The sequence below is a fragment of the Saccoglossus kowalevskii genome, chromosome 8 (assembly GCF_978046115.1).
Source record: "Saccoglossus kowalevskii chromosome 8, keSacKowa6.1, whole genome shotgun sequence".
NCBI classification, from domain to species: Eukaryota; Metazoa; Hemichordata; class Enteropneusta; family Harrimaniidae; genus Saccoglossus; species Saccoglossus kowalevskii.
The window spans coordinates 85,586-301,951 of NC_140648.1; the positions used below are offsets into that span (position 1 = coordinate 85,586).

The 216,366-nt window shown below is 37.3% G+C and overlaps 6 protein-coding genes and 1 long non-coding RNA gene across 8 annotated transcripts; 3 read left to right on the forward strand and 4 right to left on the reverse strand.

The window, feature by feature from the left end:
• Positions 1–4,810: 4,810 nt before the first annotated feature.
• On the forward strand, positions 4,811–35,793 carry LOC100372296 (transient receptor potential cation channel subfamily A member 1-like). Its single transcript, XM_002741495.4, has 26 exons — positions 4,811–5,334; positions 10,303–10,459; positions 18,054–18,232; positions 18,937–19,044; positions 19,187–19,295; positions 19,860–19,957; positions 21,335–21,507; positions 21,645–21,693; positions 21,999–22,277; positions 22,993–23,075; positions 23,668–23,829; positions 27,792–27,903; positions 28,659–28,828; positions 28,933–29,077; positions 29,189–29,263; positions 29,383–29,453; positions 29,894–30,047; positions 30,703–30,810; positions 31,220–31,386; positions 31,872–31,932; positions 32,016–32,084; positions 32,691–32,864; positions 33,474–33,542; positions 33,719–33,832; positions 33,988–34,109; positions 34,621–35,793. The coding sequence occupies exons 1-26, from the start codon at positions 5,092–5,094 to the stop codon at positions 34,781–34,783; spliced, it is 3,414 nt and encodes a 1,137-aa protein (XP_002741541.2). The 5' UTR covers positions 4,811–5,091; the 3' UTR covers positions 34,784–35,793.
• Positions 35,794–59,526: 23,733 nt separating this feature from the next.
• LOC100377489 (uncharacterized) lies at positions 59,527–62,235 on the reverse strand. The gene has a single exon (XM_006821776.2). The coding sequence runs from the start codon at positions 62,233–62,235 to the stop codon at positions 59,527–59,529; it is 2,709 nt and encodes a 902-aa protein (XP_006821839.2).
• Positions 62,236–74,249: 12,014 nt separating this feature from the next.
• LOC146739203 (uncharacterized) lies at positions 74,250–76,807 on the forward strand. The gene is made up of 2 exons (XM_085501998.1): positions 74,250–74,471; positions 75,122–76,807. The coding sequence occupies exons 1-2, from the start codon at positions 74,311–74,313 to the stop codon at positions 75,807–75,809; spliced, it is 849 nt and encodes a 282-aa protein (XP_085358124.1). The 5' UTR covers positions 74,250–74,310; the 3' UTR covers positions 75,810–76,807.
• On the reverse strand, positions 76,703–79,195 carry LOC102802360 (uncharacterized). Its single transcript, XM_085501997.1, has 3 exons — positions 78,632–79,195; positions 78,383–78,515; positions 76,703–78,248 (listed from the first exon to the last, which is right to left on the reverse strand). The coding sequence occupies exons 1-3, from the start codon at positions 78,905–78,907 to the stop codon at positions 77,620–77,622; spliced, it is 1,038 nt and encodes a 345-aa protein (XP_085358123.1). The 5' UTR covers positions 78,908–79,195; the 3' UTR covers positions 76,703–77,619.
• Positions 79,196–79,393: 198 nt separating this feature from the next.
• Positions 79,394–157,417, forward strand: LOC100368744 (coiled-coil domain-containing protein 57-like). Its single transcript, XM_085501995.1, has 19 exons — positions 79,394–80,213; positions 84,648–84,858; positions 85,620–85,777; positions 86,732–86,806; positions 103,167–103,367; positions 103,534–103,692; positions 109,723–109,885; positions 110,007–110,144; positions 113,025–113,229; positions 113,918–114,106; positions 114,727–114,827; positions 125,993–126,193; positions 126,624–126,683; positions 135,267–135,371; positions 135,511–135,622; positions 143,547–143,755; positions 144,198–144,294; positions 144,509–144,700; positions 157,127–157,417. The coding sequence occupies exons 1-19, from the start codon at positions 79,819–79,821 to the stop codon at positions 157,309–157,311; spliced, it is 3,156 nt and encodes a 1,051-aa protein (XP_085358121.1). The 5' UTR covers positions 79,394–79,818; the 3' UTR covers positions 157,312–157,417.
• A 241-nt stretch (positions 157,418–157,658) lies between these two features.
• Positions 157,659–209,893, reverse strand: LOC100368590 (kinetochore protein Nuf2-A-like). 2 transcript variants are annotated; one of them, XM_006819993.3, is made up of 12 exons: positions 209,806–209,893; positions 193,994–194,134; positions 184,790–184,950; positions 184,552–184,613; positions 179,900–179,997; positions 178,487–178,597; positions 177,364–177,483; positions 176,448–176,710; positions 175,798–175,989; positions 175,320–175,407; positions 160,576–160,650; positions 157,659–159,988 (listed from the first exon to the last, which is right to left on the reverse strand). In XM_006819993.3, exons 2-12 carry the CDS (start codon positions 194,102–194,104, stop codon positions 159,917–159,919), a joined length of 1,353 nt encoding a protein of 450 aa, XP_006820056.1. In that variant the 5' UTR covers positions 194,105–194,134; positions 209,806–209,893; the 3' UTR covers positions 157,659–159,916. The 2 variants fall into 2 exon arrangements, with proteins under 2 accessions (XP_006820056.1, XP_085358122.1); XM_085501996.1 differs by lacking the exons at positions 157,659–159,988; positions 160,576–160,650 and adding an exon at positions 161,344–161,575.
• LOC144357552 (uncharacterized) lies at positions 203,815–204,683 on the reverse strand. The gene is made up of 2 exons (XR_014930127.1): positions 204,452–204,683; positions 203,815–204,124 (listed from the first exon to the last, which is right to left on the reverse strand). It is a non-coding gene; the product is annotated as an uncharacterized LOC144357552 (long non-coding RNA).
• Positions 209,894–216,366: the final 6,473 nt, after the last annotated feature.

Sequence of the window (216,366 nt, forward strand, 5' to 3'; positions counted from 1 at the left end):
CAGGGGTGGTCATGATTATTATATAGATATCTTTGAATATAGGAAAGTCGCATAGTACTTATGCGTGTTGGAAGATGTGTAACATTTTGTCCACCTCTTTCCAAGGGGAGGTACAGTGTTGCGGCAGATACCCAATGTCGCCCTTGCCAAAAGAAGTCGAGCAGCATTTTCTGTACCTTCAGAACTACGTCCGATGGCGGCACAAGGCTATTAAAGCGATACATTAACTGCGATGAAATCAGATTATTAATGATAAGAGCGCGCGTTCTGTAAGACATGCTGTAAACAAAATGATTCCAGAAGTTGATCTTATTATTTACTTTTGCAACAAGTTCAGCCCAGTTCTGATTCGTATAAGTTAGATTATTCCCAAGATAAACACCCAACAGTTTCAACCCCTCGCTGTTCCATTTTATATTGAGAGGGGAGTAGGTGATGTTGCGCCAGCTACCTACCCATAACCCTTCTGATTTTTGGAGATTGATTTTAGAGTTTGACGCAAGCTCGTAGACATGTAACCAGCGACACAGTAAGTTGAAATCCTGCTTGCGATTTATGAAAAATTCCACGTCGTCAGCGTAAGCGGTGAGTTTAGAACGTTGGTTTTTGCTGTGAGGTATAACCAACCCTTCAATGTTTTCATCATTCCTAATTTTATGAAGTAGTGGTTCAATGGCAATGACGTAGAGGGCAGTGGACATTGAACACCCTTGCCTAATGCCACGGGCCACTGTGATGGGTGTAGTAAGGGCGCAGTTAACGCGGACCAGGGACTGGACATTGGTATACATGAGGCGAATGTAAGAAAGGAAACGGTCACCAAAACCAAAGGCACGAAGCGTATTAAAGAGGTATCCGTGATGTATCCTATCAAATGCCTTTTCCTGGTCAATGGCAACAATAACCAGGGGCGAGTTAGTTAAGTTGGCATAGTCAATACTGTCACGAAGTAGATTTATATTGTCGTGAATATGCCTGTTTGGTATGCTGCAAGTTTGGTCTGGATGAATAATGCTGCCTAAAACACCGCGCAAACGCAATGCAAGCGATTTAGTGAACATTTTGTAATCGCTACATAACAGACTCACGGGTCGCCAGTGTTTTACGTTGGTAACGTCACCTTCTTTAGGGAGAAGAGTGACCACGGCCCTTGTGCAGGATAGGGGGAGCACATTTTCGTTTGTGGCAGCAGTAAATACATCGCACAGATCACTTCCAATGATATGCCAAACAGTTTGGTAAAATTCGTTTGGTATTCCGTCGATACCGGGAGTACGCCCATGGGGAAGTAGTTCGTCAAACGTGATTGGTTTGTCAAGGTCATCACGATCTGTTTCATTTAGTTGAGGTAGCCCTTCAATGAGGCTATTTTGAGCTTCAGTGTCAATGTTATCAGGTGTATACAGGTTATTGTAAAAGGTGTGTATGATTTTCCGTATTTCAGTTTGATTTTCAGTAAGAGTGTTATCCTGGTGCCTCAACTGAAAGATCGCCTTTTTGGTTCCCTTCTTTTTCTCTAACTGGAAAAAGAAGGAATTGCAAACATCACTTTCATTTAAAAACTGATGTCGCGCACGCGTAGCACTGCCTTTGTGTTCACGTTGAACAAGGTGTGCGAGAAGTTTTTTCTTTTCAGTGTAACTGTTTAAGAGCGGTGCATCGTGTGCAGTACAACGTTCGATGGTTTTAATTTCCATTTCCAATGCTTGTTTTTCGGTTTTGTATTTATTTTGTTTGAGTGTGCAATACTGTTGTGTGAGTAACTTTATTTTATTTTTGCCAATATCCCACCATGTCTGTATATTTACATAATTATTTCGAAGTGTTTGCCACTTCGCCCAAAAATCAGTTAAGATTGCCACATACACTTCATCGCGCAGAATTTCTGTATTCATACACCACACTGGACTTTTGTTTTTACTGTCACCAATGGCGATGTTGATGTGGACAAGGGAATGGTCAGAAAAAGCTAATGCACCATTGCTTATGTCAATATTCTTAATTTTCCCACGCATACATTTGCTGACATAAAACCTATCAAGGCGCACAAGCGTACCACCACGCCCCCAAGTAAAGTTTAATGTGTTCCCGTGGTATTGGCGCCATGCATCAAACAGTTTGTGATGATTCAGTCCCTCTATTACGGTCAATGTCGGGTTCAGTAGTACAATTAAAATCGCCTCCCATGATTACTGGGTCATTATTTAGAGAACTGATGAATTGTTCAATTTTAGTGAAGCATTCCACACGCTCAGCGCCATTAATTGGTGCATAGACATTAATAATGTGAACAAGATTTTCATTAATTTGAACATGAGCGTGCAACACGTACCCAGGCATGATCTCAGATTGTGATAAAATATTCACAGTTGCTCCTGGCGAAAACAAAATAGCCACACCCGCACGATTAACAGTGCCATGAGAAAAAATACCAAGGCCACGCCACTCAAGTTTCCAATTATTTTCATCGGAGACAAGAGAGTGTGTTTCTTGTAGCATATAAATATTACAAGGATGGTCACGCTTGAGATAATTGAAAACACTGTACCGTTTGAGGGCGTCCCGGCAACCATTGACATTGTAAGTTGCGCATGTAATTGTGTTTGCCATCATAACAAGGGAAATTAAAAATCAGCGATTTGATTTGCTGTTTAATTTTTTTTAATGAGTCTGTGCATGCGAGATTTATCAGATGTGTTCAACTGCGTGGTATTGCGGTAGTTTATCAGATGTCGAACCAATATTTTAAGATTGGGGCAAAATTCAAAACACTTGTCTATAAATCTACGTGAGTGAAGTGTAGACACTAAAAAGGTTTTGATATTAGCGTTTGATATTGTTGATTCGCTGTTATCAGTACATGTTGAAACATTTGAAATGATAGACCCCTCATTCTCACTACATTCGCTGGCAGTTTCCTCCATATCATCAGCGGTTTTATTTTGTGACATAGGTGTGCTGAAAAGGTCTTGTGATTGATCAGTTAAACCACTTAAATCAATGGGGAGTTCGGATAGCGGCGAATCGCGCGGGGATTCAACTGTGAACTAAAGTGAGGGAGATGATGGAAATGGGGCCGACTCCGTAAGCTCGGGCTGTGGCTTTGGAGTGCACACTGTTACATTGGCATATACGTGGGGAAAGGGTTTGTGGGGTGGAGGGGGTGGGGGAGGCGATGGTGGTGCAATGGAAGGGGAAGGAGGGGTTCGTACCCTCTCTTCATCAATCGGACAATTTTGTTCAACAATTTCGATTGCATTTTCATCGTTACGCTTTTTAGAACTTGGTTCAAATTTATTTTCGTCATTTAACTGGTCATTGTTTTGTTCTTCTCTATGAACTGGTGATCTAGAGCGCGTGCGCTTTTTGCTCATATATTTGGATGAATCTGTATTCATTTCAGTTTCAATTTCAATGTTATCTGTTGTACCATCGGTCTCATGATTGTTTATCTCAGTATCTGGTGCTTGGGTGTTAATTATATCAGTTATGTCATCGTCTTTGTCGTGCAATGTGTCAGGGGAATTTAAATTAGTTACTACATTCACCTGTTGAGAGTCTGTTTGAGTGCTATTTTGAGCACTATTGTTTTCATCATTCATCATTTGCATATTCGTTGTTTGAGAGTTTGGGCAAGTTTTACGTGTATGTCCCTTCATGTTACATGAAAAGCACGTCAATTCGTCAGACGAAACGTAAATATTATATGTCTGACCTTGAAAAGTAATAGGTAATAAACCGTTGATATTGAGATCTTTTAAATATACATAAACTTGGCGGCGAAAAGACTTTACATGTTTCAGTGCTGGTCTTTTGCACCCGAGTGGGATCGCTCGCACCGCACTCATGACACGCCCGTATTTAGCTAAGGCATCTGTAATAAAATTGTCAGGTATAAAAAGGGGAACATTTGATAGCACAATTTTTGTAGAGGGGCGGACAAGAGGTTCAACAGAAACATGGAGGTCTCCAATGTCAAGGCCAGCGGCAGAAACCATGTCGACCCATGTAACCTTATTTAAAAAGACAATAACCGATCGGTTCATACGGGATGCAGCCACAATATTACTGGCCCCGACTAAATCTGCAACCGACTCCACATAAGTTTCAACAGGAATGCCATCAATGTTTTCACATCGTACCGCATGGTTTCTAGTAAGGTGACCTGTTGGTGTTGACGGTGGCCTTGTGTGAGCGGCAGCCATCTTGGTTGCCGACCACCTTGCCATGGCAAAGGCAAAAACACTCCAAAACCCACAATAATAACGAAAACAACAACTATAAATTACTCACGTAAAAGGTAGACACACTATATATACAGCTGTGTAGAAACACGGGCGCGCAAAAACGCAAAACAGGCAGAAAATCGGGGAGCGCTGAAAAGCACCGCGTTCACCCGATTATATTATATTATATTATATTATAATGCTTAATATGAACCAGAAATAGTACACCTTTAGATACAACCAAGGTCTCTGTGACTTTTTTTTCTCGGAGCACACAGTTATAAGAGCCATTGCAATGCCGTTGGTATCCTATTCATGAAATAAAATAAGTCTGAATTCCCAATATATTGCGCATCAACCATTCAGCATGTCACATGAGTGATCGGCCTATTGATGTAACACACAGCTTCTGCATACTAGTATTTGATTGATTCGTGGTTAGCGTTTAATTGTGAGGCCGTCGTGGGTACAGTAATCGGTTATGAGTGCCCGGGGTCATCACGCAATTGACAGTATATAATGGAGTGTTCACAACATGTCAACATTTATGCGTCACATTTTGCATAAGAAAGGAACGGGTCCCGAAGTTAAGTTGTCTGAAAGTGCTCTGTGTATTCAACGACCGGTCACATAAACATATAAACAAATCTGAGACAACATAAACCTTTTATGTGGCTTTTCTGTTGCGAGGACACCGCTTCAATGTAATTTCAGCGACTATAATATACGCCTTTTGCGAAGATATCTTATGACAGCCGTGATTACCTGTTTATAACTGGCACCGCGCTGTAAATACATGGAATATAAAATCAATAACACCACACAAGCTGTCCAGTGACGTCTGCTTTTTCGTTAATCTTCAAATATGGAACTGCAAGACAAGAATTCCAATGACAAGAAGAATAGTACGAAGTTTGCCACGGCGAGTCATATTATCGCCGCGACAGCTCGCACACATCGAGTGGCTCCGACAAATTCGGATCAGAAAAAACGTCGTGCATCGAGATCACTTCGTATCTCAACGGTCGGTAGTAACTTTCCGGGATTTCCCATCGATGTTCAAATTGCCGAGGAAGATGGTGGAGACCAGAACATCAGTCTTTGGCAGGTAAGCTGTAAACAACACTTAATTATTTGACAAAAAGTCATGTTTTGGGACGTATTCCGCCGACTTATTTGTGTGTATTGTATTTCTCAATGGTACTATTCAATATTTCACTGAGGTATTAAGGTTATGAATCTAATGCACTCATATGTAGAAATGTAAAGGAAAGCAAGGAATGTTTACATTTGTTTACGTGAATGTGGAATTGTTATTGGCAAATCACGCAGACTTCATTGTGGGAACCTATTAACGTAATTAATGGCTCGTATCTAGCACGTATTTCAATAAAAATAGCGTTCGACGTAGAATAATAACCTCTATTGCTTAGTAACCACAAGACGTCACGGTGTTTCTTATTGGCATTGTAAGTGTAAATTATGACGACCAAAACTGCCATGAGACAATAACGTGATGGAATCGAATAATTGCGACCTCCAAAAAAGGTAATGGTCGGTGAAAAAAAAGTCCTATTGCTGAGTTCCAAAATAAAATGGTTCAATAGTTCAGCGTGATGAACGATTTCCACGTTCATGACCCCTCACCCAATGTATATAATTAGGTGAAGATTTTACTATACTGTAGATTCAAACAACATTGTCCACGCGATTAATGTAATGATTTAAACCAGACACGTGTATGTTCCGTTGACTATCAGTGTTGTATATTAGCTGTTTACACTGCGGGTGTTAGATTTAACTGACAACCCCCTCCCTATCTCGAACTTTCAACGGGGTTGTGTAAACACACCTTTTAGCCAAATTAGATAATCCTTCTAAGTCTCTACTATAAAGGCAAATTCCATAGCAGACTTTTCTTCCGTATATGACCTTGAAAATGAGAATGTACGTTTATTGTGGATAACGAGGTAAATTGACAATCAGGTTGTCAGGAAATAACATTTAAATGAGTTTTTATATGATGATATATCATATATTTTTATATGATATAGCATATCAACACAATTCTATATATCAAAGATCAGATAATAGGAAAATTTCTGGATGCTTCAACTGTGGTGAACCAGACCATGTTCAGAGTGTATGTCGACATGGAATGAAAATTACATGTAGGAGCTGTGGTCAACAAGGTCACAAAGCCAAGTTCTGCTGGGTAAGATATGATTAAAACAATGGCCAAGAAGAGTGTGCCGGTGAAAAGGAGACTCTTATAGAATATTTAAACCAGGACCAACTGGGCTTTAATGAGACTTTTAAGGATGATATAATTTTACCAAATGCCGCAAACTCAAATGTTCTCTTTGACAAAGTAGTGAAAACTCAAAGCCATACATGCATGTCCAGTAGTGTTTCATCTAACAATCCTAACTGCCATAAAGCTACCCATAAAACAAGACGAAAAGCCAACAAATCAAAATCACTTGCTTCAAAATTACGGCTAGGATATGTAAATTTCAGAGGGTTGAAGTCTAAAGAGCATGAGCTTAGCCCCTTGCTTAGGGAACTAAATTTGGACATTTTTGGAGGCACTGAAACCTTCCTAAAAAACAGTAAAACACCAGTTGTAAAAGGTTACAAATGGTTTGGTAAAAACCGTAAACTAAAATTAAAAAAGGGCGGTGGGGGAATCGGTTTTTTAGTTAAGAATAATTTCCAGGTAATAGACGATAATTTATTCCAATCACAGGATGATGATATAGAAAGATTATGGATCAAATTAAAAGTAGGTGAAGGGCAAACATTGAGTTTATGTGTGGTATATGTTCCCCCAGAAAATACAAACAAGGATGGGGTTGATGAACTGTATCATGAATTATTTAGTAATATTAGTAATTTAGAAGGATCAAATGATCAGTATCTATTGCTAGGGGATTTTAACGGTAGAATTGGGAATATTTCAGGTGATAAAACTGTAAATAATAATGGTAAAAAATTAATTTCATTAATAAATAATTTTGACCTTTCATTGCTTAACAACAGTGATATTAGCATTGGTAAATGGACGTGGTTTCGCCATACACAACAATCGGTCATAGATTATATGTTAACAAATAACAGCTTTAAGTATAATGTAACAGAGCTGTTTGTAGATGAGGATAGAATATTTGATATCGGTAGTGACCACAATATTATGTATGCCACTCTAAACATTCCAACTTTAAAACGAGACCACAAAATAAATAAAACACAAAAATGGGATATAAAAAAAACACTGATTGGAATGAATTTCAAAATGTTTTAACCACCAAGTTATCATCCTTTGATGATACCGTGCGTTTGGCAACTAATACAACAAATAAACAATCAGCATGTGATGAAGTTTGGAACCAGTGGTTAAATAATACAATTGAAACATGTCGTGAGGTTATAGGCAAAAAAATTACATCAAGTACCGGTAGTGCTAAACCATGGTTTGATCAAGAAATTAAAAGTGCAATAAATGAAAGGAAAAAATCAAATAAAAAACACAGAGAGTGGGTTAAAGAAAACAGCAGTTACCATGACAATGAAGGTAAAATATTATGGAATAAATATCTAGAAGATAAAAATAATGTCCAAAATCTTATAAAACAGAAAAAAATTGAAAACAAAGTTAAACAGTGTATTGAGGTTGGTAAATGTGGAGGTAAATCAACTCGAAAGTACTGGTCAATTCTAAAGGGTCCTAAACAAAGAACATATTCTTCAGTTGTTCTTGACCAGGAACATAAATTAATCATCGAAAAAGATAAAGTTAAAAATGTTTTGATAAATTATTGGGAACACTTGGGTGAAAGAAGTCATCAAACTTTGTATGAGAAAGATAGTTTTTTCCAAGAATCAAAGATGTTTGAGAAAAAAGTTCTAGATTCAATAGCCAAGTATGAAGAAGATTTATCACAAAATGTAAATAATATCTCCGTAAAGGATGAACAAATAAATAAAATAATATCAGATCTCAAGAATAATAAAGCTGCAGGGCCAGATGAAATCACCCATGAAATCATCAAAGGTGGTGGCAAAGTAGTGACAGACTCATTAAAATTGATGTTTAATATGTGTCTCCACCTTGAGGTTGTCCCTGTAGATTGGGGAAAAAACATAATAATACCATTACACAAGAAAGGCAATATAAAAAATCTGAATAACTATCGAGGCATTTCACTCAGCTCAGTTATTGGAAAAATTTATAGTAAAATAGTTGAAAAAGAATTAACCGATTTGGTGGAATCTAATAATATTTTAGGGGAAATTCAAGGGGGTTTCAGGAAAAACAGACGGACAATTGACCAAGTGATCATTCTAAAAGGGATAGCTTCAATTCGTAAACACCAGAAAAAGCATACATATTTTGCCTTCTTAGATTTTAAAAAGGCTTATGACAGCATTTGGAGAGAAGGTTTATGGTATGCTTTATGGCAGAATGGTGTAAAGGGCAAATTATGGCGTATAATAAAAAATACATATAACCATATTGAAAGTAAAGTATCATTTGGCGATATTGAAACAGATTATTTTACACAGAATGAGGGTTTAAAACAAGGATGTGTTTTAGCCCCAACGTTATTCTCAATTTATATGAATGAATTAAAAAAACTGTTAGATGATTCACTACTTGGTGTTAAATTGGATGAAATTTGTATAAATGGATTGTTTTTTGCTGATGATGTGGTGCTTATTGCACCAAATGAGGTCCAACTCAAATCCATGTTAAATGTCACAAACCATTTCTGCAAGCTATGGAAGATGACAATTAATGAGGAAAAGTCAAACGTGTTGATCATTAACAAGAAAGTTAACAAAAACAAAGATTGGCAGATTGGGAACTCAAAGATAAAAGAAGCGTCTGAGTATAAATATTTGGGTTATTGGATTACACGTAACTTGTCAGATCATACACAATGTACAAAAATGTCTGAAAAGTTTAACAAGTTATTCCCCATTATGAAATCAATTCTTCTTCCAGGCGAGATAATTCAACCATCACCTGTATCTCCTATTGTTCAACTTTTTACTTTATTCTTACTCGAATTTTTTTGTAAACTTGTTGTATATTGATGGTTAAGATAAAAAATAAAAACTTTATTTTTTCGTTGTTCATTACAGACGTTTATTCTATTCACACTATTTTTACATGGTTGTCTTCCAACTAGTCATGCTGAGCGATGTCTAATAGCAGCTGGCCAAATTACAATTGAGTGGTGGGTGGGTCACAGTCAAGTACAAATAAGCCATTCACTGCCAAAGAACAAATATAATCATTCTTTCCGATCAAGTACTTTAACCTCCCCCTCTTGATTCAAATGACATAACCAAAAGACTTAAGACATCACCTACTTCCTATAACACACAACACCATATTCACATAATTGTTCATACATGTATACATTGTCACAGCAAAATCAATTACATAAATTTACCAACGGCTCCAGCAAATTATCGGCCCATATTAACTATAGCCTCTTTTGTAATCCCTCTAATACTTATATTTTGTGTTTCAATTACATAATGTTAGTCCAAAAATGTCAGCTTCTATTATTTGAACACAATCCTATTATCAAGGTCACGTTTGTATTGCGCTGGTCCCGCTAACTCTGGATAATAGAACTGAGAAGGCGAGTTGTTCTTTTGTTCAAGTTTCAATACACTGTGAGACTTGACGCACTGTCCCCGTCTGAGTGTGTGTTCAAATGGCATGGATACCGTGGCTGCAACTACAATGTCAATATTGAAATGGAAATTCATAGTGCCAGACCCTTTATGTCAACTGCCATGGATGTAGTTGATTGATGTAAAGTACGTGTCGTGCACGTATTGTTTGTGTGAGTGACAGGCGCAGTAATGACTTGAGATCTAAATTTATTTTAAATTTACAAATAGTGAAACAGAATTTATTTTTAAAAAATCGGTAGTCTAAGAAATTATGTTTGAAAAAAAACACCCACACAACTGGATGATTAGGTTGGAATGAAAGTGAACTATTAATTGCATATATTAGATTTGTTCAACTATTTCAAAATATTTTATTATACAGGCTATACGAGTTGGTAAAATAAGTATAGTGAACAAATGTCTTGAAGATGAAAATACGTCTGTTAACTCCAAAGACGAACGGGGCATGTCAGCGCTGCACTATGCCGCTTATTACGACAGACACGATACAGCCAAGTTGTTATTACAGCGAGGGGCCGGTAAGCGGTTATATTCTTAAAACAAATCTTTAATGGAATATGATTTCCATGACAAAATGCACTGGAGTATAGTCCCAGACATGGAATATGGTTTCTGTGGGAAAATGTACTATATGTACCGTCAGCCCTTGCACAGTCGAGTCATATAGTTCTAAACATGGAATATGGTTTCTGTGGGAAAATGTACTATTTGTACCGTCATCACTTGCACAGTCCTGTCACATAGTTTTAAACATAGAATATGGTTTCTGTGACAAAATGTACTATTTGTACCGTCAGCACTTGCACAGTATTGTCATATAGTTCTAAACATGGAATGTGGTTTCTGTGGGAAAATGTACTATTTGTACCGTCAGCACTTGCACAGTATTGTCACATAGTTTTAAACATGGAATATGGTTTCTGTGACAAAATGTACTATTTGTACCGTCAGCACTTGCACAGTCCTGTCACATAGTTTTAAACATGGAATATGGTTTCTGTGACAAAATGTACTATTTGTACCGTCAGCACTTGCACAGTCCTGTCACATAGTTTTAAACATGGAATATGGTTTCTGTGACAAAATGTACTATTTGTACCATCAGCACTTGCACAGTCCTGTCACATAGTCCTAAACATGGAATATGGATTCTGTGAGAAAATGTACTATTTGTACCGTCAGCCCTTGCACAGTCCTGTCACATATTCCCAAACATGGAATATGGTTTCTGTGGGAAAATGTACTATTTGTACAGTCAGCACTTGCACAGTCCTGTCACATAGTCCTAAACATGGAATATGGATTCTGTGAGAAAATGTACTATTTGTACCGTCAGCCAGCTTGCACAGTTTAGTCATATAGTCCCAAACATTTAATATGGTTTCTGTGGGAAAATGTACTATTTGTACCGTCAGCACTTGCACAGTCCTGTCACATAGTCTCAAACATGGAATATGGTTTCTGTGGGGAAATGTACTAATTGTACCGTCAGCACTTGCACAGTCTAGTCATATAGTTCTAAACATGGAATGTGGTTTCTGTGACAAAATGTACTATATGTACCGTCAGCACTTGCACAGTTGAGTCATATAGTCCCAAACATTTAATATGGTTTCTGTGGGAAAATGTACTATTTGTACCGTCAGCACTTGCACAGTCCTGTCACATAGTCTCAAACATGGAATATGGTTTCTGTGGGGAAATGTACTAATTGTACCGTCAGCACTTGCACAGTTGAGTCATATAGTTCTAAACATGGAATATGGTTTCTGTGGGAAAATGCACTATTTGTACCGTCAGCACTTGCACAGTCCTGTCACATAGTTCTAAACATGGAATGTGGTTTCTGTGACAAAATGTACTATTTGTATTGTCAGCACTTGCACATTCCTGTCACATAGTTCTGAACATGGAATATGGTTTCTGTGATCAAATGTACTATTTGTACCGCAGCACGTACACAGCCATGTCACATAGTCCCAAACATGGAATATGGGTTCTGTGGGAAAATATACTATTTGTACCGTCAGCACTGGCACAGTCCTGTCACATAGTTCTAAACATGGAATGTGGTTTCTGTGACAAAATGTACTATTTGTACCGTCAGCACTTGCACAGTCCTGTCACATAGTTTTAAACATGGAATATGGTTTCTGTGACAAAATGTACTATTTGTACCGTCAGCACTTGCACAGTATTGTCATATAGTTCTAAACATGGAATATGGTTTCTGTGACAAAATGTACTATTTGTACCGTCAGCACTTGCACAGTATTGTCATATAGTTCTAAACATGGAATGTGGTTTCTGTGGGAAAATGTACTATTTGTACCGTCAGCACTTGCACAGTCCTGTCACATAGTTTTAAACATGGAATATGGTTTCTGTGACAAAATGTACTATTTGTACCGTCAGCACTTGCACAGTATTGTCATATAGTTCTAAACATGGAATATGGTTTCTGTGACAAAATGTACTATTTGTGCCGTCAACACTTGCACAGTATTGTCATATAGTTCTAAACATAGAATATGGTTTCTGTGGAAAAATGTACTATTTGTACCGTCAGCACTTGCATAGTATTGTCATATAGTTCTAAACATGGAATATGGTTTCTGTGACAAAATGTACTATTTGTACCGTCAGCACTTGCACAGTCCTGTCACATAGTTTTAAACATGGAATATGGTTTCTGTGACAAAATGTACTATTTGTATTGTCAGCACTTGCACATTCCTGTCACATAGTTCTGAACATGGAATATGGTTTCTGTGATCAAATGTACTATTTGTACCGCAGCACGTACACAGCCATGTCACATAGTCCCAAACATGGAATATGGGTTCTGTGGGAAAATATACTATTTGTACCGTCAGCACTGGCACAGTCCTGTCACATAGTTCTAAACATGGAATGTGGTTTCTGTGACAAAATGTACTATTTGTACCGTCAGCACTTGCACAGTCCTGTCACATAGTTTTAAACATGGAATATGGTTTCTGTGACAAAATGTACTATTTGTACCGTCAGCACTTGCACAGTATTGTCATATAGTTCTAAACATGGAATATGGTTTCTGTGACAAAATGTACTATTTGTACCGTCAGCACTTGCACAGTATTGTCATATAGTTCTAAACATGGAATGTGGTTTCTGTGGGAAAATGTACTATTTGTACCGTCAGCACTTGCACAGTCCTGTCACATAGTTTTAAACATGGAATATGGTTTCTGTGACAAAATGTACTATTTGTACCGTCAGCACTTGCACAGTATTGTCATATAGTTCTAAACATGGAATATGGTTTCTGTGACAAAATGTACTATTTGTGCCGTCAACACTTGCACAGTATTGTCATATAGTTCTAAACATAGAATATGGTTTCTGTGGAAAAATGTACTATTTGTACCGTCAGCACTTGCATAGTATTGTCATATAGTTCTAAACATGGAATATGGTTTCTGTGACAAAATGTACTATTTGTACCGTCAGCACTTGCACAGTCCTGTCACATAGTTTTAAACATGGAATATGGTTTCTGTGACAAAATGTACTATTTGTACCGTCAGCACTTGCACAGTATTGTCATATAGTTCTAGACATGGAATATGGTTTCTGTGACAAAATGTACTATTTGTACCGTCAGCACTTGCACAGTATTGTCATATAGTTCTAAACATGGAATGTGGTTTCTGTGGGAAAATGTACTATTTGTACCGTCAGCACTTGCACAGTATTGTCATATAGTTTTAAACATGGAATATGGTTTCTGTGGAAAAATGTACTATTTGTACCGTCAGCACTTGCATAGTATTGTCATATAGTTCTAAACATAGAATATGGTTTCTGTGGAAAAATGTACTATTTGTACCGTCAGCACTTGCATAGTATTGTCATATAGTTCTAAACATTGAATATGGTTTCTGTGACAAAATGCACTATTTGTACCGTCAGCACTTGCACAGTCCTGTCACATATTCCCAAACATAGAATATGGTTTCTGTGGGAAAATGTACTATTTGTACCGTCAGCACTTGCACAGTCCTGTCACATAGTCCTAAACATGGAATATGGATTCTGTGAGAAAATGTACTATTTGTACCGTCAGCCCTTGCACAGTCCTGTCACATATTCCCATGCAAACATAGAATATGGTTTCTGTGGGAAAATGTACTATTTGTACAGTCAGCACTTGCACAGTCCTGTCACATAGTCCTAAACATGGAATATGGATTCTGTGAGAAAATGTACTATTTGTACCGTCAGCCAGCTTGCACAGTTTAGTCATATAGTCCCAAACATTTAATATGGTTTCTGTGGGAAAATGTACTATTTGTACCGTCAGCACTTGCACAGTCCTGTCACATAGTCTCAAACATGGAATATGGTTTCTGTGGGGAAATGTACTAATTGTACCGTCAGCACTTGCACAGTCTAGTCATATAGTTCTAAACATGGAATGTGGTTTCTGTGACAAAATGTACTATATGTACCGTCAGCACTTGCACAGTTGAGTCATATAGTCCCAAACATTTAATATGGTTTCTGTGGGAAAATGTACTATTTGTACCGTCAGCACTTGCACAGTCCTGTCACATAGTCTCAAACATGGAATATGGTTTCTGTGGGGAAATGTACTAATTGTACCGTCAGCACTTGCACAGTTGAGTCATATAGTTCTAAACATGGAATATGGTTTCTGTGGGAAAATGTACTATATGTACCGTCAGCACTTGCACAGTTGAGTCGTATAGTTCTAAACATGGAATATGGTTTCTGTGGGAAAATGCACTATTTGTACCGTCAGCACTTGCACAGTCCTGTCACATAGTTCTAAACATGGAATGTGGTTTCTGTGACAAAATGTACTATTTGTATTGTCAGCACTTGCACATTCCTGTCACATAGTTCTGAACATGGAATATGGTTTCTGTGATCAAATGTACTATTTGTACCGCAGCACGTACACAGCCATGTCACATAGTCCCAAACATGGAATATGGGTTCTGTGGGAAAATATACTATTTGTACCGTCAGCACTTGCACAGTCCCTGTCACATAGTTCCAAACATTGAATATGGTTTCTGTGACAAAATGCACTATTTGTACCGTCAGCACTTGCACATTCCTGTCACATAGTTCTGAACATGGAATATGGTTTCTGTGATCAAATGTACTATTTGTACCGTCAGCACTTGCACATTCCTGTCACATATTTCTAAAAATGGAATATGAATTCTGTGATGAAATGTACTATTTGTACCATCAGCACTTGCACAGTCTAGTCATATAGTTCCAAACATTGAATATGGTTTCTGTGATAAATGTACTACAATGTATTTGTACCGTCAGCACTTGCACAGTTCTGTCACATAGTTCTGAACATGGAATATGGTTTCTGTGATACAATGTACTATTTGTACCGTCGTCACTTGCACAGTCCTGTCACATAGTCCCAAACATGGATTATGGTTTCTGTGGGAAAATTTACTATTTGTACCGTCAGCACTTGCACAGTCCTGTCACATAGTTCTAAACATGGAATATGGTTTCTGTGATACAATGTACTATTTGTACAGTCAGCACTTACACAGTCCTGTGACATTATAGTCTCAAACATGGAATATGGGTTCTGTGGGTGAATATACTATTTGTACCGTCAGCACTTGCACAGTCCTGTCACATAGTCCCAAACATTGAATATGGTTTCTGTGGGAAAATGTACAAATTCTACGTCAGCACTTGCACAGTCCTGTCACATAGTTCCAAAGATTGAATATGGTTTCTGTGACAAAATGCACTATTTGTACGGTCAGCAGTTGCACAGTCCTGTCACATAGTTCCAAACATTGAATATGGTTTCTGTGACAAAATGCACTATTTGTACCGTCAGCACTTGCACATTCCTGTCACATAGTCTCAAACATGGATTATGGTTTCTGTGGGAAAATTTACTATTTGTACCGTCAGCACTTGCACAGTCCTGTCACATAGTTCTAAACATGGAATATGGTTTCTGTGATACAATGTACTATTTGTACCGTTAGCACTTGCACAGTCCTGTCACATAGTCTCAAACATGTAATATGGTTTCTGTGATGAAATGCACTATTTGTACCGTCTGTCCTTGCACAGTCATGTCACATATTTCTAAAAATGGAATATGGATTCTGTGATGAAATGTACTATTTGTACCATCAGCACTTGCACAGTCTAGTCATATAGTTCTAAACATGGAATATGGTTTCTATGATAAAATGTGCTATTTGTACCGTCAGCACTTGCACAGTCTTGTCGCATAGTCCAAAACGTGGAACATGGTTTCTGTGATAAAATGTACTATTTGTATCGTCAGCACTTGCACAGCCATGTCACGTATTTCTAAACACGGAATGTCGTTTCTGTGATAAAATGTACTATTTTTACCGTCAGCACTTGCACAATCCTGTCACATACTTCCAAACATGGAATATGGTTTCTGTGAAAAACTTTGTACCGTCAGCACATGCTCATCCATGTCACATTGTTCCAAAGATGGAATGTCGTTTCTGTGATAAAATTCACTATTTTTACCGTCAGCACTTGCACATACATACATGTATATGTAGTATATCCATTGAAGATTGTATATTTATATTTATATTTATATTTATTTATTAACACACAACATCCCCCGGAGGGGATGAAAAGGGTTACAAATCAGATATTAGTAAAAGAAAAATAACCACATAAAGAGTAAGGGAACAAAAAGGCATAAAAAAAAAAAAAAAAAAAAAAGATAATAAGTTGAATACAAGGAATGTATTACTGGCTTAGTTTATGTAGGTGCTGCTGTCTTGTATTAAAACAGTTTTTTAAATATTGCGCTAAAGGAATAGACATTTTCTCGTCACTTAGTAATGATATGAATTTATTTTCATTACTAAATTTGTCAAAATTTGGTATACGTTTATTAGCTACAATGTAAAGTTTTGATCTTATTTCATTGTAATGAGGACAATTTGTGACAAAATGTTGTTCATCTTCAACATGGTCATTGTCGCACATATTGCAGACTCTGTCTTTAAAATCCAATCCTGTATGCCGGCCTGTTTCAATTTTCAGACAGTGGTTGCCAAGTCTAAATTTTGTTAAGGATTTGCGAAGTTCACTGTTTTTCATAATTGTTAAGTAGTTTTCTTGTTCTATTTTGGTTTTAAAAAGTTTGTAGGTTCTTTGTTTATTTTTAGAATTTGATTTTTTCCTATTGTCATTATTTATTTCATTTTTCCACTCAGTTGTAAACTCTTCTTTTAATTTCTCATCAATAGTTTTTAATTTTGATAATGAGATAATATTTGTTTCATTTAAAAGATAAGAATGGTTAATATTATTTAATATCAGATCAAGTTTTTTAAACCATTTACTTTTAATAATTTTATTGACATAGTATGCTTCTTGAAGTAGAGTATTTGTGGAATTTGCAATACGATTGGCATATTTTATCATTTGTTTCTTAATAAAAGAGTCAAGAGGTAATTTTCCCAATTCACTATATATTGCCATGATTGGTGTATTTTTTGAGATACCAAGAATGTACCGATAGTATGTAAGCTGAACATCCTCTACAATTGATTTTGTAGAGCTTTCTTCTCCCCAAATGTCACTCCCATACACAATAACTGGTCTGATAAGTTTATCAAATAGTGACAGTAGTATGGACATGTCCAGATTACCAGATCCAATTTTGGTCTTTAATGAGAATAAGGCTTTTATTCCTTTTCTTTTTAGGTTTTTCATTGCATCTTTAAATTTACCATTTGGACTCATAGTTAAGCCAAGATAATTGAAATCTTTAACTATATTGATTTCTTTTCCTTCATAAAAGAATATTTCCTTGTTAAGGAGTCTGTTACACTTATTGAATATCATTATTTTTGTTTTATCTGTGTTGACAGACAACTGCCATTTTGATGTGTAGGCTGATAGTTTATCCAAACAGTTTTGTAATCCCCCTTGTAATATTCTCGTTCGGGGAATCATACAGTGACATATTGACAAATACGACACAAAATATATGAACATTGCATGTAATCGCGAAATTGATAACGCCTGTGTGTTTTTATATCCAAGTTGTGGACCCCCTGACACCTGAAAATAAGATGACTCCATTGCACATCGCTGCGAAACAAAACTGTGTTAGTGCCGCGAAGGTTCTGTTGAATTTCAATGCAGATGCGCATGCTCGAGATATCAAGGGATCTGTGCCGTTACACATTGCTGCCAGACAAGGACGTGAAGAGTTTACTAAGGTAGGTCATAATTCCTTTCTGTGATAAGTAATGAATACATATTTTTCATATTTGGATGAGATATATCATGATGCAACGTACTTAGATGTCGGAAAAGTACACGGCCCAATTAGTGTATACTCTTCATTGTATAGTGTATTGGCACAAATGTGGAACAAATGAATATTACGCCTGCGTTTTGAATTACTTGTGCGTACCCTGAAGTCAGATACATACGCATTTCCTAGTTTATTAATTCTATCGAAAGACTTTTTTAGACTGAACAAATCCATGTTTAAGCTCATAAATATAAAAATAAAAATGCTCATAAAAATGCCATTTGATATGTAACACTTGCTTTATCTTTTTTTTTTTTTTCCTTTTAACAACTAACTTTCTTTTTGTAGTAGTAGTTATCACAACTAATCTTTATTGCTATTAACTGATAGAAACATTGTATTTCTAAGGATGCAATGAAGTTATTATTATTATTATTATTAAATATATTTTATAAACCAAACTGTTTCAAAGTTGTGACTGCGTTTTGCGTTAAAATATATTTAGGTGCATGAATATGTGGTATTTGTAAACTCCAATATTTCATGCGCCAACGAAATAAAGTTATAGTTTACAACTAAGTCACAATCCATGTTGTCTCATTAAAGGTACAACCTCGATGACATGGGTCACAGCGCAATAATAGTGTGTTTGTTTGTTGTGTACAGGTCTTGTTATCCTCCACTGGCGCTAACCCAAATGTATGTGACACCGACAACATGACACCACTCCATCAAGCTGCTTTGAAGGGAAATTTAGCAGTGTGCAATTTATTGGTAAGTATCATCTTCGTTCCATCTTATCATACAACAGTATTCGTCATGATTTTAAAGTTAGAAGTATGTCGCAGATATTCGTTGTTTGTTGACATTAATTGATGTTATCTGTGGTTCTGACCAACTTGTAATCAAATCGTAGGTTCAGTATGGCGCCGATATACGTGCAAAAGAAGTTAATGACATCACACCACTAATGATAGCAGCAGTCGGGGGACACACAGACATCATGAGTATGTTGTTGGAAACAGGTTAGTGTCGTATTACGTTGTGTATATTTTATTATTTTATTTTACATTGTGGTGTGGGAAAGTGATATGTTATTTTATGAAGGCAAATAAATTTAAACTTATTTTATAATATCTGTTAAAGATACATTATAGACGAAACATGTATTTTATAAAATTGTTGTTCGGTATAGTGTAGACCAAATCATGATTTTTCGTACACTGAAAATGTTATCTTTGCAGGACACAAATCAGTATTCATTAGATGAATAATCAAAATTACTAATACGCATTGCACTGATTGTTACTATACAAAAAAAAAACAAGCGCACATGCGTATTAGAGAATTGCATGTTTCTTCGAACGAATACTCAGAACAGAGTTCTCAGTTCAAGATAAATTCAATGTTTTCATGAATATACAGTACATGTACTAACACTTACTGGTGCAAGTCACTGTTAAAATCTGACCAACTATAATACTGATACATTGTAAATACTATGTAAAAACGTGTTTTGTACATGTGCGATGGAATCGTTTATCGACCAGTTTCTTGAAAATATTTATTCTTTAACTTTCTTATTTTAGCGAAGAAACAATACACTGTACCACACGACTACTTAGAAGACTGTGACAACGAAGGCAATACAGCTTTACATCTTGCCATAAGCAATGGTCATTTTGAGGTATGTTCTCTTATGCATCATCATCAACGAACCAAGGGGCGTTCGGCTATTTATACGTATACGTAAATCAGAAAAAAATCTCAGTGTTACTAATAGTAACTTACTAGAATGGTGGATGTGTGGCGTGAATCATTGGTAACGCAGTCATAAATTATGTTATCATTATAGAGCGCCTTTTAAAGCTGATATGAATGTGTTAAAGTAGAATTCCCACTTTGTATGATTTGCATACAATCGTCAATAAGGCTTTGGTTGTGTACAGATCGAACATGATCCTGAAATCGAATTCAGTAAGTTCCCATAAAAGTCATGCAAACATCAAAATGCACGCACACATGACATTTTACAGCAATGGGAATTATGATTTGGTGATCAGACATCACGACATTGTTTCCTTCAAGTACAGGCTACTTTCATAGCTTCATTTTTTCAGGATTTGATGCAGAACCAACTGATTTTATCATTTCTAAACCTAATAATCATTGGCAGGTGTTCTGTATGCTATTTTACAAAGAGGGGCTACATCTTTAAATTCACCTATATTTGTAATTATAAGCGAAAAACTGTAACTTTATACTGGCCATTATAAACATGTTTCTATAATACCCTCTATTTGGAATAACACCAATACATTGCGATGCATCACATTCAAGCATGTCAGTATCGACCAATATTACACACAGTTATTCATGTAGACATTTGCGGCTGATACTACGTAATACTCGGCAAAGTTGGTTGTAATCAGAGTGATACCACACCATTAAAACGTGTATAAAACCCATATGTAATTACAGCTATAACTATTCAACTGTTTGTCTATGAAAATTGTTTTCAAGGGATTTAACAACAATTTGGCGATCATTTCAGTGTGAGACATTGCACAATAAAGTTTTCGATGAATAGTTGCTATATAAAGTAATGCATGAAAAGGGTTTGCATAGTTGGTTTTCTAGCTACTATATTACATTGAAGGTAGAACCTAACGTGTTGTTATTTGTGGTTCGTTTTCTGAATGTTTACGTGTCCCATCCGGTGTTCCACAGCCTGTTTGGCCCTTGCTTTTCATCCTATATACCAATGACATCACTGATGAGTGGGAATCACTCTTTTTTTGCAGATGAGATTGGCAACATTGCCACATTCTTGATTAATTCTAGGTCAGGTGACTGGGAACTTACTCTAAATTCATTGAAGTGTATCAATCACTGTTATATGTTGAACGTTGTCAGAATAGTACGGTTTTCTGACACTAATTTAGTTCCTCAAATCGTATGATCAGGTTTATTAAAGTAGACTGCAGCATTATAAAAAGAAAACATTAATTCATTGCATTGCATTGAAAATTTTGAATCCATTTCTAATATGTTATTTTGTAAGGCATCAGTACTATGTTTAGACAATGGCGCTGACGTCGATTCAAGGAAAGGTAACGGGTTTAGTGGATTACACATCGCCTCAGTCAATGGCTATACGGATATAGCGTCTATGCTGATTACTAGGGGAGCAAATATAAACGACAAAGATGAAGAACAAATGACGCCTTTGCATAGGTAAGATTGTATTAAATAGATAACTAAAGAAAATACAAAAAACGTTGGTTTATATTCCCATTACAGTAATATTCTTCGATATTAGCATTGTGCCTATCATGTATTTGTATTTATTCATCAACAATTTCCGTTTTCAGGGCAGCTATTTACAATCGAGTAGAGGTAATGCGGCTTCTCTTATCAAAGGTGGGTTCGTTGGTTTTTGTTTGTTTGTTTTTTTGTTTGTTTGAATATTATTATTTTAATTTCATTTAATATCAACACATCGACTATGCGAAATGTGCAGTTGAATATGAGTGAAGATAGCAGTGATTAAAGCGATCCTTGAGTGAGAATGGGAAAGAGAATGTGATGCAATTAAATTTGAGCACTATCACAGAAAACATTCGAATCATGGGCCACTAACGCTTTTATAATTGTGATTGTAATCCCTTATTTATACGACATCCCTTCCTTTACTGTAATATTCCCATCATTCTTATCGCACTTAGGGTGCATTCATAGAGGCACAAGACATGGAACATTTTACACCTCTACTCGGGGCGGCATGGAAGGGCCAATCGGATGCAGCGTTGTATTTACTGAAATCCGGAGCTGATATCGAGGCAACTGACTATCAATCTAAAACTTGTCTTCATTGGTCCGTGGAGGGAACTCATAGAGAATTCGTAAAAATGATACTGGAAAATGGAGGAGAAAGTTTACTTGGACGACAGGATAAGAAAGATCAGACGTCCGTCCACTACGCTGCTGAAAATGGAGATGCTCAAGTAAGTATGCAAATACTGCTTTGTACAGACACCACGACTTTGTTCCTGTCAATTGCAGGCTACCCTCAGTACAAGTGTAAAACGTATCAACATTACATAAAACAAATCAATTGAATGAACAATTTACCATGACAAAATCATATATCAAAAATTGTTTGGGGTACTTGTCATGTTTATGAATCATATGTAATGTAATTTGATCTACATTCATTTGTTACATAATAATACAGTCTGACACAGCTCCCTCGCCGGCAGATTCAGTCTATTAATAATGCTGCAATTTGGATTCCTGTCGATTTCTTTTCGAAATGTTGTTGATCGATTTCTAGCGAACGAAATAAAAAGACATAGGTAGCATTTACGTTCCATTAAATATATGTTATCATACTATGTTATAGTGGTGTATAGTGTTATAGTGGTGTATAGTGTTATAGTGGTGTATAGTGTTATAGTGGTGTATAGTGTTATAGTGATGTATAGTGTTATAGTGGTGTATAGTGTTATAGTGGTGTATAGTGTTATAGTGGTGTATAGTGTTATAGTGATGTATAGTGTTATAGTGGTGTATAGTGTTATAGTGGTGTATAGTGTTATAGTGGTGTATAGTGTTATAGTGGTGTATAGTGTTATAGTGGTGTATGGTGTGTTTTCGTGATTATGGGCTGGCCTGCATGTCTGTATTTACGAATATAAATGTCACTTTTCTTCATCACAGCTTATAAATATTCTCATGTCCCATGGTGCAAAGCTAGATTCTAAAGATATCGAAGAGAAAATTCCCCTACACATCGCAGCCCAGTAAGTATGAGACTTGATAATTCTAAGAACGAAGGGGATTCATACGACATATGCTATGTACTTTTTCGGAAATAAATTCAATTGTACGGTATTAAATATTGCAATTATACTGGTCAGTTTTAGATGGGCCTATGTGAATTACATTTTGTATCTATGACAAAAATACAAATGCTAAATGATATAGTGTATTGCTCGCTTGTTTTTCCTAAAGAATAACTTATTTTATCAGTATTTTTCAAAAAATATTGGATTACAATTTACCATAAATTAAAAAATGTTTTTGTATGTATTTTTCACTTAAACAATGTTATTCGCAATGAACTACGTAAAAAATGCGTTCACTAATTAACAGTACGTACTAGTAATTATAAACACATGCGTAGCTCATTATTTCATCAAATCATCATGCAGTATTGAACATAACCACTAAAACCAATGCTGCCCAATGCTACCAATATACCACAGTCGTCGCGACGCGTCGTGTTCGATTTGGGTTCCATACGACGCGCATGTAATATGCATTGGTTTGACACACGAAATACTGTGACAATTTAAATACATTTACATTATTTCATTAAAATTATCTCCTTAGATATGGTCGTGTGAACTGTGTGGAGGTATTAGCCAATGCTAATCCGAAGCAAATTAACGAAGATGACGTCGACGGACGTACCCCTTTGTTATTGGCTAGTTTATATGGGCACTATAAGGTAGTCATATATTTGTTGAAGATCGGTGCTGATCTTTCAAGCAGGTAAGCTGTTACCATCTTAGTTTTTGCAATGTAGTATATAGCGGATCTCTAATGAGTGACAGTGTAATATCGGATTTATTAAACAGGTGTAGTAATTTTCACATGTTCCCAGCCCTTATACATATAATAATCTTAAATCCCTAAAAAAACACGATATAAATAAATGCACAAACGGCAGTCAACGCTACGTCGATTGAAGGTAATTATTTAGTTCTTATCTGATGAACGAGAAGAATCAATTACATATATCCGACGTCTTTTCGGTGAAATTTTTGAACTATCATTGTTGGCAGTGTTGTAATGTACGTGTACATTAAAGGGCGACAGTCGTCGTGCCGCGTCCTGTTCGATATGGGACTCATAGCGACGTATACAACGCGTGTAAAATACTTTGTTAATTTACATGAAATACGAACACGCGTTGCACGATGACCACCACGCTTTAAATACTCCGCCGGAAATGGGGCCCCCAAATATCGGTGTTGATTTTGAACTCAAGGTAGAGGCATGGTGACTTGTATTGGTTGATGTCAATCGGGACGCGATGTTATTTTGTGATTGAGGTTGCATAACAGAAGGTATGGATGGCTGTATTGATGCTTGGCACGGGTTTGATGCGCTTCATCGTCATCAGTGACTGGCACAAATCTACATGGTCGTGAAGACCTGGCCTCGGCGCCGTCGCTGCCAGTGATCTGTGCTGTCGCTTCTGTGAACGATTAAATGTAGTGTTATTAACCTTCACGTCAGAGGTACCAAGTTCGGGGAATTCTCCACCTTTCTATCGAACAAAGGCACACAGAGAATCGAATCGTGTCACATTTGGTCTCAGCCGCATTGTAACTCTCCCACGGCCGCCTCAAGACTCCCTCGTCGAGAGCTTGCCACAACTAACTGAGATCAGCTTTATTCACACTCCAACTGTTAACCAATTGCAGAGAAGTTAAAAGACTAAGGCGTGGCCTTCACACATATAGCCAATCACGCAAAGTATCAACATGTCATAATGTCAGATTAATTGCCCCCGATATCGGGACATAACTCTCATACTTATCGGTGCCTCGTTGACTTAACCACCGTCCCTCAACACTAACCCCAACTTCCATAGTCGACTATTATATCAGCCAGTTGTTCCAATCACTAATTCCCTAACATACGAATGAACCTGATCATGACAAGTTACGAGCAGGTGTGGAATATCCAGGGGTCACCAGTGAAAGTCGCTCATAACTGCACCGAATTATGCCTCTCAAATCAAAGACACCGTCATCTACTCATCACTCGTCATACGGGTTAAATACAATACTGATATAAAAAGGTATGAATCAAAAGAGTAAAAACAAGGATTAAGTACAATGGTTAAAAATCTAAATATCCTACTCTTCCAGGGAGAGGCTCAAACCGTCCCGTTTTATCAAAACAGTCCGCCGACATAAGCCCTTCGCTGCACTGTCTCCCGTTACTAAGGTTACAAACTCTATATCAAAAGATCAAAAAACTAAGGCGTGGAGGTGTAACCATGCGATCAGCCAATCGCTGCAGTCGACAGCATGATCACGTGATTACCAGGGATGCGTTTCTCGGTTAAAGCATTGCAAGAAGTCACTACTAATTAATGAGTAAACAATCTATTAATCAAACTCCTGTCACATATGGTTATAATCTTCAAACTGAACACACAAGTCGTCGAATCTAAAAAAAGACTAAGGGCGTCGGATTCTAATGCGAGAAAGAAGTCGCTATCACAACACGTTTCTCTTCCAACAATCAAAATAGAAAAGGTCTAAAATCACAAAACACTACTGAGTTACATATAATACTGTCAATCATGCACAAAGCCTGTGTCATCAAACAATATGTACGTGGGCGCACCACACTTATTTCAAAATGACATCAAAAAACGTTACGAAGGTGCTCTCAACTCAAATCAACTCACAAAGCATCAGAAGTATTCCGAAAACAACACTACAAATCGATTATTCTGAACATCGATACTCTTAAAACGTCAGTAACCCTGTAGATGACAACTCTTAAAAACTCTGAAAACTCATGTGGGGCATCATTCTTCCCATCATATTCCGTACTCATAACCTCATTAAAACTCCATAAAACTTCACAGAACTTCAAAACAATGTGTTGCAAATACTTTGTCCACTGAAACGCTTAAATCGGTATAAAGGACCTCGCACGTCACGAAATATCAGTTCAAAACAAAGATATGGGCGCTCACATAACATACAATTCAATATCACAAAAAAAAGTTTTAAAAAAACGGTAAAAAAGCATTACATTATTACTAAGCAAAAGAGCCGGGATTCTGAAAAAAGAGGTCAATGTCTTGAGTTGCACAGTGTCAGTTACAGTGTCCAGCGAGCGGTTCTCTACACAAATAGCTAAAGTTCTAATTCAAAGTCTCTATAGCGTCTTCTCCTTTCGTCGCGTTAGTCCAGATCGTTATTACTCATCTTGTTTTTAATGTCGCTTAATTCGCCTTGATTATTCAATCCTATTCGATACTCGTCTTTCCTAAGGGGTTCCGAAGTCTTCATCTCTTCAGCGTCGTGTATTGGTGTCATTCGGGTAAAGGCGTTAGTCGAGCACAGTGTCGTCTCTGCCGTTCGCATGAAAACACACTTTCGAGCATTCTTCGTCATTTCACAGTTCTGCACAGGATATCGAGGTGTGTTAAACACATGCCCGGGCTCTCCACTCACGTGTGAAAAATTAAATGAAGTGTTATTAACCTTCACGTCAGAGGTACCAAGTTCGGGGAATTCTCGGGGAAAAGCGGCCTCACCGAATTACATGAAAATATAAATCATGACACTTCCAAGGAAGCATTTACTGTGATGAAAAGAAATGTTACACTTGTTATTATAAATATAAAAATACATTCATGTTGTGGAATCATTTTATTTAGTATTCACAGTATTGTGATGTATTTTTACCCATTGCATTATGTGATCATACGATACGCCGAGTGATCATGATCTCAGTTTATCAGATCTGAGAAAGAAAAAACGTAAACGTACCTTCACTCGGTCTTTATTGCTCATCATTCATAAATTCTGTCACGTCTATATCAAAAGTATTGACTAAGTCGCCCATATATATCATGATTTCGAACGTTCGATCAGCTGATGGTTTGTTTACTTTGAGGTGAAAATTGTATGATTGACAGCAGACGAAACATTATCATGCCCGAACTATTTTCGGGTTGGGAGAATTGAGAATGCGATTAATATCTTTAACATTTTGTTTATTTAACAGTGATAAAATCAGAGATTATGTAGCATCTAAAATCTAATGAGTATAATATTTAATAATTTCTACATAATTTGTCATTAAAATTTGCATAATTTAGTACTAACTTTGCTGATCGATCAAAGGTGAAAAAGCTGTATTGGCCAATCACATCACAGATTTAAAGTGTGACGGCACTTTCATAGTGTGTAATACCAAACATATCACACGGGTGTTATTACATGGAAAGTGCATGATACATGTGATGAATAAAGTTATTTTGTTTCATCGTTATGTACATTTCTCATAACACTGTTTGTTTATTTCATGTTACCTATTTAAATAACATGATTAGTTCATGTTATATTGCTGCATATTGTATTGCATCTAATTATATTCTGCATTGTTCACCGCAGGCTGGTTTGCGGATATCAATTTAAAATTTAAACTCATATTTACCTAGTTAGTCAACTTATTTCATGGTGGTGCTATAGAGAACACATGATCAACAACGTCATGTTTGGGGTGAAAACTATGTTTTTTAGAGTTTGCGAGAATAATTTTATTTTTTTTCAGTGAAATTGTTTTCTTGTGTGCCTTTCAACTGTGACCAAACAGAATTTATATGACATTGCAAAACTTCAGTGTCGTCCGTAAGCAATTGTGTCCCGATGTTTCAATTCAAGTTATTTAATAGTTTAAAAATGCTTTTTTTTTAGAGATGACAGCAGAATGTCGGCTCTAACCTTAGCGTGCAGCCAAGGTCACATGGACACAGCCTTGATATTGATAAAGAACCATGCAGACATCGACGCAGTAGACAAAAATAAGGTGAGAATTAGTGTCTAAAGTATAAAAAAAGTATGTTTTAAAAAAATTTGGTTTGCTGTTTAATGAGAGTTTCAAATTGTTTGATACTTTTGTAGGCGTTAAACTAGGTATATGTCTTGTGAATTTTGCAAATAAAATTGATTTTTCACTGTTATGAAATGCATATGCTGTGATAAAGTTTATTTCATCTTTCAGTTTGTTACAATGCTCACAAAGTCTGTTTCGAATTAGTGTTCATGCTTTTGGTGACGAACAAGTTCAACCTGAGTTGTGAACTCATTCCTGTTGTGCAATACATTTAGATAGAATGGAAATAGAATCAAAACTTATATTTAATGTTAGTGTTATTGTCGTTACCAATATAGATGTTTACAATTTTACTGATTTCCAAGCTTTATCTGCAAGTCTCTCCGTGGTTTATGTAAGGGAACATTGGTATTGAATGTTACACAAAAATATGTGTACTCTTCGGTTTTGTCTAGAATCTTATTTTCAAATGATGATTATTCAGATTTATGCTCATTTTTGGTGAAATTTTAGATCCCATTTTAATAGATTAGTATATTATTCATGCAATGCGTTCAGTGGTGATCTAAAAGCTTATTTTAATGTAGATGTGATTATAATTATGGTTTAATGTGAATTATGAGAGTAAAACTTATTCTAGGTACTCATAAAATGTTATTAATTTTATAGTAAAATGCGCAAATAGAATATGATTACGTACAAGTAATAGTATGTTCCCTACCCACCAGAACTCGGCTCTCCATCATAGTGCCGGCAAAGGGTACGCGGACGTAACCATGCAGCTTCTATCGAAGGGCGCCGATGTTACGCTAGAAAACGAAAATGGACAGAATGCGCTTGAAGTTGCTATTGACAACATACAAGAAGACACTGCGAGAGTAATAGTCGAACATGAAAGGTGAATGTCAATACTATTGGACATTTGGCATGAAATATTATCACGATGTGTCAATAACCTGTAGACCATGCTACATTATTCACCTTATGACGTCATTTTTATAGTTGGCAGAAGACTCTGGTAGCACGAGGAAAGAATGGCTACACACCACTCAAGTCACTGATAGAGAAACTCCCGGATGTAGCGCTGAATGTATTGGATAAATGCGTGACGTATTCAAATCCAGACAAGACAGTTACAGACTTAAAAGTAAACTTTTAATTTATCAATGTATACGTACACATCATAGCTGAAAGTAATGTCGTTGTTTTTGTGTTTTTGTTTGTGTACTAAAACAGGGTCATGTTAATTTAAAAACAGGTTACTTATGACTATAAATATATCGACACTGATCCAGCAACTGTTGATACCAATTTTAGGTGGAATGCTTTGTCGGTAAGTTATTTTCCCCTTTTTTCTCATTCATTTTAGTCAGTTTTTGTCTATTTTATCTTGCTCTACTTGTGTTGAATACAATGCTCACTAGATTGAATAATTCAGTGTATTTATTTCAGACAATGATAGAGTGTGGACGCGAATCATTGGTGTCCCACGAACTTTCACAACAAATCTTGAAACTCAAGTGGTAAGACTAGTTTTCTGTAAATCTAGAGCAATTCGCATTTAAAACAATATCATCATCGTCTCGTACTTTCTTTAATAATCATGTATTGCCACTATGGCAGTTGAGTTAAAAACTTATATACGTATATATCTATTATCTATCGTTGGACAGTCTCATGAAACACAATTCAATTCAGTATAAATATTTTCAAAATACCCAGCCACACCCCCACCAGTTAAAAAGATAAGAGGAGATTCAAAATTGCTGTTTTGGAAAATGGTCAAATCTATTGTTACTAGTAGTTAGTTTTCGTCCGTTTAATTTACCCTCTCCAGGCTGTTTGTTGTCACTTAGAATCAACGTAACAATTATTATATAATTATAGTGTGCTTTTGTATTCCATGGGCTTTACAACCATTTACTGAATGGCGCCCTCAACTGTTATAAACTATTTATTACAGGAGAAGATTCGTTCGATATTTCTTTGCCCTTGACTTCATCACCTATACCATATTTCTTGTGTCGTTGACACTATATGCGGCCTACAATCCGCTCATCGCTACGCCGGACCTCAATGCAGATGGCTGCCCAAATACTAGTGATTTCTACAACGCCGTAAGTTTGTTATTATGTCATTTCTCGTGTTTTGAAAATAATACTTGAAAATCAATAGAGAGCGTTCTTCAATTCGTCTTACAACACATACATTCGATATTTGTGTCATCCGGGTTTCCCTTCAGCCTTTGTTGCTGCCCCTGGAAATTGGATATTACTAAAACCTGTTCATGTGGTTACACTCTGTTAATTATTACAGAAAAGTAAGTTTATTTCGTTTGGTGCAGATTCAAAGACGGCATGCCCGCCTTTTGTTACAAGTACACACAAGACCCCCAATGCCATATGGGTGACGTAACCAAACATTCTACATCCATTTATGTGGAGATTTGTGACATTTGCTGAGCAGCGTAAGAATACGAATATGCGTCGATATTTGCTGAAAAAAATAACGTTGCCAATTTCTGCAAATAAATGTCTCAAAATATGACCAAATTTAAAGCACCATTGTATAAACAATGTATTCTACACACATTTCATATGAGACCCATATCAAACACGGCGTAGCCCAAAAAGTTTTCTCATATCACCGCGACAAAGTCATTCACTTACCTTCTCCCTGGACAAGAAATATATTACGGTAGTCGTATTAGATTCCATATTTGCGTACAGTCTGCCAAATTCATTCAAGATATTTTTGTTTTTCTGTTCACAGGACGGCAGTCTCATGAAGCAGAATTATAACATGGTCGTTTTAGAAATTGTTATAGCCTTGTTTTGTGTTATACAAGTGTTCAAAGAGGTTTTTGAGTTTTTTAACCAGGTAACAATATTTGTATGTATTTTACACACACACCAAGTTAGAATATCAATACGATTTCAATATCGTGCGCGCCGGATGCAGATGTCGTGATCAAGACTGGATCGTAGTGTTCAACCAAAGACCCCTGAGAGTTCAAAAGATTATTTGATTTTTTGTTGACACTCATTTATTTATTCATTCGTTGTTGTTTCTTGTTTTTGATTTGTTTTGGGTTTTTTGAGGGTGCGTTCAACAGAGACGTTGAGGGCGGACTCAGTTCTCTGGAAAATTCTCGTTAAATAATTGTTCATTCGTTCGTTTCTTCCTTCGTGTGCCTATTCCTTCATTCCTTAATTAGTTAATTAATTAATTTATTAATTTGCGTACTTACTTACTTACTCACTTGTTGATATATTCATTGTATCACTAGAAATTGCAGTATTTTCTGGATTACGTCAACTACACAGAGTTGGGGTTGTACACATGTTCCTTCATATTTGTGCATCCTATATTTGAGAAACCCTGTGCCATGGCTTGGCGAGCAGGGGCATGTGCTATATTCCTGGCGTGGATTACGTTTATACTCTACGTACGAAGGTCAGTGTTACGCTCATAAACGATTATAAGGGAATTACATGATTAATGATGATGTCATCACACGTGTGATCGTGTACATTTAATAACATAATGTGTGTATCCTAATCTCACCTGTAATTTCTGTACGCGACAACCACATAGCGTACATGTGTCAGACTGAATATTCAGTGCAATTTGCGAACAACAGCCATTGTTTACACATTGTTTACGTGTCTACGTCATTTGACGCGTTTAGTCGACAGAAGGCGAAACCATGCAGTAAATGTCTATAAGCAAAAAGTCACTTTTGATTGTTATACGACCACAGATAAAAAAAACTACCTTTTTTAAGAAGCAGATCGTCGCTAGAGGGCGCGGTATACAGGGAAGGTGTATCATAAACGTTTACTCTCGTCGCATTATGTCAAGATAGGTGAGCCATGATGTCGACAACGTTCTTTCATACAAAATATACTTTATGTCAATCGTGCTGTTTAATTTTACAGATTCGATTTATTTGGTATTTACGTAGTCATGTTTTTCTCTGTCCTCAAGTCGTTGATGAAGGTGAGGGTTCTTTATAATTCACTTTAATTCCTCGGTAATTTTATAATATTATATACTAATATTATTGTATTGTTATTTTGCAGGCCATCATTGTGTTCATTCTATTCGCATTTGCATTTGGAACTGCGTTTTTTATTTTATTTTCGCGACTGGTGAGTAGTCAGTTCATTTATATATCAACGTACCACGGTGAACTAGGAACATTACCTTGCTTTTCACAGTGTGAGTTGGTCATGATGATACGATGTTGTCTGTATTAAAACAAACGGATAATGTCACGACAGCTACGACTAATACTAGTGTCACATGGTATCGTTTGATGTAATAGCGATACATCATGGCTTGGGCGTAATAATGCCACATGGAGGTGTGGGTTCATTGGTGCCACGTCACGGTGGATGTGTGGATGTCATAATGTCACGTGGTGGAGTATGATGTAATAGTTCACGCGGTTGAGTATGATGTAATAGTTCACGTGGTGGAGTATGATGTAATAGTTCACGCGGTGGAGTATGATGTAATAGTTCACGTGGTGGAGTATGATGTAATAGTTCACGCGGTGGTGTTGTATGTAATAGTGTTACATGACAGTATGTGATAGTGTCACAGTTTGCAACGGTCGCAATGGGACAAATACAAATTCTAATTCTATACAATGTATTAGTAGTACGGATATCCAATACGAATCAAATACAATATCATTTTACAATAATGTGTATGTATATTCGGACTTTTTTTGTTTTTTTTTGATATTTCAGGAAGTGTTTGGAGATATGCCGTCATCGGTGATGAAGGTGATAGTGATGACTCTAGGGGAGTTAGATTATACAGACATTTTCTATGCAGAAGACCTCGCCCCATTTGACGTTACAGCTCACGTTCTGTTCGTCATTTTTATATTTCTGATGCCGATCGTCCTTATGAATCTACTGGTAAGTACGTGACGACCGTGAACAAATGTAATAGTTGCTTACAAGTTACAGTTTGAATTAAGAATACGTACCAGTACTGTAAAGAGCATGTGCAATACAATATTCCAGTAGGATGCGCCCTCTAGTGATGTGACATGTATGAGTGGACGAAAGATATTGTTTTGATCTGTAGTCATACCTCAATAACAAATCGTTTTCAGGGATTTACTGTATTTTTAATGGTGAACAACTACAGAACTAAACATAATCATTCTTTTGAGCTTCATAGTTTTTACTTATTTTCGTCATTATGACGTCTTGCAATGGACTGAACTTATAGGAAAAGTGTATTTAGAATACATATAATTACAAAGTTTGTCCTTCAAGTCAATACAATACAATATAATGTATCGTTAACTAAACATTTTTCTTTCACAGCAAACATAGCAGATTTTTAAAAAACCTCATACGCATTTCTTTCACAGTGAACGTTATTGTATGTACCAAAACTATCAGTTCACATGTGTACCAAACATTGAATTGTTGAAAATCGCCTCATCCATAATTCATCGTCAGACTATTGTGATTACTGTATCAGCTATACTTATGTTTTGTGTTATTTAAATTTAGGTTGGTATTGCTGTTGGAGATATTGATAAAGTTCAAAAGAACGCTTACTTGGAGAAAATAGAAATGGATGTGAGTGAAAATGTCAATAAGTTCATGTCCGCTTTATGATAAACCACATCGGTATCATTCTGGTTGGTATGCACTGAACAATTATATTGGTATATCGCTTGACTTTTCTGATTTATTTTGAGTCTTTTGGCTTGAGATACACTGCTGGGATAATAAGTTGATTTATATTGATATAGGTTGATTTTATTGAGAGAATTGAGACAAATGTACCAAAAGTAATCCAGAAATGCCTGTACGTCCGCACGGAAACAGACGAACCGAATAAAAACCAGGACGCATGGTGGATGAAGGTACGTGGTTAAAGTATACGTGTTACGAAGTCTAAACGACTTTCTGTAGCGTGTCCTACAACTTTGAAAGTATATTAACGTGACTATCATGTGCATGCGTAATGTAGTTGTAACTATAGCGATCTATGCTCTGACATTGACTTCTGTACCTACAGATCAGTAAAATACTGGTGAGGCATCAAAAAAACGAAGAAGCCATTGAGACTGAGAAGAACAGAGACAGAACTAACGAGAAGTTGGACAGAATGCAACATCAGATCGATTCGCTGTGCTCACGGTAAAACAAGATAGGATATTTAATATCCAATTCCAATATAACACATTCATCCTCAAATCTCATTTTAAACTCATATTATCTCTATGGTAGCAATGTTTATGTATTGGTTACAGTCTCACAGTCTCACGCGAGTATCCAGACATCGGATTGATTCTCAAAATATTTACTTGTCAATTGAACTTTAATTGTATAAAATAATGAGCATATTACAAAAATAACAAATTTGTTTATAGCCCAACTGCTGTTTTCTGATTTTTGGGTATGAAGATCCCTCCAAATGGAGGTTCTAAACTTGAAAACAAAAATGCGGTTGGATAATCATATTTTAAATACCTCCTCTATTCCCAATTTCTAATCCATGACATGAAGAGTACGTGCATTTACAAAAATATGTTGCCTGGCAACCACTTATATCTGACGATTCAGGACGAGTCTCTGGTAGCAAGAACCAAACGATATTCTTGCAGGTAAACATTTGTTTAATGCATGTCATTTATGATTACCTTCTTAGCCAAAGATCAATGAACGTACTTCTGGAACAGCAGTCAGATCTTATGAAGTTGATTGGTAACAAAATGGACGTTAACGCTGAAGAAGACGAGTACATGACGACACAAAGGTGGCTGGATGGCATGTATTCTGAACTGGAAGAACCGGGCTTCATCACAAAGTAACAGCAATGTCATTCTGAATCATGTGTATGGTGAATTACACATTACTGTTATTATAGAATGTTTCTGGGCTGCAGGGCCTGGCATAAAACATAAAACATATATAGTGGTATAAAGCAGTTAGAAATAGTCCAAACGACTTGCCAGTTCCAATAGTATCACTACGTATATTGGCCTGAAATGTAGGCGTGAGTGGCGCCCTCATTATTGAGGGAAGACATTCCCAAGAAACTGTCGCATGATGGCGCTCTTCTTAAACGATAACCAGGCACTTACTTTGGATGTTCAACAAGATTTTGAGTGAACTATTTCCAATCGATAGTTGAGGAAACGCCTACTGTACCGCCAAACTATAATCAGGAGATGCCATGAATTGACATGAGTGACAATACTGTATATAAGTCAAGTTGATAGGCACGCGTATATACTCGTCTGTATATTTAGAAAACAGTTTGCTGTATTCAACGTAAAAACTGTGATAATAATCTATTTTGTAAATTAGTTCTGAATGTAAATTATATTGCATCAAGTCATAAGGTACAAGGGTAAGAAGACGTTCATTTCATGTTCATACTTCGAGAACACTGTTATGCTTGAGGAATATGTATTATTGGGTTTCAGTGTACGTCATTTTATATCATACTATGAATTTCAAAGACGTTTTTTTTCGAGGGGTTTGTTATTAGCGACCAATAATATAATTAACAATTTTATAACAAATATTTGTCAAAGGCCGATGGCCATAATACGTAATAAAGTTTATACTAATTATACTAATTTAGTATAGAATGAACTTTTGTAGTCACAACAAATCGAGAACGACGCGGCTGTGCAGGAGAAACTTTCAACTGGTTGGCAGCCAACTTTCAACAACGCCCTCATCGGTGATCACAGTTAGATACTTTGAAGATAATATATTTTTAACCATAAGACTGACCTTTTAAATATGGATTTTGTGCGAATGTTATATTTTCAATTTTTTTTTTCGATTAAAATCTTCACGGAAATAGCAATTAACTTTTCAATGATACTTGCATACGTGGTGAAGGTGATAAACATATTTTCTATAATTCTGTGAGAAGCGGAGAGAAAGTTTTTTTTCTAGTTGAGACCGTATCTCAACGCATCACGTTAATGTGGCCGCGATATACTGTGTACGAACTACCTTTCTAGTGCATCGTTGGGTCCGCTGCACACTTGTAGGGCCAGACCAGCATAAATATATATATACTTCTTCAACCAAAACTATTCTCTAGGAAATGAGATCCATGTCCCACTATTTCCGACCATTAACGTTTTGCTCAGGGTCTGCCTACTCAATTGGTACACAAATAGGAGTTGGTGTTGTATTGTTGTGTGTCTCAGGCTCTTTGTCAAATCTTTTCTAGCAATATCATGAGAATGACTGTGTGGATTTGAAAGCAATTGGCGTAGATGAATCAATGATTAATACATTTCTAATACTGTCTAATTGACATGTGTATCACGGGGGAAATTCTCTTCTCTCTGGGGTCTCCACACTTGCCAGGGGGGAAACTCGTCTCGTCTCTATATCTCGTCCCCTTGAGGTGCGGGATCGGGAAAGTCACTTATACTTTACCGTCAAATAAGGCACACACAACGAAATACGTTTCAGCTCTCGTCTTAGTCGGTCAATCGAGCACTCTATAAGACACGGCGCCCTGGGGAAAAATCCCCAAGACTATCGCAAGGCTGACCCAAGACTCGCCCAAGACTGCGTCAAGGCTCGCCCCAAGTCTCTCCAGGACTGGACTCTCAGGCTCTCCAGGACTGCGTCTGTTCTGCTCTACTCCCCAAGACCAACTCAAACTCTCTTTATTCATTTTCAAAACTCTAACCAATTACAAAGCAGTAAAAAGACTCTAGGGCGTAACCTTCAATCATACAGCCAATCACACTAAGTACTGAATACGTCATATCTTTTGATTAATCGTTCACTACATTAATAACTACGAATACCAACTGTCAGAATTAATAGTCTGAATAGCGGCGGTTATCTGGTAATTAGTTCCAAATCACTGAGCCAAGTTCCGTCCAAAACTTCAAATAGGTCTAAACGATGACAGACATAACACAGCAATTCGCTAATAATCAGCTAATTAAGTCGGTTAACAGATACGCGAAAACAAATTCATGACATGTGTATATTGCAACGGTACCCTCAAATGGACGGCAATTTGGTACGTGCATTCAATACAATCTCAAATTTAGTATGACATTAATCAGTGCGTAATTAACATAAGACTTTCTAAATGTCTATGCATATTATTAGCTGTACTGTAAAACACGTCTTTTAGCTAGCATGTTTTTTGGCTAATCTGTAATATCTCTAATTCAATGCGTAGCTAATTTAGTATATTTTCACAATGAGATAGTTTTGTTACGAATGAATTGAGCGTACTTCAAACATCGCTACACAAGAAAGCTGATTACACCAACTAATATTGTGAGACGGGGATATTTTTTTCTTTCGCTTCATTACTGTCTGTGACTCATCTCTGACGTGGACTGGAAATCGAGTCTATGTGAGACTGAGCCTTATCACAAGGTATCTATGATAGGTTAATTATCGTCAGGTACCAGGGATCGTAACGTTCGCAACCTTACACCGAACAAAGACACACAGATCTAGAATGCGTGTCAACTTCTAAGTCTCACAACACCCGTCAAAACTTTCCAAGACAGAATACCTAGGGGAAAAGTCCCCCAAAACTCTCAAGACTCACTGCCTCGTGGAGATCTCTCTCAGACTGACTAACATTCGCTAAATTCGCTTTATTCACTTCTCAAACCTTAGCCAATTACAAGGGAGTTTAAAAGCTTAAGGCGTAGCCTCCAAACATTCTACTCATATACAGGCAATCATATGAAGTACTCAACACGTCATAGCATTTGATCCACTACACATACCAACTGTCAGATTTAGCAGTCGGGATGGCGGTGTTTATATCGTAATTAGTTCCATTCACTGACTAGAGTTCCGTCCAGTACCTTGTACAAACTCCAAATGATGACAGATTATGGGAATGTGTGGAATGATATAAACCAGCTATTCACTAGAACTCAACTATCAAGTCGTATCAGTGACCCATAGACACATAGAAACAAATCATGACATATCCGTGGTTATCTGTATCAGCGATCTTTTGGTTTTATCAAGTAATATCAAAAGTAATAGTTTAATATTTATTGAATGCAACGGGAAATGTGACAGTTTAATGTTTATCTTTAATATTATGGTTTTAACAGTCAAAACAAAATATTGAATTGCAGTCTGAAATTGAAATATTCAAAAATTCTAAATAAAAAATGAAAAACTAATATTTAAGCGTGATGTCGAAACTCAAAAATAGTGCTACATCTAAAAACACAAGAGGGTAATTGGAATGGAGCTCGGGATAACATACAACAACGTTTTTTAGAAATATTGAGATATGTATAAAAAAAAAATAATATTTTTCCGCTGGCGTGTGTAGAACGGCATAATTATGAGTGAATTTGTTTTTAAAATTAAGCCTGGAAAAATACGAACAAGATTTTACTACAATAAATGGAGTAATAATTTGTATCACGATCACGCACATGTGTAATTCCTCAGCTCCTGGGAGCGAGGTTATTTGTAGATATGTTGGCGATCACCACTGTGTCTGCGGAAGTACTATGGGAGATTGCATGATGGGAGTGAAAAGTCTTTTGATCAGTAAAATAATTTTAGAAAAGTGAAAACTAAAGTGACTGTGAAATAAAGGTTGGTTTTAAATATTAAATATCATGAAATTTGGATGTAATAATGAAAGAAAATTGAACTGGTGTGAAAGGGCAGTAAATGTAGCCATGCAGAATTCAAGGTCAGAATCCGGGGTCAAAATGTCACAATACATCCATCAAGGCGGTTAAGTGTCAACAACTATGGATGAGGTAAAAGACTTCATTTGCAGTTTGCGTGAATGGAGAGGGAGAAAAAATCATGCAAATTCTGTGCTTCAGTAACAGTATTTGCTACTTTGTTTGTGCAATGGAAATTAATGCAAGAAATGCTGCCAAAAGACATGTCCTTCTAGTAAAAAAAAAACATCCTTGGGACGTTTATCTTGAGAAATTGAGAAGACGAAAATCCCTTGGGACAGTCCTTGTGAAACAATAGACCAGGGTATCAAGGTTATTTTGATTATTTGAAGATGGATACTGCTGCTTTATGAAAGAGCAAAGTTCAATGTCATTGGCACAGTAATGACAGTTTTTAGAGGGATGACTCGCTAGAAGTATTCGCCGTGACTCCGGACTTTTCATTCGGGTTTATACAACACTTACTTGTTACTATCAGGAAGGTTTAATGCCTTGTTTGTATTTGCACAATGTGAATGTACGTTTTGACGACTCGTATGCACTTCTGGGACTAGTAATAATTTTCTGGAAACTGTACAGCAAATCACATATTTCCTTATTAATTGTTCATAGTTTTTCTAAATCATAACATATTTTTCCGATTGTGTGCATGACAGCTTTGCCCACACACAATAAGACAGGATGATATGTACGGATATGTGCGAGTATGTTTCATGGATTAATATGCCACTCCTTCAATTCCAACTACATCTCTGGAAATATCACTTGCTGTTTATCATCCATATTTTGATATCCCACAATGTGTTGATTGCGTATCTAGAAATTCTAACTACTATTTCGCAAAATTTGACCAGCTATGCTTCTACCAGTAATTTAAGCCAACTCCCATATTGTCCTTCACAGTGAAGGGTAAATCTGCTATATTGTAAATTACACAGAGGTAACACTACAATACATTTACCTTCACATTCTCCTGTATCACATAACAATCTTTGAGCTGAGGCAGTTATGGTTCTACAACCATCACCAGTTCTCTTGTATATGATGTGACTCTAATGTACATGTAGTGTACGTGAGTTAATCTCCCGAGCAGAGTTCTATTTCGACGAATATAGTATATTTTATTTGACACAAAAAAATGCATGGAAAATACATAATCTATGGCAATTATACATTATTTTATAAACACACAAACAAATAACAAATAAACAAACACTGTAAAAATATAAAATAAATGTTAGAAAAAATGTTAAATATTAAAAGTTTAATTTTTGTTTTCTGTTAAAATATCATTGATGAATTTTCCCAGGCTGTTGGTAATGAAACCATCATTTGAACTTAACATTTGTTTGAACATGTTTTGTTCTGATAATGTTAGTAGACTATCATTATACAACGACAAAGTATTAATAAATTGTGTACAACTAGTTATTAACCTTTGGTTCTTACAAACCAATAATGCATGTATTTCATCACCAATAGCCTTGTCTTCACACAAATTACAAATTCTTTCCTCTGAAGGCATGCCTTTGTATCTTAACCTTTCAATTGGCAGTGTATGAGCAGAGATTCTAAATTTGGTTATACTTGTTCTATGACTAATATTTTTTACAAGTTCTAGATATGGCTCAAATTCATATTTTGATTTAAATGTCTTGTAAATGCGTAAAATGCGTAATTTATTATTTTCTGTTATTTGGAGGGCTGGCAACCACTGGTTATCAATATATGTTTTCTGTAATTTAATTTTTGTTTGTATACTATTGAACTCTGCATTATCATGTACATTTGTTATTTCCTGTAATTTGTTCACAAATGCTGTCCAGGTGTTGCCATTTAGTTTGCTTTCTGACTTGAATGCACATTGAACCAAAGGGCTGCATTCTGAATTTAATATTCTCCTTTGGTATTTTAGCATTTGTACACATATATCAGTGATGATTGGGTAGCTTCCAAGCTCTGCTCAAGAAGCAATGTTACTGGACCTTTTATGTACACCAAGTGTTTGCTTGCAAAATTTGATGTGCAGTTGTTCAAATTGTAATTTGTCATTGTATAATTTTTGTATGAATGAATCATTTGCAATAATGTTACAATTTTTTGATTTAAATAATTTAAAGTTAAAAGCTGCCCATACTTCTGATCCATACAATATGATTGGCAGAACTGTACTTCTGAATACTTGTATAGCATTCTTTGGTGAAATGGTATAATTGTGCAAGTTTAGTGTCTGTCTTAGTGCACCTATACTCGCTGTGCTTTCATCACTAAGTTATCTATTGCTAGTTTAAAGTTTCCACTGCTATGAAAGATAATTCCTAGGTATGTATAAGTGGAAACTATCTGTATTTGCCCATTACCTAAATAAAAATTAAAATTATGACCCATGATTCTACCCTTTTTATTAGTCCTTTGGACCAACGGTCCAACGGACTAATGCTATCACAATCTGTAAGCCGTAGGCCGTGTGCTGTAGACAAAGATATCTCAAAAACCCTTCAGTCTATTTTTCTGAAACTTGGCATCATGATAGCTTGTGTGAATATCTCCAGGGCATTTTTTTTTTATTTGGCTTGAATCATTTTAAAATTACTTTTTGGCCCCAAAACCCCCCAAAATCAGGCTTTTCTAGTGTAGGTAATCTCTTAAAGTAAAGGCAGAGTCTTACCTTTATTAAGCTGTCTCTTGGTGAGATGATACACACGTCGAGAATGGATATCTAAACGAAACTAGCGAAGGAACGGTAGCTGAGGCTTGCGTTATTTCTCTAGGTTCCGATCAGACTACCGAAGTTCCCGGATGTTGGAGAATGGGAACTTCGGTACCATTCGGGATCCTTCGGCGATACGTAAATCACATAGGCCATTTATACTACACTCTCCTCCGTCATCTTTTTCGGTGATGGTTCCATTATCCTATAATTTTCTTTTCCAGTATCACGCCCATGTGATTTAGGCCAGTATCGCCTAGGTGTCAAGTCAGTAACTCAGATGGTTATCAAATGCATTGTTACATGATATGGACTAACTAACAAAACGCAACTCAACATCCATCATGTTCCAATACATCCAAAATCCATCTGATCAGTTAGTCCGTCAGTCTATTTACCCCATATAGATGGGGAGTGTGCGTAGTGCAATCAGTCATTCACTCAGTCAGTCAGTCAGTCAGTCAGTCAGTCAGTCAGTGAATTGTAAGCCACCCATAATGATGGGTAGACTGAGTCTTGTCAATGACTCCCAAATAAATGAACAGCCCAGTCTAGTCAATCGGTTGTAAGTCACCCATAATAATGGGTAAACTAAGTCTAGTCAGTCAGTTAAAAATTACCCACCACAGTGGGTACACCTTCCACCCAAATTGATGGGTTCTCCTGTGGTACTTCTACTCAGCTGGAGGTTGTTCTTCAGGGAACAAGTTCTTAAAATGTTCCCTCTGACTTGGCGTCAGCCGTCTCAGAAGGACCATGATAACTCTCCAGTGGATCAGCACCGCAGGGCTGCTCGGTGGGCGAAATGTATATCTAGGTGGGATCAGCCAACCATTCTCTCTACAGATGTTGTTCATCTTCCGCTCATACGTGGGGGTCACATTCCAGTTGTCGGCAAATTCTCTATGGAAGTAATTCACCACCCAGATATATATCTTCTCCCATCTTGCTTCTCTTCCAAAAGCGAGAGATCCCAATGTGGTTATCACAAAAGTAACCTTCCTCTCAGGGGATTCAGATTTCTCCCACAATACCACTGGGATGTGTTCTCTAAAACAATGCCATTTTACGGCTCTTGTCCAAATCCTACATCCCGGGAGTGGACACGGGGAAGTCCTCTCCATGGTTCTCCCTGGCTGTGGTGGTGCAGGAGCACACTTTGGAATCAACTCACTTTTCTTCTCTTCAGGACGAGCTAGCGTCACTATTCGAGTTGGCCGTGACGTCGTTGTCGAACCAGAAGCCTCACCGGCTGGTAATGCTGGCAGTGATGATGGGTCTTTTTCATCTACTGTAACCTTAATATTACCACCCAGCAAATGTGCTCTTACCCTCCTTTCCCTGATGTTACCAGCTTCAGAAACCCCAGTTTCCTGGGATACTCTGCCCTTTCCTTTTTCTAATCTTGATTTTGCTACCTGTGGTTCTGGTCTCCTTCGTCCCTCCTTTTTAGATCTCCCAATTTGTTGGGACTCTGTACTCTTCACTGGCTCCACCCTAGATTTCTTCCAGCTGGGCTCAGAGGTAGAGGGACTCCCGATTGCCCGGGATATCCCTCTCTCTTTCGGTCGAACATCCTTCATTTTTTTATCCTGCTGTGTCACCTCGGCTGCATTTTCCCTTCTAATCTCCAGATCTTTGTCACTTTTCAAACGAACATCCCTACACAAACCAGCCGGGGTTTCCACATACCTAATAGCTTTCTTCTGCGGCACCGTGTTGTATCTCGGGTTTTGGTGAGGTATATTTTCTACAATCCACCTCCTGTCAAACAACTGCAAAGCTTCCTTGTGCATTTCACGCACCCATCCCCATCTGCCATATCTCACCGCCACCCGGTATTGATCTACTAGTGCCGCTTTCAGATTCTTTTCGCTGACTCCCTTGCATAGTGCCAGGTTTAGAATTACCTTGAATGGATCTAGTAATCTATCCCGACGACTTGCCCTATTTATCTCTTCTAATTTCTCATCCCTATTAGGGATTCTTGAATACTCACTAGCCTTGGTGCCCCCCTCAACCCTATTAGGGTCTCTTGGATCCTCGCCACCACAAGCTCCATCCTCAACCCCAAGGGGGTCTCTTGGATCCTCGCCACCACAAGCTCCTTCCTCAACCCCAAGGGGGTCTCTTGGCTTCTTACTGCTGCTTTTCCAACTCCTTTTCTCTTCGTCACTCATCCTGTAAGATAAAATATATAAATCCCTAATAGGGATCAGTTACTCTGAGTGACGATGTTTAACCTTAAATATTTTATTCCGGCCCTTTACAAGAGGGACATATATAATTATTACTGTTTAACTCCGCACGTGAAATACCCCCGACACAATCTCCATGAAACCACTCATAACATGAGTCACATTGGATCATGAGTTTACCATCGTCAGGTTTCCTACATAAACAGAATAATTTGTCTGACATTTTGCTTTGATCACCCAAACATCTATGTTGGTAACGCTTTATCCATACTGGTAATTCCTGTATTTCACAGCGCATTAATCTATCATGGTTAACAGTAATAATATCTTTTCTAATCTTGACCCTAAAAAGATAGGGTGTAATTTTTTTAATAATAATTCCTGGACCCTTCCAGGGTCTCAAAAGCTTACGGCTTTTCCCTTTAACCGAAGCTGTATCCAGAACATATACCTTATCACCTACACTGTAAGAATGTTCATGTGTTCTAAGGTCATAATCACTCTTCACTCTTAATTGATTTGTTTTCAGAGTCTCACGTGCCATCACATGTGTCATCTGAATCGCCTCAACCAAGTCTATTACACATTCATCGCATGTCTTCATTTCTTCTAGATCCTTGAAGCCATTTGATTTGAATTTGATGAAAAAGGTACGCCATTTAGAACTCCCATCATACATCAAAGACTTTGGGATACTGGACGGCTTAGGAATAGCCACTGATCCTCCCCTGTGTTTCTTCTCAGCTCTTTCATAAGGGGAAATAATTTGTACTGGCGATGCAGATCTATCCCCTGCCAAATGACTGTGATCATATTCTCTGTACACAGGTGCCTGGTCTGATCTATTTCCTCTCGCTTCACCCTTATAATGGTATGAAGGGGGGAAACTATCTTCCCTTTGTCTAGGGAAAATTGATGTAGGAGTGAGATATTTGTTTGGTACCTGATTTTGTCTCCTAATTACCCCTTCCATCCTTTCTTGGAATTTGGAGTTCTCATCATGTCTCCTCCTTTCTCTCTCCTCCTCCTCCCTACTGTTTGAGGGATAATGGTAGTCTCTATGATAATCTTCTTTACCAATATAGTCACGATTGAAATGACGTTCATCTCTTTTATCCCTCTCCAAGCTTCTATCCTCATCTCTGTCATCTTCTCTATCACAATAACTTCTTCTTTCCTCCTCTAATACACGATCATACCAATCATCAGGGGTTTTAGGACGATCTTCTACAATATTCCCAAAAGTAATCAATTCCCTCAGCTCACCTGACACTTGAAAATGCGGGATATCTTCCATCATTGCCATGGTCAATTTTCCATTCTCCTCTCTCAACTGCATTATTCTGTCTGCTGTTCTTTGTCCCACTCTGGGCAGACGTAACAATGTATCATAACTACAATCATTGATATTAATTTTCTTTGACATTTTGAAACAAGAAATAAATTTTAAAAATAACACAGTACAATTTTGAAATATAATACCCGAATAACAAGGGTAAACACTTAAGTACAATCAGAAAATATCAATGATGAACCCTTTAAATCTAGACTTAAGTATTCAAAATATTTCCTAAAAATACAGGAAAAATAAATACCATAAACCTCCGACTAAATTGTGAATGACACAATAAAAATTAAAAAAATAATAACATAACAATATACACAAAAATAATTAATATTGCAACCCTTAAACAGTACTAGGGTCTGAAGAAAATATCTCCTAAAAATGATGGAGAAAAAAGTATAACGGTGAAAAATGTTCTACTCAAGTTGTTAAAATTTTTCCCTCACAATCTAAAGAAGGAAACGCTTACAGTAAATTGACCCTCACTGTAATGTAAACACTCACAATCTAAACATCCTTGTATACACCGTGCCGCAGACCCTCCCCGTTGGATTTCCTTTCGTTACTGAACAAACGGAAATCCAACAAAGAAAGTCTACAACACAATGCACACAAAGATATTCAATAACAGCTATGAAAACTAGTTCACAGTGCATAGAATACAATGAAAATACAACACCCTCTTACGTTACGAACAGAAGAACTTTTAAAATTGATTCTATTCAACGGCGTCTGCTCTCGTGAGACTAGGAACAGGCGGTATAAACAAATATACGTCCGTTCCACACAGCACAGAATTTTATGAAATACAACTAAAATTTTCACCAATTTACGAAAAATATCCCACGAAAATGTGGGAAAACAAATAAATATACTAAATAATATTCAAATTACTGTGAATATTCTCAGAAATGCTCACAAAGTAAGAAGAAAATTCGGGAAAATTGTTTTCCAGAAAAATCGACGTCTCGTGACCCCAATATAAACAAACTGAGAGTGAAAAAATACTTCAAAACTCTCTAAAACGATAAATATTCAACAGAATTGTGCCGGATAAAAAATTAACAATACCGGACAAACTGAAGAAATGAAATATCCTACTAAATAACAGTAGAAATGTTAACAACAATAAAAAAACTTCAAAAACAACAAATCGAAGTCACGTGAAAATGGCGTCGATATATAAACAACGTACGTTTATGAAATTAACTCACATCGGTTAAAAAGTACGTAGAACCAAGAAATTGGTTTAAAAACAATAAATAACACTAACAATGTTTTGTTTTGTTTTTTAAAAAATCTAAGGGAATACTCCCTAAACTAAGCTCTCACGCTGGAATGTGCGAAAAACGCAATTCGTCTATCGCGTGACGATCGACTCTAACTATGAGACAACTTTCCACCAACCCTGTTTAAGAAAGGGTTAAAAACCAAAAACACAGGCACGAAAGTTGCTCGCAGCGCCAGTAAAGTAAAGGCAGAGTCTTACCTTTATTAAGCTGTCTCTTGGTGAGATGATACACACGTCGAGAATGGATATCTAAACGAAACTAGCGAAGGAACGGTAGCTGAGGCTTGCGTTATTTCTCTAGGTTCCGATCAGACTACCGAAGTTCCCGGATGTTGGAGAATGGGAACTTCGGTACCATTCGGGATCCTTCGGCGATACGTAAATCACATAGGCCATTTATACTACACTCTGTCCAATTACCATACATGGTGAGTGGCACAATTTGCATAGTAAACATTTTGTGTTATTTTTCCTGATACACACTTCTCTTATCAAATTGTAGTTTCATAATAAAGAATGTATATTATTTGATGTGTTCATGTATGTTGTGATAGTTTATCGCATAAATTATTCGTTTAATGATAGATTAAATAGTACTAATTTGAATTTATCACGCATGCGCAGTTACGCATAAAACGACCATTCGACGATATGGCAGTGTGATTCGATGTTTCAAATTTCGCACTGAAAATTACAGTATAACAATTGTTTTGATAGAATACAATGCCTGATGTGTATTTGTGATTACGTGGGCGCTGTCTTAATAAAGTAGTGTGTGTTATTGGACGAATTGAACACTTGCTGCGCTGTTTTATTGCACGAACTAGGCATTGACAGGCAACAACCAGTGGCTATATTCATAGCTGCGGTTCCATAGCTCTTTTGTACGACTGACAACTGATTTTTACATTTTTATTTATATTCGTAGTATGGTTTTGTATCTTGTCAGTCGCCTCTGGGGCCGACTAATACCGTCGAGCAATAAAAAAGTCGGGCGGCGACAAGAGAGCTATGAATCACATACGGCTATTCATCGAATCATGATGGAATAAATACACGAGGTACAGGAACGTGTGTTCAAGGTTAACCTCGATACAATGCTAGTAATAACTCCTAGCGTATCCCGGGTGTCTTGCATCATGGAGTGCATTTAGAAGATAAGTATGTTTTACGGCGTGTCACTGAGAAAATATTAAACCGGTGCTGATAGTGCGACATTGCACTGATTACCGTCGCATCGCTTGAGCGTGGATGGTCTGTGCGAATGCACATGAAATCGTGTGAAATCGCGGTCAATCATGTTAGTCGTGTCTGAGCGCAAACCTATTATTCAACATCATCGGAAGGTACTGACATGTTTTACGGAGTTTCACTGAGAGAATATTAAACCGGTACTAACAGTATGACATTTCACAGCCCTGTGTAAATGTTCCGGCCGCTAAAAACTGTAGGGTAGCGTACACATGGCTAGGCATATATTTCAACGAGTACCGTTCGCTTCACCTGAGCGTGGGTGGTCTGTGCCTGGAGTTTTTTTTTAGCTTCATGGTCTGTGCGAAGCACACGAAATCCTAATGCGGTCAATCATGTCAGTGGGTAAACACAACAATATTATTCAACATCATCGGTAGGTACTGACATTGTTTCCTTGGCCCCGTGAATCCTAAAAACCGATCGAAACGCGACTCGATGTTGTCAACTTGTCGTTTTCAAATTAAACATTTTGAAGAAAAAAACGAACTCGAGCGTCGACGATAGCATTATGTTGATATATATCCAAAAGTTGTAAAGACTAATGTACTTTATTAAATACAGCCAAATCAAAGTCAGCTTGGACATTCAGTTGTGAGACATCACAAAATAAACGGTGCCAGCGATAGATTTCGCGAACGAAAGAACAAAATAAACGCAATCAAAGGCGCCGACCACGCGCGTTGGAAATAAATAGTACGCGTTGCGACGAGAAATCTCACCTGCATCTTTCACTCACGCAAACGCACACACATGCTATTTCCGTATATTGAATACGTTGACAACGGAAAGGACAAGTTTAAATCATCTTTGCATTAACACAACTTGAAAGCAACAGTCTCACACTGAATATATGTTTATCAATTATCAAACTAAACATTCAATGAAGCGGACTACGACGTTTAAGAGGAAAAGACAAGGCTAAGACGAAAAATGAATTGAATATCCATCTTTTGAAAAATCAGCTAAACAGTTTACCACCACGATTATGGTGAATTGGCGAATTATCAACGAAGACGACCGGACGTCTCTGGTCATGAGCTGGCTGGTTTGAATTTATCCACTTTTACAGTGATGACTATTGCGTTCGAGTTGAGTTACTAGTAATTACAAGCCTGATTTACATTTTTTTGGTGGTGTTTTTCGTCAATATAAATGCGTTGGGAAGTAGCATAAGTATATTGCGTGAGTGAAAGAGGCTGGGGAGACTTTGTCACAACGCGTTCTATTTATTTGCAACGCGCGTGGTCGGCCCCTCTGATTGCGTTTATTTTGTATTTTTATTTTCGAAATGTATCACTGGCTGCGTTTTTTTATACTTCTCGCAACTGAACGTCCAAGCTGACCTTGTTTTGGCTGTAATGCCAGGGAGGGGGAAATTTCATTTCTTTTCGGAAAACAGCTCCATCCAGCCACCTTTCATCGCATGTGATGTCATGACAGACTACTCACTGAACTCTTGAAGTACACGAAACGTGATTGTCGACAAGTTAAAATAGTCTATTTTGTGTGTAGCCGTCTTACCACCTACTTTATCAAAAAAAAGTTAGTTGAATAAATGTTAGCAGCCTTGCCTTCTACTTTGTTAAAAAAGTTGAGTTGAATAAATGTTAGCTGCATTGCCTTCTACTTTGTTAAAAAAGTTTAGTTGAATAAATGTTTTAAGAGAAAAATAAAGCATTGCTATAAAAAGGTTAAGTCAACTGTTATTAAAAAAAAAACAGACTTTTGTTAAAATACCTGTAGCCATCCTGCCTTGTACTTTGTTAAAAAAGCTGAGTTGAATAAATGTATTGTAATTTGGACAAAAGAAAGGTTAATAAATATTTTAATGTTTAAATCAGTTGTCATTTTTCGCTCCAGTTGTGCTCTGCACAAAGGGGAGCTTATGTCAGCAATGTGCACAAAATGAGCGCTCGGTCTGTCTGTGTGGGAAACTTGTTCAAATGATATCTCAAGAAGCTATCATCATATTCAGATGAAACAAGTCTGATAATATGGAACATGCAAATTCTGATAAGATTTTGGTCAAACCATGCATAACTAATTTGTATCAATTACCAGACCAAAGTTCTACTTAATTCCAAAGGACTCCGGTGCCCCTGGGCCCCATGTTAAATATTATGATTTTAGTTTTATTGATATTTCCCTGTAATTTCCACTTTTCACAATAACTGTTTAATTTGTTAATACTATTTTGGAGTCCTGTCTCTGAATCTGATAATATTACAATATCGTCTGCAAAAAGCAGAGAGTTGAAACATGTATTTTCCAAACTAACAGGATTTGAATATATATTATCAGACAAGTCATTTATAAATATGTTAAACAGTAGTGGGCTTAAATTACACCCCTGTTTAACCCCACTAGCTGATACAAATGGTTTAAATGGTTTAGTGTATCCATTATTTGTTTTGATAACATAACTGGTATTACAGTACATTGACCTAATTAGTTGGAAGAATGTCCCAGTAATACCTGCTTTCACCAGTTTATAAAGCATCCCATCGCACCAAACACTATCAAAAGCTTTACGTAAGTCAACAAAACAGGCAAACAAATATGGAGTTTTACCTGCCTTATTGATATATTTATTTATTAGGGATTTTAGGATGAAAATGCTATCAGTTGTTCTATGATCCTTTCGAAAACCAAACTGTGTTTTTTGAAAATAATTTTGCTCATCAAGATAATTTTGCAGCCTATTATTTAGAATAATATTTAATAATTTTGATGCACAGTTTGAAAGAGCAATTCCTCTATAATTACTAACATCCGTAATTTCACCAGATTTATGTAATGGTATTAAGTAACTGGTGTTCCAGTGGGATGGGAAATGCCCATTTGATAGTATTTGATTGAACAATTTCTTTATGCATAATTGCAGTTTTGGGGTTGAACATTTAAACATTTCATTAATGATTGAGTCTGGGCCAGGTGATTTACCTGTTTTTGTTTTTTTAATAGCCCAATTAATCACTTGAATGCTAATTTCTTTATCGAGATCAGGGTTAATGGTTTGATTAACTTGGCATTCTTTAAGTACGGATTTTACCTCAGAATCATTCACAATTATTTGCAGTATCTATATTGTAAAGAGATGAAAAATAATTTGTCCATTCTGTAGGTGAAATTGAAGGGGTTTGTTGATGATTTGTAGGATTATTAAAATCCTGAATTTGTTTAATAATTTTCCAAAAACTTGTAGGATTGTGATTTTCCAAATTTTAGTAAATTTTGTAAGAGTTTTTCTTTGAACTTGTTCTTCTTTAGTTTAATAAGTTTTTTGTATTGCTTATTCAGTCTCATTCTCAGTTCTTAGGTTTCGGTCAAAAGGAAATTTATTAACTTTACTTGAGATATCTTTGAGTATTTTCCTTGCTTTTTCGAGGTCACTATCAAACCATTTTTGTTTATTTTTCTTTTTTCTTGTGTCATTTCTCTTCTTGGTTTTAATTTTAACAAATTTCAAAGCCTTATCAGCTGCACAATGAATGATGTCATTAAATGCAGAGACAGTACTTTCATTGGAATCAAAACTAGTTTCCAGAAAACTGGTTATTTTGTTCAGTGACTCAGTTGAATATAATTGCAAGAAGAAATTAGGTTTAGATGAATTATCCCAAATGTATTTTTTGTAGGAATTTAATTGAAGGTCAGGCTTATGTTTATCAATATAATTTGTAATAATAGCCATAGATAATGCACAATGGTCCGAGATATGATTTAGCTCATTAACTCTGAAATATTTCACCTGTTGTAGAAATGACTTTTGCAGAATACAGTAGTCTACTTGACTGACACCATTATATTAATAACATGTTACCTTCCCTGACAAATCTCCTATTACTCTACCATTTTCAATTACTATGTCTGTAGTTAGACAGAGATTACATAAGTATTTTCCATATTTGTTGTTAGTATTGTCCATTGAATGTCTGGTATTGTCCATAAGTTGGGTATAAGGTATTAATATATCAGGTGTAGTGTTCTCATTTTCAAGTGTATCGATCACTCTGACCTGCTGTCCTAGCATTCATATCCCCCAAGATGCAAACATTTCCATGATTAGAGTTACCTCTGTAATAATGTCAAACATATCTTCACCTTTAATGTCAGTGTTATTACAATATGATGATCCAATGGATGGGATATAAGTATTGCATATATATAGATCATTGTTTAGACCAAAGAAATCTTTGTTTAATTTAATCCATAATGATTCTTTGCATTTGCTTTTAATTTTGCTGAGACCTTTGCTTAAATTAGATTTGAAAATAATAATTATACCTCCAGAGGTTTTTCTAGCATTTCTATTTTTGGTTCTATCTATTCTATAATATAAGTAACCATCAGGAATTCTAAATCTATCACTACTTTCTAACCAGGTTTCTATTAAACAAACAATATCATGCTTTATAACAAAATTAATAAAAGTACTATCATCTAAACATGATTTCAGTCCATGTATATTCCATGAAGCTATTTTCAACTGATGTTTATATTTGTTCATTTAGCCGCTATATCCCCATGGTGCATAAGGAAATGGTGGGGAAGGTATGGGGTGAGAATACCGCCAAAATTAGCTTGGTGTCATTATTTGAACATTGTTTAGTTGTTTGGTCTTTATTTGGAAACTTGTTTGGTTATTAATTAGTCATTATTCGGTTATTTGGTCTTTATTTAAACATTATTTTGCGCTTATTCCATTATTGTGTTATTACTGCAGCATCGTATTGCTATTGTTTCATTATTTCAACTTTATTTCTTAATTATTTCATTATTGTGTAATTGTTACAATATTATTTTGTCATTGTTTCATAATGTTACAATTGTGTCGTTATTTAGACATTATCTTGACATTCAATTGTCATAAGATTCGGTTATTTTCACGTCCAAATGTCTTGACATTCGGTTCGCTTGACTTGCGATTATCTCAACATTCGGTTCGCTTGACTTGCGATTACCTCAACATTCGATTACCTGACCTACATTAGCTGACCCCGCTATACATGTAGTATTCAATCCATAGTCCCGGGCCGCCTCCGATAAAGCATTGCTCAAGATGGCAATGCGGCCTTTGTAAAAGTTAGCGGAAATTTCTAAATAATGGTCGTTTCGCCAACATCTAGGGAACTAACTGAGGTCGTCAGAGCCTGTTGGTTAGAGAATATTACTTCTCCAAATGCGATGTCTGAAGTGAGGAGGAATTATTACACAGTTGATCGTGACACGGCTGACACGGTCATTAACCGACCTTTCAGCGGACTTGGTAGTGCCATCACGGTTCTTTTTTTTAAGTAAAAGTTGAACCATGTCTCATTCTGATTCTCATTCCCCGGCCTCTCTTATCTCAGGTACTTATTGACAGACATATTCCTGTTATGGGCGTGATTTTTTTACGTTCACTCCGTTATTGTCAAGATGCCGATATACTTGTACGGCTGATTTGTAGCGCGCCATTCATTTCATGGCGCTACGAAATCGGATGTCTTCGTTGGTAACAACTTCATTGGCTTTCCTGCATAAGGGGGAAATTTTGCTGACACAAAGGGTTTCCGCTTGATTTTGGAGGGGCGAGGCCCCTAACATTTTCTTCGTGGGGCGACCGCTGCCACTGCCACTGTGGATGTATGCTATTGAAGAATAAATTAGCTGACATCAGACGTAACCCTGTACAGGATCGTTTGAACAATGTCTCAAATTCCCGAAAGCATATATTCAAATAAGTTGGGATAAATATGAATTGAATATCCATAAGATCTGTTGAAAAATCAGCTAAACAGTTCACCACCACTATTATGGTGAATTGGCGAGTTTTCAACAAAGACGACTGGACGTCTCCGGTCATGAGCTGGCTGGTTCGAATTTATCCACGTTTACAGTGATGAATATTGCGTCCGAGTTGAGTTACTAGTAATTACAAGCCTGATTTACATTTTTCTTGTTGTGTTTTTGTCAAGGTATTAAATATAAGTGCGTTGGGGAATGGCATAATTATATTGCCTGAATGAAAGAGGCTGGTGAGACTGTGTCACAATGTGTAATATTTATTTCCAACGCGCGTGGTCGACGCCTCTGATTGAGTTTATTTTGTATTTGTATTTTTGAAATGTATCACTGGCTGCGTTTTTTTTTTTTTGGGGGGGGGGTACTGATATTTCCCGCCCCCTACAAAAAATAGAAAAAATCCCTTGCCCTCAACAAAAAACCCTTGGACTAGCTTTTCCGATGAACAGCTCCATTGGCTGCACCTGATTGTAACACGGTCCTGCATGATTGTAATACATTAGTAATGCCGGCACCAGTTCCAACAAGCTGCCTCATCATCAGAAACGAATTGTTATTTTCCCTGTTCCCAGCTTAGACCACAGCGAGCCCAGGAACTATAATAAACTGTACGCGGTACCTATGGGCAAGGGGAAGAGGCGTTATCGGCTGGTATCTAGTGTATTAGAAATAGACAAGGGATAAAGGCTCCAGCCAGCTCACATTTTTAAACTGGAAAAAATAGGCGAAAAGAATGAAAAATAAAATCTATAAAAAAAATACCAGCTTGAAGAATATTAGTAGCTCTTTCAAATTTCGCTAGTTCACGACACGGTAACGAGTCTTGTGAACGGTTCTTAGCACATTCTGGTCATCATATAATGATCAAGTCCGATCATCTCTCGCGAATTTCGCTAGGAGCGCGTCGTGTCAACAACAAGTTTTGCGGCATTTGATATTTCGTCACGACAGGCTCTGACGACCTCAGTCAGTTCCCTCAGAAATTCCCGCTAACTTTTACAAAGGCTACATTGCCATCATGAGCAACGCTTTATCGGAGGCGGCCCGGGACTATGGATTGAATGTATAGCGGGGTCAGCTAATGTAGGTCAGGTAATCGAATGTTGAGGTAATCGCAAGTCAAGCGAGCCGAATGTTGAGGTAATAGCAAGTCAAGCGAACCGAATGTCAAGACATTTGGACGTGAAAATAACCGAATCTTATAACAATTGAATATCAAGATAATGTCTAAATAACGACACAATTGTAACATTATGAAACAATGACAAAATAATATTGTAACAATTACACAATAATGAAATAATTAAGAAATAAAGTTGGAATAATGAAACAATGGCAATACGATGCTGCAGTAATAACATACTAATGGAATAAGCACAAAATAATGTTTAAATGAAGACCAAATAACCGAATAATGACCAAATAATAACCAAACAAGTTTCCAAATAAAGATACAACTAAACAATGTTCAAATAATGACACCAAGCTAATTTTAGCGGTATTCTCACCCCATAGGAAGGAACTTGAAGATCAATCTCCCCAGGCAGAGTTCTATTACGAATATATCTCTGCCACCACGCGATCTTATGCTTGTCGTTGATTGGTCGATGCGTCACAGTGGTACTACTTTCAAAGACACGCACCAAAACATTGCAATGCAGGTGTTCGATTTTCGAACCCAACGTAAGTGTGCGCGTTGTTTGTAGATTCTGGCGGTTTTCACAGTGAGAAGCTCATATTTTTACTTTCCTTGGCACAAACGGAGTGGCAATACAACGTGTTCGCTGTCAATACTACGAAGTGCTTTCCTTTCTTCATATGTCTTCGCCTAGCGATCGACCACAGGGAGCCCAGGAACTATAATCAACTGTAATACGCAGTCTCTATGAGCGGGGGGGGGGGGGTATCGAGTGTAAGAAATAGACAAGGGATGAAGGCTCCAGCCAGCTCACATTTTTTAAACTCGAAAAAACAGACGAAAAAAATAAAAAATAAAATCTAAAAAAAATACCAGGTTGAAGAATATTAGTTGCTCCTTCGAATTTCGCCAAAGCCTTACCTACATTTTACCGATATCTGCAGAATAAATAAAGAAAACTACACAATTGACTCCATTTAGGAATTCCTAACGGTTAGTCCGAACGCACGACACCGTTGGAGGCGTGGCCTGTTCAGCATTTGTCAACAACCAATCACAAGACTGGTTACGAACCAGTTGAGCAAGGCTAACCGAGTCGTGACCTCGATGTGGTTCGTAACCAGTTTTGTGATTGGTTGTTGCCAAATGCTTACAGACCACGCCTCCAAACTTTGCCATGCGTTCGGGCAAACCGTTAGGAATTCCTAAATGGAGTCAATTTGTGTAGTTTTCTTGATTTATTCTGCAGATATCGGTAAAATGTAGGCAAGGCTTTGGCGAAATTTGAAGGAGCAACTAATATTCTTCAACCTGGTATTTTTTTTAGATTTTATTTTTCATTCTTTTCGTCTGTTTTTTTCGAGTTTAAAAAATGTGAGCTGGCTGGAGCCGTCATCCCTTGTCTATTTCTTACACTCGATACCAGCCGATACCCCCCCCCCCCGCTCATAGAGACTGCGTATTACAGTTGATTATAGTTCCTGGGCTCCCTGTGGTAACACCTTAGTAACCGTTATTCCGCGATGAAATTATTTTCTTTTGTAAATTATAACTATTTCACCGTTTTCAGTGTGTTTACGAAAAAAACATTATCAGCTATCGACGAAATAATTTAAAACTTGTTTTCAAGTAGGAATAAATCAACACATAAGCCATCTAATAACAAAAATACGCAAATGATACGCGTAGTAAAAGTCTTGTGGTGTTTCACCACAAAATGGCGGTGTGTGGTCATTGACGCTGCAGTTCGGCGTCTTCTACACCGATCTGACGCATATCGCGCTAGGTGTGCCGGGAGTTTGTTCGAACGTTTTGAAGTCAATCGTCGATTGCCATGTATTTTACGGATATATTAAATCGTTTCAGAGACCTGTTTACTAAATAATGATAAATGAAACTTAGAAATCTTGTAAGAACAAACTGGGCCCAAATTGCGCAAATTGCAATAATGAATAATGAATAATGCTTTATTAATACCGTAAAGAAAGATTTAACATTTCCTTTTAGGTTTTCAGATTAATAAAGTAAATAATAAAAGTATATGAAATGTAAAAATTGATTTAAAAAGAATTCAAAATTAGTGAACGACAAAAATATTACAGACAATTATTAATAATATAAGAAATATTAAAATACTGTGATATGTAAGTATCAGGGGGAAATTCTTTTCCACGGGGTTCTCCACACTTGCCAGGGGAGAAACTCGTCTCGTCTCTCTATCTCGTCCCCTTGAGGTACGGGATCGGGAAAGTCACTTTAACTTTACAGTCAAATAAGACACACACAACGAAATACGTTTCAGCTCTCGTCTTAGTCGGTCAATCGAGCACTCTACCAGACACAGCGCCCTGGGGAAAAGTCCCCAAGACTATCCAAGGCTGACCCAAGACTCGCCCAAGACTGGACTGCCTCAAGGCTCGCCCCTGGACTGGACTCTCGACTGCCCAGGACTGCACCCCCTCTCTACTCTGCGTCTATCGTGGAGTATTCGCCAAGACCAACTCAAACTCTCTTTATTCATTTTCAAAACTCTAACCAATTACAATGCAGTAAAAAGACTCTAGGGCGTAATCTTCAATCATAAAGCCAATCACACTAAGTACTGAATACGTTATATCTTTTGATTAATCGTTCACTACATTAATAACTATGGATATAAACTGTCAAAATGGCGACGATTATCTCGTAATTAGTTCCAAATCACTGAGCCAAGTTCCGTCCAAAACTTCAAATAGGCCTACACGATGACAGACATAACACAGCAATTCGCTCGTAATCAACTAATTAAGTCGGTTAGTAAGCAAATAACACCGAATAAACGGCAAGGTAAAGACTATGTCTAATTATAGTAAATACGTACTGCGTGCGTGACTCGAACCGGCGCTCGCGTACGGCACCTAATCGCCTAGCTTCACGCCACTACACGTCTTCCCCTCGGCCACCGGGCATCCCCAAAAAAGGATGCTTAATAACCGAGCTTATTACGTGCAGAGAACGTGAAACCCGTCCACGCGATACGCGCCACACAGCATGGCCAGAATGCACGTATTGCACGTGTGACCGCACACGTGAACAAGCAAACGTATGCCTTGTTTTCTTTGTTATCGGAGGATTTGACAAGCAATGCACCAGTAAAATCCACGCCGGTTACTGAAAACGGTGGAGTCATATTGACACGGTAATCTGGTAATGGCGCAGTTAACGGAGATTGATATGGTTTCCCGTCCACCTTTCGACAAGTTACACATTTATGAATGACGTAGTTCACTGCGCGTCGAATTTGCGGGATCCAGAATCGTTGTCTCAGGGACGTCACAATAGCCTGCGTACCGCTGTGCAATAGACGAATATGATCATGTCGAATGATCAGAGTAGTAAACGTATGTCCCTTAGGTAGAAGAATCGGAAACTTCGTAGCAAAGTCAATAGGAGCGTTATGTAATCTTCCACCACACCGCAGAATACCATCATTATCGATAAAAAGTTTCAGTTGGCGCACCAAACGACCGTACTTTGCATTATGTCCCCGAAGTGACATCATAGTGTCACTGTATGTCTCTTTCTGCACACATTTAATCCATGCGGTTTCGGCTCGTTCAAGTTCATTGGCTGTCAATGGCCCGCGTGTAGTATTATTGCGTATCAGTATAGACACGAATCGTTGAACATAAGCGGTAACTCTCAACAGTTTACTCAAAGACCCATATTTAGTCAGATCAATGATACGTTGATTCCCAGAGAAATGTCAGAAGAGGCTATAGATTCTGAAGGTGAATCTATAAACAAAGTGTCACGTATAGCATTATCCGATAAACGGCAGTGTTCATCGTCGGTATTCATGGCAACGGGCAGAGTTGATTGAATCTCAAATTGATGAATGTCCGACACGTGAAAAACGGTGGGTGTGTCTCTGTTTACGTTTACCGGCATCTGTGGGCCGCGAGGAAACCCGGAAGTATTGATGTTGACATCCGCGGACTCATCGATGGCGTTAGAACGTAGATCAAGGGAATCCCCGGTACATAGTTCGTTGACCTCATGTGTGATGTCATTGGAGCGTGGATTCGCGTCGCATTGAACGTCGCTGAAGAGAGGTGAATCGAAAAGCGTGCAGATTGGCCAATTTCCTTGCACAGGAAGCCACCGTGGACCATTCCACCAAAGATTGGAATTGTTCAATTCTTTTGCGGTAATTCCTCGAGTCAGGAGGTCGGCAGGATTGTCAACTGTTGGACAATATTTATACACGTGTTTGAAGCCAGTAATTTCTTTCACTCTGTTAGCGATGAATAAAGGCAATTTCTTATCACTGTGGATCCAATGTAATGTTATTTGGCTATCACACCACAATACGCGTTCAGTAATGTTCAGTTTCGAAGATAACGCATTGTAAACAAACTTACTCAATCGCGTGGCAACTAAGGCTGCCATCAACTCTAGACGAGGTAAAGTCAGTGTTTTGCAGTTGATCGGCGCGACTCGGGTTTTCGCCATAACAATAGCAGTTTTGTTGTTTTTCCTGAGGTAAACAACAGCACCATATGCTTTCATGGAAGCATCAGAGAAAACGTGCAGTTCACAATCGTTTGTGTCATCTGTGGTTTCATTGAAATATTGACGATTCATTGTAGTATTTGTGATCTGATTTAGATCGCCAGCAGTAGATTCCCAATTGTTAAACATAGTCTCATTTAAAGGTTCATCCCAATCGATTCCCTTTTTCCAGATGTCTTGAATGAACAACTTTGCCTTTACGTGTACTGGTGATAATAAACCAAGCGGGTCATACAATGACGCTGTATGACTGACGACGTCGCGTTTCGTAATTAAATGTCCCGGTGATTGAATGTTAATATCTCTGTAAGTAAGTGTATCTTTCTCGGTATTCCACTGTATACCAAGAATGCCGACGTCTGGCGCGGTCTTCAGTTTGTTGTCATTTCTGGCAAGTTTACGAATTTCATTACTGTTCGAAGACCATGAACGAAGGTTGAAACCACAAGAACTCATTAGTTGATTGGACTCGTTGTAGTATTGTATGGCGTCGGATTCAGACGTACAGCCGGTTATGACGTCATCCACATATATGTTCTGTTTCAAATCGGAGGAGGTTGGAATGTCCGAATTAGCTTCCATCTGCGTTTTGACTACGGCATTCAAAATGAAAGGCGAACACACAGCGCCGAATAAGTGACAAATTCGCTCTCGATATCTCGTGGATTAGAAAGCCACAAAAACTTTGTAAACTTTCGTTCATCGGGTTCAAGACGTATTTGGAGAAAAGCTTTCTCAATGTCACTTGTCAATGCGATAGGATTTGCGCGAAATCGTAGTAGTATCGAGGTGAGGTCGTTGAGTAACGGAGGTCCGGTCATTAGGCAATCATTTAGGCTAGGAGAATCAGCGTTCTTCTTACAACTACAATCGTATACAATACGAATTGGCGTGGTCTCGGAATCTTTTTTGACGGATCGATGTGGCAAGTAATGACCACATGCAATGTTATCGTTCTTAACGACCTCAATGAAGCCTTGTTTTTCTTGATCGGTAATTATTCTATCGTAAATATCAACAACATTTGGCGGTAGACGGCGAATCATGGATCGCGTTCGCGAATTCGAAACGTTGTAGTTTGTAGGTAGTGGAGCGTGGTCTGATTTCCATGCTAACTTAGCAACAAAATGATTGTCCTCTCGGCGCAGGTGAGTATCGCTATACGACTTGAATTCGGTTTCCTTTGTAGGCGTGTTATCAGAGCGTGTATCATCTTTGATGCCGATGGACTCAAGGTCCCAGTATGAAGTGATAGCAATGTCAGTTTTGCAAGTGTCAGTCATTACGTGTAGCACATTAGCAGCAGCGGTAGATTTCCCATTAAGTTTGGGACCAGATAACAAGCCTGAGTAACCAAAAGGAGATGACACGGCTGTAGGGCCTTTGCCACGAATAACTTCGTTTCCGACGAAATTCCAGTAGTAGTCGGCACCGATTAAAATGTCGATGTCGTAACAAGTGTCATTAGAAACCGGGTGAGCTAGGCGTAGCCCTTTCAGATATGGAAGTGTCAATAGTTCGGAATCGACGTGATTGGACATCGAAGTGGATATCTCTGGTATGAGCAATGCGTCAATTTTCGCTTTGTTGCCGGAAATGGTATGCAGATCGAATGTCCCCCTTTTCATTGAGCGTATGCGTGTATGTTTGTTCCCAAATGAAGCAAGATCAATGTTTTCGGAACGCGTAGTGTTCGCGTGTATTTTGTCGGCGAAACTTTCAGTAACAAATGTGCGATTAGCTCCCTCGTCAAATAGTACAGTAGCGGAGACAATAGTTCCATTATTGACAGAAACGGGTATTTTAGCAGTTTTGAGCAGAACCGGCCCTTTTGGCGCAAAGTTCAGGGTTGAAGTAAAATGTACACAAGTATTATTTCCATTTGTATTAGATCCGTTCGTAGGTCTGCTAGTAGGATTTCCATTATTGGCCGAATAAACCGGTGTATTATATCCAGTGGCCGAATCTGCAGGTAATCCAGAATTGTGACGAGTATCCCCACTGGGATTAGATTCATTTGTGGCACTGCTATTATTTCCTGGGTTACTGCGGTTATATCCATGAATGTGAAGCGATGAGTGATGCTTACGTTGACAGTGTCTGCAGGTGTGTTTCGATGCACAGTTTCCAACGAGATGCTTAGCTAAACAATTATAACACAGTTTGTCTCGGCGTACGATCTCCAAACGGCGCTTCGCGTCTGTAACAACCGTACATTCGGAAGGCGAATGCGATCCTTTGCAGTAGGCGCAAAGGCGTTTCGGACGAGCTGATTTCTGCCCTCGCGTCGTAGTGTGAAAGGTAGCAGTAATCGTGGGTTGATTTGTTAAAATGTTATTGTTACCAACCTGACTTATCTTAATTTCGGTGAGTATGGCTTTTCGGAGATCGGGTAGGTTCCAAGCGACATCTCCACGTGCCCTTGCTAGAAGACGTTGTATTTCAGTCGGCAGTTTTTCTAGAATCATGGGTACAAGAAGTTTTCCGTATGAGTTCTCGTCTTCACCCAGTGCATGTAGACCGCGAACATGGGATTCGAGCGAGTCGTAGAAGTGACGGAGACTTGTGGCATCTTCCGTCGGCGTTGGTAGTTCCCACAGTGACTTCATGTGGGCACTGATTATGACTTGTTTCTGTCCATACCTTTCTCTGAGTAATGTCAAAGCGCTAGCGTAGTTGGCATCAGTAAGATCAAGTCCTTCAATTGTGCGTGCGGCTTCACCTGTCAGAAGGCTTCGCAGATAGGTGAACTTCTGGATATTGTCAAGTGTTCCATCGTTATGTATGGCCGCATTGAATGTATCATTGAAACTAACCCATTTTAGTGTATCTCCCACAAATGTCTGTAATTCGAGTTTCGGTAGTTGAACGGCTCTTCGTTGAGCGGATGATTGCGCGGAGATTTGCTTTCCGGCGATAAACGAGGCATTGAAATTCTCCGTCGCAGCTTTTTTCAGTGTAGAGGGGTCGCGTGACTCGAGAAATTGTCCGATTAGTTCTTTTCTCTCGGAGATCTGAATTTCATAGTCGTCTGTCTCTTCTATGTCGCTGCTCAGATCGGGGTCTTGAGTTGCGTTGAAAATTTGTTCATCAGTAGCGATGAGTCTTGCATATCTATCTTGAACAAGTTTGTATGTTGCTCGAAGCGTGGCATAGGCTTTAGTTTTGTCAACCTCAGCGTCATATTGTCCGATTTCTGCTTCTGCCTTTTTGAAGATCTTCGTAAGTTGAGCACGGCAAACTGTGCGTTTCTTTTTGAGATCAGGCAATGGATCTGTCGCTTCAACTGGATTCTGGGCTGGATCTGGCATTATCCTGGTCTCGGCACCAAAAATGTGGGAAGTCGTATTTTTGGACGTAATATTCTTTATAATACCAGCAGTCCAGCAATCAGACAAGACAAGTACTTTCAAGAGTAGAACACAAGTTGTTTATTCGTGAACATAACATAGAAGAGCCCTGAAACAATTACAATGAATGCTTAAATACCCTCGTGGGGATTCTGAATTCGAGCGGGAAAACTAGATACAAATATACAATACTGTGATTGGTCAATACAAATATTGGCGGTACAAACGATGTATATAACAGTATAATAATATAACACGATACACAATATCAGTAAAAATAGTAAACAATAATTCTATCCATATCTATTTCCGACAACAATATTTCACTAAAATATGTGATTCAAAAGCAACCCAAATTGTAAAAATCAATATCAAGTTCCGCGTATAAACACTGTTGTAAAGAGGCGGCGGAGCGGAATTTTAGCCATGACCCGAGTAAGTAGGACTTACGTCAGGCTTCGTTATTGCTCATGCGCAGCATCGTAACCCGGGAGATTACAAACGAACGGCAAAATCTACACTCGCGGATATATACAATATGGCCGACAACTTCCAAGAATTTGTCACTTTTCAGCAGTTTTTTAAACAAATTACAGAAGAGACTGAAGATGGTTTTATTTTTGATATTTTATCTAATTTCATATCAATCGCTGCGTTAATTACGCTATTTTTGCGTAGGAAATATGTTCCTAGAATCCGAGATTTCGCTGAAGTAATCGTACCGGAGTACTCATTATGTGATTTTTGTTTTCACTTTCGAATCAGCCGAGGTGTGTTTAATTATATTTTAGAGCGGATTGGATATTTACTTATATCAGAACATGCCGGTGGCAGACAGCAGGTTTCCCCAGAAAAGCAGCTAATGATTTTTATTTGGTACTTAGTAAACCAAGAGTCAATGAGAGAAGTAAGCAATACCTTCGACATTTCGAAGTCAACAGTGCATGGTAATATATTGTGCGAAATATTGCCAACATTTTCAACACGGGACTTAGAAATGTAAGTTTAATGTATTTAGCGTTATTCTCTTCGACAAGAGAAAGTCTATGCTCGCAACTTTACACACAAAATAAAAACAAAAGCATTTAATTAAAAGTTGACACACAGACCCCATGTTATTCAGTATGATAAAAACAAAAGTACTAGCACGATATAACGTTGAGTATGGTTTTCCATGATCAAGGAAGTTAAATTTCACAAATAATTTTATAAATTAAAGTTGTCATGGCAATTTTTTTTTTGTTTAATAAAAGTATATTTATTTGTTTTATGTCACATTGGATGAATTAGTCTTATACCAAATCCAAATTCCAACACAAGATAGTCTGAAACATTGCGCATTTACTTAAAATGTGTTGAATATCTTGTTTCTATTTTAACTAACTAACTAACTAACTAACTAACTAACCAAGTATAGTTGCACTATCTTGAACCACTAATTGCTCTTAAATTCGGCCAGCATTTTTAAAAAGTATACCTCATAGCAGATAGCAGAAAAGTTACAAACATACAAAATATTAATATTTATTCTCACAAAATAATATAACAGTTGAACGTTGAATATTGTAATCAAAATTTTGTGAGTAAATATAATTTTCACATTTGTATAATTACATTAGGATTAACTGTGGCCATTCAAAGCGATATACTACTTCACATATACACTACCAGTATAAATATTAAGTACAAGATTTTAACATTATTTTAAACATTATTTAACTTTATATTTTGATTGTATGTTACATTAGTGATAGTAAAATATTTACAAATTTGATTTATGGAATATTTTGAAAATTTTATTGTATGAAGTTGCCGTCATGAAGCGTTATTGTGGTTTTAAAATATTATGCAGTATATTTGATAGTCTGACCAGCATGATCTTCTCGAGTACTGTAGAATACTTAATTTTGGCTGGAATTAATTATTAGTGAAAAGACATTTTTGGTGCTTTGTATGAAATTTATTTTCAATGATTCTTGATAAGTTGAATGTTCAATATATAAAAAAGGTATATTGGTTGGATTTAAGGTAGCGGGACTATTATTTGCATACTTGTTTTCATCTTCTAATTGTGACTAAATGACTACAAATAGACCCGGGAAAGTATATATTTTTAGAATCGCCAGACTTCAAGCTTTTCACAAGTGTATTTTGCATGCCCGGATCTGCATTCTACGACGCGTTACTCAATCAAAGGTGAAAAAATACTTTTTCTGTAAAAAAAATAATTACGCATTTATGCTGGCGGTAAGAAGTATTTTTTTCACTTTTCCTAGTTGTTCAATAGTCTGGTAAATTGAATGTGTCTGGTCAGTTTTATTCAAGCAACGCGTTTTAAAAAATAGTGTGCTGAATTTCAATTACTGTTTTAGTCGCATTGCCCCCAACTCAAACCACAACTCGTTGGTAAATAATTGATGAAATAGTTTGTCTGGACACATTCAAGTTCCTCTCACTGTCACCTTAAAGCTGTGAAAATTTGGTGTTAATCCGACGAAAATAAGTATACGTTATTTTTTGTTAAAGACCTTGTATTTTGAAAAACATAAACTCCTGGAAAACGTCCATGAAGTCACAGCAAAGATTTTCAAGCTTGTTTATCGGCACAATCAATTTGTTTTCCCATCAAGGTCTGTTTTAACATGTGTAGGGACATCCAAATGTGTAAGGCTATTGGAAACCAAAAAAATAAAGGAATGGGATAGCGATAATTGGATAAATTCGGCATATGAAAACACCAAAATCAATGATTTTTTTCAGTGGTTGTGTGACCTTGTGTCTGACACATTCAAATGCAAATGACTAATCTGTGAAACAAACAGGGGCGGAGACAAACCACTCAAATGTTTGGAAACACTCATTGTGTGTCAGATAGCTACTGATAACACATCCTAACATTGCTTTGTCTTGAGTTTATCTTTGAAACTTATAGGCACACAGATTAAACCTGTGTTGTTGATTTTGGAAAACACTACTGAGGCTGCCTTGCTTTCCTTCAGAAAATCTACATTTTAACCAACTTACATGACATTCTATGTTATGTTGACTTTATCATATGAAAGTTTATAGTGCATTTCATCAATTAATAAATAAATGTGAAAATCGTAATTTTCAACACAAATAATAGTCTCGCTACCTTAATTTTCACTTAATCACTCCTTCAGGGGAAACAAAATTGAAGCGAAAATAACATATTTTACAGTAATATATAAATGTTCAAATTTGAAAAAAAAATTTCTAGTATTTCAGCTCCCCATGTTATTGTTTGTTCTCCTTTGAATATGGTTCTAAGAATTCACAAAGATTCAGATTGCAGTAATTCCAAACACAATAGTCACAGTGATTTGTTTTTGCTGTAATGTACACAAACTCAGACCATTAAACATAAATGCTTTCAGAGTTCAACTTTAACATATAATTTCTAGAAAACATTTATACAATACATTTCTCAATCTTAATGACAGCACTCAATTTAGTATTTGTTTGCAAAACCTTTTTTTTCAGCCTCTGATGTAAAATATAGTGATATATTTTATTTTTTGTTTTGGCCTTTAGGTAATCAGCTGGCCAAACCAACAGAAACAAATGGAGATTTCACATGATTTTCAGTTGGCACATGGTCTGAGAGGAGTTGTTGGATTAATTGATGGAACTCACATTAGATTAGGTGCCTGCATAGGTGGTGACCAAGACTACATAAATAGAAAGGGATACCCATCAATACAACTACAGGTTAGAATCAACAACTTGCTGATTGCAGATCTAACATCAGTAGCCTTTTATGCACCTTAAAGTTTTGTCCAGAGAGGGCATATTTTGTTTTTCATAAACAATGAAATTTTGCGAATGCCATAATTGATGGACATATTTTATATTGAATAGATCTACATATTAAATTTTAAAAATTCTGCTTGCATTTAATTATGTACCTCGAACATCACAAAATCAATAAATATTCAACATATTCTCTACAAAAGTAAGTTATGCACATAGAGTGTCATTATCAATTTTTTTTTACATTTAAATAAACAATATAATGCTACTTTCTTCAATATTATATTCTGCATCCTACATCCTCTAATCCCATAAACAAACATTATAATATAATATTACATACCTGAATCTTCATTTACTACTACAGAATTCTCCATGAAAATTTTATTATTTATTTTCCAGCTAGTGGTAGACAACAACTTGTTAATTACCCATGCCTATACAGGATGGCCAGGAAGCGCTCATGATGCACGTGCATTACGCAATAGTTCAATTTATGGAGAAGCCAACAATATCATCAATGATGATCATTATTTGATTGGTGATTCTGCTTACCCACTTCGTCACTGGTTGGTTACCCCATTTCGAAACAATGGCCAATTGACCATTCAACAACATAGGTTCAATCGTATGGTTTCTGCCTGCACACAAAGTGTTGAACGATCAATCGGTCATTTGAAAGGGAGAATGAGAAGACTGCGTGAATTACCAGCTCATAGTGTTGAGGATGTATGCAATATTATCATGGCTGGGTGTATTATGCACAACCTGTGCATTCTTCATGAAGATGACATTGATAAGTACATTGATCCAGATCCTGAGTTGATTGCGCATCCAAAGAGATTTCCAAATATATATCGTAATGCAGCAGATGGTATTGCACTGAGAGATCAGCTTATGAATATGATGCCATGAAAATTTATTTTATATGGAAAACTATTTGCTAGTGTCTTTTGTGAATTATTTTTAGTGTACAAACCATATTCTGATTCTATCTATTTTGTAAATAAAAAATATTTATGAAGAAGTATTTAAATGAGCTGCTAAAAATGGTAGCTGTGTTCTAAATGCACCTGTTTGTTTGATATATATTTTAAAGCTTCAAATATAACACTAATTATGAGTATGACACTCTTGATCATCAGACCAATTCTTCTGCTTGTATGTTTATTTCTTCACATTTTTGTGTCTATGTACAATTCCTGATTCCCAAATTACCGTCAGACGCGATGTAATTCTATTTATGCATGCGTAACCTACCTAGCAATGGGCAAGGGTAGGACAAAAATATAAAAGTCAAAAAAACAATGGTAGACATGCAACCCGAAGTCATTTGAAACAGCTGAAAAACATGGATTTCAAGAAAAACAAAAAAATGGAATGAAATAGAGATGGTATGTGTGTGTTTCGCAATGTAAATATGACCTTGACATAGTTTTTCAACTCCCTAAATACCTGCAAAAAATTTGAAAATATTACACTATAGCCAAAGATAATTTGCATGTTCATCAATCTTGCTTGGGCAGAATAGTATGCAAATTTTCTGAGGCTGGTACAAGTTAGTTGAAGGATGATGGCAGTCTTATTTCAAAGGATTTTTTACGTTGCAAGTTCAAAACATTGGTGTAATGATATTTGTTGACCTCAGGTCACATATTATGCAGAAACGCACAAACAATAACATGCAAACGCTACCAATTCTGGAACCGGGAATTGTAATCAGCCACATTTTTAGTCCTATGAAGATTAGTAAGCACCATTTTTTTTAATATGCACAATAGGTTCATGCATATGTAAATTATTTTTCAACTTGTTTCTTTATTGAATTTGAGCCGTGTTCCATGCTTCCCCCATATAGTAAATATCGTTGATATAATTGCATTTATATTATTATCACTTGTATGCATGCTGACTGTGTTTCTGACCATAGGAAGACATTGGACAGGGGCAATTCTGACAGAACTACCAAGTATTTGATAGGATCTGATGTGTAAATTTTTACATTATCATGTCTCTTGTAATGCAGTATTTCACCTTTGAAAAAGAAATCTTAGACAGGTACCAGGCTACATAAAAGCATTCTATGTTATCTACTGCAATATTGACTCGCCCAGAGTGGACACGGCCACAGGCAAATTGACTGCCCCAATATTTCTGAGACTTGATGTAAAGACAATTATTTTAACTAGTGCATTTGACCAGTCATACATTAATAACTAGAGAAAGACCTATCATTTTGTCCAAGGCAATTTTAATATTGGCAATAACAGAAACACAACAGGAAATAACAGAAATGCCTCAAATATTACTAAAAAGCAATATACCCCGGTATAAATAAAACAGAGACATATCAAAATTTATTCTACGTCTTAACAATAATGAGAACATCAAAGCCATTTAATCAATATAATTTCATCTCGGGTTTACACAAAATGAAATATCAACCTAAACTATTTTATTAAAGATGGAGTACAAATATTTTAATACATGAACAAACAAAAAATACATCCACAAAACTAACTGATCAGTAACCATCATGTCTGATGTTTTTGCAAAATCTGCTCTGGCATGCTTGAAAAATTGTTAAAACTTTGTGATTTAGTTATGTTTAAAAATGTCTGCCAGTTGGTTAAATTTCATCAACATTTTGAAAGAACTGAGTGTATCATGCAACCCATGATGTCTTACTTTAGTTTTATAAATAATAAAAATCTGTAAAAATGTATTTGAAAATTTGTAAAAAAAAAAAATGAATAAATAGCCACCAGTTGGCTATTTTCAATCAAGTAGCTACAGAGGTGACAAAATGACATGCAACTTATGTCAGAAATGATCAAACATATCAAGAAAAAAAAATTGCCTAAACAGACGATATGCATGCATGCATACACACACACACACACACACACACACACACACACATGTACACACATGTACACACATGTACACTTCTCACTGTAGTTTTAACAACGCACATTGGATTAACTTTTAATATAGTTGCGATATGAATTCAATTAAAATGCGTTTGTAAATAGGGTTGCTTTTTAATTGGAATTTAATTAAAGTCAATTACAATGCAATACAACATAGAATTGCTTTTTAATTAAGTTTAATTAAAATAAAAATTGAATATCCCGTGACTGAACATAGAAATGTTTGCAAAGCTTAGGTTTAGTAACGGGGGAAGGTATGGTACAATTATATTAATATAAATTTGATGAAATATTGAATATTATTACGTTATGAAAATAGTCAGGGTCGTCACAATGTAGGTCCTGTCGTCACAACATTAGTACCACACACGCACGCACACACAGAACCCAAAACATCAATTCTAGTTTCAAACTAATTCTGACAGTCAAACAATGAATAACTTTATTCATGGTAATGACACCATGAATAAATTAGTGTCACCACCATATTGTTTTGTACATAAAAAAAATAACATTACCATAAAGTTAATTACTGATTGTTTTGCTTTTTACATCAAGAGATCATTAAAGATTCAAACAAAGTGAGATCAAACCATATTAAGGGAGCAAATCATTGTAAATCAGGCATTGTAACTAAATTTAGTCTCGAAAAGGCATAACTTTTCATTTGATGTTGATTTCATTTACTTAGTTATAATCAGATAATGATCTAAAGACATGACATCAAATTACCTCCATTGATTGGTGTGAATTGTTTCCCATTATGTCGCCACCTTTGAACAAAATCGGACCAGGTATGCTGTTCAAAGAAAGACAGGAACTATAAATGATGTGCATCAAAGTATCATAAATGTAATGCAGCAATCTTTGGACATTTCACATGAATCCATCCACAGCCTGAGAACTGTTCCTGGAAATAAGGTGTATAAATAAACAAAGATAAGTGAGGCATCTGAAATAATGGGAATTAAACTGCAGTAAGAGTCCTTGTTCTGAAAAGAAAATATATACATGTATATATAGAAATTTAAAAAAAAATAAGAAATGTTGCATTCAGTGTCATGGAGATTCATTTGCAGTTCTTGTTCTGGATAGATGTACAAATTTCATAAAATTGTTCTAGGATGCATTTGTTGATTTGTTCTGTGCTGTAAAATTATAAATAAATGTGAATACAAATTTGCACAAAATTGATTTCATTTACATGTAATACAGAAATATCAGGGGTAAGTTTTAAAAGGCTTAAAAGCTGAAGAAATAAAAAATTGTGTACATTAACAAACATCTTTTAGTAGTCATAAAAATTAAAAATAATTATTTTAGTCATTCTTTGTTAATAGATTTTTCATACAAATCCAACATACGGTCCACTCTTCTCATTTTATCCTTATGATGTTCCTCCATCAAATTAAATAACTTTTCACTTTTGGTTTCCATATTGGTAACCGCAGCTAACATTTTGTCTTGGTTGGATATTCTGTCTAATTTAGATTTATATTTTTTAGGGGCAGTTATTGTTGTACGCGTATTTCCATTTATTTTTTCGTTTGGTATTACCGGTAAGGATATATCCGCATTAACACTGGTTGATGCTATTGAATCAAGGGTGTGTGTTGGGCATGTACCTTCTCGCATCCCATATAAACCATTAAAATCTTCGAAATGGCGACAAGTTTTACGGTCAGCCCCAGTTTTTTTTTTTGTTATCGATTACTTCCATGTAATTTTTTTTAAAATTTTTCCATTTATCCCTTGCTTGTGTCATTGAGACCATGACTTCATGTTTTGCCATATCAGAAATTATTTCATGCCATAATTTTTCATGTCTTACAGACGGTTTAAATTTGTCTTCCTTCCCAGATCTCAATGACACAAGCAGTTTTTCTTCTGGCTCTGTCCAAATATGAATTTTTCCAACTTGAGGTTGCTTGTGTCTTAAAACTTCACTTGATGTTGTAGCAGTTGGTGTTGCTGGCATTGGTGGTGGTGGTGTTGCTGCAGCAGATGAAACTCGTGTTGGTGGCGGTGTTAAATCTTCACTTGATGTAGCTAATACCTGACTGACTACAGCTTGTTTAATGGTTTCATCTGTTAAATATTTTGAAATATAAAATAAAGTTAATTTAATTTTTTATATAAGCCATTATTATACATCCGACAACAGAAACAATATAAAACTTTTTTTTTGTTTTAACTTATGACACAGCAAAAATGTAGCACATACCAGGTAATTGAAATAATATCTTGTCATCAACAGAAATGCCTCTGCTGTTATTTCAGACTTTTTATGTCTCACTAAATTAGCTCTATACATTAAAAAATCCAAATGAAGTGCTGGTCGACAATCTTTGATTGGATTGTGACACAGACCAAATTTCAAGTAGAGAGAATAAACAGAATTGTGAAAAAAAGACAAAAAATTTAGACTTTGGTCAAACAAAATAGCTACCAGGCAACCATCTTGAATTAGAATGTGATATAATCAACTTTCATTGATGTGGTTGAGCCAAATTTGGATGTAATTGGACTGCGTGAATTTGCAATATAAGCAGAATTATACAAAAAATGATGAAAACTGATGTCCATGTAAAAATTTACAACAAGGATAGTGCGCCAGAAATATGCACACAATGCTCTCTATTGTTCATGGTAAGTTTTAGTATTTTCTTGCTGATACAGTGTACATATGACAAAGAGGTCAATCTCTGCTAATACTGGGGATATGAAATGTTTTGTATTTTTTGGTTGTGTTATCTCTAGTATTAGTTATGTATAACCTATAATTATTATAATCTAGCACCACAAATAACTGTTTTGATAACAATTTGTATTCATTCAAAACATATCAATAAACTATGGTGTACAAACATATAGTATATGGAACAAATGAATGTGTGAATGCAAACATATTATGAAGCAGAATAGAGTAGAGAGTAGAATAGAGTGGAGCAGAGCGGAATAAAAGGTAGAGTGGAGTGGGGAACAAGGTGGAGTGGAGTGGAGTAAATGGTAGAATACAGTGGAGTGGAGCAGAGCAGAGCAGAAAAAACTAGTCTAGACTAGAGAATGGATTAGAGTATAGTACTAGACAGATAAATTGTCCAATCCAAAAAGATATACTCACCTCAAATCATGGATCATACATATTTACTTGTTACCAAAACTTAAATTGATACATAATCTAGTATAAGTGTGTGTTTTTTGTGAAATAATTGAAATATTACATGTGGACATGAAACAATAAATGTTTTATTAAAACAAACACTAGTATACCTGCTTTGAAATAAAATCCAAATGTCATTTAAAGTAAACATTTTCAACACACTAAGCCTGTGTTATTCAATACTTTGGTTGATGTGACCGTAAAATCAACAAAATTAGCATACTAGGTGCACACAAATGATATTCAACAGACAATTATAATTACTGTGCCTTGGTTTGATACAAAATTCTTGCAGTAGTCACTTCTTTCTGCTAATATTATTGGAAAAGTATGGTGGGCGTAAATATAGAAATAATAATTAAAATATGAACAAAAGTTACACAGAATGATAAAAAGCTGGATTTTTATACACCAATAATATCTCCTAAATTAGTCAGTACATGTCTCAAGGACATAATTTTATTATTACTGAAAATACATATTAAACATTTGCAAATACATATGTTGGCTTACAGTCACAGTTACTCTATGTATTCTGAATGCAAAACAAAATATATTACAGATATGTTTGTGTTTACACAATGTTCAATAACTATGTGTGTGTCAATACATGTCTGGGTTTTAATCAACTTTAAGTAACTTTGATGTACTTGACAGCCGACTCCCAATTGGCCAATGAGTGTTTTTATATGCTGTAACATGGTTATGGAATTAAATCAGTTAATAGCCACAACTACTTATGTACAATAACACACAATTTGATTGTCTGAAACTAGTAGACGTATCACAAATACATAGAATTTTTTTGAACAAAAAAAATTATTAAGATAAAAAATGAACTGTACAATAAAAATAAAAGGTAAAAATGATTGCATGTTGGCTAGTAGTTTTGAAAATAACACACAATATATCATAAACTTGAAAAAATTACAATGAAAAGACAAAATAATAGATAAAAAAAATAGTTGATAAAAAGTGGACTAATAGCAACATAAATAACTTTTCAATTATTTTTGTTGACAGTGCAAGTCTAAATGTATAATTTAAACATTTATCAAGATAAACTGGCTAATGTTATATGTACTCTATAATTATATGTTTTACTATCGTTTCAGTCATTCTTTGAATGATATTGTTTATGTAAATGTTGCTGCACTGCAATAAGTTATTTTCAACATTGCTAGGAAATGTACATCAATTGCTTTGAATGTATATTGAAGTTGTTTTGCCCCAATAAAGATTGTTTTGATACATTCAAGATGCACTGAATAATTACTTGGTGAAAATTTTTTCATAGTTGCATGTATGTAGATAAGTAAATAAGCACAAATAAAAACCAACATGAATGTTGTTTAGTCTTAGTTACAACCAAAATTATTGTGTCTGATAGGAACTAATAATTCATGACTATTAGATTAGTTTAAGCTTGTTAGATTTAGTTTACCTTGAATGCAGTTTTCATCATGGAAACAAATTGTGCAACAATATACTTACCAATAGTTTCTGAAGTTAAAAGAGACACAATCTCTTTATCAACAAAAACAGTTCTTCTTTCACCATTCTTTACGATCTCAACCCTTAATCAATACATAAAAAATATTACAATTACCCCAGATTTTAGAATGGACTACAGCAGTTTGTATTGTATTATTTGCATATGTTTGCAGTCAATATTAATATTATTCTACACAAAATTATCACAAATTTTAGTTTTATTCAAAAATTTGGATAATTTTTATCGTTTATGATATTTGTTATTATTTCTAATATTTTATTCAACAATTTAAAAAAAAATAGGACATGCAATTTTTTTAAGGATCAAAATTTTGGCATCAACGACCTTGAATTGTTGCCAAACGAGTTCAAGATGTAATGTTGGTCGTTGACAACTATCATTTTAGTTGCTGCCTTTGATCAGTTTTAACTAAACTGTGCGTACTTTCAACTCAAGTTCAAATCATGCACGTACAGTTTGCTGAACAAGACTAATATTAGTATAGAAATTGTAATTTGCCAATAAAATATTAATGAATTGACCAATAAATACGCGAAATTATATAGTCTGCACAATAGCATTGAACTGAGATACGTCATCAATACCTCATTAATATTCATGTTACGTCACTGATCGTAGTTGCGGACAAACAAGTGTACGCACAGATAGAAATGGCAGCGAATACGAACGAGATGTCTTTGACCGAGGACGATGTTCCGGGCGCAATTTTTTTATATTCTTTAGTCGAAAAACATTCTGTGGAACAACTGAAGAGATGGCTGAAATGTCGAGGACTCAAAACGAGTGGAAAAAAGAGTATTCTGATACAAAGGTGAGTTCGATGTTGCATTTATCCGTACGCTGAAATTTACTACCGGGATTTCGATTTGCCTATCGTGTGTACCAGAAATCGTATTTTTCAGAATAATTGTACCCCATTCATATAAAAATTAAAAAAATGTGCTGTTAGTTGTTTGAAAAACCTAAAATTGCCATGTTTTCCCTCGGAGACCAGACTTAATGTTTCCTGGCATGACCGGAAGAGCGACAGCCGGCTGTGAACGGTCACCATAACACAACTGTTTCTGGATGGTCTACGTTCGTTTGTACACACAATATTCATGGCATATTGTTGTCGGGATTTCTGTTTTTATCTGTTTTATTATTAAAAAGTCATTGTAGCCAAGTAAAAATAAACACGGTCACAGTATTTTTCTGTGATCGCGACCATGTTTACTTCCTACTACTAATGTACTGTATATTATCATATTGACACCCTGTTGAATACGTGTGAAAAACAACTAGGAAACATTTTTTATAACACTGTCTACTCTGGAAAACAACAGTCTGTCCCTTCAGCAAAGAAAATTTCTATTTACCCAACTGTTAACACAATGTTTTTATTAATGTTAGGTAAAACAAATATGGGTTAACTACAGTAACTATAGTATAATAATGTGGTGTTTTTAAATGTATTTACAGGTGTCAGAATTGCATAAACTGTGGTGCTTCACAGCTTATTGATCCTGGGATAGATGATGGGTATTGGTTAAAGACGAAAGAAGCTGAGGCACGCTCCTGTGCTACTGTTAGTGTTAATACTATTTTACCAATTAATGGATGGAAGCCTCTGTGTGAACTAGAAGACAATATGCCTATAATAACAGATGGTCATATATTTTATTATATAGTTGAAAGTCATCCAGCCAGCCAGGGTAATAACATAAATAATGACTCTGAAGATGAACTTGATTGCCATACAGCTAAACCCCTTAGAAGAGGGGAACAGTTTTACAGAAGTGGCCATGTGTTACAAGTATATGCAGTACAAACAAATGCGACATTTTATGTAAAGGCAAAAGTGCAGGCCAGCATGAGAAGTGTAAGCTATTTAGTTACAATTGCTGTATCTCCCAACTCTGGTTTTGTAAAAGAAGCTACTTGTGAGTGCAAGTCGTCCACCTTAGGAAGGTGTAGCCATGTAACTGCATTACTGCTTTATATCGCAAAATATGAAAAGTCGTCTTGTACCAGCAGACCGGCAGAATGGGGTAGAGGATCGAAGAATAAAAAAAATCCTATGAAAATTACTGATGTGAATTACAGCAACAGGAAAAAAACATCAGATGTCATGAACTTTGACCCAAGACCCCCCCTCACTCCGCAATGATGAGCTCGATACAAGAGCTAAAAATGAGTTCATTATCAGCTTACAAAATTCCCACAATGCCTTACCATCAATGTGGGAAACTATCATTCCAATCCACTATGATGATTACACAATAACAGATGATCACATGAAACACCTTACAGCACAACGTGATTTACTGCTTCAAAACATCACAGTGAATGGCATCAACGAACTGACAGCAGGGCAAGGTGATAGATATTGGCACAATGAGCGACGTGTGAGAGTCACTGCATCTCAATGTAAGCAAATATTTATTTGTAAATCTGAGAGTGGTGCTGAAAGCATTGTTGGTGGTAAATTGTGGGAAAAGCCAGTTTCTACAGCAGCAATGCATTGGGGTCACTCAAATGAACACAAAGCCAGGAAGCAGTTTGAGGATAGACACCAGGATTTGAAAGTAAAGGAATCAGGAATGTGGACAAATAGCAAGCATCCAGGACTTGGTGCATCCCCTGATGGCATTGTGATGGACATGGATAACAACATAGTTGGTGTATTGGAAATAAAGTGCCCATATTCACTGAAAGCCAGTAAACCAGATACTTTCGAAAAAGACTTGAGTTTTAAACAAGTAAAAAACTTTTGCCTAGATTCAGAATTAAAGTTAAAAAGAAATCATTCTTATTATTATCAGTGCCAAATGCAAATGGGAATCCTGGAGACCAAAACATGTTATTTTGTTGTGTGGACACCCAATGGGATGACATGTGAACAACTACAGTTTGATGCCATTTTGTTTGCAAATATCAGCAAACGGCTTATAAATTTTCATAGAAACAAGCTTGTCCCAGAATTTTTTGAAATGAAAATACCACGAAGACTGTCAATGTTGTCCATTGATTAAGTACACAGAGATATGACCTGGGAAAGTATCACTTACAAGTATCATTTTTTTATTTACACATTTCAATTACATTTGTAAATAATGTATTATTTTAATTACATAAGTAATAAAGCTTGATATTTTTTGTGTTCAACTAATAGTGTTCTGTTTGTTCAGCCAGGTACCGGTAAAATTCATTATTTTTTCTTGTGACCGAGACAGACTAAATTAATTGTGAGCACCAGAATGACTGAATCAAGTACAGTGTGACACATGAAAGTTACTTTAGGAGTGGATTATAATGTGACTAAATATTATTGTGGAATGATAAATATACATTGCATACTTGTACTATGACAAATCAACTGTATTAATTAATAATACACTTTGTTTGATTCTTTCAGCGAACAATGGGCTCCTGAAAGTTAACAAGACAACCAGCCACAAACACCATTTGTGAAAACACTGGCTCTAGAGATAGTGGAATTTTTTTTTTAGTAATCTAAACTTTTTAATGCGTTCAATAGCACGCTCTACATGTATTCTTACTCTAGCAATCTGTTTAGTTTGAATCTCTTCAGCTGCTGACAATTTATCTCTATTCCCTAAGAATGGTGGAATATTTAGGTCTGCTTTTTTTTCAAATAGTAAGTCCCTGATTGTGAAACCCCTGTCTGCAAGGATCAAATCACCTTCGCTGAGCAAATCAAGAAAACCTGACTTCTGAACAATTTCCTTATCTGAAATTGACCCTTCAAAAGCATCAGACACATAAGTGATTGCCCCTGATGGAGCAATACCTATGAGTACCTTATAAGTAACATGGTTCTTATAACTAGAATACATATTGCCCTGCTGCTTAAAATGGGTAGACTGATAAACAAAAAATTCAGAACAATCAATTATTACACGAATATCTCTAAATTTCTTAAAACATGCTGGTAAGTTGCGTTTTACAATATCCCTTCAAGGAAACATATCACTTCTTAATCTAGAAAACTGCTTATACAAAAGTTGTATCCACGTTGTAACTACAGTTGTAACATGACCCTTTGAGATACCAAATCTATATGCAATATCCTGATGTAATAATCCTACCCTAAGTCTAACAAGTGTCAAAAAAAGTTCATTCATTGAATCAAGTTTACGTTCAGGCCCACGACGCAAATTTGTAGATGCTTCTTCATTATTATAATCTCGTTTCCAAAACAGCAGTTTGTCTCGTGCTGGGCCCAAAAAGTTCCACAGGCTCATAAACTGAAGCCATGTTAAACCAGTATAAAATTTGCATTTAGCTTCATTACCCTCAACATCATTTACACTGAAATAACGTTTTTCCACCGAAGTTGGGGAAATGTGATCAGAATTTTTCAGTAGTGTTAACTCATTTTTGAGGACTGTGTTTTCAACTCGCAAACGGATGAGCAAGTCAATCTCCTGGCTCTTGAAGTCTGTTTGAACACCTTTATCAACTGTCTCTATTTTATTGTCCTTACTCGAATCTGGAGTGCACTGACCATTGGCAGGTTGGGTGGTTGATACAGCTAAATCACTGACTGGGGTCCCATTACAAATCGCTTCAGTAGTATGTGGTTCTATAAAAAAAATAATATAAATTACAATTTAGATGGAAGAAGAAACAGTTTATTTTGATTAATTTGTCTAATTGGACGTCTTGGAAAATATTATATTATGTCAAGGTTTACATTAAGACATGAGTGAACCTCACCTGTCATAGTGTCTGTAGCAAGAAGCAGTAGACCACTTGCTGCACTTGAAACATCCATTCGTTGCTGCTTTGCAGATTTTGGAACACCATCTCTTGGTTTTGGAGGTTTTCTTTTTCTAGAAAAACGCTGTATCTAAAATTTAAAACGAACAAAAGAAATTAAATAAACCGGATATGATTAAAGTACAGTGACTAACAGCTACAGTACTATTTACAACTCAGTGCAACTATTACTTTAAATCGTCGTACCTGCTCCCCATTGTATGTCGCCGGTATAGGATCAGGGTGCTCATCGGAAGGCCCATTTTCTGAAACAAAATGTTTGCTGCATATGTATGTATCTTTCTTAATACTTTCCACTGAGAAATCTTGTCGTCCACAAGCATGAACCCACGTCTTGCATTTGTCTAGGTTCCGGTGTGGCTTCGGAAATCGAAGAAAAATAACATTTTTCATGTAGTCCCGGTCACTGTATCGAGAGTCACTCTTACAATTTCCATGGCAGCAATGTTTTGTTGTAACCATTATATAATGTCCAATAACAGTCCTTTCTTAGTAATGTAAGACGATGATTTCTGGACGATCCGGCCCTGGTCGCTTGCGGAAGCGAAGTGAAGTGGAAAGTAACGGCGACGACGATCCAACACTGCACTACATTGTCCGCAATTCAATATGGCGCCGGCGCATGCGCAGCCAAATTTCTATTTTTAGCCCTTACACAGATACCCTGATCAATGCTATTGTTGGTGCACAAATTTACAACAGTTGACAAATATTCATAATCAAACATATTTCCAACACATTCATATTAAGTATAATACTTCAAACTCTTGATAAATACAAAACATAATCAAAAACTTCGCCATACTCACTTTTGTTTAGCGGACATTTTGTAGAGTTACAACTCGAGCAACCTTGGTACATCAGCTGGAAAAGCCCGAGTAGAGTTTAAAGGTCAAATTACATCATTTGACGTCATTCGCGTCGCAACCCCGGTCGTTCGAGTGCAACCCTCGCGAAGCGCGTAGAGACCCGCGTTACAATCGAACTCAGCCTCGGTTTTCTAGCCGCAAGGAACTCTGGGAAGGAGAATGAGTGCCACCATCGGTAAGAAAGAGACAGCAAGGTCAAAGGTTATCTCAAATCGAGGTTCGCGGAGGATTCGAAAAAAAACACTATTTATGACCAGAATTTCATGTTGAAATGGATTCAAGTGAAGCGTTTCTTTAAAACTATTTCATATGGTGACAATAGAAACATTGTACTACCTTTAAAATGTGTATATGAACTTCGAATCGCAAATACGGGTATTTCGGGTACGTATGAAATTCAACTTCCGGGTTTTGTTTTGATCGATATTATGTGTCATAACACGTACTGATTTGAGCTACTTTGCAGAATCGGTTAAAGTTACGTCGTCGTCGTTGTTCTACGAAATGTCTGACAAATCGCTTCGGGAACTTGCTGCTCAGAAAGAGCGCGAATGGCGTGAGTTGCAAGAACTACGAGCGCAGTCGATGGAGAACGCCTACAAAGAAAAAGAAAAACAACTGAACGAAGAGAAATCGAAATTTAAAAAACTGAAAGAAGATTTCAAGTACAATTTTAAACTGCTTCAAGAAAGGGACTGCGAACTTGACCGCTACGATACCGTTTTTGGAGAACTAAAGGCAACTGTGACCGCAAAAAATGCCGAGATTAGCGAGCTGATGATCAGATTAGATGAGATGAAAATAGAATTGGGAAGGGAAAAAAAATCTAGAGACGATCTACAAACGCATTACCAACAGAGATTACGAGAAAAACAAAAAGATGTCGATATGTTTAGAAAGTAAGTTGTTATTATATTTGTTTCATCAATATCATGATCAGAAATTATGTCATGGCGAATGTAATGTTAAATAGAAGTATCATATGTGATATGAACAAATATAAAGATTATATAAAACCGTAAAAGTGTGGATGCAGGGTGATATGACGCTTCCATTGTAATCTTGCTATGTTAAAAATGAATTGAATGTGCCTAATATAGAAGTATACTGAAAAATCTAAATGTTATTCGAAAAAATTATGTTTACAATTCACATGTATTAGTATTATCAAGAAATTATTAGATGAGGGTATTTATGTGATTTGTTATGGAGATCACATGTGAATTAAAGATGACACGCAAATATAATCGCAAACAAAACCTACATTTTTAGATATTCAAATGTAAGAAAATATAGGAAAGAGCTGTTTTCTTAGACTGTCATGTTGTGATCATGTCAATGCCTATTATTAAAGTGTGTAACACATGCGTTTGGGTTTTTTTAGTGTAGCAATAATGTTACTAATTTCTGTTTATGAAATCAAACATTTCGTGGTACTCTTACAGTATGCCCAGGGGTATTGCCAGAGTACCACAGTATGTCCAGCAGTATGGCTGCATACCACAGTATGCCCAGCGGTATGGCTGCATACCACAGTATACTCAGCAGTATGGCTGCATACCACAATATGTCCAGTGGTATGGCTGCATACCACAGTATACTCAGCAGTATGGCTGCATACCACAGTATGCTCAGCAGTATGGCTGCATACCACAGTATACTCAGCAGTATGGCTGCATACCACAGTATACTCAGCAGTATGGCTGCATACCACAGTATACTCAGCAGTATGGCTGCATACCACAGTATACTCAGCAGTATGACTGCATACCACAGTATGCTCAGCAGTATGGCTGCATACCACAGTATGCTCAGCAGTATGGCTGCATACCACAGTATACTCAGCAGTATGGCTGCATACCACAGTATACTCAGCAGTATGACTGCATACCACAGTATGCTCAGCAGTATGGCTGCATACCACAGTATGTCCAGCAGTATGGCTGCATACCACAGTATGTCCAGCAGTATGGCTGCATACCACAGTATACTCAGCAGCATGGCTGCATACCACAGTATACTCAGCAGTATGGCTGCATACCGCAGTATGCCCAGGGGTATTGGCAGAGTACCACAGTATGTCCAGCAGTATGGCTGCATACCACAGTATGCCCAGTGGTATGGCTGCATAACACAGTATACTCAGCAGTATGGTTGCATACCACAGTATACTCAGCAGTATGGTTGCATACCACAGTATACTCAGCAGTATGGCTGCATACCACAGTATACTCAGCAGTATGGCTGCATACCACAGCATGCTCAGCAGTATGGCTGCATACCACAGTATACTCAGCAGTATGGCTGCATACCACAGTATGCCCAGTGGTATGGCTGCATAACACAGTATACTCAGCAGTATGGTTGCATACCACAGTATACTCAGCAGTATGGCTGCATACCACAGTATACTCAGCAGTATGGCTGCATACCACAGTATGCTCAGCAGTATGGCTGCATACCACAGTATACTCAGCAGTATGGCTGCATACCACAGTATACTCAGCAGTATGGCTGCATACCACAGTATACTCAGCAGTATGGCTGCATACCACAGTATACTCAGCAGTATGGCTGCATACCACAGTATACTCAGCAGTATGGTTGCATACCACAGTATACTCAGCAGTATGGCTGCATACCACAGTATACTCAGCAGTATGGCTGCATACCACAGTATACTCAGCAGTATGGCTGCATACCGCAGTATACTCAGCAGTATGGCTGCATACCGCAGTATGCCCAGGGGTATTGGCAGAGTACCACAGTATGTCCAGCAGTATGGCTGCATACCACAGTATGCCCAGCGGTATGGCTGCATACCACAGTATACTCAGCAGTATGGCTGCATACCACAGTATACTCAGCAGTATGGCTGCATACCGCAGTATGCCCAGGGGTATTGCCAGAGTACCACAGTATGTCCAGCAGTATGGCTGCATACCACAGTATGCCCAGCGGTATGGCTGCATACCACAGTATACTCAGCAGTATGGCTGCATACCACAGTATACTCAGCAGTATGGCTGCATACCACAGTATACTCAGCAGTATGGCTGCATACCACAGTATACTCAGCAGTATGGCTGCATACCACAGTATACTCAGCAGTATGGCTGCATACCTCAAAATGCCCAGCGATATGGCTGCATACCACAGTATACTCAGCAGTATGGCTGCATACCACAGTATGCCCAGGGGTATTGGCAGAGTAATGCAGTATGCCACTAGTATTGACAGAGCCCCGCAGTATGCCCCGAGGTTATGGCAAAGCTCCGTAGTATGCCCAAGGGGTATTGATAGAGCACCACAGTATGCCCAGCGGTATGGCTGCATACTGCAGTATGCCCAGGTGTTTTGACTGTATACCGCAGTATGCCAAGGGGTATTGACTGCATATCACAGTGTGCCCAGGGGTATTGACTGCATATCACAGTGTGCCCAGGTGTTTTGACTGTATACCGCAGTTTGCCCAGGGGTATTGACTGCATATCACAGTGTGCCCAGGGGTATTGACTGCATATCACAGTATGCCCAGGGGTATTGACTGCATATCACAGTATGCCCAGGGGTATTGACTGCATATCACAGTATGCCCAGGGGTATTGACTGCATATCACAGTATGCCCAGGGGTATTGACTGCATATCACAGTACGCCCAGGGGTATTGACTGCATATCACAGTACGCCCAGGGGTATTGACTGCATATCACAGTATGCCCAGGGGTATTGACTGCATATCACAGTATGCCCAGGGGTATTGACTGCATATCACAGTATGTCCAGGGGTATTGACTGCATATCACAGTACGCCCAGGGGTATTGACTGCATATCACAGTACGCCCAGGGGTATTGACTGCATATCATAGTATGTCCAGGGGTATTGACTGCATATCACAGTATGCCCAGGGGTATTGACTGCATATCACAGTATGTCCAGGGGTATTGACTGCATATCACAGTATGCCCAGGGGTATTGACTGCATATCACAGTACGCCCAGGGGTATTGACTGCATATCACAGTACGCCCAGAGGTATTGACTGCATATCACAGTATGCCCAGGGGTATTGACTGCATATCACAGTACGCCCAGGGGTATTGACTGCATATCACAGTGTGCCCAGGGGTATTGACTGCATATCACAGCGTGCCCAGGGGTATTGACTGCATATCACAGTATGTCCAGGGGTATTGACTGCATATCACAGTACGCCCAGGGGTATTGACTGCATATCACAGTACGCCCAGGGGTATTGGCAGAGCACCACAGTATGCCCAGGGGTATTGACTGCATATCACAGTATGTCCAGGGGTATTGACTGCATATCACAGTATGTCCAGGGGTATTGACTGCATATCACAGTATGCCCAGGGGTATTGACTGCATATCACAGTATGCCCAGGGGTATTGACTGCATATCACAGTATGTCCAGGGGTATTGACTGCATATCACAGTATGCCCAGGGGTATTGACTGCATATCACAGTATGCCCAGGGGTATTGACTGCATATCACAGTACGCCCAGGGGTATTGACTGCATATCACAGTATGTCCAGGGGTATTGACTGCATATCACAGTACGCCCAGGGGTATTGACTGCATATCACAGTGTGCCCAGGGGTATTGACTGCATATCACAGCGTGCCCAGGGGTATTGACTGCATATCACAGTATGTCCAGGGGTATTGACTGCATATCACAGTACGCCCAGGGGTATTGGCAGAGCACCACAGTATGCCCAGGGGTATTGACTGCATATCACAGTACACCCAGGGGAATTAACTGCATATCACAGTATGTCAAGGGGTATTGACTGCATATCACAGTATATCCAGGGGTATTGACTGTATATCACAGTACGCCCAGGGGTATTGACTGCATATCAGAGTATGCCCAGGGGTATTGACTGCATATCACAGTATGCCCAGGGGTATTGACTGCATATCACAGTATGCCCAGGGGTATTGACTGCATATCACAGTACGCCCAGGGGTATTAACTGCATATCACAGCGTGCCCAGGGGTATTGACTGCATATCACAGTACGCCCAGGGGTATTGACTGCATATCACAGCGTGCCCAGGGGTATTGGCAGAGCACCACAGTATGCCAAGGTGTTTTGACTGCATACCACAGTATGTCCAGGGATATTGGCAGAGTAATGCAGTATGCCACTGGTATTGGCAGAGCACCACAGTATGCCTAGGTGTATTTGCATCATACAACGGTATTCAAAATAGAGTATGATGATGATGACTATTTCAAGTATAGGCCTTTGCATTTTACCAATAATTTGAATATAGCACATTGACACATTATTATTTTCAGTGCTAAGGAAGCAGAGATCAAAAAAGAAAGAGATGAATTGGAATCTTTCAAGCGTAATCTGAGACGAGAACTTCAGGAAGTGGAAGAAGAACTAGAAACCCAGAGACATGAATTGAATGTTGGATTTGATGATGCGATGAGAAAACGTGAACATGAATATCGTTTACAATTTGATGATTTGAGTTCAAAGTCATTAACCTATGAAATGAAGGTATTATGTCATGTTACATTAATGTAATTGAGGATTTGAGATAAAGGTATACAAATTGAGTATCTATGTATGGTGATAAGTCGTGTAGATGATGACGGTGTATATCAAAATCTCTCGTCAAATTGAGTGTATTTTTAATAGTGTCACAAAAATATTAGATACTTGGAATGATTTGATTGGGTAAATGGAAATGAGCAAGACTTTCACCATATTATAAAACAAGAGTACCAGAAAATCTAGCCCACCAGGATAAAACTAATCAGTTCATTTCCATATTTGTAGGAATGTATGTATGTCTTGCATTTAATTTTCAAATTGTTTTTTGCTAAGCACTGTATTCCTGTTAAAAGTACAGGTGCAAGGACAATTTTGTACAAGGATAGGCGGTGATCTCATCTAATACAGTTTATACATAATTTAAAGATTAAATTGTTGCTAAATAAAATATATTATTCAAACTAACTTCTTATTTCTTTTAACCATGTCATTTTTGTGCCTTATGATTACACATAACTTTCATTTGCCAAACTGAAAGTTAATTTGATTACATCTGATAACAAATAAAACCTGCACCAGATCAGATATACTACTTTCCACCAATCAGAGTTCAATGCATGTCAGCAGATCACTCATCTACATTACCATGGCGACAGATATATATTTATTTACTCAATAGTACAGATTTTCCAATCACTTACAGAGCTCTCATAACACTGTCAGTTCTCTGCATGTATACATAAGAAGTTATTGTATTTTTTCAGGCCAAGCTGCTTGCCAAAGAGTTAGAGGTGCTGAAATCAGCAAGTGACAAGGCAGCCAATGATCTACAGCAGGTGGATGGGTCACTCAAGGAAAAGGAGAAGAGATTAAAAGAGAAAGAATGGGAGCTGAATGATGTACAGGCTATGAAAGATGCACGGTAATGTCTATTGCATTGGGAAACAATTTGTAATATTGTAATGTCAACGAAACTACAAAACAATGAGGGTTTACAATGTATCGGTATGTGAAGTTTGCAAAACAAATGAGGGTTTACAATGTATTGGTATGTGAAATTTGCAAAACAATGAGGGTTTACAATGTATCAGTATGTGAAATTTACAAAACAATGAGGGTTTACAATGTATCGGTATGTGAAATTTACAAAACAATGAGGGTTTACAATGTATCGGTATGTGAAATTTGCAAAACAATGAGGGTTTACATTGTATCGGTATGTGAAGTTTGCAAAACAATGAAGGTTTACAATGTATCGGTATGTGAAATTTGCAAAACAATGAGGGTTTACAATGTATCGGTATGTGGAATTTGCAAAACAATGAGGGTTTACATTGTATCGGTATGTGAAATTTGCAAAACAATGAGGGTTTACAATGTATCAGTATGTGAAATTTGCAAAACAATGAGGGTTTACAATGTATCGGTATGTGAAATTTGCAAAACAATGAGGGTTTACAATGCATTGGTATGTGAAATTTGCAAAACAATGAGGGTTTACATTGTATCGGTATGTGAAATTTGCAAAACAATGAGGGTTTACATTGTTATCAGTATGTGAAATTTGCAAAACAATGAGGGTTTACAATGTATCGGTATGTGAAATTTGCAAAACAATGAGGGTTTACAATGTATCGGTATGTGAAATTTGCAAAACAATGAGGGTTTACAATGTATCGGTATGTGAAATTTGCAACAGTTTACAATCTTTATATACCTGTAAATACTGGTGGAAATAAAAATAGGACATGAACAATGAGGCCACATGACCAGAGCTGGCACAAAGCGATATACTTTAAAAATTATCCTTGGCTATGCCAAAGGGACTGAGACTACCTACATCATTCCTACATGTTTCATGTGTTTATTTTTTTAGAATCCAGGAATTAGAGACAGAGAAACATCAGATGGAGCTGGCAGTTAAACGAATAGAGGATGAGTTTCAAAGAAGGTGAGATATTTTGATATTTTATTGTAAAGCAGTGGCAGCCAAAGTCCATGCAGCAATAGTAAAGGTCTACTATTACACATGTATTTGGGCAGCAAGTTAGTAAACTTGTTAACTATTTCACCAACTACTTTGGTTTCAACGAATCAGATGGGAGCGAACGGGGGGAATACCTAATGCACGGGGCAGCGGCAGCAATCCTTGTACTGTATAATATTCGTTTAAGCTCAAAATCTGACACAGAGAGTGGCAAATTCGAGCAGCTATCAACACTTTTTATGATCGACGCCCGGGCATTCCGGCGAGTTGAGTCCGCCATGTTGTTTACTAATATTGGTTAGCGTTTAACAATAGGACAATACCATTCTATCCATGGGGGTGACAGTGCTACAAATGTGCCGACATTGTCGAAGGACAAAGACAGGACAAGTTTGTGCAAGTGTGGCGAGACTCCCATATTATTGTTTAGTAAGATTCATTTAAAAATGACTATGTAAGACGTCTGTTACGCAGAAATTATTCACCTCATGTAAAACAAAGCATTGTTTCTCATTGTTGTGCTATGTTGTATGGTATCATGGATCTATGTAGTCCTGCGTATAGTCTATGGAGGTACGCATGGCTGTGGTGGGGGTCATCTATCAACCGAACACGTTCCTGTACATACAGCACTGTATGCAGGGTTAGGATCTAGGAGCTTCGTGGGTGCGTAATCAAAATAATGTTACAATGTGAAAACAGACAACCACTCAGCCATAATATGTATCGAGACAAAACATAATTTGACGATAATCGGGTGTTGCCAGGAAAAGTGAGATTGTCACAAAATGTAGCAAATCGTTTTCAAAACAGTGCCGCTAAGAAAGTCTTGCTATATTGCAACGTTCAGTAAGACTTGAATCTTGTTTGCACCCACTGTAAAACATGTATAGTAAACAATCCGCCCTTTGTGGGAAATATTTTTATTCAAAATAAGTACAAGTCAACTAAAACGAAAATTAAAACACGTATAGTAAATAGACAGACATAAAATATTTTGTATATGCTACTGAAGAACAAGTCAACTAAAACGAAAATTAAAACATGTATAGTAAATAGACAGACATAAAATATTTTTATTCAAAATTAGTCTTGTATATGCTACTGAAGAACAAGTCAACTAAAACGAAAATTAAAACACGTATAGTAAATAGACAAACACCCCCTGCTGGGAAATATTTTATTCAAAATTATTCAAAGTACAAGTCAGCTAAAACGAAAATTAGTCAATAACATGCATTACATGATGTTTAAGCCCTGGTGCCAATGTCCTTGTTTTCAAATTCTTAACTCCTTTTCGTTGACCTGGTTTCCTGGCATCTTCGCGGTTTTCGGTACTGTCAGCGCTCTGTCGGTTGATGTTACTGTCTTTTTTGTTCGTATATAACCTTTTACAAACTTCTGAAACAGTTGTTTCTTCTCTTTTTCCGTTTTCTGGATCCATACGGCTTGTTTCACTCTGTGCTTTGCCATCCATGGTGCGAGTTTGTAGTTCCCTTTACCATAAAGTGCGCGTCTAATATCTAATTGCTGTACCTTTGCGATCTTGTGTAATCTGTCAACTAAGTCAGGGAGTTTCAATGTCTTCCAATTACTGCTAAGCTTCAAAATATTGTTCATGCTCTCACACGCGTTGTTTTTCCAATCCAGGGGCACCCATTTGTTCATTAGTCTTCGTCGTAAAATTGATGTCCGAAACTTGTCAGCAAAGATAAATTATACAGCTCTGTAAATTTCAGGTCGAATTCTTCTTTGGTTTCGCATTAAATAAGTCCTGTTGATCCAAACATATCATTTAGCGTGTCTTTTCAAACTTTCACGTTGGCACCAACTTTGTGTCTTCCAGCGTTTTCTTGTAGATGTCTGTAGCATAATACTTGGTGTGGCGATGAAAAGCAGTCGTTAATAGCTTTGGTAAGAGCAGCCTCTTCGTCGGACCCAATAACAAGATTTGCAAACTGCGTGCCTTCGATTTTATCTGATAACTTTCGTTGGAGATGAGAAAAAACTGGTAGAAACTGTGGTAGGTGCCATCCCAGTGTAGAAACGTAGCGGCTAACATAATAGGGTGATTCCGGGTTGAACTTCGTATGATATTCTGATGGTGGTACACTACAGTGGTCACATAACAGGCGCCTATTAAAATTAAATGTGCGATCGACTCCTAAAACACTTGGATGTGTCGACTTCGATGTGCAGAGCTGGCTTATGTCCTTCAAATTCTCGTCTAGATAGCATATAACTGATGGTGGTTTTCCTGAATTGCTTGTGGTGATCTCTTTCATGTACGGGTGGTGTGGAACTTCACTAATTAAAGTCTGGATATTGTCGGCACCATTGCTAGATTTCTTTGTTGCTTGATACTTGAAGTTCTGTACTTGCTTGCGCGCGCACATTGATCCGTCTAACAGCAAAACTTGATACACTTCTCGCGGTGTCTTTTTTTCTAACAAATCTTTTACAGCTTTCTTAACGACTGCAGATGTTCTAACGTACTCTCCAGCTGTGTTCTTGGCATTTCCATGCGGTGTTATACTGTCTGGAAAGAAACCTATATACTCAATAAGAGTTAATAGAGTTATACTTACCATACCTGTGGGACATCTTGAAACGGTGTTGATACGTTTCTTTTAGCACGGCTCTCGTTTTAAAAATAAATAATAACGTCTAAATACGATGATGTCTTCTAGCATTGGTTGTGGTTCTAATGGTACACGCTTTCGTTTAACATCTCTGCAATATAAGCCATCTTTAAAGTCCACTTACATCAATCCTTGTCCGCCCGAAATTATGTAATGGTGAACTTTCGATGATTTTGATACCCATACTCCGCAGTCATCTACATAAATCGATTTCTTGTTCTTCTCGTTACGTTTAACGCTTTCTTCATTATTTAATAAAACATACACATCCTGCTTAACTCCTTGTAGGACAGTCTTACCACTTGGCTGATTTTGCATCATCACCTGTAGAACATCTTCGGGATCCAAGAACTTGCCATTCCCACTTATTGCACCAGGGATACCTGCCGGCTATACTTACCGAGTTGGAGTCCTCAATACTTACCGAATTGGGACTCACTACGTCAGTGAGACTCGCGGACCTAGCTATACTTACCGATTTGAACTCCTCAATGCTTACCGAATTTGGGAATACATGCAGTCTGCACCAGACCAGCACAGCTTACATCTAGACTTTCGAAAGCAAATCCATCAGTTGGTTCCTTCTTTGGTGTTGATGTTACTAGCAGGATAGATGTGATAACGTCCGCACTGAGGTCCGAACTGACACCCACCACTGGCACTGCACTGTTAGACAGGAGCAACGGCGTGAAGTGATTCGGTGCCCACGTCAACGATGTTGGTTCACTCACGCTCGTCCACACAACAGTAACAGCTCCCCTGCCCACAATACTTACCAACCTTGGACGAAACGTGGTGTTCAAAATTACCATACAGCTGTCCATCAAACCATTAATCTGTGGGTAAATAGAGTTGATGTTCCGCTGTAAAACTGTAGCTGCAGCATGAATTGTCCAGGTGGAGGAATAACATCCATCAACGACACAGTCACTGTAGGCGTTCGGTAATCAGGCAACACTAAACGGATGCCACTGCTAATGTGGAATCCCTGGTAAAATTCTCTATGCTGAACCATTTCAATGCAGGTCTTCACTCGCGATTCATTGGCAAGCGACTCATCCCCAATCAGGGCCACAGACAAGGCATTGAAAAAACAATTACCATCACCTGACACACGAACCGGCACACAAGAACTATACTTACCATATTTGTCCAATATCTTCTTCGAAGTCACGTCAACAGCCATATCTCCAATTTCCAGTTCCGTATATAGGGTACATAGCGCGGGGACACGACTCAAAAAAATAGACTCCATCATAACGGCAGTTATAAGTGAACCACGGCGAGTAGCTTCACTTAGTCGATCGAAGGAACCTGAAAGACTAAAAAGACCACCCACCATTGTACAAGAAAAACACAAGTATTGATCTTCAATAGCACTAATCGTATCCATGTCAGCCGACGTTAAATTGTCGCACGTAGCATGGACCCAAAAATGACACCCATCACAAAAAACTGAACCATCTCCGCACTCTCGTGCACAAGTACCACAAGGCCATTCCACCTGCTGTTGTCGACTACGTTTCTGGTGACGACAATCCATGCTTAATAAATATCGTACGATGTAAGAAAAGCGAGCGTATAGAGTAGAGTATATGGTATGCTAAGTATAGCTGCTTATATGATCTGAAAGTTCTAGTTGAAGTGTCTTGTCTTTTATAACAGACTTTCTCTAATACGATTGGTTGACTATATTAAAATCATGATTGAAATGATTGGTTGGTGGTGTATGAATAAAAACATTAAAAAAATCTGATTGTCAAATGTTTCACACCTGAGGCCACCCTTCAACACCTCAACGAAAACATCTGTACACTGGGATTGCCCAAGGTAAATGATTATATTACGTCAAAAAATACCACTAAAAACACGTTATGTTGCACACAGTATGTATCACCTAAGTTATATTTATGATGTCAACAATACATACTGTTGTGATTTGATGTGATTTGTACATACTATGGGAATGCCCCGGTTTAATCACACCACATTATCTGTAGAAAGAGAATGTTTGTTAAAAAAACACAACATTATCCATGACAACAAAAACAATGAACAGTTATTATTTAATATTTTAAATAATAAAGATGAAAACGTCATAACGAGAAAATTCAATTAAAAGTGAAATGCTTAAACCAGCTGCTTCAGAAAATACAAATTAACCTTTTTTTTCTGTTTGGAAATTTGAGCGCCCTGTTCTCTACTGTACTGTACTGTATTGTTAGTTATTTTTTACATGTTTTCAGAAAGTATCACTTTATTGAACTTTTCATCAAAACCTCAAATACAGGATACGACAGCAATAAAGATTCTATTCTACGTCGACGGTAAAGTCTGCGTGACTTGTGCGTTTTGATTATAAACAAAATAAATCCTGGCTAACGAAATTGACAATGCTATGATAAATGTGTTTTTCGTTGTCGTTGTTATAATGCAGTATCAGGACTCCAAGTTAAAATATTTACGGGAAAGTACAATTACGCATGCTTCCCAATAGTTTTGAAAGAACGGTTATCACATCGATATGTTCAATGATCCACATTGAATACAATGGCATAACACTGTAATAGTTCTGAAAAAAATACATTAACACGTCGGCAAGTTCAATCGTTCCTATCGAAGACAATGGCATAACTCCGTAATAGTTCTGAAAGAAAAACATTAACACGTCAACAAGTTCAATCGTCCACATCAAAGACAATGGCATAACACTGTAATAGTTCTCAAAAGAAAGGCGTTATCATGTCGGCAAGTTAAATTGTTCAAACTAAAAGCAATGTCATACACTGATTTAAAATAAAACCCGCAGATATCACACAGTATGTAACCACGGGTTTGGAAAAGATCGATCATGTATACAGAAAACTACTGGTATGTAGCTTGCCAACTGGGCTTGACCTTTCGATATATCCAATGCGTTGTAATACGTCTCTTTATACTAATACCATTATTTAGTTTCAGTTTCATTGTTAGCGGCACGTTATACTAGCGCACCGGAAGCATGTGTGCGAATAGAGGTCATTGCTGTCGCATCACGCTTTTATAGTAGCTCACACACCAGGCTCACACATAATGTAGCATATGTCCATGCTCGGGGAATGTGGTCTGTGTTACGAGCCTGGCCGCTACAAATTGGTCTGGGATTAATGTTATCAGCTTGTAAATAATTTACTGTAACTATACAACGCACGAACAAACTACGAGAGGTTCCATAATATAGAAATACAAGGTGGCATTTATCACGCCATTAATTAGTCCCCGTTCGGACGAAGTCCGAAAATGGGGACTTATAATTCGGTCTCTGTGCGTGCGTCCGTGCGTCCGTGCGTCTGTGCGTCTGTGCGTCCGTGTGTCCGTGCGTGCGTCCGTGCGTCCGTCCGGAGTCATATCTCAGAATCCCTTGGACCGATTCTGTTCATTCTTTGCATGTGCCTAGTACTTTATGTGGGACATATGCACATACAGTGGTTTAGCGATTCGATTCAAAATGGCCGACTGGCAGCCATCTTGTTTTTTGAAAATGTTGTATTTTGGACATGCTTTGTCAGTTTTCATTCAAACTTGGTACATAGATTATACATGTTAGGATACATGTCCATTATGATTTATTTCACAATTGGATCAAAGATGGCCGACTGGCAGCCATCTTGTTTTTTGAAAATGTCGTATTTTGGACATGCTTTGTCAGTTTTCGTTCAAATTTAGTACATAGATCATACATGTTAGGATACATGCCCCCGACTGCCCGTGAGTTCCTGAGTCTGTCCGTCCGACCGTCCGTGTGTCCGTGCGTCAGTCTATCCAACGTCATATTTCAGAATCCTGTGGACCGATTCCGTTCATTCTTTGCATGTGCCTAGTACCTTATGTGGGACATATGCACATGCAGTGGTTTAGCGATTCGATTCAAAATGGCCAACTGGCAGCCATCTTGTTTTTTGAAAATGTTGTATTTTGGACATGCTTTGTCAGTTGTCATTCAAACTTGGTACATATTGTGAAATACTTTATTTTCGCTGGAATTTATTTTCGCTGAAATGACTTTTTGGGTGTTTTGTATAGAATTTATTTTCACTGATTTTTGATGGGTTTAATGTAAAATATAGGAAAAAAGGTATATTCGCTGGATTTTATTTTCACTGAATCATTCCTTCAGCGAAAATAGCGAAAATTAATTCCAAGCGAAAATAAAGTATTCTACAGTAGATTATACATGTTAGGATACATGTCCATGACGATTTATTTCGCAATTGGATCAAAGATGGTCGACTGGCAGGCATCTTGTTTTTGTTTTTTTATGGGGTATCTTGGACGTGCTCTGTCAGTTTTCATTCAAATTTGGCACATACATGTACTTTATACATGTTAGGATGCATGTCCATGACAATTTGTTTCAAAATCTGGTCAAGGATGGCCGATTGACAGCCATCTGAATTTTTGGCCTTACTACTTCTACAATTTATGTACCATTTTCATTCGTATTTGGCACATACATCATACATATCAGTGTGTTTCATAATCAGATCAAAGATGGCTGAATAACAGCTGTTTTTATTTTGGCCATATTACTATGACACAAAACACGTGTTTTGATGTAAATAAACAATCTGTTGTATACGCCACTTGGAACTCAAGTTTCAAGGACACGCTCGCGACAACCCCTCCGCTTTAATATGACGAGCACAAAGAGAACTTAACGGGGACTGTGTCATTTTCAATGACTTGTTTTTTCAAGACCTTTTGTTACCTACTACAGCTCCAAACAGAAACAGCAAATGCTTTGTCTCTAGACTCAACTTGCCCTGGTTATGTAAATGTTTTCCCTTACCATCAGACTTCAAGCCAGAACAAATGACACAAGTTCATCATATTTGGTATGTCATGTTAATTTGAAAAAAAAAACATGCCTTGCTTGGGTTGAACCACGGTTACTAAAAAATAGCTTTGTGAACTTGATAAAGGTTGATCGTGTACAACTGGTAGTTGGAAGATTGAGATTAATATTATTTTTCTCATTGAGTAATATTAAGTATACATATACATATATTATTTAACCTACTTTATGTTACCTTTTAGTTACACGCTTTTTCTGTTTTATTGGATACATATTATGCCATATTTGTACAACAAAATAGCATAGTTGTTGGGTGTAATATTACACGGAATCACGTGATACAGTTAATTGTATGTCATTGTTCTATGCTTATAAAAAATACGTTATCAGGGAAAATATTAATACTGCAATTACAAAACGTGAATTGCGTTATTTAAAATGCTTTAGTTTGGAAAGCAGCTTTGGCTGCAAAAAAAAAAGAAAATGATTCGTAATGCGTTCTAAAATCTGTTTAATCTTTTCAGAGTAAAACTTCTTGTGAACTTGGCGAATCAAACATTTTAGACGCAGGTTTTATTAGATTAAGTTTTCATAGTGAGACTAGCAATAACAAAACAACTTGATACTGTTCCTATTTAAATTTGAGCCTTTTTTCAACCAGCAGTGTGTTTTTGTTCTTGGTTTTTTATTTACATCTGCCTTTTTGGTGGAGGGGGAGAGTTTTCTCCCTTTCTTTTCTTACTTTGTTCAATTTTACTTTTTTGTTTCTTTGTGGTTTTTGTGTATTTTTTGTGGGTGGATGGCTTTTAGTGTGGGGTTATGTTCTAGGAAAATACCATATGTAAATTATAATGAGTGATTTGAAAATATTGTCGTTAAACGTTCAGGGGTGCTCTACTCCAGAAAGTAAATTATAATGAGTGATTTGAAAGTATTGTCGTTAAACGTTCAGGGGTGCTCTACTCCAGAAAAACGAAGGGATGTTTTCTGTCGGTTAAAAAACAAAGATTTTAATATTTATTGTTTGCAAGATATACACTGCAAAATTGGGGATGAGGATATATGGAAATCGGAATGGGGGATGAAGTGTTTTTTTAGTGCGTATCGAAGTAATTCCCGAGGTGTGGGAATTTTTTTTAACAAAGTTGATGAATATACAATACATAAATGTAGAGGCGACGCTGGTGGTAATTTTCTATTTCTCGATTTAACTTTTCATTCACAACGGTTCACATTGGGTACCATTTATGGCCCTAATGAGGACAATCCAACTTTTTACCAAGAAATACAGAATATCCTGGATGACTTCAGGAATTTGAGTATAATTATTTGTGGGGACTGGAATGTCTCACCCAATTTTAATTTGGACTGTAGTGGGTATGTATCTTATAATAACCCAAAAGCAAGCCTGGAAATTGACAATCTAAAGAAAGCTTTTGATTTGATTGATATTTGGAGAGTCACCCACCCAGATTCTAGAAGATTCACTTGGCACAAAAAAAAGCATCTAAAGCAAAGTCGTCTGGATTATTTCTTGGTCTCCCCAGACATTTCCTCGTTTGTTAAAAATTCAGATATTTCGTACGGGTACCGTTCGGATCACAGTACGACTATAATTATTTGTAATTTTTACTTACAAAAAAGAGGGAGAGGTTTCTGAAAAATTTAATATTTCACTATTGCATGACAATGTTTATACACAAAAGGTTAAAACGTCAATCGAAGAGGTTGTTGAGCAATACAAAATTGGGGAGGGTGACGCCGTATCGTCAGACAATGACTGGAATTTCTCTATTAACTCTCAACTATTTTTTGAAATGTTAAAACTTAAAGTACGGGGTACGACGATTGCTTACAGTACTTATAGAAAAAAGGAAAATGTGAACAATTTTCAAAAAATTGAGAATGAAATTAACGCCTTGGAACAAGAATTAAATATACAAAACTCAAATGATTTGGTTATTAAATTAGCGAATAAGAAGCAAGAGTTGGAAAATATGCAGAAAAATTAAAACCCAGGGGGCAATAATGAGGTCGAAAGTTCAATGGGCTGAGCATGGTGAGCGTAATACTAAATTTTTTCTAAACTTAGAAAGAAGGAATTATATTGATAAAACCATAACACTTTTGAAAGTGGATGATGACCGATTAATTTCAGACCCTAAGGAAATTTTGTACACCGAAAAATTGTTTTATGAAAACCTTTATACATCAAAACCTACTGTACCAATTGAAAATTGTTTTTCAGTCCTCTTCCCCCAGTTTGTCTGAAATTCAAAAAAAACAGTGCAATGGTGAGATCACTGATACAGAAATTCTATCAGTTTTGAAAAAAATGGAAAATAATAAGACACCAGGTAGTGATGGATTTCCTTGTGAATTTTATAAGTTTTTCTGGAACAATATTCATTACTTCCTAGTAAAGTCTATTAATTATTCACTGTCTCTTGGTTACATGTCGATTACACAAAAACAAGGTCACTTTAATTCCTAAGAAAGATAAGGACAAATCCATTTTAAAAAATTGGCGCCTGATCACATTATTGAATACAGATTACAAGCTGCCTTCAGGCTGTATAGCCGAGAGACTTAAAATGATTCTTCCGGATATTATTAGTGATTCTCAAACTGGATATATTAAAGATAGGTTCATTGGTGAAAACACTCCTTACTTGTATGACGTGTTGCAGTACACTGAGCTTAACAAAATTCCTGATTTGTTGTTATTGTTGGACTTCGAAAAAGCTTTTGACTCTTTGAATGGAGCTACATGTACATTGATGAGGTTCTCTTTGAGGAGTTGGGTTAAATGTCTTTACAAGGATTCCGTCTCATGTGTTATAAATAACGGACATGCAAGTGAAATGTTTAAAGTATCCTGGGGTGTTAGGCAAGGAGACCCCTTGTCTCCATACATTTTTATTATTGCAGTCGAATTTCTGTCCCAGGCTTTGAAAAACAATCGTGATATTAAAGGAATAAAGATTGATAATAAAACATTATTATTAAGTCAGTATGCAGATGACACATTTTTAACATTAGATGGTTCAGAATCCTTTCTACGTACTGTCTTCCAGGTACTGAAGAATTTCGCTTTAGTTTCAGGTTTGAAATTGAATGTAGGCAAGACAAAGGCTGTTTGGTTTGGGTCAAAAACGGGATGCAGTGATAGAATATGCCCCACATTTAATTTAATATGGTTAGAAAATAATTTTGAATTATTGGGACTGATCTTCGACCTAAATTTAGAAACCATGGTGATTTTAAATTATGAAGATAAATTGAGAAAAATTTCTTCTTTGTTTGCTTCATGGGGCTGTAGACCACTGTCTTTTTTGGGTAAAGTTACAATTGTTAAAAATCTTGCAATGTCACAACTAATCCATTTATTTTCCTCCTTGCCATCCCCTCCTAGTGCACTTATGAATCGTCTTAATGCAATTATTAATCGATTTATTTGGAGTGGTAGGCGAGCTAAAATATCCAGGGCTACTCTTAGTCGCGGTGTTGAATATGGTGGTTTAAATTTACCTAATTTAACACTATTTTCCAAGGTGTTAAAATTGACTTGGATTAAAAAGTCCCAAGAAAAAAGTGCTCACCCGTGGAAAATACTGTATTTAAATATTTTTAGGAAAATTGGACATTATAAGATTTGGGAAGCAGATGCAAATTTTATTAAAAAGTATATTACTTCAATTAAAAATAACTTTTGGTCGGAATTAATGGACATTTGGCATTCTTGTATAAATCATCAAAAATTTAATTATCAAAGTCAGGTTTTGTGGCATAATTCAAATATTGCTATAAAAGATGATTATGTCAACAGGAGGTTGTGGCAGGAAAAGAATGTTTGGTATGTAAATGATTTACTAGGAGATGATGGCCATTTTTTAAGTTATGAAAATTTCAAGTGTAAATACGACTGCAATGTTAATTTTTTTGAATTTCAATCTGTGTTAAACGCTATTCCCAGGTCATGGAAAAGGGAGTTGCAGGAGAATCCTAAAAATTAAATTCAATTGACAATTATTTTGTCCTTAATGTTAAAGACAAACCTAAACCTCAGAAAAAATAGTATTCGGATTTGGTTAGGAAAAATGTACCTCCTTTGGGCTGTCAAAATAAATGGGAAAAACGACTTGAAATTCAAATTCCGGACAAAGATTGGAAACCCATTTTTAAACTACCATTTCTCTGTACATTTGATTCCAGGCTGCAGGCATTTCATTATAAATTTTTACATAGGGCAATTTACACAAATAACACTTTGTGTTTATGGAAATTAGTTGATAGTACATTGTGCACTTTTTGTAACGCTGATATAGATTGAAACTCTTGAGCATCTTTTTATTACATGTACTATTACTAGAAGATTTTGGGGAAAATGTCAGCAACTCTGGAAAAAATGAACAAATGTTGATATTTGTTTTGGAATACACGGCAGTTTTTATTGTAATCTTCTCAACCTTTTTATTTTAATTTGTAAACAGCACCTCTATTCTGAATCGAAAAGAGGTTCTGTCTCAAAGGTGGAAGTCGTGGAGAGTATAATGTTAAACACTCGTATTGTAGAGTGACAAATAGCTATCAATAATGGGTAACTGGTACAGAATGCAGGAAATAAAAAAGGCATTTTACGTTTTTACAGGAAGTTAAATGAAAGTGCCATTTACAGTAAAAAAAATCAATTTAAACACTTAAAGATATATTTGATATTTTGTGTTTAAGAATCTATATTGGAAGCTTAATGTGGAAAATGCTTTATACACTTACAAAATATACGATCTTTGTATAAATCATAGACGAATAAAACAGCTGATTACATTTTAAATCTTGTCCATGGCTACGAATATACGTTTTTTATTTGTTTGAATTACAGTATAAAGAATAAAAACATTGGATCACAGCCTACGAAAATATCCCCTCTGTACCGTGTACGGACGCGAGATTTACCGAACTCTGTACCGTACACGAGATTTACCGTATACAAACTTGCACTGCAACAGAAAACACAAAGACGTTACGATATTCTTAGGATACCGATTTCATTGCACGTGTACGTAGCATTGTCACCTGCATACTACAGTGCTGTGTTTACGGGGACACATAACAATGAGAAAACGATGCTTTATTTTTACATGAGGTGAATAATTTCTGCGTAACAAACGTCTTACATAGTCATTTTTAAATGAATCTTACTAAACAATACTACGAGAGTCTCGCCACACTTGCACAAACTTGTCCTGTCTTTGTCCTTCGACAATGTCGGCACAATCGTAGCGCTGTCACCCCCATGGATAGAATGGTATTGTCCTATTGTTACACGCTAACCAACATTAGTAAACAACATGGCGGACTCAACTCGCCGGAATTTATTTATTTTATTTATTTAACACTTTATTTAAAGAGTGTAGGCCAATATACAATAAAGTAATTTTCATTGGGCCCTCTCTGTAGGAACAAAAACACAATATACACACTATAGGCTTGAGCCATTTACAACAAATTTTTCACTAAGATAAATTCTGTTCTAACTACACACTGGACCTTGATCCAGCTGTACTTATAAATGGATATATATCAAACTACCAGTAATGTTAGATCTAGCTGATAGTTATAAATGGCTATATGTCTGGATATATCCTGAAAAAAGTATTTTGGTTTGCCTGAAAAAAATAATTTTGGTCTGACTCCAGATACTGTTTTCTAACTATACACTGGATTTAGATCTAGCTGGTAGTTATAAATGGTTATATATCTGACCGATGTTAGATCTAGCTGGTAGTTATAAATGGCTAGGTAAATCAATGATGTTAGATCTAGCTGACAATTATAAATGGCTAGGTATATCAATGATGTTAGATCTAGATGCTAGTTATAAATGACTAGGTAAATCAATGATGTTAGATCTAGCTGAAAATTATAAATGGCTAGGTATATCAATGATGTTAGATCTAGCTGACAATTATAAATGGCTAGGTATATCAATGATGTTAGATCTAGCTGACAATTATAAATGGCTAGGTATATCAATGATGTTAGATCTAGCTGGTAGTTATAAATGGCTAGGTATATCAATGATGTTAGATCTAGCTGGTAGTTATAAATGGCTAGGTATATCAATGATGTTAGATCTATCTGACAGTTATAAATGGCTAGGTATATCAATGATGTTAGATCTAGCTGACAATTATAAATGGCTAGGTATATCAATGATGTTAGATCTAGCTGACAATTATAAATGGCTAGGTATATCAATGATGTTAGATCTAGCTGGTAGTTATAAATGGCTAGGTATATCAATGATGTTAGATCTAGCTGACAGTTATAAATGGCTAGGTATATCAATGATGTTAGATCTAGCTGGTAGTTATAAATGGCTAGGTATATCAATGATGTTAGATCTAGCTGACAGTTATAAATGGCTAGGTATATCAATGATGTTAGATCTAGATGGTAGTTATAAATGGCTAGGTATATCAATGATGTTAGAGCTATCTGACAATTATAAATGGCTAGGTATATCAATGATGTTAGATCTAGCTGGTAGTTATAAATGGCTAGGTATATCAATGATGTTAGATCTAGCTGACAATTATAAATGGCTAGTTATATCAATGATGTTAGATCTAGCTGGTAGTTATAAATGGTTATATATCTGACGATGTTAGATCTAGCTGGTAGTTATAAATGGCTAGGTAAATCAATGATGTTAGATCTAGCTGACAATTATAAATGGCTAGGTATATCAATGATGTTAGATCTAGCTGACAGTTATAAATGGCTAGGTATATCAATGACGTTAGATCTATCTGACAATTATAAATGGCTAGGTATATCAATGATGTTAGATCTAGCTGGTAGTTATAAATGGCTAGGTATATCAATGATGTTAGATCTAGCTGACAATTATAAATGGCTAGTTATATCAATGATGTTAGATCTAGCTGGTAGTTATAAATGGTTATATATCTGACCGATGTTAGATCTAGCTGGTAGTTATAAATGGCTAGGTAAATCAATGATGTTAGATCTAGCTGACAATTATAAATGGCTAGGTATATCAATGATGTTAGATCTAGCTGACAATTATAAATGGCTAGGTATATCAATGATGTTAGATCTAGCTGGTAGTTATAAATGGCTAGGTATATCAATGATGTTAGATCTAGCTGGTAGTTATAAATGGCTAGGTATATCAATGATGTTAGATCTAGCTGACAATTATAAATGGCTAGGTATATCAATGATGTTAGATCTAGCTGACAATTATAAATGGCTAGGTATATCAATGATGTTAGATCTAGCTGGTAGTTATAAATGGCTAGGTATATCAATGATGTTAGATCTAGCTGGTAGTTATAAATGGCTAGGTATATCAATGATGTTAGATCTAGCTGACAGTTATAAATGGCTAGGTATATCAATGATGTTAGATCTAGCTGGTAGTTATAAATGGCTAGGTATATCAATGATGTTAGATCTAGCTGGTAGTTATAAATGGCTAGGTATATCAATGATGTTAGATCTAGCTGACAGTTATAAATGGCTAGGTATATCAATGATGTTAGATCTAGATGGTAGTTATAAATGGCTAGGCATATCAATGATGTTAGATCTAGCTGACAGTTATAAATGGCTAGGTATATCAATGATGTTAGATCTAGATGGTAGTTATAAATGGCTAGGCATATCAATGATGTTAGATCTAGCTGGTAGTTATAAATGGCTAGGTATATCAATGATGTTAGATCTAGCTGACAATTATAAATGGCTAGGTATATCAATGATGTTAGATCTAGCTGACAGTTATAAATGGCTAGGTATATCAACGATGTTAGATCTAGATGGTAGTTATAAATGGCTAGGTATATCAATGATGTTAGATCTAGCTGACAATTATAAATGGCTAGGTATATCAATGATGTTAGATCTAGCTGGTAGTTATAAATGGCTAGGTATATCAATGATGTTAGATCTAGCTGGTAGTTATAAATGGCTAGGTATATCAATGATGTTAAATCTAGCTGGTAGTTATAAATGGCTAGGTATATCAATGATGTTAGATCTACATGTAGCTGACAGTTATAAATGGCTAGGTATATCAATGATGTTAGATCTAGCTTACAATTATAAATGGCTAGGTATATCAATGATGTTAGATCTAGCTGACAGTTATAAATGGCTAGGTATATCAATGATGTTAGATCTAGCTGACAATTATAAATGGCTAGGTATATCAATGATGTTAGATCTAGCTGACAGTTATAAATGGCTAGGTATACATGTATCAATGATGTTAGATCTAGCTGACAGTTATATATGGCTAGGTATACAATGTATCAATGATGTTAGATCTAGCTGGTAGTTATAAATGACTAGGTATATCAATGATGTTAGATCTAGCTGACAATTATAAATGGCTAGGTATATCAATGATGTTAGATCTAGCTGGTAGTTATAAATGGCTAGGTATATCAATGATGTTAGATCTAGCTGGTAGTTATAAATGGCTAGGTATATCAATGATGTTAGATCTAGCTGGTAGTTATAAATGGCTAGGTATATCAATGATGTTAGATCTAGCTGACAATTATAAATGGCTATTAATCTCACTTAATTTAGGTCTAGCGGGTAGTTATAATTGGCTATACAACAGATGCATCTAGCTGGCTAGAAATGTTTTATAAACTAAAAATGTTAGAAATGGATCTAGACATTTCTAACCTACCTGGCTAGAAGGCCAGCTAATAGTTTTAGTAGCTAAATTAATGTCATTAATTAATTAATAATACTCTGCTGATTCGGTTGTTGTTCTAATTATACATGCCATGATTGATCTCAGACATGCAGAACTTGATAGATATGCCAAGGAGAAAGAAACCGCTTTGACAGCTTGCAAAGAGAGTCACAATGAGAGGGAGCGGTCACTACAGGATACAATTCGGGAACTACAGTCGCAAACGGAAACAAAAGATGTTGAGATTAGAAGATTAACATGGGCTCTTGCAGATAACACTAAAGAAAAAGATATACAACTTGAAAAGTAGGTATATTGCTTTTAGTCTGATTTACCTTGTTAAATCTTCACAGTTGTCTCACAGCTTATGTATTTTACATACGTTGTATAGGTAGTATGGGACTCACACCTTTCATTATGATGACTCGACAGATATGGGGCTTTATATTTTTATATTTTTTGTTGTTGACAGAATGCGCAAACAGTTATCGGATTTCAAGTGTAATTCTGATTCTAAGCTGGCTGATGTGTCACATAGCGTTGTTGCTAAAGATCTTGAAATACAAGCTCTTAGAGAAACTGATGGTAAACTACGAAGTGAACTTGCACAACGGAAGGAAGATGTTGCAAGGTATAGTTTTACATTCCTCTAAAATTTCTGGTTTATATGCTGACATAAAAACTTGCTTTCCTGAAATCTATGTTTGAAAGTACGATAACTTTGATGACAAAAAGTGAATGTCACTACAGAAATATGGTCAAATAATATGCATAAAATGATAATTTAGTAGTGACATATTGAAAACATATTTCTCGTTAAAAACCCATTAAAAATATTGTCAATTTAGTAAATAAGATAAGTAAATTGTAAGCCACTATCTTTTTTTTTTTCAAAAAGACAAAAATATGGTATTTTCACTCTACTTTCAATTTTTTCCTTTTTTTTTTAGCCTTCGCAGACGAAGTCTGCTGAAGGCTTATAGATTGGGTTCCGTTCGTCCGTCCGTCCGTCCGTCCGTCCGTCTTTTACCTCTTATAACTTTGATATGCTCTGTCCAATTTTTTTCCAAGTTGGTGCAAATGTAATTCTCAATGCCATACATATGCACGCCAAGTATTTTTTTGATTCGCCAAAGTTTCATTGTGTTTTTCTGTGATTTTCAACATTTTACTAGTACAAGTGCCGAAATTTGCCGGAAAAATCCGAGTTTTAACGACATCTCGCAAGAGAACTGGCATTCCGTATTGCGCATGCGCCAGTCTAACCGCTGAGGAAATCGCCGTCGATTTCGTCTGAGGATATTGTATTCCGGGACTGTATCTTTCTTTGCACAAGGCTTACATAGATTAAATTCAAAGGTAAGAAACTGTGCTTATGGTATTTATTATGAACTTTGATTTATCCTTTTGTGTCCTGACTTTAGTGAGAAACTAGCGATCGCACAGTGTCACACTTTGCCAGAAAAACAGTCCTGCTATTAGTTCAAGAACTGGTTATGAAACGTGTAAATCGAAAGTTTATCTCGTCATTTAGGAGGCTTGGGAATAACGTTTGGCATATAAAATACTGGAATAATAAAAAACGTAAAAGTTTAGAACACGCTGATCGTGATTCTGTTATGTACGATTGCTATTTCCAGTGTTCATTGGTTTCGTGACGACATATTAGACTAGAATTATCGAGAAAACACAAGTCAAGTTCGGCCAACCGTGACTGCTTGAAAGCAATGATGAAATTGAAAAGTACTGTAATTCAATATCAATGAATCTATCATCACTTTTAAATTAGCTTTGAAGTAAATATGATACCCGAGTGCGTTACTACACTCGTGACCGGGACCTCCATGCTCCATGCGGTGTTGAAGTTTATCGGTAAATCGAACCTCTGTCAACAGAGACACATAGGAAAATAAATTACGGACCTCGATTGAGATGAATTTAACGGCGGCCATGTTTTTAAGGGATATGTGAAACGGTCACAGGTCAACTCGCACCAAAACCAACTCGCACCATACCAACTCGCACCAGACCAACTCGCACCAATGCTAACTCGCACCAATGCCAACTCGCACCAAACCAACTCGCACCACCACTAATGTATTGGGCGATTTAAGAGGCATTCAGCTTTGCAGTTAAAAATAAACAGGTCGATACGTCTAACTATTCTAAATACCTTAACTGGAAGCAAAATTACATAAGATTTCCCACCAGGGTCGATAAAATCGACAATTTCCAATGTCAACCGAAAACGTACGCCGCCATCTTGTTCTTGGCGTAAAACTAGTTCCAGTACTGTAGGTTCATTTTTCGGCCAAAAAAAGGTATTTGTGGTCGCCAGATAGATGTTTTAGCTGGTTAAAATTATGAAAACTGCAGAACGCCATAAATTTGTAGGCGGGTGTCGAATCCTCGGTCTATGCGACTTTTCAGGACTGTGGGAACCGAATGAACAGCGGAAGGAGGCCAACCTACACGATTGTACTCGGGGCTATCGCTATATATATGCTAAAACTACGTAATCCTTGTGTAAGTCGCGCATTACCAAAATTGCAGTTTCAAATACTGACGCCTGAGACGATCTACGCCAGTTATGAATGCTACACATTACCGAACCGGCAGGTTCAAATACTGACGCCTCATACAATGGTAAAATAGCGCAATACTTGCGCAAGTCACACATTACCAAGTCGGCAGGTTCAAACGCTGACACCTTGAACAATAGTAAATCCACACCATGTTTGGTGCCGGGTTCTCTCGTACGTATTGTGGTGCCAGGATCTCTTGTGACCAATCCGAATTCAAGTAGGGAATAGACTTCAATGTTCAATACACACATTAACACATACATATATTTTTTAAATAATAAAGATGCAAAAACAATAATAGAAATAGCAAAATACAAAGAAAACTGTTTCAAAACAAGAGAGGTAAAACTGAAAACAATATAGTCAGCTAACTCAAGATAAGGTCATGTACATGCATTAGTAAACCAAACATTCACCAACACAAATATGGAAAAGATTCCAAATTACTTTACCATTCATTTTTTTTTCTACTTTTATTTGCTTGTTTGATTGTGTGTATTTTTATTCTCATTTTAATTGTTTGTTTTTATCCACATCTGTATTGCATTTTAGTCAAAATCCCAATAGGGATACACAATTATTATTATACAGCATTGCATAGACTAAGCTTATTTCGTATTTTTCATGATCGGCATGAGGCCGATTGGGTGGACGAACGTGAAGTTTTGGACAGCTTATCCACGATATGAAACTGTCTAGTAATCATGAATGTTATATCAGAGAATTTACTCCGTTTTCATACACTCGTATACTACAAGCAGAGTAGGAAATCAGCAGAGTAAACTACCGTGCAACCTGTGAGTAATTGCTCTTGCCGCCGTGATAATGAGATGCGTGCAGAACTATATACAACGTAAGTCATTGTTCTATGTGTAAATATTTGAACTTGCTGGTGTGATAATCCGTTCTATTCATAACTAAACGCAGTGTTAGTCATTGTTCTACATGTGATCTTTCCATTACTAGTACTTCGTTTGTCGGGAGAGTGACGCATTATAAAACTTTCATTGTTCCCTGCGACAAAGCACCATGCTAGCATGTTTATACTGGTAAGAGTGTGTGGCGTCAGCAACCGGTCTTCCTTTGTCAGTTACCGCTAGTGGTGTCGCGTTTACTTATGATAAGCATTTGTCATATTCTATTTACAGATATCACAAAAGATCACGAGTTTGGGGCCAAGCTTTTTTAATGAAATGGATCTGTTTTTTTAAAGGCGACGGCCTTGGGGATAATGTTAATCCTCCGTTCACAACGTACAAAAAAATGCACACGTACACGTGATTTTTAATAAATATTAAGTACAGACTGAACAAAAATTATTTAACAGACATTTGAACAACAGCAGTTCAATCCATCAGTAAGTATATATGTCAACATGTTCTCCAAGAATGGATTCTCCCCCCCCCAAATCTATATTTGTACAACTATTGTCCGTATCATTTCAAGAACTCCGATGTAGTGTAATTTCTATCGTATATTATTTCGCCATTAATAATTTCAAGAACTCCGATGTTATGTAATTTCTATCGTATATTATTTCGCCGTTAATAATTTCAAGAACTCCGATGTTATGTAATTTCTATCGTATATTATTTCGCCGTTAATAATTTCAAAAACTCCGATGTAGTGTAATTTCTATCGTATATTATTTCGCCGTTAATAATTTCAAGAACTCCGATGTTATGTAATTTCTATCGTATATTATTTCGCCGTTAATAATTTCAAGAACTGCGATGTAGTGTAATTTCTATCGTATATTATTTCGCCATTAATAATTTCAAGAACTCCGATGTTATGTAATTTCTATCGTATATTATTTCGCCGTTAATAATTTCAAGAACTCCGATGTTATGTAATTTCTATCGTATATTATTTCGCCGTTAATAATTTCAAGAACTCCGATGTTATGTAATTTCTATCGTATATTATTTCGCCGTTAATAATTTCAAGAACTCCGATGTTATGTAATTTCTATCGTATATTATTTCGCCCGTTAAGACACATACATTGAAAAAATATGTTACTAGTTTTTGAATTACTACAGTAGTCTTCCATTGTCTGTCGTCGAACCCCGCCACCACGCACTCCATCAGCGCCCCGATGGCGGACTTCTTGTCAGGTTTCAGTCAGTTTCACTTTTGATCGTGATTAATTCGATATAAATGCAGTTCTTTACCGGAAATCGCCAGTCCATTTTCTTTGAGTTTAAAAATGACCTACAGTAGGGTTGGCATGGTTAGTCAGTCGCCGGTACGTTCGCCTCCCACTCATAGGCGGTTGTACCGGTTGCCGCTGATTAACTAAGCAGACCCGACTTTAGGTAATTTTTTATTATCCAAGAAACGTCCCTAGCAACAAAGGGACAAAGCGAACCACACAAATGCTTAGAAATATGATCGTGGTGCGAGTTGGTTTGGTGCGAGTTGGCATTGGTGCGAGTTAGCATTGGTGCGAGTTGGTCTGGTGCGAGTTGGTATGGTGCGAGTTGGTTTTGGTGCGAGTTGGATCGAAATCATGTGAAACAATTTTAGGGAGGGGGTCAAATTCAGGTAATCCTCAATTTTAATGATGTTGACTTAATTTTTTTTCAAAACTCCGGATATTATTTTGTATATTATTTTAATACAACTACAATATGTTAATTAGTATGCAAATTAATATGCAAATTAGCAGCCAATCTGAGACAATGCAATCCAGTTCAAAGGAAATTTGATATACACTTAGGTTACATGATCACTACCTCTGCTGATTAGTTTTTTATGCACTTCTATCTGCTTTTATATTAAATGTATTTTTTTGTATTTTTCTCAATAGTTTTTTTTTATTTCTTTTGATAGCTTGGCATCCATTTGGTTCAGCTCAAGTGAAATTTTCGGCATATCCCTGGTCAGATTTTAATGACATTGAAAACACAAGTACTCTGGCTTTTTGCACATTCTTAATATTTTATTTTTGCAGAATCCCGTAAATTTGACAACTTTGTAGAGTGGAAACAGACTGTTGAATTAGTTCATCCTAGACTTTGGTAGAACATGTTTAAAATAGTACAGTGTGAACTGCAATTTCTTTCTGGCTGGTATAAATTTATTAAGTAATATTTTTTTCGTACTAAAAAGACTCAAATATCTTTTTTAATTAAATCTAACAGCCAATGGGAGCACATATGCTACAACCTCTGCTTACTTTGGGCTAAATGTTCTTTTTTTTTTTTTTCAGGTGCAGAGCCAGATTTTTTTTCTCAGAAAGCAAAGCCACTGGAACTGCATGTATTACAAAAACATACCGGTACTATTCACTGCGTGTCTGACAATTGTATAAAGTTTCGCAGGTCCTCTTTTTTTTACTTTGAGAAGTTCTGTCAACGAAAGCATAAATATGTGTTTCTCTGTACATAAAATTTCACATGATTTGTTAATATTAATGTATGGTAATAAAAACTTGATAATATTTTTCTGGATTTTTGCACTTTATTTGTATCATTGTCGTATGAGAAGTAATCTTGTCCTTATTAGAGATATTGAAACTAATCCAGGGCCACAAACTAGTTTATCCAAACAGACACAACACTGACTCTACATATTTGCAGATCTGATTTGTATACTTCCTTGTCATTTTACCTGTTGTACTGGTTTGGTGCTATCTGGTTTCCTTGCTGAGAATAATGCTGACCTGGATGGAGAGTGCTATAAACTTGAAAATGCCATAGAAATCACGTTTGCCAATTTATGTCCATGCAACTTTAGAATGACAACTAGCGAAGGCAGTGTCATTCATGACTTGTTGTTTTCTTTATCCTTATGACATGTAATGTCACACATGTAAAAATAAACAAAAGATTTGCATTTCAGTATTTGTGTTCAATGATTGGTGAAAATAATTCAATACTGTAACAATTAATTAAATACTTTTTATAATATAGTGAATTTGGGTGGAATACCAGTTGCCTCAGACATACTTGTATTTTGTGATTTGTGTGAAAAAACCAGTTACTTTTGATTGAAGTTGTGAGAGGATGATACTTTAGTAATTTCATATCAATTGATATACTTTTGTTTTCCTTTTGAACACCGTACTAGATATAAAAAAGAATTGTCTCAGGCCATGGAACGGGAAGCGTCCTTGGAAAGAAGCAAAACACAGGTGGAGCTGGATTGGCAAAGACGATGTGAAGATCGTGAACGTATACAGTATCAGAAATCTGAGGAATTAATATCTAAAATAACAACAGCCAGAGATGAGGTAGCGTAGGTGTTATCACTATGACAACTGTGGCCATTTAATCCTATAATTAACTTATAAACTGTAAAGACGTAGCATGCTACATGAGTTTGTAACTATTTGCTCTCCCTTTTGATGAAAGGCAATAGCACTGGTGAAAGAACGTGAAAGAGAACTTCAGCAAAGAGAAGACTTGATCCGAGTTTTGAGCCAGGATCGAGATGAAGCGATAGCAACACTGCGGCAACATGGCTTGACTGTCAACAGACACATCATACCTGTAAGTTTAATTCATTAATATGTGAAATTAAATACACTGCTCAATCACAATCCCTTGAGGCTCAATGTCATTTGACTTTCTATAGGTAACATCAAAGTCACCTTCTGGTATTTTTGACTCCCGTGTGCGAAGCACAAAAGGGAGTCTTTGCAGTTACCCTGTCTGTATGTCTGTATGTATGTATGTATGTATGTATGTATGTATGTATGTATGTATGTATGTATGTATGTATGTATGTATGTCACTTTTTTTGTTCCACCGTTATCTCAAGAACCACTAATCAGATTTTGGTGAAACTTGGTACATAGATGCTCTGGGATAATGCGCAGAGTTGATTAGGTTTTGGTAAAAATCTATGAATATTAATTACCTAATTTGCATGATAATTAGCTGATTTTTAGCTGTTCCATGACTGTTCCACTGATATATGAAGAACCACTCATTGGATTTTGATGAAACTTTGCACATGGATGCTCTGAACTAATGCGCAGATTTGATTTGTTTTTGGTAAAATTCTATGATTATTAAATACCTAATTTGCATGATAATTAACTGATTTTAAGCTGTTCCATGACTGTTCCACTGATATTTGAAGAACCACTCATTGGATTTTGATGAAACTTGGCACATGGATGCTCTGATCTAATGCGCAGATTTCATTAGTTTTGGGTAAAAATCTGTTTATATTAATTACCTAATTTGCATAATGATTAATCAATTTTCGGCTTTTCCACTGATATCTAATCTAATCAAGTACTAATCATAACATTTCAATAAAACTTGGTACATAGATGTCATATGAGACTGCACAGATAGTTTTTAGTGTAATATCAGTACATATTAATTACCTAATTTGCATAATTAATTAATTTTCAGCTATTGATATTTCAAGTAGTAATGAACACATTTCAATGAATCATGGTACATAGTTACTTGAGGACTGTGCAGAGACCTAATTGATTTTTGGAAAAATATTTGTGCATATTAATCACCTTATTAGCATAATTAGTTAATTTTCAGCCCTTCACCTGATATCTCAAGTACTAATCATCACATTTCAATGAGACTTGCGACATAGATCTTCTAGGACTATGCAGAGACTTGATTAATTTTAGGATAAATTATTGTGCATATTAACTACTAATTTGCTTAATTAGTTAATTTGTCCTAAGAACCACTCATTGAATTTTAATGAAACTTTTAAAGAGTGCTCATCACATTTCAATGAACCTACATGTGTAGGACTATACACCATATTAGTTTTGGTAAATATTTATGCTTCTTAATCACCTAATTAACATAATTAATTAATTAATTAATACTGATATCTCAAGTATTGATCATCACATTTGAATAAAACTTGGTACATAAATGCTCTAAGACAATAGACAGCCTGATTAATTTTGGGTTAAAATCTGTTCATATTAATTCTCTTAATTAATTATAATTAATAATTTTTTGGTTCTAATCACATTTCAATGAAACTTGGTACATAGATATTACATTACGCAGATCTTATTACTTTTACATTGCGCAGAGCTTATTAGTTTTACACTTAAATGTGTTCATATTAGTTACCTTATTTGCATAATTAGTTTTCTGCATTTCCATCAATATCTCAAGTTCAAGTAATTTTGAATTAATTTTTAATGTGTCTCCAATACTCTCAGCACACGGGAGTTCTTTCTAAGCTTTCTTTGATTCACAAAATGAACTTAAAATAAAGCATAATTTCTTTCCATATTTTTAGTTCCCGTTCGGACGAAGTCCGAAAACGGGAACTATTAATTTGGGTTCGTTCCGTACGTACGTATGTCCGAAGCTATATCTCGGACACCCATTGACGGATTTCATTCAAACTTTACATGAAGACAATACATAATGTCTTACATATGCGCATCAAGTTACTTTATGATCGGAGAAAAAATGGCCGACTGGCGGTCATTTTGGATGTGAAATTTGCTATTTCTGATACCTAAACGTGTCCACAGCAGTTTCTCGGAGATGACTGGGCTGATTTGCATCAAAGTTGATATAATGATCATACATATTGGGTTGTAGGTGCACGTCATTTTTTTTTATGATTCGAACAAATATGGCCGACTAGCGGCCATTTTGTTTTTCATGGTACCCATGCTACTTTCTCTTGAATGCAATGTACGTTTCTCTTTAAATTTTTTACAAAGCTAGTATACCAAGGGATACATTTGTACCAACATTATTTTTGTGATTCGATTCAATATTGCTGACCGACGCCCAAATTTCCTGTAAAAGCGTTAAATCGGCATTTTTTACATGTCCGGAGCTGTTTCTCAGAGATGACTAGGCCAATTTAGAGTTATCAGTTTAGGGTTATAGGTGCACGTCATATTTTTTTCGTGATTGGAACAAATATGGCCGACTGGTGGCCATTTTGTTTTTCATGATACCCATGCCTACTTTCCCATGAATGCAATGAAGATTTCTGTTTAAATTTTGTACAAAGACAGTATACCACTAGATACATCAACATTATTTTTGTAATTTGATTCAATATGACTGCCCAATGTCCAATTCTCGTGTAAAAGCACTAAATCATAATTTTTTACAAATCCATTTCCTATTAATGGTTCAATCTAATCTCAATGACTTCATCAGCATCAAATTGATATGTCAGATCACTAAATTTTGGACGGGGACTGTGTCCTTAACAATGACTTGTTTTCAAAACAATTTCATCAAGACCTAGCATCAATACTGTAGGTACATGTGTGCCAAAATCAACAATTTGCAAAATGTTGATTCAAATTTGGCAGGTAAATGTATGAGTTCAACAGGTTAATACAAGTATATACCAAACCATTTCAATAAAACATTTGTACTGGTTCTCATAATGTACAGACAAGAGACACTGCTGATGACCAGGATGCACCCGCCTCACAGCAGATTCAACTCTTGCAACAACAAAATGAGAGTTTAAAACAAGTGATCCGAACAATGAGGGAGGAAATGGAATCTTTTGAAGAGAAGAGAAAATCTGACACTGCAGATCAGAAGAAAATGAACAATCAAGACTGTGGAGATCGTGATGGACCAATCACAGAAGGTGAGATTATAGCTGCAGTTATTCACATCTGAGGTGGATGGATGCAATGATGTTCACAACGATTACTTTGCTTGCTTAGTGTTTAATACTTGATACAAATCCCTCATTAATATTTCTTGATGGGTGACAGAGCAAAACAGAAGTGACATTGTGAACCCAGGTTTGTCTTTTGACAGAAATGTATGCCAGACATTCTGATTATCACAAAGAGCCATTCACAGAGCAACCCAATAAAATACAAAGTGTTAAATATCTGCATATTGAAATCCGGTCTCATTTATTTTTATATACCCAAGGCTATGGTTTAAGACTTTTGTGGTTATCGTAGCTGACTCACTTATTAGGAATTACTCACTGCACAGAAATGGTATCGCTGTTTAATGCTAATGATTGCTAGGCACTTTTTAACCCTTAGATTCAAATGTTTTCACTTAAATTTGGATAAATTTGTTCACATTTTCTGTAATTTTCACTAACTTCAATCTCAATTTTGGACCAAACAGACAAAAAGTGACATTGCGTCAAAACATTTGAAATTTTTGCAACATTTCATGTAGAAAAGAGTAGATTATAAATGAAACTATTGAAGGTGCCTGAAGTTGTCTTTGATGGTAAAAAAGGTTCATGAATTTGATGCAAGAAAAAATTTATCACATATGACTATTATACTGTGTCATTAATATTGTAGACTATGTACGTGCATTGGAGACAGAAGTGAGAGAACTAAAAGCAAGAAGCCGAGAGTTAAAGGACACTGATGAGAGGAAATCAGATAAGACATCAAAACCGGTAATGGATAAACCACTTGGAAGCATTCCAGTTAATGCGGATAATGCTTATGTCAGAAGTCATATACAGTCACTCAATGATACGATAGGTAAATACCAATGATTGAGATTAATTCGAAACTAAACAAAAATAATTTGTGCCATTTTAGAATGAGAAATCAGTAAGATATATTTTATTAACTCCGCTGTCGACTTTGTCAAGCGGAGCTTATCATACAAGTGATTGTCCATCGATGGCGTCGTTCGTGTCAATGTTTTACTTTTTCGACTTCTTCTTGAAAACTACAAGCCTGACCTCTCTTAGATTTGTTAATTTCACGATGATATCTTTAATTCTCTACTTTTGGTGAATATTTTTATCATTTTTGCTAAAAAGTGATATTTTTTTTACTTATTGTTGAAAACCGCAAGTCCAATTGCTTTGATATTACACATATAGGTACTACATGTGGACTTCTTTCAGATTTGTTCATTTTGTGGTGATATGTTTAATTATCTAATTTTGATGAATATTTTTGTCATTTTTGATGAAAAGTGATATTTTTGAATCCTTGTTGAAAACAGCAAGTTCGATTGCTTTAATACTGTACATAGTGTTCATTTTCTAATGATATCTTCAGTTCTTTAATTGAAATGTGCATTGCTAACAGCAGAGCTATCTCAGCCGACAGGCTGCTTGTTAATATTGTATGTTTGTAAACAAATTTAGGAGCACTAAGAGCTGATAAAGTTGAAGCAGTGACTCAAATAAAGAAACAACAAACTCGGATTGAACACCTAGATGCAGTAATGAGTAATGTAACACAGGAGGTTAGTGTGCTCCCTCAGATTACCACAAATTTATTTAAACGTCGTAAACAGATTGAAATGATCTTTCAGTGGTACTTGATTCCCTAGACTCATTGAAATTGTTCCAATAACACTTGACTCTCTAGGCTGGTTAAAATTGTTCCAATAACACACGACTCTCTAGACATGTTGAAATTGTTTCAATAACACTTGACTCTCTAGACTGGTTGAAATTGTTTCTATAACACTTGACTCTCTAGACTGGTTGAAATTGTTCCTATAACACTTGACTCACTAGACTGGTTGAAATTGTTCCAATAACACTTGACTCTCTAGACTGGTTGAAATTGTTCCTATAACACTTGACTCACTAGACTGGTTGAAATTGTTCCAATAACACTTGACTCTCTAGACTGGTTGAAATTGTTCCAATAACACTTGACTCTCTAGACTGGTTGAAATTGTTCCAATAACACTTGACTCTCTAGGCTGGTTGAAATTGTTCCAATAACACTTGACTCTCTAGACTGATTGAAATTGTTCTTATAACACTTGACTCTCTAGGCTGGTTAAAATTGTTCCAATAACACACGACTCTCTAGACATGTTGAAATTGTTTCAATAACACTTGACTCTCTAGACTGGTTGAAATTGTTTCTATAACACTTGACTCTCTAGACTGGTTGAAATTGTTCCTATAACACTTGACTCTCTAGACTGGTTGAAATTGTTCCAATAACACTTGACTCTCTAGACTGGTTGAAATTGTTCCTATAACACTTGACTCACTAGACTGGTTGAAATTGTTCCAATAACACTTGACTCTCTAGACTGGTTGAAATTGTTCCAATAACACTTGACTCTAGACTGGTTGAAATTGTTCCAATAACACTTGACTCTCTAGACTGGTTGAAATTGTTCCAATAACACTTGACTCTCTAGGCTGGTTGAAATTGTTCCAATAACACTTGACTCTCTAGACTGATTGAAATTGTTCCTATAACACTTGACTCTCTATACTGGTTGAAATTGTTCCAATAACATGTGACTCTCTAGACTGGTTGAAATAGTTGTTATAACACTTGACTCTCTAGACTGGTTGAAATTGTTCCTATAACACTTGACTCTCTAGACTGGTTGAAATTGTTCCTATAACACTTGACTCTCTAGACTGGTTGAAATTGTTCGTATAACACTTGACTCTAGACTGGTTGAAATTGTTCCTATAACACTTGACTCTCTAGACTGGTTGAAATTGTTTGTATAACACTTGACTCTCTAGACTGGTTGAAATTGTTCCTATAACACTTGACTCTCTAGACTGGTTGAAATTGTTCCTATAACATGTGGCTCTCTAGACTGGTTGAAATTGTTCCTATAACACTTGACTTTCTAGACTCGTTGAAATTGTTCCTATAACACTTGACTCTCTAGACTCGTTGAAATTGTTTGTATAACACTTGACTCACTAGACTGGTTGAAATTGTTCCTATAACACTTGACTCTCTAGACTGGTTGAAATTGTTCCAATAACACTTGACTCTCTAGACTGGTTGAAATTGTTCCAATAACATGCGACTCTCTAGACTGGTTGAAATTGTTCCAATAACATGTGACTCTCTAGACTGGTTGAAATTGTTCCAATAACATGTGACTCTCTAGACTCGTTGAAATTGTTCCAATAACATGTGACTCTCTAGGCTGGTTGAAATTGTTCCTATAACACTTGACTCTCTAGACTCGTTGAACTTGTTTCTATACACTTGACTCTCTAGACTGGTTGAAATTGTTCCAATAACATGTGACTCTCTAGACTGGTTGAAATTGTTCCAATAACATGTGACTCTCTAGACTCGTTGAAATTGTTCCAATAACATGTGACTCTCTAGGCTGGTTGAAATTGTTCCTATAACACTTGACTCTCTAGACTCGTTGAACTTGTTTCTATACACTTGACTCTCTAGACTGGTTGAAATTGTTCCAATAACACTTGACTCTCTAGACTGGTTGAAATTGTTCCAATAACACTTGACTCTCTAGGCTGGTTGAAATTGTTCCTATAACACTTGACTCTCTAGACTCGTTGAACTTGTTTCTATACACTTGACTCTCTAGACTGGTTGAAATTGTTCCAATAACACTTGACTCTCTAGACTGGTTGAAATTGTTCCAATAACATGCAACTCTCTAGACTGGTTGAAATTGTTCCAATAACATGTGACTCTCTAGACTCGTTGAAATTGTTCCAATAACATGTGACTCTCTAGGCTGGTTGAAATTGTTCCTATAACACTTGACTCTCTAGACTGGTTGAAATTGTTTCTATAGCACTTGATTCTCTAGGCTGGTTGAAATTGTTCCTATAACACTTGACTCTCTAGACTGGTTGAAATTGTTTCAATAACACTTAACTCTCTAGACTTGTTGAAATTGTTCCAATAACACTTGACTCACTAGACTGGTTGAAATTGTTCCTATAACACTTGACTCTCTAGACTTGTTGAAATTGTTCGAATAATACTTGACTCTCTAGACTGGTTGAAATTGTTTCAATAACACTTAACTCTCTAGCTGGTTGAAATTGTTCCAATAACACTTGACTCACTAGACTGGTTGAAATTGTTCCTATAACACTTGACTCTCTAGACTGGTTGAAATTGTTCCAATAACATGTGACTCTCTAGGCTGGTGGAAATTGTTCCTATAACACTTGACTCTCTAGACTCGTTGAAATTGTTTCTATACACTTGACTCTCTAGACTGGTTGAAATTGTTCCTATAACACTTGACTCTCTAGACTTGTTGAAATTGTTCGTATAACACTTGACTCTCTAGACTCGTTGAAATTGTTCCAATAACACTTAACTCACTAGACTGGTTGAAATTGTTCCTATAACACTTGACTCTCTAGACTTGTTGAAATTGTTCCTATAACACTTGACTCTCTAGACTGGTTGAAATTGTTCCAATAACACTTGACTCACTAGACTGGTTGAAATTGTTCCTATAACACTTGACTCTCTAGACTGGTTGAAATTGTTCCAATAACATGTGACTCTCTAGACTGGTTGAAATTGTTTCTATACACTTGACTCTCTAGACTCGTTGAAATTGTTCCTATAACACTTGACTCTCTAGACTGGTTGAAATTGTTCCTATAACACTTGACTCACTAGACTGGTTGAAATTGTTCCTATAACACTTGACTCTCTAGACTGGTTGAAATTGTTCCTATAACACTTGACTCTCTAGACTGGTTGAAATTGTTCCTATAACACTTGACTCTCTAGACTCGTTGAAATTGTTCCAATAACACTTGACTCACTAGACTGGTTGATATTGTTCCTATAACACTTGACTCTCTAGACTGGTTGAAATTGTTCCTATAACACTTGACTCTCTAGACTGGTTGAAATTGTTCCTATAACACTTGACTCTCTAGACTCGTTGAAATTGTTCCAATAACACTTGACTCACTAGACTGGTTGAAATTGTTCCTATAACACTTGACTCTCTAGACTGGTTGAAATTGTTCCTATAACACTTGACTCACTAGACTGGTTGAAATTGTTCCTATAACACTTGACTCTCTAGACTGGTTGAAATTGTTCCTATAACACTTGACTCTCTAGACTGGTTGAAATTGTTCCTATAACACTTGACTCTCTAGACTGGTTGAAATTGTTCCAATAACACTTGACTCACTAGACTGGTTGATATTGTTCCTATAACACTTGACTCTCTAGACTGGTTGAAATTGTTCCTATAACACTTGACTCTCTAGACTGGTTGAAATTGTTCCTATAACACTTGACTCTCTAGACTCGTTGAAATTGTTCCAATAACACTTGACTCACTAGACTGGTTGAAATTGTTCCTATAACACTTGACTCTCTAGACTGGTTGAAATTGTTCCAATAACACTTGACTCACTAGACTGGTTGAAATTGTTCCAATAACACTTGACTCTCTAGACTGGTTGAAATTGTTCCTATAACACTCGACTCTCTAGACTGGTTGAAATTGTTCCTATAACACTTGACTCTCTAGACTGGTTGAAATTGTTCCAATAACATGTGACTCTCTAGACTGGTTGAAATTGTTTCTATACACTTGACTCTCTAGACTGGTTGAAATTGTTCCTATATCACTTGACTCTCTAGACTGGTTGAAATTGTTCCAATAACACTTGACTCTCTAGACTGGTTGAAATTGTTCCTATAACACTTGACTCTCTAGACTGGTTGAAATTGTTTCTATAACACTTGACTCACTAGACTGGTTGAAATTGTTCCTATAACACTTGACTCTCTAGACTGGTTGAAATTGTTCCTATAACACTTGACTCTCTAGACTTGTTGAAATTGTTCCAATAACACTTGACTCTCTAGACTTGTTGAAATTGTTCCTATAACACTTGACTCTCTAGACTGGTTGAAATTGTTCCTATAACACTTGACTCTCTAGACTGGTTGAAATTGTTCCAATAACATGTGACTCTCTAGACTGGTTGAAATTGTTTCTATACACTTGACTCTCTAGACTGGTTGAAATTGTTCCTATAACACTTGACTCTCTAGACTGGTTGAAATTGTTCCAATAACACTTGACTCACTAGACTGGTTGAAATTGTTCCTATAACACTTGACTCTCTAGACTGGTTGAAATTGTTCCTATAACACTTGACTCTCTAGACTGGTTGAAATTGTTCCAATAACATGTGACTCTCTAGACTGGTTGAAATTGTTCCAATAATATGTGACTCTCTAGACTGGTTGAAATTGTTCCTATAACACTTGACTCTCTAGACTGGTTGAAATTGTTCCAATAACATGTGACTCTCTAGACTGGTTGAAATTGTTTCTATACACTTGACTCTCTAGACTGGTTGAAATTGTTCCAATAACACTTGACTCTCTAGACTGGTTGAAATTGTTCCAATAACATGTGACTCTCTAGACTCGTTGAAATTGTTTCTATAACACTTGACTCTCTAGACTCGTTGAAATTGTTCCTATAACACTTGACTCTCTAGACTGGTTGAAATTGTTTCTATAACACTTGACTCACTAGACTGGTTGAAATTGTTCCTATAACACTTGACTCTCTAGACTGGTTGAAATTGTTCCTATAACACTTGACTCTCTAGACTTGTTGAAATTGTTCCAATAACACTTGACTCTCTAGACTTGTTGAAATTGTTCCTATAACACTTGACTCTCTAGACTGGTTGAAATTGTTCCTATAACACTTGACTCTCTAGACTGGTTGAAATTGTTCCAATTACACTTGACTCACTAGACTGGTTGAAATTGTTCCTATAACACTTGACTCTCTAGACTGGTTGAAATTGTTCCTATAACACTTGACTCTCTAGACTGGTTGAAATTGTTCCAATAACATGTGACTCTCTAGACTGGTTGAAATTGTTTCTATACACTTGACTCTCTAGACTGGTTGAAATTGTTCCTATAACACTTGACTCTCTAGACTGGTTGAAATTGTTCCAATAACACTTGACTCACTAGACTGGTTGAAATTGTTCCTATAACACTTGACTCTCTAGACTGGTTGAAATTGTTCCTATAACACTTGACTCTCTAGACTGGTTGAAATTGTTCCAATAACATGTGACTCTCTAGACTGGTTGAAATTGTTCCAATAATATGTGACTCTTTAGACTGGTTGAAATTGTTTCTATACACTTGACTCTCTAGACTCGTTGAAATTGTTCCTATAACACTTGACTCTCTAGACTGGTTGAAATTGTTCCAATAACACTTGACTCACTAGACTGGTTGAAATTGTTCCTATAACACTTGACTCTCTAAGACTGGTTGAAATTGTTCCTATAACACTTGACTCTCTAGACTGGTTGAAATTGTTCCTATAACACTTGACTTTCTAGACTTGTTGAAATTGTTCGTATAACACTTGACTCTCTAGACTCGTTGAAATTGTTCCAATAACACTTGACTCACTAGACTTGTTGAAATTGTTCCTATAACACTTGACTCTCTAGACTGGTTGAAATTGTTCGTATAACACTTGACTCTCTAGACTCGTTGAAATTGTTCCAATAACACTTGACTCACTAGACTGGTTGAAATTGTTCCTATAACACTTGACTCTCTAGACTGGTTGAAATTGTTCCAATAACACTTGACTCACTAGACTGGTTGAAATTGTTCCTATAACACTTGACTCTCTAGACTGGTTGAAATTGTTCCTATAACACTTGACTCTCTAGACTGGTTGAAATTGTTCCTATAACACTTGACTCTCTAGACTGGTTGAAATTGTTCCTATAACACTTGACTCTCTAGACTGGTTGAAATTGTTCCAATAACACTTGACTCTCTAAACTGGTTGAAATTGTTCCTATAACACTTGACTCTCTAGACTTGTTGAAATTGTTCCTATAACACTTGACTCTCTAGACTGGTTGAAATTGTTCCTATAACACTTGACTTTCTAGACTTGTTGAAATTGTTCGTATAACACTTGACTCTCTAGACTCGTTGAAATTGTTCCAATAACACTTGACTCACTAGACTTGTTGAAATTGTTCCTGTAACACTTGACTCTCTAGACTGGTTGAAATTGTTCCTATAACACTTGACTTTCTAGACTTGTTGAAATTGTTCGTATAACACTTGACTCTCTAGACTCGTTGAAATTGTTCCAATAACACTTGACTCACTAGACTGGTTGAAATTGTTCCTATAACACTTGACTCTCTAGACTGGTTGAAATTGTTCCAATAACACTTGACTCACTAGACTGGTTGAAATTGTTCCTATAACACTTGACTCTCTAGACTGGTTGAAATTGTTCCTATAACACTTGACTCTCTAGACTGGTTGAAATTGTTCCAATAACACTTGACTCACTAGACTGGTTGAAATTGTTCCTATAACACTTGACTCTCTAGACTGGTTGAAATTGTTCCTATAACACTTGACTCTCTAGACTGGTTGAAATTGTTCCAATAACACTTGACTCTCTAAACTGGTTGAAATTGTTCCTATAACACTTGACTCTCTAGACTTGTTGAAATTGTTCCAATAACACTTGACTCTCTAGACTTGTTGAAATTGTTCCTATAACACTTGACTCTCTAGACTGGTTGAAATTGTTCCTATAACACTTGACTCTCTAGACTGGTTGAAATTGTTCCAATAACATGTGACTCTCTAGACTGGTTGAAATTGTTTCTATACACTTGACTCTCTAGACTGGTTGAAATTGTTCCTATAACAATTGACTCTCTAGACTGGTTGAAATTGTTCCAATAACACTTGACTCACTAGACTGGTTTAAATTGTTCCTATAACACTTGACTCTCTAGACTGGTTGAAATTGTTCCTATAACACTTGACTCTCTAGACTGGTTGAAATTGTTCCAATAACATGTGACTCTCTAGACTGGTTGAAATTGTTCCAATAATATGTGACTCTCTAGACTGGTTGAAATTGTTTCTATACACTTGACTCTCTAGACTCGTTGAAATTGTTCCTATAACACTTGACTCTCTAGACTGGTTGAAATTGTTCCTATAACACTTGACTCACTAGACTGGTTGAAATTGTTCCTATAACACTTGACTCTCTAGACTGGTTGAAATTGTTCCAATAACACTTGACTCTCTAGACTGGTTGAAATTGTTCCAATAACACGTGACTCTCTAGGCTGGTGGAAATTGTTCCTATAACACTTGACTCTCTAGACTCGTTGAAATTGTTTCTATACACTTGACTCTCTAGACTGGTTGAAATTGTTCCTATAACACTTGACTCTCTAGACTTGTTGAAATTGTTCGTATAACACTTGACTCTCTAGACTCGTTGAAATTGTTCCAATAACACTTGACTCACTAGACTGGTTGAAATTGTTCCTATAACACTTGACTCTCTAGACTTGTTGAAATTGTTCCTATAACACTTGACTCTCTAGACTGGTTGAAATTGTTCCAATCACACTTGACTCACTAGACTGGTTGAAATTGTTCCTATAACACTTGACTCTCTAGACTGGTTGAAATTGTTCCTATAACACTTGACTCACTAGACTGGTTGAAATTGTTCCAATAACACTTGACTCTCTAGACTTGTTGAAATTGTTCCTATAACACTTGACTCTCTATACTGGTTGAAATTGTTCCAATAACACTTGACGCTCTAGACTTGTTGAAATTGTTCCTATGACACTTGACTCACTAGACTGGTTGAAATTGTTCCTATAACACTTGACTCTCTAGACTTGTTGAAATTGTTCCTATAACACTTGACTCTCTAGACTGGTTGAAATTGTTCCAATAACACTTTACTCACTAGACTGGTTGAAATTGTTCCTATAACACTTGACTCACTAGACTGGTTGAAATTGTTTCAATAACACTTGACTCACTAGACTGGTTGAAATTGTTCCTATAACACTTGACTCTCTAGACTTGTTGAAATTGTTCCTATAACACTTGACTCACTAGACTGGTTGAAATTGTTTGTATAACACTTGACTCTCTAGACTGGTTGAAATTGTTCCAATAACACTTGACTCTCTAGACTGGTTGAAATTGTTCCAATAACATGCGACTCTCTAGGCTGGTTGAAATTGTTCCTATAACACTTGACTCTCTAGACTCGTTGAAATTGTTTCTATACACTTGACTCTCTAGACTGGTTGAAATTGTTCCTATATCACTTGACTCTCTAGACTTGTTGAAATTGTTCGTATAATACTTGACTCTCTAGACTCGTTGAAATTGTTCCAATAACACTTGACTCACTAGACTGGTTGAAATTGTTCCAATAACATGTGACTCTCTAGACTGGTTGAAATTGTTCCAATAACATGTGACTCTCTAGACTGGTTGAAATTGTTCCAATAACACTTGACTCACTAGACTGGTTGAAATTGTTCCTATAACACTTGACTCTCTAGACTTGTTGAAATTGTTCCTATAACACTTGACTCTCTAGACTGGTTGAAATTGTTCCAATCACACTTGACTCTCTAGACTGGTTGAAATTGTTCCTATAACACTTGACTCTCTAGACTGGTTGAAATTGTTCCAATAACATGTGACTCTCTAGACTGGTTGAAATTGTTCCAATAATATGTGACTCTCTAGACTGGTTGAAATTGTTTCTATACACTTGACTCTCTAGACTCGTTGAAATTGTTCCTATAACACTTGACTCTCTAGACTGGTTGAAATTGTTCCTATAACACTTGACTCACTAGACTGGTTGAAATTGTTCCTATAACACTTGACTCTCTAGACTGGTTGAAATTGTTCCAATAACACTTGACTCTCTAGACTGGTTGAAATTGTTCCAATAACACGTGACTCTCTAGGCTGGTGGAAATTGTTCCTATAACACTTGACTCTCTAGACTCGTTGAAATTGTTTCTATACACTTGACTCTCTAGACTGGTTGAAATTGTTCCTATAACACTTGACTCTCTAGACTTGTTGAAATTGTTCGTATAACACTTGACTCTCTAGACTCGTTGAAATTGTTCCTATAACACTTGACTCTCTAGACTTGTTGAAATTGTTCCTATAACACTTGACTCTCTAGACTGGTTGAAATTGTTCCAATCACACTTGACTCACTAGACTGGTTGAAATTGTTCCTATAACACTTGACTCTCTAGACTGGTTGAAATTGTTCCTATAACACTTGACTCACTAGACTGGTTGAAATTGTTCCAATAACACTTGACTCTCTAGACTTGTTGAAATTGTTCCTATAACACTTGACTCTCTATACTGGTTGAAATTGTTCCAATAACACTTGACGCTCTAGACTTGTTGAAATTGTTCCTATGACACTTGACTCTCTAGACTTGTTGAAATTGTTCCTATAACACTTGACTCTCTAGACTGGTTGAAATTGTTCCAATAACACTTGACTCACTAGACTGGTTGAAATTGTTCATATAACACTTGACTCACTAGACTGGTTGAAATTGTTTCAATAACACTTGACTCACTAGACTGGTTGAAATTGTTCCTATAACACTTGACTCTCTAGACTTGTTGAAATTGTTCCTATAACACTTGACTCACTAGACTGGTTGAAATTGTTTGTATAACACTTGACTCTCTAGACTGGTTGAAATTGTTCCAATAACACTTGACTCTCTAGACTGGTTGAAATTGTTCCAATAACATGTGACTCTCTAGGCTGGTTGAAATTGTTCCTATAACACTTGACTCTCTAGACTCGTTGAAATTGTTTCTATACACTTGACTCTCTAGACTGGTTGAAATTGTTCCTATATCACTTGACTCTCTAGACTTGTTGAAATTGTTCGTATAATACTTGACTCTCTAGACTGGTTGAAATTGTTCCTATAACACTTGACTCTCTAGACTGGTTGAAATTGTTCCAATAACATGTGACTCTCTAGGCTGGTTGAAATTGTTCCTATAACACTTGACTCTCTAGACTCGTTGAAATTGTTTCTATACACTTGACTCCCTAGACTGGTTGAAATTGTTCCTATAACACTTGACTCACTAGACTGGTTGAAATTGTTCCAATAACATGTGACTCTCTAGGCTGGTTGAAATTGTTCCTATAACACTTGACTCTCTAGACTCGTTGAAATTGTTCCTATAACACTTGACTCTCTAGACTGGTTGAAATTGTTCCAATAACATGTGACTCTCTAGGCTGATTGAAATTGTTCCTATAACACTTGACTCTCTAGACTCGTTGAAATTGTTTCTATACACTTGACTCTCTAGACTGGTTGAAATTGTTCCTGTAACACTTGACTCTCTAGACTTGTTGAAATTGTTCCAATAACATGCGACTCTCTAGACTGGTTGAAATTGTTCCAATAACATGTGACTCTCTAGACTCGTTGAATTTGTTCCAATAACATGTGACTCTCTAGGCTGGTTGAAATTGTTCCAATAACACTTGACTCGCTAGACTGGTTGAAATTATTCCTATAACACTTGACTCTCTAGACTCGTTGAAATTGTTCCAATAACACTTGACTCTCTAGACTAGTCATAGTCAGAATGATGAATATACACAACAACAGTCATGATTTAATTCGCCAAAATCTACTATGTTATCACAGTTTACTCTTGCATTGCTGCATGTTATATAGTTAAATGGAAAACTTTTGGTTGATTATTAGTGTTGTTTAATGATTACAGGCCAAACAAAAGCAGCTTGAGGCTGACCAGTTACAATATGAACTCAATGCACAGCAGAGGAGATCTACTACTGAGATAAGTGCACTGCAACAACAGGTATCTGAGCTAAAGTTACAGTTAAAAGAGACCAGGAAAGAAGCAGATGAATACTTCAAGAATGGCTTAGAAAGAAACTTGGAAGCTACTTCATTGGGACAAGAAGTAAGCTGATATGTGATTGGGTAAAAGGAGTCATGTGATATGATTCATTTCTAAAGATGTAAATTGGGCACATTGTACTGGTATACATGGTTGCATGGGACCCATTAAGAACAAAACACAAAGTGATAACAGCATATAAAAATTAAAGAATTTATAAAAATTGCAAACATATACAGACATATATTTATAGAAATGCAAATGAACGAGTCCATGAAAAAATCAGTCAGTGTTGATCTCTTTTTTGAGTAGTTTCTGCTTACCCAGCTATGCAGTTGAACCCTGACAAGTTTGCACTGAGGATTATGCTGTCATTGGTCAAAACATGTTTGACGTATACACTCATCTCATGTGGAATAGAATCTTCATCACGTACTTGAAGTTGCATCTAAGAACAGTTATAGACTATAAATGCTTTTACAATTAATTTCAGATTTCTTCTCTGAAGATGGACCTTGCTAGTAGGAAACCTGCTATTTTAACTGGAAGTCAGGTTAGATTCAATCTGATTAAATTCATATCCAATTGTTTTTGTTTTTTTAATTATTTTATGTTTTGTAATTGTCTGATTGCGAAAGCCCAAAGATCTGAGCAACTACCATAGGATATCTTGTTTAATTCAAATTTCAAATATGGTTATTTGAGATCTCATTAACAAGATCTATGACGATTGTTCAGATCTTTAAAATTAAAAAAATAGAATTAAGAAAAAATATGACTAAAATAACAAAAATAAAACAATTAAAGAAATGATAAAGAAAGATGAAAAAACCCATTAAGATCTGATTGAGTTAAATTATAGTACAAATACTTTATATAGCTACAACTGATTCATGTATTGCATATATGTGCATCTGACACTGAAACAATAGAATTTAGCTAAATACTCAACCTCTTGTGCAGATCGGTCAGTATGTTTACTGTACTGCCTTAATTCATGCATATTCTTCTGATACCCTCAAGATAGAGCAAATCTGATATTCCAAATTGGTTGAAATTACTGCCTGCCCACTTTGCGAAATTAACATTTCACTCTAGCTGGCAGACTTTTTAGTCCCCGTTCGGACGAAGTCCCCGTCCGTGGGTCCGTCCGGAGTCGTATCTCAGAATCCCTTGGACTGATTCCGTTCATTTTTTGCATGTGACTAGTACTTTATGTGGGACATGCACATGCAGTGGTTTAGCGATTCGATTCAAAATGACCGACTGGCAGCCATCTTGTTTTTTGAAAATGTTGTATTTTGGACATGCTTTGTCAGTTGTCATTCAAATTTGGTACATAGATTATACATGTTAGGATACATGTCCATGACGATTTATTTCGCAATTGGATCAAAGATGGCCGACTGGCAGGCATCTTGTTTGTTTTTTTATGCAGTAACTTGGACATGCTCTGTCAGTTTTCATTCAAATTTGACACATACATGTACTTTATACATGTTAGGATGCATGTCCATGACAATTTGTTTCAAAATCTGGTCAAGGATGGCTGATTGACAGCCATCTGACTTTTTGGCCTTACTACTATATTTCCACAATTTATGTACCATTTTCATTTGTATTTGGCACATACATCATACATATCAGTGTGTTTCATAATCAGATCAAAGATGGCTGAATAATGGCTGTTTTTATTTTTGGCCATAATACTACTACACGAAACAAGCGTTTTGATGTAAATAAACAATCTGTTGTATACGTCACTTGGAACTCAAGTTTCAAGGACATGCTCCGCTTTAACATGACGAGCACAGAGAACTTTCAAAAATTTAACGGGGACTGTGTCATTTTTGCTGGGAAAGGATTGACCAGCCTTGTTATTAGTCCAAGAAAATTGTTCAGCTTGGAATGTGTCTGAATCCCTCATTAGTATGCAAGAATGTAGGAATGTACTAAGTAAACTGTAGTGTATTTTACTTATGAAAGGTCAAAAAGTGCATGGAGATTTTATGAAAATGTGTGGATGTTAACAGAATGGTGTCGTGTGGTCACAGTTGCGCAATAAATGATGGACTATTTTGGGCATAGCTATAAAATGTGTCACCGTAGTACTCACACGTGTGCATGATTCCAATAGTTTGTGATGTGAAGAAACTCCATTAGAAAATAAGTATTGTGTAATTTGTAGTGAGAATGTATTCAAATAGATTTATGTTTATGAATCTTGTTTCTTTTCAAAGTGTATTTATATAATAAAAATTGTTTAGGCTTTGCGTTCTTGTGAACGCCGGGAAGACATTAAACTGTTGTACAGTGAACATCGATAAAAGCGAACGTATTTCAAAAGTTGTGAAATCATGGTACTGTTTTGGCATTATACAACTTGCAGTTCCCTTTTCATGGATTTTATGTGACTGTCCGTGTTATCGAACTATAGTATTATGTAAATCTGCCCGGGGAAAATCTGCAAGCAATGTTTAAATTGCCATTTTCACGCTGCGTATAGCGTGGAGTCGTCATCTAAGTATGCACAACTGTTCATCTCGTGTTCAGCCCCGGAAATTGACGGCAAATCAGGATGGTCTCGTCACGTAATAACTTACCTCGTTCTTGACCGCAGTACGCTTGGCTATGAACTTCCACATACCCACTCTTATGGGAATAGTGCATCATGGGTATTACTGTATTGATCGAGGTGAAACAAACATAGCTGCCGTAATGCCTGTTGTTCGACTTCATCGCTTGTGTTCTCTTCCGATCTTTTTATTTCAATTAAACAGCGATTTGGCTGTGACCATGCATTTAGTCATTGTTGACTGTTTTTCTCAAATTGGTTGATTGTCATAGTAACATACACTAAGTACAATTAAACTTCCGAGGTTGAACAGTAGTCATTTCTTTGGAATTGCTTTTCTGCCTGTTCACCAATCCATTGCTCCAAAACACACCTTTAAATACTCTTATTTTCCCAGCATTGAGATGGCTCTGCCAACTCTTGTTTTAGAGTATCCGGTGTATTTCAATAACTACCAGTAATTATAAAATGGTTAATTCCTGACCAAAAAAAACGAAATGTACAAAATCTTTTGAATGAGAGGTGTATACATTTGATGGTGTAAAGATGATTTGTTTTCTGGAGTTGATTTATTGTTGACCTACTGGGTATTATCAAGTTATTTTGCTTTTTGTTATCTCCTCTGTCAACTTTGTCATGCAGAGCTTATCATATGAGTGATGGTCTGTCATCCATGTCAACTTTATATTTTTAAGACTTCTTCTTGAAAACTACAATTCTTATTGCTTTGATACTTGGTGTATATGTACCTTGGGCAGACCTCTACAGGTAGAGCTCTCTCAGATTTGTTCATTCCATGATGATATCTTCAATTCTCTAATTTTGATGATGATTTTTGTCATTTTTGGTAAAAAGTGATATTTTCGACTTCTTGTTGAAAACCACTAGTTCGATTGCTTTGATATTATACATATAGGTACCTATACAGGTATATCTCTCTCAGATTTGTACATTTCGTGATGATATCTTAAATTCTCAAATTTTGATGAATATTTTTGTCATTTTTGGTAAAAAGTGATATTTTCGACTTCTTGTTGTAAACCACTAGTCTGATTGCTTTGATATTATACATATAGGTACCTATACAGGTAGATCTCTCTCAGATTTGTACATTTCGTGATATCTTAAATTCTCAAATTTTGATGAATATTTTAATTTGTCATTTTTGGTAAAAAGTGATATTTTCGACTTCTTGTTGTAAACCACTAGTCTGATTGCTTTGATATTATACATATACAGGTAGATCTTTCTCAGATTTGTACATTTTGTGATGATATCTTAAATTCTCCAATTTTAATGAAATTTTTTTATAATTTTTGATAAAAAGTTATATTTTCGTCTTTTTGTTGAAAACCACTTGTCCAATTACTTTGATATTATACATTTTTTTATTTATTTAACACTTTATTTAAAGAGGGTAGGCCAATATACAATATAGTAATTTTCATTGGGCTCTCTGTAGGAACAAAAAACACAATATACACACTATAGGCTTGAGCCATTTACAACAAATTTTTCACTAAGATATATTTTGTAAGTTTTATTAAAAATGCCTAATGAGGCTGAATTTCTGATATGGGATGGTAAGTTATTCCATAGGGTTACCCCTCTACACTGAAACGTCCTATAACCCATGGATGTTTTCCATTTAGTAATGCGTAAATTATTTTTAAGAGAGGAACGTGTACTATACTTGTGGGTTTGGGAGATAGGACTGAACATTTCACTTATATATAAAGGCGCCAAGCCATTGGTTGCCATATACATTACGATACCTAGAAAATATGAAATTTTGTAATTGACAGGCAAGATACTAAAGTATGTTTTTTGAACAGTTCAAACGACGACAAACTGCCCTTTTCTGAAGCTTATACACCAGACATAAATTTGATTGTATTGCCTCATACTATACAGCAATAGTCAAATAACGACTGAATAAATGAAAAATACAATGTTCTTCTGATGGAAATAGATAAGAAGCTGCGAACTCTCATAAGAACACCAATTCTTTGGCTAAGCTTTTTACAAAGCATATCAACATGATCCCATGATAGAGTTTTATCTAATACCGACTTTTCGAAACTGACTGTTTTAATTATTTCACCATTGAAGTTAACCAGAAAATCTTAACCAACATTATTTAGCCTTTGACAGGATCCAACAAGCAAAGATTTTGATTAATAGATGTGTTGATTGACACGTAATTGCAATTAATTAACGCAAAATTGGCCAAACATCATCATTAATGCACTTTGTGACTACAGTAATACTTGGTCCAGACGATAACAGAGTTTGATCGTTCGCATACATATCAATGGAACTATTTTCAAGAAATAATGGTAGGTCATTAATAAATAGAAGATATAATAATAGTCCTAAAATTGAACCCTGTAGTACACCATGTCGAATATTGACAGCATCTGACTGTTTACCCATTAAATACACAACTTGCTTTCTGTCAGTTAAATAAGAATTAAACCAAACAAGGGAGATTGGTGAAATGTCATTAATTGAGAGCTTTTCAATAATACCTGTTTATCTACCATATCAAACGCCTTGCTTAAATCAAAGAAAAGCAAACCACACAATAAGCCATCATCCATATTGCTAAATAATGCATTACTTAGCTTAATCATAGCTGTATGGCAAGAATGTGATTTCCAAAAACCTGACTGCGATTTAGAAATTAAATCATGACTATTTAAATAATGGTATAAGTGATCATGCACGTGTTTTTCAAAGATTTTTGAGATTATTGGGAGCAACAAAATTGGACGAAAATTACACAAGTCATGGGATCCATCCTTGTGTAATGGAATAACTTTGGCATGCTTAAACATGTCTGGAAAAATACCTGATGAAATACTTAGGGTAAATGAATAAACAATACTTTCACTACTGAACGGAGCAGAAATACACCAACAGTTTAGATGATTTATTGTAAAGGCCAGCTGTCTTAGAACTAGATAGTGAAAACAGTTGCTTCTTCACGAACTGGCATGTGACCAGCGGTATAACAAATGGTCGAGTATTGGTCAATTTGAGTTCAATAAATTTCTGTAAATTCATAAAATATGAATCACCCACTGAAACATTGGGTCGCAACAGAAGCGAAATGTGTATTAAAATTATTAACGATTTTTTCGAGGTTATTGCCAACTGAAATATGAACATTGAGAGAGTTAGGTTTACCACCACTGATCAAATCGTTAAGGGGTTTCCATATGGCGGCACTGTTGGAGCTATTGATTTTGATAAGTTGAATATAATGGTTTTTCTTAGCGGCCTTGATTAAATTAACTACCAAATTAAATTTGGCTCTATATTAGTTTAGGATAGTAGCATCGATCAAAGTACGTGCAAGCCGCCGAAGATTGTATCTTTCTCTAATTTTAAGTAGAATGTCCGTATTCAGCCATCCTGGCTGTCTTAATTTGTTCACACGTCTACAAACAAATGGGGCATGCGAATCACAAATCATTAAAAATAGAATGCCATGTCTCAAATAGAGGCGTGTTCCGAAAGTCAGCCAAAAATAGAGACTCAACGAACACTTTGAAATTTCTATAGCGAATAGAAACATGGTTGTTTGATTGAGGGAACGACCAGAGTTTGCAAACCATGAATATAGGGTTATGGTCCGAAATACCCAAATTATGAATAAGAGCCAAATTAACATTTTCATTATAATTGACATAAACATGGTCCAGACATTTACCGGACACAGGCCTTGTAACACCATTAATAATTTGAGAAAAGCCTAAATCAACTGAGCAATTAAACAAGTAGTGAGTACAATTAGATTATTGTTACTACAGGTAGATCTCTCTCAGATTTGTTCATTTCATGATGATATCTTCAGTTATTTAATTGAAATGTGCATTGCTAACAGAGCTATCTCAGCCGAGAAGCTGAAGTTCAATCAGTTTAACACTAAATTTAGTTTATTAGCTACCTTGTAATTCACTACGTTCAATTACCCACCATAGACTCCGGTCAGTCAAAATAACTATTTTGAACTGTTTGCATTAATCAGCGATTCTGCCAATGACTGAGAGATAAATCTAGGTCAGGGGAAGCCCCATGACTCCAAGATTTTCCCTTCTGCCACGAACCAAGTGACCGAGGTTAGATACCTCTATCTTCACTCTTTCTTCTTCTCCGCACCGACAGGAATGAACCCTAGCAGCTCTGCCTGTGAAGGCCTGTTTTTTTCTGTCTGGGTTTCTGGCTTGGGTTGCTGCTGCTGATGCGGCAGTTGACACTGTGGCTGGTAGGATAAGTTTCTCTTATTATTTTTACCCCTGTGTCGTTTTGCCCTTTGTGTGTAAAAATTTTTACAACAAAGAAAATAAAACCCGGCAACGCAGTTTAACCACGTCGTCCGCTTCTTTGTGTCACCTTTTCCAACTGTATTTCGCTTCCCTCATACATGTCGTGTTCATTTTTATGTTTTACCAATGTATTTAGAAATGGATAGATGTAATGACAGCACCAGAGGCTCATCCGAAGTGCTATTTTTGCCGTGACTGCGTGTGGGGTTCGGGGTTTTGGTCTTGAAGGCGTGTGTATTCATTGGAGTTCTGAGGCCATGTTTTCCAGAGCCATGCAAAATCGCTGAGACTGACTGCGTCGCTAGTATTTCACAGCAAGGTCGCACGTCCAGTAAAAATCGGTTAAATTGAGTTGTGTGTTGGCATGAGTGGTAAGTCCTCGCACTCATCTACCGGTACCTCAAGTGCTGAGACGTCGAGTAATATTTTTGCCCAGAGACGCACAGTCGAACACGCCCTCGCTCACATTTTTTGAAGGAAAGCAGTTTGTCCACGTCAGATACAGTGGGTGACCTCAGAGTCATACATCCGTAATGACTCGGTGAACTACGCCGTTGGGGTGATGCGGAGTATCATCGATTCTATTGATAAGATGTACATACCCCCACCCTCGATCCTAAAAGCAACCACTTACTGTTGCTTCAACACTTATGGGATCACAGGCGCAGGGATCCAAAGCATCCCCGTCGGGACGTCTCCCCTGGTCCGGCTGAGTAATGAGCATGGCGGAGGGGGCGCAGATGGTGTTGATGGGCAGACGTTGGTCAGCCACAGAGGAGATAACATCTAAGGCCCCGAGTAATCTTATGCAAAACTCTTTCCGCTGGACCAAACGATACCCTGTCGGTGTGGTTTCAGGATCAGACCCCAAAGTGTGGGATGAGACCAAATGCCCCCGACCGGTTCCAAGGGCTCCTTCCCCTGACCCCAGTACCACGAATTTCGGTTTGGCGAACCGGGTAAAGGGAGATGGCTGCGTTCCATGGGCATCCTCGTCATAATCTAAGACGATCCATCTCGCCTCGAGGGCAGAATTGCTGGAGCGCATTATTGTGCGCGCCCAAGACTCTGAGACCTCGGAGGCAGAACGCACCAGCTTCCTAGACCAGGCGACACATTTACTGGTGGGCCAACGCACAGCTACTTGCAACAACACCCCCCCCCCAGTGTCACCTGGTTCTCCTGGCCAGGGCAACTACTGTGCAATGAGACGCGGTTTTGGGCGCGTGTGTTTTTGCCAGCGAACTGAGTCGGGGGGTACGTCACCGCCTCAGTTACGCAGACTGGACATGCTCCACCCTCTTTGATGGGGAGATGGCGGGTTCAGTCTCGGAGCTTCGGAATGCCATGAGCCATATGGTTCAGGTTGAATCGGCTAGCCAGTTGGCCACTGCCAAGAGTAAACGGAAGGCACCCCAAGTGCAGAGAACACAACGCCCTAAGGCAACGTCCGCTAGCCAGAGTCAGCGTGGAGGCAAGCACTCATACCCTTCCGCAGGAGGGAAGACTAGCGGCGCGCCCCCAGGAAGAGAGGACCAGGTGATGGCTCCTCATCCTCCCCAGGCGGTCATCCACCACAGCAGCGGGGCAAGCATGTTTGACGCTTACCTCTGCAACGGGGGGAGCATACGTTCGGCGAGAGGCCAGGTCACAACTTATTGTCTACTTCAGGCCTCGTGGGGACTCGCCTCATGGGAGAAGAGAGCACTCACAGCTTACAGCCGCCCAACCCATGACCACATATTCCTGTCGCATACAGATTGCGCCAGTGTATTCTGGTTTTGAGGCAGCGCATGAACGATCCTTGGACTTTCTAGGTGGTGACAATATTACTCATCTGCGCTGACATGCAATCATTTAGTTTGCCAAAAATTCTGACTTTGATATCACATAATTTGTTTTTAATAAGGGATGACATGTTTTGTCACAAGTTTTCTGAATATAGGTATTGTGCTCACTGTACTGAGATTGCTTGAATTGGACCCATCAGTAGCCCCATACATTGCACTTACAAGTCTTATATGGGCTATTCATATTATATTGCTACAGGATTCTGCTAAACCTTAACACCCCAAGCCACCCCAAGCCAATGGAACATATAATGGAATGGAAACCAAGTTAACAAAAGTTTACCTCCCAGTGGCAAACATTTGTGGGTTAATTCAGGCAACACACAGAGCTAGGATATCTATTCATCATTTTCTAACTCCAGTACTTTGTTTTTCAGGATGCTCTGGTTCAACAATTACAAAATGAAGTACAGTATTTGAGAAATGAACTTTACAACGCAGGAAAAGAAGAATTGACAGGAGGTAGTGAAAGCACTGCTGTAGTAAGTTCTCATAATGGTAGTTCTTTTAGACTGTGACTGAGATATGTGTGAAAATGTACCTTTAAAAATGATTTGACTTTAATGATATATATATATATATACCGGGTATTTTAATTTATTGATTATCTTTTTGTTTTAGTTACGTGCGAAACTAAAAGTTGCTGCTAAACATATAACACAGCTTGCAAAAGAAAGACAGAGGCTTATTGAACTAGGAAATAAACTACGATCTGAACTTCTGAAATACACTGGTAGGTGGCATTGTATCCTGTCCCCAGTGAGGGAGTGTGTATTTAGGAATCAATTTTAAAACATTTACAAGAATTTTTGTTGGTACATAAACTCAAAGTTGACAAAAATAAGTACCAGGTACTTCAGTTTTTAATGCATTGTAGTTTGGTGATTTCCCGTTCACTGGGAAGTGCTCTAATTATATTGAAGTGCCAGGTAAAGACTGTGTTTGGGTTAAAGTTATTGTCTACTGCAGTAAAACTGGTGGAACTTATGACCATGCCATTTCAGTGAAAATTGATCATTGAGTTAACATCCAAAAGTAATGATTATTTATAACCATTATTTCAAATAAGTTGACTAGTATGATTGATGGCAACTTAAGACACAGAAGTTCATCTCATACTAAAGGTCTATAGGACAGTGTGTATTGTCTGCAACTAGGATCAAGCAATGTCAGCAGGAGACTGAGTTTAGCTTGCTATAATATTGTTCTGAATCATTCGGATTTATTGTTCATGTCAGGGTATAATGTAGACATGCTATCCAATCAGTGTAATTGCTAGACCTGTTTTACATATCATTAAATATGTGGCATCAGTTTCTCCACCAGCCAAGAAACGTTTGTTTTGGCTCAGCCCTACAAACCAACCCTTGGCAGATTGAACCACTACAGTGTGTATTTAATAGGCACCCTTAACGACAAGACAGGGAGATGTGACAAAATAAACAGCCAATTGTATCAAAATACAGTAGAGCAGGTTTTTTTAAATTGGCGACCTAAGCAGAACAGATCCCGCAGTTTTTCAAGATAAAAAGCCTCATCGATTACCAAAACCATGCAATTGAGGCATTATTGCCTGAAAAAAGATGAGTTTGTTGCAACATGGGAGTGGCAAATCACGAAAAATGTGTAACATCAATAATCAGTCGAGTAGAGTTTTTTTTCCAGAGTTGACAGTTTCATTACTTTGTTAAAACATGGTCGATATAAATATTTGTCACTTTGCTGACGAAGTATGCCCCAAACAGCCTGCAAAGTGGGTGAAAAAATGCTGTGCCGGATTTTTGAGTTTAGTAATCAACCTTAACATACTCTACATGCACAGTTACTAGAAGAATTTTGATGTAACCGTGCTACACGTCGCCATTTCCAACATTTTTAGTTCCCGTTTGGACACAGTCCGAAAACAAGGACTTTTGTTTTGACCTTCGTGCGTGCGTGCGTGCGTGCGTCTGTGCGTGCGTCCGGACCTGTATCTTAGAAATGCCTGGACCAATCACAATCAAACTTCACACATACATCATACATGATATTATACATATGCACATCAATGTGTTTCACGATCTGATTCAAGATGGCCAAATGGCGGCCATTTTTGTGCTAAAAATCAACCATTTCTCGGCTGTTTACAGATGGATTTTGTTCAAACTTAGTATATACATTAGACATTTCGGGACCTTGATGCAAATAATTTTGTTTTTCGGATAAGATTCAAAATGGCCGACTGGCAGCCATTTTGTATTAATGAATGTGGTTCTCGTGCCATATCTCTACTTGCTTTCACTGATTATGTTCAAATTTTAAATATTCATTATACATCATGTCATAGATAGACAGATATATTGATTTGATGATCCTATTCAAAATGGCCAAATGGTGGCTTTTTTTGTGCTAAACAATCATCAAATATCTGGCATTTATGGATGGATTTTGTTCAAACTTGGTACATACATTAGACATTACAGATTCCTGATGCACATCATTTATTTTTCAGATCGGATTCAAAATGGCCGACTGGTGGCCATTTTGTATTAATGAATGTGGTTCTCGTGCCATATCTCCGACTTGTTTTGACTGATAATATTTTCAATATATTCATTATACATCATGTCATAGATAAACAGATATATTGGTTTGTCTATACTATTCAAAATGGCCGAATGGTGGTCATTTTTGTGCTAAAAAATCATCAAACATCAAGCATTTCTGGCATTTATGGGTGGATTTCGTTCAAACTTGGTACATACATTAGACATTACGGGTTCCTGATGCTCGTCATTTTATTTTTCAGATTGGATTCAAAATGGCTGACTGGCGGCCATGAGTGGGCTTCTAGAGCCATATCTCTTAAATGCTTTGACTTATTATATTTAAATATTATATATTCGTTGTACATCATGTTATATATATATACATGTATTCAAAATGGCTGATTTTGAATGCTGTTCCAGAGAAATATCTCTCAGTATGGACAAGTACTTGTTTGACGATCAGATACAAATGTCAATCATTTTAATGTTAAAAAATTATATTCCTGACATGGTTATATTCCAGCTATATTACTATAAACAAAACTATATATCTTAAATTTGATAGCTAACGGAGACTGTGCCATGCATGGGTTGTGTTCTTTAGCTTACCTGCAACGTTACACAGCATCTGATTGGGAGCTTTTCAAACAGGCGCATCTAATCAAACTTGGCAATTTGTTTAACATAAAATACGTGGTTACCCAGGCTGATCTTGCACAGGTTGGTGGAGTTGGCACCAACAAACCGTGCGATTCAGACGATGTTTCTCCACTTGCTGTTCACATATTCACATGGTTTACATTATGGTTCTGATGACCGAATACACTCGTATCAAATACTATAAACACGCTGTAGATTATGTGGGGATTGGTGGTCATTGCATGGCATGGCACTTGTTTTGATTATATACTTACAACACATTCTCCCACACTAGTGTATGTCATACTGTAAACACACTGTAGATTATGTGGGGATTGGTGGTCATTGCATGGCATGGCACTTGTTTTGATTATATACTTACAACACATTCTCCCACACTAGTGTATGTCATACTATAACCACACTGTAGATTATGTGGGGATTGGTGGTCAATGCATGGCATGGCACTTGTTTTGATTATATACTTACAACACATTCTCCCACACTAGTGTATGTCATACTATAAACACACTGTAGATTATGTGGGGATTGGTGGTCAATGCATGGCATGGCACTTGTTTTGATTATATACTTACAACACATTCTCCCACACTAGTGTATGTCATACTATAAACACACTGTAGATTATGTGGGGATTGGTGGTCATTGCATGGCATGGCACTTGTTTTGATTATATACTTACAACACATTCTCCCACACTAGTGTATGTCATACTATAAACACACTGTAGATTATGTGGGGATTGGTGGACAGGTCATTGCATGGCATGGCACTTGTTTTGATTATGTACTTACAACACATTCTCCCACACTAGTGTATGTCATACTGTAAACTCACTGTAGATTATGTGGGGATTGGTGGTCATTGCATGGCATGGCACTTGTTTTGATTATATACTTACAACACATTCTCCCACACTAGTGTATGTCATACTATAAACACACTGTAGATTATGTGGGGATTGGTGGTCGATGCATGGCATGGCACTTGTTTTGATTATATACTTACAACACATTCTCCCACACTAGTGTATGTCATACTATAAACACACTGTAGATTATGTGGGGATTGGTGGTCATTGCATGGCATGGCACTTGTTTTGATTATGTACTTACAACACATTCTCCCACACTAGTGTATGTCATACTATAAACACACTGTAGATTATGTGGGGATTGGTGGTCGACGCATGGCATGGCACTTGTTTTGATTATATACTTACAACACATTCTCCCACACTAGTGTATGTCATACTGTAAACACACTGTAGATTATGTGGGGATTGGTGGTCAATGCATGGCATGGCACTTGTTTTGATTATATACTTACAACACATTCTCCCACACTAGTGTATGTCATACTATAAACACACTGTAGATTATGTGGGGATTGGTGGTCGATGCATGGCATGGCACTTGTTTTGATTATATACTTACAACACATTCTCCCACACTAGTGTATGTCATACTATAAACACACTGTAGATTATGTGGGGATTGGTGGTCATTGCATGGCATGGCACTTGTTTTGATTATATACTTACAACACATTCTCCCACACTAGTGTATGTCATACTATAAACACACTGTAGATTATGTGGGGATTGGTGGTCGATGCATGGCATGGCACTTGTTTTGATTATATACTTACAACACATTCTCCCACACTAGTGTATGTCATACTGTAAACACACTGTAGATTATGTGGGGATTGGTGGTCGATGCATGGCATGGCACTTGTTTTGATTATATACTTACAACACATTCTCCCACACTAGTGTATGTCATACTATAAACACACTGTAGATTATGTGGGGATTGGTGGTCATTGCATGGCATGGCACTTGTTTTGATTATGTACTTACAACACATTCTCCCACACTAGTGTATGTCATACTGTAAACACACTGTAGATTATGTGGGGATTGGTGGTCATTGCATGGCATGGCACTTGTTTTGATTATATACTTACAACACATTCTCCCACACTAGTGTATGTCATACTATAAACACACTATAGATTATGTGGGGATTGGTGGTCAATGCATGGCATGGCACTTGTTTTGATTATATACTTACAACACATTCTCCCACACTAGTGTATGTCATACTATAAACACACTGTAGATTATGTGGGGATTGGTGGACAGGTCATTGCATGGCATGGCACTTGTTTTGATTATGTACTTACAACACATTCTCCCACACTAGTGTATGTCATACTGTAAACACACTGTAGATTATGTGGGGATTGGTGGTCATTGCATGGCATGGCACTTGTTTTGATTATATACTTACAACACATTCTCCCACACTAGTGTATGTCATACTATAAACACACTATAGATTATGTGGGGATTGGTGGTCAATGCATGGCATGGCACTTGTTTTGATTATATACTTACAACACATTCTCCCACACTAGTGTATGTCATACTATAAACACACTGTAGATTATGTGGGGATTGGTGGTCATTGCATGGCATGGCACTTGTTTTGATTATGTACTTACAACACATTCTCCCACACTAGTGTATGTCATACTATAAACACACTGTAGATTATGTGGGGATTGGTGGTCATTGCATGGCATGGCACTTGTTTTGATTATATACTTACAACACATTCTCCCACACTAGTGTATGTCATACTATAAACACACTATAGATTATGTGGGGATTGGTGGTCAATGCATGGCATGGCACTTGTTTTGATTATATACTTACAACACATTCTCCCACACTAGTGTATGTCATACTATAAACACACTGTAGATTATGTGGGGATTGGTGGTCATTGCATGGCATGGCACTTGTTTTGATTATATACTTACAACACATTCTCCCACACTAGTGTATGTCATACTATAAACACACTGTAGATTATGTGGGGATTGGTGGTCATTGCATGGCATGGCACTTGTTTTGATTATATACTTACAACACATTCTCCCACACTAGTGTATGTCATACTATAAACACACTATAGATTATGTGGGGATTGGTGGTCAATGCATGGCATGGCACTTGTTTTGATTATATACTTACAACACATTCTCCCACACTAGTGTATGTCATACTATAAACACACTGTAGATTATGTGGGGATTGGTGGTCATTGCATGGCATGGCACTTGTTTTGATTATGTACTTACAACACATTCTCCCACACTAGTGTATGTCATACTATAAACACACTGTAGATTATGTGGGGATTGGTGGTCGATGCATGGCATGGCACTTGTTTTGATTATATACTTACAACACATTCTCCCACACTAGTGTATGTCATACTATAAACACACTGTAGATTATGTGGGGATTGGTGGTCATTGCATGGCATGGCACTTGTTTTGATTATGTACTTACAACACATTCTCCCACACTAGTGTATGTCATACTGTAAACACACTGTAGATTATGTGGGGATTGGTGGTCAATGCATGGCATGGTACTTGTTTTGATTATATACTTACAACACATTCTCCCACACTAGTGTATGTCATACTATAAACACACTATAGATTATGTGGGGATTGGTGGTCAATGCATGGCATGGCACTTGTTTTGATTATGTACTTACAACACATTCTCCCACACTAGTGTATGTCATACTGTAAACACACTGTAGATTATGTGGGGATTGGTGGTCAATGCATGGCATGGTACTTGTTTTGATTATATACTTACAACACATTCTCCCACACTAGTGTATGTCATACTATAAACACACTATAGATTATGTGGGGATTGGTGGTCAATGCATGGCATGGTACTTGTTTTGATTATATACTTACAACACATTCTCCCACACTAGTGTATGTCATACTATAAACACACTGTAGATTATGTGGGGATTGGTGGTCGATGCATGGCATGGTACTTGTTTTGATTATGTACTTACAACACATTCTCCCACACTAGTGTATGTCATACTATAAACACACTGTAGATTATGTGGGGATTGGTGGTCAATGCATGGCATGGCACTTGTTTTGATTATATACTTTCAACACATTCTCCCACACTAGTGTATGTCATACTATAAACACACTGCTGATTATGTGGGGGATTGGTGGTCATTGCATGGCATGGCACTTGTTTTGATTATATACTTACAACACATTCTCCCACACTAGTGTATGTCATACTATAAACACACTGTAGATTATGTGGGGATTGGTGGTCAATGCATGGCATGGCACTTGTTTTGATTATATACTTACAACACATTCTCCCACACTAGTGTATGTCATACTATAAACACACTGTAGATTATGTGGGGGATTGGTGGTCAATGCATGGCATGGCACTTGTTTTGATTATATACTTACAACACATTCTCCCACACTAGTGTATGTCATACTGTAAACACACTGTAGATTATGTGGGGATTGGTGGTCATTGCATGGCATGGCACTTGTTTTGATTATATACTTACAACACATTCTCCCACACTAGTGTATGTCATACTATAAACACACTGCTGATTATGTGGGGGATTGGTGGTCATTGCATGGCATGGCACTTGTTTTGATTATATACTTACAACACATTCTCCCACACTAGTGTACAATGTATGTCATACTATAAACACACTGTAGATTATGTGGGGATTGGTGGTCATTGCATGGCATGGCACTTGTTTTGATTATATACTTACAACACATTCTCCCACACTAGTGTATGTCATACTATAAACACACTGCTGATTATGTGGGGGATTGGTGGTCATTGCATGGCATGGCACTTGTTTTGATTATATACTTACAACACATTCTCCCACACTAGTGTATGTCATACTGTAAACACACTGTAGATTATGTGGGGATTGGTGGTCATTGCATGGCATGGCACTTGTTTTGATTATATACTTACAACACATTCTCCCACACTAGTGTATGTCATACTGTAAACACACTGTAGATTATGTGGGGATTGGTGGTCATTGCATGGCATGGCACTTGTTTTGATTATATACTTACAACACATTCTCCCACACTAGTGTATGTCATACTGTAAACACACTGTAGATTATGTGGGGATTGGTGGTCATTGCATGGCATGGCACTTGTTTTGATTATATACTTACAACACATTCTCCCACACTAGTGTATGTCATACTATAAACACACTATAGATTATGTGGGGATTGGTGGTCATTGCATGGCATGGCACTTGTTTTGATTATATACTTACAACACATTCTCCCACACTAGTGTATGTCATACTGTAAACACACTGTAGATTATGTGGGGATTGGTGGTCATTGCATGGCATGGCACTTGTTTTGATTATGTACTTACAACACATTCTCCCACACTAGTGGATGTCATACTTTAAATCACTTTAATTTAACGAGAGACATTTTTGTCATGGACATGGAACGTCAATATCTTTGATAAAATTATGAAATCCCACTCCCTATAACAGAACTCCCTTTGAATACATAATATAATTATTATTTTCAGCTACTTCCCAAGATCCACCACCAAGACAACATCCAGGTGTTGTTCCACAAGGAAACCCATGGAAACAACCACCGCATCAATCTCGTTACCCAGGGCAACAGCTACATCCAACACAACAGACAAAGCCAACATCAGGTGCACAGTTGGTGGATGACTTCCAGTCCAAACTAAGCAATCTAGAAAAACTTCAGTATGAATTAACGAAGCAGGTACCCTCCTAGCATTCCATTTTCGTAGTTCAGTATCCATATTACGTTTTAATGAAGTGGGTACCCTCCTGGGATCCCATTCTTGTTTAGTGTATCAATACATATAAATTTAATGAAACGGGTGCTGTCTTGCCCATCTTTCCATTCTCTTAGTTTATTACAAAGTAAAGAAACAGGTACCCTCCTGGTGCCCCATTTTGTAGTTGAGCATACACACTACGTATTAATGAAACTGATACCGTTCTGTCCCTTCATTCTTATTGTCTAGCATACATATTACGAATTAACAAAACAGGTGCCATCCTGTCCCCATATTCTTGTAGTTCAGCATAACTATTTAATGCTACCCATCATGAGTGTACACAGGTACATGTATAGCCTTGTACTATTTTCACAGCATGTTCTTGAGTTTATGAATGTGAAATTAATTGTTTCTAATAAGGAGCTGAGATTTGCCCAGAGACAGTCACCAGAGAAAGTGTTACAGCCAACTCAGGATGTACCTCGACCTAATGTTGATCAAAGGCAGCAACAGACAGGTATTTGCTGCTTGGCAGTCTTTGCAACTATATTAAAACATAGCATTTGGTACAAGTCCCATGCAATGTATACAACACATGTAAAATTTACAAGATATGTAGCGCCATTTCACAGTGAGCGAAGAAAAAAATCATATTACTGTTCCAACTGGGAGACTTGACATGAACATGTTATTATGACAACCTTGTGACAGAATATCAACTTGTCTTTCAGGTTACTCAGCAGATTTGCAAACTACAATGAGTACGGTGAGGTCAGCTGGATCGCCATTATTGATGAGTCTATCGTCCTATGGGGATGGCTCCATACAGGATGTTTGGAGAATTCTGGATGAGGGTCCAAGTCCAAGTCCAACATTTAGGAGAAGTCCATCACCGTATCATAATCAGCCACTCCATCCATCAGGTGAGGTCATGTGGTGCTATTAACAAAATTCCAACATATCTGCTATTATGCAAATTAGATGCAAAACACGTCTCATTCTTAAATTCAATATGGCGGCCAAAGTCACATGATTGTTCAGTCCCTCAGCACTCTGTTAGAAAACGCTATTGCTCTAAGGTGTGAATCGCCTGTGTAGTGTGTTGCGCTTGTGGGGAGACAGCGGTGACGTCATAGCATTTTCTTTGAGCAACATTTGAAGCACTTCTATTCACTACGTTCAATTACCCACCATAGACTCCGGTCAGTCAAAATGACTATTTTGAACTGTAGGCATTAATCAGCGATTCTGCCGGTGACGGAGAGATAGAATCCAGGTCAGGGGAAGCCCCATGACCTCAAGATTCTTTTACCCCTTACGTCACGAACCCACGTGACCGAGGCCACCTGGCAGCGCCACAGGTAGCCGTCCTTCACTCTCAATTTCTCTCCGCCTCGAGTGGAGATGAAATCTAGCGAGCTCTGCTGGATCGCCTGCTTTTTTTCCTGTCCGGATTTATAGCTTGGGTTGTTGCCGCTGCTCGGCATCTGACATGGTAGCTGGTAGGATAAGTTTTCCTTGTCTTTTTTTACCCTCGTGTCGTTTTCCCCTTTGTGTGTAGTATTTTTCACAGCAAAGAAATCAAAATCCGGCGCCACTACGTAGTCACATGTTGATTTCATGGCGGCACCTTTTACAACTGTAATTCGTCTCCCTCATGCATGTCGTCTTTTATTTTTAATGTATTTAGCAATATATCGATGTAATGACAGCTCCAAGGCTCGCTGCCTTTTTCTTCCGGTCTCCTCGTCTTTTGAGCCGACCGTACAGTGGTTTATTCAGAATCTACCAGCATAGAACCCGCATCCGAGATGCTTTGTCGTGGCTACGTGTGGGTTTCGAGGTTTTTTGCGTGAAAGCGTGTTTTTTTCACTGGAGTTCTGAGGCCTGAGATGTCCTTTCAGAGCCATCAAAATCGCTGACACTGACCGCGTCACAGCAAGGTCGCGCGTCCAGTAAACAAATCGGTTAAAGTGAGTTGCGTGTTTTGCATGAGTGGAAAGTCCTCGCGCTCGGCTACCGGTACTTCATGTACCGGGACGTCGAGTAAGAGGCCCGACGGCGGAGGTACCGATATTTTCTCGGCCTCCCTCGCTGATCGGAGGGCATCCTCACAGTCTGTTTTTTCAGGCAGTGTTTTTTACCCGATTTTACCGGCTGCAGCGAGGCTGTGCCCCTGGAGGCTTTCCTCCTATGGGGCCCGTTGCGGGTCTCTTCGTGGACCCTTCCTCGCACGGCGCCGAGTTTGCCTCCGAGTTGAGGGCTTTGGTCGAAGGACTGTCGGGGCAATTGCGTCCCTGGCAGGCTGGGTAGATCAGACGCAGTCGGAGCGAGCTGTCTCCACTGTGTCCCCTCGGTGGGCAAGCAGGAAGAGACACGAAAGCATGTTTGCATTCAAACACGTCTCTTCCGGGGAACCCCCGTTCCCAGTCACGGCTCTCCCACTATTTTGGGGGGTGGCCGAGGCTCAGGCTAATTGCATCGGTCCTTCTCTGGATCCGCGGGCACTGAATGCCAACGGGGTGCTGGCAGCCAAGTCTCCGATCTCGAGGCAGGGCTTTCAGGGCAGGGCACGCGTTGACCCCCCCCACTTTCAGCCAGCTAGGGTTCGTCACGCGGTAACGGTACAACGGTAACGAATTTATCCTTGTGTCCGGTCCCCGCTGTGGGTTTTGACTCCTTTCTTACCGACCCACGGGCGTCCCCAGAGGGAACCGACCCTGTCATGAGACGCACAGTCGAACACGCTCCCTCTCACATATTTAAAGTTAAAGGAGACGCGTTCGCTCGCGTTGGATACAGCCAGTACTCCGGGCGGCCCCTCAGAGTCTTCCATCTGTATGACTCGGTGAGCCACGCTTTTGGGGTGAGGCAGAGTATCATCGATCCCAGTGATACGATGTATATACCCCCCACCCTTGATCCTAAAGCGACCACCTAAGGTTGCTTCAACGCTTATGGGATCACGGGCGTCGGGATCCAAAGCAACCCCGTCGGCACATCTCTCCCCTCTCCCCCACCTCAGTGACGCAGACTGGACACCCTCCACCCTCTTTGTTCAGGGAATGGTGGGTACAGTCTTGGAGCTTCGGAGTGCAATGAATCAGAGGGTTCAGTTCCAATCCGCTAGCCAGTTGGTCCTGCCATGGGCAAGCGGAGGGCACCCCAAGCACAGAAAACACAACGCCCTAGGGCGTTGCCCGCTAGCCAGAGTCAGCCAGGAGGCAAGCGCTTATACCCTTCCATGGGAGGGAAGGGTAGTGGCGCGCCCCCAGGGAGGTAAGAGCCAGGTGGTGGCTCCTCACCCTCTCTGGGCAGACGTCTACCCGGCAGCAGGGGAAGCATGTTTGACGCTCACCTCTGCAACCGGGGGGGACAGGCACGTGTTCGGTGAGTGGCCAGGTCACAACTTAGTGACGACTTCAGGCCTTGGGGAACTCGCCTCATGGGGGAAGGGAGCACCCCCCCCCCTTGCAACTGCCGAACACATGGCCACACATCCCTGTCGTACACAGATTGCCCCGGTGTAGTCCGGTTTGGAGACGGCGGGTGACCGATACCTGGACCTTTCCAGGTGGTGACATCCGTTTACGGCATACTGCTGAAATCTCCACTTCCCCCCGTCAGTGTCTCCCCTGCAAGGCGGAAGCAATCAGACAGTAAGTAGCAGTTTGCTGGGGAAAGACGCCATACACAGGGTACATCAGCTGGAACTAAGTCCAGGCTTCTACCCAAATGTGTTCGTAGTACCAAATCTACAAGTGGCAGGTGTCCAGTTTTGGAACTAGACAGACTGAATCAGTACGTGCCCCTCGATCGGTTCCACATGGAGACACCATTCAGGGTTCTTCTCTCCATCCACCGTTTTGACTGGCTAGCCCCGCTAGACTTAAGCGGGGCCTACCTGCACGTACCGATGCACCTAGCAAGTTGCCATTTCCTTCGAATCGCCCAGCTGGGCCAAGTATTCGAACTTTGGTGCCCCCCCCCCGTTCGGGTTAGGCACAGCGCCCTACGTGTTCACCAGAGGGATGAAACAGGTAGTGCTGCTGCTTCACCAGATGTCGGTACACCTCAATCCGTACCCAGACTACTGGTTACCAACAACCCGGGCAAGGGGTAATAGCCAAACGCATCAGGCTAACACAGGATTTACTTCACCAGTTGGGCTCGTTAGTAAATCGACAAGTCCCACCTCGAGCCAACGCGCAGTTGGTGTCCCTGGGCATGGAGTTTTGACACAGAGGTAAGCCTGGCTTAGCTATTTCAAGCATATTGCTTAGCGCTAAGCAGCCTAGCCGAATGCCTAGTCAGCGTTCCCTCGGTGTCCCTCCGTGAACTAATGCGGATCATCGGAATGATGACCTCGGTTCGAAGGGTCGTTCCCCAGGCTGCACTACGCAGCCGCCCGGTATAACGCTTGTTATAACGCCGAGCTCTCCTATGGGAACTAGATAAGCGGGTTCCGATCTGGGACCAAGTGAAGGAAGCCCTGCCCTGGTGGTCGTCACTGACCAACCTCGGGCAGAGGGCCCCCCTTGGACCCGCTCGCCGCAGGTATGACTCTGGTAACAAATGCCTCCCCCCAGGGTTGGGGAGCGCATCTATTGGACGAACAAGCCCAAGGATATGGCTCCCGCATAGTTTTGGGACCACCATATCAACCGGCTCGAACTGTGAGCAGTGTACTTAGCACTACCACGCTTTCTACCCGTAGTTCGAGACCACAGAGTCCTGCTCCGCACAGACAATGCAGCGGTGGTCTCCTTCAAGAAGGAGGGGGGGACGCATTCCTCATCGTTGTCAGTCCTAGCGGAGTAAAATCCTCCTTTGGTGCCTGGAATACAATGTGGAGCTAACCGCACACCACCTTCCAGGGGTGAGGAACAGTCTGGCGACGCCCTTTCAGGGCGACTCCATCTCCAGAACACGGAGTGGCTGATACCCCAGTGGGTAGCCTCCAGGCTGTTTCGGCTGTGGACGGTCCAAGGTTAGACCGTTTGCCGCACCCCGGAACACCAAGCTCCCGACGTACGCAACACTCCTGCTGACTCCAGGAGCCTGGGCCAGGGTCGCTTTGCTACCCCACGGATCCACTTAGTTGTGTATGCTTTTCCTCCCTTCCCGCTAGTCCACCGGGCACCGGAGAAGACTTCGACAGGTGCACACCTGCATATTATCATTGGTCGCACCCAATTGGCCAAACAGGGCCTAGTTTCCACTTCTGTCGGAAACAATAGTCGAAACACCAGTAGTGCTTCCGGACTTACTGGACATGCCGTCCCAACCAGACGGCGCACTACCACGAGCCCAGCGGGTATCACTTACCCGCATAGAGGCTCTCATTAGACCCGCACATACGAAAGCTTTATCTGAGCGGGCTGCCAACGTCCTGGCCAGGGCGAACTGGGATTCCACCAATGCAGCCAACATTTCTAGGCTGCGAGCATACACTGGTTAGTGTAGCGGGAGGGAGATTGATTGATACCATCCCTCTATTGGCCAGGTAGCAGGCTCCTTCGTCCACCTGTTTGACAAAGTGGGTTTGTCCTACGCAGCGATCGTTGGCTACAGGTCGGCCTTGTGCCTCACCATTCAAACGTACGGGAACAAGACCAACCGATTGTCCTACTATTAGGAGACTATTTACTGCTTTCCAGACGCTGAGACCCCATGCAAGGGAACTGCCCAACTGGGACTTGTCTGCTGTGTTGTCCGCTCTAAGCAGACCGCCTTTTGAGCCTCTCCAATCAGCACCACTCAATTTTTTGATGTGGAAAATAGTCTTCCTACTGGCCCTCGCCTCAGGTAGGCGCCGGTCAAAGCTAGGCGCGCACTATCCTTTGCGGACAGTTGTGCCGCTTTTATGGGCGATCAAGTTGTACTAAGACACGAATCGGGTTCTCGCCAAGAACCAAATTCCAGGACACGATCCTCAACCGATCGTCATCCCCCGGCTGGCAAATATTGTCAGTCCGGAAGATCAGGAGGAATTGCTTCTCTGCCCGGTCCGAGTGCTGAGCTGCTACGAGAACCGTACCAGGTTTTCTAGACAGGGAACCAAACACATGTTTTTGTGTTACGGCCCTGACAAGCGGGATAAGCCGGTTTCCCCGACTTCCATCCCCAGGTGGATTACTGCGACTGTACTGGAGGTCTATAATACACTATCCTCCTCAACACAGACCTTGCAGAGACACCAAGTACAAGAACATGAGGTCCGTGCGATTGCTAACTCACTAGCGCTAGCGTCAGGTGCCCCCCTCAAACACATTCTGAGGGCAGGCTTCTGGAGAACGCAGAACGTCTTCATCAACTACTACCTAGGAGACACCCAATCTATTGAGCAGGGTCTCTTCAGGTTAGGCCCCGTCGTAGCGGGTCAGGCCTTGTTTGCTGACCCAGCCCGAACGACTGCAGGGGCCTCTGCGCATAGGCGATAAGTCAGTCTCTGCATTTTTGCGGGCAGATTGTCTGTTCCACTAGCACTTCCTGGAAGCTCCCAGGTTTCGCTTCTGTCGACCTACGCCCTCATGCGAACTGTTTCGGTCCTACTTCAAGCTTATCACCCCCGAGTTCGGCTTGGGTCTAGCTTTCTCGGGCACACCGAACCCTGTCACCACAGCAGCATTGGCTTCTTGCTTCTGGGACAGCACAGGCAAGGTAAGACACCACCCTTCTTGGGTTGGTCTTTCATCATTCTCCTTTTTTTCTGTTTGCTCGGAAAAACCCGCCACCTATCGGTGTCTGACTCTGCCTACAGTTCAAAATAGTCATTTTGACTGACTGGAGTCTATGGTGGGTAATTGAACGTAGTGAATTTAGGCGAGGGTTCTCCGAACCCGCCTATTCACATAGTTCATACCCACCATAGACTCCGGGTCCCCCCAACCTCCCCACTCTTTCCGTCGCGTTGGTCTAAGTCCTCGAGGCGGAGAGAAAGGAACCAGAGTGAAGGACGGCTACCTGTGGCGCTGCCAGGTGGCCTCAGTCACGTGGGTTCGTGACGTAAGGGGTAAAAGAATCTTGAGGTCATGGGGCTTCCCCTGACCTGGATTCTATCTCTCCGTCACCGGCAGAATCGCTGATTAATGCCTACAGTTCAAAATAGTCATTTTGACTGACCGGAGTCTATGGTGGGTATGAACTATGTGAATAGGCGGGTTCGGAGAACCCTCGCCTAAGTTCAGTGTTATGTCTACAAATATTGTGTGTTTTCAAGCAACGTCGGTAAATTTTATTTAAAATCCATATTCATTATCTTGATTTCAAACTGTAGCTGTCATGTTCATTCGTTATTACTGTATGCGTTACGGCAATACCACAATAGTTTCAACCCTGGTAAATCACGTTACCACCCCCAATACAATCACAGTCGTTGTCAAATTGTGACTTGATACTTTAATTAGTCCCCGTTCGGACAAAGTCCGAAAACGGGGACTTATAATTCGGTCTCTGTGCGTCTGTGTGTCCGTCCGGAGTCATATCTCAGAATCCCTTGGACCGATTCTGTTCTTTCTTTGCATGTGCCTAGTACTTTATGTGGGACATATGCACATGCAGTGGTTTAGCGATTCGATTCAAAATGACCGACTGGCAGCCATCTTGTTTTTTGAAAATGTTGTATTTTGGACATGCTTTGTCAGTTTTCATTCAAACTTGGTACATAGATTATACATGTTAGGATACATGTCCATGATGATTTATTTCACAATTGGATCAAAGATGGCCGACTGGCAGCCATCTTGTTTTTTGAAAATGTCGTATTTTGGACATGCTTTGTCAGTTTTCATTCAAATTTAGTACATAGATCATACATGTTAGGATACATGTCCCCGACCGTCCGTGAGTTCCTGAGTCTGTCCGTCGGACCGTCCGTGCGTCCGTCCGGAGTCGTATCTCAGAATCCCTTGGACCGATTTTGTTCATTCTTTGCATGTGACTAGTACTTTATGTGGGACATATGCACATGCAGTGGTTTAGCGATTCGATTCAAAATGGCCGACTGGCAGCCGTCTTGTTTTTTGAAAATGTTGTATTTTGGACATACTTTGTCAGTTTTCATTCAAATTTAGTACATAGATCATACATGTTAGGATACATGTCCCCGACCGTTCGTGAGTTCCTGAGTCTGTCAAAGTCCGAAAACGGGGACTTATAATTCGGTCTCTGTGCGTCCGTCCGGAGTCGTATCTCAGAATCCCTTGGACCGATTCCGTTCATTCTTTGCATGTGACTAGTACTTTATGTGGGACATATGCACATGCAGTGGTTTAGCGATTCGATTCAAAATGGCCGACTGGCAGCCATCTTGTTTTTTGAAAATGTTGTATTTTGGACATGCTTTGTCAGTTGTCATTCAAACTTGGTACATAGATTATACATGTCCATGATGATTTATTTCGCAATTGGATCAAAGATGGTCGACTGGCAGGCATCTTGTTTTTTTTTTTTATGCAGTATCTTGGACGTACTCTGTCAGTTTTCATTCAAATTTGGCACATACATGTACTTTATACATGTTAGGATGCATGTCCATGACAAATTGTTTCAAAATCTGGTCAAGGATGGACGATTGAAGCCATCTGACTTTTTAGCCTTATTACTATATTTCCACAATTTATGTACCATTTTCATTCGTATTTGGCACATACACCATACATATCAGTGTATTTCATAATCAGATCAAAGATGGCCGAATAACGGCTGTTTTTATTTTGGCCATATTACTATGACACGAAACACGTGTTTTGATGTAAATAAACAATCTGTTGTATACGCCACTTGGAACTCAAGTTTCAAGGACACACTCGCAACAATCCCTCCGCTTTAATATGACGAGCACAAAAAAAACTTAACGGGGACTGTGTCATTTTTAATGACTTGTTTTTGAACAATATTTTTTACTTTGTGCATAAGTGCCGGAACGTGTTCATTTCAGTCATTCAATTTCCATTTGTTTTTGCCGTAGGTGTTGTGTATGAATCAAGATGGCTGTTTGGTGTCGCTAACAAAAAATGTTATTCCGTGAGAAATAGGAACAGCAAAAACTTAAAAGATGGAATTAATATTATTTCCATTCAGTTTTTCCAGTTAAAAATTCTATCTTGTTTGTGGTCAGGTGCCAACTTAAAGCCATACTAGACGACGATGGTGGTGACGATGTAGTCTGTGTTTTTTACATCCTCTTCGTGCATATATCCTGCATCTAAATACTGGGGTCCTTTTTCCAATATGTCATCTCAATCAATATCACTGTCGCTGGATATCAGATAGTTGAAACTTGAAAATAAAGTTGTGTACGTCTGCGCAGAAATGAATTGCAAGGTATTCTGGGTGAAAATGATGTCATACTATGTGCTAATTTTATGTTAATGTAGACAGTGTGGGGAATACCAGTAAGCTAATTTTACTAACGCAAAACGCGCATTGTGAACTCAGGCGTTTCCTAACCGGGTAATGGTGAGCAAATGCCACAGATACTACGGTGAAATTTAGTCCTTCCAGTTTTTATGTCATTCCCTGCCATGTTTAAAGAAAATGGCTACAAAACTGATCAAACTGCATATTTCAAAAAGTGCTGTAAGAATAATATTCAAGAAGAAAAGTTTTGAAAAACGGCAGAATAAGAATAGAAGGCGCCATGCAAACATTTTTTGATGCTCGTGGGTATATCTCAAGAACCATACATTGATTTATGATGAAACTTGGTGCATAGATGCTCTGGGCCAATGCACAAATTGGATTAGGTTTGGGGAAAAATCTGTGCATAATAATTACCCTAAATAGGCATAATGATTAATCAATTTTTGGTGTTTCATGCATATTAATTACCTGGTTTTTAGCTGTTCCACTGATATCTAAAGAACTACTCATTGGATTTTGATGAAACTTTGCACATAGATGCTCTGAACTATTGCCCAGATTTGATTAGTTTTGGGGAAAAATCTGTGCATAATAATTACCCTAAATAGGCATAATGATTAATCAATTTTTGGTGTTTCCACTCACGTATCAATAAAACTCGTTACATAGATGTCATAGGACACTGCACAGACCTGATAGTTTTTAGGGTAATATCAGTGCATAATTAATTAATTTTCATCTTTTTAGCTCCGCTGTCGACTTTGTCGAGCGGAGCTTATCATATGAGTGATTGTCCGTCGTCGTCCGTGTCAATGTTTTACTTTTTAGCTCCGCTGTCGACTTTGTCGAGCAGAGCTTATCATATGAGTGATTGTCCGGCGGCGTCCGTCGTCCGTGTCAATGTTTTACTTTTTTGACTTCTTCTTGAAAACTACAAGCCTGAATGCTTTGATACTTGGTGTATATGTACCTTGGGTAGACCTCTCTCAGATTTGTTCATTTTGTAATGATATCTTTAATTCTCTAATTTTGGTGAATATTTTTGTCATTTTTAGTAAAAAGTGATATTTTCGACTTCTTGTTAAAAACCGCAAGTCCAATTGCTTTGATATTACATATATAGGTACTACATGTGGAACTCTCTCAGATTTATTCATTTTGTAATGATATCTTCAATTCTCTAATTTTGGTAAATATTTTTGGTAAAAAGTGATATTTTCAACTTCTTGTTAAAAACCGCAAGTCCAATTGCTTTTATATTACATACATAGGTACTACATGTGAACCTCTCTCAGATTTGTTCATTTTGTAAAGATATCTTTAATTTTGGTGAATATTTTTGTCATTTTTGGTAAAAAGTGAGATTTTCGACTTCTTGTTAAAAACTGCAAGTCTGATTGCTTTTATATTACATATATAGGTATTACATGTGGACCTTGTTAATTTCGTGGTGATATCTTCAATTACTTAATTTTGATGATTATTTTTGTCGTTTTTGGTGAAAAGTGATATTTTTGAATTCTTGTTGAAAACAGCAAGGTCCTTTGCTTTGATACTATACATATAGTTCATTTTCTAATGATATCTTCAGTTCTTTAATTGAAATGTGCATTGCTAACAGCGGAGCTATCTCAGCCGACAGGCTGCTTATTCGACTTCTTCTTGAAAACTACAAGCCTGAATGCTTTGATACTTGGTGTATATGTACCTTGGGTAGACCTCTCTTAGGTTTGTTCATTTCATGTTGATATCTTCAATTTTCTAATTTTGGTGAATATTTTTGTCATTTTTGGTAAAAAGTGATATTTTCGACTTCTTGTTGAAAACTGTAAGTCCAATTGCTTAGGTACTACATGTGGACCTCTCTCAGATTTGTTCATTTTATGATGATATCTTCAATTCTCTAATTAATTTATTTTGGTGAATATTTTTGTAATTTTTGGTAAAAAGTGATATTTTCGACTTCTTGTTGTAAACCACTAGTCCGATTGCTTTGATATTATACATATAGGTACCTATACAGGTAGATCTCTCTCAGATTTGTTCATTTCGTGGTGATATCTTCAATTCTCTAATTTTGGTGAATATTTTGGTCATTTTTGGTAGAAAGTGATATTTTCGACTTCTTGTTAAAAACTGCAAGTCTGATTGCTTTGATACTGTTCATATTGTTCATTTTCTAATGATGTCTTCAGTTCTTTAATTGAAATGTGCATTGCTAACAGCGGAGCTATCTCAGCCGATAGGCTGCTTGTTTGATATTTCAAGTAATAATCATCACATTTCAATGAAACTTGGTACATAGTTACTTAAGCACTGTGCAGAGACCTTATTAGTTTTGGGGTAAATAATTGTGCACATTAATTACCTATTTTTTTGCTGTTCCATGGCTGAACCACTCATTTTAATGACACTTTTAAAGAGTACTCATCGCATTTCAATGAACCTAGGACTATGTAGAGACCCAATTAGTTTTTGGGAAATATTTATGCTTACTAATCACCTAATTAACACTGATATCTCAATTACTGATCATCACATTTGAATAAATCTTGATTTATAAATGGTCTAGGACAATAGACAGGCCTGATTAATTTTGGGTTAAAATCTGTTCATAATCACAATGAAACTTAGTACATAGATATTACGTTACGCAGACCTTATTAGTTTTACACTCAAATCTGTTCATATTAGTTACCTGATTTGCCTAATTAGTCCCCGTTCGGACGAAGTCTGAAAACGGGAACTTATAATTCGGTCTCCGTCCGTCCGGAGTCATATCTCAGAATCCCTTGGGCCGATTCTGTTCATTCTTTGCATGTGCCCAGTACCTTATGTGGTACATATGCACATGCAGTGGTTTAGCGATTCGATTCAAAATGGCCGACTGGCAGGCATCGTTTTTTTTATGCCATATCTTCGACATGCTCTATCAGTTTTCATTAAAATGTGGTACATACATGTTAGGATGCATGTCCATGACAATTTATTTCAAAATCTGGTCAAGGATGGCCGAACTACTTCCACTATCATTCGTATTTGGCACATACATCATACATATCAGTGTGTTTCATAATCAGATCAAAGATGGCCGAATAACGGCTGTTTTTATTTTTGGCCATATTACTACTACACGGAACACATGTTTTGATGTAAATAAACAATCTGTTGTATATGCCACTTGGAACTCAAGTTTCAAGGACACGCTCACGACAACCATTCCGCTTTAATATGACGAGCTCAAAGAGAACTTTCAAAAATTTAACGGGACTGTGTCGTTTTCAATGACTCCAATACTCTCAGCACACAAGAGTTCTTTCCCAGCTTTCTTATTAAGAATTCAATTGCCATGCAATTTTGCATGTAGATGTCCTATATAGAGCTCATTAAGATTTCAAAATTTTAAGCAAACAAATCTTTTGTTGCCAAACTCCTCGACCAATCAGGACAGTTACTCGACATGTATGCTAAGTTTTATGTCATTTGGACAGTAATTTTTTGACTATATAAGGGGAAAAAATATGAATATTGGTGAGCACAGGTGCTACATAAAAAAAAAATTGGAGATCCTCAGAAAGTGGTGCAATCAAGCACTTGGTTTTACTAAATTGAAGATGTCATCACATAGCAAAATCTTTGACGTTTTAGAGAAATGCATATAGATGGTGTCTGTAAAGTTTCAGGTCAATAACAAATGGCTTTAGTTGCTTTGATAATGCTGTGCTGTTCAAATGATAGCCATGTCTGTATCCAATGCTACCTAATCAACCCCAAGAGCATTCTCGTCAATTGTTTCAATTGCCATTACTTTTTTTTTATAGGCAATCATACTGCAACGTAATTTTTCTCTACCAGCATGTGAATGTTCGATAACAAGTATAAGCTTATGATCTATTATAACAACGTTGCCTGCAAGTTGTTTAACAGGGGCGCACATGTACATTTGTCCGAAACTTATTTTCTATATTGTATTTTATGTACAGGTGATTTTGAGCCAAGGCCCACTATCCCAGACGGAAACCCAAGTCATAATTTGGATGTTGCAGGTGTTCGACCAGCAATGGAGGAAAGACAGAAGCATGAAAAGAAACAATTATCAAATCTAGCAGCTGGAAAGTACAAGAAATCACAACCTAAACAGGCAATAAGAAACTATAATACAAAATAGATCAACATCTACAGTTTATCAGAATGAGACAAGTTTTTTTTACGTTTACATGTAAATCTATTGCCCATGGCTGTAACACTGAATAAAAGATACTATGCCAAAATAAGCTGATATTTCAGATGCATGCATTTTCAAAGTTTAAGTTGGGTTAGAATTTTGTGGAACTGTTCAATAATCATCCACGACTACGAGAGTGGTGCTGTAAACTGAACTATGAAGCTTCTAGGCTATTGAAAAGGTGGACATCTTGCAATTACCGTAGCTGCGTTGTATTTTTATCATGTCAAAGGCTTTAAACACAAAAAGTCCAATAAATGCGACCACCATAAGTAGCCCAATAGATGTCATTAAGTTTAGTAATATGAACTTTTATTCACACTTTACATACAATGCGATGAGATTTCAGCAAATTCTGTTGCCACAAAGGTAATAAATATCAGCACAGACCAAATTTTTGCATATTATTTGGTGGCTCAACTTCTACACTCCCTTAAAGGCCTTTTTTTTTTTTAGAGGGGAAGTTGTCAAAACACCATTCCCCATTGAATTCTTTAAATTAAAGTTATTTATTGAAAATGTATATGAAAACATTTTTTTAGCTCTCCTCTCGACTTTGTCGAGCTGAGCTTATCATACGAGTGATTGTCTGTCAGCGTCCATTTCAACTTTTTACTTTTAAAACACCTTGGGTAGACCTCTCAGATTTTTAGTCCCCGTTCGGACGCAGTTCGAAAATGGGGACTTATGTTTTGACCTCAGTGTTTTGTGCGTGTGTGCGTCCGGACGGACCTGTATCTTAGAAATGCCTGGACCAATCACAATCAAACTTCACACATACATCATATTATACATATGCACGTAAATTGTTTCACGATCTGATTCAAGATGGCCGAATAGCAGCCATTTTTGTGTTAAAAATCCTAAAAATCAACCATTTCTTGGCTGTTTACAGATGGATTATGTTCAAACTTGGTATATACATTAGACATTATGGGACTTTGATGCAAATAAGATTCAAAATGACCGACTGCGGCCATTTTGTATTAATGAATGTGGTTCTCGTGCCATACCTCTGACTTGCTTTCACTGATTATGTTCAAATTTTAAATATTCATTATACATCATGTCATAGATAGACAGATATATTGGTTTGACGATCCTATTCAAAATGGCCAAATGGTGGCCTTTTTTGTGCTAAACAATCATCAAATATCTGGCATTTATGGATGGATTTCGTTCAAACTTGGTACATACATTAGACATTAAGAGTTCCTGATGCACATTATTTTTTAGATCGGATTCAAAATGGCTGTCTGGCAGCCATTTTGTTTTAATGAATGGGCTTCTAGACCCATATCTCAGACTTGTTTTGACTGATATTTTCAAATTTTAAATATTCATTATACATCATGTCATAGATAAACAGATATATTGATTTGACTATACTATTCAAAATGGCCGAATGGTGTTCATTTTGTGCTAAAAAATCATCAAATAACAAGCATTTATTGGTGGATTTCGTTCTAACTTGGTACATACATTAGACATTACAGGTTCCTGATGCTCGTCATTTTAATTTTGCAGATTGGATTTAAAATGGCTGACTGGTGGCCATTTTGTTTTAATGATTGGGTTTATAGAGCCATATCTCTTAAATGCTTTGACTGATTATATTCAAAATGGCTGATTTTGAATGCTGTTCCAAGGCAATATCTCTCAATATGGACAAGTACTTTTTTGACGATCAGATACAAATGTCAATCAATTTAATGTTAAAAAAGCATATTCCTGACATGGTTATATTCCAGCTATATTACTATAAACAAAACTATATATCTTAAATTTTATAACTGACTGGGACTGTGCCATGCATGGCTTGTTCACATATTGTGATGATATCTTCGTCATTTTTGATAAAAAATTATATTTTCAAATTCTTGTTGTAAACAGCAAGTCTGATTGCTTAGGGACTATACATATTGTTTATTTTCTAATGATATCTTCTGTTCTTTAATTGAAATGTGCATAGCGGAGCTATCTCAGCCGACAGGCTGCTTGTTTACAATCAAAATTCTATACACATAAAAAAATCAACATGCTTTCAGTTTGACATTCAAGCAGTAACATTGCTGTTTCTTTGCAAAATGATGATCAATGTTAAAAAAATGAGAGACAGGAGATACCTTTCCTGTACATAGCACTATCTAGCGACAAAGTGCTGCTGCAGTGATGTAAAATGACAGATTGGTTCAGGCTGTGGCAATGTCGTAGTGTTGATTCTCTTAGACTTCCAGTGTGTATGTAATTTATTAGCCTATTGTAGCACAGAATAGCTAGACAAGTCACAGCACCCAGCCTTGCTCTAGACATTGATAAAACTACTAATGCAGCGAACATCTCATGATCAGAAACAAAATAGTCTTGTTTCTTTAGTGGTCATCATGTGGATGTGCATGCAATGGTAGTTTTTTTTTTAGGTTATTTAGAAAAAAATTAACAAAAATACATATCAAAAAGACATATCTTGAAATCTAGTTACAAATCGCTAGAAATAAGGCAGTGGTATTTAATTTATAAAGTCAGGGACATGAAATTCCATAAGTCTTCAACAGCAAAATATATTTTTCGGATTGTTTTTGTCCCAAGCATCTGCTAACACAGCATTGTTTTCTTTAATCTGTTATAGAGAAAGAAATGACAAGAATAAACCACATCCTCTTGTTAATCAATAATAACAATATTGGTATTATGTCCTTCTCATGCTATTTTGTATTCCAAGTATCATCTATATATTCAGAATCTCTAAGGAACATGTTTCTGTCAAACAATATCAATGACCACAACTGGAGATCATTTGATACAAGAGGAACATACCCTGTTTTTTGGGGTGACAGGGGTGGACGAAGGAAGGGAATGTGACATCTAAAATTTCAATTTTAAACGAGAAGTAATGTCATATTTGGTCCAAAATATAAATTTAATTCAGTGAAAATTACAGAAAATGTGAATATTTTTTTCTTTATGTGGGGGGAAAAGGGTAAAAGCACTCCCCAACACTTATTCATCAATGATTATTGCATTAAAATTTTTGAGGAATTGTTTGTTGAGTACCCTCATGTGATTAGGAGGTTGAGAGATGTTATTACGGGACTGCTTGCCCCTGCCATTTCCCTTAATTCTTTAAAGTTGGTTATAAGTTACAAAATATTTCTCAAATCTTGTTATTAAGTATAAAATTGAAACTAAGTTTTGTGATATACTCACTGCTGTCTGTAGTGTTTTATACTGTTGCTCCATTGTCTTCATGTCTTGTTGATGCCGATGTAATTCACTTTCAAGCTGCAATAACCAAAAAATATTCTGTTTAATTTTCAACCAATCGGTACTGTGAGTGGTAGGACAAGTGATCAAACCAATGAGTTTTAATGTGAAATTATCATCACCAGTGTTACTTAGGCCTAAATCAGTCTGAGCAGTTGATGCTATGAACAATTGTTTGTACAAAACAGAGTAATCAACTTGGCATTTATGCTTAAAAGTGGCATGAGCTGTGTTTTTTTTTTTACATTTTTTAATCCATTAAAAAACAGGGCTGAAAGATTGGTCCAATGAAAATCATTTTCTATTCATTTACATTTATGTCATGTGACTTGTGTTTACCCATTTTATACTACAACTGCTATTTTGACTCATTTTACATGTAGTAATTGATATAAAACAAGTCATGAATGACATAACCTTCGCTAGTTGTCATTCTAAAGTCGCATGGACACAAATTGGCAAACGTGATTTCTATGGCATTTTCAAGTTTATAGCACTCTCCATCCAGGTCAGCATTATTCTCAGCAAGGAAACCAGATAGCACCAAACTAGTACAACAGGTAAAATGACAAGGAAGTAGTCAGTGTTGTGTCTCTTTGGATAAACTAGTTTTTGGCCCTGGATTAGTTTCAATACAACTGTATCTCTAATAAGAACAAGATTAATTCTCATACGACAATGATACAAATAAAGTGCAAAAATCCAGAAAAATATTATCAAGTTTTTATTATCATACATTAATATTAACAAATCATGTGAAATTTTATGTACAGAGAAACACATATTTATGCTTTGGTTGACATCACTTCTCAAAGTAAAAAAAAAAGAAGGACCTGCAAAACTTTATACAAATGTCAGACACACAGCGAAGTACCAGTATGTTTTTGTAATACATGCAGTTCCAGTGGCTTTGCTTTTTGAGAGAAAAATTCTGGCTCTGCACCTGCAAAAAACAACAACATTTAGTCCAATGGGCCATTTCAGTTTATATCTGCACCCCCCTGTTGATGAGTTTGTGTGTTTACTTCATACAGGGTATAATTTCCATGGGTGTACAAGTCATACAAAGTTTTATTTCCAAATCACCATTCACCATACAGTAATGAACATCCAAAACTATAGGTCCTACTTATGGTGTTGATGAGTTCCTTTGTGACACCATACAGAGTAGGATTTCCAAATATAACTCATCATATGCTAATTTACCAAGTTCAAAATTTTATATCTGATAATGGAAATCCAAACTAGTCCTGATTCACCGTGTTGATGAGCTCATTCGTCCCACCATCATTATCTATTTCATACTGGCCCAATACAGTCAGAATTCCAAGTTTTTTTTAGTCATAGAGTGTTGGAAATCCAACCTCATCAACCGGTATGGGGCGAGATAAGCTAGGCCACATTTTATTTAGTAGCCATAACTGCCTGGATTTCCAGAATATTTTTTTCCATACTCGTCTGGATTTCCAGATTCTGTTTCTCCATATACAGTTGGAAATCCGGGGTATTTTCCCCATCATACAGTGCTGGAAATCCGACCTCATCAACAGGGAGGGGGGGTGCAGATATAGACTGGAATGGCCCAATGTAAGCAGAGGTTGTAGCATATGTGCTCCCACTGGCTGTTAGATTTAATTACAAAAGATATTTTAGTTTCTTTAGTACGAAATCAAAGAAAGCTTAGAAAGAACTCCCGTGTGCTGAGAGTATTGGAGACACATTAAAAATTAATTAAAAATTACTTGAACTTGAGATATTGATGGAAATGCAGAAAACTAATTATAAGGTAACTAATATGAACACATTTAAGTGTAAAACTAATAAGGTCTGCACAATGTAAAAGTAATAAGATCTGCATAATGTAATATCTATTTTTCGATAACAATATTGGAACTGCAAATCCTCATTATGTATGGGACTCTAAGTGTGCTTTAAGGGGTCATTGTAAAAAGTTTGGTTCGATTAAGAAAAAAAAATATAAAGAAAAGGAAAACTCGCTATTCATAGATATCAATAAGCTACAATGTTTGATTGATTCCACTGATAGCCCATCCACTTATAATTTACAACAACTTTTTTCAAAACGGGAGGAACTTGAATTACTGTATTCTGAAAAAACTGCTGGTGCAATGATTCTTTCTAAAGTTCGCTGGTCTTTGAAAGGTGAAAGCCCTAATAAATACTTCTTAAATTTGGTGCATAGGAATTATTCACGTAAAAATGTAACTCGATTGATTTTGTCTGATGGCACGATATTATCTAATCCTGGTGATATCTTGAAGGAGGAAGTAAAATTCTATGCTAATTTATACTCTTGCATGTATAACGGTGCCAACTCGCCCAATAACAACCAGAATGATAGTTTCTATCCACACAATTATAAACCATGTTTGGACGAAAAGAGGCAATTACTATGTGAAGGCTCCATTACACCAGCTGAGCTTTTGAATGCCATTCAATCTTTTTCAAATGGAAAATCGCCAGGTTTAGATGGTATTCCCATCGAAATATATAAAACGTTTTATCCACAGCTATGTAGTCATATAATACAATGTTTCAATTATTCGATGGAGTGTGGGAGAATGTCACTTTCTCAGAGAGAGGAACTTTTAACATTGCTTTTAAAACAGGACCCTCAGGGGCATGATAAAGACCAGACTCTTTTAAAAAATTGACGGCCATTAACTCTACTATGTTGCAATTACTGCATTTTAGCAAAATGTCTTTCACTTTGAGTTAAAAAAGTTATTTCTGATATCGTCAGGCATGACCAAACTGGGTTTATTCATGGGAGGTTTATTGCCGACAACATCAGAAGAATTTTAGAAATTATTGAATATTGTGAGCATGAAAATGAACCTGGGCTTATATTTATAGCTGACTTTGAAAAGGCATTTGATAAGCTAAGTTGGGAGTTTATAATTCGAAGTCTAATTTTTTTCAATTTTGGTTCCTCATTCATTTCTTGGGTAAAGGTTATATATAATAGTATTCATAGTCGTATTATTAATTTTGGTAATATTTCACATACATTTCACCTTTTTCGAGGCGTTCGGCAAGGATGTCCGTTATCTCCATATTTATTTGTTATTAGCGTAGAACTACTAGCTATTCGGGCGAGGAGTTGTGTCAATATTAAAGGTTCATTGGACCAATAGAAAACAAAGTGACACAATACGCAGACGACACAAATTTTCCAATAGAAGCTAGTTATGATTTGTTTATTGCTTTATTCAATATCCTTGAAGAATTTTCTAAGATCTCTAGTTTATCACCTAATTATGATAAATGTAAGGTGTTGCGCATTGGTTCTATAAAAAATACAGACTTTCACGCCGTATCCTTTAGTATGGATTGATGGTGCTGTCGATGTTCTTGGGATTCATATTCCTGTTGATTTATCTCAATTGACCTATGTAAATTTTAACTATCGCATTGAAAAGGCGAGGAAGATACTGCAACCATGGTACGGAAAGGGTCTGACTATATTTGGAAAAATTACAATTATAAAATCTTTGATAATTTCTCAGTTCACCCATCTTTTTATGTCTCTACCATCTCCTGGTGATGAGTTCTTTAAGAAATATGAAAATATTGTTTTCTCGTTTATTTGGGGTGGTAGGAGAGACTTTGTTAAACGAAATGTGCTGTACAAGTCATATGAGAAGGGTGGTGTTAAACTTACTAATTTAAGAGCATTCAATAAAGGATTGAAAGCAGCTTGGGTTCCGCGTATTTACCATAATGATACTTCCTTTTGTAGTAAAATATTTAAATACTTTCTCTCCGACTTTGGTGGTGCTCTTGTTTACTTCGCTAAGCTTGGTAAACCAGACCTACTTAAGGTCAACCCTTTTCGATCAAGTTTTTTAAAAGATATAATTTCAGCATGGTTGCAGTATAATTATACAAGTGTAAGTAACATAGAAAATGTACTTCAAGAACTAATATGGAATAATTCTAATATTCTTATTGACAACACGACTGTTGCCTGGAAACGTTTTATACAACACGGTATAATATTTATTAATGATCTTTTGAATGCAAACTGTACATTTTACACATTTCAAGATTTGGTATCAAACTACGGGAATATATGTACTCAATTTGAATATCGACAGTTATTAGCAGCAATTCCATCTATTTGGAAGCGCAATATTGTTGAATCTAACATGTCAAAACTAATGGTCTGTATGCCAAACATGCATAACAATATCTGGCTGTCAGAACTAAGGTTAATAAAAATATTTATCTTTGGTATTGCCATACAGCAATATTGGCTGGACATTTTGAACACCCCTTTACCTTGGAAAAATATTTATCTTGCTCCATTTTCTATTACTACCAATGCCAAATTACGCCTTCAAACAGGTTGTTGTGCTTGTGGGGCTTAATTGATTCCCCCCTGTGTTCTTTTTCTGGAGAAGTTGAGGAAGACTACTTTCATTTATTTTGGGACTGCAGATATGTATTTGTATTTTGGACATCAGTCAATGAATGGTTTTCTTTCATTACAGGTGATACCTTGACGTTAAGTGCAGTCACATGTATTTTGGGGGATGTATACAATGCTAGACCATTACATAATACTATGTTATTATTGACACGCTATGATATATTTAAATGTAAAATTGTTGGGACAAAACCAGACATTGGTGGTTTTAGATCATATATCAAATTAATTTACCATACAGAGAAGAAAGTCGCAATTATAGAAAACAGACAGGGAAGTCACAATAACAAATGGGGAGAATTCATTGATTATTTTGAAGCATACTGTTTGTATTTGTGTAGTAACATGTATTTGTGTATTGTATCTTTGTTTTGTTAAGCATATCAATAAAAAAAAAAAAATTTAAAAAAATTAATTATGTTAATCAGGTGATTAAGAAGCATAAATATTTACCAAAACTAATATGGTGTTTAGTCCTAGGTTCATTGAAACATGATGAGTGGTTCTTTAGACATCAGTGCAACAGCAAAAAAATAACTAATTATGTAAATTAGGTAGTTAATATGCACAATTATTTATACCAAAATTAATCAGGTCTCTGCATAGTCCTAGAAGATCTATGTCACAAGTCTCATTGAAATGTGATGATTAGTACTTGAGATATCAGGTGAAGGGCTGAAAATTAACTAATTATGCTAATAAGGTGATTAATATGCACACATATTTATCCAAAAACTAATTAGGTCTCTGCAGTCCTCAAGTAACGATGTACCATGTTTCATTGAAATGTGATCATTACTACTTGAAGTATCAAAAGATGAAAATTAATTACGCAAATTAGGTAATTAATATGTACTGATATTACCCTAACAACTATCTATGTACCAAGTTTTATTGAAATGTTATGATTAGTACTTGAGATATCAGTGGAAAAGAAAATTTACTTTTGGGTGACAACATTCAGTTTTCCCAGCATAGATGAGTTGAGGTGGCAGTAATTTTCCTGCTTTACTGATTGCCAACAGTACGGTGATTTGCCGCTTGTCGTCAATGCCATTCACTGTAACTTGCTGACTTCCTCGTTCTTCCAAAGTCCATTCTTCGCCAGGAACCAAACTAACACCAGTCTGATCCCAATTAACGATCAACTCATTTGGGATATCATGTTCAGACACCACATTCTTAAATCGTTGGAGGAACGCAAATTTGATATCGTCAAAATCACTTGGAAGTTTCTTTACCCCTTTCGTGCCTTTTCTATTTACAAAATTCATCCGTTTCAGAAGTGACTTCGCCCAGGATTTACTAATGTTTACTGTTACCCCATACTGTTGAAGTTTTGTTCTATCGACTTTTTGCACTATTCCTTGTGTTGCAGCCATAACAATTCTTGTATTTATTACCCCACCACTTACACGCACTTTACGAATCCACTGCTGTGCCTTGATATCGAGCTCACGGCCGATGAGAAGTGGTTGACCCTGTTGACCCTTCGGTAAAGCTGTGACAATTGAACTTGAATCTTGTTTTTGTTTCCTTACATAAGAATCTCTCATGCTTCTGACGCTACTCTCAGAAACATTTTTTCCAAGATCTTTGCTAAACTTTCGAACAGTTTTCATGACACCATTTTCGAGAGCCGATCGTCCAATTTTTGCCCGAACTTCATCAGAATAAAAATTGTAGTCACCATGTTTTCGTTTGCGGGACACAGAAACACTTTGTTCAACAGCGGTGTTAGCAGCTTCGATGGCTTTGGCCTCGACGAGGGCTACTTCTTCATGTGGGTCAGGAAGACTGAGACCCGGGGATGCCGGTGAATTAACTTGCTTTAACCAGTTCGTTAACAGAGACTTGGTGTATACAGTACTCGAACGTAATTAAACTGACAAACTTGATGAAAATCACTGGTTTGTTCTTTGGCGTTAATGTGTTCTATTATTAAAACAGGTACTGACTTTTGTATCGATGTCTAGACCTAGGAAGGTGTGATTATTTTTCATTCAAACATTAAGTAGCTTCTGCTTTCACTAATCAAAATCTGGAGCATTTCCTGCCCAACTGGGCAAGTGTTGATCCCGGAAGTTAATCCTGCGAATTCTCTATTCAACTGCACAAAAATAAAATCCTGCGAAAATGCCGGGTATCTTGAAATCGCGAAAATAAAATATTCCACAGTAATTATGTATTTATTATTCATATATTTTTACCCAAAACAAATCAAATCTGCACATTAGTTCAGAGCATCCATGTGCCAAGTTTCATCAAAATCCAATGAGTGGTTCTTGAGATAACGGTGGAACAAAAAAAGTGACATACATGTGTACAGACATACATACAAACAGACAGGGTAACTGCAAAGACTCCTTTTTGTGGTTCGCACACGGGAGTCAAAAATATTACTTAATAAATTTATAACCTAAGTGTATGTCAAATTTCCTTTGAACTGGATTGCAGTGTTCATTCCAGAAAATTTGCATACTAATTAACATATTGTAGTTGTATTTTTTAAATAAAGATTTACTGTATACAGTGAAACAAATTTAGATACATGTAATTAAAATGGGATATATTGCCAAAAATATATTACTTAAAATTGTTAACTGTTTACAATTATATAAAATAACATCTAGAGTTTCGAAAAAAAATAATTATTATGACTTTAGTTGAGGATTACGTGAATTTGACCCCTCCCTAATATTGTTTTCGCAGATTCCTTAATAGCTTCGCGCACATGTGCTGGTTATTTGCATACTGCACAATGTCAACAATAAGAACATGGCCACCGTTAAATCCATCTCAATGGAGGTCTGTAATTTATTTTCTTGCTCATAATAGAGATAAATTATGGTAGCTAAACACTGAAATTGCCACCCTGACTTAATCAGTATCGAAATAAATAGCTGATTGGGAAAATTTGTCTCTGTTGACAGAGGTTCGATTTACCAATAAACTTCAACACCAGTAGGTCCCGGCATGGAGGTCCCAGTATCGTTCATGAGTGTAATAACGCACTCGGGTATCATATTTACTTCAAAGGTAATTTAAAAGTGATGATAGATTCATTGATATTGAATTACAGTACTTCTCAATTTCATCATTGCTTTCAAGCAGCCCCGGTTGGCCGAATTCTAGTCTAATATGTCCTCACGAAACCAAGTTTCACACTTCCTTTCAATCTGCTAGCAATTGCCAATGAACACCGGGAATAGCAATCGTGCATAACAGAATCACGATCAGCGTGTTCTAAACTTTTATGTTTTTATTATTCCAGTATTTTATATGCCAAACGTTATTCCCAAACCTCCTAAATGACGAGATAAACTTTCGATTTACACGTTTCATAACCAGTTCTTACAATAATAGCAGGACTGTTTTTCTGGCAAAGTGTGACACTGTGCGATCGCTAGTTTCTCACTAAAGTCAGGACACAAAGGGATAAATCAAAGTTCATAATAAATACCACAAGCACAGTTTCTTACCTTCGAAATAGAATTTAATCTATGTAAGCCTTGTGCAAAGAAAGATACAGTCCCGGAATACAATATCCTCAGACGAAAACGCCGCCAATTTCCTCAGCAGTTAGACTGGCGCATGCGCAATGCCAGTTCTCTTGCGAGATGTCGTTAAAACTCAGATTTTTCCGGCAAATTTCAGCATTTTTACTAGTAAAATGTTGAAAATCACAGAAAAACACAGTGAAACTTTGGTGAATCAAAAAAATACTTGGCTATTCCCGGAAAATCTGTTTTCAAAGTGACATACTTCATTTCTGCCTAATCCATAGGCTCGAAGGGGAGGTGTCGTAACGCCGACAGAACTAACGACAAGACCCAGTCAGGAGGATTCGTTAGCCCCCCCTGGCGTGTGGCCTCTTCGAGCGGAAAGACTTAAACAGTTGATTCATAATAAAACTCGAAGCCAGTTTCAGTCCAGCCGATTCTGATAAAACTGGGAATAAAACCGACCGATATCCAAGAATTGTTGATATAGATTTCCCTTGATCAAACAAAAAAAGGACAAGTCATGAATGACACTGCCTTCGCTAGTTGTCATTCTAAAGTTGCATGGACATAAATTGGCAAACGTGATTTCTCCATCCAGGTCAGCATTATTCTCAGCGAGAAACCAGATAGCACCAAACCAGTACAACAGGTAAAATGATAAGGAAGTATACAAATCAGATCTGCAAATATGTAGAGTCAGTGTTGTGTCTGTTTGGATAAACTAGTTTGTGGCCCTGGATTAGTTTCAATATCTCTAATCAGGACAAGATTACTTCTCATACGACAATGATACAAATAAAGTGCAAAAATCCAGAAAAATATTACCAAGTTTTTATTATCATACATTAATATTAACAAATTGTGTGAAATTGTATGTAGAGAGAAACACATATTCATGCTTTGGTTGACAGAACTTCTCAAAGTAAAAAAAAGAGGACCTGCGAAACTTTATACAATTGTCGGACACGCAGTGAATAGTACCGGTATGTTTTTGTAATACATGCAGTTCCAGTGGCTTTGCTTTCTGAGAAAAAAAATCTGGCTCTGCACCTGAAAAAAAAAAAGAACATTTAGCCCAAAGTAAGCAGAGGTTGTAGCATATGTGCTCCCACTGGCTGTTAGATTTAATTAAAAAAGATATTTGAGTCTTTTTAGTACGAAAAAATATTACTTAATAAATTTATACCAGCCAGAAAGAAATTGCAGTTCACACTGTACTATTTTAAACATGTTCTACCAAAGTCTAGGATGAACTAATTCAACAGTCTGTTTCCACTCGACAAAGTTGTCAAATTAATATTTACGGGATTCTGCAAAAATAAAATATTAAGAATGTGCAAAAAGCCAGAGTACTTGTGTTTTCAATGTCATTAAAATCTGACCAGGGATATGCCGAAAATTTCACTTGAGCTGAACCAAATGGATGCCAAGCTATCAAAAGAAATAAAAAAAAACTATTGAGAAAAATACAAAAAAATACATTTAATATAAAAGCAGATAGAAGTGCATAAAAAAACTAATCAGCAGAGGTAGTGATCATGTAACCTAAGTGTATATCAAATTTCCTTTGAACTGGATTGCATTGTCTCAGATTGGCTGCTAATTTGCATATTAATTTGCATACTAATTAACATATTGTAGTTGTATTAAAATAATATACAAAATAATATCCGGAGTTTTGAAAAAAAAAATTATGACTATTAAGTCAACATCATTAAAATTGAGGATTACGTGAATTTGACCCCCTCCCTAAAATTGTTTCACATATCCCTTAAAAACATGGCCGCCGTTAAATTCATCTCAATCGAGATCCATAATTTATTTTCCTGCTCATAATGGAGATAAATTATGGTAGCTAAACATTGAAATTGCCACCCTGACTTCAGTACCGAAATAATAGGCTGATTGGGAAAATGTGTCTCTGTTGACAGAGGTTCGATTTACCGATAAACTTCAACACTCTTAAAAACTCTTTTTTGCTGTACTTATCCTATGTAAATCTTTTTACACGGAGGCAATAAAGTTATTATTATTATTACACCGCATGGAGCATGGAGGTCCCGGTCACGAGTGTAGTAACGCATTCGGGTATCATATTTACTTCAAAGGTAATTTAAAAGTGATGATAGATTCATTGATATTGAATTACAGTACTTTTCAATTTCATCATTGCTTTCAAGCAGTCACGGTTGGCCGAACTTGACTTGTGTTTTCTCGATAATTCTAGTCTAATATGTCGTCACGAAACCAATGAACACCGGAAATAGCAATCGTACATAACAGAATCACGATCAGCGTGTTCTAAACTTTTAGGTTTTTTATTATTCCAGTATTTTATATGCCAAACGTTATTCCCAAGCCTCCTAAATGACGAGATAAACTTTCGATTTACACGTTTCATAACCAGTTCTTGAACTAATAGCAGGACTGTTTTTCTGGCAAAGTGTGACACTGTGCGATTGCTAGTTTCTCACTAAAGTCAGGACACAAAAGGATAAATCAAAGTTCATAATAAATACCATAAGCACAGTTTCTTACCTTTGAGATAGAATTTAATCTATGTAAGCCTTGTGCAAAGAAAGATACAGTCCCGGAATACAATATCTTCAGACGAAATCGACGGCGATTTCCTCAGCGGTTAGACTGGCGCATGCGCAATACGGTATGCCAGTTCTCTTGCGAGATGTCGTTAAAACTCAGATTTTTCCGGCAAATTTCGGCACTTGTACTAGTAAAATGTTGAAAATCACAGAAAAACACAATGAAACTTTGGCGAATCAAAAAAATACTTGGCGTGCATATGTATGGCATTGAGAATTACATTTGCACCAACTTGGAAAAAAATTGGACAGAGCATATCAAAGTTATAAGAGGTAAAAGACAGACGCACGGACGGACCCCAATCTATAAGCCTTCAGCAGACTTCGTCTGCGAAGGCTAAAAAAAATCACTAATATAGGGACTGAGATGATCAATCTCCCTTCCGTCACACAATCAGAGTACAATTTCCATCTGGATTCGTACAACCGTCTGGTGCCGTCCGACTATGCCGAAGCGAGGAACTTGGACAACTCTGCAGAAAAGCCTTGCGCTTGCACGAGTTTATCGATAGCCTCCACGCATGAAGATGAAATAACGCGGGGCTCATTGGTAGCGTGCCGTCCGGCTGGAACAACAGATCCGGAAGATCCGGCAGCTCCACTGGCGACTCGACTAGAAGTTCCAGCAACAATGGAAACCAGATCTTCACTGGCCAACTGGGCGCCACCAATGCCAGAATACAGGTGGGCTTGAGTCGTAAATTCTCCAACACTTGGTGCACCAGATGGAAGGGTGGAAATGCGTAAGCGTCTATGTGGCTCCAAGAGATCGATAGAGCTCCCATGGCGAATGCGCTCGTCTCCGGGAGGAGTGACACGTACGTTGGGAGCTTGGCGTTCTGGTGATTGGCAAACAGATCTATCCGGGGACCATCCCAGAGACGAAAAAGCCTGTCCGCCACCCATTGGTGGATCTGCCACTCTGTGTTCTTGAACCGAATATGTCTTGAGAAGGCGTCCGCGGCACTGTTGCGTATCCGCGGAAGGTGGTGAGCCGATAGCTCCACTTGGTTCTCCAGGCACCAAAGGAGAATCTCCTCCGCTAGCTTTGACAATGTGGGGGAACGAGTCCCGCCCTCCTTGTTGATGTACGACACTACTGAGCTTTTGTCTGTCCAAAGCAAGACTCTGTGGTGGTGTGCGACTTCCAGAAAATGTTTCAGAGACAGTAGGACGGTCTGCAACTTCAACCAATTGATGTGGTGGTCCCTGTCACCTGTCTTAGCACTCTGGTGAAGACACATGGTGCCGTGCACAGACCGAAAGGAGGGCGGTAAACTCATAGATTTTGCCCTCTATAGGGAATCTGAGATACCGGCTGCATGATTGGTGAATGGGAATGTGGAGGTAAGCGTTGCTCAAATCCAGCGTCGCCAACCAATCGCCTGAGTGCACCGACAGAAGTACCGAAGATGGTGTTTCCATCTGGAAGCGCTTGAGTTCCACAAACCTGTTCAGCCGACTGAGGTCTAGGACTGGACGCCACCCCCACCCCCACCCCCCCACCCCCACTCTTGGGAACGAGGAAGATGTGGGAATAGAACCGTGGTGATACACGGGGGTTCCCCACTAGGCGTATCGCCCTTTTCTCCAGAAGGCTTGCTACTTCCTGTCGGATCGTCTCTGCCTTGACCTCGTCCCTCGGCAAAAGACCTGAGGGAGGGTGAGACTGAAGAGGAATCCGATACCCACGGGACACTACTTCGAGCGTCCAGGGATCAGAGACCCTCCTGCGCCAGGCTGGTATGTGCTGCATAAGGCGCGATCCCACGGGAAGGAGCAGACGGGGGTTCGAAGCTAGTGCTTCCCGAACTCCATCCTCCAGAATGGGAGGACGAAGAGGGGGAGACTGAGCCGGGGGACCCCGGGGAGGGAGACCCGGAGTCGTACCACCATCCATGTCCAGGTAGCCGGCGAAACCTTCAAAGAGACTCCCCCCCCCCCCCCCCCCCGCCCCGCCATGTTTCTCGGGCTTTCGTTGACGCTACCCCCTCCTAGACTTCTTCTGCCCCCTCGAAGGAGACCATGAGCGCTTTGATCCTCGTAGGTTGAGGCTACGAGCGGCGGATTTCCTACCTGGGCTGCCTTGCGGGATCGGGACGGGGGAACCCGTGGAGAAGGCTGTGGTACCACGCGAGTGTCCCACTCAGGAGAACGGTTCGCATAGCACCAATGGGGTATTGATTGACCCAACGGAAGGCATTGGACGTAACCGCTCCGAAACCAGGTTCAAGCTGTTTGTCCTTTTCCCCCAAAGGGTACCATTCGCCACCCCCCCCTCCATCGCCCTCTGAGCCCCCTCCATAGCCTGGGTTACACGAAGTGCCCAGGGGAGTTGGCCTGCGGGTGTGGTCTACATGCCGGCAGCGGGAGAGAAGAGCGCCGATGAAAACAGGTCCAAAGGCGACTCCCCATCTGGGGGGGGGTACCACCGGCCTGGTGCAAAACAAGAGTCTCGCGGCCATCACTGCACGGTTCACAACTACAACCTTAACTGCATATTAGTAAGGGACAGCTGGGCTCCGGTTGGTAAGGCGGTCCATGCCAGGAATTGTCCCCCCACTGACCTGAAGGGAGTTGACTTTTGAAGCCAGACTATGCATTCAGACTGTCCAAGCCATCTCTTCACCCTGGGTAAGTAGTTTTCCACCTTGACTTGCACCGGTACAGGGAGGCAACTGGGCCTGTCCCTGTGATTGCGCAATGCACTCAGGCTGCGTCGGTAACGGTAAAGTACCGGTGGATTGAACCGGTTCAGTCTCTAAAAGACATGCCGATTTCATCGTGGGACTAAGTGCCGATGTCGGCGTACCCAGAGGGAACACGCCGTTTATCAACGTCAGTCGCCGTGGTGACCGGGAACTCCGATCTCACCGCGGTTGACCGATGTTAATTAGCCTCAGTAATATCCGATGGGGAAGCCCACTCCACGTTGGGAGAATTGAGATCTACCATCGGTGTTCCCGCACTATCGACCGCCCTTTGCGTTACCTCAGCGGTAAACTGTTCCGGCGGTCTTGTCTCAATCAATGACCCCACCACCTCAAGCAGGGAGTTAAATCGTGACAACTCTCCCAAATTCTCGGCTGTCGAACAGAGGCGAGCCTCGCGGTGACCACCAAGTGTAGTAGGGAAAGATTTCTCAATCCTAGAAGCCGACACACTGGAGCTAGCGGCAGTAAGGGATTTCCCCTTCTTTCCGCGATCTCTACCAGCCTTCAATCGCTTGCCTTCCGCCTTTCACCTTGCTTCGCACATGAGCCACATTTCATGGTCCCACAAATCACAAATACCCTCAAGGCAAACCCCGGAGTCCCTCGCGCAATTAAGGCAGGAGTGACAGCACATATGGGGATCCCACTTGGGCATAAGCGTATAGCAGGAAGAGCATGTCCTACGTTCCGTCTGAGGCGGGACGTTCTTCAACTTTTTTTGAGACTTGGGCATTCTATTAGAGTCTGCAAAAATTACGAAGTGAGACAGAAAAAAGAAACGGGTAAATTCACCACGCCAAAATTCGGAATCAGGTGAAAGTAAGCTGAGCCGGCAATTCAACTAAAAACAGGCAAAAAAAGGCCCCTAATAATGAAAAGCCTTTACCGTAATGAGACGATCGCCACACGAGAAATTCTCAGTCAGAAAACTGTAACCTGTCTTTCGCCTGCTTGTAAAAGCGCGGAGCGTAAAATTATTGCTGCCGTTGTTCAGCGGAAACGAAAGGGAATATCGGATAACGCCTTGTTTGCGTGGCCACCGCGCGCGCGCGCGCGCGCGGGGTGGTTCCTTAGGAGAGGCCTTTTTCTTCCTATAGGGAATGCTACCCTAAGGTGTTCTTAGTGAACAGGGTATATTCCCTAATAGTTTCCGATTGGGGCTGTAATCTGTAGTTAAGCCTACGAGTAACAAATGGAATTTATTATTTCCATGGACTTTCTGGTAGGTGATGTAGTAAATACATTGGACAGAGCATATCAAAGTTAAGAGAGGTAAGAAACAGATGAACGGACGGACGGACAGAACCCAATCTATAAGCCTTCGACAGACTTCGTCTGCGAAGGCCAATAAAGCAGCATGTAATGACTTTGTAGATTTTTTCAATATTAGGCATTGAGCTCAGTCGTTAATTACCTCTTTACGTTTCTTCAGTTTCACATCATTCAATTTTGATACACTTATGTTGGTCTCACTTTGTTTTTCCCTCAATGCTTCTCGTGCTCTATAGAAAGATAAGATAGTAGTAATGGAATCATTGAATCATTTTTTTTCATTAATTCTTTAATTTTAATGAATATTTTTGGTGAAAAGTGATACATGTAGACCTCTCTCAGATTTGTTTATTTCGTGATGATATCTTCAATTTTCTAATTTTGTCATTTTTGGTAAATAGTGATATTTTCGCTTTGTTAAAAACTGCAAGTCAAATTGCTTTGATACTATACATATTGTTCAGTTCTTTATTTGAAATGTGCATTGCTAACAGCGGAGCTATCTCAGGCGAGAGGCTGCTTGTTTAAATGCTGGATGAAAATACTATGCCATGAAGTCATTCATGGTCCTAGTGATCAGTGTGGCACTAAATAATCTAGAGAATAAACAATGAACTTACTTGACAGTGACCTGTATATCTTCATTTATCGATCTCATTTTACTCTCATGTTGTAGTAGAATCTTGGAAAGTTTATCATGTTTGATTGTGCATTGTCTCTTTAGTTGGTTGACAGTGGCGGTTGTGTCTCTAAGTACATCTTTATGGCCAGACAGCTTGTCCTGCACTCCTTTCAGAGTATCTTCCACTTCCCTGCATATTTGAAATAATTGCTTTAGGAGGAGGAATTGTTATTGATACCGTGGACAGGATTTTTTGGATGGTTAAATTTCATCTTCATTGTCAGATGATATTTTACCTGAGATTTATTTTTGATGAAAGCAGTTGTTTATTCTCACTCATTTATGACAAATGACAGGTAAAACCTGTTTGGTTGTGATGTGTGTGTGTGTGGGGTGGGGGGGTAGTGCTGTAATTCTTGCAGATTCTTCCATCTGTAAACTAAATTTATACAGCATATAAGAGTCGTGTTTCTCAGTTACCTGTTTCCACTGTATTTGTGTCTCCTGTACCTCAAAGTAAACAAGAAACCCATCAGAGATGACAGACCCCACCCTGCATATTTTTTTACAAGCATGTCTGTATTTCTAATAGTGATCCAGATACAATAGTTATGCTGCTGCTGACTCCCTAACCATTAAGCCACCAACCTTTGTTTCTGCAGTTCTGTATTAATAGCCGAGATGAGTTTCACACCTTGTACTGCATTTTCCAAAGATGCTTCTCGTTTACTTTCTAATATACCAAGGTCCTGAATCTTAAAACTGATTTCTTCCTTAGCAGTACGCAGTGCTTGAATGTTGTGTTTAGTGCGCATGATCTCACTTTTCATTCTCTCTGGTGACTGTACTATGAGAGACCGCAGCTTGTCGGCCTGCTCTTTCAGCTCCAATTGATGGCACTTAATCTGGTCCTACGTATTAACAAAAAAACAATCAATTTTAGTTGCTATTGTGAATTAATAAACAAATCTGAATAATAAATAGTTACAATTCATGCAAGTAAACAACACATTTACTTCCACATGCTATAAAAACAAAAACAAAAGTCACAGTGATCTGTTTTGCTTGCTAATCAATATTTGTCAACCTCGCAAGCTTATAAAATTTAGCATTATAAATAATAAAATTTCTCATAGATCAATCACGGTGAAAGTTATCATTCAGCAAGTTCCGGCGGTTGAAATGTCTAACCATATGGATATCGCGGTGGACTTGAAATAGGAAGTTTTTTATCCAACGACAGAAGAATAATTTTCATGACAGAAATGCAATAGCAGTGATGAAAGATGGTAAAAAAGTTGGCAGTCTTCGGCGTGACATTGCAAAATTACTGGCCCTAGTTATGTATTCGCAAGCCGCTACCAAATAGTTTATAAAGCCAAAATAACGCGATTTCAACCACTCTCCCAGGTACGGGTTGCTACACCATTTATGTACATGTACACATATACTTGCATTGATGCACAATATTTTCATGAGATATGACTTTACTATTATTTTGTAACTATTACATAGTAACATGGACAGACTGTGACATGGTTTGCGAGTAAATGAATAAACTTGCAATTTTGGCAGTTTTGTCAGCTGTATCAGTCTTTGTCTGTTGGAGTTCTGACTGTACTTTTGCTTGATGCCATTGATATTCACTCATTTTCATAGTCATTGCATCTATCTCTTCTTGTAACTGTGGAAAAACAATAAACAAAGTTAGCAGTCAGTATAAAATCCAGGGTTATCACCAGGTTAGTTTCACTGCTAGCTTTGCATAGCATTACCACACCATACCATTTAAGAACCAATGAGGCACAGTAAACCTGCTAGTACATGAGTAACGTTGCATTCCCAGAGATGATGTCAGCGATCTTGGTCATAAGAATGCAAACACATGATTTTCGAAAGAAGTTGTCTATAATGAAATGACAAGTCAATAATATGCAGAGATAGATTTACATTTTATAATTGATTATTATACTTTCAATTCAGTAGCTTAACTGGTAACAAGTATTTCTAATAATAAGGTATGCACCTCAAAAAATAAACAGTTTGAATTAGGCATAATTATGATCTAAAACACACTGAAACGCTGAAAACAATTTTTTTTTTAAATAGTTTTTTGTGCCAGGCGACAGTTCCAGACATGAAATGTCACTGTTGTCTCTCCTGACTTTTTTTTGTATGTGCAAATTGCAAGTGCTAGTGCTTACACATAGTGCATTTTTGCCACAGAAGTCATATTCATGTGTGGGACTACATGACAGGGCTGTGTGGCCATCTCTATCAAATGGCAATTTTAATGTGCTATCCTGGCGTCAACCAGGCTCAGTCGAACACAAGCACCTGCGGACCTTAACTAAGGTATCCCCCAAAGTCGCATTCGTTAGGGAATGAATCTCAGCCAGTGGAATAGGTCTTCCTATTAAGTCTGTGTTACACTCACCCAGGGTAGGGGGGGTCGACCCTTTTGATGTTCAGGTAGGATTTCAACTTGGGTCTATCAGTCATGAGTCTGATGAGACAACCACTAGGCTACCAGTGAACGGTTGACATAACAAAGTTACTGACTGCATATTGACAACTGATTTCACAAGGCATGTTTGTTCATCCACAATATAATCAGTGCTTGGACTTGGACTGGAAATGTATGCAGCATCAATCAACAAAGCAAACGTACAATTATTTGTACACACCTGTTGTAACTCTGGCTCTTTCTCAGCTTTCTTGGCTTGTATTTTATTGATTTTGGTTTTTGCTTCATTAGTAGCACCCAACAACTCAGCTCGCCTCTCCTGTAGTGTAACCTGCGATAATTTTTTAATTAACGGATATTTTTACCAGAACAAAGCTTTGCAATACAACATTACAGAAGATGCAATACAACATGTACACTGGGGGAAAGAGTTAAAAATCTAGAACCCTATTTAGTATTCAATTTTGTTTTGTTTAGAAGCTGTGAAGATACTTTTTACCATACTGGACCGTTTTAGTGCACATGACCGGTCAAGCGTCCACCCGCCCCACTTTTGCGCAATTTTTATATTCGGGGTCACATTTGGCTAAGCGCCCACCTTTTCAAAATGCCACTAATTTAAAACTTGGTCTTTGATCATTGCTTAACGGATACTGGTAATCATTTTTTTTATAAGATACAACGTGGATATCGACCGCCGTGAATATGTTGTGAATGCGTAGACCACAGTAACTATACATAAACTACACTTTGACAATGATCTGTTAATGAAAGGAAAATGTGGTAAATATTTCATGTCATATTCAGTTTACCTATCAAAAATTTACAAGTTACCGTTTTTTGGAAAAGTCAATTCCAACAGATCGTACTCAGACATCGATAATTCACTTCCACATTGCGTTACCAGAAATTCTCCGGGAATTTCCGAGGAATTGTGTCAGCACAATTAGTTAATAGTAGACTTGACCTATTTGGTCATCATGGCGGAAATGTTTTTCATTGAGTGTTTGCATACGATCCAACACATTTGTCAGAGGTGATAATAATGAAGATTTTGACTTTGACTGTGTTCCAGACTCTAATTTGGGTGCTACGTATTTAATAATGTGCGGTAATATTTTTTGTGACGACGCAACTAATTTCGTAATTTTGTTTTCCCTCAAAGACGTAATATCCCCCTCGATTTGTCACATGGTGAAGCAAAGCACAATTGTCATTTTCACTCTTTTCCGAGGGAGGTGCTCGGGTAAGCGCCCACCCTGAAAAATCAAGATTTTCTGAGTAGAGAACCCTGGGCGCTTACAAAGTCCAGTATGATAAATACATGCATTTTTGCATTAGGGTCAAACATAGTAAGAATCAAGAAAATCATGTCCACATTATTAAAATGTACTGTCAAAGTAGTTAACGAGGGATGATAGTGAAAACAAAATAGAACTAAAATTGTCATAAATATTACTTGCGAACTTTTCAATTCGAACAATACCAAACCGTTGACAGATTTTGTAAAGAACTGTTAAATAACTTTGCTAACATTATTGATTTGCATTCCTTCTTGGGGAAGGTAATACACCATTCTCAGTATTAACAATTCAAGGGTATAATATATATATATAAAGAAGATAATTTTTACCATATCACTTTTGATTTTATCATACACTGCTAGCCTATTATCAGTGAATCGCTTCCAGTTTATAAGAGCACTGATAAAGCGACATGTCCGTTTAGGCTCTGTAATAAAAACACAAAAACATTATCAAGGCCACAGTACCCTTACTCTCATGTCCCAAAAAAACATACCCCCCGGACAATTCTTCAAAATCTAATAAACATACCCCCCCCCCCCCCCGGAATAAACATACCCCTCGAAAAATTTCAAAAATGACCAGTAAATTGTTTCCTTGCTTCTGAAATGTGCTTTCACTGGTGTATATGCGAACTTTTCACTGTTCCTTGTAATTAGGAATATAAATGGACAACAAATGATGCATTTCTAGCTATATACTTCAAATCTCTGTTTGAAAGGCTGCAATATGTAATGAAATAGCAAACCAATCACTACCCGAATCGGCCTGAGAAACTGCGCAATACATACAAAAATGTATGCGAATGAGATATGAGCAGCTCCACCAAATTTTAAAATATTCTTTCCATCATAGTTATGACTCTAATGTGATTTTCCACTCTTTAGCAATAGTAGCTAGTGTATTGTATTATAACTATACCATATCGTATCGTACAAGTTTATTGCGATTCTTTGTGTGTTTGTAATATTATTTAGCTTCATTTAGCATTCTGTTTAGTTGGTTAACTTTACTGTATTTTAATGTAGTTTATTTTATTTTATTTTTATATACGACCAAAAAACAACTCACTGTAGTTTGTTTTAGTGTTGAATAAATATTATAATTAATCAGTCACGGTACAATGGTGACCTATTGTGCGAAATTGTTGCAAGGACAATACTTTTCTCGATTTGCTTGTCGCCGTGTGTCGATAAAAATGCACGGAATGGTCGGCAGTATCTATCAAGTTCGTCCAGGGTGACCTTCGTGGCTGGCGAAAAGCAAGATATCGTATAATCTTTTAAAATAGGCGTCAAGGAGGAGTGAAAGGTATAAATTTGGTTCTATAATAGGCGTCACGAAATGTTGGAAAATTACAGTCAATCAAAAAAAAATATTCACATGACAACAAAAAATACTTTTACTTACTTTTATAAAATTTTGTTGGTAATGAAAAGTATATTCTAAAACAAATGATCATGGTAACAATAGCGGGTCATGCGGTATTTCACAAGTGAATAACTTGCTTGTTTTTGAAGTGTTGCAATTGTTGATTAGTACTCAGTAGTGATTATTATAACATACAAAAAATAAATTCGTTGAATTGTTATGATATGCAAGTAAAATTCAATTTAGTTTCATCATAAGCGAATGATTTCGGTCACATGTAAACACTCGATATCCGCCATGTTATCCATGCACACAAGACGTGTTTATTGACCGGATAGGTTAAGTCGCTAGTTAACCAATCAAAATGCTAGATGGTGCCCACGTGTTCAAATTACCATAGGGCATTTAAATATGTTAATGGACAGTTCAGCCACCTCATGGTAAAAGCAACACGGAAGAGATTTACCGATGTTTTAGTGTGATATTTTGGCTTCGTTTTCCATAGAAAAAAGGCATGATTTTTGTTTTTAAATCAAGATTTTTTTTTAATCGGTCCGATTTAGAAAAATAAATAAACGTACCATCCCGAATAAGAATGTACCAGGTGGATTTTTTCGGGGAAAAAAATAAATGGAAGTACCGGTCTGTTTATTTGGGACATGAAAGTAAAGACTAGTTAACAACTAGCAGCCTGTCGGCTGAGATAGCTCCGCTGTTATCAATGCATATTGCAATTAAAGAACAGAAGATATCATTCGAAAATGAACAATATGTATACAATGTAGTATTAAAGCAATCAGATTTTTTATAACTTTTTATCAAAAATATTCATTAAAATTAGATAATTGAAGAACAAAATCATTGCGAAATGAACAAATCTGAGAGAGGTCTACCTGTATGCGTATGTAGTATATATAATATCAAAGCAATTAGACTTAAGGTTTTTAACAAGAAGTCGAAAATATTACTTTTTACCAAAAATTACAAAAATATTCGTGAAAATTAGAGAATTAAAGATATCATCACGAAATGAATAAATCTGAGAGAGGACTACATGTAGTACCTAGAAATGTAGAATCAAAGCAATTGGACCTGCGGTTTTTAACAAGAAGTCGAAAATATAAATTTTTACCAAAAATTACAAAAATATTCGTGAAAATTAGAGAATTAAAGATATCATCATGAAATGAACAAATCTGAGAGAGGTCCACATGTAGTTCTTACATATGTAATATCTAATCAATCAGACTTGCGGTTTTTAACAAGAAGTCAAAAATATCACTTTTTACCAAAAATGACAAAAATATTCATCAAAATTAGAGAATTAAAGATATCATCACAAAATGAACAAACCTGAGAGAGGTCCACCTAAGGTACCTACATACCAAGTATCAAAGCATTCGGGCTAGTGGTTTTCAAGAAGAAGTCGAAAATATCATTTTTGACCAAAAATGATAAAAATATTCGCTATAAATAAGACAATTGAACATATCCACACAAAATAAACAAATCTTTGAGAGAAGCACCCAAGGTACCTTCCTAGTAAGTTTCACAGCTATACAGTTTGTGGTTTTTAAGAAGAAGTCAAAAATGTAAAGTTGATGACGGTGACGACGGTAAGTAGTATTAGTAATACTACAAGCTCCGCTCGACTTCGTCGACAGCGGAGCTAAAAATGACAAGGTTTTTCCATGTTTCCTACTCTAATATTTAGAAATTTTGTGATCTGACATGTCAATTTGATGCTGATGAAGTCATTGGATTTGTAAAAAATTATGATTTAGTGCTTTTTACACGAGAATTGGATATTGGGCAGTCATATTGGATCAATTTACAAAAATAATGTTCATGTTGATGTATCTATTGGTATACTGTCTTTGTACAAAATTTAAACAGAAACGTTCATTGCATTCAAGAGAAAGTAGCAGTTGGACATATTTGTTCCAATCACGAAAAAAATATGACGTGCCAAATATAACCCAAATATGTATGATCATCATATCAAGTTTGATCCAAATCGGCCCAGCCATCTCGGAGAAACTGCTGCGGACACGTTTAGGTATCAGAAATAGCAAATGTTACATCCAAAATGGCCGCCTATCGCCGATTTTAAAGTAACTTGACACGCATATGTAAGACATTATGTATTGTCTTCATGTAAAGTTTGAATGAAATCTGTCAATGGGTGTACGTACAGACGGACTTCGTCACAACACAAATCAACATTCCTAAACAATACATTGGCAATTTGGTCAGCGGGCTTTTTAGATATAGCAGCAGAATTATTCAAAGTTAAAAATTTTGTTGTAAGACATTTAAAGAACAAGCAGCCTGTCAGCTGAGATAGCTCCACTGTTAGCAATGCACATTTCAATGAAAGAACTGAAGATATCATTAGAAAATGAACAATATGTATAGAATCAAAGCAATCGGACTTGTTGTTTTTTTAACAAGAATTCAAAAATATCAGTTTTCACAAAAAATGACAAAAATATTCACTAAAATTAGAAAATTGAAGATATCACAAAATGAACAAATCTGAGAGAGGTCCACATGTAGTACCTATATATGTAGTATCAAAGCATTTGGACTTGTGGTTTTCAACAAGAAGTCGAAAATATCACTTTTTACCAAAAATATTCATCAAAATTGAAGATATCATCATGAAATGAACAAATCTGAGAGAGGACCACATGTAGTACTGTACCTATACATATAATATCAAAGCACTTGGACTTGCAGTTTTCAACAAGAAGTTGAAAATATCACTTTTTACCAAAAATTACAAAAATATTCTGATTTCATCAAAATTGAAGATACATTTTGTATCATGAAATGAACAAATCTGAGAGAGGTCCACATGTAGTACTGTACCTATACATACATTTTGTATAATATCAAATCACTTGGACTTGCAGTTTTCAACAAGTAGTCAAAAATATCACTTTTCAGCAAAAATTACAAAAATATTCATCAAAATTAGAGAATTGAAATTAACATCATGAAATAAACAAATCTAAGAGAAGCCAAGGTACATATACACAAAGTATCAAAGCATCCAGGCTTGTAGTTTTCAAGAAGAAGTCGAAAAAGTAAAACATTGACATTGACTCATATGATAAAAACTCCGCTCGACAAAGTCTACAGTGGAGCTAAAAATTCAAATCCACATTTGATCATCACTAAGACTAACGATGAGTTCAAAGTCCATCAAGATTAATATATCTGATACTTTAGACTAGAAATTGGATGGAGGCTTTTTGCTATTTTGGATAAAAATAGCAGGCTGCCATTCTGGAGTTTTGTTGGTTGGTTGCAGAATTAGGATGTCTGAATCGGGACAGATTTCAGTACTGCTCCTTTCCAGGACAGCTACATCTTGATGCAAAGGGTCATTATATAAACAGAATATAAGAGGTCTGAATGAATGAGTGAATGAAATGCACATATCTTGACGCAGATGTTTTTTTAAAGAAAGTCCTGGTAAATAGAATTACAGAAAATTCTCTCCCATTTGGGACCCATAATAATTTCAAAATTATGGTCCCTAACTAGTCTGGGAAGTGGAATTTGTAGTTAATGAAATCCAAATTAACTGAAATATACTTACTTGGGCAAGTTAGATCCCAAATCTTGAAATCAGTTGCTCCACAAGATGATAAACAGCGCTTCCTACAGGGGAAAAAGAAAAGGAAAAAAATAGTTACCAGTACTCTATAAGGTAAAAGTAAAAGGGAAACGTACACCAAAATTGTATCACTTGTATATTGGATCATTAAAATATAACTTATTTTTTATGCAAGGTACTCAATGATTCTCCATACATTTTAGTCACTACTTAAACTTACATGACCAAGCTGAAGCTGACCAATGGGAAAGAGCCTTCATGTAGCTCTGGGTGCTCCGCATGATGGAAACCATGAAAAGGCTGCACATTGAAACTTTCTGGATGAACAGGCATATTGGATACTGCTAAGAGATCAGTGTACAGCTGACGAATTTTGCTTGGCTGAAAAAAAAATTAATTTTCCAATTTTGATGTAAAAAGTTCATACTTTAGAATTCCAGGGGCTTCATTAAGGTAGATGCCTACTCATGATTTCAAAAACCCAGAATTTCTTCATTTTTTAATATATTGTACTTCCAGGCAATATAAGAATATTGACCTTGAAAAAAATGGGGGTCACCAGGTTAATTTTCGAGAAAATCATGGTTGTATTTTAGTGGATAGCTGCCATTTTGGCAGTTGTATAGTGCTTTTACCATAGGTTCCTATGGCAGAGATATTATGCCATATTTCAAATTGTAGACTGGTGACATAGGCTGAAAAAATAATATATTGTTAGTGATGGCCTACTTTTTGTTTTCCTGAATTTTTTCAAAAATCAAGGTTTTAAAAAGTGTTGAAAAATGCAATTTTTGTTTAACATTGCGCTCTATGGAATTGTTCTAAAAATAGCTATTTTTGAAAAAAAATTAGTACAAGTTTCTCAAAATACATCACTGTAACACACAAAAGAATGCTATTTGATAGTGCCATGAGACAATAGCTTCATGATTTTACATAATAAACCAATGAACATTGTCATGCGATTTGTGACCAAATTTCTCAAAAAATATGAATAGGCTTCTACCTTAAAGTGCCGGTGCAATGCCCACCCTCACGTTTCCCATTTTAGATCTGTGTCCCACTGAAATGGGCAGTTATTGATTTTTTTGCTGAAAACGATTACTCGTATCCAAGTAAATTTGGGATATTGGGATATTTCTCATGTTGTAGCCACGCCAATCTATCCTGAAACGGTCGCCTGTTTCCGGATTTACGACTCTCACCGAAAGTGCGCCACCAAATGACAAAATGTGAGAAGAAGTCATACCCCTGGTCATTCAGTATACTTTTAAACGATATACATTTTTCGATCGGCGTTGTTTTTTTTTTTGTTTTTGTTTTTGTCTATTTTATTTTTTTGAGAGGGAGTTTTTAGATGTTGTGTTGTGGGCAGTTGCAGTGAAACGTATAGTCATAGTGTAAGTATTCACACGTTTCTAATCGACCCCAAGGTGCGACATCAGTGGACGAAAGCCACTTAACCTCAGATTCTTTTTTTTTTGAAAAAACTGTCCTCGTACATGAAAAAACAACTAGGTTTAAAGAGAAACGCCGACAACGGAAACCTGGCGCAACACTTTTGAAAGAAATAGATAACGGACCAGCCCATGATCACCGAGGCGGATTTCAGACGAGAGAGAGACGTCCGGCAAGTGTTTCAAATGAGTTGACTTTTTTTGCGATCCTGATTATCGTTTTATAGAGACCATTTAGTCCCTGTTAAGTAAAAAGGTAGCAATAATTTTGACAGTGAAACGAAAACGAAGCGTCGGACAAACAGGAAATTACACAGCCTTACACACTGCTAATTGTTTTCATTTTCGAAGGCTAAAAGTTTCTGAATTGTTTGGTGATTGCTGTTGAATGTCTAATTCACACTTCTGTTGTTGTTTTTTACCTCCATACCTCTGCGTAATAATTTATGAAATAAGAATCCGGGCTTGGACAATGTGTTTCCACCAAGTTTTAATATGATGTTATAATTATGACAATCACGCCATGGATCACGCTAACTCGAATCCACTCTGAATTTATCTGTATGTGTGTCGATCTCGATTATTTTTGTTATCCAATTAAACGCCGCTTTTAACGCACTTGCCCTCGTCGTGACCCGACACGTTCACCTATTTCAACAAAATGTCAATTTATTTCGACGAGGCTGTCATTTATTTAGTAACTGTAATTTGTCGTTTTTCACTATAGTCTAATGTTTAGAATGTTCTCTTATTTTAATTTTGAAATAAAACAGTGTAGTGACGTGCTTAGTAACCTGCTAAATAACGAGATAATTCCGTCGTCAAATTCTATTTTGTCCAGCGACAGTGTACAAACGTGCGCCGGTGTCTGCGACGATCACAGTGACCAGCTACACCAGAACGAACATATTTCGCATCTAACTCAACCCCATGCAACAAAAATTGATACTATGTGTTCATTATGGTCCATTCTTCCTCGACGAACAAGTACATAAGTGACAATTTAGTCAAAGACGAGAAAACTGCACAAGAAATTTGTCTTATTTACACTTATCGGCAATGCAAGCTGCCATGCGACTTCCCCTTCTGATGTCACAAGGGGAATTTCTGTTTGCAAATAAGAAGCTAATGAGGAGCCTCGTTTTAAAATACACAAAAATAAAGTTGCCGTAGACTGAGTTTAAAACACTTTTTTTTCAGTTAAAAAAAATTATTCATGCTTAGAAACATAAAAATTAATAATATTTATTTATCAATGGATAATTTTAGGCGTGAAAATAGCAGCCATTTCACAGGCACTTTAAGAGCCAATTACTGGATGAATAGCTGTCTAGTACAGTGTATTTTTAGAATCACAATTTGGCCTCCTACTTTCTAGCCACCTACTCCAGAACTTAGTGATTAGATAAGCCACAAACTCACAAATACCCATGGTACTATTCACAGAATTTTGAAGCAGTGAAAAGTTGGCAGCGGTTCATTAAACAGGAAGCCATAGTGCAACTTTTTTTTTGTATTTACCGTGTTTACCCGGGTATAAGCCCAGGGTCCTGAACATGGAAAATTGCCAAAAAATAGGGGTGGGCGTTTGACAAGGGGATTTGTGAAAATTGACAACACGCAGATCGAACTGCAGCAGGGAATAGAACGGCAAATGAAAACATGCAAAGGAAATAAATGAACAATATGCAACATTAGAAGTAAAACAAAATTAATGTACTGCTTATAATGAGACAAATAAACAAGAAATAATAAAAATCGACAGTGATGAATCATTTGAATTAGGATGTTCCCGCCGACAAACACGCCCGATACACGTGAACTCAAAATGAATTAAAATGTCAGGGGTTAAATGGCATAAAATGATTTCCGGTTCGATTTCTCGACAAATTACGAATCAACTGTCATAAAATCTATTATAAAAATTCATAGCTGTTTGAAAAAACTTCTCAGATCTTTATTTGTACGTTCATCAAACTCAAAACCTTCAATGTCCAAGTCCGCGTCACTGTAGCCGTGAAACAAAATCCCTACAACTTTTTCCTGAAGTTCGTCGCTATCGTCCCACACAATTTGGACTTAGCACTTTTAATCCACGGATTTCGCATTCTGTCAGCTTGGCACTTTTCATTCATGTCTAATCACAATAAAGAGACAAGAAAAATGGGGTCACTCTGCTGCGATGGCACATGATGCTTTTGTTTACAATCTGGCAATCATCTTTGACCTTTATGCATCTCCTTTACTGATTGGCTAAGAATGACATCACTACTAGTATTTCATCATAAAGGTCAAATCGTGACATTGCTTTCTTATCAAGACTCAACGCTTAGCAATCACGGTGAAAGTTATCATCAGCAAGTTCCAGCGGTTGGGATGTCTCACTACATGTACATGTATATAGATATCGCGGTGGACTTGAAATAGGAAGTTTTTTTTTTATCCAACGACAGTAGAATAATTTTCATGACAGAAATGCAATAGCGATGATGAAAGATGGTAAAAAAGTCTTTGACGTGACATTGCAAAATTGCTGGCCCCAGTTATGGATTCGCAAGCTGCTACCATTGAACTATATATAGTTATACAGTCAAACCTGTTTATAGTGGCCACCCGTGGGACTTTGAGATTTTAGCCTTTATAGACAGATGGCCTTTCTATACAGGTTCACTAATTTATTCATGAATATTAATTAGGCATTGAATGAATGTATTAAAACAGATCAGGCACCCCATTTTACACACACTATCACACTACTGTACACAGTATTCAAACACTTTATTACATTTACAAATAAAAAATGTTGATTTTTTTATTCAATTTTAAATTGTATTATGTAAATTAAAATCATTTCACAAAAGTTGACCATTGCACAATAATGAGTAGTACCGAAAATTAAAAGTTTATGTTCAGCAGCAGTTTTAGTATCATTTCTTACTAAAGAAATCACTTGGCTTGCTTTCCTTAGCTATTCTGAATTTGTATGTTTCTTTTAATATCTATTGTGTCACGTACACTAATAAATCGGAATGTCTCTGAGCTATAGCAAATTCTTTCAAGGAGAAGGGAGAGGGACAGTTAGCAGTGCTTCAGGGTTCTCCACTAGGGGTTTTAACAGGGCCCTGTTATCTGAAATTGGCGCCCTGTTTAAATTGTCAGCGCCCTGTTATATTTCCTGTGCACCCTGGTTTCAGACAAAGAATTGTTTACAAAACATACCATCACTCATTGTCTTCCAAAGATGATTCATCGTGCTCATGGTAACTGGTTCATTGTTTTAAAGTGTAAGTGTGAAAATTCTGGCTTGTTATCGTAGCAGGTCACCGTGAGGTGATAATACCACCGAACAAAAAGTTGTAAGTTTTTCCAACACGATTAAAAATGAACATGTGGCCTAGAAAAGTGTATTACCGTACCCATATTTTTACTGCCAGGGTGACGTCAAATATATAAAATCATGATCGGTAAAACAATTCGTTAAAAATTAAGGTCGATGATTAAAATCAAGTTCACGCCTTGACTTGAAGCGGCAAAATCGTCACCGCCGAGCAGAACAAAGACAGCCATGCACTTGCATGATCGGTAAACGACCAGCGCAGCCGATGTACCATCAGACATTGCTCATCACCAAGAAGTCCACATAAATGCTTGCTTGAACATGTAAATGTTTATATTTTGACTAATGTCACTGAAATTTAAGTTGAATTTTCTTTAAACCACTATTTAAAACCCCTGGTAAAACGGCCATGAACAAACTTTCGATTTGAATGAAAATTATTCTTTTAAGTATGTATTTTGTTTTGTTTTTATACATAATTCTATTATTTTTGATAGTAACTGATAACTGCAGATCGAAAATCTTCTATTGTGTAGATTTTATTTCGTTTGATCATCTGCAAGTTTTTTAATGAATCAATTACGAACGCTTGTGCGACATCAATTTTATTTTGCTTCGTCCAAATAATTATTAATCACAATTTTTTGCTAAAAATTAAATAAAGCATTATGTATCTAATTGGTAAAATAAATTGCCAAACTTGTAACGTCTTTTTCTGGATGCGATCATTACTGGTAAACAACTGATGTCGCCACGTGATGAATCGTGAAGCTAAAATCAGCTGATTGTATGTGCTGACGTTTACTTAATATTCTTCAAAGTTCTCATTTATTTTGTAATAATAAATATATGCATATGTAATATATAGATTGATAGATTTTTTCAACATCCATGCCAATGATGTGTTACAAATGTGCCACGCCCGGTTTACATTGGCGTGCCCTGTTTAATTTTCAAACCGTGGAGAACACTGCGCTTTATTGATCCCTACAATGTATACAAAAAGAACATTTATCTATTGTAGTTATCCAGTTACGTGACAACTTCGAAAATCGTCCTAACCTACCTCACTTGCGAAATGATTGATCCCTCAAAACATTACTTTGGGCAATCGAAATCTGGTCGACTTCCAAGTTATTGTACTGTTGCAACAATGGAAACATGTGAATATGCATGGCGTTTTTGACTGGCGAACTGAGGTCAATTTAACATTGTTAAAAGCATGTATCGAGGCAGTAGTGACCGAAAAAAAAAAAAGTTGAACGAATTTAATTGGACAACAGAACAATACTGCACACATATTCCCTTACAGTGATTGATACACAGTAACGGAAACGACTCTACTTTTCACCGGAGTAATCATAACCCCGGAAGAACAAGAACGCACATACGCAGGCTAATTAGCATAATTTATTTGGATGGAAAAACAACAGTCATGGCCGTTGCGTTGATTTTTTTCCTTTTGCTCTCAGTTCCAGTTACTTGCGTATTTTTCGATATTTATAGGAGTTCAAAGTGAATAAATATCGATACTAAATAACAAGTGAGTTATTATGTTTTTTTGTTGGTAATCAATTCGATCAGGGATTTACCGTCGGCATTCCGATTCACCCCTGGTCGTCATCGTGGTTGCTCGATTCATAGAACAAAACCCCTGGTACAAAGCGCTTCTGTCCAAGTTATTCCTGTGGTATACATATTTTGACAAAACATTAATGACAGCATGTTTTTATCAGGACACTTTCAAATTCTTAATTACATGTATTTGTTTGGCCTTCCCAGACCATCGGTACGGTGTGCTGGACGTGGTAAACTGAATAAAACATAATTGCCGAAACCATAGGTTGAATGAAAGGTGTGAAAGCGTGCTTACTTTTTCCCTTGTGATCTTTGGAGTTTATTAGTTGGCCGAGATTTAAGGCAGTACTCTGCAAGACATCCGTGAACTATGCCGTTATATGCAGTGCAACTGATCGCAACGGCCGCTGAAGCCTGGCCGTTGGCCACGTTAGACAGGTGGCCGCTATATACAGGGTACTTTACATGTAAATTTTGTAGGGACTGTTTGGATGTGACCGCTATAGGCAGGTGGTCGCTGTATCCAGGTGGCCATTAACATAGGTTTGACTGTAGTTCCATGCTGCTACCAAATATTTTATAAAGCCAAAATAACGTGATTTCAGCCACTCTCCCAGGTACGGGTTGCTACAATATTGCAACATTGGTTTCATTCTCGACGACGCTAAAGCCGAACGAGTGCAACACTTGCTTAGCGGTTCTCTTTATACGATTTGCTTGAATCGTTTCTAAGGAAGCACAAACCAAACAGCCGGCCTTTTTTAGGGCCACAACATATTTCAAAAAAAGATCTACAGTTTCTGCTTTATTATATATTTTTATAGACTTGCTGACTGTTATGATTTTGAAAAAAAATCAGCAGTGAACGCGCTGCCCTGAAGGCAGAAAGCTGTCACAGCTATTTCGCGTTCACCCCTTGTTTTACGCAATTAACAATTATATTTAAAGATTTTTTATAAGCATTACGACAGACTTCAAGAAAGTCAACTGTTAATACAACCACAGTCAACGAATAGAAAATACATTTTTGGTATTTTTTGTGTAGAAAAAGACCCCCTGGGCATGTGTCCGGATATGACCTCAACTTCTTTATTGTGTCAAAAGTGGGGGGTGGGCGTTTGTCCAGGCATGGGCTCTTACCCGGATAAGTACAGTATAGGATTTAAAGGTTGGCACTGTATCTACTGTAAAATTTTAGCTGGAATTAATTTTCGCTGAAAAGACTTTTTGGGTGTTTTGTATGGAATATATTTTCAGTGTTTTTTGATGAATTTGAATGTAAAATATAGGGAAAAAAGCAAAAATTAATTCCAAGCGAAAATATTTTACAATATTTTACAATGATTTGAGTAGAAATAAAAATACAATATTCAATCTTCAATGGTTTGGATGATGTCTACAAGTCATAGTTTTCCCCCACTTTTCATTGTGCTTACCCATAGTGAACTTTCATTGAATTTAGTCTTATTAAATCAAGTTATGATTATGAATATATATGGCAGCAAAAATATAACAAGATATTCTGACTACTGCCAGTTAGAGTAAATGTATTCAAAGACACTACCCGGTAAATCTTGCCACACCAAGCAAATTCAAAATATATACAACCAAATATGCATGGCCTGGGCTCTCTCAGGAATTTGCTAGGTAATAGTAAATTTACTAATCAAGAAAAAAAAGTATTAGTAACTTTATCTGGAAACTGCAGAGCATTTTCCCCGCGACCGAGCACAACGGTGAAGAGAGAAGGAGAGGGAAGTGTCCCCTCTGTCGTCCGCCGAAAACAAGGACAGCATGCTGAAAATGGTGCTTGCTGGTGCAACCTGAGCTCTAATTTTGTGTGTAATTTCATGACATCAAATTAGGCAGTCTGCTCCACAAAATGTACCATTTATGATGGTACAACAAAACATCACAACAAAATATGCAATGTAGACACCAGAACCTTTATTTGAATAACTCAGTATTAATTAAACATATTCATGATAAGCTCACATTGTTAACAGTGGGAAAAATAGTCATCATTCAAAAGTTCACTAAGTTCACTGCCTAGAACACAAATCATCCTGTGAATAAATTTTCACGGGAAATTTCTCAGAAAAATACTCCATGCCAATCAAAAAGCTGTATATTATTATGAAGTAATCTCCCGTGCTCATCATGCAAACCCGCAAAATGACTATTTATTTTCATCGAAATTTTTGAATTAAAGTGAAAAAGTAACTAAAGTAACTTTCGGTCTTGTAACTCGATCTCCATGCTAAGAATGCCCGGTATGAATGTTACACAAATTATAGTATTTTTTGATCGACTGCATTATTTACGTGACAGACACTGGCCGGCCCATGTTCGACATACAACAACAAAAATAAAAACAAGACGTCCGAATGAAATTGTTAGGGCAAAATTAGATTGTATGTCGCACCAAAGAGCTACGGAACCGCAGCTAACCTTCCATTATTTCTGAAATCGTGCTGCAGTACGATCAACTTTCCGTTTCTTGGTGCTGTCAGGGTTAGGACACCCATGGGTTTCTGGTTCTGAACACGATTTAGTGGTTTCTCCATCTCGTCATGAAAAATACTCGTCGAGCAGTTGTCTGCTATTTTTTGAAGTAGTCTCCATTTTCAATAAATAAACGAATCACGTGTTTGATAAGGGCGACATGAAACTGTCCCATACTGAGAGTAATGTCGCGGGGTATCTTGAAACGCATGTCGACTAAACTACGCATGTGCGATGACACCAAAATAACTTTAGAGTGGGAAAAAATACATTCAGTGGCAGCTCCGTGTTGATCGCGATCACCATGTACCAATTGTTGCAATCTTAGAAGTAAGGGTATTTTGTACAAAATGTGTTCGTAAATCCTACTAATAGATATTTATTTTGTTCGTAAATCTTGTTCAAATTTCGTAATTTACGCCATTTGCGAGCGACAGCGAGAGCACAGATGCCTTAAATATAACCAGTCACTCTAAGTCTGAGAATTACAAATTACTTGTTGAGTAATATAATACAAGTAAAAATATAAATAACATGTGTATCATACCTGAGGCTTTAAAAGATCTTCCTCGCAATAACCTCCAGAATTTGTAAAAAATTCTGCCAGGAACTCCATTATAGAAGGAAGTGTCAGAGTTGGAAAATCAAACTGAGGCATTTTATCTTCTATTGTGCGGTCTTCAAATGTCTGTGTAAATAATAAATAAATGGTATTTAAAGTCTGATAACCTGCCTACCATTCCATGATCAGCTCCACAAAACTAATATGGTCTGAGGTATAGAATGCAGGAATTTAACCACATACTCTGGCCTTACAGAATATTGACCAGTCCGATGAACTGATGGCTTCCATTAGGAATGAATTTTGATGAATGAGAACTGTATTTCATTTTTTGAAGGACATTAGTGTAGTAGGGATGTAGAGTTGGGCAGGACTCCAGAGTACCTACACTTTATGCAAATTTTTTTAAATGCTAATTTATTCATGACCTAGCAGTTTCTATGCTCATGAATATTCATTAATGTGTGGGTCAATACATTCTAAAAGGGGGGATATATAATTTTTGGGGGAAGAGTTAGAAAGGGAAATTAGCAATCCTGCAGCTGTCAACTGTGTTCGTACTTCGACGATTCGTTGGCTTCGACTGGCTTCCATGCGAGGTAGTATTCTTGTGTTTTGTTTTTCTGACTTGAGTTCTTGATATACAGAAGATGCTGTTTATGTTTTTAACGTCTTTCATATCTTGTAGGAGTGTCCTGTCCGTGATTTGAACTTGCAATCTTTGAGTTCCCAGCGCACTGTCTTGTCCACTGTACCACGAGTGTCTTCACACAAGTGACAGGATTTAAGTCCTACTTATAGGAGCACTGTTTTCACTAGCATTCAAAAATAGTGCTAACCGTACTGGATTCGAACCAGCGATCTCTCACATTGATGACATTGTACATATCCGCTGAACCATATGGGGAGTCATGCAAATGAAAGATTTTTTTTCATATTTAGCTTTATTGCAAATTAGTGTTTGCGAGAAAAAGACTGGCAGGCATGGGAATTGAACCCAAGTCCTCAAGATCACTGACCGGCCCACAAGACCACAATGGATTGACTGGATGTGTTTGCATTTGATGAGACTATATAGTGTTTATATATACAGAAATACAACATATTTCTATTATTGAGTTACAATTGTCCAAAAAATTGCCAATTTTGTGTTTTTACTTGTCTAAACTATATGCATGCCATAACCCGTTAGTGTATATCATACCATTGGATATTTGCCATTTGCGTTGCCCATACCTGATCCGACCCTAACCCTAATGCCAAGACACGTTCCTGTTAATAATTCCGTTGCCCATACCTGACCCGACCCTAACCCTAATGCCAAGACATGTTCCTGTTAATAATTGCTCAATAATGATACTCTGCTGTGCATTGTCTGCGGGTTAGTTGCATTGATGTCAACTGATTAAACAAGTCGCGTTTAAGTAATTTCCACTATTAACAAGTCATTGAAAATGACACAGTCCCCGTTAAATTAAGTTCTCATTGCCCCCTGTTTAATAATTCATGAGATGACGTAATGTTTACTGGGCATTGACACGTGTTTTTACCGACCCCATCAAAACACTGGTATGAATGACGTTTTTCTGATTTATATATTCAAGAGCAGTTGTTCTGGTCCAACGATTTTACATAAAATGTCTATGTCTATACGTTAAATTTCAATAGTCTAGAAAGTATGACAAAGTATGACAAAGCAGTAATTCCCGGTTTAACGCGCAAATATGCAAATTAGCCTTTTTCTCGTCTTCTATTTTTGGTGAATTCTTGGGTTTTAAATTAAAATAGCTGATAGACGCTTTGGCCATTTGCCTCGAAATTTTCACACATTATTGACAAGGTGTTCCCCTTCAAAATGCGTCCGAACAGTTTATTACGGCGAGTGGAACAAAAATAACAAGTCCGCAATTAACATGGATATATAAATTATGCAAAAATAGAAAAGAGTGAACTTTGAGGTCATGCTGTGCGACTTTGAAAGCCGTTAGAGAGATGAGTGGACGCATTTGAATTAGTAGTATACCAAGGTATCCAGTGATGTAATTTTACCGTCAAACGGACTTGAAGTTTTTAAGCTAATTTTTTTTAAACCACTTTTGTCCAAAAAAGCATATTTTTGACCCAAAATCAAAAACGCATTCTGGATATTTAAAATAAAGGAAAGTTTTACAAAGTTTGTATAATAAGCTTTCAGAAAATATATAACATGTTGGATATATAATACCATCTCTACCTTAAAACAGGGAGAAATGTGCTCATCAAACCTCTACAAAAAATGTTCAATCTCATCCTAATGAGTGGCCACTTCCCTTGGAATTTGGGCATTATCACTCCAATATTTAACAAGCAGCCTATCGGCTGAGATAGCTCCGCTGTTAGCAATGCACATTTCAATTAAAGAACTGAAGACATCATTAGAAAATGAACAATATGAATAGTATCAAAGCAATCGGACTTACAGTTTTTAACAAGAAGTCGAAAATATTACTTTTTACCAAAAATTACAAAAATATTCGCCAAAATAAATTAATTAGAGAATTGAAGATATCATCACAAAACGAACAAATCTGAGAGAGGTCCACATGTAGTACCTATATATGTAATATCAAAGCAATCGAACTTACAGTTTTCAACAAGAAGTCGAAAATATCACTTTTTACCAAAAATGACAAAAATATTCACCAAAATTAGAAAATTGAAGATATCAACATGAAATGAACAAACCTAAGAGAGGTCTACCCAAGGTACATATACACCAAGTATCAAAGCATTCAGGCTTGTAGTTTTCAACAAGAAGTCAAAAATATCACTTTTTACCAAAAATGACAAAAATATTCACCAAAATTAGAGAATTGAAGATATCATCACGAAATAAACAAATCTGAGAGAGGTCCACATGTAGTACCTATATATGTAGTATCAAAGCAATTGGACTTGCGGTTTTTAACAAGAAGTCGAAAATATCACTTTTCACCAAAAAATGACAAAAATATTCACCGAAATTAGAGAATTAAAGATATCATTACAAAATGAACAAATCTGAGAGAAGTCCACATGTAGTACCTATATATGTAATATCAAAGCATCTGCACTTGCGGTTTTTAACAAGAAGTCGAAAATATCAGTTTTTACCAAAAATGACAAAAATATTCACCAAAATTAGAGAATTAAAGATATCATTACAAAATGAACAAATATGAGAGAGGTCCACATGTAGTACCTATATATGTAATATCAAAGCAATTGCACTTGCGGTTTTTAACAAGAAGTCGAAAATATCAGTTTTTACCAAAAATGACAAAAATATTCACCAAAATTAGAGAATTGAAGATATCATCACGAAATGAACAAATCTGAGAGAGGTCCACATGTAGTACCTATATATGTAGTATCAAAGCAATTGGACTTGCGGTTTTTAACAAGAAGTCGAAAATATCAGTTTTTACCAAAAATGACAAAAATATTCACCAAAATTAAAGATATCATTACAAAATTAACAAATCTGAGAGAGGTCCACAATGTAGTACCTATAGATGTAATATCAAAGCAATTGCACTTGCGGTTTTTAACAAGAAGTCGAAAATATCAGTTTTTACCAAAAATGACAAAAATATTCACCAAAATTAGAGAATTAAAGATATCAACATGAAATGAACAAACCTAAGAGAGGTCTACCCAAGGTACATATACACCAAGTATCAAAGCATTTAGGCTTGTAGTTTTCAAGAAGAAGTCGAAAAAGTAAAACATTGACACGGACGACGACAACGACGGACGACGACGACGGACAATCACTCATATGATAAGCTCCGCTCGACAAAGTCGACAGCGGAGCTAAAAAAGGGGAAAAATCTGATCCAGGCAACTACAGAGGGATAACTCTCTTAAACAGTCTCAGCAAGCTCTTCACAGCCGTATTGAAACAAAGGTTGACCAAACATGTAAAAAGCAATAATATCATAATTAAAGAGCAAATTGGTTTTCTTCCAAAATTCAGCACAGCGGACCATATCTTTGTTCTCAAACAGCTAATAACACAAGCAGCCTATCGGCTGAGATAGCTCCGCTGTTAGCAATGCACATTTCAATTAAAGAACTGAAGACATCATTAGAAAATGAACAATATGAATAGTATCAAAGCAATCGGACTTACAGTTTTTAACAAGAAGTCGAAAATATCACTTTTTACCAAAAATTACAAAAATATTCACCAAAATAAATTAATTACAGAATTGAAGACATCATCACAAAACGAACAAATCTGAGAGAGGTCCACATGTAGTACCTATATATGTAATATCAAAGCAATCGGACTTACAGTTTTCAACAAGAAGTCGAAAATATCACTTTTTACCAAAAATGACAAAAATATTCACCAAAATTAGAAAATTGAAGATATCATCACAAAATGAACAAATCTGAGAGAGGTCCACATGTAGTACCTATATATGTAATATCAAAGCAATCGGACTTGCGGTTTTTAACAAGAAGTCAAAAATATCACTTTTTACCAAAAATGACAAAAATATTCACCAAAATTAGAAAATTGAAGATATCATCACGAAATAAACAAATCTGAGAGAGGTCCACATGTAGTACATATATATGTAGTATCAAAGCAATTGGACTTGCGGTTTTTAACAAGAAGTCGAAAATATCACTTTTCACCAAAAAATGACAAAAATATTCACCAAAAATAGAGAATTAAAGATATCATTACAAAATGAACAAATCTGAGAGAGGTCCACATGTAGTACCTATATATGTAATATCAAAGCATTTGCACTTGCGGTTTTTTACAAGAAGTCGAAAATATCAGTTTTTACCCAAAATGACAAAAATATTCACCAAAATTAGAGAATTAAAGATATCATTACAAAATGAACAAATCTGAGAGAGGTCCACATGTAGTACCTATATATGTAATATCAAAGCAATTGCACTTGTGGTTTTTAACAAGAAGTCGAAAATATCAGTTTTTACCAAAAATGACAAAAATATTCACCAAAATTAGAGAATTAAAGATATCATTACAAAATGAACAAATCTGAGAGAGGTCCACATGTAGTACCTATATATGTAATATCAAAGCAATTGCACTTGCGGTTTTTAACAAGAAGTCGAAAATATCAGTTTTTACCAAAAATGACAAAAATATTCACCAAAATTAGAGAATTGAAGATATCATCACGAAATGAACAAATCTGAGAGAGGTCCACATGTAGTACCTATATATGTAGTATCAAAGCAATTGGACTTGCGGTTTTTAACAAGAAGTCGAAAATATCAGTTTTTACCAAAAATGACAAAAATATTCACCAAAATTAGAGAATTAAAGATATCAACATGAAATGAACAAACCTAAGAGAGGTCTACCCAAGGTACATATACACCAAGTATCAAAGCATTTAGGCTTGTAGTTTTCAAGAAGAAGTCGAAAAAGTAAAACATTGACACGGACGACGACAACGACGGACGACGACGACGGACAATCACTCATATGATAAGCTCCGCTCGACAAAGTCGACAGCGGAGCTAAAAAAGGGGAAAAATCTGATCCAGGCAACTACAGAGGGATAACTCTCTTAAACAGTCTCAGCAAGCTCTTCACAGCCGTATTGAAACAAAGGTTGACCAAACATGTAAAAAGCAATAATATCATAATTAAAGAGCAAATTGGTTTTCTTCCAAAATTCAGCACAGCGGACCATATCTTTGTTCTCAAACAGCTAATAACACAAGCAGCCTATCGGCTGAGATAGCTCCGCTGTTAGCAATGCACATTTCAATTAAAGAACTGAAGACATCATTAGAAAATGAACAATATGAATAGTATCAAAGCAATCGGACTTACAGTTTTTAACAAGAAGTCGAAAATATCACTTTTTACCAAAAATTACAAAAATATTCACCAAAATAAATTAATTACAGAATTGAAGACATCATCACAAAACGAACAAATCTGAGAGAGGTCCACATGTAGTACCTATATATGTAATATCAAAGCAATCGGACTTACAGTTTTCAACAAGAAGTCGAAAATATCACTTTTTACCAAAAATGACAAAAATATTCACCAAAATTAGAAAATTGAAGATATCATCACAAAATGAACAAATCTGAGAGAGGTCCACATGTAGTACCTATATATGTAATATCAAAGCAATCAGACTTGCGGTTTTTAACAAGAAGTCAAAAATATCACTTTTTACCAAAAATGACAAAAATATTCACCAAAATTAGAAAATTGAAGATATCATCACGAAATAAACAAATCTGAGAGAGGTCCACATGTAGTACATATATATGTAGTATCAAAGCAATTGGACTTGCGGTTTTTAACAAGAAGTCGAAAATATCACTTTTCACCAAAAAATGACAAAAATATTCACCAAAAATAGAGAATTAAAGATATCATTACAAAATGAACAAATCTGAGAGAGGTCCACATGTAGTACCTATATATGTAATATCAAAGCATTTGCACTTGCGGTTTTTTACAAGAAGTCGAAAATATCAGTTTTTACCCAAAATGACAAAAATATTCACCAAAATTAGAGAATTAAAGATATCATTACAAAATGAACAAATCTGAGAGAGGTCCACATGTAGTACCTATATATGTAATATCAAAGCAATTGCACTTGTGGTTTTTAACAAGAAGTCGAAAATATCAGTTTTTACCAAAAATGACAAAAATATTCACCAAAATTAGAGAATTAAAGATATCATTACAAAATGAACAAATCTGAGAGAGGTCCACATGTAGTACCTATATATGTAATATCAAAGCAATTGCACTTGCGGTTTTTAACAAGAAGTCGAAAATATCAGTTTTTACCAAAAATGACAAAAATATTCACCAAAATTAGAGAATTAAAGATATCAACATGAAATGAACAAACCTAAGAGAGGTCTACCCAAGGTACATATACACCAAGTATCAAAGCATTTAGGCTTGTAGTTTTCAAGAAGAAGTCGAAAAAGTAAAACATTGACACGGACGACGACGACGACGGACAATCACTCATATGATAAGCTCCGCTCGACAAAGTCGACAGCGGAGCTAAAAATATCTTAAGGTAGCGAGAAGGTTTTGTGACGTTTTTAAATAAAACATTCTCTGTCTGTCGTCTCGTTCAGAACAGTAATTTAGGTTATATATATCAAAAGACTAAGTATAGAGGTACAAGTTCGCACAAACTGGACAGACATTGTTTACATAATTATCACGTGACATCAAAAATGGCGAACCTTGTAAAAATGACTAAGTCCGCGATTGCGAGAGCACACTGCGGAATTTCCTGGTGAAATTTACGTCATGCATTGTCCGTAATCAAGTCCATTGAAATGTGTCCCCGGTAATCAAAAGACCTATTACTGTAGAATACTTTATTTTCGCTTGGAATTTATTTTCGCTATTTTCGCTGGAGGGATGATTCCGTGAAAATAAAATCCAGCGAATATACTTTTTTTCCTATATTTCACATTAAACTCATCAAAAATCAGTGAAAATAAATTCCATACAAAACGCCCAAAAAGCCTTTTCAGCGAAAATTAATTCCAGCGAAAATAAAGTATTCCACAGTATTACGATTTATATGCAGGTTTGTTTTTTTTTCCCCCAAATTATTTCATACTTGGCACCTTTAACAGACTATTATTCTGTGACAAAGCATTTTCTTTAAAAACCCAGACATATTTCGCACCATCATTATCTTTTGAACGATAACTGCGAGTTTGAATGTCCTAGTCCGAACGCACTTCATTTGGCGGCGGTCCCAATGAGTCGTACTCAGTCAAATCCTCAACTCGAGAAAAACGTAAAAAACAGTTTTGGTTAATGAAACACTGTAGATTTGCTACATTATTATAAATATACGCTAAAAATGGCCAAAAATATTAACCTCTGATATCATAGAACTCATAAAGAGTGTCAGATAATGAATAATTTCATGCTCGAGCGTGAAAAATGAAGAAAACTGCTGGCATTTGAGTCCGTACTCCAGGAACGTTCGGGTTTCCATTGTTATGCAAACGTACGAGGGATAATCCTCTGACAAACATTACTGTCCTACTGTACACGCTGACAGTTTACAAACAGGCTAATCCTTCAAGTGTCTCTGATAAGAGATCTAATAAAACGGTTTTCATGGTGAAACAAAATGGCCGATGTTTGAAAAAAAATGCTGTTTCAGACTGCGACACTGAGTGGCAGATTTTTCTTTGCCTCGTCTGTCAACGCTTTCTTTTCTTCGCCATTGCGTTATAAAAAATGGTATTAGTAAAATAGATAATTGACTTGGAAAATAAAACGATTTAAAAGAAAGTTATACTTATTTCGCACAACCTCCCACCCGCTTCCGCTTTCCAATCACCTTTTTCACTTGCTTTTTCACACCTCTTTGTGTATTTGTTAATTTTACATACATTACGGATCATGTCCGTAATTTGTGGGCTGAGACCCCAAATAATTTAACAAGTACTATTATTATTATAATACATGTATATATTTTAATTACATCGCAAAACTACAACAGAGCTGGAGTTGTTCGCGGTGAAACAACCGTCTTGAAGTCGATGCAACTTCAACTAGCCATTTCTTACCTTGAAATAAAAAAAAAACTAAAAATTCGATGACTATTGTGGAAAATATTAATAATCATTCTTATCAATTCACGAGTTTTTTGACATTTGTTGGCAACTTCCGCTCTAAAAAAGATTGAAAATGTGGGTGTGGTTCTTTTGCGAGGTCCTGTTGATAATACGGACAAATATGGTTCTGTGACCCAGGTTGTTCTCCGATCATGTGACTTTCAACCAATCAATGATGTTGTAACAAAGCATATTTGACGCTAATTGAAAGGTCGTCGTACCACCCAATTTCCGGCGTCGATTCACAGTGTTTTTGTGCTGTGACCGGCTTCAAAATTATTTGCTGAAAAACATCGGTATATTTTGACAAACAGATGGAATTTGAACTCAGTTCAATATAAAAATACTAGGCTTAGATACATTAGAGTCCACGGCGAATCAGTTTTCTCTGCAAATTGGGAAATAAAGTAAACCAGAGTAGGGTCGATGATTTTCAGCCCTGAAGGACTTCCGTGTGAATCCTGAGTTACGAATTGTTCATCGACTGGCCACCAAACATTTATGACTATAACTAAATTTGACACGTTTTTTTAAGCCCAATAAATTATTCATACATGTCAAGCTCTGTTCGATTTTTTTCAGGGCATGTGGCCGTTTTTAGTCGAAAATATTTGTTGTGGGAACACTTTTACGGTACGGTATAGACTGAACTCATTCAATGATCGTGACTTATTTTTGAAAATTGAATGTCAAATTTTACCAGACATGGACCGACGTGGATTCGGTATCGTTGTTTTTGGAATTAATCATTAACATTTCCTCGTTTCTCTACTCTGTCACAATGAGTTGCCTATGCTTTTTTCACGTAACTGTCATTAAAATAATAAAAAATAGTACATCTAGAACAAGCACCCAAAACATGTAACAAGAAGTCACAGTTCAGTTGCTTTCACGATACAAGTGTCATACAACTATTAGATTTGAGGTGTCGTTCAGAATTTAATAATAGTTAATACTAGTTGTATGTTCACACTTTACTATCAAAACCACCATTTCGACCACTCATGTGCCAGTGATCCGTGTTTGGGTAAGCGGTCGGTGTTCAGTGTTCTCCCCAGAAAAATGTATCAGAGTGGCGGCTAATTTGCATATAATTTACATATCATTAGCATATGTCTGGAGATAAAGAAAACAATAATGACAGGCTTGCATGGATGAAATTGTGTCTTTATTTTTTAACAAATTTATGTACAAGATTAAATGAATCTGCTGCTGTGTGATTTCTATGTAATGTTGATTCTTCGGACTTTCATGGAAGCCCAGTGATCTGCAGCTTTTGAGAATGCCGTGATTTTCTTTGCTTCCCACTTCTAATGACATGGCCTTCTTGTGCATCTCCGAGTGTGCGTGTTTAATCGATAGCATATTTCGTAATATTTATACATGGCATAGAATTCCATACCAAAGAACTATTTCTGAATGTTTTTAAGTTGAATTTTCCACATATGTGACACAGCATTCCTAAAAGATAAGAAATAAGAGCGAATCAATACTTGTGTTTAAAAAATATCGTCACGATCAACACGAAAATAAACAAATTGCCGCCATTTTGAAAAGTCGCTAAACTAAAAAATTGCCACGATAAAATTTACCCAACTATTTCAAAACACAATACTAGTATTAGTTATTTTGATAAATCGTAGCCAACAATTTTTGAACTTCCAGAAAGAAAGTCGTTTCCAAAAAAATGTTTTGACAATCGGCAAAAAATGAAGCCATACAAAAGTTTACTAAACTAGGTCAAAATACGCTTCCAAGTAAAACGCTACAAATAAATACTTTTTTTACCTTTGCCATCGGATGTTTCTCTCAGCCACGTATATTTTGTTGTCCATTGTGCATCAAATCCAGAGTTTATTTTTTTGCACCTTTCGTTGTAACATCATCTTGTACCACTGCCGACAGGGGTACCGGTGACCGCGTTGCTGGTGGGTTTATCGCTCGCGACCAGGGGCCCAGCAGGGCGTTCTACGCGGAACCACGACGTAATATTTCTGCTGTTTGACATCGTTGCTTCTTCCAGCCGAATATGCTACTGAGAAAATACTCGCTATTACCCCAATTAAATAGGGCGAAAGTGTTTATTGTCGAAGTACGAAGCTGTATTAGTCCATTGTCTTTGCGTAATTACTGACATGTTTCCATTCACACTTGATTTGGCTCACAGTACCGGACGCTGATGACGCTGACTCACAGATTCTCACGTGTATTTACAAGCTAAAACAAAGAGTAACAGGAAATGCCACAGAGTAGCGGGCAATCTCTCAGAGAAGCGGGCAATCTCTCAGAGAAGCGGGCAATCTCTCAGAGTAGCGGCATAAATAATAGAGGAGCGGCCCCGCTACGCTAAAACGCTTTGGGGAGAACACTGGTGTTTCAATGAGCGAGCTAGCGAAAAAAAAAAGCGATTAAAATGCGGTCGGTTTCCAGTCGGACAAGACCGCATGGTTGGAAATTAAGCGATAAGCGGTCGATGTAAAAGCGGAAGGTTGGGCGAAATGAGTACTGTATGCCCATGTTTCTCCGACGAAGTCTCGACTGACAATAATGCTGGCAATGGACGTTAGATAAACACGCATTGTTTGCGATGGAAAGCTCATCACCCGTTATATCAGAATCGTCAACAACAGAGTATACAGATGAGATGTTATCATTTAAACCCTTCCAAAGATAAACATTATGCAAATATGCATGGAACCGCAGTTGTAGTCTTTTCTTCTAGCGTTTTAAAACACTAATATTGGTCGTTTTCACGGCAAAAACTGTGTGAAATGGGAAAACTGTGACGCCTTGTGATGTCACGACAACTTATTCAAGATGGCGGCAAACGCGGGGATTTCGCTGTAGTTTTCCGCGGTTTTCGTCATGAAATCGACCAATTTCGGACAATCGCCCTCAAAATAATTGATGAAATAGTTTCGGGACCCATCGACAGTAGAAAAGTAGAAACTTGAGGCGAAAATAATGAAAAAAAACGGCTGTTACGGCCCGACCTGATTTCAGGTCGGTAAAATATGGTAACTCGCATAGGATGGAACTGTAGCTCCCTGGTTTCGCGTTAACACCACGACGAACAAAATAACCGACAGCGAAACCAAGCGAGCTACAGAACTGCAGCTAATTCTAATCTAGATCCCAGAAGGAATACGATATCAATAAAGGTTGTTGTTACCTCGATGTCTCTTCACACATTTTATTCTACAGATCTCAGAGTCATCTCTCCATAGAGTTTTCTATATAGTCTATGCTCGAATCGACTAATAGAATAGAATAGAATAATGCATGCAGCAATATTTTTCTCTGAAACCGTGCTGTTCGACTCTCTCCCTGCAAGTTAGTACCACAACCCCCGGCTTCAATGATGAACTGAATGTAGACCTCTGCAAGACGGTGACCACCGAACTCGGCCAGAATTCTACTCGGCCAGTGACCGATCACGGCCAGTGACCGTACTCGGCCAGCATATGTGTTAATGGGTTTGTCAAAGGGTGTCTATTTCAGTGACGCAACAGTAAAATGTTTAAAAAAAATACACGGGCACCAAGGGTTGTCGATCTCAGCGATGCAATAGCGAGCGCTGTGTCTTTTGTCATATCACAGTAAAATGTTTAAAAAAAATACACAGGCACCAAGGGTTATCGATCTCAGTGATGCAATAGCGAGCGCTGTATTACAGACTGCCAGAGTCAAATCACAATACAATATAAAAAAATGTACGGGCGTCAAAGGGTGTCGATTTCAGTGATGCTGAAAGGGTTGTCGATTGTTAAAAAATAAAATATGGCCACAAGGATTATCGGTTTCAGTGGCGCTGTGCTTTATGGTTAAAAACGTTGGAGTTCGTGTAACCGTGGTGTAACCCTCATGGTTAATTAACACATCTTGCAAGGTGTGATTCTTGTATTAGACGCTTGTTATTGTTTCCCTGTCACAAGCGGCAGCAACGAGCACTGCGTTATTTATGTAAAAATAAATACTGCACGGACGGCAAGGGTTTAATCAATAATGGTGAGAGGCATGTAGTAATCTTCAGTGGAAATGAAATACAACAGTTTTGAAACTATGCCATGTTATTGTATATACAAACAGGAAGGCTGTTGGCGATCCACTCCACTCAAGCAAGCAATATGTTGCCATGACGATCCGGCCCTGGTTTGGACGATCCAAAACAGATTGGGTATAAATTATATTCGATATGCGTTCATATCTGAACAAACTGTTTCTTTGCACGTTGTGCTTATGGTTGTTGAGCAATACATTTCAGGGTCCGCATTTTTGTGGTTTGTTAGGATGTGTTTTCGTGGGGGAGATTGCGTGAATAAATTGAGAACTGAAGTCGGAATGTAACAATGTAGCAAGATGTCCCACTCTGTCGCCAAGTTAAATGCCCGACTTCTTGTACTTTATACGCTAAGTTGCAAACAATGACCTGTCAATTGGCGGCAGATCATTGTTTAAAGAAAAAAATTCACGGCTTAAAGGTGTTAACAACATGACTAGAAGTGAGTACGTAATTGATGATGCCGCCTGTACTAAACTTCGACCTGTCGCTTTCGAGGCATAGTTTGCAATAGAAAAGGTTACAACAAATAAATAAAATAAAACGAACTAAAATTGTCACTGGGGTTGGTGACTTTTTTCAAAATATTTCCTTCCGGGTACCTCGCCACAGGGAATGTTAGACCACTGTTGTTTAGCAAGGCTATGAATTGTGTCTTTGGTGGAAAAGTTTTGGTTTTTGCCGTTTCAAATAGAACATTTCTTTCGGGGGGGTTTCTTTGTGTCTCAATTTTCAAGTTATGGTCACTGAGGTAGAATTTAGTTAGATTTTCGCGCATCTCAATATTTTGCAGGGTACCAAGGTAGGTTTCTAAAGCAAAATTGTTTTTTAATTCACATTATGTTTCTTAACTTATTTTTTAAATGTGGCGCAATCGTTATTCGAAATAACAGTTTTCACGGTTTTCATATTTCCATGTATATAATCAATTTGTGTCATGTTTTTTTTTTTCAACTTTATGGTCACAAAAACAATGGAGTTCGCGTGATCGGTGCGTAAAATACTTCATAGCTACAAGCGTGGGCATACTAACTTGTAATCGACAGACATGGATGAATAAACACCTCGTGTGAGGCGCGATTTGACTGGTGGCATACGACAGGGGAGCTCTTCTTTAACAAGTCAGTAAAAGGTGTGACCACGTGTAGTTATCAACAGTATTTCCATTGTGATTTTTATGCCAAATATGTCCATTCTTTTTTTGAAACACACAACTTATTACTGCTGGTTTATATTTTATGGGTTGCGTCGATCTCTCAAGATACGCACAGACACAAGCACTCATGATATTGCCAGGTTGTCCCGTGACTTTCAACAACTAAAATAGAATTTCCCCTATGTACAACAACTTGTACCTTATAAGCGCGGCGTAATTGCATTTATTTACCAATAACTCGTATCTTACAAGAACGATGTATTTGCATTTATTTACCAATAACTCGTATCTTACAAGAACGATGTATTTGCATTTATTTACCAATAACTCGTATCTTACAAGAACGGTGTATTTGCATTTATTTACCAATTGCAGTGTTCAAATTGGTCTGTACTTTTCCCAAATAAAACTATTTTTTTGAAAGTAACAAGTCGTGTAAAGGTGTTTTCATTCCTAGCAGAATTTGGCAAAGAATTATGCTTATGGCTATCAGCCGCTAGAGGGTGCAGCCATGGCTGTGAACTTTCCAATAAAACCAGGACGCTTTGCCAAAATGTTTTTGTTATTCCTTGGAGGTATCTTATTAAATCCATGGGTTTTTTTCCAGCGATTAACCGTTATAATGTTATTATTTTTATTTTCATTCATATATACTGCTCTCCCAGCTACAGACAATATATATGTGCGAGTGTAATCACATTGGGTGAGAAAAATGGTATAGATGATGTAACAATCTGGTAATAACCGCGTTGTGTTTTTAAATATATATGCAATGTATACATAGCTTGGTTCCGCGCATGAAGCATTGTAGCCTTTTCCTGTTTGCCAAGCACAGTGACAAGTTAAAAATAAAGAACTTTTGGTGAGTAAATCTTGCATAAATCTTGTTTACCCACTACAAAGCCATCCGTGAATCGATCTAAACATGGTCTAAAACACTACTGCCTTAGTTCATTTAAACACACCGTGGGTTAGCGCCGATTGTGAATCACACTTGTAGCCTTGTCAAATGGTTTATTATCACGGTGACATGAGTCAAGACGCATGTGAATCATACTCAAGCATAGTCCATTATTATATATACTAGTAGTTTATTTTACCGTAACATAAAGTTTATCTATAACAGAAGTGATTTATTAAATGCAACTCGTAAATCTTCACAATATTTTGTCATGGATCTGAAAAATAAAATGCATTAAGGATCACACAATAAAATGTTGCGCCATACAAAACTGCTACAAATTGAAACATTAGTTTTAGTGTTTTTACATAGCAGAGCTTTTTCTTTGAAAACTTGCGTCACTGAAATCGACAACAGTCGGGGAAACAGGAGCGTTTCTTTTTTTGTGTGTTGTGTTGTTACACAGCGTAGCCAGACGGTCGCCGATGTGATGTCTGTGATTCCGATGTAATGTCTGTGTTTTTTCTTTGAAAAGAAAATTTGCGTCACTGAAATCGACAATGTTCAGCCAATGTTGAAATCAACAACTTGAACATGTCGGAGAACCAGTAGCGTTTGTGTGTGTATGTAAACTTGCGTTGTTGAAATCGACAATAAAACAGTCACGGGAGTTAGTCAAAAACAGTCAGTGAAACGGATGCGTCACTGGGTATGTTGTGTAGCATATAACATCTGGAAATAAAATGCCGCCACGGCAACAGACGTGAAAGAAGGTGACAATTGTTGACCAATGACCAGTTTACACCTCGACATTCACAACTGGCCGAGTTGTGCATTTTTTTCTTGGCCGAGTTGAAATCTGGCCGAGTTCGGTTGTATTCTGCAAGACTGTAGACCGGGACTATAGAATCCAAAAATTATGTTCCTTGTGAGGTTTCAATGACAAGGTTATTACACATCCTAATACTGCATCAATCCCGAAACCTCGCAACAAAACGGCCAAAATAAGAGACGCAAGTACTTACGAGAATTTTGAACAACAAACAACCGTCTTCCGTTCGGATTTTTGTTTTCCAGCGGGAGCCTCGTTTTGAGGTACTAACACATGCGCAGTTTCCGGTAATCACGTATCGCCTCAGACGGCTGAAGATGCGATTGGCTGAAAATTGTGTCTTAAACAAGCAGTAAAACAAAATGTTGTTTTTAATAAAAATGATTTTATTCATTTTGAAATGGACATATTAATAGTGTAACTGTACTAAAATATCGTACGATACAGATTGATTGATTTTGTTTATGTGACTTTCGAAATAAATGATGACCAGAAATCTCCTGAAGGCAACCGCAGGTTATCTTGTAAATGTGATAACAGAAAGTTACACGTTGACATTTTACTCTAGAACCATTGCTAAAATTGCTATAAATGTTCATAAAAGTTTCAATAAGAGTTCAATCAGTTATTCAGCCTGGGATGAAATTCATTTTTACCGTAATTTTATAAAACATGCCGACTTTTTGAGTAATACCCCATGTTTTTGTTTTTTTTAAAGTTGGTGACTCATCCGGTCTACCAAAAAATTTTTAAAATTGCCCCCCCCCCCCAGTTAAGGTGGGGCTAATATCACGCTTTTAAGTTGCATTTCCTGTTTTATGATCTATGAAAAATCCTCTCACTGGTCACTGCCATCACAAAAGCTTTGGATTTTTTACAATTAATGTGAAATGAAAACAATGAAAATTATGCTGGAATTAAGCATTCCATTATCAGATTCTAATATTTTTATGGTGAACACAATCAGAAGGAGGTGTTATGTATATAATATACACTTAGGAACGCATCTTGTATTGTACTGTATTATTCAAGTTGGTTAGGCATTACCACAGTCCCTTTATAGAGAGACTGTGGCGTTACAAATAATTTGACAAAATGTGCGCTAATCAGATACGCCGACAGTTGGGTCATTCATTTTCGATTAGGCAGCCATTATATTTCATTTGAATCTATTTAAACCTCGGTTAGTAAAAACTAATATCAGTTACAAGTTGAACAAAATCAACATGACCAGTTTGAGACAGGATGTGTCAAAGCATTTGATTTTATATTGTGCCGGGTTTGGATAATTTCCAATTTATAATGTAAATTTGTAGTTTTATTAATAAGTTTGCGCCTGATATTACCAAGTCCGTTCTAGTTCGCGTACGTCGGCCATGGTTTATACAGACTAGTACATTTTACAACCGTTTTGAGAATTGTTTGATCTCGTATCAGAAAATTTTTTATTTTGCGGGTTTGGTTGATAAAAAAAATGCAGGCGATGTTTCAAATAATTGACAATATACAGCACAATAGTCCAATAAAGAAAATACTCTATTCCAAATCGTTAGTGATTTATTTTTTATATAAATAAAATTAACGTTATTCGATGTAATTCGGCGATGTTTTAGTCTATATCGAGTTGATGCGATGCGTAGATATAGTTTTGGCTGATTTTGATTTATTGTCAACGGATGACGTCAAAAAACTCCATAAGCAGTCACTTACAAAGTCATGTAATTTTCTCCGACAATGATATTGAAGCAATATATATAATAAGTTGTCGGCTACATCAAAAGCAAACATTATCATTCCCTATGAGATGGTGTTTACATCTGTTAAAATATTCTGGGCTTGAACTGAACTATTATTAACTATCTCCTAGTTTCAAATGTATCATTTATTTCAAAATTTCCGAAAGTGCATTTATAATTTGAAAAAACTGAGCTTCAACTAAATCCAGATAAAACAGATATTTTGATAATCAGTAGCAAAGTCATATAGATCAATTCAATAGCAGCTCTGTGGACAACAATTCAATTACTCTCAAGTTAATGTACGCAATCTCGGCGTGATTTGTGACAACCGACTAGGGCAACTCATTTAGTGTTGAATGGAGTTCTGCATTTTTGTAGCTTCGAAGAATATCTCAAATCAGAAGTTTTAATAACAGTTACTTCGAATTTGTTAGCAACATATAAGAAATCCATGTTGCTCGTAACTCGAATTTCCGACAACTGTTAAATTGGGGATTTTGCAAAAGTGGGCATAGTTTCTAACAAGCAGCCTATCGGCTGAGATAGCTCCGCTGTTAGCAATGCACATTTCAATTAAAGAACTGAAGACATCATTAGAAAATGAACAATATGTATAGTATCGAAGCAATCGAACTTACAGTTTTTAACAAGAAGTCGAAAATATCACTTTCTATAAAAAATGACCAAAATATTCACCAAAATTAGTGAATTGAAGATATCATCACGAAATGAACAAATCTGAGAAAGGTCTACATGTAGTATCTATATGTGTAATATCAAAGCAATTGATCTTTTGGTTTTTAACAAGAAGTCGAAAATATCACTTTTTACCAAAAATTACAAAAATATTCACCAAAATTAGAGAATTAAAGATATCATCACAAAATGAACAAGTCTGAGAGAGGTCCACATGTAGTACCTATATATGTAATATCAAAGCAATCGGACTTGTGGTTTTTAACAAGAAGTCGAAAATATCACTTTTTACCAAAAATTACAAAAATATTCACCAAAATTAGAGAATTGAAGATATCATCACGAAATGAACAAATCTGAGAGAGGTCCACATGTAGTACCTATATATGTAGTATCAAAGCAATTGGACTTGCGGTTTTTAACAAGAAGTCAAAAATATCACTTTTTACCAAAAATGATAAAAATATTCACCAAAATTAGAGAATTAAAGATATCATTACAAAATGAACAAATCTGAGAGAGGTCCACATGTAGTACCTATATATGTAACATCAAAGCAATTGCACATGCATTTTTTAACAAGAAGTCGAAAATATCACTTTTTAGCAAAAATGACAAAAATATTCACCAAAATTAGAGAATTGAAGATATCAACATGAAATGAACAAACCTAAGAGAGGTCTACCCAAGGTACATATACACCAAGTATCAAAGCATTCAGGCTTGTAGTTTTCAAGAAGAAGTCGAAAAAGTAAAACATTGACAGGGACGACGGACGACGACGGACGACGACGGACAATCACTCATATGATAAGCTCTGCTCGACAAAGTCGACAGAGCTAAAAATATGGGTAATTTTTGTAACTCGATGTTTTCGTAACTCAATGACCGTAGCTCGAACACTTCGGCATCTCTTACTTTACACCTACTGTCACCTTCATTGGTTACTACATCGAGTGGTTGTTACCGGTAGTATATATCATAGTTCCTGCTTTAAAATCACTTTATTGTATTAGGAATTTATCATTTATTCTCACCTATCAAACCATTTACTCCCTATGGAGAAATGAGTCTAGTTAAAAAAAACCTAAACCCATGACCCTATGAGAAACTAAGCTAAACACTTTCTCTCTCGGGTTCAAATCCTTAACACCACCCTATACCATCAATAGAGAACTAGCTAATATCAGCAACATACAGTATATCAACATAAAACCTTTACTTTACCATACCATCAAAAGAGTACCCTTACCACCAGTCTGTATCGATAACCCTTACCACATGCCTGTATCATCAATACAGAGCCCTTACCACCAGCCGTTATCAATACAGAACCCTTACCAGCATCCTGTATCATCAATAGAAAACCCTTACCACCACCCTGTATCATCAATACAGAACCCTTACCACCAGCCTTATTATCAATAGGACCCTTACCACCATTCTGTATCAATAGAAGAACCTTACCACCAGCCTGTATCATCAACAGAGGACCCTTACCACCATTCTGTATCAATAGAAGAACCTTACCACCAGCCTGTATCATCAATAGAGGACCCTTACCACCATCCTGTATCAATACACAACCCTTACCACCATCCTGTATCATCAATGGAGGACCCTTACCACCAGCCTGTATCAATACAGAACACTTACCACCATCCTGTATCAATACAGAACCCTTACCACTATCCTGTATAATCAATAAAGAACCCTTACCACCACCCTGTACCAATACAGAACTCTTACCACCATCCTGTATCATCAATACAGAACACTTAGCACCATACTGTATCGTCAAGAGTCCCTTCACCATGAGCCTGTATCAATACAGAACCCTTACCACCATCCTGTACCAATACAGAACCCTTACCACCATCCTGTACCATCAATACAGAACCCTTACCACCAGCCTGTATCATCAATGGAGGACCTTTACCACCATCCTGTATCATCAATAGAGGATCCTTACCACCATCTTGTATCATCAATAGAGAACCCTTACCACCATCCTGTATCAATAGAAGAACCTTACCACCAGCCCGTACCATCAATAGAGGACCCTTACCACCACCCTGTGCCATCAATAGAAAACCCTTACCAACACCTGTATCATCAATAGGACCCTTACCACCATCCTGTATCATCAATAGAGGACCCTTACCACTAGTCTGTATCGATAACCCTTACCACATGCCTGTATTATCAATAGAAGACCCTTACCACCAGCCTGTATCAATACAGAACCCTTACCACCATCCTGTATCATCAATACAGAACACTTACCACCATCCTGTATCATCAAGAGAACTCTAACCACCATCCTGTATCATCAATAGAGGACCCTTACCACCACCCTGTATCAATACAGAACCTTTACCACCATCCTGTATATCATCAAAAGAGAACCCTTACCACCATCCTGTGCCATCAATAGAAAACCCTTACCACCACCCTGTGCCACCAATGGAAAACTCTTACCACCAATCTGTGACATCAAGAGAGAATCCTTACCACCACCCTGTACCATCAATAGAAAACGCTTACCACCACCCTGTGCCACCAATAGAAAACCCTTACCACCACCCTGTGCCACCAATAGAAAACTCTTACCACCATTCTGTAACATCAAGAGAGAACCCTTACCACAACCCTGTACCATCAATAAAAAAACTATACCACCACCCTGTGCCATCAATAGAAAACCCTTACCACCACCCTGTGCCACCAATAGAAAACCCTTACCACCACCCTGTGCCACTAATAGAAAACTCTTACCACCATTCTGTGACATCAAGAGAGAACCCTTACCACAACCCTGTACCATAAATAAAAAAAAACTATACCACCACCCTGTGCCATCAATAGAAAACCCTTACCACCACCCTGTGCCACCAAGAGAAAACCCTTACCACCACCCTGTGCCACCAATAGAAAACTCTTACCACCATTCTGTGACATCAAGAGAGAACCCTTACCACAACCCTGTACCATCAATAAAAAACTATACCACCACCCTGTGCCATCAATAGAAAACCCTTACCACCACCCTGTGCCATCAATAGAAAACCCTTACCACCACCCTGTGCCACCAATGGAAAACCCTTACCACCACCCTGTGCCACCAATAGAAAATTCTTACCACCATTCTGTGACATCAAGAGAGAACCCTTACTACCACCCTGTGCCATAAATAGACAAGTCATTGAAAATGACACAGTCCCCGTTAAATTAAGTTCTCTTTGTGCTCGTCATATTATAGCGGAAGGGTTGTCGCGAGCGTGTCCTTGAAACTTGAGTATACAACAGATTGTTTATTTACATCAAAACACGTGTTCCGTGTAGTAGTAATATGGCCAAAAATAAAAACAGTCGTTATTTGGCCATCCTTGACCAGATTTTGAAACAAATTGTCACAGACATGATGCATCCTAACATGTATAAAGTACATGTATGTCCCAACTTTGAATGAAAACTGATAGAGCACGTCGAAGATACGGCATAAAAAATAAAAAGATGCCTGCCAGTCGACCATCTTTGATCCAATTGCGAAATAAATCGTCATGGACATGTATCCTAACATGTATAATCTATGTACCAAGTTTGAATGACAACTGACAAAGCATGTCCAAAATACAACATTTTCAAAAAACAAGATGGCTGCCAGTCGGCCATTTTGAATCGAATTGCTAAACCACTGCAGGTGCATATGTCCCACATAAGGTACTAGGCACATGCAAAGAATGAACGGAATCGGTCTACAGGATTCTGAAATATGACTCTGGACAGACTGAGGGATGGACGGACACATGGATGGATCGACAGACTCAGGAACTCATGGATGGTCGGGGACATGTATCCTAACATGTATGATCTATGTACCAAGTTTGAATGAAAACTGATAAAGCATATCCAAAATACAACATTTTCAAAAAATAAGATGGCTCCATTCGACCATTTTGAATCAAATCGCTAAACCACTGCATGTGCATATGTCCCACATAAAGTACTAGGCACATGCAAAGAATGAACAGAATCGGCCCAGGGGATTCTGAGATATGACTCCGGACGGACGCACAGACGGACAGAGACCGAATTATAAGTCCCCAACCCTTACCACCACCCTGTGCCACCAATAGACAAGTCATTGTCAATGACATGTCCCTGTTCCGTTCATATTTGAGTGACATTCAAAGCAGCAACAATATGGATGTTGAACTGCATTCAGTAAAACAAAATAGCCACCAGTCAGCCATTTTCAACACAATCCCCAAAAAAATTTAAACTAAATTTGCCCACGCATGACTAAGTTTCAGTTC

Coding starts and splice junctions, on each gene's coding strand:
- LOC100372296 (XM_002741495.4), top strand. CDS start 5,092: ATGGAACTGCAAGACAAGAATTCCAATGACAAGAAGAATAGTACGAAG. Junction 23,076..23,667: donor CCCCTACACATCGCAGCCCA/GTAAGTATGAGA, acceptor TTATCTCCTTAG/ATATGGTCGTGTGAACTGTG. Junction 31,933..32,015: donor TCCTCAAGTCGTTGATGAAG/GTGAGGGTTCTT, acceptor GTTATTTTGCAG/GCCATCATTGTGTTCATTCT.
- LOC100377489 (XM_006821776.2), bottom strand. CDS start 62,235: ATGCCAGATCCAGCCCAGAATCCAGTTGAAGCGACAGATCCATTGCCT.
- LOC146739203 (XM_085501998.1), top strand. CDS start 74,311: ATGGCAGCGAATACGAACGAGATGTCTTTGACCGAGGACGATGTTCCG. Junction 74,472..75,121: donor AAGAGTATTCTGATACAAAG/GTGAGTTCGATG, acceptor ATGTATTTACAG/GTGTCAGAATTGCATAAACT.
- LOC102802360 (XM_085501997.1), bottom strand. CDS start 78,907: ATGGTTACAACAAAACATTGCTGCCATGGAAATTGTAAGAGTGACTCT. Junction 78,516..78,631: donor CGACATACAATGGGGAGCAG/GTACGACGATTT, acceptor TTTAAATTTTAG/ATACAGCGTTTTTCTAGAAA. Junction 78,249..78,382: donor TGCTACAGACACTATGACAG/GTGAGGTTCACT, acceptor TTTTTTTTATAG/AACCACATACTACTGAAGCG.
- LOC100368744 (XM_085501995.1), top strand. CDS start 79,819: ATGTCTGACAAATCGCTTCGGGAACTTGCTGCTCAGAAAGAGCGCGAA. Junction 103,368..103,533: donor AAAGATATACAACTTGAAAA/GTAGGTATATTG, acceptor TGTTGTTGACAG/AATGCGCAAACAGTTATCGG. Junction 114,828..125,992: donor TGAGTAATGTAACACAGGAG/GTTAGTGTGCTC, acceptor TAATGATTACAG/GCCAAACAAAAGCAGCTTGA.
- LOC100368590 (XM_006819993.3), bottom strand. CDS start 194,104: ATGCCTCAGTTTGATTTTCCAACTCTGACACTTCCTTCTATAATGGAG. Junction 178,598..179,899: donor ATAAAATCAAAAGTGATATG/GTAAAAATTATC, acceptor AAATTATCGCAG/GTTACACTACAGGAGAGGCG. Junction 176,711..177,363: donor CTGACAAAACTGCCAAAATT/GCAAGTTTATTC, acceptor GTTAATACGTAG/GACCAGATTAAGTGCCATCA.